Source organism: Pleurodeles waltl, chromosome 11, assembly GCF_031143425.1.
Source record: "Pleurodeles waltl isolate 20211129_DDA chromosome 11, aPleWal1.hap1.20221129, whole genome shotgun sequence".
Classification (NCBI taxonomy): domain Eukaryota; kingdom Metazoa; phylum Chordata; class Amphibia; order Caudata; family Salamandridae; genus Pleurodeles; species Pleurodeles waltl.
This window is the reverse complement of record NC_090450.1, coordinates 591,147,947-591,436,304: the sequence shown is the minus strand read 5'-3', so window position 1 is coordinate 591,436,304 and position 288,358 is coordinate 591,147,947. Positions and strand designations below refer to the sequence as shown.

General features: G+C 45.3%; 1 protein-coding gene across 1 annotated transcript; it reads left to right on the top strand.

The window, feature by feature from the left end:
* Nucleotides 1–77,764: 77,764 nt before the first annotated feature.
* On the top strand, nucleotides 77,765–233,534 carry HK2 (hexokinase 2). Its single transcript, XM_069214099.1, has 18 exons — nucleotides 77,765–77,958; nucleotides 105,564–105,726; nucleotides 114,105–114,253; nucleotides 115,645–115,764; nucleotides 118,089–118,184; nucleotides 126,655–126,754; nucleotides 128,863–129,046; nucleotides 133,317–133,472; nucleotides 160,085–160,318; nucleotides 160,908–161,212; nucleotides 175,779–175,927; nucleotides 180,710–180,829; nucleotides 183,000–183,095; nucleotides 184,148–184,247; nucleotides 199,300–199,483; nucleotides 207,097–207,252; nucleotides 213,228–213,461; nucleotides 232,361–233,534. The coding sequence occupies exons 1-18, from the start codon at nucleotides 77,896–77,898 to the stop codon at nucleotides 232,503–232,505; spliced, it is 2,754 nt and encodes a 917-aa protein (XP_069070200.1). The 5' UTR covers nucleotides 77,765–77,895; the 3' UTR covers nucleotides 232,506–233,534.
* The last annotated feature ends 54,824 nt before the right edge of the window (nucleotides 233,535–288,358 follow it).

Sequence of the window (288,358 nt, the reverse complement as noted above, 5' to 3'; positions counted from 1 at the left end):
ACTCCTCCTCCAGCTCTTCAGCTCTTCTCCTTGGCAGAGGTTACTCTTGATTCCAGAAATATTATTAAAGTCTGGGGTTTTGGGTCTTCTTACTATACCCTGTTCTGCCTTTGAGGGTTGACAAACTTCAAAGCAAAGTCTCAAGTGTTTGCATGATCCTTCCTTGTCCAGGCCAGGCCCCAGACGCACACCAGGGGGTCGGAGACTGCATTGTGTGAGGGCAGGCACAGTCCTTTCAGGTGTGAACGACCACTCCTCCCTACCCTCTAGCTCAGATGGCTCTTCAGGATATGCAGGCTACACCGGTCCCCTTTTGTGTCACTGTCTATAGAGGTACAAAACAGCTCAACTGTCAAACTGACCCAGACAGACAATCCACAAACAGGCAGAGTCACAGAATGGTTTAAGCAAGAAAATGCCTACTTTCTAAAAGTGGCATTTTCAAACAGGGAACTTAAAAACCAACTTCATTAAAATATTTATTTTTAAATTGTGAGTTCAGAGACCCTAAACTCCATATTTGTATCTGCTCTCAAAGGAAGCTGCACTTTAAGGATATATAAAGGCAGCTCCCATGTTAACCAATGAGAGGGATAGGCCTTGCACAGTGAAAACCAAATTTGGAAGTATTTCACGGTTAGGGCATATAAAACACATTAGTATATGTCCTACCTTAAACATACACTGCACCCTACCTCTGGGGCTACCTAAGGCCTACCTTAGGAGTGCCTGACATATAGCAGGGAAGGTTTAGGCCTGGAAAGTGGGTACACTTGCCAAGTCCAATTGGCAGTGTAAAACTGCACACACAGACACTGCAGTAGCAGGTCTGAGCCATGTTTACAGGGCTACTAATGTGGGTGGCACAACCAGTGCTGCAGGCTCACTAGTAGCATTTGATTTACAAGCCCTGGGCACGTCTAGTGCACTTTAATAGGGACTACTTTCCTACACTTACCAGTAAATCAAATATGCCAATCATGGATAAACCAATCAACAGTACAATTTACAGAGAGAGCATATGCACTTTAGCACTATTTTAGCAGTGGTAAAGTGCCCAGAGTCCTAAAGACAACAAAAACTGGTCAGAAAAATTAGGAGGAAGGAGGCAAAGAGACTAGGGATGACCCTGCAAAAAGGGCCAGGTGCGACAATATTATACATATACTTTTGCCTTGCTTAAAAACCAGTATGTTCCTTGTTAATACAGGCAGTAACATGTTGAGCCTGCTGTCCGACAGAGTATTGTGTATATACGTTTTGTAATTTTGCCTGCCTTTAAGAACCATTGATGACCTTGTACCTGCAACACTGCTGAAGGTGAACACTTACACCCTATCACTCAATACATCAGATTAACTGTAGTGGTTAAAGGAGGATGTGTTTTTTTCTGTGGTCCATTTGTCTCTAAGACAAAATTATAAAGGGGGTACCTAATCAAAGGAAAAAAACGAGACACAAAATGAGGAACAGATTACTTTTGTTACTTATGGTCTTCAATTTACCTAATACCTTGTTCTGTCCTTTCTGATAGTTTCTGCCTGGAGGGAGAAGCCACTGTCACATCCTGGAGGAGAAAGGAGACAAAACCTATTAGTGAAAATTCACTCGTTGAGTTCCATACTGGGACAGAAGGCTATGGGCCAGTTAGTGCAAGGCCAGTCATACGATAGCCAGGGTGCTGCGTGGTGTTTGGATGTGAATAAATTGAGGAGTCGGGCCTTCCTTGTAGGTAGATACACCCATTGGTGGAGGCAATGGTTTGGGATGTAAGAGGATGGAGGCATGCATTGTGGTGGTTCCACAGAGTATGAGAGAGGATACTGATGAAGGGACGTTGGCGTTTCGGAAGAACAGGAGACCATGAAGATCAGTGAGCTGAAGGAATGATGTGGAGCAAAGAAGAGTAGCAGAGAGATGAAAGGTCAGAAGCGAACTATCTGGCTGGTGGAAGCAGAAAGAGAGTAGTAAAGAGATTGGTGGGATATTTAGAGCCAGAACAGTAGGCAAGCATGGTAACCGGACAAGTGGGGTTGAGGAGGACGTGCTGAGAGTAGGGGTTCTACTTTTGTGTCATTTCAAAGGGCTTGTTGTGAGTCCTATGACAGTTTTTGGAAAGGGAAAGCCAAGCAGTGTCAGCGCCTCCAGAAGAGACATGGAATATAAACAGGGGAGAGGAGAGCACACCAGGCAAAGTGACAAGGATAAGCATGCAGTAGGAACAACTGGGAGATATAGGAACTGATGAGTGACGTAGGGATATGAGCATGGCAAGTGCAGCGGAGTCACGGTCCCAAAAAGAGAAGAACCAGGAAGACATAGGGGATACGGGACAGAAGGGGACAGGCACTATGTCAGATGTGAAGCTGTTGGGATTACATGTAGATGCACAATGAGGGTGGCGCCTAATTATGAGTAAGAAGGAGCAGATATAAGCTTGCAAAGTAATAGATGTTTTGCAAAGAGATATCGAAGGTGGAGGAACTGGAACTCGCAAAACAACCTTGACTGCCTACAAAAATCTATATATGGATGGCAGTGTTTTTCACTTATGCCAGGATTTTCTGTAAGAAAAACTCAGAGGGTATTGTAGATATGTTATGGTCAGTCTGGTTTAGCTCACTTGGGTGTGGTAGGAAAAAATGAGGTCCAGGTGGGAACTTAACCCACCAAAATGTTGGGGCGAGACAGGCACTGACTCAAACAATGAACATAGCAAGTGGTCTCCTTCCACCCTATGCACCCTTTTTGCGCTTCCCCACTTCAGAATGTCGGGGGGGTCGCAAGGCAGTCAGAACCGGAGTGGAATGCTTAGGCATGTTTGGACTTCAAACAGGAGCATAATAAAGAGTATTGTGCCCCTTCATCCAATGTTTAAGTTGGTAAGGAGCAGGTGGAGGTTTTTTTTTAGGAAGGAAATGGGAGAGGGGCTCTGGGCAAAGGCCAGTAGTCTAGTTAAGCTGAAAGCCTTGGATCTGTGGTTGAAAGAATACCCAGAGAGGAAGAGGGCACAATATTTGAGCGAGGAATTCAGACAGACATTCAGGATACCATATCCAGGACCGCGTCTCAGTGGCTTCAGTGACAACTTAAAATGGTAAAGAAGGTGACATATACTGATCATGCTAAATTGATGAAAGAAGTACAGGCTGGACAGATGGCAGGCCCCTTTTAGAAGATCCCACTTCTAGTCCTTATACTCTCACCATTAGGTGTTATCTCTGGATTGGGCTGAGAAGAGAACAATCAAATATACTCAGTTTACTGGTTATTACTGGTATACCAGAACAATTTCTCTTTATTAGGGATTCAGTTTCAAGGACACATATTAATTGATGAGCCAATGCCAATGGACTGTTCTGTTGCATGTGCTGTTTTTGAGATCTTTAGTTCATTTCTGGAATGGATGATAACGACGGTTGTGGGTTCTGACCAAGTGCTGCACAACTAATGATTGACGAGGGTGCTGAAATGGATGGCTGGGAACTTCAGAGTGCCATTGACCTTAGAGAAAACTGAAGGGCTGGCAAGGTCCATTACACTTCTTGTTATTGAACTGGATTCTGTGGCCGTAGTACCATACCTGCAGACAGAGAAGCTGGAAGCATTGAATACGTTTTAAGTTATAGTGGTGGGCAAGAAGGGTGAACTGAGGAAGTACCAAAAGGTTCTGGGTGATCTGAACTTTGAATGCAAGGTGGTTGCTCTTGGCAGAGGTTTCTGCATACTCATGGTCTTTTGCATAAGAGGAGTTTCAACACTATATCGTAGGATTAGGATTTCTGGAGGGATGAGACAGGACATACAAACATGGTTTAAGCTACTAAACAGCTATTTTAGAGTGTGAATGTAGCTGGAAACAAGGCTGGTTATTTGGATGGTGACTTTATTTACTAAGGTGTGCAATTAAAGGAGTTTCAGTCTGTACTGGAAAGGAAAGTGCAAGCATAACACTGTTGTTTTGGAATTCTTTCTCCTTATTTTGTTGATGACAGTGTTGGGCAGGATTTAGAAAACAAGAGGGTGACTTCTGGTGGGAGTGATAAAGAAGGTGTCTGCCCAAGACCACTGGCTACTGCAGTTCAAGGAGAGTTAATTCTGAGATACTTACAATGAAATGTCATGTTTCGAGCATGACTGATGCCAAGGGTGGTAAATGAAGTAACCAATGCATTGTTGTGAATTGGCACCTAGAGGTAGACCAGAACTGGGAGACAGTCTCAGAGCAGACGTGGAATCTGGGACGGTGAGGTTGCTACAGTCAGCAGTAGGCTTGTTTGTCCCATCCATTAGGAGCACTTAACAGTAGGCATGGAAGGAGTTCAAAACGAGCAGTGCAAAGAGAAGGGAAATTGACAGGGAAGACATGACATAGAGAGGGTTAGGTGTAGTGACCTTTATGGTCACAATAATCAACACGAATTTGCTCCTACTAACAATAGCGGGAAACCTGTCAGGGATAGCTTTCTATGTGAAGTGCTTTTGGGGCTACGAACTTAGTGGAGGGAATTTGTGAAGTGACTAGTAGAAGGTTGGATCAGAGAGAAGGTGTAGGTAACGATATAGGAGATGAGCAACGACAGTGGAAATGGTGGATGGTATAAAGGAGTAGGTGAGAACTGCATGTACATGCACCTGGGAAAGGCCAGTTTTTTCAGGCCATTTCTCTCGGCTTTTGGGGTACTGAGGATTTCTGAAATGGTAGGGACGAAGAACTACAAGGGCATGATTGCGGGCATTGGAGGAAGACAGGATGCTGATAGTAGTACACAAGAGTAAGACGCACCAAAGAGAGCAGGAAATGTAAGGGACGCTGGGATCTTCCAGTAGGAGAGATATATTTCTGATAGAAGCTTATGGAGGGTACTTGGTGGTTAGAGGACAGGGCCTAGAACAAGCTTTTAAACATAAGGTTGGCAGCATGGTAACAGAAAGGCACATATAGGACATACTGAGGAAATGCTCATAGAGTGGAGGGCAGCCACGAAACTGTTAAAGGCAAATTCACTTAGGATTGATGCAGCAGGAAGCTTCAATAGGTGAGGGTCAAGGCATGTGTGAGGACTATGTAAAGCCCAGGTAGTTGCCTGAGGCAATGGAGTGCTAAGGGATACTTGTTTTTGGCAGGAAGGGAATGGCAAGGATGTAGAAGGTGATCTTGAATTGTGGCCACCCCACTGTGAATTGGGCAGGGGAGCACGCGAAAAGGGAGTTTTTCTGACAGTAGCTATGTTTCGAGGAGGAGTTGCTATCGATAATTTAGCCTGATATACATGGCATGCACTAAAGCCAATTGTCACCCACACTTTGGGAACTGATGGTGAGGGTGATCCAAGAAAATGGGAGACCGCTGATGTATTTGGATTCAGCGTTTGCATAGAAGGGTTTGTCGTGGGAGCTCTTAAGGCAGTAGCAAACAAAAAATTCAACAGGGTAGGGTGACCAGACATCCCAGACTAATCCAAACAGTCCTGGTTTTACATTAACTGTCCAGAAATCCAGACCAATCCCGTTTTTTGAGAGAGGATTGGGTGAGCGCACACAAACATTAATCACAATGTTGTGCAGTGCTTAATATGTAAATTAAAACGTGCTGGTGCCCAAAACTCTCCTCTGCCACAGGTGGCTGCTGCAATTAAATGTGCGAGCACGCAATATTTAGGCAGCGTAATCCTGTAGCTATCCCGGGCCTCTTTAATCCATTTACAGCCACCCCTGCCCCTTCAGCTCACTCTTGCATTTCTGCTTTTTCACTTTGTGACACTTTTTTTCATTTTTCTCTTCCTTCATCTTTCCTATATGTATCTTTTGCTCACAGTCAATGCTTGAGGCAGAAAAATAAGGGCCGCCCTCAAAAATAAGTGAGGGTGCATGCACTGGAAACCTTAAGCACCGGTGCTTTGCAGGCTCAAGTTTCCACTGGCCCTCTCATCAAACAAGAGAAACTGGTGTAAAAAGTTGCCTGCTGTGCTGCCTCGCCTCATTAACAGAGAACAGCAGAATTTAATCAGGGGCGGCTCCTCCTCTATGGCGGAGGAGTATTGCTCCCCCCCCACTTCAGCAGCAGCAGCTGCAAAACTTTTATAGTAGGAACATAATAAACTCTGTTTGTTATGTTTGCAAGTGTGTTTGGCAGGCCGTCTTGGGCTGGCCAAACACACATGCACACTGGGCTCTCTCCAACCCTGCACTGCTTTGCCAGGGTTGGGGAGTGCAAGCAGAGGCTCCCACTCTGCTTCGGAGTGCCCTGGCTGGGCGCTCTGTCCAATCCTACTGCTGCTTTCATGCTGCCAGCAGCATGAAAGCAGCAGTAGGATTGGACGCAGGGCAGGCTAGGAGCCTGTGCCTGCAGTCCAGTTCCAGTCGAGGAGAGGATGTGAGCAGCATGATGCGATGCAGCACGAAAAAAAGTTATGTTTTATTGTTTTATTATTAATATTTTTTTGTTTGTGGTGGATAGAGACCCCATATTAACGTATCAGAAGAGCAGATACTGAAGGTGGGAGGGGGACATAATAATGAGTGAATTTGGAGGCAGCCTGGGCCTGGTGTAGACTGGCTAGACAGGAAGTGAATATAGATTTAGAAATAAGAAGTAGGGCACAGGAAGTTAATAGTTAGCCCTGCTAAAAGTGTTTGGAATGGAACGGGAGGCAAGTAAGTGTTTGGCAGGTAATGTTTAGGTGGAGGGCAGGGACATTTAGGTTTTGCAGCTAAGCCAAAGGTTAAGATATTGTGAGCACTGATTTCATCCAAATAAAGCAGCATTTAACACAAACTGCAGGAGTGTCGCAGTCATTCTTTTTCAAAGTTAGATTGAGTTGAACCGCTGACCAGTACAGCGAAGGCCACACAAATCTTCCAAAGCAAAGGACTAAGCAGCATGGGGTTGCCTCTAAGGGAAGGACAAAGGAAAAGTCAGTCCTCTCTCTGAGAGCGCTCTAAAATATTCAGCTCTGTTCTGTTCTATTCTCTAAAAGAAACACAAACTCTTGCACCTAGTTCTCATAGGACTGTCCAATCAGGTTGAAGAAAAGTGATACAAACAAATACTTAATAGGTCCTCAATGTTTCTCACAATACAAGCTTCTCTCTGCGTCCTTCAAACTTACACTATCTGTAAGATACATGGACTAGTCTGCACACTGCGGGGATCTCTTGAATATGCTAGCCATTAAAACAACATTCCACAATAGTGAAAAAGGAAAGAAAACATCTCTTCACATGAGAAAGTAGGAAAATGAACATTCTTTTTGACAACATAATAACTCCTAGTGTGCCTAGAAATGAAATGTTCAGTGTCACAAAGCAAAGATGGCAACCAATGCTAACTCATTTTGGAATTCAGGCCTACGTAAGTTATAATAAAAATCTAAAAGTGAATAAACATAATTGCTCTCTACATATAGCATTATCATGGTTGTGCATTAATATCATGTTAATTCTAAACATATATATGAGAATATAAAAATATATAGAAAAGAAACTTCCCCATACTGCTGAGATTTAAACCTGTGATCTACAGATCACAAGTACTGTCAGTAGCAAACACTTAAATTGCAGCGTCCCCTAGTTAAGCAACTGAAACCATAAGACATGGAGAAGTACATTTACGTCCATGCAAAAACAGGCACGATCTACCTCTCTGTCACTTGAAAGCCTAGTCACAGTATCTGTGACAGGACTTGAAGACATTCTAGGAAACTTAAATCACAGGGGCGTAATTCAACCCCCGCAGCGCAGGGGGCCTCCATTACTTCAGGGGGCATGAATTATGGTTATTGCATACTGGTAATCCAGTATTTCACCCACATTTGGCATACTGGTTCCCCCTTATAAGTCCCTAGTATGTTGTACCTTGGTACCTAGGTACCCAGGGCACTGGAGTTCCAGGGGATCCCTATGGGCTGCAGCATTTCTTTTGCTACCCATAGGGAGCCCATGCAAAGGCTTCTGCAGGACTGCCATTGCAGCCTCCATGAAAAGGTGCATGCACCCTTTCACTGCCATTTACACTGCACCAGGTCACTTATAAGTCACCCCTATAGCAGGCCCTCCAGCCCTGAGGACAGGGGGAGAGCACCTGTGTGTGAGGGCACCCCTACACTAGCAGAGGTGCCCTCACAACCTTCAGGACCATTTTCCAGGACTTTGTGAGTGTGGGCACACCATTTTACACGTTTACTGGACAAAGGTCACTACCTATGTCCAGCTACATAATGGTAACTCCAAACATAGGCATGTTTGATATCATACATGTTGGAATCATACCCCAACTTGATTCCATGCACTATTGTGGCTCCTTAGAGGACCCCCAGTATTGCCATTACTGCCTTCTGAGGTTTTCCAGGCAGCTGCTGCCACCTCTCAGACAAGTTTCAGCAGCTCAAGCCCAGGAAGGCAGAACAAAGGATTTCCTTTGGGAGAGGGGTGTTACACCCTCTCCCTTTGGAAATAGGTGTTACAGGCTTGGAAGGGGTATCCTTCCCAAGCCTCTGGAAATGCTTTGAAGGGCACAGATGGTACCCTACTTGCATAATCCAGTCTACAACGGTTCAGGGACCCCCAGTCCCTGCACTGGTGTGAAACTGGACAAAGGAAAGGGGAGTGACCCCTCCCCTGTCCATCATCAACCCAGGGGTGGTCCTCAGAGCTCCTCCAGAGGGTCCCTAGGTTTTGCCATCTTGGATTCCAAGTGGGCAGGATACTCTGGGAGCATCTGAGAGGCCAGTGCCAGCAGGTGATGTCAGAGTCCTCCCCTGATAGGTGCTTACCTGTTTACCTGACCAATCCTTTTTTAGGGCTATTTAGGGTCTCTCTCTTGGGTGGTTCTTCAGATTCGGATTGCAAGACTCCAGCAGGAATCCTCTGCATCCTTTACTTCACCTTTTTACCGACTGAACTGCATCTGGACCCTCCAGGAACTCTACAAACTGCAACAAAGAAGCCAAGACGACTTCTGCAACATTTAATCTTCAGCTCCTGCCAGCAACTGCAACTGTTTCCAGGTTGTGTATCCTCCAAGGACTGCCTGTCTTGAGCCTGCACCAGAAGAACGAAGGAATCTCCCTTGAAGTGAAGGCGTCACTTCCCTGCTCCAGCAGGCACCCCTCTGTAGCGATGACCGGTGGCTTGGGTCCCCTCTCCTGAAGAATTGCATGGATCCAGCAACACGGGTGGTGGACTGAAGTGGTCCCGAGCATCCAGACATCAAACTGTCCAACTTTGGTTGAGGTAAGAGCTTGCCTCCCAACGCAAGGCAGTACCCCCGTGCACCCACCTGTTTTGCAGTTGCCAAAGCTGGGTGGCATCCTTCCACGAAGTTCTTCTGGCACTGTGCAGCTCCGGCCCCCAGCACTCCATCCGGCAACGCACAGCCTCCTGCGTGGTTCTCCAGCGGTGTGGGACCCATTTGTGTAGTGCTGGGTGGGCCTCCTTTTGCACCTTCTTTGTCCCTGTGCTGTGGGACTCCTGTGTGCACTGCCTGGTCTTCCAAGGGCTCTCTGAGTTCCTGAGAGCCCCCTCTGGCTCACCCTCCTGGGTAGACTCCACCAGGTCCCTCCTGGTCCCAGGCAGCACCATTTTCCACTTACCGCAAGCTTTGCGTGTGCCAAGGCTTGTTGGCGTAATCCAGCGACGCAAACCAGACTGCAGTCATCCATCCAACATTGGGACATCATCTGCACCAACCAGGAACCCGCATCTGTCTTCTTGGGTGCAGTACTAACTGTTCTTCTTTACTGGTGGTGGTTCTTTTGCACCTTAATCTGGGTTAGCAGGGACTCCCGTTCTCCCTGGACTCTTCAGTGCTTCTTGGACTTGTTCCCCTTCTTCCACAGATCTTCAGGTCCTGAAATCCATTGTTGGTGTCTGCAGTCTCTTCTGGTTCTTGTAATATCTTCTATCACATGGTCTTGTGTGTTCTAGGAAAGTTACTGTGATTTACTCCTGCTTTCCTGGGTTCTGGGGTCGGTTCTATTACTTACTCTTGGTGTATTCTAATACTCCCAACACCCTTCTACACACTACACTTGCCTAGGTGGGAAACCAACTTTCGCATTCCACTATTTCTGTATATGGTTTGTGTTCCCCATAGGCCCCATTTCTAACTATTGTGATTTTCACTATTTGCACTGTTTTCTAATTGTTTTTACAGGTATTTCTGCATTCTAGTGTATATACTGTGTATATTATTTACCTCCTAAGGGAGCATAGTCTCTAAGATATTTTTGGCATTGTGTTGCCAAAATAAAGTACCTTTATTTTTGTAACAATGAGTATTTTATTAATCTGTGTGAGTACTGTGTGATTACTGTGGTATTGCATAAGCTTTGCACGTCTCCTAGTTTGGCCTTGGCTGCTCATCCACACTACCCCTAGAGAGCCTGGCTTCTAGACACTGTCTATATTTCACTAATAAGGGATAACTGGACCTGGTATAAGGTGTAAGTACCTTAGAAACCCACTACAAACCAGGTCAGCCTCCTGCAGTATCCGTATTAAAATAGCCCATAATTGAGCTCCATATAGGGCTCCACCCCCCTGCTTGGGCCTTATAAATTTCCACAGCTGGTAGGATGGGGGCTGGGGTAGTTTTTTTTAGCAAATGCACATATTGCCCCAGCTCTATGTTTGACCGCAATGGAGATTTTTAAGGACCCTGTTTCAGCCAGCCTGATACCTAGCTAATCAGACTCCTGCACCCTTTCTAGTGACTTATTCCTGACTCCGATGACACCCCTCACCCTGCCTCTCCTAGACTAAATCATGAATTTAGTTTTAATGGTGGTAGTTAGAGGGGATTCTGGGATTCCTTTTTAAAAAAATTGGTACCATTGTAGCACCCTTTCATTAAATGGGAATAGCTTCCTCTGCCATGATTGCATTGGAGATGGCATTGATATAGAGGATCCAAACAACATTTTCAGGTTTAAAATGCTTTATGGAGAGCTTATCAAGCGCTGGGGCTTTCCCTTGCCTGAATGAGGCCATGGCACGAGCAGTATCCTCCAAGAAGGAATTTGTGGGCAGCTGACATCTCTAGGGGAGCAACCCTCCTTGCTTCATAAGATGTTGAATACAAGTTTCCAAAGTGGGTGACCCATTCAGAGGATAGAATTGAAGACTCAGCTGGTTTCCTACAAACTAGGCTAACCAGATGCCAGAATTGCTTCTGACTGTTGGTGGTTACAGCATTCAGAAGATTCTTCCAGGTTCCATTCTCCCACTCTGTTTTGGCTTTTGTTAGAGTGGCCTGATAAAGAACTCTGCTTTCCCCAATATCACAGGTGGCTCCCTTTTTTATTGCTTCCAGCATCTTGATCTTTGGAGTTTTACATGGCCTATTTAACCATCCCTTTGGAGAAATTGGTTTGGGTCACCCCAAAAACTCCCTTAGTGAAGAGGCTTTAAAGACAGCATTATGCTCTATCAAGACTGTTACGTTGTTTCCCGAGTTGTCAAGCATAATCTCTGTGTCGGGGTGAAAACTGAATGTAGTTCATAGATTGCCTTAGATGAGGAGCTCATTACCTCCCACTTGACATTCAGAGAATTTGGGGTTCCTGTTTGTGGTGTTTATCTCCTCACTTGCAACTTGCCTGAAGTGCAAACACTATCAGGGGGCTAGCTTCACAGTCTATTGCATGCAAAACTTCTTTACATGGAGATTTTGAGCAGTGTGAGGGTGCCTGAAATGTACTACTACAGAGTTGTCTGCCAGAGACTTCGGGCCTGATTTAGAACTCAGCGGACGTGTTAATCCATCACAACAGTGTCCGCTGAGTTCTAAATCAGGTTCTTGGTCAGGAGGCCAACATATCCCACCCTCCTAACTATCAGGATTTGTCAGGCATCTGAGTACGACAGACCAACAAGAGTATGAAGCCAGTATAAGAGCTTGTTATTCCAATTGGGCTAATGACTTCTCAACACCGCTAGTTAAACAGTGGACACTTGACAACACAACCACATATGGGCAAGCATAAGGCAACAAATTCAGTGATACTGAATTAAGTCCCAAAGCCTGGCTCACCCTTGTGCATGACAGTGCCATCTCGCAAACCCCCCCTCCTCTTTCTTCCACACCCAAGCGTGACATTTTCACTCATGCCTGCTCATACATAATCACATTGCGTCGACTGGCTGGCGTGGTAGCTGAAAACTGACTTCTTGTCGACTTGCCTGGAGTAGCCTCTGCCCTGTGGTGCCGGTCCTTGTGGATTGGAAGCACAATACTGGGCTCCATCACTTCTATCGATGGCATCACTGGGTGCTGTATGATTGGAGGAGTTCTGTGGTAACCAAGCATTCATAGATTGCCTCCAATTTACCCATAACTGCCTCCATGACACTATTGCACTGGTCCCTTACTGACTCCAGTAGTTTGTCATTGTCCCCTTCTTCAGAGGCCCTACCCGCAGAAGGGGCTGAAACACACAGTCTCTTTGAGTTAGTGCCTAGGTCAGCTCTTTTCCTTTTCCCAGCTGGGCCCTTTGCTGCCCTGCTGTGTGGGTGTTGTTGTGGTTGAGATTGGAACTCCTCGGGCTCTGCGATGAAGGTTCTGCCTGATGGGGTTGTAGCACATCCCCCTGATCCCAAACATGCAAAAGTAGCTCTTGTGTTGGATGGCACTGTATCCAAATTAGACCTAGATGCACAGGGGATTGGGGAGACAGGGGCGAGGAGAGAAATAAGCGACGTTCAGCCAGTTTGATTTTCTTGCTAATTACTCCAACTGCCCTCTCTACGAAGCCCATCAAGAGTGGTGCCGAGTAGCTTTAGAACTACTCTCCAAGGGCTTCTCTTTCCCCATCTGAGCCAATGCTTAATTACTAAATACAATTTACCAGCAAGGATGAGTGTTCACTGTATCGGAAACAATCCAAATGTGAGAGGGGTGGCCCGACTCAGCCCAGATTCTTACAGGCAATGACAGGCAGAGTCTCTTGGCCCAGGCACGAACGTGGGTGCGTCCCATGCCGCAGGGAAAATGCAGGTTTTTTAAAGTGCTCGCCCAGCGCTGTAATTCTCTCCCGTTTACGGCAGCAGCAGGGCACCTGAGGTTTGTGGTCCCGCCCGGCAACTCTCGTACTCGTGACCTGTGCGGCGGGGAAAATGCAGGTTATTTAAAGCGCCCGACTGGCACTACTCTTCTCTCCCGCCTTCAGCAGGTGCAGGGCACCTGGGGCTTGTGGTCCCGCCCCGCCCCATCATTTCTCAAACTCATAACAGGCTCCAGTTGTTTCCAATTGAGTGCCTTCTACACTGCAATAAAACTTATAAGTCATGATTGTTTAGGTAAATTAATCTTTAAACTGTTTCCCTACAAAAGGAGCACATGAAAGTAGGGGGGCATTGTAAGTCTGTAAGGGGTTTGTCCAGAAAAATTACCTCATCAGCATGTGACGTTATTGGAATTTTCATGCATCACAATACGGGAGGATAGCAATGAACCTCATTCAAATTGGAAAATAGATCTGACAGTTAGATATAATATCACACGTCTCAGTTGGTAGCTAATGTGTAAACCCAGATCTGTGTAAAACATGACTCAGTTCATAACCAACGTGTAAACCCACAATCATAATCAAATATTTTAATGAACATTTTCGATAAAATACAATAACATTAGGTCACTATGAAGGGCTGACATCTTCATCCGTAATCTCTTTCTGTGGACCCTCCTAAATGTGTTGGGGAAATCAATAAAACAACATTAAGCAGCACATTTTATTCTATTCACCTTCCTACCAATAATTATATTCAGAATTGGTCTCAAAATTCCACATTTGTCTGGTTAAGAATCGGTTCTTTATCGAATTTGACCTAAATCTGTCAAAACTTTAGCCTCAGTGGATAACATTATAACGAGGTGATAACTTTTAGTCTCACTTCTACACATTGTCTGTGTGGGTCAAGATCAATATGCTGCCCAACCAAGAAGTAGTAAAAACTCTAGTTATTTGACCATGGTCAAACAAAGTTTTCAACAGACATGAGCAGAAAGGAGCTCTTGACCCTGGGTCTCGGGAATTATTTACATAGCTAAACAGTAACTGAATCTCAGTATTTGTAATTAGCCAGCCAATCCGATTGAAAATGGGGAAACACATTGCTAAGTACAGAAGAAAGAGTTCCACCACTGAAACTTGCCATTCATTTTTTTCCATCTCACTGAGTTTTGGGGGGCCAGCCGACCATCGGGAGGTCTCCTTCCTAGGAGGATTAGGGAAGTGGAGCAGTCCATGACCGCTCTGGGCTATTTGGGCTACATGGTAGCCCACTGGTATACAAACAGCCATTTTGGCCCCCCAGTCATCATTTTTTCTAGGTGGCATGGTGGATGGTACCAGTGGTAGCGTTTGTCCCTGTGGTTTAGAGTGGGCTGGTATTATTGGCATTCTTTGAATAAGCAATCCTGTGCTTTTAGGTGAAGTGAATAGCATGAAAAACTTGGCTTACGTTATGTCTGCAGAAGACTAGGTAGCTCAGGCTTTGCAGCTTCTTTGTGAGGCAGGTCGCCTTGATCTGCTTACAGCGGGGCCGTGTAGTGATATTTGCGTGTTGACCACTGATGTCGTGTCGCACCACTTTGCATCTGGCTTTCCTGCCCACTGTAACTTTAGTGGTCACTGGTTCTAGACTCCATTTTTTATTCAGCCTACACTCCATTTTGTGTTCAGCTTAGCTTCACCGCTATGTTAAAGATACAAGTATTTTTCCGCCTAAACATGTTGTGCAATGTGTTTTTCATTTCTGGGTGTTTTCCTTCTCACCGAAAATCTAGGACATATTATCACCTAGGACTGGTATATAATATGTAGGAGGTAAGCAGTCAGCACGATAAGAATGTACTAGGCTGATGTTTATAATACAAGCAGAGAATGGTTTGACTTTGGGAGAGATGCCTTGGGATGTTGGCCAATTCTCAATGTGTTTCTTTCAAAGCTTACCTAAACTAGCCAGAATTTTAAATATTTGCTTCTTAGGGGAGTTTTTTTTCTTCCAGAAAGCCCTTTCCATGGTTCTTTAAGATATAAAAAGATGGCCCTGCTCAGTAGCAGTGAATTCAGAGACCTTGGTCAGGATTGGACATCAAATGCCTGACATCTGTCCCATGAGGTTGGAGATCTTTTTCTCGCAGTTGAACGGGGTAATTTCTTGCTGGCATGCGAAAGATGAAGCATCTGACAGGCCCTAAGGTGATTAATTTTTATTAATTATTTGCTTTGCGTTGTGTATGAATATATATCCATATATCAATATAAGTGTTTGTATCCTTGCATGTATATATTTGCTGTTTACAGATTGAAGATTCTTTACACATGGTCTTACGTTGTTGTTGCACATTTTGAAAGTACACTTTTTACTATTCATACCGTCCTTTATGAACATTGCAAAAAGCTATAATTAATGTCTTCTTCAGATTAAGAAGTGCATTCCAGAGAATCTTTTCGACTCCTTTCAGTGTGTATATCTTGGCTCAGTCAAAAGTAAAGCAAAACAAGCCGCTGCCAGTGGCACGACTGACACACAGGGCATCCAGCTGTTATTATCTGTGCACCGCTGCAGAGGGACTTTGTGGGGGATAGACAGATGAGCAGTCGGGGTCACTCCTGAGTCCAGAAATCGGCCCCCAGGTGGGCAGAGCAGGGCGTAGGGCATGCAGTCGGTGCAGCAGCGCCCCAGCGAGGAGCACATAGTGGCAAAAGTGTGCCGCTCAGAGATCAGGCAATGAGGGCAATGGTCCTAACAGCAAGTAGGTCTGCAGTTAAACATGGGGGGACCGGTCAAGGAGAGGACAGAGGGTCAGCAAGTGCAGGTCCCGGCTTCAACACTGGCCTCTGCCCTCCTAGAATGGAGCGATGATGGAGACAAGGAGAAGGACAGCTTGATGGGGGGAGAGGGTAATGTGGAGGAGGGTGGAGGCACGGGCTGCAGCCTAATACCCCTCAAGAAGGTGTGTGGGAAGTAGGTTAGGTTTGGAGCGCGCAGGTGCCAGACGCACAGGTAAGGGTGAGGGAGCGGGGAGTGAATGCAGAAATGGCTCCCCACTTAGTCAGCCAAACAGAATGCCCACCAGCCAAGGGGTGGGTTATGGCAAGGGATATATACCCAAAAGCAGGGGCATTGAAGTGGTAAGGTAGGAAGCTTACCAGCACATCCAGCCTATATTCATCTTCACGGAGGGTAGTCGTCCATGACGAAGCAGACTCAGGAGAGCTTAGTGCAGCTTGGGGCCCGAGAGTAAGTGAAGGTGGGGCCCTGGGCCACTAGGTGGACAACAGCTAGGGGCCTTTTGACTGACAAACAGGGAAGACCAAGGAAAGCTGTCCCAGTGCCACGAGACAGATGGTTCAGTTCAAACTCCAACGTCACGGTACTGGAGGGCGACGTCCTGCATCAGTAGAGTGGTCCAGAGGGCAAGGTACATACCCTCAACAATTGCTCACAGTGGATAATATAGTACACAAGGAAGTATATATGTCATGAGCAGTCCATGGGCAAGTGGACACGGTGACCGAGATCAAATTATGCTTGATTACAAGGAAAAGAGCTTGGCAGTAAGAGAGTTGTGGGAGGATTGTGAAATTTTGTATGCAGAGGCTACTTGGTGGCGTGGGGAGAGGGGCAGGGGTGCGGGAATCTCATGAAAATGTCTCATTTGTTGCAGGTGATGGGTGCTGAAGGGAGGTCTAGAAGAAATCAGGCCGCATTGCAACAGGTGCAACTGGTAAGGCGGCAGGCTTTGGAACGGCCACCGACCTTGGTGCCAGGTAAGCTCAGAGTGTATAGACATTTTGCTGACAAGATGGTGTTGGTTACAGTGGAGGCGAAGGAGCCTTTGGGGTGCAGGGAGGCTGGCCTCATGAAAGGAGTGTATGTACTAGACACAGGTGTGGCAACGGACAAAGCGAGGCAACAGTAATTTAGTCTAGTGACCGCAGGGGAGCAGTTGCCTCAGACAGCGACAGTAGAGGGAAAGGAGCAGAAGAAGGATGGAACAGGGGCAAAGGGGTCAGGACAAGCATCAGGGCTGACAGTGGAAGGACAGCTCATAGGGGAGAGCTCCAAGGAAGCTGAAACTGTAGCTAAAGCTGAGCCACTGGAGAGTAAGATCAAGAAGTTCCCCTACATGGGAACATCTAAACCACCAACGGCACAGAGGGAGGAAACCTGAGGTACAATGAGGGAAATTGACACAGACTTGTGGCAGCACAATATGGGGACAGTTACATTTGGGGAGACAATTTTCACAGCTAGTGGACTACCAATAGTTTATCACCCAATTCAGGGACGTCCCACCTGGGGTGGGGTCAATGACTAGAGGTCAAAACACTGCACAGGGGAGAGGGAAAACCTATGATGGGGCTTACTGGGATTTTAACAAAGGCTTCTATTCCTGGGAGTATTGTAGGTTTTGGCATGAATGCTCCAAGTGTTCAGGCAGATGTGCATTGGTCTACTGTTACAGTGCAAGGAGCACAAAAGGGTCGAGGCTGGTCAGTGGCAATAGCAACAAGGTGGCATTGGGGGGCCAATAGACTTGCAGGAACTGCAATTTCCGGGGAGTAAGAGACACTCAGGGTCCTGGAGGGAAAAGCTACTATAGTTAAACTGGATAGGGTGCGTTTTTGGCTCAAGCAGTTTGAGTGGAGGGGAGCAGCAGGGATCTTGTTAGAGGGGTTCACTTGGGGGTTTCAGCTGGGATATATGGGGCAAGGAGGTGATGGTGGGCAGAAAATTGGAAATCAATGAACACTCACAAACAAGTGGTATGGGACAAACTGAGCACATAGGTCAGGAAGGATGCATGGCAGGCTCTTTTACGGATTGGCCGATGGAACATTTGATAGTATCACACATAGGAGTGGCCCCACAAAACAGAAAGGCTAATATCAGCACCTCTCTTGGCCAGATGGGAATTCAGTGAATGGTGGTATCCCTGAGGATCAGGTGTCGGTGTCCTACACCTCAGTGGATGTGACCCTGGCACTATTGGAGGAAGTTGGACAGTGGGAGCTAATAGCAAAAAGCAACATTAAGTCAGCTTTTTGTTTGTTGCTGGTACACCCTGCCAACTCAGAGTTACTGGAGATCCAATTTGAAGGGAGGTGGTATGTGGATAAGGCACTCCCCCTGGTTTGTTCCACATCTTGTGCACTGTTTGAGTGTTTCAGCACATTCCTGCAGTGGGTCTTTAGGAAACATAGACACATCACTCATTATTTGGATTATTTCTTCTTGGTCAGCAGGCCGGGCTCGACACTATGCCAGAATCTGCTGGAAAGATTCCAGGACATCAATGGAGACTTAGGGGTGCCTCTGGTGCCTAAAAAGACAGTGGGCCCTAGTACAGTTTTAAAGTTTTTGGGTATTGAAATTGATTCCAAGGTGATGACGACTCACCTACCAGATGACAAGCAGTTGGCAATAGCATTGCTGCTAGATGAGATGTTGAGGGAACACAAGGTCACAGTGAAGGAAATACAGGTGCTTTTAGGACATCTGAACTTTGCATGTCAAGTGGTGAGAGCAGGTAGGAATTTTTTATAGGCATCTCTGTTTGTATTTGGCAGGACAGAGATTACCACACCATCATGTGAGGCTATCAGCAGGTGTGAATGAAGACCTATGTATGTGGTGACTGTTCTTGGGGTCCTTCAATGGGATACCTTTGAGGACATGGCAGGAGGTAGAATCGGATGCCCAAATATTTTCGATGCGGCAAGAGGTAAAGGCTTTGGCCTTTATTGGCAAGGCAGATAGTGTGCGGAAGACTTACCCCTGGAGTGGAAGTGGGATGGGCAGAGAATCAGGTTCTTGGACTTTTTTCCCCTAATCGTGGCAGTGACGGTTTGGGGTGCTGAGCTGGCTCACAAAAGAGTGGTTTTCAGGAAAGGCAGCTTGTTGGTTGTACAATTTAGACAATCTGTCAGGGAACCCCCGGGTGTTGAAGCTGCTGCTGGTTTTTGTGCTGGGTTGCCTAAGGTATGACATAGTGTTTAGGGCTATGGTCAAAAAAGGAGGGAATCCCTGTTATGGATATGGGACAACAACCACAATTTTAAGAAAACACCAGGCAACCCCAGAAATATTAAAGGCATTCCAACAATGCTCATAAATTAAAAAAAAACTGTATGGCTACCATGGAAGATGAAAAATATATCAATGTTATTATCCTTCTATATTCATTACACAACAAATATATACAATTCCATATAACATTTCCATCCACAAACCCCTATACCTACAACAGACATTGGCGTACCATTCTCTCCATACAATCGTTCTATCCATAAAAACCAATAAACATATCACTACAACACTTTCATTAGTGAAAACCTTGAAATAAAGTGCACTCCCTGCTATTGCACACAATATACTTTTGAATATTCTGTATTTACAATATTAAAGATCATACACAATTTCTTTACACTTAGCTCTTGTACTGGGACAAAATCACTCTAATTTCACCATGACTGAATATTTCACAATACACTTCCGTTGTGATGTATGAAAACAGTTTCCCTTTACTTGATGTTTATACTGTGTTTCTAATAAGACAATCTCTAAAATGTGATAGTGATTTCATTCTTTAACGTGAGTTTCGGTAAAGATGCCTTCCTCAGGAAATGCCACATTTTTTAAAATTCCAATTCGCTGTATATCTCTTTGTCAGTATCACATCTGAACCATAACACAACTACCTACAACGCCATACTATGCATAAATCATATATGTTGAATATTACATACCCTCTTAAAGACAGAGGTAAGTGTCCCACTCAATATTACGTAGCACCATTGTTCAAAGTGAAATTAACAAAAGCATGCACATGCTATCTCATTCTTGTGGTCATGGAACCTTGTGGACAGCACGTCCACTAATTGCCTCTTCAAAATAAGTGCCATTAGTAAACAGTGTAATTCATACCTATGCAAGCTGTACATGCAGTCTCTCTATGGCTGTTCATGCTCCTATAACAGATATTATTTCTCATGCAAACCATTCAGTGAGCGTAAATCATGCATGTTTATCCTTATAAGAGCTTAACACCAATATTGTTTTACCTATCACTACTGCAAGGCGACTAATAGTTTCTGTAGGAGGCTGGACTGGCTTGTAGTGAGTACCAAGGGGTACTTGCACCTTGCACCAGGCCCAGTTATCCCTTATTAGTGTATAGGGTGTCTAGCAGCTTAGGCTGATAGATAATGGTAGCTTAGCAGAGCAGCTTAGGCTGAACTAGGAGACGTGTGAAGCTACTACAGTACCACTTAGTGTCATATGCACAATATCATAAGAAAACACAATACACAGTTATACTAAAAATAAAGGTACTTTATTTTTATGACAATATGCCAAAGTATCTTAGAGTGTACCCTCAGTGAGAGGATAGGAAATATACACAAGATATATATACACAATAGCAAAAATATGCAGTATAGTCTTAGAAAACAGTGCAAACAATGTATAGTTACAATAGGATGCAATGGGGAAACATAGGGATAGGGGCAACACAAACCATATACTCCAAAAGTGGAATGCGAACCACGAATGGACCCCAAACCTATGTGACCTTGTAGAGGGTCGCTGGGACTATTAGAAAATAGTGAGAGTTAGAAAAATAACCCTCCCCAAGACCCTGAAAAGTGAGTGCAAAGTGCACTAAAGTTCCCCTAAGGACAGAATAGTCGTGTTAGAGGGAAAATGCAAGGAAAACACAAATCAGCAATGCAACAACGATGGATTCCTGACTGAGGGTACCTGTGGAACAAGGGGACCAAGTCCAAAAGTCACAAGCAACTCGGAGCTGGGCAGATGCCCAAGAAATGCCAGCGGTTGGTGCAAAGAAGCTCTTACTAGGCTGAAGAACTGTGAATACTGCAGGAACGACAAGGGCTAGAGACTTCCCCTTTGGAGGATGGATCCCACACGCCTTGGAGAGTCGTGCAGAAGTGTTTTCCCGCCGGATGGACGCCAACAAGCCTTGCTACACGCAAATCGTGCATTTGGCGTTTTTGGACGCTGCTGGGGCCCAGGAGGGACCAGGAGGTCGCAAATTGGAACTGCAGAGAGAGGGGACGTCGAGCAAGACAAAGAGCCCTCACTGAAGCAGGTAGCACCCGGAGAAGTGCCAGAAACAGGCACTACGAGGATGCGTGAAACGGTGCTCGCCGAAGTTGCACAAAGGAGTCCCACGTCGCCGGAGACCAACTTAGAAAGTCGTGCAATGCAGGTTAGAGTGCCGTGGACCCAGGCTTGGCTGTGCACGAAGGATTTCCACCGGAAGTGCACAGGGGCCGGAGTAGCTTGCAAAGTCGCGGTTCCCAGCAATGCAGCCCAGCGAGGTGAGGCAAGGACTTACCTCCACCAAACTTGGGCTGAAGAGTCACTGGACTGTGGGGGTTACTTGGACGGTGTCGCTGGATTCGAGGGACCTCGCTCGTCGTGCTGAGAGGAGACCCAAGGGACCGGTAATGCAGCTTTTTGGTGCCTGCGGTTGCAGGGGGAAGATTCCGTCGACCCACGGGAGATTTCTTCGGAGCTTCTGGTGCAGAGAGGAGGCAGACTACCCCCACAGCATGCACAAGCAGGAAAACAGTTGAGAAGGCGGCAGGATCAGCGTTACAGAGTTGCAGTAGTCGTCTTTGCTACTATGTTGCAGGTTTGCAGGCTTCCAGCGCGGTCAGCGGTCGATTCCTTATCAGAAGGTGAAGAGGGAGATGCAGAGGAACTCGGCTGAGCTCATGCATTCGTTATCTAAAGTTTCCCCAGAGACAGAGACCCTAAATAGCCAGAAAAGAGGGTTTGGCTACCTAGGAGAGAGGAAAGGCTACTAACACCTGAAGGAGCCTATCACAAGGAGTCTCTGACGTCACCTGGTGGCACTGGCCACTCAGAGCAGTCCAGTGTGCCAGCAGCACCTCTGTTTCCAAGATGGCAGAGGTCTGGAGCACACTGGAGGAGCTCTGGACACCTCCCAGGGGAGGTGCAGGTCAGGGGAGTGGTCACTCCCCTTTCCTTTGTCCAGTTTCGCGCCAGAGCAGGGGCTAAGGGGTCCCTGAACCAGTGTAGACTGGCTTATGCAGAATTGGGCACATCTGTGCCCAACAAAGCATTTCCAGAGGCTGGGGGAGGCTACTCCTCCCCTGCCTTCACACCATTTTCCAAAGGGAGAGGGTGTCACACCCTCTCTCAGAGGAAGTTCTTTGTTCTGCCATCCTGGGCCAGGCCTGGCTGGACCCCAGGAGGGCAGCTGCCTGTCTGAGGGGTTGGCAGCAGCAGCAGCTGCAGTGAAACCCCAGGAAGGGCCGTCTGGCAGTACCAGGGTCTGTGCTACAGACCACTGGGATCATGGAATTGTACCAACAATGCCAGGATGGCATAGAGGGGGCAATTCCATGATCATAGACATGTTACATGGCCATATTCGGAGTTACCATGGTGGAGCTACATATAGGTAGTGACCTATATGTAGTGCACGCGTGTAATGGTGTCCCCGCACTCACAAAGTTCAGTGAATTGGCTCTGAACAATGTGGGGGCACCTTGGCTAGTGCCAGGGTGCCCTCACACTAAGTAACTTTGCACCTAACCTTTACCAGGTAAAGGTTAGACATATAGGTGACTTATAAGTTACTTAAGTGCAGTGTAAAATGGCTGTGAAATAACGTGGACGTTATTTCACTCAGGCTGCAGTGGCAGGCCTGTGTAAGAATTGTTAGAGCTCCCTATGGGTGGCAAAAGAAATGCTGCAGCCCATAGGGATCTCCTGGAACCCCAATACCCTGGGTACCTCAGTACCATATACTAGGGAATTATAAGGGTGTTTCAGTAAGCCAATGTAAATTGGTAAAAATGGTCACTAGCCTGTCAGTGACAATTTGGAAAGAAATGAGAGAGCATAACCACTGAGGTTCTGGTTAGCAGAGCCTCAGTGAGACAGTTAGGCACCACACAGGGAACATATACATGCACACCTATGAGCACTGGGGCCCTGTGTGACAGGGTCCCAGTGACACATACATATAGGCCACAAACCTATGAGCACTGGGGTCCTGACCAGCAGGATCCCAGTGACACATAACAAACATACTGAAAACATAGTGTTTTCACTATGAGCACTGAGGCCTGGCTATCAGGATCCCAGTGAGACAGTGAAAACAGTGACAAACACCCTGACATACACTCACAAACAGGCCAAAAGTGGGGGTAACAAGGCTAGAAAGAGGCTACCTTCTCACACAACCCCCCCCCAAACGAAGGACAATAAGGCTAACCTTGGCCAGTTGAGATTTTATTGTCTAAGTGGTGATAAGTAGAGAGTAGCTCTGCAATAGACTGGTTACTCCCTTTATCATCCACTATATGGTTACTTCCCTGTGGGGATGTAAACCACCCTGTTTGAAGTTTTTTAGCTAAGCAACAATGTGAAGATGTATTTTCAGAGTTTCTATCAGTAAGTTTTAGTTTAGAGCAGTGGGAATTGTCCACTGAACCTATTTGTAGTGATGGAAATGCCAGACAGGGATGCTGTCTCAGAAAAGCCATAGCTGGGCAAAAACTTTGTCCATCTGGCTGGAAGAGAGAACAGGGATGCTGTTTCTCTTGAGTTGGAGCAGGGCAGGGATGCTGTCCTATCAGCTCCACACTAGGGCAGGGATGCTGTCCTAAGTGTTGTGAGGCAGTGCAGAGTTTCTGCACTAAAGTTTCTCTGGGAGGGTTGGAGGGATGCTCCATGTTAACTAAAATGGTGCTCTTTTTCTCACCAATGTTAGTTATCCCACAGAGAGGTACTTCTACCTCAGGGAGTCCAGCTTTGCCAGCTGATGATTCCCTTGGAACAGGTGCCACCCCAGGAGAGGTTTCTCCCACCACAGGAATAGTATCCTGAATGGTAGGGTGGTTAGGGGATACTGTGATACCCTTTTTACCTGTTGATGGAGAGGGATCCTGAGTTTTCAGGCCTTCTCTCCTTTGCTTTTTCATTTCAGTAGAAATGAGAGGGAACAATTCCTCAGGGATGCCCAGCATGGCTGCGTGGGCATAAAACTCTACATCAGCCCAACCTGAGGCCTCTAGGTCATTACCTAAGAGACAGTCTACAGGTAAGCTAGGTGATACCACCACCTGCTTAGGGCCAGTAACTCCACCCCAACTAAACTGAATTATAGCTAAGGGAAGAAACTTAGTGGAGTTATGGACATCAATAATCTTATACTGTTGTCCAATGATGTGTTGTTCAGGAGGCACTAGGTTTTCAGTCACCAAAGTGAAACTGGCACCTGTGTCCCTGTAGGCCAAGGCCTCAACACCATTTATTGAAACTGTCTGCCTGTACTTATCCATTGTAAGGGGACAAGCAGCCAGTGTGGCAAGGCCAGTGCCACTAGGTGTGACAGAAACTGTCTTGGGACTGATTACATCAGTTTCCACTATGGACCCATAAGTGAACCCAACTACACCCTTTGCTTGACTGTTGCCAGCAGTCCCACCACTAGTACCACTACTGCTAGGGGCACTAGAGCTTGATGTATTAGTGGTGGTAGGCTCAGGGGGTTTACCTGGACAGGACTTATCCCCTGGCCTATGGCCTCTATTTTTACACACAAAGCACCAAGGCTTTTTAATGTGTGCAGGTTGGGAAGAAGAGGAAGAATTTGTTTTATCTCCACCCTCTGAAGAGTGTTTAAGATTTGAAGTGGGATCTTTGGTTTTACCCTTATCCCCATGCTTATCTTGAGATTTTTCACCATCTTTCTTCTTATTGCCATCCTTGTCACCCCCTGTATGAACTTTTCTGTTCACCCTTGTTCTGACCCATTTGTCTGCCTTCTTTCACAATTCTTGGGGAGAGGTCAGATCAGAGTCTACCAGGTACTGGTGCAACAAATCAGACACACAATTATTAAGAATATGCTCTCTCAGGATTAAGTTATACAGGCTGTCATAATCAGTAACTTTACTGCCATGTAACCACCCCTCCAAGGCCTTCACTGCCTGGTCAATGAAATCAACCCAGTCTTGTGAAGTCTCCTTTTTGGTCTCTCTGAACTTTATCCTGTACTGTTCAGTGGTTAAGCCATAACCATCCAGGAGTGCATTCTTAAGAACTTGGAAATTATTGGCATCATTTTCTTTCACTGTAAGGAGCCTATCCCTACCTTTTCCACTAAATGATAGCCATAGGATAGCAGCCCACTGCTTTTGAGGGACATCCTGTACAGCACAGGCCCTCTCAAGTGCAGCAAACCACTTGTTAATGTCATCCCCCTCCTTATAAGGGGGAACTATCTTGTGCAGATTCCTGGAATCATGCTCTTTTGCAGGATGACTATGGGGAATACTGCTGCTGCCACCATGGGTATCTAAACCCAACTTATGTCTTTCCCTCTCTATTTCTAAAGACTGTCTATCCAAATCCAGCTGTTGCTTCTTGAGCTTCAGTCTGGTTTGTTCCACTCTCAATCTATTGAGCTCCCTTTCTAACAATCTGTCATCAGGGTGGGTGGGAGGGACATTTCTAGATACAGAGGTATGATGGGAATGAACAGAAGGAGACCTGTCCCTTACAGAGGGCACCCTAACAGCTTGGCTACCAGCATAATGTGAGAGCACACCATCAGTATGGTGTGATTCAACCTCTGTACCAACTATGCTAGACTGTCTAGTAATGGGCAGGCTGAGAAGTTTCTTTCCTGAACCTTTTCCTGGGGGAGTCCCTGGATCAGATTGAGAACCATTAGCTACTTTTTCTACAGATTGGGCACTTATGGCCTTATCCTGTACTCTAAGCATATTAATTAACAGTTCTAAGGAAGGATTCTTCCCTACACTCAAACCTCTCTCTATGCAGAGACTCCTTGCTCCTTTCCAGCTAAGGTGATCATATGCAAGTTTGGACAGTTCAACATTTTTTCCTGTGCCAGACATTTTTTAGAGAGAGTTAAAGTGATAGAAAAAGAGAAAAAAGTTTTCAGAACTTTTTGGAAAGACAGAAAAAAACTTTTTAAACTTTTAAGAACTTTTTGAAAGTTTAGAAGTACTTTTCAGCACTTAGAAAAGAGTGAAAAGAGGAAATGCAAAACTTTTTGGCTATGTGTATATACACTGACCTTGTTTTGTATATTTTTCTCTTATGAAAAGTACAATGACAAGAGTGGTAAGTAGTCTCAAGCACTTATCCCACCACTGCACAACCAATGTAGGAGGCTGGACTGGCTTGTAGTGAGTACCAAGGGGTACTTGCACCTTGCACCAGGCCCAGTTATCCCTTATTAGTGTATAGGGTGTCTAGCAGCTTAGGCTGATAGATAATGGTAGCTTAGCAGAGCAGCTTAGGCTGAACTAGGAGACGTGTGAAGCTACTACAGTACCACTTAGTGTCATATGCACAATATCATAAGAAAACACAATACACAGTTATACTAAAAATAAAGGTACTTTATTTTTATGACAATATGCCAAAGTATCTTAGAGTGTACCCTCAGTGAGAGGATAGGAAATATACACAAGATATATATACACAATAGCAAAAATATGCAGTATAGTCTTAGAAAACAGTGCAAACAATGTATAGTTACAATAGGATGCAATGGGGAAACATAGGGATAGGGGCAACACAAACCATATACTCCAAAAGTGGAATGCGAACCACGAATGGACCCCAAACCTATGTGACCTTGTAGAGGGTCGCTGGGACTATTAGAAAATAGTGAGAGTTAGAAAAATAACCCTCCCCAAGACCCTGAAAAGTGAGTGCAAAGTGCACTAAAGTTCCCCTAAGGACAGAATAGTCGTGTTAGAGGGAAAATGCAAGGAAAACACAAATCAGCAATGCAACAACGATGGATTCCTGACTGAGGGTACCTGTGGAACAAGGGGACCAAGTCCAAAAGTCACAAGCAACTCGGAGCTGGGCAGATGCCCAAGAAATGCCAGCGGTTGGTGCAAAGAAGCTCTTACTAGGCTGAAGAACTGTGAATACTGCAGGAACGACAAGGGCTAGAGACTTCCCCTTTGGAGGATGGATCCCACACGCCTTGGAGAGTCGTGCAGAAGTGTTTTCCCGCCGGATGGACGCCAACAAGCCTTGCTACACGCAAATCGTGCGTTTGGCGTTTTTGGACGCTGCTGGGGCCCAGGAGGGACCAGGAGGTCGCAAATTGGACCTGCAGAGAGAGGGGACGTCGAGCAAGACAAAGAGCCCTCACTGAAGCAGGTAGCACCCGGAGAAGTGCCAGAAACAGGCACTACGAGGATGCGTGAAACGGTGCTCGCCGAAGTTGCACAAAGGAGTCCCACGTCGCCGGAGACCAACTTAGAAAGTCGTGCAATGCAGGTTAGAGTGCCGTGGACCCAGGCTTGGCTGTGCACGAAGGATTTCCGCCGGAAGTGCACAGGGGCCGGAGTAGCTTGCAAAGTCGCGGTTCCCAGCAATGCAGCCCAGCGAGGTGAGGCAAGGACTTACCTCCACCAAACTTGGGCTGAAGAGTCACTGGACTGTGGGGGTCACTTGGACGGTGTCGCTGGATTCGAGGGACCTCGCTCGTCGTGCTGAGAGGAGACCCAAGGGACCGGTAATGCAGCTTTTTGGTGCCTGCGGTTGCAGGGGGAAGATTCCGTCGACCCACGGGAGATTTCTTCGGAGCTTCTGGTGCAGAGAGGAGGCAGACTACCCCCACAGCATGCACAAGCAGGAAAACAGTCGAGAAGGCGGCAGGATCAGCGTTACAGAGTTGCAGTAGTCGTCTTTGCTACTATGTTGCAGGTTTGCAGGCTTCCAGCGCGGTCAGCGGTCGATTCCTTATCAGAAGGTGAAGAGGGAGATGCAGAGGAACTCGGCTGAGCTCATGCATTCGTTATCTAAAGTTTCCCCAGAGACAGAGACCCTAAATAGCCAGAAAAGAGGGTTTGGCTACCTAGGAGAGAGGAAAGGCTACTAACACCTGAAGGAGCCTATCACAAGGAGTCTCTGACGTCACCTGGTGGCACTGGCCACTCAGAGCAGTCCAGTGTGCCAGCAGCACCTCTGTTTCCAAGATGGCAGAGGTCTGGAGCACACTGGAGGAGCTCTGGACACCTCCCAGGGGAGGTGCAGGTCAGGGGAGTGGTCACTCCCCTTTCCTTTGTCCAGTTTCGCGCCAGAGCAGGGGCTAAGGGGTGGCAAAAGAAATGCTGCAGCCCATAGGGATCTCCTGGAACCCCAATACCCTGGGTACCTCAGTACCATATACTAGGGAATTATAAGGGTGTTCCAGTAAGCCAATGTAAATTGGTAAAAATGGTCACTAGCCTGTCAGTGACAATTTGGAAAGAAATGAGAGAGCATAACCACTGAGGTTCTGGTTAGCAGAGCCTCAGTGAGACAGTTAGGCACCACACAGGGAACATATACATGCACACCTATGAGCACTGGGGCCCTGTGTGACAGGGTCCCAGTGACACATACATATAGGCCACAAACCTATGAGCACTGGGGTCCTGACCAGCAGGATCCCAGTGACACATAACAAACATACTGAAAACATAGTGTTTTCACTATGAGCACTGAGGCCTGGCTATCAGGATCCCAGTGAGACAGTGAAAACAGTGACAAACACCCTGACATACACTCACAAACAGGCCAAAAGTGGGGGTAACAAGGCTAGAAAGAGGCTACCTTCTCACAGTTTCCTTATCGTTTTCATTTCTTGAACAAACATGAACTACTCTAAAAAAAAGGTAAACTTATTAGTTCTCTGAGGATAGTGTCTCTCACTGTTGTATGGAATGGATTATTATTCCGACACCCCTCTGGCCGGTTTAATCCCACCCTAGCTAGTAGATCCCCTCTTTCTATCACATTCAAACAATGCTTATTTCCTAGGCCAAACAAGTGTTGAGGTTTAATCAAGAGGATCCTTTCAATGATACAATCCTAAGGTGGAGTAAATAGATGCCTATTACAGTGAAAAAACTAATAATATTCCTCCATTGTTCAAAGCACCCCATGAAATAAATGTGCCTTCTTTAACTGTCGCTGTCTTACCATCATCATAAATGTGAACTCTCCTACCATCCAAAAAATGTACTTCACTCCGGTCTTCTTCACAGCAAATGCAGCAACCTAGAGGTATCCGTCCAGGCAACTGACCATATAAAATAGGATGAAATAGCCGCCATGTCTGCCTCTACTTAGCCTATTTTAAGCCTCATATGGATCTCAGTAGGAAGTTATAAGACCCTGAAATCCCCACTGTGGACTACCGCATAATATATATTTATAATGTAAAGTTGTCCCAAATGTACCTGTTGAAATAGTGTACACAGTTTCGAGTAAGGCTGAACTTCCTTTGTTGGAGTACTCAGCTGTGTGCTAAACGTCCTATTTAGCCTCTAGTTCCTGGTGCGTAAAACATGACGTCAAAGGCGGGGCAGATAAAAATGTAAAAGATCTAACATAACTGCTTCTGCCATATTTGACTAGTTGAATAACGGATTAGATGATGTACTTAATGTATAATAAAACAATCTGGTCCCCTTCCTGGACTCACTATTCCCCCTGTATGTTCTAAGTATCCCTGCTTACCTCTAAATATTATGGAAAAACAAAACTCAATGAGGAAAACAGAAACTCACATATCTATATCGTTTTTAGGGCTAGACATGTGCCAGGAGTGAATACTGGCATTGTGGATGCTTTGTCTTGTTCACAGTGGGAGACATTCCATGGGCTGGCCACAAATGCGAAGCCCAGCAAGACCCAGATGCCCGCCAGACTTATGGAAAAAAGGAGACAGCAGATGCTTCAGCTGGTGGTAAACGTGTTAGCAGTTTCCAAGTGGGAAGCATACACACAGGCCTGGACTGAATTTTTTTATTTTTTTTTGTGTTGGAATTTTTTATTTCCATATATCAATACAACACACAAAGGTAAATAATCCACCATCAGAACAACTGCACGCCATATACTGGAAGAAACTGAGAACATCCCGCTAGGTACAAAGAGTTAACGGAATATGAAGGAGTGACAAACATAAATATGATAACGGAAAAATCACTGATATTGCGTGTCCGTATCTGCATGAAAGGAACGATGCAATCATAGGGCACTGAGGAGCACTAGAGCACGCGGATATACTGATACATTAACCTCTGGTCGCAATAAAATAATACTGAGACATCTATTGCACAGCAGAGCCCTGAGGGAGTGCAGTAATATTACAGTAGTGTACATCTCCCTGTCTCTCCGTAGATGCATTGGATGGACTTGCTTCCTAACAGTTCTAACAAACCAACACACCCATTATGCCACTTCCCCCCTCCCCGTAGGTGGTCCGAAGTTCAGGTACTCTTTGATGGAATGAGGGTAAGAGGATGGGGAGCACCATGGTGTCACATTCGGATAACAAGGTATGGAGGGAGCCCTTACCATAGGGCTGACTAGTCATCAGGCAGGACATACTGGAGACAAGGGGTGAGGGCCTCGGGGGATGTGGTCCAATCTGCTGGTAGGGCTCAATGGGGACAGAGTGGGGGATGGATGAAAGCGAGATGTTGGTCTGTTAGGTATAATGCGGGCACGTAAAATAGGCATCGCTGGGCAAGAGTATGAATTTGTGTGGATGGAATTTTAGCATTAACGGGAGGATCTGAAGGAGGATATATAGACATAACAGAAAAGGCACATAAAAAGAAACTTAATCAAGAATACACAGAAGGAGGGAAAACCGAAAAGGAGAAAGGAAGAGAGGATATCTGTTAAAGATAGAAAGATAGAGAGAGCAGGGGAGAGAGTGAAGAGAATTGAAAGAAGAGAGAGACCAGAGATGTATGTGAGAATAAGGACGGAGTTATAGATGATGATAATGGGGGAGGTAGTGGCCGAGAAGGGAAAGAGAAGACACCGATGGGAAGGATGGAGTAGAGGGTAGGGAAGGTAGGGTACTGACACTGAACTGAGGCCAGGAGAGGACAGAACAAGGCAATAAACAGCAATGCACTAATATCTAATAGTGGGCACACCGGGTAAAGGTAATCCAGCACAATTGAGTGCATCGTATTCCTCGCACTGATCAGTCAGTCCGTCGGTCTTGAGAGGAAGGGTGACCACATTTGGATAAGGACGTCCGCTCTATCCTGCAAATCCTATTTGAGTTGCTCGTGAGAGGCAGCCTGGTACATGGCAGTGACTGGACTGAATTTTTAAAGAATGGAGCACGTAGGCGGCAGGATCGGTGGGCAAGAGTGGAGGACGGGTGCAGTGTATCTGATAGAGACTTCTAGCTGCAGATTCCTTACCTTTGAATTTCCCAGGTGTCATTCTGGATCTGGAAACTTTAGCTTGAGCAGTACCCCTGCTTGCGTCATCTGGTGGCTCGGTTCGGTTACGCGTGGCGTCGCTGGTGCCGGATGTGACTACTCAGTCACCCATATAAGCACCTCAAAAGCACATGGACGTCAGTTCTTTTCTTTCTGTGCCAATTAGCACAGATCCTGAGAGAGCTACCCTACTGTCACTTTTTGACAGGCTTTTCCCAATGTTTTGTCAAAGATTGTTTGTGTGTGTGTAGAGAATTACATCTAGGAAGGTAGGGTTTAAGGCATGTGGCGCTTCTCACCATGCGATGTCGGTTACAGACCCTCACCTAGTCTGCCTATGGTGTACTGAGAGCGACCACAACTCCCAATCATGCTCTGACTGCCGAGTCAATGTGCCAAAGGCTTTGAGGAAGCTGTTCCTAAAGCTGCTTGCAGCCATGCAGTCGATGTGACTCCTAAGAGGTCATGGTCCCGGTTGAGGAGAAGGTCGCGGGACCGATCCAGGAGCCTAAAGTCATCTTCTTCTCATTTGAGGTCCTAGGGAAAGAGGCACAAGAAGAAGTCTAAACGGACTTTGACTTTGCATGTACGTCAGCCAATGCGACATCTTCGGATCATCGCCATTCCAGGCACAGTTCCACAAAATCAATGCCAGGTCCGACTCCACATCTCCCTCCATTTCCGGGAGCCAATGTGACCCCTGCTCAAGTGAAGGACTTTTACAAGGCTATGCACTGTGTATTTGAGCAGACCCCGCAGGGTCAAAGGAGGCACTATCAGGTTCCGCGACAGCGGCTTCTGCCCCAACGGTGTTCATGGACCGTGCTGGTTGTTACCACGCAACTTTCTCTGGTCCCCGTCACAAAGCAGATGCTCCTGTGCTGCCAGCGCCCACTGCCTAACCAGCCCCATCCTGATTCTAGATGATCCAGAGCTGAAACAGCATCGCATGGCACTGATTCAGGCACCCACAGGTGCCAGATCGTTGCCTGAACTTTATTTTCTGCAGCCAAGCATGGAAGAAGAGTGAGAAGGGACACTGGACCCTTTAGAACACTAGTTTGAGAGGTCTATGGACTATTATGAGAAAGTAGGAGAGGTCAGTGGACTGGACCCCTCTCCAGGTACTGGCTTGCTCTCTCTCCCCACTGTGGCTATGGAGGAGGGAGTTTCCTTTGCAATGATGGTGCGTAGGGCACTGGAGGTCCTTGACCACGAACTGCCCGCAGTGGTGGTCAGGACAAACCTCTTGACTGAATTGCCTCAGCCTTGGGGCTTCCATTTCCAAATCCCTCCTGCCCCTAAATGAGGCATTACTGATGTCCTGCAGGAACTTAGTCCAAGACCAGCACAGGGGCTCATGTAAACAGGACATTTGCCCACTGCCATCGCCCTGCACAGGGTGACCCTATTTTTCTCAGACAACACCCCATCCCTGAGAGCTTGGTAGTCCAAGCCTCAACTTCCCACGGCGCATTCCCTTCCACTCCTCCAGACAGGGAATAATCCAGGAAGCTGGACCAGCTTGAGAAGAACATCTTTTCTTCTCCAAGTCAGGCATTGAGGTTTGTGAACACCTTATGCTTATTGGGCCATTTCTTGCACACCTTATGGGATACAGTTGCGCAAGTGCTGCCACAGGTCCCGGAGGAGCCATCATCTACCAAGCAGTGAAAGATGGGAGGGATTACGCTTTAAGGATTTGGAATTTTACAGAGGAGGTGGTGTTCATCTATCTTTTCTTGATATGGGGTTGTTGCTCTTGCAGATCCGGGACGGGCTGAACAGGCTGTTAACCGGGCACTAGAGACCGGCTATTCATGGTTTGGGGCATAAAAGGTCTAGTGGCCTTTCTTGGTGGAGGTGGCATGTCAAGTTGCCATTGTTTACAGAAGTTTATGGTTGTTGAAAGCGGCAGTCCAGGTGGCTAAGGAACGGTAGACAAGAGCACGCCTGGACGAGCCAAAAAGTTTAACATTCATTAGGAGAATTTAAAGCTAGCAATCACTCAAATCAGTTTGGGGCACTACAGTATTGCAGTTGTAAAGTTGGAGAGTGGGAGGGTAGTTCAAGGGTGGATTACAGGTGACTGTTTGTAAAGTGAGGCTGGTAGTTTTGTGACGCAAATGCCTACGATTGCCTGCCCATCCCTAAAAATAGTTGTATGAGGAGGGTTAGCCTTTTTGGGCTGTTTTTTAAGGGTAGCTGGTTGGCAACTGGCGCACAGGGGGGCTGTTGGAAAAGTTAGGGTTGTCGCTTGGAAGCAGATGCAATAGCTGTGGCATATCAAGTTGCCATCGTTTCCAGACGTTTATGGTTATTGAAAGCGGTAGTCCAGGTAGATACGGAATGGTAGACAAGAGCACACCTGGACGAGCCAGGAAGTTAAACGTTTGTTAGAAAATTATGTTAATTACATGTTCAGAGTTACAATAAACTGGATGGGAGTTTAAAGCTAGCAATCACTCAAATCAGTCTGGGGAAATACGGTATTACAGTGGTAAAGTTGGAGGGAGTGGGTAGGGGAAGGGGTGGGGGGGTGTAACATAGGTAAACTGTTTGTATAGTGAGAGTAGTGGTTTTGTAAGGCAAAGGCCCTGTATTGTTATTGTTAAGTGCACCTGTTTTCAATAAAGCGGCCTTTTTCACACATTCCTGGTGTCAGTGGTTTGTAATGCTTCCTTCTCCCCCAATAAATAGTCTTTTTTTTTGTTACTTTAGCCCGAGATATCTCTCTCCAAAAGCTTTAAACTAATTTATTTAAAAAATGGCTAATAAAAGTACCCATTTATAATTCTTCTAATCTCTGGGCCTGATTAAGATCTTGACGGATGGAACACCCTGTCACATACGTGACAGGTATTCTGTCCACCGTATTATGATCTCCACAGAATATGATGGGATCGTAATACGGCAGATGGGATATCTGTCACATTTGTGCCAGAGTAATCCCTCCCGCCAAGATCATAATCAGGCCCTCTGTTTGCCTTAATCACCATGTCTTTGTAGGTATTTGGGCTGCTGACAAGCGGTTTTACATTTGGAGCAATTAGGCATGGAGAGCTAAGGAGTACTCTTGATTTTTTGCCAAAGTGTGTTAAACCAAGCCTGGCATGAAGAACTCCACAAGGACCTGCAAAAGAAAACAAATGTGGTATTCTATCTGACCGTGCACCTAAAATACGAACAGTGTTACCTATCTGTTCCCTGTCAGGGTGATAGTCGACACTTTCACCATAAAACTCTCCCTCAAACCTACTCTTGGACCAGCTTGACATTTGTTAACTGTGGTTGGGGGCCATATGATAGCACAATTATTGTAGTAGAGGTGCCCATTCTTTCTGTTATTTCAACGTTATTCTTTTTCTACAACAGGACTACTTGTTGTCGAAGAGATACTCAGCCAAATGTATGTATTGTGGCAAAATTACAAAACTAATAATTCAATAACCGCCCATTACGCCAAAGGTACCCTAACACTGCTTAAACAGCAGTGAAGGAAATATGTGCAATATGAGCAGGGTGGTCCATTAGAAATCTGACATTTAAAAACCTAAATTGAAGACTCGTCAAGTGATGATAAAGCCAATTGCCTCCTAAACAAGTTCTAAGTTCATGGCAATACAGCTTGAACAATTCCCCTTGAATGACTGCATAGTGAAAAGTTTATATATTCCTCTTCTTTTCTTCACCAAATAAAAAGCAAATAAAATCACCTATATCAGATGCATTTGCAGCCACAAATGCCCATACAGCTAGCAGTAGAAAGAAACAAAGTACCTTTTGGTTATAAATATTACCTGCTTAAAGTAAACTGTCAGTGGCTTGATTCAGTAAGCAGGCAAAGCATAACTAGTGTTGTCTGCCACATCCATGGCTGCCACCTGATCTCCAGCAACTATTGCAGGGAAACAGCTGCCCAGAGGAGCTTTGCTTTTTGAGATATATATTATCTACTGAAACTTTAAAAATATCCCAGTAGGTTGATGTTTGCTTATTGAATGTTGAGCATAAGCCTTAAAACAAACTCAGAATCACTGGGGAAACCAAGATTCCACATCACCCTGTGCCTTACCTCAACTCTCTCACGCTTCCATCACATCCATGTTAGGATTTTCACTCGAAACAATCACTGGTGCCATCTGCTATCCAGTAGAGTCAACATAGAAAATCCATAGCTACAGTGTGTTATTATCCCCCAGGCTCTCTATTCCTGTACAAGACCTAATGCTTTCGTAACTGTAGGAGGCTGGCCTGGCTTGTAGTGGGTACCAAGAGGTACTTACACTCTGTACCAGGTCCAGTTATCCCTTATTAGTGTAGAAGAGGTGTTTCTAGCAGCTTTGGCTGATAGAAGGTAGCTATAGCAGAGCAGCTTAGGCTGAACTAGGAGGCATGCAAAGCTCCTACTATACCACTGGTGTCATATGCACAATATCATAAGAAAACACAATACACAGATATACTAAAAATAAAGGTACTTTATTTTTATGACAATATGCCAAGAGTATCTCAGTGAGTACCCTCAGTATGAGGATGCCAAATATACACAAGATATATGTACACAATACCAAAAATATGCAGTAATAGCAAAAGGAAGTAATGCAAGCAATTTAAAGTTACAATAGATTGCAATAGGAGCACATAGGTTTAGGGGCAACACAAACCATATACTCCAAAAGTGGAATGCGAACCACGAATGGACCCCAAACCTATTTGAGCTTGTAGAGGGTCGCTGGGACTGTAAGAAAACAGTGAGGGTTAGAAAAATAGCCCAGCCCAAGACCCTGAAAAGTAGGTGTAAAGTGCACCCATAACCCCCAGAGAGCACAGAAGTCGTGATAGGGGGATTCTGCAAGGAAGACCAACACCAGCAATGCAACAACAGTGGATTTCCAGACCTGAGTACCTGTGAAACAAGGGGACCAAGTCCAAGAGTCGCGACAGTGTCGAGAGAGGGCAGATGCCCTGGAAATACCACCTGAGGGTGCAAAGAAGCTGCCACCGGATGGTAGAAGCTGTGGATTCTGCAAGAACGAAGAGGACTAGGAACTTCCCCTTTGGAGGATGGATGTCCCACGTCGTGAAGAAGCTTGCAGAGGTGTTCCCATGCAGAAAGACTGCAAACAAGCCTTGCTAGCTGCAAGGGTCGCGGTTAGGGTTTTTGGATGCTGCTGTGGACCAGGATGTCGCCACTTGGATGAGGAGACAGAGGGGGCGCCCAGCAAGTCAGGGAGCCCTCACAGAAGCAGGCAGCATCCGCAGAAGTACCGGAAAAGGCACTTGGAAGAGGAGTGAACCGGAGTCCACCCAAAGTCAGAAAATGGAGTCCCACGACGCCGGAGGACAACTCAGAAGGTTGTGCACTGCAGGTTAGAGTGTCGGGGACCCAGGCTTGGCTGTGCACAAAGGAAATCCTGGAAGAGTGCACAGGAGCCAGAGCAGCTGCAAATCACGCGGTACCCAGCAATGCAGTCTAGCGTGGGGAGGCAAGGACTTACCTCCACCAAACTTGGACTGAAGAGTCACTGGACTGTGGTAGTCACTTGGACAGAGTTGCTGAGTTCCAAGGACCACGCTCGTCATGCTGAGAGGGGACCCAGAGGACCGGTGATGCAGTCTTTTGTTGCCTGCGGTTGCAGGGGGAAGATTCCGTCGACCCACGGGAGATTTCTTCAGAGCTCCTGGTGCAAGAAGTAGGCAGGCTACCCCCAGAGCATGCACCACCAGGAAACAGGCGAGAAAGCCGGCAGGATGAAGCGATACAAGGTTGCAGTAGTTGTCTTTGCTACTTTGTTGCAGTTTTGCAGGCGTCCTGAGCAGTCAGCGGTCAATCCTTTGGCAGAAGGTGAAGAGAGAAGTGCAGAGGAACTCTGGTGAGCTCTTGCATTCGGTATCTGAAGAATTCCCCAAAGCAGAGACCCTAAATAGCCAGAAAAGCAGGTTTGGCTACCTAGGAAGGAGGATAGGCTAGTAAGAAAGGTAAGAGCCTATCAGAAGGAGTCTCTGACGTCACCTGATGGCACTGGCCACTCAGAGCAGTCCAGTGTGCCAGCAACACCTCTGTTTCCAAGATGGCAGAGGTCTGGAGCACACTGGAGGAGCTCTGGGCACCTCCCCTGGGAGGTGCAGGTCAGGGGAGTGGTCACTCCCCTTTCCTTTGTCCAGTTTCGCGCCAGAGCAGGGCTGGGGGATCCCTGAACCGGTGTAGACTGGCTTATGCAGAGATGGGCACCATCTGTGCCCATCAAAGCACTTCCAGAGGCTGGGGGAGGCTACTCCTCCCCAGCCCTGACACCTTTTTCCAAAGGGAGAGGGTGTAACATCGTCTCTCTGAGGAAGTCCTTTGTTCTGCCTTCCTGGGCCAAGCCTGGCTGGACCCCAGGAGAGCAGAAACCTGTCTGAGGGGTTGGCAGCAGCAGCAGCTGCAGTGAAACCCCGGGAAAGGCAGTTTGGCAGTACCCGGGTCTGTGCTAGAGACTCAGGGGATCATGGAATTGTCACCCCAATGCCAGAATGGCATTGGGGTGACAATTCCATGATCCTAGACATATTACACGGCCATGTTCGGAGTTACCATTGTGACGCTGTACATAGGTAGAGACCTATGTACAGTGCCCGCGTGAAATGGTGTCCCCGCACTCACAAAGTCCGGGGCTAGTGCCAGGGTGCCCACACACTAAGTAACTTTGCACCCAAACTTCACCAGGTGAGGGTTAGACATATAGGTGACTCATAAGTTACTTAAGTGCAGTGGTAAATGGCTGTGAAATAACGTGGACGTTATTTCACTCAGGCTGCACTGGCAGACCTGTGTAAGAATTGTCAGATCTCCCTATGGGTGGCAAAAGAAATACTGCAGCCCATAGGGATCTCCTGGAACCCTGGGTACCTCAGTACCATATTCTAGGGAATTATAAGGGTGTTCCAGTATGCCAATGTGAATTGGTGAAATTGGTCACTAGCCTGTTAGTGACAAATTTGGTATACAGAGAGAGCATAACCACTGAGGTTCTGGTTAGCAGAGCCTCAGTGAGACAGTTAGGCATCACACAGGGAACACATACATATAGGCCACAAACTTATGAGCACTGGGGTCCTGGCTAGCAGGGTCCCAGTGACACATAACAAACATACTGAAAACATAGGGTTTTCACTATGAGCACTGGGCCCTGGCTAGCAGGATCCCAGTGAGACAGTGAAAACACCCTGACATATACTCACAAACAGGCCAAAATTGGAGGTAACAAGGCTAAAAAGAGGCTACTTTCTCACACCAACTATCCAATGCTTTGTTGTCCACCCAATGGTATGAGTATGTATGTCTAACATGTACTGTGAGAGTAGAGCAAGATATAGGTATATTTGGACAGAACCAAATAATATGCGTTGTTGGTCTCTATGTGATGCTGGACAATTTACGGTAGCATACTATGTTGGATATGTGACACAAGAGAGGCGTAGAGGATACTGCTGAGTGATCATACGGTATTTCTTGGCATTGTGTGCTACTGATAACACTGAAATAGCAGATTATCAAGCATATTTGTGCAATTTGTTATGCACGTGAGATATTCAGTCTAACATGTTATGTTAAATGTTGATCAAAAACTACAATCAATGTAAGTTTTACTATCTTATGTACATATATATTAGCAGTAATTCCGCTGATGCGGAGAGAAACAAGTGGAAAACTGTGTTCCATACATGGTACAGTCATTGTAAATACCTAGTGATGCTATTTGGGTTATTTAATGCTTCTACTGCTTACCAATACTTTGTAAACAATATATTTTGAGATGCCAATAATACATTTATGGTAGTAAACGTCAAATACATTCTCATGTCTCCGGAATATCAACAACATAGGAAATGTACCAGAAGTTCTTTCTAGGCTTCACCACTCCCTCTACTCAAAAGCAGAGAGATGCGTCTTTTATGTCCCCGAGGTCCCCTAGGTTTTCAAAAAGCAGGCCAAGGAATTAGAATGGACACTTCCAACATAAAGGTTACTTTAGAGTAGTCGTGTCCTCAGAATGTCAAAGTTATTAAATGATTTATGGGATTTGCCAATTTGTATAGACATTTCCTCCATGATCTCTCCACATTGGTAAGCCCAATAACTCTCTAAGAAAGGTCACCGGTTTCACTGGGGACAAAAACATGAGGAGACCTTTCAAATCTTCAAAACACCATTTACATCAGCGTCCATTTTGAGACAGCCAGATCTGCAGTTGCCATTCCATGTTGGAAGACACTTCCTCCTTCACTGCAAGAAAACAAAACACAGCATCTAGTAATATATTTGTCAAAGAACTTAACCAGTATTGAAAAAGTAACCAGTGGAGATCTATTTGACATCAAGGAGACAGTTGTACATTGGCAATATTTGGAAGGAGCTTTATATGAATTAACTATTTGGACTAACCACAAGAATCTTCATTATTTGATATCTATGAAGTGTGCGGATGCACACCACTCTACATGGTCCCTACATACAATGTCATAGTCTTAGGAAGGCAGATGTTTCATCAAGACAAGCTGAAGATGAAAAAACACCCCAGTTCCCAAAATATATTGTTTTTACTCTCCACAAAAACAAGATTCCCTCACTGAGTTTCTCTCAGAGGATGGTAAGTCCCATGAATCTTTAAATAGAGTGCAATAGATTCAAAAAAGTCTGGAAACAAGGCAAAGAAAAGGTTGCTTTAAGTTGACACTCTATATATACCAAATCAGTAGTACCCTGACACTCCAAGATATCTGGGCACACAAAGATTTCAGAAACTTCGGACAAGATATCTCTGATGTCCAAGGGTGTCAAAAGCCTTTAAGGAGCATGTTCAAAATTGTGCCATCTGTCTACAAGCTAAGTCTTGACAAACCCTCCTATTGGATTCCGGTCACCGCTCCCCAAACCCCATCAGCCTTGGATAATGATCTCCATAGATTTTATAGATGAATTGCCAGACTTACAAGGATATAATACACTATTGGTGGTGGTATGTTAGGACATTTTGTTCCATTACAAAAGATATCATCCTCAGTCGAAATGGCTAATGTTTAATTGGATCAGATGTTTAAGTTACATGGATTACTGGACACTGTATTCATTGATAGGGGAGCAGAGTTCATGATACATTTTTAGAAAAAGTTACTCAAAAGGTTAGGTACAGTTCATATTTGCTCCACCAGAGAGGAAGACAAACAGAGACTAAATCGATTTATCAAACTATGTAAGCTATTTCCTCATGAATCACGAGACTGGTGTAAATGGATTGCTTTAACAAAAGTTCATACACAACAATTTTTACATATTTCTTTGAGAAGCTCTCAGTACGCACCTATCTCTTGTAGATCTCATCAACACACTCAACTCTCTAAACACACTTCCTATGAAGATCATGTTTAATCCTCATACTTCATTAAAGCACTCTCACCACTGCTCACCATTGTCAACACATCCCTCATTAAAGGCATCTTCCCTGAAGCTAGCTCTCAAGACAGGCCAGATAGTCCCACTCCCAATCAGCCCACACTAGCGCATGAGGAATGTGCCACCTATGTCCCATCACTCAACTGTCCTCACTAGTTCTCCTCCTACCTTTCCAACCAAACACTGTGGGCACATCGGGATTCCTAAAGATCCCTGTCACCTGTGAAGTCCCCCAAGGGTTCATATTGTCCCCTTCTGTCTTCGACCTGTAATGGAGGCTCGTCCAGTTCTACTCATGGATAACATCACCAAAATTCTCCAATATACCACTGTGACACAACTCTATTTAAAAGTCTCCTCCACTTCATGTATCCAATGCTTCAAACAATGCTTGCATCTCAGACCTTGATAGCCAGCTCCCATGTGAAGCTAAAACCCATCAAGACAGAACTCCTGTTATTTTCCAAGAACAAAAGGAAGAAATAGTACAAACCTGGCTCAATGACATTGGTTGAACCCAAACCTTCACCAAATGCCAGTTCACTTGGATTCACTGTGTACCCCAACCTCATCACTGTCAATCAGAATGTTACCTATTTATACCAAATATTTCTGTGAGCATGAATGACCAAATCAACCATATCAGGAGTAGGGAGAAGGAGATACACAAAAATAAATTATGGGTAGAGTGTATAGTATAGGTTAATGGGTATATGTGGGGGCCTGGGAATAAAGATAATAGAAATTGTTCTGGTTGTCTTCCTTATCCTCATATTGCTTTACATAGTTACTACAGTTTGTATTTGTTATAGTAACCATTTCGCTGAGATAAAGAGTCAGATCTTTCTTTTAGACTGAAGATACCCAAAAGTGATGATGATACACGTGATGCCTTTCTTTGACTAATACTGCCAAGTTGTGCCCATCTCTGACATGTAAAGCCTTTATCAGGACTTCCTAACCTGCCACTGTGTAACGCCTGCCTTTGTTTTAGTCTCATCTCATGATGTCCACCAGAGACCTATGTATGAAAAACCAGAAGTTTGGACCTTGTTGCTGCTCGGACAGTCTTAGGTTCATTAGGGCACTCATATTTCAAATACTGAACGGCCCAAGAACTCGCCTGGAAAGGCCTTGCATTGTTATCCTTGCAGAGACATTGGCCCAACTCCTTACACATGATCGTCTTACTACTGAATTAGAATACTGCCAGGGAAGATGGTTCAGGTTTAGGGAAGTTTTTTTTTATTTGTGTACTGTAGTGCACCCGGGTCTTAATTACTTTTGTACCTTGAGAGACTTAAATACAATAGCCATGAGGGACCTATCGTTTCAATTTTCTCTAGCTGATCTTGTTTTCCTTTAAAGTCTCCTGACTATTACTGTTTCAACCCTACCCACAATTAGCCCTTGTTTAGTGTGGGTGGGCTCTGATGCTGGGGAGTTCTTAGCTCTTTTAGTAAGATCACTCAAGGGAGTGTGCACTCTTCAGAGAAAAGCTCATACAGTTATTAATTGCATTAATTCCAATTGTTCTCTCTTTTCAATATCATCCAAATATATTAATTTGTCTGCTTACCTGCACCCAAGAGACTGACTACAAGTTTTTCTGTAGCTTAACAGAAACTGTTCTGGATGTACTTTCCGATGCCAAACCATCCAAAAAAGTGTGCTTGCTTCTCCTACTTTAATCGTTATGTTACTTTAGGCGTAAACAGTGTTCATTCTCATCACTGAAATCTCCCAGGAGTTACTGTCTCAGTTGCTGTAATGCAGCATTAAGATTTACCATATAGATCGTGCATGGAAGCTTGCAAGACTTGACATGTATCCTTTCGCACTGGTTGTAATCTTGCTTGATCTGTGTGAGCGTGGAGGGTGCCAGTTAAGTGCTCTTGTCTCACTACTGCTTGTCAGTGTCTCTATTGCACATTCTGTAATTTGTTGTATGCCCATGAAAGTGATCAGCTTTTACTTGTTTTCTTCTTTTGTTGCCTTCAAGGGTCAGATTCGGAAGACACAGTGAGCAGAGATTCAGAAGAGCTTCAGATGCCCACTAGGTTTCAATTAAGGTCTGATCACTGGATCCTTCGGCATGACAGTGTTGTCTCGCTGAGATACTGGGGGGAAACTCGAGTTCAGGGTCGGGTGCGGTTTAAATACCGACCACTCCCAAGATGGCCAGCGAGATTTGATGAAGTCTGGTGACTATTCCAACTAGTACCATTATGCATTCACCACAACATCACACAGAATGATGGGGGCAGTAGTATGGGTTATTAAGAGCATAATCAAATAGCTGATATGACATGGGAGATCCCCTTGTCTACCGCCTCTCAGGCGCAGGTTATGTTTTTGTCACTAAACACTTGCAGACTAAAATTTGGCATTTGTTCAGATTTTCTTTAACACTTGAATGTATCCTATGAAGAATCCAGATTGTCTTATATCTATGTCAGTGGGCCTATGCCTCCTAATCTAACAGGTAGATCACCTGGAGTCACGGAGTACACCTTTCCTTCAGATGTTTTTGAAAAGAACGTGGATGGAGCCCTGCGGAAAACCTATTTCAGACTCAACCTGTGCTTCAGGGCTTTAGCAGACTCCTCTTATGCATTCCAGAGTTTGGAAATAAACTTCCTGTGACTTTCTACTGCTTTTTTAATAGGCAGACATTGTGTGAATTTTCTGGCAAGGATGGGGTTACAGGCGTAGTTTTTGGTGGATGCTTCTTTTGACACAGTGATTTCTTCAGGGGTGGTGACTGCTGCTCAGCAACATGTGTGGATATGCAATTGAACATTGTCTCTGGAAATCAGAGGACATGTGGCCTTTCTTCACTGCCCCCACCAATCAGGACCATGGGTTCTCAAGATACTAGGTCTTTTTGTGAAGTTATGTGGCCTTGGGCTTAGCCCAAAAAGTCAGTTGTACACCTCACATTTTCGCACAAATCGGCACTCCTGCTTGGGCACTGCAGCCAGCATTTTCATATATCTGGGAGTCTATATCTGGTCTGTGCTGCCCGATCCTGGCAGTATAACCTAGCTCCTTTATTGAATAAAGTGTGGAACAATATTTTGTTCTGTGCCCCCCTGCCCTGATCCTTAATGGACCATTCAGCAATTATCAAAACGGTCTCCCTCTGAGACTTTTATATCACCTTCATAACTACCATATACAATACTCTACAGTTTCTTAATCTGTCTCAAGTCCTTCCTCTGAGTGTTGTATTAGAATGGTAGCTCCCTCCCCAGATGGCAATATTAAAATGTTTTAAGTATCCTTTATGATGGCGGCTTGGGTGTGCCTGACATTACTTCATACTACTGCACTTCAGACTAGAAATTAGAGGAAGAGTGGTTCATGCTCGGACCCTGCTTACATCACTGAAAGATGGGCAGTGGGAGAAACCCACCGGACACATTTTTTGCATGAGGGTAGTGCTCTATCAGATGCCCCCTGACCCCTGCCATGGTCTTTTGGCCTTTGCAAAAAACATTGGCAACCTTGCAGTGGAGAAAAGAATGATGGCAGAAACCCTGCTATAGAAGGGTACCCGGCTAAGCCAAGTGTTTGCTCTGCAGGGTTTTTAGGGATGCAACAGAATAAGAATATCCAAGTTGGGAAATGTCATGTCCGACAACACCTCTGCTTTATCACTGACCTTCTATCTGCCCTTGACACACACAGGCCACAATTCTTTAGCTATCTACAACTTTGACATACCCTGAATCCACAAACTAAATAACTTCACAGACATCCCTGACTTTTATCCATGTGAAGTCAAAATGGTAATGGGTGGTTTGGCGCAACAAAATCTCCTCGCTCTACCTGTCTTTAGCCATTAGTACACCAGACACATTACCATCTCTTATACAGGCATAGGATACGGCTATAGGAACACTCATGGAGGGGAAATGGCAAACAGTTCTTAGGGCACAACGAGAGGCTGCCACTGCAACGCAGTTTTGCTCGAATCAGCTCAGATACCTGCACAGAGTGTGCCTCAAGCTCTGGTGCTTCGGCCGAGAGCATTCAATGAACTGCCTGAGATGTGGGGTCATGTCTGTGACCTCCTCCATACAGTGTAGTCATGCCCCTGTCTTCATACTTTTGGTGGGGGGTGGGGGGGAAGGAGTGAGGTGTCTCATACATCAGAGGAGGTCCTGGCACAGAGTATTGGTATTACCCCCAAACTGGTCCTAATAAACAATCTCTCTGATTTGGAGATTAATCTGTATACACTAGCATTTGCAGACATTGGTGGCATTGTTGTGAAAAGAGATGCAGCATGCAATTGGAGAGTGGTTAACCTCCCTGTTTTAGTAGTCTGGGCATGAGGGATGGACACTTGTAATCCTGATCTTTAAAACCAGGGGATGTCCGCAGAAAGACCACAAGATATAGGGTGACTGGCAGCATCTGTTCAGAGCTGGTCAAGGGTGCTAAGGATGGGCAAGACAACAACCAAGATATATGTGAATGGTCATTGGGAAAGGTGCTGCCAGAATCTGATAAAGAATGTAATACAGGCGGTAGTGAGCAGAGGAACATCTACTCTCATTGACACCAGTCCACGTTAGGGAGTGGACAATTAAAGTGTTCCCCTCATCTCAAGAGGTTTGCCTCTGCCGGCTTATTTTTCTACAGATATGCAAAAAAATTATCAACACTGTAACCGATTGTTTTGTCAACAAGGAGAATACTCTTTTCCAGGTGTTCTGCTTGAGATTTGAAGTGGAAGCTGTCTGAACGGTGAACACACTGATTTGACCTTAGACCCTGGAGTCTCTTGCTTGCCTTTCATCCCTTCCTTGCCTTTCGTTCACTTCCTAACCATATTTAGACATCTAGCTGGTCGCCTAAGGTTCTAACAGAGGCTCATCATCTTAATACCATTCTAGCTTCAGAATTCCTGGTTGCCAGTGCTCCTTCAGCTAGTCTGAGTCTGAAAGTTGATACTGCCAGTGTCCCCCATCCATCTTTGCTCTCCCCCCCATCACAGTTATCAGTTTTTTAAAATGAGCATATTGGTGTGGAGGTTGAACAATTAGGTGTGCAAAGTCTGAGTTTATCTGAAGTGTTAGCAATGGCTGCCCATTCGTTCAGGAGGTTCTGTACTCAAAAGGCCTACTGTCACCATAGAGCCACCTTTCAAAGTTGGTGTGCAGGGAAAGGGGTAGTACAATGAAATTGTGAATAGGTTTAATCCATCACTTCTTTCGGGATGAGTTTATCTGAGTGTTGTCTTGTTCTTCTCTAAAAATTCAGTTGGCTGTCATTAGAGCATTTAGAGGGTCTTGGTGTGGTTTACACTCTATTGACTCTTTGCTTCTGGTCTTCTTAAGGGTTTTACTCTGGACTGTCCTCCAAATAGAGGACGTTCTCCTCCTTGGACCCGCTTCCCATTCTTTTTGTGGTTCAGTGAGCTCCTGTTGAGCCTTTGGGTGGAGTCTCCCTAAATGTTTCCTAATTGTTAAGACCTTATTTGGGTTTCAGTAACCTCAGCCAGAAGGTTAAGGGGTTTTGAATATTTGGTTTATGTGGCTCCATATCTTTATGTTTTTTTACAGACAAGATGGGTCTACACCTAAGTCCAGGTGTTGACCCCAAGTTTATGCCTAGTGTCCATTGAAAACAGTTGAAATTGCCCTTCTGTTTTTTCTATTCTACTCCTTTGACTCCAGAAGACATAGCCTTGCACTCCCTCAGTGTTTGTAGGACTGATTTAATTTATTTGGAATTGTTTCTTTGTTTCTTCATTGTAATATTCTGATTGTAAACTTTTGATCAACAGTTGTAGGGAACTGGGTTCTGGTTCCATTATTCCCCCACTTTTGCCTAGTTTGTAGTGCAACTTCAACTGAAGTCCACTGGGTTCCTGCTAACCATGCCCCCAATACCAGTGTTCCTTCCCTAAAACAAAGACACCTGATCACTTGATCCCCAAGTGACCAGGTCCTTCAGCAAGCTATTAGCCCTTTGTAAATGGTACCCCAGGTACCAAGGGCATGGGTACTGAAGAAGGGCCCTCAGAGCTGCAGCAGAACTTGTGCCAATCTGAGGGACCCAGCACCAACTTATGTTGACTGCCATTCCAGGCTGTGTGACAAAGTGCTCTCAAAACTGAAAACACCACATGGCACACAGCCTGTGTGCCATGTCCCCTAACACTGTATGCAATATATGCAAGTCACCTCCCTAGCAGGCCTTACAGCCCTAAGGCAGGGTGCATTGTATTACATGTGAGGGCATATAGGCATGAGCAGATATGCCCTTGCTATGCCCCTGTTGATTCTGAGACAAAGTAAGTGTACAAGGAAGCCATTTTAAATGCATGTGCTGGGCACTGGTCACTACGAGTTCCCCAGCTACATTTGGGCTTTTCTGAACCCTGGGATGTTTGGTATCACACATCTCAGAATAATAAACCCTCACTGATTCCAGTGATGGATTTATTAAGAAATGCACACAGGGGCACCTTTGAGGTTCTCCCTGAGAACCTTCCAGCTAATTGTGTGTTGACTGACTAGTCCTGACCAGTTAATCTAATACAGACACGTTTCTGGACCCCAACAGTGAGAGCCAGTACTCTTGAGGCCCAGCGACAAAAGCCTGCACTGGGCAGAGGTGTTACGTCCTCTTCCAGGCATGATGGACTGTAGGAGGCTGGACTGGCTTGTAGTGAGTACCAAGGGGTACTTACACCTTGCACCAGGCCCAGGTATCCCTTATTAGTGTATAGGGTGTCTAGCAGCTTAGGCTGTTAGATAATGGTAGCTTAGCAGAGCAGCTTAGGCTGAACTAGGAGACGAGTGAAGCTCCTTCAGTACCACTAGTGTCATATGCACAATATCATAAGAAAACACAATACACAGATATACTAAAAATAAAGGTACCTTATTGTTATGACAATATGCCAAAGTATCTCAGTGAGTACCCTCAGTATGAGGATAGCAAATATACACAAGATATATGTACACAATACCAAAAATATGCAGTATAGTATTAGAAAACAGTGCAAACAATGTATAGTTACAATAGGATGCAATGGGGACACATAGGGATAGGGGCAGCACAAACCATATACTCCAAAAGTGGAATGCGAACCACGAATGGACCCCAAACCTATGTGACCTTGTAGAGGGTCGCTGGGACTGTAAGAAAACAGTTAGGGTTAGAAAAATAGCCCAACCCAAGACCCTGAAAAGTGAGTGCAGAGTGCACTAAAGTTCCCCAAAGGACATAGAAGTCGTGATAGGGGAATTCTGCAGGAAAGACACAAACCAGCAATGCAACAACGATGGATTTCCAGTCGAAGGTACCTGTGGAACAAGGGGACCAAGTCCAAAAGTCACAAGCAAGTCGGAGATGGGCAGATGCCCAGGAAATGCCAGCTGTGGGTGCAAAGAAGCTGCTACTGGACAGTAGAAGCTGAGGTTTCTGCAGGAACGACAAGGGCTAGAGACTTTCCCTTTGGAGGATGGATCCCCCACGCCGTGGAGAGTCGTGCAGAAGTGTTTTCCTGAAGAAAGACCACCAACAAGCCTTGCTAGCTGCAAGTCGTGCAGTTAGCGTTTTTGGATGCTGCTGTGGCCCAGGAGGGACCAGGATATCGCCAATTGCGTCAGGGGACAGAGGGGGCGCCCAGCAAGACAAGAAGCCCTCTCAGAAGCAGGCAGCACCCGCAGAAGTGCCGGACCAGGCACTACGAAGAGGAGTGAAACGGTGCTCACCCGAAGTCGCACAAAGGACTCCCACGTCGCCGGAGGACAACTTAGAAAGTCGTGCAAGGCAGGTTAGAGTGCCGTGGACCCAGGCTTGGCTGTGCACAAAGGATTTCCACCGGAAGTGCACAGAGGCCGGAGTAGCTGCAAAAGTCGCGGTTCCCAGCAATGCAGTCTGCCGTGGTGTGAGAAAGTAGCCTCTTTCTAGCCTTGTTACCCCCACTTTTGGCCTGTTTGTGAGTGTATGTCAGGGTGTTTTCACTGTCTCACTGGGATCCTGCTAGCCAGGGCCCAGTGCTCATAGTGAAAACCCTATGTTTTCAGTATGTTTGTTATGTGTCACTGGGACCCTGCTAGTCAGGACCCCAGTGCTCATAAGTTTGTGGCCTATATGTATGTGTTCCCTGTGTGGTGCCTAACTATCTCAATGAGGCTCTGCTAACCAGAACCTCAGTGGTTATGCTCTCTCATTTATTTCAAATTGTCACTAACAGGCTAGTGACCAATTTTACCAATTTACATTGGCTTACTGGAACACCCTTATAATTCCCTAGTATATGGTACTGAGGTACCCAGGGTATTGGGGTTCCAGGAGATCCCTATGGGCTGCAGCATTTCTTTTGCCACCCATAGGGAGCTCTGACAATTCTTACACAGGCCTGCCACTGCAGCCTGAGTGAAATAACGTCCACGTTATTTCACAGCCATTTTACACTGCACTTAAGTAACTTATAAGTCACCTATATGTCTAACCTTTACCTGGTAAAGGTTAGGTGCAAAGTTACTTAGTGTGAGGGCACCCTGGCACTAGCCAAGGTGCCCCCACATTGTTCAGGGCCAATTCCCTGAACTTTGTGAGTGCGGGGACACCATTACACGCGTGTACTACATATAGGTCACTACCTATATGTAGCTTCACAATGGTAACTCCGAATATGGCCATGTAACATGTCTAAGATCATGGAATTGCCCCCTCTATGCCATCCTGGCATTGTTGGCACAATTCCATGATCCCAGTGGTCTGTAGCACAGACCCTGGTACTGCCAAACTGCCTTTCCTGGGGTTTCACTGCAGCTGCTGCTGCTGCCAACCCCTCAGACAGGTTTCTGCCCCCCTGGGGTCAAGCCAGGCTTGTCCCACGATGGCAGAACAAAGGACTTCCTCTGAGAGAGGGTGTTACACCCTCTCCCTTTGGAAAATGGTGTGAAGGCAGGGGAGGAGTAGCCTCCCCCAGCCTCTGGAAATGCTTTCTTGGGCACAGATGTGCCCAATTCTGCATAAACCAGTCTACACCGGTTCAGGGGACCCCTTAGCCCTGCTCTGGCGCAAAACTGGACAAAGGAAAGGGGAGTGACCACTCCCCTGACCTGCACCTCCCCTGGGAGGTGTCCAGAGCTCCTCCAGTGTGCTCCAGACCTCTGCCATCTTGGAAACAGAGGTGCTGCTGGCACACTGGACTGCTCTGAGTGGCCAGTGCCACCAGGTGACGTCAGAGACTCCTGGTGATAGGCTCCTTCAGGTGTTGCTAGCCTATCCTCTCTCCTAAGTAGCCAAACCCTCTTTTCTGGCTATTTAGGGTCTCTGTCTCTGGGGAAACTTTAGATAACGAATGCAAGAGCTCATCAGAGTTCCTCTGCATCTCTCTCTTCACCTTCTGCCAAGGAATCGACTGTTGACCGCGCTGGAAGCCTGCAACACTGCAACAAAGTAGCAAAGACGACTACTGCAACTCTGTAACGCTGATCCTGCCGCCTTCTCGACTGTTTTCCTGGTGGTGCATGCTGTGGGGGTAGTCTGCCTCCTCTCTGCACTAGAAGCTCCGAAGAAATCTCCCGTGGGTCGACGGAATCTTCCCCCTGCAACCGCAGGCACCAAAAAGCTGCATTACTGGTCCCTTGGGTCTCCTCTCAGCACGACGAGCGAGGTCCCTCGAATCCAGCAACTCTGTCCAAGTGACCCCCACAGTCCAGTGACTCTTCAGTCCAAGTTTGGTGGAGGTAAGTCCTTGCCTCACCTCGCTAGACTGCATTGCTGGGAACCGCGACTTTTGCAGCTACTCCGGCCCCTGTGCACTTCCGGCGGAAATCCTTTGTGCACAGCCAAGCCTGGGTCCACGGCACTCTAACCTGCATTGCACGACTTTCTAAGTTGGTCTCCGGCGACGTGGGACTCCTTTGTGTAACTTCGGGTGAGCACCATTTCACGCATCCTCGTAGTGCCTGTTTCTGGCACTTCTCTGGGTGCTACCTGCTGCTAAGAGGGTTCCTTGTCTTGCTCGACGTCCCCTCTACCTCCTGGTCCAACTTGCGACCTCCTGGTCCCTCCTGGGCCACAGCAGCATCCAAAAACGCTAACCGCACGATTTGCAGCTAGCAAGGCTTGTTGGCGTTCTTTCGGCGGAAAAACACTTCTGCACGACTCTACAAGGCGAGAGGGATCCGTCCTCCAAAGGGGAAGTCTCTAGCCCTTTGCGTTCCTGCAGAAACCGCAGCTTCTTCTGTCCAGTAGAAGCTTCTTTGCACCCGCAGCTGGCATTTCCTGGGCATCTGCCCATCTACGACTTGCTTGTGACTTTTGGACTTGGTCCCCTTGTTCCACAGGTACCCCAGATTGGAAATCCAGCGTTGTTGCATTGTTGGTTTGTGTCTTTCCTGCATTATTCCTCTAACACGACTTCTTTGTCCTTAGGGGAACTTCAGTGCACTTTGCACTCACTTTTCAGGGTCTTGGGGAGGGCTAATTTTCTAACTCTCACTATTTTCTAATAGTCCCAGCGACCCTCTACAAGGTCACATAGGTTTGGGGTCCATTCGTGGTTCGCATTCCACTTTTGGAGTATATGGTTTGTGTTGCCCCTATCCCTATGTTTCCCCATTGCATCCTATTGTAACTATACATTGTTTGCACTGTTTTCTAAGACTATACTGCACATTTTTGGTATTGTGTACATATATCTTGTGTATATTTCCTATCCTCTCACTGAGGGTACACTCTAAGATACTTTGGCATATTGTCATAAAAATAAAGTACCTTTATTTTTAGTATAACTGTGTATTGTGTTTTCTTATGATATTGTGCATATGACACTAAGTGGTACTGTAATAGCTTCACACGTCTCCTAGTTCAGCCTAAGCTGATCTGCTAAGCTACCATTATCTATCAGCCTAAGCTGCTAGACACCCTATACACTAATAAGGGATAACTGGGCCTGGTGCAAGGTGCAAGTACCCCTTGGTACTCACTACAAGCCAGTCCAGCCTCCTACACGTGGGGAGGCAAGGACTTACCTCCACCAAACTTGGACTGAAGAGTCACTGGACTGTGGGAGTCACTTGGACAGAGTTGCTGGATTCAAGGGACCTCGCTCGTCGTGCTGAGAGGAGACCCAGGGTACCGGTGATGCAGTTCTTTGGTGCCTGCGGTAGCAGGGGGAAGATTCCGTCGACCCACAGGAGATTTCTTCGGAGCTTCTAGTGCAGAGAGGAGGCAGACTACCCCCACAGCATGCACCACCAGGAAAACAGTCGAGAAGGCGGCAGGATCAGCATTACAGAGTTGCAGTAGTCGTCTTCGCTACTTTGTTGCAGTTTTGCAGGCTTCCAGCGCGGTCAGCAGTCGATTCCTTGGCAGAAGGTGATGAGAGGGATGCAGAGGAACTCTGATGAGCTCTTGCATTCGTTATCTAAGGAAATCCCCAAAGCAGAGACCCTAAATAGCCAGAAAAGAGGGTTTGGCTACTTAGGAGAGAAGACAGGCTAGCAACACCTGAAGGAGCCTATCAGAAGGAGGCTCTGACGTCACCTGCTGGCCCTGGCCACTCAGAGCAGTCCAGTGTGCCAGCAGCACCTCTGTTTCCAAGATGGCAGAGGTCTGGAGCACACTGGAGGAGCTCTGGGCACCTCCCAGGGGAGGTGCAGGCCAGGGGAGTGGTCACTCCCCTTTCCTTTGTCCAGTTTCGCGCCAGAGCAGGGCTGAGGGGTCCCTGAACCGGTGTAGACTGGCTTATGCAGAAATGGGCACCATCTGTGCCCATGAAAGCATTTCCAGAGGCTGGGGGAGGCTACTCCTCCCCAGCCCGGACACCTTTTCCAAAGGGAGAGGGTGTAACACCCTCTCTCTGAGGAAGTCCTTTGTTCTGCCATCCTGGGCCAAGCCTGGCTGGACCCCAGGAGGGCAGAAACCTGTCTGAGGGGTTGGCAGCAGCAGCAGCTGCAGTGAAACCCCGGGAAAGGTAGTTTGGCAGTACCCAGGTCTGAGCTACAGACCTGTGGGATCATGGGATTGTGCCAACTATGCCAGGATGGCATAGAGGGGCAATTCCATGATCATAGACATGTTACATGACCATATTCGGAGTTACCATTGTGAAGCTACACATAGGTATTGACCTATGTGTAGTGCACGCGTGTAATGGTGTCCCCGCACTCACAAAGTCCGGGGAATTTGCCCTGAACAATGTGGGGGCACCTTGGCTAGTGCCAGGGTGCCCACACACTAAGTAACTTTGCACCTAACCTTTACCAGGTAAAGGTTAGACATATAGGTGACTTATAAGTTACTTAAGTGCAGTGGTAAATGGCTGTGAAATAACGTGGACGTTATTTCACTCAGACTGCAGTGGCAGGCCTGTTTAAGAATTGTCAGAGCTCCCTATGGGTGGCAAAAGAAATGCTCAGTACCATATACTAGGGAATTATAAGGGTGTTCTAGTATGCCAATGTAAATTGGTAAAATTGGTCACTAGCCTGTTAGTGACAATTTGTAAAGAGAGAGCATAACCACTGAGGTTCTGGTTAGCAGAGCCTCAGTGAGACAGTTAGGCATCACACAGGGAACACATACCTATAGGTCACAAACTTATGAGCACTGGGGTCCTGACTAGCAAGGTCCCAGTGACACATAACAAACATACTGAAAACATAGGGTTTTCACTATGAGCACTGGGCCCTGGCTAGCAGGATACCAGTGAGACAGTGAAAACACCCTGACATACACTCGCAAACAGTGGGGGTAACAAGGCTAGAAAGAGGCTACTTTCTCACATGGACATTCCAGGGTGGGGAGTTTCAAAGGCCTTGCCGCCTTTGTAATGCAACCCGGGAATCTCTAGATGGTGGAGATGACCAAACCCCCTGTCCTGACCCCACTTCTGGTGGCAGCACAGGCGGGAAAATTAGTTAAATTAGGAGAAGTGCCCACTTCATGCCATTCCCACCCCTAAGGTGGATGAGCTGAAGGGACACTACTATTCCATCTTGTTTGGAAGGAAACAGGTTACTAAGGTTAGGGCGATGCCCTGTGGAAGTGGTCATAAGAAGGATGCAGTCACCCTGAAGATGGCACTCCCTGTAATGCCCCTCCATTGAGTATTTAGGTGGCACCCCTGAACCCTAAAACTTAGATCCCAGAGAACCTAAGAAGAGCCAGACACTACAGAGTCGCATCAGGAGAGAAGACTGAAAACACCACCTGACTTGGCCCCAGCCCTACCAGCCTATCTACATCCCTGGACGATCCTGCACCAAAAGACGACCTGTCTTGCAGCCCAGTGACCTTCATAGCTTTGGGAGGGCTGCCTACCTTTGACAAAGATCAAGGTCTCTCAAGAACATCTGACCTGTTCCTGAAGAAACTAACTTTAAAAGAAAAATAACTCTGCTCTGAGGAACCGCGAAACCATCTCCGGACCCACCTCTGCACCCGATGCCCACAACCCGGTCCAAGTGGCCCTCCTGGCCTATGAGGTTTCCCCAGTGATTCTGAGTCAGAGTCCACTTTAAGCTAACCCCTTCTGGACTGTGTCTCAAAGTCTGCAGACTCAAACTGAAGACCCCCTTGAACGTGACCTGCCCGGTAAGCTACTCCAGACTTCAAAAGACACCCCTGCACCCAGAGCTCCTGGCCTTGGGTAGCTGCACCAAAAGTGTTCCTACGTCCCCTAGCATCAGAAATTACCTGGGCAGCTGTGGGTTTTCTCTGTTAAGCCTCTTGGCCTGAGCCTGCAGCCTTTTTTTCAAAACTGATCTCCTCCATTGATTTGCATTGCGCACCTGACACTGTGTTGGCACTCTGCACCCGGCCGCCCCTGTGCTGCTGAGGTTGTAAGTTTGGTGCTGCCTTTTGGCCCTCTCCGTGTTTACCTCAACCCCAGGAGATCGACCCCTGACAACGATTTACTCATCTGTGAGAAGCTCATCTTTGGTTACCCCATTCTCCATTGGCTAACATTAGAAACCACTTTACTCACCCGTGAGCAGCACATCTTTGTTCACCCCAAAGTCTCCATTAATCCACACAAATACGAAAAGACGTAGAGACGAGTCTTCAAAAACGTTTATTCTTCACAAAATAAATACATCCAGACCAGCCAACATGTTTCACCCTTCAACAAGGACTTGATTAGTAAAAACATGGATTTATAATACAAGTATCACCATGTACGATTTTCTGTTTGGACAGAGTTTTAGGTGGTTACAGTATTGCAGATCACAGATAATCATAGACACTAAATTAATATCTTAATCCTGGTGCATCCACTCCTTCTTTCATGACCAGTATGTCAATTAAGTTTCAATACATGCAGACTATCTTAAATTTTAAGATGGGTGGATTGTATGTAATATATGCACCTGGATCTGTCACTGAGTTTTAGGAACACACAATGTGGTTTCTGCAAGTGTCCTGGTGTACAACATTAATTATCTTGTGTTCATATGTCAGGCACTTACTGCATTCAGGAAACTTTATTTGAGACCAAAGTTTGTCGCTTGCCAACTTCCTGAAATGGCTTACGTTTTAAATCTGTTATGTAGTCCTGACTCAGTGAGTACCTGTTTTGCTTTTTTTTAAATTAAGTTGTTTCCTATTATATGACATGAAATATGATATTTTAATGAATTAGGTTGGGGTGCGCAAATCTTTGCTTTGGCGTAATTATGGGGAAATAACAAGTGAGTATGCAGAATTATACGAAATGCAAATGTATAGTTTTGTGTGAAAAGTGCCCTTTTGTCAATTTATGATGTGAAGACATTTTCCAATAAGAAGTAGAGAAAAAAAACACAACTGTTGTGAACAAAGGCTGCTCGTGTTTTGGTTGTTCCTGTGCTCCCAAGCTAACATTTAGCCATAAACTGAAGGGTAATTATGCAAAGTAGTGTAATTTTAGGATAGTCACTTAACACCCAATTCACAAAATTAAATGAATTATGCCAGAGTAATTTAAATTTCATCTAGGCGTAGTATTGTTCTGTGGAACAATACTATAATAAATTGAAAGTTGCTACAAAGGTGCCCAGACAGAGGAAATTTCACATGGTCAGCCATTGTGATCAGCTTCTTTCAGTTCTGGCTTTTTAGAAAACAGCATTTTGCATAAGTAGATTCTGAATCCAAACATATTAATAATGGTGAAACTACAAGTCCCAGAGTGCAATGTGGTGTTAACTGGGAAAATTCAGGGCTGACACAAAACAACAACGGACCACTTAGCTTGGCAACTACGTCTGCACTCTTTGTATAAATGTTGTTCTTCATCTCTGCAAACTTCTTCTTCCAAGGAATGCTTGGAGTATTAGCACACCCTGTGCATACCGTGATGCCAGTAAAATAGCATCGGATGTGAGGCCCTTGAAATTACAGCAACACCATGCATATGACATACTAATTGATAATTACACTCTCTGTGGATAAAACTGTGTTGCAAGTTTATCAATTACATAGGTTGGTATGCTCATGGACGATCCAGGTGTCGACTGAGTTCCTTGAACGGCCGACACCCATCCTGAGAATGATAGAGCTGCCATGTTGGTGTTTTCAGCACCAACACACTTAGATTTTTGACAGCTCGCTCATTTACAATGGGTTGCCACCCAACTCTTTACTTTTGTGTCATGTTCCTGACAAGTCAGAGCGAGACCCCGACCAGTCTTCACAGTTGCTCAGTGTAGGAGGCTGGCCTGGCTTATAGTGGGTACCTTGTGGTACATACACCCTGTGCCAGGTCCAGTTATCCCTTAAAAGTAGAATAGAGGTGTTTCTAGCAGCTTATGCTGATAGAAGGTAGCTGTGGCAAAGCAGCTTAGGCTGAACTAGGAGACATGCAAAGCTCCTACTATACCACTTATATCATATAGCTTAATATCATAAGAAAACACAATACTCAGAGTTACTAATAATAAAGGTACTTTCTTTTTATGACAATATGCCAAAAGTATCTCAGTGAGTGCCCTCAGTTAGAAGGTAAGTAATATACACAAGTCATATGTACACAAACCCAAAACAGGTAAGTAATAGTAAGAAAAGTAATACAAACAGTGTAGGATTACAATAGGATGAAATAGGTGAACATATGTCTAGGGGCAACACAAACCAAATACTCCAAAAGTGGAATGCGAATCACGAATGGACCCCAGACCTATGTGACCTTGTAGAGGGTCGCTGGGACTGTACGAAAACAGTCAGGGTGCCCAAGATACCCCACCACAAGACCCTGAAAAGTAGGTTTAAAGTATCCCTACTACCCCAACAGGACACAATAGTCGTGATAGGGGGATTCTGCAAGAACCACAAACACCAGCAAAGCACTGAAGACGGATTCCTGGACCTGAGGACCTGCAAGGCAAAGGGACCAAGTCCAAGAGTCGCGATAGTGTCCAGGGGGGCAGGAGCCCAGGAAACCCGGATGAAGGTGCAAGAAGGCTGCCATCGGATGGAAGAAGCCTAGGATTCTGCAACAACGAAGAGAGCTAAGAACTTCTCCTTTGGATGAAAGATGTCCCATGGTGTGCTGGAGGTTGCAGAAGTGTTTCCACGCAGAAATACTGCAAACAAGCCTTGCTAGCTGCTGTACTGCCATTTGATAAAGTTTGTTTTGACCAATGACTTTGTGTTTCACCACTGCGCATATTAGTTGCTCAATGTTCACCAGTAGCACATGGTATGTTTTGTTCAGTTGAGCCGCCTATGGGCTTTGACATGGCATTAGCCATTACTTTCTGTATTCAGTTTAGCCGCCTATGGGCTTTGACATTGCATTAGTCATTACATTCTGTATTCTGCCTATTGCCTTTGACATGGCATTAGCCATTACTTTCTATATTCAGTTTAGCCGCCTATGGGCTTTGACATTGCATTAGTCATTACATTCTGTATTCTGCCTATTGGCTTTGACATGGCATTAGCCATTACTTTCTGTATTCAGTTGAGCCGCCTATGGGCTTTGACATTGCATTAGTCATTACATTCTGTATTCTGCCTATTGGCTTTGACATGGCATTAGCCATTACTTTCTGTATTCAGTTGAGCCGCCTATGGGCTTTGACATTGCATTAGCCATTACATTCTGTATTCTGCCTATTGGCTTTGACATGCTGTATCCAGTCTAGCCGCCTATTGGCTTTGACATTGCATTCCTATTGGCTTTGACATGATGTATTCAATTTAGCTGCCTATTGACTTTGACATGCTATTAGATATTCTGCCTATGGGCTTTGACATGATATTATATATTGCATTTTGTATTCAGCTTAACTGCCTATTGGCTTTGACATGATATTATACATTACATTTTGTATTCAGCTCCGCTGCCTATTGGCTTTGACATGATATCATATATTACATTTTGTATTCAGCTCAGCTGCCTATGGGCTTTGACATGATATAAGACATTGCATTTTGTATTTGTGAGAAGGTAGCCTCTTTCTAGCCTTGTTACCCCCACTTTTGGCCTGTTTGTGAGTGTATGTCAGGGTGTTTGTCACTGTTTTCACTGTCTCACTGGGATCCTGATAGCCAGGCCTCAGTGCTCATAGTGAAAACACTATGTTTTCAGTATGTTTGTTATGTGTCACTGGGATCCTGCTTGTCAGGACCCCAGTGCTCATAGGTTTGTGGCCTATATGTATGTGTCACTGGGACCCTGTCACACAGGGCCCCAGTGCTCATAGGTGTGCATGTATATGTTCCCTGTGTGGTGCCTAACTGTCTCACTGAGGCTCTGCTAACCAGAACCTCAGTGGTTATGCTCTCTCATTACTTTCAAATTGTCACTAACAGGCTAGTGACCAATTTTACCAATTTACATTGGCTTACTGGAACACCCTTATAATTCCCTAGTATATGGTACTGAGGTACCCAGGGTATTGGGGTTCCAGGAGATCCCTATGGGCTGCAGCATTTCTTTTGCCACCCATAGGGAGCTCTGACAATTCTTACACAGGCCTGCCACTGCAGCCTGAGTGAAATAACGTCCACGTTATTTCACAGCCATTTTACACTGCACTTAAGTAACTTATAAGTCACCTATATGTCTAACCTTTACCTGGTAAAGGTTAGGTGCAAAGTTACTTAGTGTGAGGGCACCCTGGCACTAGCCAAGGTGCCCCCACATTGTTCAGAGCCAATTCACTGAACTTTGTGAGTGCGGGGACACCATTACACGCGTGCACTACATATAGGTCACTACCTATATGTAGCTTCACCATGGTAACTCCGAATATGGCCATGTAACATGTCTATGATCATGGAATTGCCCCCTCTATGCCATCCTGGCATTGTTGGTACAATTCCATGATCCCAGTGGTCTGTAGCACAGACCCTGGTACTGCCAGACTGCCCTTCCTGGGGTTTCTCTGCAGCTGCTGCTGCTGCCAACCCCTCAGACAGGCAGCTGCCCTCCTGGGGTCCAGCCAGGCCTGGCCCAGGATGGCAGAACAAAGAACTTCCTCTGAGAGAGGGTGTGACACCCTCTCCCTTTGGAAAATGGTGTGAAGGCAGGGGAGGAGTAGCCTCCCCCAGCCTCTGGAAATGCTTTGTTGGGCACAGATGTGCCCAATTCTGCATAAGCCAGTCTACACCGGTTCAGGGACCCCTTAGCCCCTGCTCTGGCGCGAAACTGGACAAAGGAAAGGGGAGTGACCACTCCCCTGACCTGCACCTCCCCTGGGAGGTGTCCAGAGCTCCTCCAGTGTGCTCCAGGCCTCTGCCATCTTGGAAACAGAGGTGCTGCTGGCACACTGGACTGCTCTGAGTGGCCAGTGCCACCAGGTGACGTCAGAGACTCCTTGTGATAGGCTCCTTCAGGTGTTAGTAGCCTTTCCTCTCTCCTAGGTAGCCAAACCCTCTTTTCTGGCTATTTAGGGTCTCTGTCTCTGGGGAAACTTTAGATAACGAATGCATGAGCTCAGCCGAGTTCCTCTGCATCTCTCTCTTCACCTTCTGATAAGGAAACGACCGCTGACCGCGCTGGAAGCCTGCAAACCTGCAACATAGTAGCAAAGACGACTACTGCAACTCTGTAACGCTGATCCTGCCGCCTTCTCGACTGTTTTCCTGCTTGTGCATGCTGTGGGGGTAGCCTGCCTCCTCTCTGCACCAGAAGCTCCGAAGAAATCTCCCGTGGGTCGACGGAATCTTCCCCCTGCAACCGCAGGCACCAAAAAGCTGCATTTCCGGTCCCTTGGGTCTCCTCTCAGCACGACGAGCGAGGTCCCTCGAATCCAGCGACACCGTCCAAGTGACCCCCACAGTCCAGTGACTCTTTAGCCCAAGTTTGGTGGAGGTAAGTCCTTGCCTCACCTCGCTGGGCTGCATTGCTGGGAACCGCGACTTTGCAAGCTACTCCGGCCCCTGTGCACTTCCGGCGGAAATCCTTCGTGCACAGCCAAGCCTGGGTCCACGGCACTCTAACCTGCATTGCACGACTTTCTAAGTTGGTCTCCGGCGACGTGGGACTCCTTTGTGCAACTTCGGCGAGCACCGTTTCACGCATCCTCGTAGTGCCTGTTTCTGGCACTTCTCTGGGTGCTACCTGCTTCAGTGAGGGCTCTTTGTCTTGCTCGACGTCCCCTCTCTCTGCAGGTCCAATTTGCGACCTCCTGGTCCCTCCTGGGCCCCAGCAGCGTCCAAAAACGCCAAACGCACGATTTGCGTGTAGCAAGGCTTGTTAGCGTCCATCCGGCGGGAAAACACTTCTGCACGACTCTCCAAGGCGTGGGGGATCCATCCTCCAAAGGGGAAGTCTCTAGCCCTTGTCGTTCCTGCAGTATTCACAGTTCTTCAGCCTAGTAAGAGCTTCTTTGCACCAACCGCTGGCATTTCTTGGGCATCTGCCCATCTCCGAGCTACTTGTGACTTTTGGACTTGGTCCCCTTGTTCCACAGGTACCCTCAGTCAGGAATCCATCGTTGTTGCATTGCTGATTTGTGTTTTCCTTGCATTTTCCCTCTAACACGACTATTTTGTCCTTAGGGGAACTTTAGTGCACTTTGCACTCACTTTTCAGGGTCTTGGGGAGGGTTATTTTTCTAACTCTCACTATTTTCTAATAGTCCCAGCGACCCTCTACAAGGTCACATAGGTTTGGGGTCCATTCGTGGTTCACATTCCACTTTTGGAGTATATGGTTTGTGTTGCCCCTATCCCTATGTTTCCCCATTGCATCCTATTGTAACTATACATTGTTTGCACTGTTTTCTAAGACTATACTGCATATTTTTGCTATTGTGTATATATATCTTGTGTATATTTCCTATCCTCTCACTGAGGGTACACTCTAAGATACTTTGGCATATTGTCATAAAAATAAAGTACCTTTATTTTTAGTATAACTGTGTATTGTGTTTTCTTATGATATTGTGCATATGACACTAAGTGGTACTGTAGTAGCTTCACACGTCTCCTAGTTCAGCCTAAGCTGCTCTGCTAAGCTACCATTATCTATCAGCCTAAGCTGCTAGACACCCTATACACTAATAAGGGATAACTGGGCCTGGTGCAAGGTGCAAGTACCCCTTGGTACTCACTACAAGCCAGTCCAGCCTCCTACAGTATTCAGCTTAGATGCTTATTGGCTTTGACATGACACTAGACATTGCATTTGATATTTAGGTTAGCTGCCCATTGCCTTTAACGTGGAGTTAGACATTGCAGTTGAGAATCCAAGCTGTATTTTTCCAAGCTGTGTTTTTGCACCAGAGAACCAAGATGTTTTTCTCACAGTAGACTAGACATGATAAGAGAGAGTACATGGGTGTTGTTTTTTCTTCGCTTGAGCTTGGGAACAGGAGTAGTCTTGGAGACCTGGCCAGTCTCCAAAAGGCTTGCTCAGTTTCCCATGTCTGAGAGGAGGGGGCACACCTTTGTAACGAATGTAACAGGCTGCAGAGAGTCAGATTCGAATCTGCCGGACCTCGTGCTGGAGCTTGGCGCCAGCTGCCAGCAATCCCGTGTGGGTAGATGAATCTCTCTTTCTCGCGGCTGACAGGGGTCATCAGCTTGCAGACCTTAGAAAGATGAAGCTGTAGATAGTTCCCACACGGTGAAGTATTTGTTTTGCTTTGCATTCAGTATCTTATAAATATAACCTGCTGTGTATATTGCAAACTGATATATTTTGTTTGATTAACGCGGACTTGAAAGCTACTAATTCGTCATTCATAAATATTGTGGTTGGGGAAGAATTAACAACAATAAAAGTCTTCTTTGACCTCAGAAGTGCATTTCTGTTGTGTTATGTTAGTGCTTAGAAACCAGCTAAGAGAAAAAGCACTACAGCTGCAAGGGTCACAGTAGAGGTTTTTGAGTGCTGCTGGGGACCAGGAAGGACCAGGATGTTGTCCCTTGGAGGAGGAGACAGAGGGGGCATTCAGCAACTCAGAGAGCTCCCACAGAAGCAGGCAGCACCAGCAGAAGTACCAGAGCAGGCACTTAGAAGATTTGTGAACCGGACCTGGCTCAGAGTCACAAAGGAGGATCCCACGACGTCGGAGTCCAACTCAGAGGGTTGAGCACTGCACGACAGAGTGCTGGGGACCCAGGCTAGGCTGTGCATAAGGAATCCTTGGAGAAGTGCACAGAAGCCGGAGCAGCTGCAAATCACGCAGTACACAGGTTTGCAGTCTAGCGTGGGGAGGGAAGGACTTACCTCCACCAAACTTGGACTGAAGGATCACTGGACTGTGATGGTCACTTGGATAGAGTTCCTCTGTTCCAGGGACCACGCTCGTCAGGATGAGAGGGGACCCAGAGGACCGGTGATGCAGTTTTTTGGTGCCTGCGTTAGCAGCGAGAAGATTCCTTCGACCCACTGGAGATTTCTTCTTGGCTTCCAGTGCAGGGTGAAGGTAGACAGCCCCCAGAGCATGCACCACCAGGAAACAGTTGAGAAAGCCAGCAGGATGAGGCGCTACAATGTTGCTGGTAGTCGTCATGCTACTGTGTTGCGGTTTTGCAGGCATCCTGGAGCAGTCAGCGGTCGATCCTTGGCAGAAGTCAAAGAGGGAAGTGCAGCGGAACTCTGGTGAGCTCTTGCATTCGTTATCTGCAGAATACCCCAGAGGAGAAACCCTAAATAGCCAGAAAAGGAGGTTTGGCTACCAAGAAAGGAGGATTGGCTACCAAGAAAGGTAAGAGCCTATCAGAGGGGGTCTCGGACGTCACCTGCTGGTACTGGCCACTCAGGGCAGTGCCAGGGTGCCCACACACTAGGTAACTTGGCACCCAACCTTCACTAAGTGAGGGTTAGACATATAGGTGACTTATAAGTTACTTATGTGCAGTGAAAAATGGCTGAGAAATAACATGGACGTTATTTCACTCAGGCTGCAGTGGCAGGCCTGTGTAAGAATTGCCTGAGCTCCCTATTGGTGGCAAAAGAAATGCTGCAGCCCATAGGGATCTCCTGGAACCCCAATACCCTGAGTACCTAAGTACCATTTACAAAGGAATTATATGGGTGTACCAGTGTGCCAATGAGAAATTCTAAATTTAGTCACTAGCCTGCAGTGACAAATTTAGAAAGCAGAGAGAGAATAAACACTGAGGTTCTGGTTACCAGAGCCTCAGTGACACAGTTAGACACCACACAGGGAACAGATACAGGGCACATACTATGAGCACTGGAGTCCTGCCTAGCAGGATCCCAGTGACACAAGGGCTAAAACAAACATACATACAGTGAAAATGGGGGTAACATGCCAGGCAAGATGGTACTTTCCTACACAACCCCCCCAAACGAAGGACAGTAAGACTAGCCTTGTCCAGATGAGTCTTCATTGTCTAAGTGGAAATATCTGGAGAGTCCATCTGCATTGGAGTGGGTACTCCCAGGTCTATGTTCCACTGTATAGTCCATTCCCTGTAGAGATATGGACCACCTCAACAATATAGGGTTTTCACCTTTCATTTGCTTTAGCCAAAGTAGAGGTTTGTGTTCTGTCTGAACAATAAAGTGAGTACCAAACAGGTATGGTCTCAACTTTTTCAGTGCCCAGACCACAGCAAAGGTCTCCCTCTCTATGGCAGACCAACGCTTTTCTCTAGGGGTCAACCTTCTGCTGATAAAAGCAACTGGTTGATCCTGGCCTCAGAATTCAATTGTGATAGTACTGCCCCTACCCCTAATTGAGATGCATCAGTTTGAACAATGATTTTCTTGGAGTAACATGGGCTTTTTAGGACAGGTGCAGAGCACATGGTCTATTTGAGCTCCTCAAAAGCTTTCTGACAGCTAGCTGTCCATAACACCTTCTTAGGCTTTTTCTTGCTAGTGAGATCATTAAGGGGGCTGCTATGGAGCCATGATTCTTGATGAATCTCCTATAGTACCCTGTGAGGCCTAAAAAGGCTCTCGCCTGGGTCTGTGTTGTAGGGGGAACCCAATCCATGATAGTTTGGATTTTCCCCTATAGTGGTGCAATCTGTTCTCCATCAACCAGGTGGCCCAGATAAACCACTTTCCCCCGCCCTATCTGGCACTTTGAGGCCTTGATAGCAAGGCCTGCCTTTTGCAGGGCCTCCAAATCTTTCCATAGGTGGACCAGGTGATCATCCCAGGTTGAGCTAAAGACAGCAATATCATCTAGATATGCTGCACTGAAACCCCCAACCCTTGCAGGACTGTTTTCACCAACCTCTGAAACGTGGCAGGTGCTTTTTTCAAACCAAAGGGCATTACTGTGAATTGATAGTGCCCTCCAATGGTAGAAAATGCAGTCTTGGGTTCAGCATCTTCTGATAATTTGATCTGCCAATACCCTGCAGTCAAATCAAAAGTGCTAAGATACTTGGCAGAAGCCAGTGTATCTATGAGCTCATCTGCCCTGGGTATAGGGTGAGCATCAGTTTTGGTTACCTGATTGAGCCCTCTGTAATCTACATAAAACCTCGTCTCTCTCTCTTTCCATCTTTGGTGTGAGGTTTTGGTACAAGCACAACTGGGCTAGCCCAGGGGCTTTAAGAATGTTCAATCACCCCTAAATCCAACATTTTCTGTACCTCTTGTTTAATGCAGTCCCTGACATGGTCAGGCTGCCTATAAATTTTACTTTTGACAGGCAGGCTGTCTCCAGTGTCAATTGTATGTTCACACCAGGATGTTGTACCTGGTACAAGTGAAAAGAGGTCTGAAAATTGGCATAGGAGATTGATGCAGTTGTCTTTCTGTTCTGCAGTCAGACAATCTGCTAAAACTACTCCCTCCACTAAGGCATCTGCTTCAGTGGTGGAGAACAGATCAGGGAGAGGGTCACCCTTCTTCCTGTCCCTCATCTGTTGCCATGAGCAGGGTGAGATCAGCCCTGTCATAGTAGGTGTTAGAAATGGGGTTTTTGGTTGGCAGTCAAGTTACCCTCTGTCCAAGCAAAAGCCCTCACTCTAGTCAGGGTAAGTCACACACAATCCAAGATTATCCTGTGCCCACCCTCTGGTAGCTTGGCACGAGCAGTCAGGCTTAACTTAGAAGGCAATGTGTAAAGTATTTGTGCAATAAATCATACAATACCACCATATAACACCACAAAAATACACCACACAGTGTTTAGAAAAATATATAATATTTATCAGGATAATTGTAGGTCAAAAAGAATAAAGTTGCAATGTGAAATTGTAGAGATATCACTGAAAAGTTATATAAAGTGTCTTAAGTCTTTAAAATAGAAACAAAGTCTCTTTCAAGCACAAGTACCTGGTTTGGAGTGAAAAAATCTCCTCAGAGGGCCACAAAAGAAGAGGTGCGTGGAAAAAGGGGTGTGTGCGTCGATTTCTCCCCAGCACACACGGACATGCGTCGTTATTTTTCACGCGGGGAAGTCGTGCGTCGTTTTCCGGCGCACGGACAGTCTCTTTCTGTGGATCGCGGGGATTACCAGATGTCCCGGATCTGTGCGTGGATTTTCCTGCTTGTTTTCCGGCTGCGTGTCGTTCTGCGGGGCTGCGCGTCGAAATTACGATCTCACGGCAGGCGTCGCGTCGAGTTCTCCTCTAGAGGTCGGGCGGCGTTGTCCTTGCGAAGCCGTGCGTCGGATTTCCGGTCGTCCCGAAGGCGTCGCGTCAATCAGCGTCAGTGTTCAGCGTTTTTCTCGCCGCGGAACAAGCTGTGCGTCGAAATGTTCGCGCACGGAGCGTCCAAGTGAAAAAGAGAAGTCTTTTTGGTCCTGAGACTTCAGGGAACAGGAGGCAAGCTCTATCCAAGCCCTTGGAGAGCACTTTCACAGCCAGACAAGAGTTCAGCAAGGCAGCAGGCCAACAGCAAGGCAGCAGTCCTTTGTAGAAAGCAGACAGGTGAGTCCTTTGAGCAGCCAGGCAGTTCTTCTTGGCAGGATGTAGTTTCTGGTTCAGGTTTCTTCTCCAGCAAGTGTCTGATGAGGTAGGGCAGAGGCCCTGTTTTATACCCAAATGTGCCTTTGAAGTGGGGGAGACTTCAAAGAGTGGCTAAGACGTGCACCAGGTCCCCTTTCAGTTCAATCCTGTCTGCCAGGGTCCCAGTAGGGGGTGTGGCAGTCCTTTGTGTGAGAGCAGGCCCTCCACCCTCCCAGCCCAGGAAGACCCATTCAAAATGCAGATGTATGCAAGTGAGGCTGAGTACCCTGTGTTTGGAGTGTGTCTGAGTGAATGCACAAGGAGCTGTCAACCAAGCCCAGCCAGACGTGGATTGTAAGGCACAGAAAGATTTAAGCGCAAAGAAATGCTCACTTTCTAAAAGTGCCATTTCTAGAATAGTAATATTAAATCCACCTTCACCAGTCAGCAGGATTTTATATTACCATTCTGGCCATACTAAATATGACCTTCCTACTCCTTTCAGATTAGCAGCTACCACTTCAATACTGTATGAGGGCAGCCCCAATGTTAACCTATGAAGGGAGCAGGCCTCACAGTAGTGCAAAAAAGAATTTAGGAGTCTTACACTACCAGGACATGTAAACTACACAGGTACATGTCCTGCCTTTCACCCACACAGCACCCTGCTCTAGGGGTTACCTAGGGCACACATTAGAGGTGACTTATATGTGGAGAAAGGGGAGTTTTAGGCTTGGCAAGTACTTTTAAATGCCAAGTCGAGGTGACAGTGAAACTGCACACACAGGCCTTGCAATGGCAGGCCTGAGACAAGGAAAAAGGGGCTACTTAAGTGGGTGGCACAACTAGTGCTGCAGGCCCACTAGTAGCATTTAATCTACCGGCCCTATGCACATAGAGTGCACATTACTAGGGACTTATAAGTAAATTAATAGTCCAATCAGGTATGATTCAAGGTTACCATGTTTTAAGGGAGCGAGCATATGCACTTTAGCACTGGTAAAGTGCGCGGAGTCTAAAAGCCAGCAAAAAAAGTGTCAAAAAAGTGGAGGGAGGCAGGCAAAAAGTTAGGGGTGACTACCCTAAGGCTGTCAGGTCTAACAGTAGGGTTTTAGGCGGTTGACAGGAATCACTCTAAGGGGACTCCTGGCAGTGCCCAGGTCTACCAAATAGGTAACCTCACCCTTCTTTTCAACTATGAGATGGGGTCCACTCCATTTGTCTTGGAGTGTTCTTGGGGCCACAGGCTCCAATACCCACACCTTCTGTCCTGGTTGGTACTGGATCAGAACAGCCTTCTGGTCATAGCATTGCTTTTGCAGCTCCTGGCTGGCCTGAAGGTTTTTACTGGCCTTTTTCATATACTCAGCCATTCTGGATCTTAGGCCAAGTACATTGTCTATGTCTTTCTTAGGAGCTTTTAAAGGTTGTTCCCAACCCTCCTTCACAAGTGTTAGAGGACCTCTTACAGGGTGCCCAAATAGGAGTTCAAAGGGGCTGAAGCCCACTCCTTTCTGGGGTACCTCCCTGTAAGCAAAAAGGAGGCAAGGTAACAGGACATCCCATCTTCTTCTGAGTTTTTCAGGGAGTCCCATTATCATACCTTTGAGAGTTTTATTAAACTTCTCAACCAGACCATTTGTTTGTGGGTGGTAAGGGGTACTGGACTTGTAGGTAACACCACACTCCTTCCACATAGCTTTTAGGTATGCAGACATGAAGTTGCTACCTCTGTCTGACACCACCTCTTTAAGAAAACCCACCCTGGAAAAGATTCCCAGGAGGGCCTTTGCCACTGCAGGAGCTGTAGCGGTCCTTAAAGGTATGGCTTCATGATATCTTGTGGCATGGCCCACTACCACCAAGATAAATCTATTGCCTAAAGCAGTAGGAGGGTCAAGGGGGCCAACTATGTCAACCCCTACCCTTTCAAAGGGCACCCCAACCACTGGAAGTGGAATTAGAGGGGCCTATGGAGTGCCACCAGTCTTGCCACTGGCTTGGCAGGTCACATAGGACTTACAAAAGTCTTTGGTGTCCTCTGACATATGAGGCCAGTGAAACAAGGGGACAAGTCTTTCCCAAGTTTTCATCTGGCCCAAATGCCCAGCCAAAGGAATGTCATGTGCTAGGGTGAGAAGAAACTCTCTATACTGCAGGGGAATGACCAATCTCCTGGCAGCTCCATGTTTTGGGTCCCTTGACTCTGTGTACAAGAGGTTGTCTTCCCAGTAAACCCTATGACTGTCACTGACATCCCCATTTTGCTGCTTGACAGCTTGCTGTCTGAGACCCTCTAATGTGGGACAGGTTTGCTGTGCCACACTCAGCTCTTCCCTGGCAGCCCGCCTCCACCCAAAAGCTCAGCAGTGTCTGCTGCCAGCTCCTCTGGTGTAGGTTCTGCACAGGGAGGGAATTCTTCTTCCTCAGAAGTAGAATCCACTGTAGAGGGAGGGATAGTAGGAAGTGGTTTGCTTCTACTAGCCCTAGCTTTAGGGAGCACTTGGTCCATTGTTCCAGGATCCAAGCTTCCCTGTCCTTTTTGCTTTTTGGCCTGAGCCCTTGTCAAAGCAAAAATATGCTTAGGAATGCCCAGCATTGTTGCATGGGCCTCCAACTCCACTTCTGCCCAAGCTGATGTCTCCAAATCATTTCTTAGTAGACAGTCTACAGGTAAATCTGAGACTACCACAACTTTCTTTGGACCAGTAACCCCCTCCAGTTGAGATTCACAACAGCCACGGAGTGGCTAAGAGTGTTGTTATGAGCATCTGTCACTTGGTACTGCTGACCAAGTAGTTGTTGATCAGGGGGGACCAGTTTTTCTATCACCATAGTTACACTGGCACCTGTGTCCCTGTAGGCCTGAACCTCAACACCATTGATTAGGGGAAGTTGCTTGTACTTATCCATATTAAGGGGACAAGCAACCAAGGTGGACAAATCAATAGCACCTTGTAGGAGGCTGGACTGGCTTGTAGTGAGTACCAAGGGGTACATGCACCAGGCCCAGTTATCCCTTATTAGTGTATAGGGTGTCTAGCAGCATAGGCTGAAAGATAATGGTAGCTTAGCAGAGCAGCTTAGGCTGAACTAGGAGACGAGTGAAGCTCCTACAGTACCACTTAGTGTCATATGCACAATATCATAAGAAAACACAATACACAGTTATACTAAAAATAAAGGTACTTTATTTTTATGACAATATGCCAAAGTATCTTAGAGTGTACCCTCAGTGAGAGGATAGGAAACATACACAAGATATATGTACACAATACCAAAAATATGCAGTATAGTCTTAGAAAACAGTGCAAACAATGTATAGTTACAATAGGATGCAATGGGGACACATAGGGATAGGGGCAACACAAACCATATACTCCAAAAGTGGAATGCGAAACACGAATGGACCCCAAACCTATGTGACCTTGTAGAGGGTCGCTGGGACTATTAGAAAATAGTAAGGGTTAGAAAAATAGCCCACCCCAAGACCCTGAAAAGTGAGTGCAAAGTGCACTAAAGTTCCCCAAAGGACATAGAAGTTGTGATAGGGGAATTCTGTAGGAAAGACACAAACCAGCAATGCAACAACGATGGATTTCCAGTCGAGGGTACCTGTGGAACAAGGGGACCAAGTCCAAAAGTCACAAGCAAGTCGGAGATGGGCAGATGCCCAGGAAATGCCAGCTGTGGGTGCAAAGAAGCTGCTACTGGACAGTAGAAGCTTAGGTTTCTGCAGGAACGACAAGGGCTAGAGACTTCCCCTTTGGAGGACGGATCCCTCACGCCGTGGAGAGTCGTGTAGAAGTGTTTTTCTGCCGAAAGACCGCCAACAAGCCTTGCTAGCTGCAAATCGTGCGGTAAGGGTTTTTGGATGCTGCTGTGGCCCAGGAGGGACCAGGATGTCGCAAATTGCGTCAGGAGACAGAGGGGACGTCGAGCAAGACAAGAAGCCCTCTCAGCAGCAGGTAGCACCCGGAGAAGTGCCAGAAACAGGCACTACGAGGATGCGTGAAACGGTGCTCACCCGAAGTCGCACAAAGGAGTCCCACGTCGCCGGAGAACAACTTCGGAGGTCATGCAATGCAGGTTAGAGTGCCGTGGACCCAGGCTGGACTGTGCACAAAGGATTTCCGCCGGAAGTGCACGGAGGCCGGGGGAGCTGCAAAAGTTGCGGTTCCCAGCAATGCAGTCTGGCGTGGGGAGGCAAGGACTTACCTCCACCAAACTTGGACTGAAGAGTCACTGGACTGTGGGAGTCACTTGGACAGAGTTGCTGGATTCAAGGGACCTCGCTCGTCGTGCTGAGAGGAGACCCAAGGTACCGGTGATGCAGTTCTTTGGTGCCTGCGGTTGCAGGGGGACGATTCCGTCGACCCACGGGAGATTTCTTCGGAGCTTCTAGTGCGGAGAGGAGGCAGACTACCCCCACAGCATGCACCACCAGGAAAACAGTCGAGAAGGTGGCAAAATCAGCGTTACAGAGTTGCAGTAGTCGTCTTTGCTACTATGTTGCAGTTTTGCAGGCTTCCAGTGCGGTCAGCAGTCGATTCCTTGGCAGAAGGTGAAGAGAGAGATGCAGAGGAACTTGGATGAGCTCTTGCATTCGTTATCTAAAGTTTCCCCAGAGACAGAGACCCTAAATAGCCAGAAAAGAGGGTTTGGCTACCTAGGAGAGAGGATAGGCTAGCAACACCTGAAGGAGCCTATCAGAAGGAGTCTCTGACGTCACCTGGTGGCACTGGCCACTCAGAGCAGTCCAGTGTGCCAGCAGCACCTCTGTTTCCAAGATGGCAGAGGTCTGGAGCACACTGGAGGAGCTCTGGACACCTCCCAGGGGAGGTGCAGGTCAGGGGAGTGGTCACTCCCCTTTCCTTTGTCCAGTTTCACGCCAGAGCAGGGCTAAGGGGTCCCTGAACCGGTGTAGACTGGCTTATGCAGAAATGGGCACCATGTGTGCCCATGAAAGCATTTCCAGAGGCTGGGGGAGGCTACTCCTCCCCTGCCTTCACACCATTTTACAAAGGGAGAGGGTGTAACACCCTCTCTCAGAGGAAGTCCTTTGTTCTGCCATCCTGGGCCAGGCCTGGCTGGACCCCAGGAGGGCAGAAGCCTGTCTGAGGGGTTGGCAGCAGCTGCAGTGAAACCCCTGAAAAGGCAGTTTGGCAGTACCAGGGTCTGTGCTACAGACCACTGGGATCATGGGATTATGCCAACTATGCCAGGATGGCATAGAGGGGGCAATTCCATGATCATAGACATGTTACATGGCCATATTCGGAGTTACCATTGTGAAGCTACATATAGGTAGTGACCTATATGTAGTGCACGCGTGTAATGGTGTCCCCGCACTTACAAAGTCCGGGGAATTGGCCCTGAACAATGTGGGGGCACCTTGGCTAGTGCCAGGGTGCCCTCACACTAAATAACTTTGCACCTAACCTTTACCAGGTAAAGGTTAGACATATAGGTGACTTATAAGTTACTAAAGTGCAGTGTAAAATGGCTGTGAAATAACGTGGACGTTATTTCACTCAGGCTGCAGTGGCAGGCCTGTGTAAGAATTGTCAGTGCTCCCTATGGGTGGCAAAAGAAATGCTGCAGCCCATAGGGATCTCCTGGAACCCCAATACCCTGGGTACCTCAGTACCATATACTAGGGAATTATAAGGGTGTTCCAGTAAGCCAATGTAAATTGGTGAAATTGGTCAATAGCCTGTTAGTGACAATTTGAAAGAAATGAGAGAGCATAATCACTGAGGTTCTGATTAGCAGAGCCTCAGTGAGACAGTTAGTCACTACACAGGTTACACATTCAGGCACACTTATGAGCACTGGGGCCCTGGGTGACAGGGTCCCAGTGACACATACAACTAAAACAACATATATACAGTGAAAAATGGGGGTAACATGCCAGGCAAGATGGTACTTTCCTACACACCTTCAGAGACTAACACAGCCTCTGCGGTCTCCCTAACAAGACCAACCCCAACTACATTGCCAATAGTGAGCCCAGCTACACCCTTGGATTGGCTATTAGTAGTAGATTTCCCTCCACCACTGCTATTACTAGGGGTACTAGAATTTGCAGCAGGGGTTGTGGTGGTGGGAGGTATGGTGTTTTTCTTTGGACAAGTGGAATCACTTGCCCAATGGCCTTTGACTTTACACAAATAACACCAAGGCGTTTTAGGTTGATTATTAGAAGAGGATTTGGACCCACCTCCCCCAGAGGATTTTTGTGGGCCTGATGAAGACTCAGAATGCTTACTTTTGTCCCCACCCTTCTCAGAAGACTTACCATCCTTCTTCTTGCCATCCTTGTCACCCCCTGTAAGAACTTTTCTGTTCACCCTTGTTCTGACCCATTTGTCTGCCTTCTTTCCCAATTACTGAGGAGAGGCCAGATCAGAGTCCACTATGTATTGGTGCAACAAGTCAGACACACAATTTTTAAGAATATGCTCTCTCAGAATAAGATTATACAGGCTTTCATAGTCAGAAACTTTACTGCCATGCAACCACCCTTCCAAGGCCTTCACTGAACAGTCCACAAAATCTGTCCAGTCTTGAGAAGACTCTTTTCTGGTGTCCCTGAACTTAATCCTGTATTGTTCAGTGGTTAAGCCAAATCCATCCAAGAGTGCATCTTTCAAACCCTTGTAGTTATTGGCTTCACTTTCTCTAACAGTAAGGAGCCTATCCATACCCTTTCCAGTTAAAGATAGCCACAGAATAGCAGCCCACTATCTTTGAGGCACCAACTGTACCATACAGGCCCTCTCAAGTGAAGCAAACCACTTATTAATGTCATTCCCCTCCTTGTAAGGGGGGACTATCTTGTGCAGATTCCTGGAATCTTGCTCTTTAACAGGATTGCTATCAGAAATACTGCTGCTGCCACCGTGGGGAACGAACCCCAACCTCTGTCTTTCCCTCTTTGTGTCTAGGGATTCCCTATCTAAGGCCAGCCACTGCTGTTTAAGCTTCAGTCTGGTCTCTTCAACCCTCAACTTTTTGAGTTCCCTTTCTAAAACGTTATCCTCAGGGTGGGTGGGTTGGAAATGCTTTGACACAGAGGAAATGTGGGAAGTTTCAGAGGGAGATCTGTCCCTGTCTGGACCCTAGTAACCTGGCCTCTAGGGATGAAGGATGCCCTACTGTTGTGGGAGCCTCTATCACTACCAACATCACTAGGTGCCCTCCTAGGGGGCAGGACCTGATAAGAACCCTCCCCAGCTTTCTCATGGAACTCCCCTGAGTCAGACTGGGAAGCTTCCCCATTGTCTAACCTCTCCTGAGATGGGCCAGACTGGTTCTGGTCATCTACAATGAGCATGTTAAAGAAAAACTATTTTGGTAGGATTCTTTCCTATACTCAAACCTCTATCCAGGCAGGGACCCCTCAAACTTTTATAGTTTAAACTCCCATGTGTTGCATTAACAGTTCTGGGAGTGGGCTCTACAACAGACATGATAGTATAGGTTTAAGGATAGTGAGAACTTAAAGGTTTTAGAACTTTAGAAAGCACAGATAAAAACTTTTTCAAACTTTTAGAAGTTTTCAAAACCTTTTCAGAACTTTATTAAAAGTTTTAGAATAGAAAAGTAAACTTTTTGGTTAAGTGTACATACACTGAACTATTTGGTATATGATTCCCTTATGAAAAGTACCAAATGACAAAGTGGTAAAGGAGTTGCAAGTATTTATCCCACCACTGCACCACCAATGTAGGAGGCTGGCCTGGCTTATAGTGGGTACCTTGTGGTACTTACAACCTGTGCCAGGTCCAATTATCCCTTATTAGTAGAATAGAGGTGTTTCTTGCAGCTTAGGCTGATAGAAGGTAGCTATGGCAAAGCAGCTTAGGCTGAACTAGGAGACATGCAAAGCTCCTACTATACCACTTATATCATATAGCACAGTATCATAAGAAAACACAATACTCAGAGTTACTAAAAATAAAGGTACTTTATTTTTATGACAATATGCCAAAAGTATCTCAGTGAGTACCCTCAGTTAGAAGGTAAGTAATATGCACAAGTCATATGTACATAAACCCAAAACAGGTAAGTAATAGTAAGAAAAGTAATGCAAACAGTGTAGGATTACAATAGGATGCAATAGGTGAACATAGTCTAGGGGCAACACAAACCAAATACTCCAAAAGTGGAATGCGAATCACGAATGGACCCCAGACCTATGGGAACTTGTAGAGGGTCTCTGGGACTGTAAGAAAACAGTCAGGGTGTCAAAGATACCCCACCCCAAGACCCTGAAAAGTAGGAGTAGAGTACCCCTACTACCCCGATAAGACACAATAGTCATGTTAGGGGGACTCTGCAAGAACCACAAACACCAGCAAAGCACTGAAGACGAATTCCTGGACCTGAGGACCTGCAAGGCAAGGGGACCAAGTCCAAGAGTCGCAATAGCGTCCAGGCGGGGCAGGAGCCCAAGAAACCCCGGATGAATGTGCAAGAAGGCTGCCTCCGGATGAGAGAAGCCTAGGATTCTGCAACAACGAAGAGAGCTAGGAATTTCTCCTTTGGATGGAAGATGTCCCACAGTGTGCTGGAGGTTGCAGAAGTGTTTCCATGCAGAAATACAGCAAACAAGCCTTGCTAGCTGCAAGGGTCGCGGTAGAGGTTTTTGGGTGCTGCTGGGGACCAGGAAGGACCAGGATGTCGCCCCTTGGAGGAGGAGACAGAGGGGGCTCTCAGCAACTCAGAGAGCCCCCACAGAAGCAGGCAGCACCCGCAGAAGTACCAGAGCAGACACTTAGAAGAATTGTGAACCGGAGCTGGCTCAGAGTCACAAAGGAGGTTCCCACGAAGTCGGGGTCCAACTCAGAGGGTTGAGCACTGCAAGACGGAGTGCTGGGGACCCAGGCTAGGCTGTTCACAAAGGAATCCTTGGAGAAGTGCACAGAAGCCGGAGCAGCTGCAAATCATGCAGTATACAGGTTTGCAGTTTAGCGTGGGGAGGCAAGGACTAACCTCCACCAAACTTGGACTGAAGGATCACTGGACTGTGAGGGTCACTTGGATAGAGTTCCTGTGTTCCAGGGACCACGCTCGTCAGGATGAGAGGGGACCCAGAGGACCAGTGATGCAGTCTTTTGGTGCCTGCGTAAGCAGGGGGAAGATTCTGTCGACCCACAGGAGATTTCTTCTTGGCTTCCAGTGCAGGGTGAAGGCAGACAGCTCCGAGAGCATGCACCACCAGGAAACAGTCGAGAAAGCCGGCAGAATGAGGCGCTACAATGTTGCTGGTAGTCATCTTGCTACTTTGTTGCTGTTTTGCAGGCGTCCTGGCGCAGTCAGCGGTCGATCCTTGGCAGAAGTCGAAGAGGGAAATGCAGAGGAACTCTGGTGAGCTCTTGCATTCGTTATCTGCAGAATACCCCAGAGGAGAGACCCTAAATAGCCAGAAAAGGAGGATTGGCTACCAAGAAAGTTAAGAACCTATCAGGGGGGGGTCTTTGATGTCACCTGCTAGCACTGGCCACTCAGAGCAGTCTAGTGTGCCCCCAACACCTCTGTTTCCAAGATGGCAGAGGTCTGGGACACACTGGAGGAGCTCTAGGCACCTCCCCTGGGAGGTAGTGGTCAGGGGAGTGGTCACTCCCCTTTCCTTTATCCAGTTTCGCGCCAGAGCAGGGCTGGGGGATCTCTGAACCGGTGTAGACTGGCTTATGCAGAGATGGACACCATCTGTGCCCATCAAAGCATTTCCAGAGGCTGTGGGAGGCTACTCAGCCCTTCACACCTATTTCCAAAGGGAGAGGGTGTAACACCCTCTCTCTGAGGAAATTTTTGTTCTGCCTTCCTGGGCCGGGGCTGCCCAGACGGCAGGAGGGCAGAATCCTGCCTGAGGGGTTGGCAGCAGCTGCAGTGGGAACCCCGGAAAGGGAGTTTGGCAGTACCCGGGTTCTGTGCTAGAGACCCGGGGAATCATGGAATTGTCCCCCCAATTCCATGATCATAGACATGTTACATGGCCATGTTCGGAGTTACCATTGTGACGCTATAAATAGCTAGTGACCTATATATAGTGCACATGTGTAATGGTGTCCCCGCACTCACAAAGTCTGGGGAATTTGCCCTGAATTATGTGGGGGCACCTTGGCTAGTGCCAGGGTGCCCACACACTAAGTACCTTGGCACCCAATCTTCACCAAGTGAGGGTTAGACATATAGGTGACTTATAAGTTACTAATGTGCAGTGAAAAATGGCTGTGAAATAACATGGACGTTATTTCACTCAGGCTGCAGTGGCAGGCCTGTGTAAGAATTGCCTGAGCTCCCTATGGGTGGCAAAAGAAATGCTGCAGCCCATAGGGATCTCCTGGAACCCCAATACCCTGGGTACCTTAGTACCATACACAAGGGAATTATATGGGTGTACCAGTGTGCCAATGAGAATTGGTAAATTTAGTCACTAGCCTGCAGCGACAAATTTAGAAAGCAGAGAGAGCATAAACACTGAGGTTCTGGTTAGCAGAGCCTCATTGATACAGTTAGGCACCACATAGGGAACACATACAGGCCACTAACTTGGCTAGCAGGATCCCAGTGGCACGTATCAAACACACTGACAACATAGGGTTTCCACTATGAGCACTGGGTCCTGTCTAGCAGGATCCCAGTGAGACAGTAAAAACACCCTGACGTATACTCACAAACAGGCCAAAAGTGGGGGTAACAAGGCTAGAAAGAGGCTACCTTCCTACACTGAGTGATTGCTTTTGGCTCCAAGATCCACTATCTGGAGCCCTTTTAGTTGTTTTAAAGCTTTAGGATCACCTTGTAACTCTGCTTTGTAACATTGCCAGAAAATTCTGTAAAAAGAAAGTTATTCCATATACCTATGTGTGTATGTATGTGTATATATATTTTTTTTTTCATTTGGTTTTGTAAATAAATAAAAATAAAATAAAAAAGTTGTCAGGTGGGAAGGTGGGTAACATTGATCCCCCAAGAGACCCAGCCCTTGGCAATGACCCCTTATGATACCTCTCAGCCTTTACTGCTCCCATTTTGACGCCCAAGGCAATAAAAGTGGGGTGACCCATTGTCTCCACTTACGGTGGCTCCATGTGCTCGGCTAGCTTCCTAGCAGGAGAGCAACACTAGGATGATGTCCCCTCTATGTAACCCTTCGTGCAACGTGGCCAGCTAGATTCCTTCTTGATATAGGGCATGAGGCGACTCTCAGAACGCACTCCCTCTACTTTCTAACACCAGACCTCATGTTTCTTATTTCAGCAAAATAGGAGTGTTTATAGTAAGGGGCGTATCCTGGTACCATGCAGCGCAGTCCTCCGCCTTCCCCTTCGTGAGGCCGCTTTTCAGCCTTTGTATACATAACTACAAGTTAGCCAACCTAATAGAAATTTTAAGGGCCTATTGCCAAATTAGCGAGGCGGAAAAGCGTTCTAGATGGTCCGCGGGTTGAGAAACACTAATAGGGGTGTGACTTCTGACTGACGACATTCTTCCGGCTTGTGGCAGTCACCGGCTTGTCATTTAGAAGTTCCCCGCAGCAGCATCCAGACACTGGTACTCTGCTAGCGTTTGTGGAAGAAGCCGATGACGCATCTCTCACTTGATAAGTTCATTGAAAGAGAAGACGGACCTCAGCTCGTTATTGGCTCAAAACCGGTTCAGACCCTCACACACCCTCCTAGCTTGGCCAATAGAGAGTTAGCTTGAGCAGGATGCGGTGACGCCCGAGAGAAACCGCGAGGGATGGCAGGGACTGCCTGAAAGAAGCACATTGTAAAAAGCCGGCAAGAAAGGAGAATACACGTCTGCTGAGCCCGGGACATTTGAGCCATGATCGCTTCCCACCTACTCGCATACTTCTTCACCGAGCTCAACCATGATCAAGTGCAGAAGGTGAGAACACAGGGAGAGGACTAACGGGGATGTAAGAAGAAAATCTTAAAATAGGTGTTTTAGGAGGGAAGATGCAAAGTGTGCGGGAGGGGGAGGGGCTGTGTTTAGGTTTCTGTTGGAGGTTATAAGTGGCACAATAAAATGTCTGGGATGTGTGAAACTGAACCTCGAAAAGCAGCGGAAGTAGTCGCATAACGCAAAATAATGCCCCTCACACCGTGACGAGGGACGCCCAATATCTTCCATATTTGACAGCTATTCTTTGGGTTTGGACTGAATGGGGGCCTCTTGAAGTGCTGCTCCCCCCCCCCCCCCCCTTCCCCCATGACTGCTCTGAGGCGGGAGAAGGTTTGAGACAGAACATGTCGTGGTGGAATAGCTAAGTATACACCGTGGGATGAGAGGTACAACACGAGAGGTGTTTTGGGTGGGGTTTGGAGGCAGAGGTGATGAAGCCTGAGTCAAGAAACAATGATCGAAAGAGCGTCCTGTGCCACCCTTTGAAATACAAAAGTGTCAGGGGGAGACATTGTTTCATGGTAATACCAGCTACAACAAGGCTGGGGCTCAGATAATGAGTTTATATAGCTGCCAAACCCTTTCATGTGCTGTGTGACCAGTTCAGTCTGTGCTGCTCACCCCTACTCGCACCTCTAAATTTGGCATACTGGAACTAAGACTTAGCCTCGCCCTTCCGTATTATAAACAAGAGCGGACAAACTGCAGCGTACACAGTGGTGTTGAAAGGAAAGTTTTTAGCGCTCACGATAGTATCGTACCAGACGTGGAGCTACTGTGGTCAGTAGAGCAGAGCTATACCAACACCCCCCCCCCTTCCCCTCACCCCCCCTTCCAAAAAAAGAAGAGGGTGTCAGAGTGGAACCAATTCACACATCAGCTCCGAAGGAACTCGACGGGAGCACCCCTTTTGTGAAGATGCTAAGACCACCCATTCACAACTGTATTGGATCCTTCGACCCTCTCGGAAGGAAACTATAGAGAGCGTATGTATCATCGCAGGTGCAAGGGCCTCTCGCCAGCAGCTGCCCTCAGCAGAGGAGAGCAGCTTAATTAATTATGAAGGCCTTACGTGATGTCCGCACCTGCTGTTTTCTACCTCCAATTCTACTTCTCCGAGCCCAAATCCCGGCTTTCTTTCTCTCTGAATCTTAACCTCAAAGGGTCCTCTGGCAAGATACGCCCCTCGGGGAGGAGCCGAGGATGGCGGCAGAACGGTTTCACCATTGCCTGCTAGCAAATCTCCTTTAGGCTCCAGAATCCACGGAGTGGCGCGACACTGTAACCTCTACCGCGTCTCCTCTATAAATAGTTTGCCTCCGAGGGTGACACTGCTGACCTCTACATATCCTTTCTCTCTCGAACAGGGTGAGGGGTCTCTAACGTATTGTGGCATAAGACTATCATCTAGAAACAAATAGGTTACCATTCATATATATATATATATATGGTGTGAGAGGTGCATGCATTTTTTCATTTTGGAATTCGTGCGCTTGACAATTTACTTTTCACTTACCAAAGGGGGAGGCTGCGAGTTCAGATTGCAAATAATAGCATGCCTGAATGAGCTACCGAGAGCTGGCGCGGGGTGAACTAGGAGCATTGGCCACTAGCTATTCTCCCCCGCCCCTCTATAAACTGAGAATTATGTGACATCTAACATTCAGCTCTCAAGTTTCCTAAACGATTACCGGGTACCTCAGCTAGTACATTTTCTTTGCATTCTGGGATGTGTAGTCCTCTTCGGTTCTTTAAATGGGCAGGTACTGCGAACCGGCACTTTTTTTTATTTTGATAGTACCTGCACTTCTCAAGAAAAACGTAATACTTTTAATTGCAGAGTACCGACACTTCTCACTTCTCTATTTTACCACTTCAAGCACTGGTCCTGTTGTTCCCACCACGAATGCAAAGAAGAAACCTGGACTGGGTTAGGTTCCTCCGCATGCATATGGAAAGCGCGAGAGCGGGGTATGGCCTCTGTATTCGAGCTTGCAACTTAAGGCTTAAGGTTTCGTCAGCTTCCTGACCAAGCATTCCAACGAATGGCTTGCGAGTGACTGTCTGCAATGTACACGTGGCTGGAATACATGTCTAACAACCAATATTTTATCGCCGCAGGCTAGTTGTGGAAGTAGTGCCAGTCGGCATTAAGGGTCACAGTCTTTCTCAATAAATATTTTCTTAGTGCCAAGGAAATCACACCACCGCTGGAGTATAGTAATTATTGTGTAATAAGGAAACTCCGTCACCACTGTAGCGCAATATTTTTCTGCAATAAAGAAACGGCATAGTAGTACAGTGATGTATTGTTAATAGAGTCTCGTCAGACGTACGATGCTTTGTAGGTCCTAATAAAACGTCAAATCCTCATTATAGTTTTAGGTACAATGTCGTTATATTTGAAAGGGCAGGACTAAGGGCGTTTTTGTCTGGGGTCGTGGCAGGAAAGTGGTTATTAAATGGAACGGCTTCCCCCTTTTGAGCTTCGGTGTGGTGGCGCGAGCCGCCTTGCAATTTCTCCGTGAGGCCTCTTTAGCTCTCTTCCGAAGATGTGGGTTTTATAGTTGAATTACATACTTAATAGGAGGCTTGAGTTCTAACCCCTGCTTTCCATCTGACCAATGTGTGTGATCTTGGAACAAACACCTCCTGTTTCTGAGTCCTGCTTTCTTTAGCCTACTCAATGGAGAGCGCTTAAAGCAAATCAAGCAGATGAAAGCAAGGAGCCCTAAAGCAACCAATGACAATGATCCCTGCCGACATATTCACATTTTCCAAGCCATTTTCGAATACCGTCGTCTCCGGGTCATTGGCGAGCAGCGCGTGCCTGAGGAGCGCAGCTGTGGTGGGTGTTACATAAGCGCGCGCTGTCTAATCTGAAGATTTAGAGGCGGCGCAGAATGCACGTACTGAATGTAGGCCGCTCGGGAAAGCGAGAGTTTGCGATCCTCAGTGCGCATGTGCGGGGGACTCTCCTGGGTCAGGAGGGACGCTTACCGACAGTATAGCCACAATTTCGCACACAATCGTTTCCACTCGCTCATTCATCCACGGAGTCTGTTTACAAGTGTTTGTTGTTGTCTGAAAACAAAACCAACATAAATACTACATACTATATATACCTTGAATCTCTCTCTTGAAGAGATCGAGAAGAAAAACACATCTAATTTGAAAGGGTGACTTTATACAATAACGACTTTTTATCTGAATGTTGAACAGACAATGCAAGGGTGGCGTGTAGACAAATATATGATGTTTGCAGTTCAGTAAAATGAACACCTGTGGTGTATTTTCCTGGTCAGAAAGAAAAGCTCGGAATTCCCTCCGCATCGCAGTTATCCTATTCAGTGAAGGAAAAAGTTAAAAAATATTTTGCTGTAAATGTACTGCTTTAAGCAATGGTATGCGATTCCTCCCATGTGTAAGCTTTGTAGGTACTTTTTATTTTATTTACGAAAAGCATGTTTTTACTCTTCTTTTGTTGATTTAATACAGTTAATGTTTTGAAAAGTCTCCCTTTGTGTGGTATATGTCCGAATGTGTCTGTATTCTCTGCCATCTCTTTATCTTTCCAACCCTTTGTGTTTCTACCCCCTTCTGTTTCTACCCCTTATGCTTTTAACCATTTGCGTGCAGTGCCTGCCTTCTTGGGCTTTCTTCCGCCTCGCCTCAACCTTAATGCACTGTTTGCAAACGTTTTTGGCCTAATGCAGTGACACGCCACAACACTGCCTTTTTTTCCTGTACTTACCTAGCTTCGTTTCCCTTCGGGCTTTACTAAGAATAGTTCCGCAAATGTTCTAGTTGGCTTTCCTCTGTCTACATAACTCTTGACCACTCTGTATGGCCTCCTTTCCTCACTTGAGCGAATCCCTTCCAGGTGGTACCTGGGGAGCCTCGAAGGGAAGAGAGGAGATACTGATGGAGCTGTCCGCCTTGCGACTCTGCTCAACAGTCTTTCATTCTGGTCATATCACTTTATCTACCCCTCTCTTAAAATGTGTAATATCTTCCGTAAAGCTCTTTTATGCCGATGGCTTAAGTAATGAAACAAAATGGAGACCGAAAGAAAGGCCTTAAAATGGGTAATGTTTTATATTGGTTGATTGAGTGTACTTCTCAATTTGCAGATTAGGATTTTTAGAGTCGTTTTTTTTATCAGTTCTGTTTCCCTCCCACCACACAACACAAGTGCTGCTTTGGTTGCCATGTTGTGTCTGTTTGGTGGATTGTTTCTGCCACGCAGCTGAACGGAATCTCATTGAGTGTTGCTTGTAGCATGTTTTAAGTAGTCGTCCTTCCACTATTGGGCAAAGGAGGGCTGGAAATCTTTCAAAACTTAATCCCTTCAAGATTGTGGTCGTGCTTCCCCTTTTTGATTCCCTATGGTGGAACCTCCCTTTTTGGATTTGCTTCATGGGTTTGTGACTCAAACTGTCAAAAGCCATGAGGAACTTTAAACTTTGCTCCAAGCGACACGCCAAATTTGCGCATCCAGTGTTCGCTGGGTGTTTGTTTCTGTCATACGAGTTTACTGAGGCATAGCTTAGATGTATCAAATCTCTGTGGCCGGTGCTTTTTGTTCAATTTCACCTAAATTCTGGGAACAACATCTTCCTGAAAGTTTCTGCTATTCGATCCATTGCTGGTAGTTGGTTGCAAATGCGAATTACAGGCTTTTGAGCAGTCTCTGAGGATTTGGGCTCATATCTCCTGCTTAATCCACATTAAATTGGCACGTGCCATAAAGGAGGTGTTTTAAAATGCATGTGCTGAGTCGATGAACCAGCTAGACTGGGTTTCCTCAGTTCCTGGCTGCCAATTTTTAGTGGTACAAATGGAGGTGTCCATTCAGATGAACAGCATAATACACGTTATTTGTACTAAACTTCTAGAAAGGTGGAATAGAGGGAAATGTTATATGTGGCAGCAGCTGTGAAGCAGAGCATCATACCAATTACAATTCGGAGCAATTATGCTACCTTGGGAAACCATTGAGAACATACCTTTTTCACTAGCTATTCAGCATCTCGATAGAACCACAATAGTGACTCCCAATGTCTTCATCTCTGCAGAGGGTCTTTGGCAAACCTGTTCACAATAAGTGCCCAAAAATGAAAAAATAATACAACAGGGTAAACGGGAATCACGTTTTGACGCTTTCCTTCTCTCCTGGTGATTTTTGGAGGGGATAATGTTCCTGTTGCAAAGGTGCCGCTCATGTATTGGCTGTGCAATTTGTTATTTATATCATGCACAGCTAAGTCCAAATTCTCACTCCTGAGCGCTATCTTCACCCATATGGCAGTCTTCAGGAACACTACTCACTAGCTTCTTGCTAAGCAAAAGGCCTAATAGATTTGCTGAAGTAGCCCTGTCTCCTCTTCTCTCTCACAATACTGTCTAGGTCTCCTCCATCCAGCTTCAGGAATGTCAGCAATACACTTTTACTTTCTGGGAGGAAACAAAACCCACCTCCATTTTCAGCAACTAACAGACTTAGGATATCTGAAATGGATGCCACACGCCTCCATTACTCTGGCGTGCTTACACACATGTATGTACCTCACAGGGTACACACAGAAATACCCACAACACACACTTGGGATGTTTGCACTAGAAGTTAGGTAAGCACATCCATGTACATTTCCACTCACATGTGCTAAAATACCTGCACTCCAGTAATGCAGATTTAAAAGGAGTGGTCACAACTTTGGATTCACAAAACAATGTACAGTGCTGTTCTATGAACTAAACCCACAACGGGGACTGTAGTCCACTGCATGAATGATGACATGCTAGGTGTGTCCCTCCAGGTTACAGGACAAGTCCAGGTCCTTACTCATGACAAGGAACAGGTATAGGCCTCTGTATGCATTGTATATTAGCATGGCGCTAGGACCAAAAGTCAGGATAGCAGCTACATGCAGTTGGGCACTGAGGGTGGGGGAACACAAGTGTACACCATCCAGGGTAATCCAATTAATGCTGAGCATGGATTTTTTTTCCAGATACCCCGTGTTATTCTAGCTTTATTTTGGGTGAGAATAAAGTTTCACAGAAGCAGCGGTTGAAACTAGAGTATGATTTGTGAATCACTGAATGAACGCAGGAAACTTATTAATACAGATATATTTTTTTACCTTAAGTTATAGACTGGGAATTCTTGTTTTTCCCCTTTTTTCCCTCAGTTTGGCTCTGGACAACTTATAGTAGTAAGAAGCAGCTAGGTGTGGCGTCTACCTTTTTACTGGATGGATTTTTCAGCTGGTAAAAGTGGGTCAGGAGTTCCTGCAAATGGTAAATCTGGGCGGAGGAACACCAGGCCAGTCATGTTCATGTGGGAGATATCCCACCTGTGGACTCCCCTCAGGCCAACTCTTAATTGTCCCTAAAGAAACTAAGGAGTTGTGTCAAGGTATTTCTGTATTTACTATAATGATATAAACTATCACTCCATTGTGTGTGTGTTTTTTTTTTTTTTTTTTTTTCGTGATTTTTTTTTTTTTTTCTGGTAAAAATAAACTTTGATTTAGTTTTTTGTTGCAGGAAAAATGTAAAAAGAAAGTTTTTTTATTTTTTTTATTTTTATTTTTTTTCTTAAAACAACTGAAATAACCAGCCTTTGCTTATTGCTTATATAACTTGCTTTACCTGGAGCACCTGCTCTCTCTGAGTTTGCGTATCCTCCCAAGGGCGCATTGGCTTGTGTTGTGGGTCAACATTAATCGTTGACACTGACGTAATACAGGCTATGCCCCTTCTCAGTCTGTGTTGCATTAAAGAAAACTGGATTTGCATGTATGCTGTTGAATATGTTCAGCCTGCGCTATTTAATGAATCACTTGGTTGGATCTAGGGTGGGGGGTATTGGAGAGGGGCATGAGTCGCATGAACAATGCTCTGGACCACAGATGTGCAGAGTGCGACCTGCTCTTCCCATGCACAAGGGGTCACAGATCTGTTAGTAGAAGCTAAAGCATATGCTATAAGGTGACTAATTAATTAACCAACTTCATTTACTCAGGAAGAGTAAGCTGTCTAGGAATGATCTTAAAGATCTGCCCTCTTACATGTATGGAAGAAGGAGTTGGGGCGGTACTCTTGCGACTGATCTACCTGACACCTTTCTAGCTCCTTAAAAAGATACCCAGCCCTTTGTTGAACAAGGCTTACCACCAAGGGCAAAAATATAAACACATCTCACCAACTAATCAATCTTCATTGACTAATGGTGGAGTAAAATGGACGTCTTATCTCTGTGACAAAATCCTGCTAGCTGGACGGCTGTTTGTTCTAAAAGAAGGACACTACAGAGGTTCGAAATTTCTTTGGTCTCCTAAGTCTAATTGGTTTATTCCAACTTCAACTGGAATTTATACAGTAAGCACGGATACAACGAGGTGCAGTATTAAACATATCATTCCGATTTCCACACTTTGGACTCGAAGATAACAGGAAAACAAGTATAATGTAGCGTTATTTGGAGGCGACCTCGCAAAAATCATCACGGTGGGTGTTAAGTGTAGCAATTACGGATAAACTCGGAATCCTGTTGATTCTCGATGATCTTGTGACAACACTGTAAAATTGCCTGCCAGATATTCTGCTCCTGTTGTGGCTTATTGCATTCCATTAGTGATTGAAAGATAGCTCTCTAATTCGACTTTGTTAGGTTGCACTTAACAGATACTGTATTAAATGCACATTTTACTAGCAAGCGCTTTTCACTGCTACGTTCATAACCAACGCCAAAACCTGTACACCCAGATCTAATACCAAATCTCCTTTCCTTACAGCAGCTGTACCACACCTTACACCATGGCTGCCCAAGCCTTCTTTACATGCATGATGCCAAGGCTGGTCTGCTATTGAAATAGGACATCAATCGAAAGTGTTTTTATCTAGGACTTGTATGTAGAGTTACGAGGTCCCTCTAGGTCACCAAGGACACATTGCTGCAGATCTGGGTTATGTTTTTGATGGTTTAATGCATTCTGGGAGCTGTAGCCACATTTGTTCACCTATCTTGATCCCAATGAACTAACACACCTTCAAACTGATTTGTAAATGAAAAGCTTAAGACTAGAATATTGTGGTGTTGGTGACAATTAGACATCTGTTAACCTTTCCACATGTGGTTGAATGTACGAGGCAAATATTTTCATGATAGCCTTAAGGTCACCAAACTCTAAAGCTAAGGTGAGTTAGGGTCTGTCATTGAGCGAGGCCTTGAGTAGATGTAATGTTACATTGAAGAGCGCTGCACACCTGCCGTAGACAGGTGGACTTTCTGTAGATCCTGCGACTTCATCGATGCAGCCCCTTGTTTGGCAGCTAGCAGGGACTGACTAGGGTATTTAAAGAAAGACTGACTTTCGGGAACCTGTTTGAGGAATTACACATGTTGAGAGCGATGCCATACTTTTAAACTTTTTAATGAGAATGGTCTAAGAAGCCCACAGTCATGCTAATAGTAGGTTTTCAATGTAGCTCATTGCTTAATTAGTTTAATCTATAAATACACAGGTGCAAAGCTTTTCTTAGTCGCTCGCTGCCAGTGGTGTAGAATGTCGGGGTTGCTGAATACCAAGGGGAGAAACACAGGGCTCCACACCTGCTAGGTGTTTAGGGTAGGGGTGGGGCTTGGTCTTATGCAGAGGTGATGGTGGGGCGGGTGGGGGGGGGGGGTTATCAATTCCTCAGCCACTTGTAATTTTCACCCTCAAAGTCTGCCTGGGTGTGGGAAAGGGACTCTCCATGTACTTGGAGGGGGAGGGCCCTGCAGTTTTGTTATGCCCTGGTTTTGTTTCCGCCACATGCCTCTCCCACCCCTACACACACACACACACACACACACACTTCCTCTCCATCTCACTAATGTCGGTTATTTTTCACCCCTTAGTTCACACTCTGTCACTTTGTTTTTCGTTCAATACCATCCTCTTCCTTTCTCCACTTTTATGGATTTCTCTCTCTTGTCAAAATCTGCTGATGAAAAATAACTCGGCTATCTCCTCCCCCCACCCAAAACAAAAAATGCGTTGCTGCCCACCGCGTGGACGTTTTGTACCAGAAGATAGTTGTCATAGTGTGAGAAAGTAGCCTCTTTCTAGCCTTGTTACCCCCACATTTGGCCTGTTTGTGAGTGTATGTCCGGGTGTTTTCACTGTCTCACTGGGATCCTGCTAGCCAGGGCCCAGTGCTCATAGTGAAAACCCTATGTTTTCAGTATGTTTGTTATGTGTCACTGGGACCCTGCTAGTCAGGACCCCAGTGCTCATAAGTTTGTGGCCTATATGTATGTGTTCCCTGTGTTGTGCCTAACTGTCTCACTGAGGCTCTGCTAATCAGAACCTCAGTGGTTATGCTCTCTCATTTCTTTCAAATTGTCACTAACAGGCTAGTGACCAATTTTACCAATTTACATTGGCTTACTGGAACACCCTTATAATTCCCTAGTATATGGTACTGAGGTACCCAGGGTATTGGGGTTCCAGGAGATCCCTATGGGCTGCAGCATTTCTTTTGCCACCCATAGGGAGCTCTGACAATTCTTACACAGGCCTGCCACTGCAGCCTGAGTGAAATAACGTCCACGTTATTTCACAGCCATTTTACACTGCACTTAAGTAACTTATAAGTCACCTATATGTCTAACCTTTACCTGGTAAAGGTTTGGTGCAAAGTTACTTAGTGTGAGGGCACCCTGGCACTAGCCAAGGTGCCCCCACATTGTTCAGGGCCAATTCCCTGAACTTTGTGAGTGCGGGGACACCATTACACGCGTGCACTACATATAGGTCAATACCTATATGTAGCTTCACAATGGTAACTCCGAATATGGCCATGTAACATGTCTAAGATCATGGAATTGCCCCCTCTATGCCATCCTGGCATTGTTGGCACAATTCCATGACCCCAGTGGTCTGTAGCACAGACCCTGGTACTGCCAAACTGCCTTTCCTGGAGTTTCACTGCAGCTGCTGCTGCTGCCAACCCCTCAGACAGGTTTCTGCCCCCCTGGGGTCAAGCCAGGCTTGTCCCAGGATGGCAGAACAAAGGACTTCCTCTGAGAGAAGGTGTTACACCCTCTCCCTTTGGAAAATGGTGTGAAGGCAGGGGAGGAGTAGCCTCCCCCAGCCTCTGGAAATGCTTTCTTGGTCACAGATGTGCCCAATTCTGCATAAGCCAGTCTACACCGGTTCAGGGACCCCTTAGCCCTGCTCTGGCGCGAAACTGGACAAAGGAAAGGGGAGTGACCACTCTCCTGACCTGCACCTCCCCTGGGAGGTGTCCAGAGCTCCTCCAGTGTGCTCCAGACCTCTGCCATCTTGGAAACAGAGGTGCTGCTGGCACACTGGACTGCTCTGAGTGGCCAGTGCCACCAGGTGACGTCAGAGACTCCTTCTGATAGGCTCCTTCAGGTGTTGGTAGCCTATCCTCTCTCCTAAGTAGCCAAACCCTCTTTTCTGGCTATTTAGGGTCTCTGTCTCTGGGGAAACTTTAGATAACGAATGCAAGAGCTCATCCGAGTTCCTCTGCATCTCTCTCTTCACCTTCTGCCAAGGAATCGACTGCTGACCGCGCTGGAAGCCTGCAAACCTGCAACAAAGTAGCAAAGACGACTACTGCAACTCTGTAACGCTGATCCTGCCGCCTTCTCGACTGTTTTCCTGGTGGTGCATGCTGTGGGGGTAGTCTGCCTCCTCTCTGCACTAGAAGCTCCGAAGAAATCTCCTGTGGGTCGACGGAATCTTCCCCCTGCAACCGCAGGCACCAAAAAGCTGCATTACTGGTCCCTTGGGTCTCCTCTCAGCACGGCGAGCGAGGTCCCTCGAATCCAGCAACTCTGTCCAAGTGACTCCCACAGTCCAGTGACTCTTCAGTCCAAGTTTGGTGGAGGTAAGTCCTTGCCTCACCTCGCTAGACTGCATTGCTGGGAACCGCGACTTTTGCAGCTACTCCGGCCCCTGTGCACTTCCGGCGGAAATCCTTTGTGCACAGCCAAGCCTGGGTCCACGGCACTCTAACCTGCATTGCACGACTTTCTAAGTTGGTGTCCGGCGACGTGGGACTCCTTTGTGCGACTTCGGGTGAGCACTGTTTCACGCATCCTCGTAGTGCCTGTTTCTGGCACTTCTCCGGGTGCTACCTCCTGCTAAGAGGGCTCCTTGTCTTGCTCGACGTCCCCTCTACCTCCTGGTCCAATTTGCGACCTCCTGGTCCCTCCTGGGCCACAGCAGCATCCAAAAATGCTAACCGCGCGATTTGCAGCTAGCAAGGCTTGTTGGCGTTCTTTCGGCGGGATAACACTTCTGCACGACTCTCCACGGCGAGAGGGATCCGTCCACCAAAGGGGAAGTCTCTAGCCCTTTTCGTTCCTGCAGAAACCTCAGCTTCTTCTGTCCAGTAGAAGCTTCTTTGCACCCACAGCTGGCATTTCCTGGGCATCTGCCCATCTCCGACTTGCTTGTGACTTTTGGACTTGGTCCCCTTGTTCCACAGGTACCCTAGATTGGAAATCCATTGTTGTTGCATTGTTGGTTTGTGTCTTTCCTGCATTATTCCTCTAACACAACTTCTTTGTCCTTAGGGGAACTTTAGTGCACTTTGCACTCTCTTTTCAGGGTCTTGGGGAGGGTTATTTTTCTAACTCTCACTATTTTCTACTAGTCCCAGCGACCCTCTACAAGGTCACATAGGTTTGGGGTCCATTCGTGGTTCGCATTCCACTTTTGGAGTATATGGTTTGTGTTGCCCCTATCCCTATGTTTCCCCATTGCATCCTATTGTAACTATACATTGTTTGCACTGTTTTCTAAGACTATACTGCATATTTTTGGTATTGTGTACATATATCTTGTGTATATTTCCTATCCTCTCACTGAGGGTACACTCTAAGATACTTTGGCATATTGTCATAAAAATAAAGTACCTTTATTTTTAGTATAACTGTGTATTGTGTTTTCTTATGATATTGTGCATATGACACTAAGTGGTACTGTAGTAGCTTCACACGTCTCCTAGTTCAGCCTAAGCTGCTAGACACCCTATACACTAATAAGGGATAACTGGGCCTGGTGCAAGGTGCAAGTACCCCTTGGTACTCACTACAAGCCAGTCCAGCCTCCTACACATAGTAGCCTAAAAAATTGTATCTTAAATATAGCTTGTAAAATATCACCATATTGGTGTTAACATTAGAAACCCCGCACGAAAGGGGAAGACACTTTTTTGTAAACTGCATTCAAGGTACAATATTTATGTTGGGGAGTATTTCTGTATATGATATTCTGGAATGCAACCTTGGCACAAATTAAGCACTGCATGTGTGCAGCTGTATACCGGGACGTCCATATTACGGGGCCTAAACCTTGAGGAAGGGCAATATGGTTGCAGATGGGGACCAGAATGCTGAGACAAAAGATTTACCAAAAGCCGAGTGTGGGTTTACTACACTCCATGTGGTGCCCCTGATAGAACTGTGACGAAGGATGCGGGGGAGATTAATTGTGCTTGGTCTTGCCCTGCCCTGAAATGACGTTGATCGCTTACGTGTAGACTGTTAGCTGGTTTAGTTACACGTTCCGAACACTCCTTTTGCCTCACGGTGGGAAGTCTGTGCGCGGTAGTCGATGACCAACCCATTACTGGAACGTGTGACTCACTGGAGTTTACAGAGCGGACAAAGGCGCGCTGACGGGCTGTGGCGGAGAGGAAGCCGGTTAACCCCTTCAGGAGTGATCAGCGCAAGACCATATTAAAACCTGATTGACTTCTTATTAGGGCCTAGGAGCGCGAGTTTCAGGCACATGCTCTTTTTTTCTATCTCGCTTTAGACAAACGAGCGTCTCCTCGTGCCACGCCCTCGTTAAGGGCTCTTACTGTGGTGATAACAGGCGGACTTTAATGTTTAACTCAACAGTGAAAGTGTCCCTCCCGTCCACACCACCGTGAGTCGTTGTTTTCTCAATTTAATTTGTCATCTTTCTTCAGAGTTTGCAGGTTTCGCCTCTCGACTGGTGTCTGTCGAGGTGGATATCGGATTGGGTGAAAGGGGGAGAGAGGGTTTTGTGGGAGGAGAGACGCCACTTTGGGTCCTGAACACTGGTCCCCTTGGTTTGTGGCAGATGAAATGGGCTGCTAGCTCTGGCCAGTACGTCCGTACATGCCTATTGAGGGAATTGTGTGTGCGGAGAGCTTTGGATGCCCGTCCTCCCCGTACAAGGTCGGGTTGGGAACAAAGTTGGGCCTGGGCACCGAAAGAAAAAGTGGCCCACATTTGTGTGTAATGACCTTTAATGGAACGTTGCTTAGTATCCGGAGTAATGTTGGGAGAAATGTCTGATAAATTAAGCTTTCCAGGCTTGTGCGGTCAGTAGCACTGACCAAGACTAGACACATCATTATTCCACTGCAGCTTACCCACAGGTCTCCTCCCCTGATCCCCAGGCCTTTGCCTTTCCCAACCTCCGGTGCTTGAGTTGGTTCATCACCTATTGGTCTCTTACTCTGTGCCTCCCGCCCACCCAAAGATCCTCAATGTCCTGTATTATTCCAGGCCATGCATCAAAGGATAACGTGCATCTTTCATGTCTGGAGGCTTCTATTCACACTCAAGGTAGCAGGGGTCTTCCTCTTTTGGCTGTCATTCAGGAGCCTCTCTGCAAGCAATTTCTTTGGGGATTGCATACAGCTTGTTTCATGATTCCTTGTGTATAGTGGAGATATTTTTTTAAAAATCTGGATGCTACATGAATTCACTCCGTGTGTGTGTGTGTGTCTCTCTCTCTCCATTTGTTACTTGCTGTATTCACTTCTCTCATTCTTGCTCATAGTTTTTTTTTTTTTTTGCTCCTCTCTTGGCTTCCTTCTCACTTTTTGCCCCTCTCTCTAGTTCCCCATCTTTCTCTCATATTTTACTTATTTTCCTCAACTTGGTGTCTCATTCTGCCAATGTCTTTCACTCAGTCTCTGTCATTTCTATCTTTCTCCGTCTACAAATCCCCTTCTGACCCCCTGACTCCTGTCTCTCCTGTAGGCTGATCTCTCTTGCTATTGTATCTCCTGTAATTTGTATCTCTCCTTGAAGTTGTATTTCATTCATTGCCTTGCAAAAGTTCTTTTTTTTCCCCCCCGTCTTGTTCTCTCGTCAGCGAATTTCCCTCTGACCCTTGAATTCCTTTGCACTATACCTAATGTTATTTTCTTATGTGCCCTCTTTATTACTTTGCTACAGACAGTAACAGAGTCCTCCTGTGTCCGGGTCAGTATTTAAACCAAAGCAGAATCCACAGGGGGGGATTTCCTCTACCGTTCCATCCCTTGTATGAAGGAAATTCCATGGAGGATGGTACTCTAAATTTATCACTATTTCCTAGAATACCAACCTCAAAACTAAGCCCTACTATGAGAGAGGGAATTAGGATAGTGCATGTGAGGTAGTGACCATCCTTTCTTTTTTATCATGGGCCAGAAAAGTTTGGCACCCTCATCTGCCCTCCTCTTCACCTCTTCTTCGTCATGTTTTTATATAGTGCAAACTCTACCCATAGGTATTGAAGCGCCTTACATGGCATGAGTTACATTGCACAGGAACGCATTCATTTTTCATTAGGCATGGGGAGACCACGTGATTTGCCCAGGATCACAGGGTGTTGAGTAACACAGAGACTCCAACATGGTTCTTAAGTTCCAAAATCAGCAGCTCTGGCCATTATGCTACATCTACTACCACTACGCTGTCTCCCTATTTCATTTTTGTTTTCCAGCCTTATCTTCAGCAATTTATGCCCTTATCTTCACTGTCTTTCATCCGTTCTTCTCCGTAATCTCTCCCCCACTCAATCTGTCTGCATCTCCAGCATTCTTATCCTCTCTCCTCTACCTTTCCATTCTTCGCTCCCTTGATTTCCTTTTACTCTTCCCATATTTTAGTAATTCTTCTCCTCTCTGCTGTCTCACTTACCCTTTATCTCCTCTCTCCATTACGCTCCTCACTCAATCCATTTTGTTACTCTCCTGCCATGTCTATTCTCGCATACCTCTAATCTGTCCCAGAATTACCGGTTTTCACAGTAAAGTTTAAAAAAAAAAATAGTTTTTTTTTTTTCTTTTGCTTGTTTTGGTTGTTTGCTTTTTTTCTCCTTTTTTCATTCAATGGTGAACAGGAGTCTCCTTCCAATTTTAAGGTAACAAGGTGGCAGCTGGAGTTCGTCTGTCTGCTGCTGGACACAAACATAAAGCCTCTTAGATGGCCACCACTCGGAATCTGTCTCCCTGCACAGCCCCCTTTTACCCAACCCTCAGTTACCATTAGTGCTTGCTGTGATGCTCAAAAAGAGCACAGACACTCCGGGTGGCCTCACTGTCCTGAGAGACTGTAGACGGGAGGAGACCTACCACATGCTGTGCCTGTTCCATTGTGCCCATTGTCCTGCTGCTCATGACAATGAGCCAGCCATTCTCTGTACTTGGTGATAATGAGCTCTAAACTTCATTTTATGTCTGCAGCAGCAAAAAAAAAACAAGAATTTGCAATGCACCGGGTCTTGCATTTGCTCGAGTTAGAGCTATTTGTGTTGTAATTCTTACCCTGACTTTTCATGCCACAAAATTTACAAGGAAAAAAAAAACAGAGTGATCGCGTTATGTAAAATGCAGCGCGATCGCACTGAAATTGAAAACTGAAAAACCGAGCATGATTGCACTATGTAAACCCCAGCGCGATCGCGCTGTGTGGAAAATAAAAAGATAAAGTAGTCTGGAACCCATGCTGAAACCATCAAGCCTCGATTGGATTCAGTAGTTTACTGGTGCTGTGTAGGTGGGCTCAACACCGGAAAAGGCATAACGTATGCATGCCATTCACAAATGAAAGCAAGCAGATTTTAAAAGAAAAGCCCACAAACCAATGAATGTGACTGACGTGACATGGGTGTGGTTAGAAGCCCAAAGAGAGATTACAGCATGGGACGAGCGCTTTGCGCTCGCCCATTAAAAAGGCCCACCAGCTGGCCTTTGCTTCAGGCCCCTTGGGTAGTGGCCAATTGCCCACCTTGCCAATCCGATGCTTTCTCTGTACTGGGATGTTTAAAATATAAGCTGATATAAGTGGGAAAGTGAAAACCCTTGGCTGATGCAAAGTTAGTGTTCCTCAGAAAATAATTCTATACTTTGGATCAGACTGAACTTCTGGGGTGTGTTGCAGTGTGTATTTGTTCTGATGTCAGTAAAATGTGATGGTGCACCCCGCCAGGGCCACTGAAATTATGCAGCCGAAGAGGACCAAATTACATGACTGGGTTGATTAAATTATGTAGCAAGAAAAAAAATGTGGCAGAATTTGTGATAGTATTGCTTTGTTATTCTGATATCTGTATGCATGGTAACACTGCCTGGGTGATGATTATGTTGCAAATCCATAATTATGTGGAAAATGCAACAGAATGTCGTAATTCCAGTGGCCCTGAGTAAAGTGCCTTTGTTGAGCCCTTGCTCAAGAGCACACGTTGTGTTGGAGTCAAGACTTGATTGGGCATCTGAGCTACACTGTGCCTTTGGTCCTAACATTATGTAATGAGCCTCTGGCAGACATCACGGTGTATACTGCAGGTGGTGACTGGCGGCAGTGGGATGGATGGGTGTGAGCCCTTACTCTATTTGTTTCAGGATTGTTCTGAAACCGAATAGCGACCAAATGTGTCCCCTCAATTCCCTGTAGCTGAAATAATAATAATATATTTTTTTTCTACTTTATTTGTATATCGCAGCACTAAACAATTGCTTGTGCTCCTGGTGCTGTTTAGGTCTTGGTTGCAGTTGTCTATAAATGGTGGCATTCGCCTCTTGAGTCAATGTCCTAGTTGTTAACCATTTTTTGGCTTTTCTTTGTGTTAGTGTGTTTGGTTTGTATGTGGTTTGAGGGTGACACTCTTGGAGAGTGCTATGAATGGGTAATGCCAGATTTTGCAACTCCACAGTCCCCTTTAGCATGAATCCCACAGGGACCCTGGCTTCCATTCAAGCTTACTTCCTCTTCCCAAAAGTGTGGTAAGGTACTGCACACCATAACTAGTGCAGCAAGGGAAATAAAGAGTTTACTATTTTAGAAATAGGCTTTGTAGCCTGTCACCTGGTGAGGGACCACTAATGGCAACTCTTTGAAGGTTAAACTAGCTGTGGTGTCACTTTCCATGCCTGTTTATGGTCTGGTGTTTCATTAATGCAATATCACTAGGACATGGTGTTAGAAATTACAATAGCCTTCAGTTTTGCAGATTAAGTTTGCAACTAGACCTTATCAGCCCTTTTCTGTTGGATCAGATGTTATAAGAGTGACTGTTACCACCTTTGCAATACACATTATTTTGTAATATGAGCTTATTCCCCATTCCAGAATAGTCGCTTGAGTTTACAACCCTGGCTCAGTTTTGCAGCACTACTACTTTGGGCAGCAGACGACGTTGTGACTTTATTTTCTTGGCCATTGAACTAACTTACATCACCCAGAAGGAGGAAGGTGGACACACTTTACAAGTGACTGGATATTCCAGGGCATTGGAGATCTAGAGGGAAACATCAGTTTTGATCTCAGCAGAGGTTGCCATTTGACTGGCAGATGATACCCCATCGTCGGGACAAAGATACGACTGACTTGCCGTAGAGAGGCACTTCCGATTAGAAGAACCTTCAAGCATAGAAGATGGCTTTGTCGGTTAAGTATGTGGGGATGAATTTGATGCATGCAGCAAAGGGTAGTCTGTGTGAAGATCAAATAACCGTGGTGATGAGTTGTTTTTTAATTTTACATGTCGAGTGATCTGGTCTCCACTTAGTGTTACAAAGAGATATTCAGAGATTGCCAGTTCTTGGACACATTTATGAAGTCCTGTTACACGAGGAACTTTATAGCTCTTCAGTGTAACAGCTGGAATTTGCATGTTTTTAATTTGGTTTAAACTGAGTTCATTGTGGTTAAGGAGGAGTCCAAATAGAAGCTTAGTGGTTTGTTTGCTTCACCCTAGCTGGCAATGTTTCTGTTATGTGAAGTATGCTGTTTTGCGCAGCCTGCTTAATATTTGTTCTTCCCGAAGCAACTGTGGTTGTACAAAGCTATGAACTCCATTTCCTCTGGGTGCTCAGAGATAAAAACGTGACTGGATTAAATTCATGTTTTAAAGTGAATTTAAAAAAAAGATCAGATTAGGCAGGAAGATGCTTTGCAAAAGACTGAAGTTTTGAAATCCTGACAGTTTATATTTAGAAATCTATGTACCCCAAAACTAACTATGGCCACACATTTTGGTTTTTATGTAGAATACCGCTAAATGGTTAGTATCCCATTTTAGTAAGTAACCAGAGTAGTTTGATTGTGACAAAATAGCTCTTTTTCCACGGTGATTCTTTGTTGCTTTGAAGGTAAAGACATTCAGGTAATATTACTGACATCTTGTTCTGAAGATGCAGGTTCAGTCGTTGTCCAGCCAACAAAGCATTCCTCCCAGAGCATGAGGCAATATCACATTTTTTCTGTTTCACCTGTAACCATTGCCTGCTTCCCTTATGTTTTTTTCATCTTTTTCCAAAGGGTCACAATCTGCTCCTCCTTTGGCTGATGTATTGGGCAGAATGACCATTGAGGATGGGTCGTGGTTGATCTTTTTAAGCAATCTAATATTTAGCACCCTTTTTTATTTTGTTTTTTTATTCTTTCTATCTAGGAGTTGGAAGTTTGTCGGAAAATTGGAAGCTGGGTGTTTGTATGGCGTTTCTCATGGCTTCAGTGCCTCCATTTTGAACATGGATTTGTAAACATGCAGGGGCCGTAATCCACTTTTCACCTTGCGAAAGACTTGCTGACTGCATATTCTGCATAGCTAAACTCCCCATTTAAATATATTTGCTCTTCTTCATAACTACATCGTGCCAAAAATAGCAGTTTTTTTGTTTTTTATATAATGTCAACTTTACTGAACGGGTGTGTAAGTATACCTGGAGGATATTGTAAAATAATGACTACCACAGAATTTTTGCCCTACATTTGAATAATTTCAGAGTGCATGTCTTCTGTTTCTCCTTACAAAGGTGTACATGTTTCCTTGGAATTATAACTTGTGTGCCATATTTTAAGGTTATGTTTTTAGCGCAGTACCTGTTTGGATTTTTTTTTTTTTAAATAGACAAAAAAATGCTATCTGTGTGGTCTCCTGCCGCAGGGTCCAAGAGATTCCATATTGCCTCGATTTTAAATTGTGATCATAGCTTCCATTCGTCTGGCCCGTTGTCTGGCCCATTTGTGTTCTGTTGTGTAGTCTTCATCCACTAAAGGTTTACAATAAACCATAGGTTTACTGTCTATACTTAGAACTATGTGGCAGAATCTATATCCGCAGTATCCCATTACACCCAATTGTGTCTACAAATGTAGTTATGGATCAGCAATTCACACTTCCCTTCACTGCCCTGATAAGTTTGTCGTGTTGGGGTTATTGCTTTTACTTTTCATATTTGATTGCGTATGAATCATCCTGCACAACACGAGACTTGGTAATATGTAGTTTTTGCCTGTATCAGTGTGTTATTTATTATTGTTTAGTTATTCAATTTATAAACTGCCTACTTTCATTCACCATCACTGCCAGTACTGTAATTTTCGGTGGCACGCTTTTTTTTAAGGGGCGAGCGCTCCGTCCCGTGTTGTAATCTCTCTTTGGGCTTCAGACCACGCCCATGACACGTCAGTCTCTTTCATTGGTTTGTGAGCTTGCCTTTTAAAATCTGCTTGCTTCCATTAGTGAAAGGCATGCATCAGTCATTCCTTCTCCGGTGTTTAGCCCTCCTCAAGAGCAGCGACCAAGTACTGAAAACATACGAGGCTCCACGTTTTCTATCAGGTTTATAGACTACTTTTTCTCTTTTCTTCACAGCGCGATTTCGCTGGGCAGAAGTCGAGCGCTTTGCATGACTTCGACCCAGTTACATAGTTAATTGCACTTTTGCCCGTTAGGTAGATAATTGCAATTTTGCGGTTACATGGATAATTGCACTTTTGGCGATAGGTTTCACTGCGAGTGAACTTTTATTTCCCTTTGTGTGTCTGCTTTGCACTGATGGTGGCTGTGAGCTCGCTTATGTGACATTCTTACTTTTCAGTTTATATGGCAAGAAAAGTCCAGTTATCTATGTGAAGCTGTTTTATTTTCATTTTCAATTTATGTGGCGCGAAAAGTCCGGTTAGGAGTTTACAATGCTAATTGCTGTAGCTCAAGCAAACGCGAGACCCGTTACATTGCAAATGATTGTCTTTTAAGGCATGTGATGGCACCTTGAAAATAGTGCATTACAAGAGACGCCCATTCCTGCAGTTCTCAAACTCGTTAGTTTTTATTAGATATCTTTCTGTATTTTAGTGGGAGTTGGGAGAGAGGAGAGCTTCGACTTGTTATCCTGCTTTTGCATCCTGAGAAGTTGGGGCTTTGTGCCTGATCTCTGGCTTGAAAGGTGTAACCTAAATATGTGTACGTTAAGGAATATTTTAGTGGGGCTCTTTATTTTCCCTTGCTTGCTTTATCAGTCCTCGTGTCAGATTGCTTCGCTACACCTTTCCTTGTCGTGAATGAGGGAATTGACACAGGATGTATTGCTCTGTCTTATTCTGTGGTCTTGCCGATGTTGTTTCTTTCACTTGTGAATGCCTTCCACCTTGATTGTTATTGATTTTACAGTCGTGCCAAGGCCACACTCCATGTTAATATCCGTGGGCAAGCGTGTGTCCTTTCTGAACAGTGAAGTCAGGTGGTTGCCACATGAGCTGGTTTAGGTCATCCATAAGTACTACTTGTGACAGCTGCGTGTCATTCAGGTCCCTAGAGTTGAGGTCACATCGATATTAGAGGTCATAGTCTGCAAGAGCTGTGCAGTGTAGGAGAGGTGACACAGTCACCTCGGAAAAATGCTTGCTGAAACATTCGATGTATTAATAAGGAAAGCTCTGTCCTTTTTGTAGTTCGGGCGGCATGACGTTAGCCTTTGTTTAATTAAACGTGTACATTTAAAGGCTCTTGAAGATTCGAGGGTTTGGCAACCTTTTATGTTATGTCTTGCTTTTTTAAATGCTTGATCCATTTTGTAATGTGATTGCGGCCGTTCTTTCTGTAGAATAGTTGGGATTTAGTTCCAGACAATTTTAACTCTCTCTGCTTTTGTTCACTTGCCATGGCTGTAGCCTGTGTGTCCGAGTCTTTTCTGCACAGCTTGAGATTTGTAAGTAGTCTATTACCAGGCCTGTAGTTTTCGTGGCAAAGGGTAGAGTGTCCTTACAGGCAGGTGCAGCAGCCTTCCTCTAGATTGCCAGCCTGCTATAAATTCTGGGATTTTGTGTTGCTGGCAATTCTTCCATGATAGCTACAGACAGTGGGAGTTTTGTCCTCGGGGTGTTTCTCTGGGCATCAGAATGTGTAAGGACAACGTTTTCTTGGCAAGGATGTGAAAACGTTTTGCATGTTTTTTGTTTGTTTCTTTATTTTATATTTTGCTGCTTCTTGAGTACCTGGGATTAAGCCTTCTGATTAGTCCTTCCGTGCTCTAATTGGGGATGTGAAAGTAGGATTAAGTACAGACATTCAAAGGCGCACACACAATGCTGCAGCGTTCTGCCTTCCTTGTTTAGTTTTATTTTCTAGGGACTGTAAATAAAGCCCGTCATAATAGACTGAAACCCACAGATTGCCAGATATGGTTGAAAGCTCACAGTCTCTGGTCAGAAGTCTTGCTCCTTGACTTTGGTGTTAAAGATATGCATAGTGCTTTGCAATTCGGTTGAGTCATACCACAGCCCACAGATTTTTGTCTTTCTGTTCATTTTACTGTGGCACTTTGTTAGAAATGGGGTCTCTAGTTGGTTTGCACCCTGTCCAAGTAGGGACCCTCACTCTAGTCGGGATAAGAGAGATACCCGCTCAGATAACTCCTGCTCACCCCCTTGGTAGCTTGGCACTAGCAGTCAGGTTAATCTCAGAAGCAATGTGTAAAGCATTTGCACATAACACACAGTAATAAGTAAACACTACAAAAGGACACCACTCCGGTTTTGGAAAAATAGGCATTATTTATCTATATAAAACAAGACCAAATATGATAAAAATCCAACACAAAGTAAGAAAAATATGAATTCTGCAAGATTTACTCAAAACTACAGTTCCTTGAAGTCGATAGCTCCACCTGGGGCTATCGTGGCGTCGTGATCAACAAAGCCAACAGTTCAGGCCGGCTGCAGCGTTGCGGGCCAGCTACAGTGTCGGGAAGACCCGCAAACGGTACCTTGGATCTGCAGGGTGTCGTGATCCTCGTGGTGGGCTCCGGAGAGCAGCGTCACGGTGTCGGTTCCAGAGTCTGTGTAGGAGTCATCAGGCCCTTGAGGTAACGCGCGTTGCAGATCGAACTCCAGGCTGAGGAAGTCTGGTGCGCCGGCGTGGATGGCGTCGGTGCTGTGGTGCGAAGCGGGACAATGCGACGTGCGGTGCCCACAGGTCACGGTGCAGGCAGCGGCTCGGTGACCGCGTCTAGCAGTGTCAGTGAGACCAGGGCTGCGGTGTGAAGCGGGGCGGTGCGACGTGCGGAGTCCACAGGCCACAGTGCAGGCAGCATGCCTAGTGACGATGCAGGAGTCGATGGTGCTGGCGTCGGTGGACTGGGGCTGCGGTGCGGGATGGGACTGTGCTTCGTGTACCTCACAAGCGGTGTCCACAGGCCACGGTGCAGGCAGTGGCACCGGTGTCAGCAGGAGCGGCGGCGGCGGATATGCCCAGGATGCAATGTGAGCAGAAGATGCTGGAGTGCAGGGCCCACAGGTCACGGTGCGAGCAGCGGCTCGGTGAAGTTGTCTAATGACGGCCCCGGTGAGACCAGGGTCAGGGTGTGAAGCGGGGCAATGCAACTCAGTGTGTCGTCGGCAGGTCACGGTGCAGGCCAGTGGCGTCATTAGCGGCGTTGCAGTGGTTTCTCCTCTTGAACAGCACAAAATGCACAGTTCCCAGTGCTGCAGGTCGAGGATACTGAAGTCTTTGGTGTCCCTGAGACTTCCAACAGGAGGCAAGCTCTACTCCAAGCCCTTGGAGAATTTTCTCAAGCAGGACACACAGCAAAGTTGACCCTTTGCACTCTTTTCAGGCAGATGCAGCAACTGCAGGCCAGTCCAGCAAAGCAGCACAGCAAAGGGACAGTACTCCTCCTTTAGCTCTTCAGCTCTTCTCCTTGCATAGGTTTCTCTTGATTCCAGAAAGGTTCTAAAAGTCTGGGGTTTTTGGTCTTCCTCTTATACCCAGTTCTGCCTTTGAAGTTGGCAAACTTCAAAGCAGAGTCTCAAATTTTTGCAAGATCCTTCCTTGGCCAAGCCTCAGACACACACCAGGGGGTCAGAGACTGCATTGTGTGAGGGCAGGCACAGTCCTTTCAGGTGTGAACGACGACTCCTCCCTCCTCTCTAGCTCTGATGGCACATCAGGATATGCAGGCTACACCCCCACCCCCTTTTTTGTCACTGTCTAGAGAGGTGCAAAACAGCCCAACTGTCAAACTGACCCAGATAGACAATCCCCAAACTGAGTCACAGAATGGATTAAGCAAGAAAATTCCTACTTTTTAAAAGTGGCATTTTCAAACTAACAATCTAAAAACCAACGTCACTAAAAGATGTATTTTTAAATTGTGAGCTTAGACACCCTAAACCCCAAATTTTTATCTGCTCTCAAAGAGAATCTGCGCTTTAAGGATATTTAAAGGCAGCCCCAATGTTAACCTTTGAGAGAGATACGCCTTGCACAGTGAAAACCGAATTTGGCAGTATTTCACTGTTAAGACATATAAAACACACTAGTATATGTCCTACCTTAAACATGCATTGCACCCTGCCCATGGAGCTACTTAGGGCCTAACTTAGGGGTGCCTTACATGTAGTAAAAGGGAAGGTTTGGACCTGGCAAGTGGGTACCCTTGCCAAGTCAAATTGGCAGTTTAAAACTCCACACACAGACACTGCAATGAAAGGTCTGAGTCATGGTTACAGGGCTACTAATGTGGGTGTCACAACCAGTGCTGCAGGTCTACTAGTAGCATTTGATTCACAGCCCCTGGGCACCCCTAGGGCACGTTACTAGGGACTTATTAGTAAATCAAATATGCCAATTATGGATAAACCAATCCACAGTACAATTTATATGGGGAGCACTTGCACTTTAGCACTGATTAGCAGTGGTAAAGTGCGCAGAGACAATAAACCAGCAAAAACAGACCTAAAAAAATAGGAGGAAGAAGGCAAAAAGTTTGGGGATAACCGTGCAAAAGGGCCATTTCCAACACACATAAATATATATAACTTTCAAAACGAATGCTCCACTTAGGCAGTGACCTTTGAGTACAGTTGTGTGTTTCATGTACTTATTCATATCCTTATCACCTTATTTCGTAAGACCTCAGTCTCTAAAGATAGCAAGGTTATTGCATTTCATTATCCTTATCACCTCCATTAGTATGACCTGGATCTCTAAGGGATAGCGCGGTTAGTGAGTATCCTATCCTTACCACATCCTTTACCTTTAGTAATCCCCAGATCTGTAAGGGATAGCGCAGCTGGTGAGTATCCTATCCGTGTCACCTCCTTTTAGTATGACCTGGAGCTGTAAGGGTTCGCGAGATCCAGCATTCAAGACCCAGGCAGGAAAACCAGGCGCCTAATGAGCAGTGAAGTTGTACCTAAGCCCCAGGGGCCTCAACAGTAAATGACAGTTAATCGCCTGAACACTGCTCATACCCACTCACCACCACAGGATTTCATTAAAAAAAAAAATGCCTGAATAAGAATTTGGGGAAATCATTTTACTTTCTTGTCAATAGCTGCTGTTGTCTGCTGAAGTTTTGACAGTGCCTACAGGCAATTCTTATTATGGTTTTAAGTGTGCATGAGCAGGAAAAAGTACTGATTCATCTAAGCCCAGGCGAGGAGGACTGTTGTCCTCATTGACACCATAGCTTCGAGATCTGTGAGTAGCGCCTTCCCATGGTTAAGGCCAGTGCTTAATTTGTAAATAAAGAGGTGCCGGTGCCCAAAGTCCTCCTCTTAAACACGCGGCTCCTGCAATAAACGTGTGAACACGGAGTACTGAGGCGCCGTAATCCTGAAGCCATCTTGGGCCTCTTCAATCCATATAAAGCTACTCCCTGCCCCTTCAGCTTGTATATCAATAAGCTTTATTCGGCCAGCAGACCATCAAAGCAATACAATAAAAAGATAAGTTATCATCATGAATAAAAACAATACAGATCTACCATGAACCAGAATCTAAAAATAAATAAATAAGTAAAGTAAAATAAAATCCCTGGTTACCCAATTTTAAAAATCAGTTAAGATCATTGTTTATATAAAGATTACGTTTACGCCATGCAGCAACTAGATACTTGCTTTCTGCGTAAATTGACTCATTTGAATTGTGACTTTTTAAGATCCTCAAAGCTAAGGCACATTTTCTTATCTTCAATTCCCGGCAGATTTTACAGATCCATTTAGACCTTGGAACTAGGTAAGCAGAACAAAAAAACATAAAATGTTCTACTGTTTCAGGGGATTTGTCACACACAGGGCAAATATCAGAAGTGGTATTGGATCCCCATCTGCTCTTTAAGGTCCCCAATGGTAGTGTCCCAAAACAGAATCTGGCATACAGGGGGTTATTACATCTTTGGAGGAGGTGTTAATCCGTCCCAAAAGTGACGGTAAAGTGACAGATATACCACCAGCCGTATTACGAGTTCCATAGGATATAATGGACTCGTAATACGGCTGGTGGTATATCCGTCACTTTACCGTCACTTTTGGGATGGATTAACACCTCCTCGAAAGTTGTAATAACCCCCACAGTCCTTTGCCTAGTAAGTCAGGTATTATATCTAGGTATGGTTCAAACTCTGGGTACCATTTAAAATCAATAAAAAGATTAGTTAGACGACCATTGAGTTTGTGAGAAATGTAATTGTTCCGTACATAAGACCAGTAAGCACCCTTCAACACTTTTACATGGGACTTCTCAAGTTGATGGGGGTTCTCCCATAAGTCTCCCAATCCCAATGTAAAAAAACAATTAGATACATGTTTGATCCATGGGATGGAGGTAGAGTTAGAACATTTGAGCAATTCTAACAGTGAGGACTTGTATACGACCAATTCGGGGACTATCCATAGCCTCACCCAATACAACAGAGGACGTAGAACAATTATGTCGGCCATTCGTTTTAGCCCTAGATCTAAAAACAAGGGGATTAATGGGGTGCTAATAGGACAAGCGCATAAAGCCCTTGCAAAGCTGTTCTCAATTTCAGCTCACTCTTGCAGCTTTCTACTTTCTTCCTTTGTGATGCTTTTTCGTTTTTCCCTTACTCTGTCTTCCCCATATGTGTCTTTTGCTCGCAGCAAATGCTTGAGGCAGAAGAGTAAGCCCCGGCCCTCAGGAATGTTCCTAGTGCCAGTTTCTGAAGCCCTCCCTTTTTTTTTTTTTTTTTTTTTTTTTTTTTTTTTATGCTGTGAGGTTCTGTTTTACTGCCTTTTTGGAGCCTTTTGAAAGGACAACAAAGATGGGCTGCGGGAACATGGAGGCCTCTCTGCAAAGCAGAGGGGGTACGTTTGTGTTAAACCAGTGGCTATCCAAATTAACCAGTGTGTGGTAGGAGGCAGCAAGATTAGATACGGTTTTCCAAACTAGTTTGCAAGACTGTCTAGAAGAACAAAAGTTGTGAATAGATTAGATTGTTTGGTGTCGATAGACGTTGTAAAGTCCACTTCCTCCCATTTTTATGCAGTGTTGTAAACCAGTGGCTCTTGTATTGATTTGAAGGTGGGATTTTTCAGAGGTGGAGGTGGAGGTGAACAATGAAAGGGTATTGGCTGCAGGGGAAAGTAGGGCTTGTCACATTGTTTTGGCCCAGGCCCCACAAAAGCCAGCGACATCCCTGCCGGGGAGTTTGATCCTATATGCCACTTTCAGTTAAAATAGAACTTGGTAAGTATTGTGGTTTGGGAAGAACTCCTCATCTCAACACTTGGACCTACCCCTCAACTCTGGCATTTACTTGTGGACCAATGGTCTGATTTGAATCAAGTATGTTCCCTCTGGTTTTTGACTTGATCTAATGGAGTCCTAAGTGGATGCTGCAACTCATTTGCTGCACAAATGGCAACTTATGTAATTGACCCTTAGTATGTGTCTTCATCTTCCAGCATAAACTTTGCATTACATCAGTAATGCTACTTGATATATTGAAAGATTACAATATGATGCCAAATTGAGCATTCTCCTACACACTACTCAGAGGGAGCTTATCATGAATGTTCAGTGTTGCCAACTAGGCAGCTCTTCTTTCACTGTCATTCGAAATTTAAGGCAAAATATTTACTGGTCAGAGTAGTTTGAAAAAAAGATAACCACAATTATATACAAGGATATCTGCGTTTTGAGTTTTCAGTGCCAAGAAGTTTCTCAAACGCATTCTTCTAATACATGACATATTTAACAAATGGTTTCTTTTTTTGGCAGGTTGACAAATACCTGTATCACATGCGCCTCTCTGATGAAGTGCTCCAAGATGTCTCCGATCGTTTTCGCAAAGAGATGGAAAAGGGACTTGGAGCAGGGACGAATCCGACATCTTCTGTGAAAATGCTTCCAACATTTGTAAGATCCACTCCAGATGGCACAGGTACTTTGACCAAGGGTAGATTAGTCTACACAGTAAATTTGTAGTTTTCTAAATCGATATGAACAAATTCAAGCCAAATCCTAACAACATCAAACATGCCTTGTCCCTGGTAGATATGATCATGGCTAGGTCTTCCTGACTTTGATGTGTAATGCTCATATTTGCAGTCTGTCTTTGTTGATATTTAAGAAAAACTGTCACTTATGTGTATGATATTTCCTACAATTCAACGACTAGTATTAAGGTCTATGGAGACCATTTGCACTTCTCGTGGAGTTTTGCAACACATCGTCCATAAATCCAATTTTTCATTCACTGGCAAAGCATTTATTAGAATGCATAAACTCGTGGTTGGTTTGATTACTCCTCTATTCTGCAAACATTTGTGGTACCAAATTTGTAGAAGAGCCGCCAGGCAGTATTACGGCCACTTGTTGCCCTCATTCAATAGAGAAGGGAGATACTCTTGAATGTGTGCCAGTTAGCTTCCTTCTTCAGAAGGGATAGTACCACGACCGGTTGCATTTGATTGTAGTTAAACATTTGTGAGTGTAAATATTTTAATATAGTCTAAGGCTTGTGCACAAAGTAGAGCTGTCCCACTCAATAGCCTGGATTATTCACTGATTGGTTTGTGAGGTGTTTCATGTGGTTGAATCTAGTTCAGGAGCACATTTTTTGCTTTTAATGTATATTTTCCAACAAAAAATAAGCACTTGTTCCACATAAATGTACAGATAATAAATGTCAAGTTTAAATCAAAATTATGAAAGATATACATTGTAGTATTACATTAGATAGGTACACAGTATTATTCTTCGGTAATCTAGAAGTTACTTTATCATCAACAAATACTGGAAAACGTGGTAGAAGTAGAATATAGGTGACTAAACAAGGGAAAGGAAATAGAGTAAAAATATGGAGTGGCTTGTGAAGAGCGAACTATTGTGATCATTTTAGAACTATAGAAGTGTACCAAGCTTCCGAACTAGAACGTATGAATTATTGACATGTAATCCTAAACATCATTTAAGAACCTTTCACAAAAAGGCGAACATGCTATATATTTATTTACAAAATATATACGATTTTTTTAACAATACATATATTGAATTTCACATGATACAGCAATTGATGCTGTTTTCTTTTGTCTAATTCAAGAAATGTGTATATTTACATTTATTGACTACAAAACGCCTCTGTCAACACATACTAGGTATTCCCAAAGATCCTTTTCCTTCCTCACCAAATCACCCGCATTTGAACTGCTGCATGAGTATACTGAGAAATTGTTAATCTATTCAGTGGTGTACATGCGTAAACATACAAAAGAATGTTCATTTGTTTTATCCCATAAGGCTGAATTATATGTATGTTTCATTTGCTGCTAATGTTAAGCATTCCATGTCTTGTCATTGTGTCACTGGGCCATAATCTGGTGAGTTTTATCACAATAAAGGTTTCAGGCCTTCAAGCTTGACTGGGCATGTGAGTCCACTATCTTGCTATGGCGCTCAGTCTTGGTGACCTTGTACTCCGAACCCCCCTGCTTGTTGGTAATATTGGTGGTATGATGTTCAAGGGCCAAGATGTGCCAGATCGTTACCAATGTTTCCATCTTCACGACCTCCTTTCCCACCCATAGTGCAGCAATAGGTGGATTGACTACCTATAGTAATGCAGTTTTAATTCCGTTTTTCCACCATACCCTTTGAAAGAAGGGTATTGTGGCTTGAACTGAAAACTCATTTCACAATTCCTAGGTCCCATAGAGTCACTATTTCGGTCTTCTAGTTTTTCTCTAAGATGTCCTTCAAAACGGTGCAATGAATAGAGCCTTAAGGTATAATTGAGTATTAAAGCACAACAATACTCTCCTTTTTCTTTGGAAGAAAACTGATGTCCCTCAAAATCCCTGGTGCACAGTTATGCCATTGCAATGTTTCCAGGATCTGTTGTTAGCCAAGACCTTTTGATTTTACAATAATTAAATATATGATATGCTTACATAGAGGGGTTTGCAGTCAGCCTTCTTCGTCAATGGTCTGTTACTGTGCCATTCACCATTTTTTTTGTTTTTTTGTTTTTTCTTTCTTCAGCTCACTACAGTATAAAACATGGGGCAACAGGTTAGTCCACTTCAGCCACTCACTAGCTTTACTGTGAGTGGCGGCGTTCTGCCCTTGCACAGGAAGTACACCCACGCACAAAATATTTCCCATTGGTGGCGAGGACTACAACAGGCATGTATGCCTTTTTAGACCAAAAACCTATTTTTGCTTTTAGCCAATGTGTGTTTTGTTTTTTAGATTGCAAGATCTCTGCAGCTTGCCTGACAAATTTGCAAAATCTGACAAAACAAAACTGGCATTGGCAAAGCTAAAAGGCTGGCAGTGAATTCCAGACCTATTGAATTTGCCAATCCTTCTTCACTTTTTGCACTTCCACCCTTATTATTCACCCTATTTGTTCTCCTCCCCCTTGGCAGTTGTAATTACAAAACAACTGTGGTATTACATTAATTATGAGAATGGCTGACCTGTTAAAAAAAGCAAAAAGATAGGGCCACCTGTCCAGCTTGGCTCTTGTGTTATGAAAACTCTGTTCACTAGTTGAGTTTGTGATAGAGTATCACGTGCATTTGTTCATTTGAAGGACATCCTTTCTTTCAAAGTGGCTCGATCTTTAAATTAGATTGTTAAGCTGGAAATTTCAATTTTAGAAAAATTCACTGTGAACCCAGAGACCTCGAAATGCAATAGTTCGGGCAAAGACGCCAGCACGTATACCATGTCTATAAGCATCTCGCCTACTCTTGGGGCTAATTTGATTATTTTGCGTTTGGCTGATGGCAGTGAGGAGATCATTGGACATTTATATTTAGGTCTTGACTCTCACAAAGTCATAGTCACAACAAGTGCTCTACCCATAGAAACCTCATTCAATAACCTTGATGGGGACAAGTAAGTCATATCCAGTTGTAATTGCCAACTTTACTTTAAGCTGTCAGAACCCAGCAGGTACGTCCGCATTTGACCAGCGTTTTTCAACCCATAATACTGATGTAAATGCTTCCTCTTTTCAGCTCAAGGGCACAACCACACCAAAGAATGCAACCAGCCTCTATATGTGAGCCAGCTCGGACTTCCTCTAGCCCCAAGTGGGGATTACTGTTGTTTACGTCACATTCTGATTAAATGGCTCCATCCACCCATCCTCAGCTAGCGATGATGTGGACTATGTGCAACTGACTCACAATCTATTAGACTAGTAGTTCAAGTAAGTACACTATGCGCCTCAACAGTCTCTGGAGTTTACACTAAGATTCAGCTTTCAAATAGCTTCACGTCTGCCATTCTCCTATTATACTCTGTTCCGCCACAAGACTGTGCACTGAATATAGATAAACTTGACCCTCTTTGTTATCTTGCAGGTAGTGTTGGCTAACGGTCGATCTGAGGTTATGTCATTAAGTACTGTTGCACCTCAAAATGTATGTCCCACTACCATTCATCCGGACCGTTCCTCGCCCATTTTAGTCTATAATTGGTAAACCCCTCAAGAAGAGAGAAGGCATGTAACTTTATGAATATTTTCAGGGAGACCAAAACCTTTTTGTCCATCTGTATTTCCGCCTTAGCTGTCGGAAACATCCGAGTTGATTTTGGTTATCTCAATTTAGCCTGTAAACTACCTGTTCTCAAGCCCCTCAAATGTGTCCCATATGGTAATTTTTTGTGTGTTACCTACCTTACTTATTTTAGAATCATCTTGTCAGTCTTTTAACTCATCTTGTCAGATTCTTAATAACATTGTTATCTAATTATGCAGCAGGTCCTTGGGTAGTAGCCACACCCCTAGTCGTGTTTTAGCAATGTCCTGCCAAGACAGCGAGGCCAGGTGAAAGCGTGAAATTTTTTGTGATCTGCATGGTGCTGCTGGTAGTGTGCCAGTATCATCTATGTCGGGCATGTCCTGAGTAACTGCCTATTCTGTCGCTCCTTGGCATTGTCAGTGGTGCAACTGGCTGGTCATATGTGGACCCAGCACACACAGTGCCTTTTTGTCAGAGGCTATAAATCTGGAGCTGAATTGCCCAAATAAAAATGGTGCCTAGATGCTGTGAACAAAATGGCTCCTATGTGTATTGACTTTCAAGGACAAGGTCCTTAGCCATCTCTTGTACTGTGCTGACCCTGGACAACCATTATGTGCGTCTGTATGCTAACTAATCTTTAAGATGTTCCCCATGGAAACTGGCACAATGACCGCTGTAGATATTCTTGGAAAGCATCCTTTGGTGGATCTGGTATCACAACTTAAGGATTGAGGTGACTCCTCCCCTGGAAAAGTGTTATTCATAATTGTTCTAGAACGACAGGAGCACAACCCAGTACCATTCGGTTTCTCGGTCAAGGAAATCCTTCAGAGCAATGTGTAATGCTTGGGAGGAAGCAGAACTTTGGGTTAGGTCTAAGCGATGGGAATGATCAATCTGGGATTGCATCAAGCATGCTGGGCTGCAGGAACTCTGTACGCTGGAAAGCATCGTAAGCAAACTTGCTTGGCTTGGAGATGTATCTAGTTTTACAGCAAAAAAGGCGACTTGTGCTGGGATAAATCCTTTGCTGATGCTTTTCAGTACACACGTGATGGCCTGATTCCTTTGTGGTCCAGATCTAAAGGAAAAAAAACACATTCTCACTTGTGTGCGACCTGGGTACTCGGCTTACATTGTTTTATTGTGTCCTTCCCTGTTTATTAGAACTAAACAATGGGCAAACAAACAGATCCCACACTGATAGATTTGCAAGACTTGCCCTTTCTAACAGGGCTGAGATCTAGAAGGACCTATGTGACTGCCACAAATGTAGTCCTTTTTTGTATACACTGGCAACACGAGCTTGCCAATGGCACTGCCTGCTGGAAGGTGGGTCAGGAGAGGGAGAGTTCTGCACCTGTGGAACATCCCTGTTGCTACATGGGTGGCAGTGGAATAACAATAGCGCTACAGTCCCCACGGTGCGGGGGGGGGCCCTCGAGCTCCAGGAGGCCCCCTTAGCACAGTACACCGTGCATGGGTGTCGGTCCTGTGGCCTGAGAGCTCCTGACGGGGTGTGAACCAGGGAGTTACCTATCAATGGTGCAGCAGGTTCAGTGCCACCAGACTCAGAAGTACGAAAAGCCCAATGTACCCCAAATAAGAGTTGCTAGGGCTCACGAGGGTCCACTTGGTCTTTATTTCAAGGGCCCATAACACCGTGGCTACGCCTCTGACCTGATCTGGGAAGTTTTGTTAGGTTGTTTCCCCTTTGAGAAAGCTGCATGACTTGCCTGAAATAAGTAGGCCGTGTTTTGTATAAAGGAAAAAATAGTATGAATATTTCCTGCTCCGCCCTCCTCTGTGAATGAGCTCCAGTTATCGGCGCGTAGGCTCCAGTCCTGCTGCAGAGCTTAGCGTAGCCAGGTTACCAGTGTTTATAATAAGGCTCCTCTCCCACCAGGTGTATCGCATTCAAGCGTGTACTCGCCTTCCTTGCGCAAGCACGTTTTGTAACCTCCGCTTTAATCTTCCCTCTACTGTTCGCCACACAAGAGCCCTGAGCACCGTGGGTGACGCAGGCATCGGGCCTTTATTGATTTCGATGCCGACCCCTTTGCATACTCCTGAGTAACAAAAATGACCACGTCCTCAAGAGAGAAAACGTCATTTAACATGTAAAACATAATTCCATATCAAGTACGCACAATTCAAATAATTAGTGTCGTACGCCGGCCTCCACTGGTCCTGTTCGAGTCCGCGTATTGTTTATTCCCTTCCGCATAAGAATGAACCGATTCCTGCCGCCGCTTGTTGCGGTATATTCAGCCCCATCTTTCCCTACGTGGCCAGCCATCTTGCGTGCGTGCGGTGCTTCTGCTCTCGCGTTTCGTCCAGGCCTTTAAGCCACAGGCGGTCTGGTCTCTTCATACCTAAGAAGGATCTCTGGTTACTGCCGGGAGCTAACGCCTCGTCTCATAGTGCTGTTGGTTTACACTGTTTAATTTATACAAATAGATTTTAAAAAAAATATATCTATATAAATGCAGGCACCCAAAGTGTTTCTTAAGAGTTTGCACATAGTGCTACTGATCGCTGGGGTCGCTGAACATCTATACTGCCCAGTCTTGATTCCACCTCAGAATATAATTCCTGTCCCTTTATCTCATTCTTGCAAGTTCTTTTCCATCACTATTTTGTTTTCATGTGTCACTGTTTTTTTTTTGGTTTTTTTTCTTCGTCCTTCTTTCTCTCTTCTCTGCCGTTATCTTTTGATCTTGGTCAAAGTCCCAGAATGAGAAATATGCGCAAGTTCCCAAAATGAGTGCCATTGCCCACCACCAACACAAATCAAGCCCCGCCTTTTTCTCAGACCTAGCTGGATGCAACTAACGCCATGACTAGAACTCTTTAATTTGGTGGCAGATCAATCCGCCATGCTCAAACTATGTGAGATCTTCTTCCAGCTCTTAACATTGAGGGACAGAATTGTCCCCAGCATCTGTAACTGCGTACTGACTATTCTTGTTACCGGTGTGTCAAAGGTCTTATTGACCTATTTTTTTCTGTTGCTGACAGCCACCAAGGAACAGAGCAGCAACCTTGTCCAAGTGTCATAAAAGGTTAATAGGTCATTAATGATGGGATCCGAGGCATATCTCTGGATAAAACACGATTTCGAATTAATGTGTTTGGCAAGTCAATTTGCAAATCAAACACAAATTTAGTAACCTTACAGTGCCCATATATTACATCACACTAAACAATTGACCACAGCTGGTTTATAAACGCTTCTTTAGGGTATCTTTGGTCTGTGCCACTATCTATCTCTCTTTCTGCAGGCTATAACATTCCTTCTCAATTCCAACATTCCTCTTACTTGCCCCATGGCAGTAACACTCTTCGGATGCTTCAGTGGCCAGCCAGTTTGTCGGCCGCCATCCTGAATGCTTTAAACCCACGCTGTCACTTTCTAGAGAACCTGTTCCGCTTGTCAAACGTCTTCCTCTGCTTTACATTCTCGCCCCAGCTGCTTTCCTTTTCAGAGGCACCAGGTATTTTGGCCACTCTACCCATTACGCATTTTTAATATTGGCCAATAGCCTTTCTACTGTATCTATACACATCAAGGAGAAATGAGGAAACTTTTCACGTTAAATCTCCACCTCCTACAAGAGCAGGTCTGACTCGACCATCTTCAGAAATGTCCCACGGTTCCTTTAAGTGTGTAACATCCATGACGACCTTTAATTCTGTAGCACTCACAAGACCCACCCCTGCAAACCAAAACTGAAGACTCCAAGGGCCATATATACAAACACTTTTTCCCATAGACACAGAATGGGGAAAAACCTTCGCTACATCTGGCCCTAAGTTCGGTGGCTCCCATGTTCTACCTTTCGACTCCTTTATTTATTTAGTTTTTAACCTTTTCTTCCCTCCCCCCCTCTTGTCTGTTTCTGCCTCTACATGCCAGTCAACCACGTCTGTTCCTAACGTGTATAGTTCTGGAATGTCTGTGTTGGCCTAGTTATTGCGGAAGAGCATAATTAAATGTAGGGTTACTAAAACTTTTATCACAAACTGAACATGGGTTTGCATTGTTTAGCTGTTAGAACAATCTTATTCGAGATCAGAAAGACTCATATTTCTAGCACTTAGTCATGTGTTGTTTGAACAGCATCTCTGTACTACTGGAATCTGCAATGCGGCAATAAGGTCGTCTCTCCGTATCTTTGGATATTTCTATTAAGAGACTCGTTTCAGAGCAGATGTTTATGTCGATTGTAAACTTGCTTCGCCATTTGTCGCAGTTATATTACAAATGAAACTGTTCTTACTAATAATGATTTGCAGTAGTTGAATGCATGTAAAGCAGAGAATGTTGGGCCCCAAAAATATTTTTAGTAGTATGTCATTTTTCTTAAATATCCACATCTTACTATGAGGGTGGGCATCAGTACTCTTCTATGAGCATTTTGCAAGTAGGCGGTGAGTAAAGGCGCTCCTACTTGGTTGCTTTTTACAGAAGTGGCTAAGATCCACTATGCACCTTTTTTTCTTGGACCTGAAGTCAATTTCCTGGTCTGCAGGAGGACGTTGATTCCTGAAAGGGGGCTATTGGTGAAGATATGTAATTAGATGGGTTTCTGACAAATGTAATTCAAATACAGGGGGTACTCAAAGTCGAGAATAGTCCTCAAAATAACAATGTTTAACATCATTTAATATATTTTTTTTCTGGGGCGAAGCTTGCTGCAGGGCAGATTATCAGTCTTCGATGTTTTCCGTATTCAAAGGCAAATCTACTATTGTTTTTACTGTTCTTTTTCAACAGAAAATGGTGAGTTCTTGGCATTGGATCTTGGAGGAACAAATTTTCGTGTTTTGAGAGTGAACGTTTCTAACAATGGCCTCAAAAAGGTGGAAATGGAAAATGAGATATTTGCCATCCCAGATGATATAATGCGTGGAAGTGGCTGTCAGGTATGTATTTTTATCATTAAGAAATCATCAAGTAAAAGAACTGTCAATTAACATCTTCAGCACCACTGGGTATTCCTACACCCCCAAGGATGTTAAATACCACAGTGACTTATCAATGTTGAAACGTTATTGAATATTCACTATGTTAACAATATGTACAGAATAAGTCGCAGTTTTACAGCTGTATGAAGAGTGGTAGCTGAGAATCTAAAGAGCAAGGGAGGAGGTAGAAAAACAAGTTTAGTTCTTAATCACTTCCCTTAAAGTGGACATTTTGAGGCATTTTTGAAGATGGCTTGATAAGAGATACACTTCTGAAGACATGGTTTGCATTGCATAGTCTAGTTAACTCAAGGTTTTGTGGGCTTCGGACAGTGCTTAATTTATGCTTGTTGTTTCCGGTGCTAAGCACCAGCACTTGTTTTTGAGGGCCAGCACTTATTTTTCTGCCTAAAGCATTTCCTTTGAGCAAAAGACACATATGGGAAAGACGGAGGAAGAGAAAAATGAAAAAGCGTCACAAAGGGAGAAAACAGAAAACCGCAAGAGTGAGCTGAAGGGGCAGGAAGTGGCTGTAAATGGATTGAAGAGGGCCGATATGGCTTCAGGATTATGCTGCCTCAGTATTCCATGCTTGCACATTTAATTGCAGCAGCCGTGTGCTTAAACGGAGGACTTTGAGCACCTGAATGTTTTAATTTACAAATTAAGCACTGGCTTCGGGGCTCTTTCTGATAGGCCCTCATGGTGGAGAGCTCTCATTCTTACTCGCATCCAAGAGCTGGACATTTTGAGGGATGCTTAATATTGTTGTATTACCACTACAAAAACATTTGCTGGCCAAACTGCGGCTCTGTAAATGTTATGGCGAATTAAAATACTCGAGGGTAGAAAGATTTTTGCAGAACATCTGTAGTTATACCAGCAAATGACTGCATGCTACTTAAATTGTGAAGGGGCACTAGCAATCCTTAAAAAATGCACGGTGCCCATCTTGTAATGGTTTTAAAAAAACAACATGAAAATGCATGACAGGATAGCTACCATATAGGCACTCACATGCACGGTTACCATCATGTAATGGATTTTCCGAAAACATTAAAAATCAAATCAATTGCAAAGTGGTCACCATGCGTGAGCGGGTACACTCAGTGGCCATTGGTGGGGTGGAGTAATTGACAAATTCAATAGGTCTCTGCCTGGTAGCAAATGAGAGATGTATTGGCTTTGCCAATGCTTGTTGCAAACTAGTTTAAACGTTAGTTGTGATGCTTTGTCAGTGCTTTCACAAATGCCAAAAGTTAGAATGATATGTTAGCTAACGTCAGTCACTTCAGAATACTGATTGTGCTCTGAAGGTATATTTAATCAGATATGTTTTTTGCTCATAGCTCTTTGACCATATTACTGATTGCTTGGGGAACTTCATGGACAGACTACACATTAAAGAAAAAACGCTTCCGCTTGGATTCACCTTCTCGTTTCCATGCCATCAGACCAAACTGGACGAGGTAAGGAATGAGTGCCTTTATTGTTGAGCAGCGCCTTTCCGTGGAAACTGTGCCTAAAGAAATGCGTCCCTGCCCTACACGCATCTATAGCAACTTTGTTTCTAAGTGAAATCTTTTATCAAGACTTATTTTAGTGTTACTACTATGTGCAGACGTATTTGTGATGCTGTTTTTGCCTGGTTTATCGTGTGATGGTGCTTGAGCAGGGAAGGTGGGCAAAAGGCCTGCTCCTTCTCTGGTATCGAGGAAGGTGTGGAGCGGGCCAAGACAGATGTTCAGTGTTTCTTTTTCCTTTTTTTTTTTTTAACTTGTTGGTCAGCCGTTGTTTGATTGCAATGACAATTACGTTTTTGCACTTCACCTGTTTTTCATTGATCAGGAAATCCATATAAGACCCCATAGTAAGAGGTGCACCTTTTTCATGTGCTGCGTGTCACAGCACCACATACAGGAAGTAGGGGGGGAAAAATCACCCCATGTGACCGGGCTAAATCATTTTTAATGTACTTGTTCACTGTGCAGCTCAAGCTCATACTGGGAGTGCCCCAGAAGCTCCCAGGGCACAGTCAACCAGTCACTCGACTGATACCAAAGTCCCACCAGACTGCACACCACTGCAGTGTGCCCAGCAGACCCCCCGCCATTGCTACTAGCTCACTTGCATTCTCTTGTGACTCGCAATTTTGAGTGTTTCTCCTACTCTGGAGAATGCAATGTATCCTTATTAACTGAAAAATAAAATAAACATCTGAGATGACCACCGTGTGACTACTTGTCTATGTTAAAACATAGACTTTTGACAGCACCAAGTGTGCCACCATGCTTACGTGTTTAAAACTAAGTATATTTGTAAGTTAAGGCTTCTCCAATCATTGCTGATAGGAGACTATTGTAATGGTGAGTAAGGGCCAGATGTATAAAAGGTTTTTACCAATTTTGTGTCTATGGGAAAATGTGTTCGTACATATGGCCCTAAGTTCTTTGCTGCCCTGTTCATGATAGCTGTACCACATGTGGGTCACCTCATACATGAGAAGGTGCGTCACCAGAACTCCTGATTAACTTTTCAGACCCACATCATGGCATTAGAGTGGAAAATATGGACTGTTATGTTTTGTTCACTGGTCACTTAAAGCACAGTGGTTAGTTCTCCCAGAAGGAGCCAGTTCTTCAGAATTTCTTTTGAAGTTGCACGTCTCACTCTTCCTCCATTTTCCCCTTAAATCTATCCCAGCTGCCAAGTGGCCTCATGCTGTATGTGACACCATGTGGCAGCCCTCTATTTCATAGTAAACATCACTTTTTGTGATCCTTGACTTCATACGTAGAAGTTTAAAGAAAAAAAAAAAAAGGCCCTGAGGACCTGGCTTTTTTTCTCACCTTAGCTTTCTTAACACGACTGCCTAGCACTAGAAGTCTGATGCCAGGATGCCCTTTTTCGGACAACAGTGAACTTGACAAGACTGTTGATAATACACTTGATATCAGTGGCAGGTGCTGAGATCATTGTCCTGAAACCGCTCCAGTCTTTTCTTTCGGTTCACTCTAGAAATGTTAAGCTAGGCTTGTACTCCTTGACTCCCACAGCCTTTTCCATTGGGGCCCAGTGAGAATCCACGTTATCTGCCTGAATGGTTACTACTTGCATTTCTCACCCTTGAACATCGTTATGAGGGACAGATCTTTCTCCTAGGAAATTATGTGGGTGACCAGCAGATAGTTTTAACTGGCTCTTATAGCGAGCAGTTACAAAGTTCAGACTTTATTTTGTTGTTGCTGGTAGGATCTCCCACCGTTGAGTTGTATTCGTCTGTTCCACAGCTTTGTGTATGGCTCATGTTTTTCCCACACTTCATGTGAATTGAAACTACTTTATTTTATTCTCCTTTTCTGCATTTAGGTTGTATCCGTCCGTTCTGGTTGTAATACGTTGTTATTCAGTAGCTTTTAAATCGATCCATATAAATTATAAATACATATCCACGTATGTGTACCTGTTCAGACTTGTATAGCTGCATTGTCTTTAAAGGTGAAATAAAAAACCGTACCTGAAAGCTTACTGAGGCGGGAATTTAAGTTTGTCATTTGTTTTTTGTTTTTTCACGGTCTTCACGCTCGAACAATAAAATATATTTCGTCATTTGTAAACCAAATATTGAATTACAATAGTTGATGCATTGCACTGGATGGAGCACGTATTTCATAATTTTAAGAAAGTCCAGGTTTGGCTGAAAGGTTGCTTGTTCTTAGTTATAACTGATCTAGATTGATGTTGGTTTTTATTTGTTGATTTACGCATCCTGAGGTTGAGCTTGTCTTTCCAGAGCATCCTGGTAAACTGGACGAAAGGGTTCAAGTCCAGTGGCGTGGAAGGAAAAGATGTGGTGTCATTGCTCCGAAGGGCCATTGAAAAACGTGGGGTAAGTTGTTGTTTATGCGCTGTTGCTTTGTTGTTGTGACTGTAAACTTACTTTGACTGCTATAACTGTAAGTAATTTGAGACATGTGCCCATTTAGCCGTTTCTGGGGAAGTTTAAAGCACCCAGCGGATAATATACAGGTAATTTGAGGAGGATTGGGTGGTTAAGTTAACCACCGTATACCGGGTGCTCTTTTTGAGCAAAATGGAGGGAGACTGGTGTGTGCGGATATCTGTTACATTAGTTTTCTTATGTACACCATGCGACATCATCATAGACTCCTAGACGCTATAGGAAGATAACACCTAACATTAGATCCTTAAAATGTTTCTTAAAAAGGAAATTTTTCAAACGCGACAAATTGGAACATGTGAAAACAAGCGCCTTAAGCACAGTGAGGGAGTTCCACACAGTTGGAGCCAGAAAATAAAAAAAAATGTCTGCCTTCTGTGTGGGCTTTTCTAAAGGAGATACTTCTGGAATGAGAACATCTCTGGATCCTAAAACTATGTAGAGCATAGTGCTTAGAGCAGGATCTAGAAAGAGGGGTTGTTATTATAGAAAGCTTTGTGAGAAATTAAAGCACCTTTAAAAATCCAGCCTCGGATAAGGAGCCATTGTACAGTTTTGAAAGAGGTTTTATATTGGAGAACCGTGGAGCAACCGAAACGTTCCAAACTCTAAGAATTTGCACCACTTGAAACGTATGGCTACATTACTATCTAGCACTCATACTCTGTACCTGGGAGGCCCAGGTACAGAGTACTAGAATATTTTAGTCTAGATCTAGATGTCCTGCTATTGCGCCGCATCTCCTACTGGACATGGAAAAATACAAGTAAAATTGTTTGACAAAATCCGAAGTGCAAGGCTCAGGTCTACATCAACAATAGCTCAAAAATTTGACACTTTGTAGACGGAGGTCACGCAACACAAATATTCATTTACTCCAGCCAGATAGAGGTAATAATACTGCGCTACATACAAGGCCCTTGGATCCTGCCATCTTCATCTCAGTATTACCGGCTATTCATTTAAGCCAGTGGCGGTTCATCCACTCCTTGACCTGGACAAAGTAGCATTTAACAATCGTAGCAGACAAACCCCTACCAAATAAATTGAGTATCGTCTGCATGCGTATAAAACCTAAAGTCAAAGGCGTGAATCGGAATGGCCCACAATTCCAAGTATGTGATAAACTGGCAAGGTGAAAGAGCTGAACCCTAAGGGACACCACAACTGAGGGGACAAGGCACCGAAGAGCAAGAGGAGGGAGTCACAGAGTCCTAATCAAGCAGCGGTGTATTAGCACTAAAGCAGTACTATTGATGTTTGTAGAATCTGAGGTTGAAAAGTAGGAGATGGTTGATGGTGACAAACCCTGTTAAATGTATCTAGAAGAATCACTGCTAGAATCCACCCTCAAGTAACCCATAACAGTTGCGTTGGTACTGCCTCAGTCCCTTGATCAGCACAGAAGTCTGCTTAATTAGCTAAGATTTTAACACTAGCTGGGATGAGCGAAATAGAACAGAAGTACGGATTCACTTGGGCTTTTAAAAAAAAAAAAAAAAAGAGGAATTTCCTGAACCTGCTTGAATTGGAACAGGATTAGGTCAGAGCTCAATGAAAGATTACAAATCTGTTTTAAGGAATGAAGAGTTGCAGGAGCAAGTTGCTTAAGATAGATATAGGTCTAAGGTCAGCGGTCACACCAATTCAGTGTTGCAAGGGTAGAGATTGATCATCACAAGCAGTCAATGTGGAAAGTACTTTGGGAAAATGTTTTCATTTGGGTCCATGACCTATAGTGTGCTTTGCCTAAGATTCTAAAGGATGATATAGAAGCAGATTTGTTGAACTTAATTAGATTTATAAAGCACAACTGCAACCTAAAGGGCCTCCTGGTGCCGGCTAGCATATCTCAAATTACCTATGCGGTGAATAGCCATGTCTCCAAGGCCTTTCTAAAAAGAAAGTAGATCTGAGCTCAATATTCGAGCCTGCGATAGCCTGTGCCAGCGCCGACCAGCCAGGACTGAAAAAGTGCAGCCCCCTACTCTGGATTTCTTAAAATTAGGACCACTAAAAAGATTGGCCCTGGCTGAGTGCAGGACTCTCTGGAACAAATAATGTTAGATTTTGCGAAGAAGAAAATGAGGGTCCAACCTGTGCACTGCCTTGTGGGTGATATAGAGAGATGTAAAAAAAATTTTTTGGTACAGGGGGTCAGTTTAGTTTAGACTACACTGCAGACGTAGACAAAGATTTGTTTAGAGAAAGAATCAGCTTTGCTGCTTCAGGCTGTATCTGGAAGAGGTGAAAAAGTAGGTATGGTGTTGCTCCCAGAAATAAAGCTGGTTGTAGCTTGACAGTAGTCAAGTCGACTGATGTCTCAATAGCAAACACATTGCTTATGCTGTTACATAGCAATTGCAAAGGGGAGGAATAAGATTATAGAGCCGGATGGTGTATTTGCTGGCAACCTCTGAATGTATCAGAAGTCTGTTTTATGTCTTTTCAAATTTGTAGCCGGACACAGTAGATGCTGATTTACTTGGCTGGCTAACAAATTGCCTTGGATGAAGGCATTTGGAACAAGGAATATTCGCTTATAACACTCGCAGATACTACTTTTAGTTGCCAATGTATGTGTCTATATCTGAGAGTGGAGTGAGAGGAAATACTCTGAGTTCTTTGCCATCACCACTCACATTTTAATGGTGTTGAAGAAATTCCTTTGCAGAAGAAACAAATGGATTGTTTTCTGGGCAGAGACTTGGCAGTTTTGCCAATGTTTTGGATGGTGGTTGTCCAGGGGGTTTCAAGTTGCCCTGGTATTTGCACGAGTAGATGAGTCAGTCCAGGTTTTTTGGTCTTGTATTAGCCAAGGCCTTTGATGTTTATAAATCTATATAATACATATTTGCTTGTAGGGTCTTACAGACATTTTCATCCATTGGTTCGTTTACATCATTCACATTTTTCTCCCGCCAAATACAATGCACTGCATTTGGCAAAGGTCAGCCTACTTCAGCCATTGGCCACCTTCAATGCAAGTGACGGCATTCTGCTCCTTTCCAAGGAGCTCTTACGAACACAGTTGTTGTCTTGGTTCGCTAATTGTAAAACCAGGAATGCAAGTCCCAGAAAACAATAACTGGATGAGCTACTCGTTTAAGGAAGTGGGAAATTTACGAATCCGGCATTTTTGTGACTTAGGGTTCCTTTATACTAAATGGTCCCATCTATAGCAAAACCATCATGGCAGTGGATGGGCATTACTTTGGAGTTTCCTTGAAGACACTGAATTGGGGAAGAGTTGTCTCAGGCGTGTCTGTGGAAACAAGGTTGTGTCAGCGGAGTGCAACTCTTAACCGTCGATGCATAAAAAGCAGAGATGTCTAATGTAATAGTCCTAGGACGCAGTGTGCGCGCCATATTTTCTGGATGTCCACTAACTATGTAAGTGAGTTAATTTAGCGGGATTATAAGGAAATCAGGCCTGACAAATCATACGGTGCCACAGTGAAGTGCCAGTATTACACCTTGAGCACTAGGTGAGCTGGCAACCCTGTACCAGTGCTTAATTTGTAAATAAAGAGGTGCCGGTGCCCAGTGGCGTAGCGTGGGTTGTCAGCACCCGGGGCAAGGCAAGTAATTTGCGCCCCCTAACCCGTGGATTTTAGCACTCGCGAGCGCCCCCCCCCCCACCCCCCCCTCCCAGATGTTGCGCCCGGCCCCCCCTGCACCCCCCACTCTACGCCACTGCCGGTGCCCAGAGCCCTCCACTTAAACACGCGGCTGCTGCAGTTAAAAGTGCGAGCACTGAACACTGAGGCAGCGTAATCCTGAAGCCATTTTGGGCCTCTCCAATCCATTTACAAACACTCGCTGCCCTTTCAGCTCGCTCTTGCAGCTTTCTGATTTTCCCCTTTGGACGACTTTTTCGTTTTTCTCTTCCTCCGTCTTTCCCGCTTGTGTCTTTTGCTCGAAGTAAATGCTTGAGACAGAAAACTAAGCGCGGGCCCTCAGAAATAAGTGCCGGTGCTCCGTACCGGAAACAAGAAGCACAAATTAAGCACTGCCCTGTACACAGATTGGGGTTTCCAGCTCATCTGTGGAAGGGGCTCAACCGATTTGATACGCAAGGACTGGGCTTTAAAGCCTCCAGAGACACAGAAAGCAGTTTCGGGGAAGATGGGATTGAGTGCCGGTACAAGTGGGCGCAAAGCTCCGCTCATTTGGGGGGGGGGGGCGTCAACTTCTCCAGTGTGGTGTGCAGCGCTTCAGACAATGACCGATATTGAGCCCCACTCCAGGCCACACCTTCTCGAGAGCCCCCACTTCCTTTACCACACGGGGAAAATCTGTTCAGATTTGGTAGGTCAGGGAAATATGTCCATTTATTTTTTTTATTTTTTTTATTTTTTTTATTTTTTTTATTTTTTTATTTAATGCGTTTTTATATAGCGCGGACTTTACCCGAAGGTGTCAGAGCGCTTCACAATTCCATGAATATCTTGAAAATCAGGCAAGCGTTCTGTGCCTCTTGGGCCTAGGTTTGACACACCTGACTGAGGGGTAGCTAGAATGTCTGTTTTTAATGCTGAAAATAGTAGAATAGAATATCCTTTACTTATCCATTTACTTAAGCTACAACCACCTGTTTACCCGCCCACGCTATCATTTTCTTAGCCTACAGTCCCCCACCCTCCTTCCAAAGTAAGACACCGTCACGTGCCATGGTTGTTCAATTCTTCTCTTAGAGCCTGCCCTTTTTTAATCTAACATCGAAGAATCACGAGAAAAAATCAGAATGCCAGTGCAAAATAGTGCGAAATCGAAAATTCAAACCAAGCACATACGTGTAAATTGATAGTTACGTTTCGTGCAGTCCATCTTTTTAACAGATCGACCCACTTCGCTTCCTGTGCTGTTTGTGAGGCATTCTATGGGTATCGAGCGCCCTCTGTCGGTTATGCGCAGCAGCCGCATTCCGTGCATTCACCTCTCTCCCGAGCTAATGAAGCCAAAAGTAGGGTCGGATTAGGACCGAAAAAAGACCTGGACAATCGATAAAAGTGGCCTAAATTAGCAGATTGCGGCCCTCTGTGGATTATTGCTTTGTTAGTGTCGTCACGCACATTTTGGGGGCAGTGTAATTAATCAACATTAAAAACATCTACAGGCCTCCTGCTGTTCATCTTTATAGGTCTATAAATATCCTTCTCACAATTGGGTCTCCGGATCCACTGCCACCCCTTAGGACTCTGAACCCTTGTTCACCCTCAAATGCCTGATCCACTGGCACATCCTAAGGCTCCTGCTCATCATGGGGCATCACTATAGCTCTAGGAGGATCGTGCTCAGCCTGTGCCTGGAGGGGTTTGTTTTCCATCGGGGACCCGTCAATCTGCTCACATTAAGATCCCGAGGTGCAGTTTCAGTCTCAGGTTCCTAGCAAGGGCACAGCTCAGTTTAGGCCCATGAGACTACAGGGTCGTTCCTGCTCACCCTCACTTCCTTGAGGCTCCTCCTCCTGTTTGTTTCCTGATGTGTTTACCTATACCCAGTTTCCTGAGTCCCCTACTCACCCAGTTCCTACAGGCTTCTGCTCATGCTCTGCTTTCTGGGAAGCTGCTAAATCACAGTGCCATGGGGTTCCTGCTCATCCTCCATTGACAGAGGCTCTTTTTCACACAGACTCCCCCTAGCAATCCCCAGAGGCTTATAGTGACACTTTACCTTCTGACATTCCTTCCCCCCTCAGTTCCATACGATTTCTGCTCACCCTTAGTTCCTTAAGTATCCTACTCCCTTTCACTTCCTTGAGGGTCGTATTTCACCCTTAGTCCTCTCTCTCATTCCTTGAGGCTTCTGTTCACTCAGTTTCCTGAGACTCCCACTCTGCTGCAGAATCGTAAGCCTCTTAATTACCGTCAGTTCCTATTCCCTCTCGTTTCCTGAGGTTTCTATCATGCTCAGTTCCCTAAGGCGCCTACTCATCCTCAGTTTCTTGCGACTGTTTTTCAACCCCAGTTCCTGAAAACTCATTCTCTAATTTCAGTTTCTTGAGTCTCCTGCTAATCTTTAGTTTCTTCGGGCTCCTGCTGAGCCTCAGTTCCTTGAGGCTTCTATTACCCTCCTCAGTTCCTTGAGGCTTCTACTCGACCCTCAGTTCAATGTGTCTGCTACTCAGTCTCACTTCATTGAGTCTTCCATCCTCAGTTCCCCGAGGTTCCTGTTGGTCCTTAGTTCCCTGAAGTTTCTACTCAATCCCCAGGTTCATGGGTCTTCTACTCGCCCTCAGTTCCTTGAGTCATCTGTTCACCCCCAGTTGCTGACGACTCGAGCTCACAGCTAGTTTCCTGAGATTACAGCGAACCCTTAGTTTATTGAGACCACTACTACCACCCCCGCAGATACTGGAGTATCCTTTTCCCCCCCAGCCTCAGTTCCCTGAGGTTCTCGTTGATTGTTAGTTCCCTTAGGCTTCTACTCAACCCTCAGTTCCCTCGGAGTTAGGTGTGTTGGCAGAGGTTTGTGTGCAGAAAGAAGAGCAGTGTTTGCATATCGGTACACTGGCAGAGCAGTGTGTGTACCTGATGTGCAGGCCAGGGTTGGGTAATGGGAGCAGAGTTGTGCATGCACGCAGGTGGGTGTGATGTTGTGGCACAGCTGCACGTGCACTGTGTGACCAGGTCGTTGTTGATCTACACTAGCTGAACTGTATGTCCAAGCCAGGGTTGAGGTGCACTGGAACAGCTGTGTGCACGGGGACACGTTTGTCGTGGTTCTCTTAGGTTGGCAGGGCCGTGCACCCACTGGATATGAGTATGCCAGGGTTACTGCACAATGACAAAACAAAATCGCTGTGGGGAAAGCTCGATGTGATAAAACATAGATACATTCTGATTAAAAAAAATAAAAAATAAAAAAGCCACATTAATAAAATAAGAATAGGAGAATGTTTAAAACTAGGGAGCAAGAGGTCTTCGTGTGTGGCATGAGGCCAATGTGAATTGATAAGCTTCTCTATCGTGGCTTGGGCCGCCCCTCTATAGGAAACGAGGCCCCTTTTTGCTAGGAGTGAGAGGCCTTCGAATGGGAAGGGAGCAGTATTTCTAGAAGTAAGGAGATTGTGTGGTATGGGAATTGAGAGGTTGCTCTTTGCTCTCCCTGGATCCTGAAAGAGTGATACCACCTTACCTATTATGCTAACTCCCTCCATAGCTAAAGCTCACGAGAGGTGTGCGCTCGGGGATATATGGAACAGGAGAAACTCTTCACTAGCCACCGCTTCCCCACACCAGGCCCCCACCCACACTCCAATGCCACCAGTGTTTTGTTCCTTAAGTATAACCTTTAATACTCACAAAGGTTCAGCTCCACATCAGTGGTTGGCAAGATTTAGCAAAGCATTGTTTTCATGTTTCATTCTCCCCTTTGTATTGAGCTGCAATTTATACTGTCTCGGCCACTTTGCGGCATCTTCTATCTGAAGGTTAATGAGCATCTTTTATGGTGATTTATGCTTCTGTTTAGGACTTCGTGAGATGCGGCCCACCTTTCTTCTCAAGACACTTTTCTGACATGGGAATAAAGCACATGACACCTGAGTAACTGATTTAGGTGCTTGAAGACAGAATGTGGATTCAGTACTTTTCACTTTAAAACTGGTGAGAGGGGCCCTCCTCACCCAGACCACAGAAGGGAGTGGAGCACGATTAGTGCTCTACTTCTGTGCCGAAGATGCCACATGGAATACCTTCTTCCTCCTGCGCCTGTTAATAAAATCTGGGACGCAAAGTCCTTTCCTGCAGCCTGGCTGCTTACATGAATTTTTATGTTGTTGTACAATCTCTCTGGTGCAGCACTAGGCCAGAAGCGTGGAACACTGTACCCAGTCCTTTCCACTGGCACCAGCCCAAGGCCTTCCTTGGAGCGGTGGGGATCTGAGGAGGTAGAATCTTTCAAAAGCAACTCCACAGTAGCCCTTGGTTTTGATTTGGCCTTGTTGGACTTCTGGCACAGGTTCATCGGGGCAGCACCATCTCAATTAGGGGGCGGAGCAGCCATGACATTTTCCCCTGTTCTTAAGGGCCCCCACGCTATCACTGCTAAATGTATCTACACCTCACAAAGACAGGACTTGGACTAAATGGAAAGGCGCTCAGATTATATCGACCTATTTGCCTGACCTATTTCTGAGATTCCTAGTTGGACTTTGTGTGAAAATGTGATTGAATTTCTGAGACCCCACCCCACGTGATGTCCATAGACCTCAACATCTAGGACAAGTCTAGATGTATGTTACTAAAAAATGATGATTCTTCTTTTGCTTTTACAGCTGAAACCTAGTCCTAAATGAAGGGTGTTGTGAATTAGTTGTGACTGTATAGTATTGTCTCCATCTGACCAAACTGTGTTTGAATGGAAATGTTCTTCGTTCTTTGTTTCCTAACAGGACTATGACATTGATATCGTTGCTGTGGTTAATGACACTGTGGGCACAATGATGACTTGCGGGTACGATGACCACAACTGTGAAATCGGACTCATTGTGGGTAAGCTACAGTGGACTTTGTTTTGAGTTGCTGTGCTCGAACGTGTAATTAGAAGAAACTCAAGAAAGACTTCTCATTTCATAATTGGATACAAACATTAAATTCACCTGACCAAATTAAACTTGAAAATTGAATGGGGTAGTTTATGGCTTGACTTGATCGTGATGGTGCTTGAAGCCTGTGAAAATGGCGTTTGGGCCTGGTCTGCTAGAAGGGGGTCCCCCACGCCAGAGGCTTAGTGTCTTCTTCCATTCACTCAGGACAACTAATGTTAAGTTCGCCTCTCCCAAAGGAGGCATTTCTTTAAGAGCTGCTCAACTACTTCTGGTCCTAGTTTAATCATGGAAGCTTTTAACCTTTGGCAAGCAATCTCGAAAATCTGATAAATGCAATGTGGCAGAGACCATTGTAAAGGCTGGCATTAGTTAGTATGACTTCTTAAACTGGGAGAACCCATGAACATATTCACTGAATACTTTTTCTAACTGGTATCCTGTGTTCCTCGTCCCTAAGTGGGAATTCCCTGATTTATAGCGCACTCTGTAACTTAATGTAGTGCTTCATTGGCTTTCTGTTCCACTGTAACATTATTTTAAACCGAAAACAATAGATCTGTAAAGAAAAAAATACCGCTTTGTTACAAAATTAAAACATTTTTGTGGTCTCTGTGTATTTTGATTAGCTGTTCAGTCTCTGATACTAGGTATAGACCAGTCCAGTCCGTTCTGTATCCATCAAAGGAGGCCTGTACTATGCATTCAATATGCGTTATGATATATGTTTATACTTAGCATAATGGTAACTGTGTAACATGCTTCATTATTTCATCTAGGAGGCCTAGTGACATCATAAACTGAGGTCAAAATGCTTGTGGCTAGGGCGAAGTGAGTTTGGAAAAGCTGTTTTCCTCAACTAGGAATTCGAATTTAAATGTTTAGGTTTTGTGCACATTTCATAGATAAATTGTTTATAAAACAGGGGTCAATAGTGGGGGCAAGAAGATTTATGTGATTCGAGGGCTGCTGCAGTGTTAATGCATAGTTATGAATTAATCACATACGTCACATGATTTCTAGTTTTCACCTAAATGTTTCTAGTTCAAATGGTTGAAAATAATGCTGCCAGAATATGTCCTGCATAATTTGCCTTTTTTTGCCACATAGGTTACATAATTTTATCACACAATTAGGCCCTATGTGGGCTCAAAATCCCAGTACCCCTGACAATGTTAAACCTTTGCAGAGTGGTTTTGGGCTCTCATTATGATGATGAAACTCGTAATTCCGAAAACACTGTGAAATATTTCCATATTTTACAGTTCCTGTGAAACGCAGGTTTTATACTGGCGTAGAATAAATATATTAATTATCATAATGCACCCCATTCTTTATAACGATTGCTGCTAAAGACAATAGGAATGTTTATAATTAGAGGCATTTCTGTTTTGAGCATGGACAGATTTTCTTTGAGATGATGATGTAGGCACCTACCATGGGTGAACCATTCCTTTGACCTGTATTTATTTGAATGGATGCCATTGCCTTCTTTGCTGCATATAAACAATACGTTATGTTACGTTTTCATCTGTGGGTGTGCACTGGGCTGTACTGTGCAGCTTGCACATTTCCTGGGGTGAAATCAGGCACAGTGGTGTAGGGAGTACTCATTGCGAAGAGTGGGGATGTAGAATGGAAGAGAATGGTGTGAAAATTGGGGAGTTGCTCAGACACCAGTCTTAAAATGTCCTTGTGCATCTCTGGTGGTTTGCTCCTTCTGTAGCTGTCAGAATGTACACCGTATATCTAAATTGAGAAGATTCATATTAGGAAAGTTGAGTAGTGCAAGGCAATTAACATGATGCCAGGGGAGCTCAAGAGTAATGCATCATCACCCCCACGCCCCATCCCAGTTCATGAGAAGAAGTTAAAAAGCAGGGCCCCCTCGTCAGATGTATCCCTGCAGCCACGTCTGGTGGAAGACATGCCCAAAACAATCATGTGAGGTTGTTCTAATCAGCTCAGTTAGCAAACCATTTGATTGTAGTACATTTAAGTTAGAGGTGTAATAAAGGAAATACAGAAGAATGCAATTATCCCTTTGTCTTACAGGTACTGGGTCCAATGCTTGCTACATGGAAGAGATGCGCCACATTGATCTAGTGGAAGGAGATGAGGGGCGTATGTGCATCAACATGGAATGGGGGGCATTTGGAGATGATGGTGCTCTTGAAGACATCAGAACAAATTTTGACCGGGAGATTGACATGGGGTCACTAAATCCAGGCAAACAATTGTAAGCAAAATGGTTTTCAATAGAATAATAGAATAGGTACATATATAATATAATATAATATAATATTATATATATATATATATATATATATATATATATATATATATATATATATATATGTTTTTTTTTTAAACCTACTGGTGGTTGCCAGTTTATAGTTAGGACCTAGTTTCTATACGAAACTCGTTTATTGCTTAGCTAATAACTTTGGTGCCGTTTGATGAATCTTCACAAAACGTTCAAAACTAGTTTGCCACTCTCTTCAGCTGCTGTCTGGAAAGTTAAAGGGTGATTCATCAAGTGTGGGGGGGGGGGGGAATTGGTGGGGTCGGCAGAGAAAAAAGGCAGCAGGGGTCCCGAAATGTTTTTTCCCATAGGGATTTTAAACAGGACTACAGTCTGAACCGTGGGACCGAATTACACCAAGTTTGGCACAAAACTACATTATGGTCCAGAAAGATATCTTTTTGTAATTTGGTCTAAATCTGTTCAGTACTTTTGGAGCTATACATAAATCTACAGATGCGGATCTACTCGTCGAGAGCAGTGTCGTGATTAGCTAGCCGCAACCTGAGAGAAGTTGCAGCTGCCATTTTCTGAATCGGGACATGGTTCTCTGCAGTAAGGGCGGTAAAAAAAGATTAAATTGAAAATAAGGGATCCGTATAGAGGTATCCAGGCCCCATCGGTCTGATGGAGGGGTCTGTGAGGGACCACTCATGGGGAAGACATTGCCCAAAAATCCACAGATCCTCCTCCGGTGCTCAGTACATCCCTCATGTGTATCTGTGATGGATCCGTGTATCCAGACCCCAAATAAAAATGCAAAACCACTCACAGACACACCCACTTACACACTCACTCACATACTGTCAAAACCATTACCACACCTAGTCACAGACCCACACAGCTACTCACACACCCACTTACACACCCACACACCCACTCACATACCCCCTTACACACACTCGCCATTACCACAACCAGCCATAGACCCACACAGCCACTCACACACCCACTCGCAAACCCATACAGCCACTCACACACCCACTCATACATGCACTCACCCACCCATAAGGCACTCAAACACCCACAAAACCACTCAGTCACTTGCACATGCACTCACACACACCTACTCACAGACCCACAAAACCACTACCACACCCAGTCAGACCTAAGCAGACACTCACACACCCACTCACTGACCCACATCTTGGGATTGGCTGCATGCAGGGAGTTAGCTGCTGCCAAAGGCTGTGCACATCATGCAGTTCCCTGAATGTAGGGAGGGTGCTGTGGCCAAAATCTTCACCACACTCTGCCAAAGGCCTGCACAGTGTGGGGTTGGCTACATGAAGGGGGTTGGCCTCAGGTCCTGACAGCAGGCTAGGTCCTGCGGCCACCCCCCTACCCCACACGGCCTAATTAAATATTACTTTACATTATAAGTAGATTCAGATTTTACGTGCACATAACCATAGAAATTCAGCTGTTCTAGTTATACTTATCCCAAGAAACTATAACTTGTGCCCTAAGGTAACTAGGACTCGTGCTCTCGCCATGCATTGCTAATTACCCAAATATTACATCAATCATTACATTTTCTATGACAACATTGATAATATCACTGCAACATTTGCAATAACATTATTGTTGAGAACTGTGCATACGGGTGCACAAGTTAATTTCTTGTCAAAAATATAACTAAATCTGAACCTAATTATAACGTCCTTGTAACATTTGTTTTTTTTTTTTCACTGAAATAAAATATATGTATAAAATATTTCATGCTTTTATTGCATGTTTAAGCTCTATAACTTTCACTGGTGCAGCTTGTCTCCTGTCTCTTGGCGCCTACTCAGAGTTTTGTCTCTCCTCTTGCTCAGTATTAATTTCCTGGGAAGATCTTTTAATGAGGAGATTCAGTCGATTCCTCTGCACTTTTTTTATATTCTACTCTCAAGTAAAGCATAGTTCAGCAATAGTTTCAAACCCATAGTGGTCAGGATAGTAAAGATGTGGGATTCAAATTGGAGAGCACATGAGGAGTGATTGGAAGAAAAAGGGGGGAAGAGAGGGTGGCAGAGAGGAAGAGGAGAATTTTCACTCCAAGAAAATAACTTATCTCCAAAGGATAGATGGTGACTGTTCCACAATCCAAGACACACAAATGTTCTTTAGTTTATAGTGAGCTTAGTAAGCATGAACCCCCTCCTAACCCTCACTGCTAATGTTCTCATGAGCAGTGAACCTGGACTCAGCCCCTAGGATAGGTATGGTAGTCCTCAGGCTCAGCACATCCTTAGCAGACTAGATGTTAAGATGCCGTTGTGCTTGCTGACACCCAAGTGCTGCACACTTTTATGCATTCTCAACACAGGCTTTCAGACTACAAGCAGAGAAACAGCAGAGCTTAGGTGGGCTGCTTCACCCTTAGTTAGCATTTCATAAGGTTGTGTTTGAAGGCAGTGTGCCTGAGGGAGGCAGCACTGATGCCCTAAGCTTGGCCTCAGCCGTGGAGGGTGACAGCTACACAGTGTGGCCTGTTATTGCATCTTCCCTCGGATGGGCTGAAAGCTCCTTTTAAGCCAAAGGGAAAAACCAGGGAACTTCCTTTTGAATAAGCATTATTTTGGTGTGGATATGCGTCTTGTTGGAACCACTGAAAAGTCATGCTAACTTCGAATATCATGTCAGCAATACAGTCCGCTGCAAGGGCCATCTTTGGCATTTCTATAAACGGAAGGCATGGTCATGCACTGACTGTTTAAAGAGATGTATTTCTCGGATGAGAGGATTTAGTAAAGCCTTGTGTATTTCACGACTGAGGTGTGCTCAGCCTTGAAACAGGCCTTCGGTCTGTGGGTTGGGCCTCACACAACAGACCCACTGAGTGAGGTTCAGCTATTCATAGACTGATTTAGAGGCCCACCTGCCCAGATAGCTAAACCAGATTTGAGCCACCTTTTTAGGTTGATCATAGCCGCACGCAATCGCTGCTTTTCCAACGTGTTGGTATCTAATTGGGCTTTTAACCACACCCATCACTTTAACTCATTTGTGGGCTTACCTTTCAAAAGTCCCTTGACATTGTTAAATGCTTTACGTTTATCCCTCCTTGAGGCTGTTTTGTTACCGCCTTGGGTACTGACCCTGTTACATGGATAATTGTACTTTTGACGATATGTTTGACTGCGAGCGAACTTCCTATTTCTTTTGTGTCTCCATTTCGTGCTTATGCTCCTGGTGGCTGTAGCATGTTGAATCAGCTTGGTAATATCAACTGATTTACTTTTTATGTTCAATTTATGTGGCAAGTCACGTTAGGAATTTACAATGGTAATAGCTCTAACTCGAGCAAATGCAAGACTCATTGCATTGCAAATGCTTGTCTATGTTGAGAGTGCTCTCTCCTGGCGGATAGATGGCATTCAGTGACCCACCAATGGCGAAACTACTATGGTGTTCCTGAGGCGCAGTCCCTAGGGCTGTTCACAGGACAGGGTAGCCGGAAAGGGTGTGAACATTGACTTGTGTTTACTGCCTTTGTCTCAAGGAGACGCATGCAGATTTTTATTAACAGTGGCTTTGATTGGTCACGCCAAAGAGGCAGTTTAATAGACCCAATGGAAATTAATACTACATTTTCCAATTTACTTTTTCAGTAATTTTGCTTCGTTTCTCCGTTCAAGTATTTTGATTGCTGATAAGTTTGAAAAAAAAAAAAAGGGTTGTGATTACAGCTTTGAAAAATGCACTATAACTTTTTAAGCTGTCGTGTACTCTACTTAGATATGGTCCTACATGTCAATAGTGCATAGGAATGGCTCAGGAAAACACCACTCATACAGGTTTTTGCCTCAAAAACAACAGGACCAATGTGTCAAAGAATTCCATCTGTCAAGTCGGAACAGAATTGAGAAAAATATTGAATTATGTAGTGTCTTCAATAATAGGACATGGACTGTACATACTTTCTAATTGCATTAAGGGCCAAGTGCACGTTCTGAAAAATCTTGAGAGGTATCCTGTATCCAAATAGTTGCACACTCCATACACCAATAGTCTGGGAAAGTCCAAGGCTGGAATTCTGGCATGCCCCTGAATTGTTATGGGTTGGTAGAGCTCCGTTGTAGTCAATGGATCCCCGTTGTTTGAATGTTTTACTAATCCATGTAAAATGATTATTCTCAAGACAGACAACTCTTATTTTTTTGCTGTACTAACCTGTGTTCGAATGCTAGAATAGATCTTTTGCTCTGTTTCGCAGGTTTGAGAAGATGATTAGTGGTATGTACATGGGAGAGCTGGTCCGACTCATTCTGGTAAAAATGGCGAAAGAAGACTTGCTCTTTGGTGGCAGAATCACGGCGGATCTTCTCACGACGGGGCACTTTGAGACAGAATTTGTGTCTGCCATTGAAAAGTAAGTGGGAAATTGAGATAGCCCTATATTTACAAAGTGACTGCTTCCATTTGTGGGGTGGTGGGGGCAACCCGCTTCCTACTCTGTGAGTACACAGATTAATGCTTTGACTAGGTCATAAGAGCGAACGTCATTATTTAGGAGGATGAGTGTTGTAGGTCTTGGCTCCTATTGGTACCTTTAGGAAGCACCACAACATATTGCTTTTTGGTTGCTTGATAATTGTAGGTGTCTCCCTAGCAGCAGGAGGGTGGGTGAACTGCATAAGCAGGGAGTGGCCACCAGTATGCAGAGTAAGTGTGATTAGGCAAGTCGATGGATGGGTGCCTACCAGAGACATTGGTTTCTTTGGGCAAAATAAAGGGGAAGGTGTAGGCTTCACCACTGGGAGATAGGATTGCCTCTCATCCTTGAGAGGCCTTTGTCTTCGAGTCCTAATCAACTGTTTGCCTTTTAAATTACCTTTAAAGGACTTCACTTGCCAGAAATCAATGAGTTCAGCGTCAGATCACTAGCCATCTGGCTCCTTTGAAACACACTCATGCAAGGAACTGCGCTTAACTATCCAGTGATCGGTATTACTTGTGTATATATACTACATGTTCTCTACCTGAATTTAGTGTGGTTCTCTCATTTGTTGTCAATGAATGTGTAATTTGTAGAATCAAAAGGCTGTTTTCTGCCCTTAGTACTGAATACTTATGACTCCTTAGTTACTTACAGGAAGGATTTGTTGAGTAAGGGCGCCTCCATTAGAATATGGAATTTCTCTCGGCCCTAGACCCGGTAATTTTCCAGGCACCTGATCAGAGAGGTTGCAAAGAAACACAATTTGATACCACGAATAGCATAAAAAGGTCTTTTGGACGAAGATGAAAACCTCAAGGTACAGTCATAAGCATCAATGGGCTGCCAAGGGTGGACGCTGGTACCCCTGGTGTGCCTTTTGGTATCTCCGGCACTGCTCCTGCTGCCCCTGGTCTTGACGTCACAAATGCAGCAGCAGAAACAAACTGTGCTCCTCCATCCCTCTTTACTTTTTAGGTCTGACTTGTTGTAATCTATCTGTGGGCTTTTAACCACACCCACCGCATGCCCATCACTATCACTCGTTTGTGGGCTTGCCTTTCAAAAATCCTTTGTTATCATTGGTAAATGCTTTATATTTGTCCCTCCTTGGGGAGCTTTTGTTACCGTCTTGGACACCGACCCTCTTACATGGATAATTGCACTTTTGCCGATATGTTTGACTGCAAACGAACTTCTTTTTCCTTTGGTGTTTCTCCTTCACACTCATGCTCCTGAATGCCGTGGCGCTTTGAATCTGCTCGTTTATATTAACTGTTTCACTTTTCATTTTCAATTTATATGTCAAGAAAAGTCCAGTTAGGAATTTACCACGCTAACAGCTCTAACTCGAGCAAACGCGAGACCCGCTGCATTGCAAATGTGTGTTGTGTTTTCCACTCCTTAGTCTTTCCTTAGCCTCTCAGCAGCACATAGGAGGTGGTTGAAGTGTTACCATCGGAATAAGGGGCAACTCTGATGTCATCAGCGGGTCACAGGGAGCAGCATGTAACATCTAGCAGTCCTAGCATTTTAGTGTTTGTGTCCATTGTTATGGCAGGCGGGGACAGACAGCTGCCCTCCGCTTCTTGATAATCTGTATGAGGGCCTTCATTGACACAACTGAGCACTACCTACCACAGAGTACCAAGCAGCCTGCCACACACGTAGCTGCCAGGAGGTCCAATGGTATGTGCAAGGACCTTCGTCTTGACTGTCTATCCTTCGCCACTGTGTATTCAGGGACTTGTAGCTTCACTGCTTCCAACGCCAGCAAGAATGTTCATCTTCAACGTGGAGCATCTTAGGACAGTTGAGTCCCTAGACAACTAGTCAGCGGGGCTCAGATCTTCCAGACTGGCTCATTCACATGTGTGCTAAACCTGAGTTGATGCTAAGAAGTTACCCCGGCCTACACGTTCTTGCACTGGCTTCTCATCTCGAGAAGAATCCCCTTCAAAGCTCTCTGCATTGTCCAAAGAGCGACCCTGGCACAGGGATCTATCCTTTGCTCTCAAAACTCAGATTCTCCTGCTAGAAGAGGAATGTCAGACCTGCAAAGGTCCGCTCTCGATTTGGTCCCCTTTCGAAAGGATGCTTAGAGGCACCTTTGTGTAGAACTATAAAATATAAATGCCCTGGAGCAGCGCTTCCAGATGAATGCGGGGTAGTCGGCAATCACACATAATTATGAAAAGCAGCAAAGACCTTGCGTTTCCCTAGCTGGCCGCAAACTACAACATGCACTAATTGGATTACGGAAACTGTGACCTGGTGTCCAATCCTTTGTATCTCGCATTCAACCGGTGCCGGCTTTAGAATTAGAGGCACCCGCTGCAAGAATCTGTTATTCCCCAATAACCTCCATCTCCACCCATTCCTTCTCTACCTCTTAACAGTAGTGCCACCTATATCTCCACAGTCCCTTCCGCACATGCATTTTTGTTTTCATAGCGCTACTCATACCAAACTTAGGGTGTCAGAGCACTTTACCGGCCCATTTAAAGCACTGGTGTGCATGATGTACTGTCCGGTACTGAGTACCGGCACTTTTTATTTTGAGAGGGGGAGTACTGCCCTTCGCAAGATAAACGTAATACTTTTCATTGGGGAGTACCGTCACTTCTTAGAAGCAAGCAGGTACTCTGACACAGAGTACCCGCACTTATATGTTTCCATTTCAAACACTGATGCACACGTTGTACAGAGGCAATGAATCTGACTTGTGTAACTCAGGCTATGGGAAATGTTACACGAAACAATGAGGAATACCGTTCTAATATATGCATTATGGTGCACGTTTTTTGCAGTATGCATTTTAACCCTCTGCGCTACTTTATGATGAGTCAAAACTGCCACAAAACTTAATCTCTCTCCAGCAGAAGACATTAATCGCCTAAGTTATCTTGGCATTTTTATTGTTGTATGAAAACTTCTGGACATGCAAGGAAACAGCAGGTGCTTTTAAAATCAAAATGTATTTTTAACCGCAGCGGCTCTCCCAAGGTCTGCGCCAGTAGCGACTGCACCGTCGCTCCTCCCTAAAGCCGGCCCTGACTCCCACACAATAATGGTCTGCTATATGACCGGAGCTCGCTTGTTCTCTGTTAAACGCCTGCAATGCATGCCTTCGTAAAGGGTTAGCTTGCTGGGTGGGCACTGAACTGTGTGCGTTGACTGCCCTCTACTGTCTCCAGTTAGTAAATATAGCTCAACGCATTTTAAACTGCTTTATTCACAGTAGTAAATAAAACAAGCATTTTCAATGCAATGGGTGTCGCATTTGCTCGCGTTAGAGCTATTACTATTGTAAACTCCTAACTGGACTTTTCTTGCCACACAAATTAAAAGAAAAAAAAACGCAGCGCGATTGTGCTGCCTGGAAAATAAACAGATAAGTAGTCCAGAAACCATGCTGAAAACATTGAGCCTCGTATGTATTTAGTAGTTTACCGGTGCTGGTTAGGTGGGCTAAACACCAAAAAAGACATGACGTATGCATGCCTTTCACAAATGAAAGCAAGCAGATTTTAAAAGGCAAGCTCACGAACCAATGAAAGTGACTGACGTGACAGGGGGGTGGTTGGAAGCCCAAAGAGAGATTACAGCATTGGACGGAGCGCTTTGCGCTCGCCCATAAAAAAGCTTGAATGGTGGATGAGTTCACTTTAGCCCCTCCTGTTTGCACGGTACAGTGGAAGCTACTACTTTCACATGAAGCCCAAACCTCAGTTGACTAACACTAGTTTCTCTCACGCAGGCTGTTTGTAATTCAGTTGTGCAGCTGTCTGCATCCTTCATATTTAAAAAGTATGTAGACATTAAACTATTTTAAACAAAAATTGGCTGCACAGTGCTGAACCATGGATCACCCCTGACTAAACAAAAACAAGCATTTGTAATGCAGCCTGTCTCCCATTTGCTTGAGTTAGAGCTATTAGCGCTGTAAACTCCTAACCGGATTTTTCTTGCCACATAAATTGAAAGAAAAAAAAAAAAGAGCGCGATCAAGCTATGTAAAACCCACTGCGAAATTTAAAAAGAGAAAAACAAGTGCGATCGTGCTATGTAAAACCCTGCTGTAGGAAAGTAGAATCTTTTTAGCCTGGGTACCCCCACTTTTGGCCTTTTTGTCAGTGTTTGACTGTGTCTACTGGGATCCTGCTAATCAGGACCTGTGAGAAAGTAGCCTCTTTCTAGCCTTGTTACCCCCACTTTTGGCCTGTTTGTGAGTGTATGTCAGGGTGTTTTCACTGTCTCACTGGGATCCTGCTAGCCAGGGCCCAGTGCTCATAGTGAAGACCCTATGTTTTCAGTATGTTTGTTATGTGTCACTGGGACCCTGCTAGTCAGGACCCCAGTGCCCATAAGTTTGTGGCCTCCATGTATGTGTTCCCTGTGTAGTGCCGAACTGTCTCACTGAGGCTCTGCTAACCAGAACCTCAGTGGCTATGCTCTCTCTTTACAAATTGTCACTAACAGGCTAGTGACCAATTTTACCAATTTACATTGGCTTACTGGAACACCCTTATAATTCCCTAGTATATGGTACTGAGGTACCCAGGGTATTGGGGTTCCAGAAGATCCCTATGGGCTGCAGCATTTCTTTTGCCACCCATAGGGAGCTCTGACAATTCTTACACAGGCCTGCCACTGCAGCCTGAGTGAAATAACGTCCACGTTATTTCACAGCCATTTTACACTGCACTTAAGTAACTTATAAGTCACCTATATGTCTAACCTTTACCTGGTAAAGGTTGGGTGCTAAGTTACTTAGTGTGTGGGCACCCTGGCACTAGCCAAGGTGCCCCCACATTGTTCAGGGCCAATTCCCCGGACTTTGTGAGTGCGGGGACACCATTACACGCGTGCACTACATATAGGTCACTACCTATATGTAGATTCACAATGGTAACTCAGAATATGGCCATGTAACATGTCTATGATCATGGAATTGCCCCCTCTATGCCATCCTGGCATAGTTGGCACAATCCCATGATCCCAGTGGTCTGTAGCACAGACCCTGGTACTGCCAAACTGCCTTTCACGGGGTTTCACTGCAGCTGCTGCTGCTGCCAACCCCTCAGACAGGTTTCTACCTTCCTGGGGTCCAGCCAGGCTTGGCCCAGGATGGCAGAACAAAGGACTTCCTCTGAGAGAGGGTGTTACACCCTCTCCCTTTGGACAAGGGTGTGAAGGCAGGGGAGGAGTAGCCTCCCCCAGCCTCTGGAAATGCTTTCATGGGCACACATGGTGCCCATTTCTGCATAAGCCAGTCTACACTGATTCAGGGACCCCTTAGTCCTGCTCTGGCGCGAAACTGAACAAAGGAAAGGGGAGTGACCACTCCCCTGACCGGTACCTCCCCTGGGAGGTGCCCAGAGCTCCTCCAGTGTGCTCCAGACCTCTGCCATCTTGGAAACAGAGGTGCTGCTGGCACACCGGACTGCTCTGAGTGGCCAGTGCCAGCAGGTGACGTCAGAGACTCCGTCTGATAGGCTCCTTCAGGTGTTGTTAGCCTATCCTCTCTCCTAGGTAGCCAAACCCTCTATTCTGGCTATTTAGGGTCTCTGTCTCTGGGGATTCCTTAGATAACGAATGCAAGAGCTCATCCGAGTTCCTCTGCATCTCTCTCTTCACCTTCTGCCAAGGAATTGACTGCTGACCGCGCTGGAAGCCTGCAAAACTGCAACAAAGTAGCGAAGACGACTACTGCAACTCTGTAACGCTGATCCTGCCGCCTTCTCAACTGTTTTCCTGGTGGTGCATGCTGTGGGGGTAGTCTGCCTCCTCTCTGCACTAGAAGCTCCGAAGAAATCTCCCGTGGGTCGACGGAATCGTCCCCCTGCAACCGCAGGCACCAAAGAACTGCATCACCGGTACCCTGGGTCTCCTCTCAGCACGATGAGCGAGGTCCCTTGAATCCAGCAACTGTCCAAGTGACTCCCACAGTCCAGTGACTCTTCAGTCCAAGTTTGGTGGAGGTAAGTCCTTGCCTCACCACGCCAGACTGCATTGCTGGGAACCGCGACTTTTGCAGCTACTCCGGCCTCCGTGCACTTCCGGCGGAAATCCTTTGTGCACAGTCCAGCCTGGGTCCACGGCACTCTAACCTGCATTGCACGACCTCCTAAATTGTCCTCCGGCGGCGTGGGACTCCTTTGTGCAACTTCGGGTGAGCACCGTTTCACTCTACTTCGTAGTGCCTGTTCTGGCACTTCTGCGGGTGCTGCCTGCTTCTGAGAGAGCTCCTTGTCTTGCTCGACGCCCCCTCTGTCCCCAGACGCAATTGGCGACATCCTGGTCCCTCCTGGGCCACAGCAACATCCAAAAACCCTAACCGCACGATTTGCAGCTAGCAAGGCTTGTTGGTGGTCTTTCTTCAGGAAAACACTTCTGCACGACTCTCCACGGCGTGGGGGATCCATCCTCCAAAGGGGAAGTCTCTAGCCCTTGTCGTTCCTGCAGAACCTTCAGCTTCTACTGTCCAGTAGCAGCTTCTTTGCATCCACAGCTGGCATTTCCTGGGCATCTGCCCATCTCCGACTTGCTTGTGACTTTTGGACTTGGTCCCCTTGTTTCACAGGTACCCTCGACTGGAAATCCATCGTTGTTGCATTGCTGGTTTGTGTCTTTCCTGCAGAATTCCCCTATCACGACTTTTCTATGTCCTTTGGGGAACTTTAGTGCACTTTGCACTCACTTTTCAGGGTCTTGGGGTGGGCTATTTTTCTAACCCTTACTATTTTCTAATAGTCCCAGCGACCCTTTACAAAGTCACATAGGTTTGGGGTCCATTCGTGGTTCGCATTCCACTTCTAGAGTATATGGTTTGTGTTGCCCCTATCCCTATGTGTCCCCATTGCATCCTATTGTGACTATACATTGTTTGCACTGTTTTCTAATACTATTACTGCATATGTTGGCATTTGTGTACATATATCTTGTGTATATTTACTATCCTCATACTGAGGCTACTCACTGAGATACTTTTGGCATATTGTCATAAAAATAAAGTACCTTTATTTTTAGTATATCTGTGTATTGTGTTTTCTTATGATATTGTGCATATGACACTTGTGGTACTGTAGGAGCTTCACTTGTCTCCTAGTTCAGCCTAAGCTGCTCTGCTAAGCTACCATTATCTATCAGCCTATGCTGCTAGACACCCTATACACTAATAAGGGATAACTGGGCCTGGTGCAAGGTGCAAGTACCCCTTGGTACTCACTACAAGCCAGTCCAGCCTCCTACAAATGGTAACTCCGAACATGGCCATGTAACATGTCTAAGATCATGGAATTGTCACCCCAATGCCATTCTGGCTTTGGGGAGACAATTCCATGATCCCCCGGGTCTCTAGCACAGACCCGGGTACTGCCAAACTACCTTTCCCGGGGTTTCACTGCAGCTGCTGCTGCTGCCAACCCCTCAGACAGGTTTCTGCCCTCCTGGGGTCCAGCCAGGCTTGGCCCAGGAAGGCAGAACAAAGGACTTCCTCGGAGAGAGAGTGCTACACCCTCTCCCTTTGGAAAGAGGTGGCAGGGCTGGGGAGGAGTAGCCTCCCCCAGCCTCTGGAAATGCTTTGATGGGCACAGATGGTGCCCATCTCTGCATAAGCCAGTCTACACCGGTTCAGGGATCCCCCAGCCCTGCTCTGGCGCGAAACTGGACAAAGGAATGGGGAGTGACCACTCCCCTGACCTGCACCTCCCCTGGGAGGTGCCCAGAGCTCCTCCAGTGTGCTCCAGACCTCTGCCATCTTGGAAACAGAGGTGCTGCTGGCACACTGGACTGCTCTGAGTGGCCAGGGCCAGCAGGTGACGTCAGAGACTCCTTCTGATAGGCTCTTACCTGTGTTGCTAGCCTATCCTCCTTCCTAAGTAGCCAAACCTCCTTTTCTGGCTATTTAGGGTCTCTGCTTTGGGGAATTCTTTAGATAACGAATGCAAGAGCTCATCAGAGTTCCTCTGCATCTCTCTCTTCACCTTCTGCCAAGGAATCGACGCTGACTGCTCTGGACGCCTGCAAAACCGAAACAAAGTAGCAAAGACGACTACTGCAACCTTTTATCGCTGATCCTGCAGCCTTCTCGACTGTTTTCCTGGTGGTGCATGCTGTGGGGGTAGTCTGCCTCCTCTCTGCAATAGAAGGTCCGAAGAAATCTCCCGTGGGTCAACGGAATCTTCCCCCTGCAACCGCAGGAACCGAAAGACTGCATCACCGGTCCTCTGGGTCCCCTCTCAGCATGACGAGTGTGGTCCCTTGAACTCAGCAACTCTGTCCAAGTGACTCCCACAGTCCAGCGACTCTTCAGTCCAAGTTTGGTGGAGGTAAGTCCTTGCCTTCCCACGCTAGACTGCATTGCTGGGTACCGCGTGATTTACAGCTGCTCCGGCTCCTGTGCACTCTTCCAGGATTTCCTTTGTGCACAGCCAAGCCTGCGTCCCGACACTCTAACCTGCAGTGCACGACCTCCTGAGTTGTCCTCCGGCATCGTGGGACCTTCTTTTGTGACTTCGGGTGAGCTCCGGTTCACTCTTCTTCGTAGTGCCTGTTCCGGCACTTCTGCGGGTGCTGCTTGCTTCTGAGTGGGCTCCTTGTCTTGCTGGGCGCCCCCTCTGTCTCCTCACGCAATTGGCGACATCCTGGTCCCTCCTAGGCCACAGCAGCATCCAAAAACCCTAACTGCGACCCTTGCAGCTAGCAAGGCTTGTTTGCGGTCTTTCTGCGTGGAAACACCTCTGCAAGCTTCTTCACGACGTGGGACATCCATCCTCCAAAGGGGAAGTTCCTAGGCCTCTTCGTTCTTGCAGAATCCACAGCTTCTACCATCCGGTGGCAGCTTCTTTGCACCCTCAGCTGGCATTTCTTGGGCATCTGCCCACTCACGACTTGAGTGTGACTCTTGGACTTGGTCCCCTTGTTCCACAGGTACTCTCGTCTGGAAATCCATCATTTTTGCATTGCTGGTGTTGGTCCTCCTTGCAGAATTCCCCTATCACGACTTCTGTGCTCCCTGGGGAACTTAGGTGCACTTTACACCCACTTTTCAGGGTCTTGGGGTGGGCTATTTTTCTAACCCTCACTGTTTTCTTACAGTCCCAGCGACCCTCTACAAGCTCACATAGGTTTGGGGTCCATACGTTATTCGCATTCCACTTTTGGAGTATATGGTTTGTGTTGCCCCTATACCTATGTGCTCTCATTGCAATCTATTGTGACTGTACATTGCTTGCATTGCTTTCTATTTGCTATTACTGCATAATGTTGGTATTGTGTACATATATCTTGTGTATATTTGCTATCCTCATACTGAGGGTACTCACTGAGATACTTTTGGCATATTGTCATAAAAATAAAGTACCTTTATTTTTAGTATATCTGTGTATTGTGTTTTCTTATGATATTGTGCATATGACACCAGTGGTATAGTAGGAGCTTTACACGTCTCCCAGTTCAGCCTAAGCTGCTCTGCTAAGCTACCTTTTCTATCAGCCTAAGCTGCTAGACACCTCTTCTACACTAATCAGGGATAACTGGACCTGGTGCAGAGTGTAAGTACCCCTTGGTACCACTACAAACCAGGCCAACCTCCTACACTGACCAATCCCCCTTTCAGGGCTATTTAGGGTCTATCCTTAGGGTGGTTCTTCAGATTTGGTTTGAAAGACTCCAGCAGGAATCCTCTACATCCCCTACTTCACCTTTTCACCAAAGGAACTGGATATGGACCTTTCAGGAACTGTACAAACTGCAACAAAGAAGCAAAGGCGACTTCTGCGACATTGTATCTTCAGCACCTGCCTGCAACTGTCTTCAGCCTGCACCAGCAACTGCAACTGTCTTCAGCCTGCACCAGAAGAGCGAAGGAGTAACTCCCCTGCTTCAGCAGGCACCTCTCTGCATCGACAACTGGCTTAGTGGATCCCCTCTCCTGACAAGCTGTGTGGATCCTGTTCACGGGTGGTGGTCTGAAGTGGTATATCTACACAAAAGGAGAGCAATGGGAGTGTAGCTAGCCCACACCGCCTCCCTATAGAAATTATATCATCACTAATGGTGTGGGGTAGTAGAAACTGAAGGTAAGACTATGTCAGTCTTCTTTCCAGTGGTGTTAATAAGGTCACTATAGATCCTCAGGTCGGGAAGTCATAGTTGGAATATGTCCAAGCTAGGGGGTGCTGTGTTGTCCTACAGGGGGATAGGGGGTTTCCCTTACGGACTAGGTGGTCTCACACACATAATAGTGTCTTGCTTCATCATATGACCACCTAGCCCCACCCAAGTAAGATGATACTACTTGGGCGGACTCCACCTCGTGGTTAAAAGAACCAGAGGGAGTGCTGAAATTAAACTGGCTGGATAGTTACATTGATCCAGAAGGGGTGAATACTAAAATTACCAAACATGTCGCCAGTAGCTTCTGCTAATTTTAATAAAGGTGCATGCTGGTAAGACTAAAACTAAGGGGGAAAGGCTCGTTGGAGAATAATGTCTCTTGGAGTCTAAAAGAAAAAATGGATGACCAACATGTTTCTGCCCTCACTAAGTGCTGGTAGGTCAGGGGCATTCGTCAGGGTCGGAGCACACGCAGTAAGTGGGGTGCTCAAAAGGTGAAAAATGTGTATGGCCTACCTGAACGGGTAGTTCACGGTGGGGTAGGCCTGTAGTAGATATGAATAAATACATCAGTAGATCAGCCACTATTAGTTCAGAAGAATTATGGGGTGAAAAAATCGTGGCACACCACTGCAAAACACACAGCAAATTGTGAACAAAATGTGCCAGGCACTCACACACACATGCAAAGGTGACTTACCCCAGGGTCGGGGGCAATCTGCCTCTGGTCTGGCTAGTGCCGGGAGGGGGGGGGGGGTTTCCCTTGTAGTCCCACTCTGGGGAGATAGGGGGTTATAGCAGGGATACAGGTGGGGGGTCATAAAATGAAGAAAGGATGCACAAGACTAAAGGGAAAAAGTAAACCATGAACAGGAAATACAGAAAAGAACCAAGCTTAAACCAGGGGAGAGGCACATGGGAAAAGTGAAAAAAGGAAGAAGAAAAAGGGAAGAGAAAAGAGGTTAGAAGGGGAGCGAAGGGCTGCAACAGGGAGGGGAAACAGGGAATAAAAAGGAAAAAAAGGAAAAAGGCCCCAAGAGGCCACACTTACCACTCCAAAGGGAATACCAAGGGGGGGTACCTACATGCCGGAGCCAGGCCGCTCTGGTGCTGACTGCATGGTTGGTCTGGAATAAATGTGGACCAAAAGCCAATCGGCGGGGGGCTCCGGGCAGAATCCAATTAAGAAAATGTCAGGTGTATCGGGCGTCCTAATTACGGGACCACGCCCTGAATCCGGCCGCACCCCCTCGGGGGTTGTGCCGGTGTGCAAAGATCGAATTGTCCACTCGCTCGTGGAATGTGACCGTCAGTGTTCAACCCGCGGGACCGTTGTGGTATAAAGGCCCGCGGGGTTGATCGTGCCAAGAACTAAAAAATGAAGTAAAGGAGTAACGTGCTGGAGATGAGCGCTTCCACCGCGATGCGGGTTGCAAACGCGGCGAGCGCCCTGTGATGACGCGTCGCGGGAAGCGCAGCGCATCCTATAGGCACACGGGACTCTGGGAATTAGAGTCCCGTGGTGCAAGTATACGTCGTCCGACTCGGACAACAGGGAACACGGGGGGAACAGGAGGGGGAGAAAAAGGAAGGGAGAAGGGGAAGAAGAGGGGAGGGGGGGAAAAAAGGCATATAAGAAAAAAGGGGGGGTGGGTGGAAAAAGAGGGTGAAAGGCAGAAGAGAAGAGAAAAGAGAGGAGGAGAGGGAGACTAAGCAGACAAAAGGAAGAGGCATAGGGGGGAAAGGAAAGAAGACAAAAGATGGAAGGCCTACACAGGCCTATTCAGGAAAATAGAAGACAGATAGAAAAAGAGGGGGAAACAGTGGGGGGCTGGGGGGAAAAAAAACCCGGGCAGAGGAGGAGGGAAGACTGATGATAGGGGAGAGAAAAAGGGGGGAGCAGGGGGAAGCTGGAGCCTGGATGCCGATGTACAGATAAAGAAAAGAAAAGGTATGAGAGATGAGGGACAATAGCTTCAATAGCAGGGGTTATGAGAATAACTCTGAAAAGGATGGATGCTACCCCGGTCAACGATAGTGACAAGGGGTATTGGTAGTGAGACCCCCGGTGGGACTTTAGGAGGAATCTCACATGGGAAAAGGTCGCCATGGTCTTAGTTCTCATCTTAGGGCTGACCACTGTATATTATCGTTCAATCCTCTAGTGTCCGTTTGCAACCTCCATATCCACCTTTGTTCATACAATAAAAGTTTTTGTGTGGCATTAGTTGCTGTTGATTTAAGTTGGTCCAATACTACCCATTGCATGTGATCAGGATGGTGATTGCTGGAAACATAATGCTCGGTGAGTCTTGTGGCATCTCTCTTGCATCGGATGGTGCTCCTATGCTCGCAGATGCGTGTACCCACTCTTCTTGTCGTCATCCCAATGTATCTTTTATTACAGGGGCATGTGATCATATACACCACGTTTCTGCTGTTGCAGTTCGTAAGTTGTCTAAGTTCCCAGGGTGTCCGTAGTCCCACATCAAGTGTAAGGGTTTTTTTGGTAAATGCGCAGACACTGCAGCACGGAAAGTGGCCTTTCGCGGGAGGTCTGAAGTGGTCCCAATGGTCCTGACGTCCTACTGTCTAACTTTGGTGGAGGTAAGACCTTGCATCCCCACGCAAGACCGTACCCCTGTGCACAGCGTGTTATGCAGTTGCCAAGTCTTGTTAGCATCCTTCCATGAAGTTTTTCATGCACCGTGCAGATCTGGCGCCCAGCACTCTATCCTGTGACACACATCTTCCGGAGTGGTTCCCCGGCAGCGTGGGATCCTTTGTTATAGTGCTGCGTAGGCCTCCTTTTGCACCTTCTTTGTCCACGTGCTTTGGGACTCCTGTGTGCACTGCCTGGTCTTCTGTGGGCTCTCTGAGGTGCTGAGAGCCTCCTCTGACTCCTCCTCCTGGGTAGAATCCAGGTCCCTCCTGGTCCCAGGCAGCGCCATTTCCACTAACCGCGAGCTTTGCGTGTGCCAAGGCTTGTTGGTGGACTCCAGCAATGCAAAGACTGCAACACCCCATCCGGCATGGGACATCTGCACAAACCAGGAACCCGAATCAGTCTTCTTGGGTGCAGTACTGACTGTTCTTCCTCACCGGTGGTTCTTCTTTTGCACCTTCTTCCCGGTTATTGGGGGCTCCTGTTCTCCGTGGACTCTTCTATGCTTCTTGGACTTGGTCCCCTTCTTCCACAGGTCTTCAGGTCCAGGAATCCACTGTTGGTGTCTTGCAGTCTTTTCTGGTTCTTGCATTTTTTTTCCCCATTGTTTCTGTGTGTTCTATGAAAGTTATTGTGTTTTACATATGTTTTCCTGGGGTCTGGGGTGGGTTCTAGTTCTTACCTTTGGTGTTTTCTAGTACTCCCACTGACCTTCTACACTACACTTGCCTAGGTGGAAAACCGTCATTCGCATTTCCCTTTCTTAGTATATGGTTTGTGTTCCGTCTCTGCCCATTTATAACTTTTGTGATTTTTCACTAATTGCACTGTTTTTGTGCCTGCTTCTGCATACTAATGTATATATTTTGTGTATTACTTACCTCCTAAGGGAGTATAGTCTGTATGGTATTTTGGGCATTTGTGTCACTAAAATCAAGTACCTTACACTGAGTATTTTCTTTCATGTAAGTGCGTATTGTGTGACTACATTGGTATTGTCTCAGCTTTGCATGTCTCCTAGATAAGCCTTTGCTGCTCAGCTACAGCTTCCTCTAGAGAGTCTGGCTTCTAGAAATTGCCTACTTTTCACTAATAATGGATAACTGGACCTGGTATAAGGTGTAAGTACCGTAGGTACTTACTACTAACCAGGCCTGCCTCCTAAACCTGCACGATCACGCTGCTTGGAAAATAAAAAGATTAAGTAGTGCAGAAACCAGGCTGAAAACGTGGAGCCTCGTATGTTTTCAATAGTTTACCGGTGCTGTACCGGCAAAGGCATGACGTATGCATGCCTTTAACTTTAGAAAGCAAGCAGATTTTAAAAGGAAAGTCCACGAACTATGAAATGAAAGTGATAACCGTGACATGGGCATGGTTAAAAGCCCAAAGGGAGATTACAATAGGGACGGAGCGCTTGTGCGCTCGACCCTAAAAACATACAATCGTGTTGAAACCAGGACCTCCGAGCTGCCAAGTTTCCCAGGGCCACGAGTGATGCGCTGCTCCAGATCAGGTTTTCTCTTTAAATTCTGGGAATTGTAGTCTTGTTCATTCCTTTATAAAACAGGACTACGAATTCCGTAACTCAAGGAAAAAAAACCCTGGACTGTAGCAGTACATTAAGCATGGACTAGGGAAACTTGGCAGCTGTGTGACTAGTAATCCAAGCCATTCCCCAGTAAACCCGAGCCAAGGTTGCCAAACATGTTGAGGTCCAAACATGCCATGATAATCAATGATGTTTTAGTCCGAGGTTTCACAGGTTTTGACAGTCCATTCTTTTGGCAGTCACAAGATATTAAAAGTGGTTGTTTTGAACCTTGACAGGAAGATCTCCCATTTCGAAAGGTGCTCTTTCCAGCATACTGAACGTGACGTCCTATGCAAAGCCACTCCAGCCCATTGCAGTCGTGGTAGTGTGATGTATTGCTTATTTTTAGGCAGGGCTGAGGTAGAACTCTTGAATTGATACTTTATTTTCTTTTTACCTGAGGAGAAATGCCTGTGAACGGGCCTTGCTATTCCACTCTTCGTCAAGGGTAAAGTAGCTATTCCGAGGTGGGGCCAGGGAAGCCTTTTATTCCACCGGTCGTTTCCCTGGTGGGCTGGACCCCTTAAAAGGCAGACTTCGAACGCCCAGAACTGTTCTTGGTGTTTTCACTAGCTCCCAGTCATTAATTTCAGCAGACACAAGGAAGATTCAAGATGGAGATAAAGATAAGGAGTGAGAGTGAAGGTAGAGGGAAAGCGATCAGAAAGAGAGGAGAGGGGATGGACGGATGGATTGAAAAAGATTGTGTGAGATAATGAAGGGAGCTGGGCTGGTTTGAGCACTTTGGCCAAGGATGCTGCCCTGTTGCAGGTATCCCACCTTTAAAATGAACGAACGCAATACTTGATAGTCTTGAATGTAGTAGTTTTGAAATGTTGGCATCGGAAGTGACTCACCAATTAGATTTTGTCACATAAATTACTTTTCATAAGATATTTTGCTGATTCCTTACATGCATGAATTCTTGTTTCTGTACCCTTTTTTGTGTTAATTCATTAAACTTGTATTAAACATTTGTTTTGGGTTAGTGTTGGAGGTGGCATGTTCTGGTTGGCTTTGGCAAGGCCCCAGCCAGGTAGAATCCTGCCACTCCCATCAGGGAAGGGTAATTACACTCACTAGTATAACCTGCGCTCACCCTGGGGTAGCTTGGCACAGAGCAATCAGGCTTATTACAGAGGCATTGTATAAAGCAAGGGCACAACACTACCCCACTATAACCAAGCTGTGCAGCATAAATGGGACTTCACAAACTGTGTAGGTATATAAAAATTGTATTCAACACCCACATTGTCAACACAGCATGAGTATCATGGAAATCTGGACATAAATCATGTTTAGCAATAGAGTTCACAATAACAACGACAGTATGTACAAGTGAAAAACCAATGCTTTCCCTCCCCGCACCCTCATGCAGTGGCAAACTTTGTCAGCCCAAGACCCACCTTAGAGTTTACCAACTTTGATATAACACTTAAATTCAGGTTGCACTGTGGTTTCCAACAAGGGTTGTAACACTTCCACATAGGACTGCAGCTTAGGCCGCACTAGTAAATTGTAAAGTACGAGACCAGCAACACCACAATGCTGTCCTTGCTTTCACTCGCACATTCATTGCAGGGCAGTGCCACAGGTATCAGTCGGCTCATGCACACACATGCTCATACGCACACGCTCCCTGCACCCTAAAGCGGTGTCCTGATATTCAGCTAGTGGATGCCACTGTGTTTGCAAGCACTCTGGGTCCTAAACCGTCCTCCACCCACCCACCAAACAACTCTGGCTATCCCGCCCCGCCCCACCCCACCCCACCCCATAGATTGAGTCAACCTTCTCCCAGATACTAGACTGGTCGCTGCCCTAGTCACACTACGCAGTGTCCCTGGGAACAAAATGGGAAAAGGGGCGAGGAAGGACAACAGCTGATCTGGCAACAATTATCAAGGAGAAGGTTGGGCTCCTAGTCGGAAGTTCACTCCGAGGTCTGCAACACACAGGGGGAGAGTCAGTGGGGCTGCCTGTTAGCAACCGCAGCGCCCATTTCACCAGGCCTTAATCATTACAACTTATTTATCAATTTCAGCACCTCCGGAACAGAGGTGCACCATCGGGGCATGTTAGCTTGCATCGCCCTCAACAATTTCGGTTGCACACAATGAGTTACTAGGTCCGCACCCCCTTAACAAGGTGCCGCCATGTGCACAAAGACTTGCGTTGCACCAGATGGTTACACTCCCACGTGAAAAGTGCTCACTGCTGAGCCTCCACAAAAATGAGGCACAACGCCAGGGGCCCGATGACCTGAATCTCCTCTGACCATATGATCACTCCAAAGATGATTCCTGGTGTGGTACCTCCTCAGGAGGAGGCACTAGTCTGGTGTGATGACTTGAACCACACCAGACACACCCAGATGCTCCCAGAAAGAATGTAAATCCAGCACCTCTCTGGAATGAGGCACAGCGTCTAGAGCTTGATGACTTGAGTCTGTCTATATCAACAGGTCACACAAGGAACTTCATTTTTGTATATCCCTGTAATGCGGCATAACGACTTTAGTTGCACCACAATTCCCCAGTCACACGCTTTGATGCAAGTTCAGTCGTACCCTATGAGGCAGTGTATAGCACAACTTTGGTTGCACCCCCACCACTGAGGGTTGCAACCTATGAACAGGGCACAGCACGCAATGCTTGTGCAGCTGAGGGTCATACAAGAGAAATGCGACTCACTCGACAACAGTGGGCCATGCGGGATCCCGCAACAGGTGATCCCACTCACATCACAAGACATCTCAGCATGCAGTGGTCCCCACAATGAAGGGCCACTCGCCTGAAGTGCAGGCAGTACAGCATGAGGTAATTCCGGTCTCCAGACACAATACTTTGTCCACGCTCCCGCCGCTGCTGCCCAGTTATGTCCAGCATACAATGTAGGCGCAGAAGACAACACCGCTCTCCAGATGGTACCGGCAGATGATTCAAATCCTTTGCAAGAGAACTTTGATGTCACCCAGACCTCCAAATTGAACAGGGGGCAGCCAACCTGCCCTTGGAGAGCACACCTCGGGTTAAAACACAGCATCAGGCAGTCGGTCAGGCCAGCCGCAATACAGGAAGGGTTCACGGATCCCTTCCTCGGACAGTTATCCCCCTATGCACAACACATTCCTTTAGCAATGTGCACCATGTGGTCCAGCAGCACTGGTCCAGCATCCCTGTAGATGCAACTCTGCCTTCCTGAAGGATAGTACCCCTATGTTGTTGGAACTGGCCTTTTTACAGGGTCGTTCCCCCAAACATTTTACCTTTTTCCTCCTTATTTTTCTGACCCTTTTTGCCTGACGTTGCGACTCTGAGCACTTTACCAGTGCTAAAGTGCATGTGCTCTCCCTTGTAAACTTGGTATTATTGGCTTATACCTAATTGGCATATTTAATTTACCTATAAGTCCCTTATAAAGTGGTATCCCTATACCCAGGGCCTGTAAATTAAATGCTACTAGTGGGTCTGCAGCACTGCTTGCGCCACCCACTGAAGTAGCCTTTCAAACCTGTCTCAGGCCTTCTAGCGCAGGGCCTGTGTGCGCAGTTTTCTGCCACAGGGACCTGGCACCTAAATCTACTTGCCAGGCCCAGAACTCCTCTATTACTACATATTTCACGCCTAAGTTAGGCCCTAGCTAGCCCTATGGGCTGGGTGCTATGTATGTGGAAGGCAGGACATGTGCCAGGTAACATGGCCTGTCCTGGTAGTGAGAATCAGCCTGTTTGGTTTCTCACTGCTGTGAGTGCTGCCATCTCTCAGGATTCCATTGGAAATGCCCTGCCTTATGTGTAGGGGGTATTGTCTGATTTATGAGGAGTTTGGTATGACTGTAATGGTAATAAGAAATGCTGCTTACTGGTGTAAGTTAATTTTTTATTATTACAGAAATGCCACTTCTAGAAAGTGAGCATTCCTCTGTGCTTATGACTCTGGTGTAATGCAGCTTGACTCCAGTCCACTTCTGGGTAGAGTGACAGTTGGGCTTTGTGCATACTTTTCAGACAGCCTGTACACAGGGAAGGTGGAGGTGTCACAGAGGTGCATCTGCATACTGCATAGCCTTCCTGGGCTGAGAGAAGGAAGAGGCGGGCATACCTGCATTTGTAAAGGTTGTGTGCCCTGGCCTCACACAATAGGGTTCTTTACCCCCACTGATGTTTGGAGCCTGTGCTGGAGGAGAGCGGGGTCACTCCCAGAACCAGATGTAACTGGTTGGACCCTCCTCTTCCCGTGTCCTTGTGAAACACCCTGTACACTGAGTATAAGTACAGGGGATTTTTCCCCACAATTTAGACATTCTTGGGACATCTTCAGGACACAGAACGCTATTGAATGGACTCACCAGGACCCACCTTGGACTGCTGCTGCTTTGCTGACCTGTGACCTGCTAGGTCACTCGGAGGACCTGGCACCATCTGCATCTCTTGTGCTGGCCTGTTGTTGGGGCCTGCTAGCCCTGTGATTCCTCCCTTCTTCTGTCTCCAGCGGCAGGATGCCGTGGCCCGTGACTCCCCTGCAAATCACCAGGCAGAGGAGTGCTGCTGCGCCTAGTGAGCGCTTTTCCTGTGCCCCTGCTCTTCATAGCACCTTATCCTGCAGGAGATTCACCGCCGTGATGCTTCCGCGTTTGTAAGCGTTTTCCTAAACGCAGACAAATATCACCGCTGCAGCCCGGGCAGGCTGTTTTCTCCTAGCATGAGTGATCTGCACTGCTCAGGACCCCTGGGGCACAGTCAAGTGAGAGAAGGAGTAATCGGGCTCCTAACAGTGCCCCTGGGGCACCAATCAACACCTCCTTTTGGAGTGCTTTTCACCGCTGCAGCCCGACCCAAAGAAAAGAGAGGAGCCGCGACTCTCCGATGGAAGTCAGACCACGAGGATCAGGTAAGAGGCTGCCGCTTCACTGCAGAAGGGGTAAGGAGGTCCGCATTTGGGGGGCGCACTGGGTCCTTGCAGCCCCGGAGAGAACAAGGCTGCAACCCTCCCCCTGTCGCCCTGAAGCTTGTGGATGGGCGGAAGCCTCACCGGAGGCCCCCTGCACCGCCCAGCCCCCTCGCTGGTCCCCAGGCTGAATTTTGGTATTGTGGCCCCTCACAGGAAGGCCAGTTACAGCCTGAGGGGGGCTCTCTAGAAGTCATGGGCCCCAGGAGGGGTCTCGATAGAAGAAATGGAGGGGTTGCGTACCGCCACCCTCCCCCACATATAAACGGCCCCCGTTTTGCACATAGGAGTGACAGGGGCCCCTCATTCCGATCCCCTTGGCACTAGGAGTGCCTGTACATCATAATAAGGTACTTTTTTGGGGACATATTTGTTCTTATGATCCTATTATGGACTTTGGGGGTGATATGTTAACTTGTTTGTTTTATAATGTTACATGTATGTTTGCCGGTGTTCCTTTTATGGGCATGACGTACCAATAGGTGCTTTTCACTTGCCATATGTTTTATGATGCTCTTGGTGTAGGCATTTATGATACTTTTATGCCAAGTGCGTTTACTGTGATTCCTGACTACTGCTTATGTTGTAGAATCCTGAGTACTTACGTGTTCTAATGTGACTACTGCTTATTCATGCCGAGTATTAGTAACCTGCATTCTGACATCTGCTAAGGTAGCAAGGTATTAATGACAAGTAATGTTTGGTCTAATTATGTTTTGTGCAATACAGTTTATTTTTACATAGCTCAGTGTTGTGTTTACTTTGTGGACTATATATTGCGTTGTGTGTGTTGTGCAAACACTTTATACATTGCTTCCGGGTTAGGCCTGACTGCTTGTGCCAAGCTACCTAGAGGGTGAGCAGGGGTTATCTTGGATGTGTAACTCCCTTGCCCTCACTAGAGCGGGTGGGTTCTGCCTGGCTTAGGTGCATACCCTAGCCAACCAGAAACCCCATTTCTAACACCCTAGTTATACTAAAGTGTGCCTTTAAAGTTAAGGGGGGGGTTCACCTTTGAACCACAGATGTCTCCCCTAAATTCCCTCCCCATCTGCAAGAGTACGTAGAATGTAGATCTTTATCCTTAGTGGGGCCATGCACTGGCTGCAACAGGCCAAGTGTCAGAAACCTCTCCCTCCATTCGATCTATCCCAGGCCCCAAATGGCAGGGGTCCATCATTCTGGATGGCCAAGTCTTATAGCTGTTGCTTGGGGAATGCACAGATGTGCTCTTCACCCCACCCAGTGGAATGAGTGAATTTACAGACACACAAAGCATTTTAGAATCTAGAAATGCTCACTTCCTAGAAGTTGCATTTCTAGGGCATTAATAACATTACCATTAGAGAGGGTTTGGCACTCTGAATCCAGTGATACCAAACATCATGAGGTTGCTCCTCTGCAATCCTCTATTACAGCCAGACATAATAAGTCTCTCTTCTCCCATGTTACTTTATGGGCAAAGCAGCTCTCATGGGCAGTGCGAACACGCATGGTTGTTCCACACCCCCTGGGCACGTGTTCCTTGGTGCACATACAACCCTGCAGAGGCAGTGTGGGCACTTATGTTACAGACACCACAAGGGGAAAAAGTGCTCCTATACTGGCCTACGCTATCAGGCTCACCCCCTATTTTAGAATCCCCAAGTGTGAGTGTGAACACCCTGGCATTAGATGGCAGATTCAATATCTTTATAGCTAACCATCCGTGTGCCGGTATGCACACACGGGCTAGCGCCACTCACTATAGGTATGACGCCTTAGTGCAGGTAGGCACCTAGAGGCCAGCTATGCCAGACTCAATATATATAAAACCACCACTGTGTAGGTGGGCACACCCTGGCCTTTTGGGCCAGGCTGTGCACCTCCAAAGGACCTCTGGCATAAGTGCCCTGCCCATATTGGTCATTGCCACCTCTTACCCAGTAAAGGGCATGCATACGCACTTCTACCCTGCACCTACAGGGGAACAGGTGCCCAGGGTCCAATGGCCATTACTAGGGAACGGGCTCATCTCATGGGTGCAGCTGACGACATTCTAAACCCCCCACCCCCAGTTAGGGGACAGCCACGTGGGGTTCTTCCCTACCAGAGTACCCGTTGTATGCCTGCCCTGCTCTACGCCTACACCTGGCTCATCTTCTGGGCGCTCCAGGGGAGGTATAAAGCTGGCTCAGGGTTGGACCCCCACATAGGGGGCTGCCACCCTGAGCGCAGGCCCCTGGCAGCTGCAGCCTTCATGCCTGTCTGGTTTGATACTGCAGGACCATACTTACCCAGTTGGAGGGAGAATTCAACATCATCTCCTGGCAGTCTATTACTTCGCACTCTTGGGTTCTGCAAATTATTTTGAATGGCTGTACCCTTCCTTTTCAATCCTTCCCCCCCCCCCCACAATACCTCCAAGATACGAACAGCTGGTGGAGGATCATTTAGCTCTGCTCCAAGAGGAAGTTACAGCTCTATTGGCCTAGGGAGCTATTGAAAGGGTCCCAAAGTTGTTATTCCCACTACTTTTTGATACCCAAACAGAGCAAGGGTCTTTGCCCTATTCAAAACCTAGAGAACATGGGTCTCTTCATCAAGAAGGAGAAGCTCAAGTTGTTCACATTGGCTCAGGTCTTGTCTGCCCTAGACCAGAAGATTGGTTGGTAGCATTTGACTTGCAGGATGTAAATTTTCACATTCCCATCCTGCCTTCCAACAGGCGTTACCTGCAGTTCAAGGTAGGTAAACAGCACTTTCAGTTTATCTTCCTCCCGTTTGGTCTTACCAATGACCCTCGGGTGTTCACCAAGGTGATGGCAGCGATTGCAGCTCATCTGTACAGGTTAGAGGTTTCAGTCTTCTCCTTGCCTCGATGACTGGCTGTTTAAGGCAGCCTCACCGCAGTCTTGTCATCCCTCACCTCCAGACTACGGAGGACTTCCTGCATTCCCTGGGGTTAACTATAACCATGCCAAAGTCACCCCTGACTCCCTCTCAAATGCTCTCTTTCATCAGAGCAGTTCTGGACACAGTGCATTTTTGGGCTTATCTCCCTGAGCAGCGAGTCCGGGATATTCAGGTTATGATACCGATTTTTACGACCTCTACCCTGGGTTTCGATGAGACTGACTGAGGATGCTGGGTCTCCTTGCCTCCTGCATCCTGCTGGTAAATCATGCCAGATGGTATATGCGGGCTCTGCAGTGAGACCTGAAGTTCCAGTGGGCGTAGCATCAGGAAAATCACTCAGACATGGTTGAGATCTCAGAGGGACCTGCAAAAGACCTGCAGTGGTGAATTACAAACTGCAATTGGATCAAAGGCAGACTCCTATCCCTTCCCTAACCAGACCTCACAATAGTGACACGTAATTGGAGCGGCAATCTCGGAAAGGTGGAAATCAGAGGACTCTAGCGGAATCCAGACTCCACATCAATCTGCTGCAGCTTTGGTCGATCCAGCTGGCATTGAAATTATTTCTTCCCTCTGTTAAGGGGATGTTAGTGCAGGTGTTCACTAACAACACCACTGCCCTGTGGTACTGCAATGAGCAGAGTGGGGTGGGGTCATGGACCCTTTGTCAAGAGGCACTGGACATGGCTGGAACAGCAAGGCCTAACCCTTGTGGTTCAACACCTGGCAAGTTCTCTGAATGCCAGAGTGGGCAAACTCAGCCATCGATGCCTAGCAGATCATGAGTGGCGTGGTGTGAGGACTCTTTCAGCTGTGGGAGAGCCTTGATTAGATCTGTTTGCCTCCGAAGAGAACACTCAATGTCCGTGTACTGCACGTTGGAGTTTCATCCAATCGGGCCTAAGATATGGTTGACCGGGCCTTCTAGGGGGTGGCACATACAGTGCAGTGTTCTCCTAGTAGCCAGGGCTGTACCTGCCCCATGTATGTGGGGTATCTTTTTTACAGGGTCCTCCAAGAACAGCACCTCAACCATGGTAATACCCACCCCTTCTTCACATAGGTAGAAAGGGCGCATGCACTTTCCCACTGCCATAAAATAGAGAAGTTCCCTGAGTCTTAAGGTCGCACTCAGTGTAGGAGGCTGCCTGGCTTGTAGTGGGTACCAAAGGTACTTACACCTTGTGCCAGGTCCAGTTATCCCTTATTAGTAGAATAGAGGTGTTCCTAGCAGCTTAGGCTGATAGAAGGTAGCTATGGCAAAGCAGCTTAGGCTGAACTAGGAGACATGCAAAGCTCCTACTATACCACTTATATCATATGCACAATATCATAAGGAAACACAATACACAGATGTACTAAAAATAAAGGTACTTTATTTTATGACAATATGCCACAAGTATCTCAGTGACCACCCTGAGTAAGAAGGTAAGTAATATACACAAGTTATATGTACACAAACCAAAATCAGGTAAGTAAGAGTCAGAAAAGTAGTGCAAACAGTGTAGAATTACAATAGGTTGCAATAGGCAAGCATAGGTATAGGGGCAACACAAACCATATACTCCAAAAGTGGAATGCGAATCTCGAATGGACCCCAGACCTATGTGAGCTTGTAGAGGGTCGCTGGGACTGTAAGAAAACAGGGTGTCCAAGATACCCCACCCCAAGACCCTGAAAAGTAGGAGTAAAGTACGCATACTACCCCAAAAGAGCACAATAGTCGTGATAGGGGGATTCTGCAAGAATAACAAACACCAGCGGTGCACTGACAATGGATTTCCGGACCTGAGGACCTGCAAGGCAAGGGGACCAAGTCCAATAGTCGCAACAGTGTCCAGGGGGAGCAGGAGCCCCGGAAACTCCGTTTGAAGGTGCAAGGAAGCTGCCTCCGGATGGAAGAAGCTTGGAGTTCTGCAAGAAAGAAGAGAAGTAGGGACTGCTCCTTTGGAAGACAGATGTCCCACATCGCTATGAAGCTTGCAGAGGTGTTCCCATGCAGAAATTCTGCAAACAAGCCTTGCTAAATGCAAGGGTCGCAGTAGAGGTTTTTGGGTGCTGCTGAGGACCAGGAAGGACCAGGATGTCGCCTTTAGGAGGAGGAGGGGGAGCAGACAGAGTAACTCAGCAACTCAGAGAGCCCTCACAGAAGCAGGCAGCACCCGCAGAAGTACACCAACAGGCACTTAGAAGATTAGTGAACCGGAGTCCACGCAAAGTTACAAAAGAGGGTCCCACAACGTCACAGGCCAACTCGGAGGGTTGTGCACTGCAGAAGGGAGTGCTGGGGACCCAGGTTAGGCTGTGCACGAAAGAGATCCTGAAAGAGTGCACAGGAGCTGGAGCAGCTGCAAATCACGCAGTACACAGCTTTGCAGTCTAGCGTGGGGAGGCAAGGACTTACCTCCACCAAACTTGGACTGAAGAGTCACTGAACTGTGGGAGTCACTTGGACAGAGTTGCTGTGTTTCAGGGACCACGCTCGTTAGGATGAGAGGGGACCCAGAGGACGAGTGATGCAGTCTTTTGGTGCCCGCGTTAGCAGGGGGAAGATTCGGTCGACCCACAGGAGATTTCTTCGGAGCTTCTGGTGCAGGGTGAAGGCAGGCTACCCCCAGAGCATGCACCTGCTGGAAACAGTCGAGAAAGCTGGCAGGATGAGGCGCTACAATGTTGCTGGTAGTCGTCTTGCTACTTTGTTGCGGTTTTGCAGGCGTCCTGGAGAAGTCAGCGGTCGATCCTTGGTAGAAAGCGAAGAGGGAGATGCAGAGGAACTCTGGTGAGCTCTTGCATTCGTTATCTGAAGAATTCCCCAAAGCAGAGACCCTAAATAGCCAGAAAAGGAGGTTTGGCTACTAAGGAAGGAGGATTGGCTACCAAGAGAGGTAAGAGCCTATCAGAAGGAGCCTCTGACTTCACCTGCTGGCAATGGCCACTCGGAGCAGTCCAGTGTGCCCCCCAACACCTCTGTTTCCAAGATGGCAGAGGTCTGGGACACACTGGAGGAGCTCTGGGCACCTCCCCTGGGAGGTACTGGTCAGGGGAGTGGTCACTCCCCTTTTTTTGGTCCAGTTTCGTGCCAGAGCAGGGCTGGGGGAATCCCTGAACCGGTGTAGACTGGCTTATGCAGAGATGGGCACCATCTGTGCCCATCAAAGCATTTCCAGAGGCTGGGGGAGGCTACTCCTCCCCAGCCCTGACACCTTTTTCCAAAGGGAGAGGGTGTAACACCCTCTCTCAGAAGAAATCCTTTGTTCTGCCTTTCTGGGCCAGGGCTGCCTGGACCCCAGGAGGGCAGAAACCTGTCTGAGGGGTTGGCAACAGCAGCAGTTTGGTAGTACCCGGGTTCTGTGCTAGAGACCCGGGGGATCATGGAACTGTTCCCCCCAATACCAGAATGGTATTGGGGTGACAATTCCATGATCTTAGACATGTTACATGGCCATATTTGGAGTTACCATTGTGATTCTATACATAGGTAGTGATCTATGTATAGTGCACACGTGTAATGGTGTCCCCGCACTCACAAAGTCCGGGGAATTTGCCCTGAATGATGTGGGGGCACCTTGGCTAGTGCCAGGGTGCCCACACACAAAGTAACTTTGCACCCTACCTTCACCAGGTGAAGGTTAGACCTATAGGTGGCTTATAAGTTACTTAAGTGCAGTGGTAAATGGCTGTGAAATAATGTGGACATTATTTCACGCAGGCTGCAGTAGCAGGCCTGTGTAAGAATTATCAGAGCTCCCTATGGGTGGCAAAAGAAATGCTGCAGCCCATAGGGATCTCCTGGAACCCCAATACCCTGGGTACCTCAGTACCATATACAAGGGAATTATATGGGTGTACCAGTATGCCAATGTGAATTGGTAAATTTAGTCACTAGCCTGTAGTGACAAATTTGGAAAGCAGAGAGACCATAAACACTGAGGTTCTGGTTAGCAGAGCTTCAGTGATACAGTTAGGCACCACACAGGGAACACATACAGGGCACATACTATGAGCACTGGGGCCCTGCTTGGCAGGGTCGCAGTGACACAAGGACTAACATACATACAGTGACATATGGGGGTAACATGCCAGGCAAGGTGGTACTTTCCTACACACAGGGAGTCAGCAAAGAATGGGAGGAAAAAAGCAAACAGTTTTAGGAAAATTCCCCAAGAAGTGCCATGTCCAACAGTTAGCCTTCCTAAACCTTTTTATTTAACATGTATTTTTGGAAGTTTGGTTATTAGAATGTAGTTGAAATATAATTTAATAAAATTTTGCATTGTAATAACTGTTATTTCTAGTAATGGTGTTGTATTTATAGGGACAAAGAAGGCATACAAAAGGCACATGAGATTTTAACAAAGCTAGGCCTGGAACCATCTAAAGAAGACTGTGTGGCTGCCCATCGTGTTTGCCAAATTGTGTCCACTCGTTCGTCTAACCTTTGTGCCGCTGCACTGGCTGCTGTACTGCGCCGCATCAAAGAGAACAAAGGTGTGGAGAGACTTCGTTCTAGCATTGGAGTGGACGGGTCTGTCTACAAGAAACACCCTCAGTAAGTCACGCTGCAATAAATAAACCACATCCGAGTTTGCCATTAATTTTTGTTGCTTTAAAAAATGCACCATTCATTTTGGTCTATTTTTGTAAAATTGTGTACAAACCTTATTTATTGAGTTTGCTCCCCTCCCCAATGCAAGGAAACATCCCTTCTTAATTGTTTTGCTTTCCTTCCATTTACTGCTGAACAGTGGGCTTAAATACATTAAGTTGAGTCCAACTTGGAATCAAATCTTACCCTGGCCACTGGTTGTGAATTATCTCCTTCATTTAAACTCACTTTTATAATAATCAAGTATGTATTTTTACTTGTTTAAATAGCTGAAGCAATTTTGACACATGCACATTTAAAAAAAATAAAAAATGCAGTTGACCGACTTTCAGGTCAACAGTTGACTGGTCTGTTTACAAAAAGGATGTATTGAAATCTGCAAAATGATATAATAGTTTCGCTGCACTGTTACTGGAGGGAAAGTTAATGTGATCACATTAGCTTTTACGTACCTGAGGAGTAGGAAGCAAAAAAAAAAAATTGATTTATGGTCCTGCAGCAGAAAACATTTTTTTTTTTTTCATCAATACAGCTTTGCCAGACGCCTGCAGAAGACTTTACGAAGGCTGGTACCTGACTGCGATGTGCGGTTTATCAGATCAGAAGATGGCAGCGGGAAGGGTGCCGCTATGGTCACTGCTGTCGCGTACAGGTTGGCGGCCCAGCAGAAAGAGAGGCAAAAGACTCTCGACGCTCTGCGGCTGAGCAGCAAACAGTTATATGAAGTGAAGAACATTCTGAGAAAAGAGATGGAGCGAGGACTCAAAAAGGAATCTCATGCCGAAGCTTCTGTAAAAATGCTGCCAACCTACGTCCGCTCAACTCCAGATGGCACAGGTAAGGTGAAAAGAGAAAAACCTAGTGAGTGCGCCTTTTCTTTCCTGTGATTTAATATTTTCTTTTTTTTTTTATATGGAGTAGAATCTGGATTGGTTTAATATTTTATTTCCGCTTTTTTAGTGTTGTTTTTCTTTATACAGTTTACTGAACCTGAGCACGCATAACAAAATAGGTAAAAGCAAACCTTATTAAATGCAAATGTGGACATATATCAATAAATCATAGCAATGTAAGTAAAGCAGAACAGAATGATAAATTACAAAATGGATAGAACATAACTCTTGCATATAAGTGGGGGGAAAGGGGACAGCAAATCAGACTCCTACTTCTTTGGTGTGGAAAAGACCACTTTATTGATAACTGGTGCGCCTCACATAAAAAAAAAAAACCTTGGCCTTTGCCTTTACAAAACTAAACTGCACCTGGGGAAAAGGCACAAAATGTCTGTATTTATATTTGGGTTGGCTACCAGCCCAAGGAAGAGCTCACAGTCCAAAGAAGAGCTCAAACATTGCCCAACTGATGTTTTGGGGCTGACCATTGCCTCAGTCAACCAGAGGAGCAGACCTCCCTCCCATCGGCTGCCCCTCAATACTCATTCTGTGAAATGGGGCAGCACAAACCACTGACTCATAATGTTTTGGTGTGGAAAAGGCCGCGTTATTGATAACAGTTGCACATCACATAATAAAAACCTAGGCCTTTGTCTTTACAAAACTCAACCTCTTTATACACAAACCACCTACGATCACTGCCCCCCCCCCCCAAATAACCCTCCCCATTTTACACATTTATCCTACAACTTGTTAAATCCTATACTGCTGTTATTTTACATTTAACTCTCCTACCATGTAACCTACACTTAAAACTATCTACATTCCTACAATGTAACTCTTAATTCCGTGTTACCTCTGTTTAACTTTTGTTGACATCCCCCACCTCCACTGTTCACATATATCAACAACAACCTTGCTCTATAATCATGTCAACATGACGGCTAACTGACCCTCAGAACCCCCCCCAAGATTTTCTGACCCCCCCCGCCCCCACAACTAGAAGAAAGCCTCCCATCATCTGTGCACGTTCATTGTGGTATTGAGGGACTCTCTCACAATTGCATAAGTTACAGCTCCATCCCGAAGCGAGACAAATGCACCACATCCCCCCCCCCTAGAAAAACTCAACCGCACTGTATCTCGACTCAGGATGTTCCCCTGTGCTGAAACCTTCCTCTGTATAAAAGGCTTACATCTCCTCAATGATCTTCTTCTTTGACCTGTCAATCACAGACAGTTGATTTTCACCCTTCCTGTCCCTCTGCGGAACAAACTCTGTTCAAATGATGTGGCATCCCAACCACTGGTGTTTAATATCCTTCAGATCCTTCTTTATCTCCTTGAGCTAAGCTGGCCCCTTGCACACCATCATGTAATTTTCCCCAACTGAAGCACCAAAACATCTGGGCATTTACGTTGCCGCAGCATGCTATTCAAACATGCCAGCAAATCCTTCCATCTCATACCCGCTCTGCCATTCCAGGTCACCGCACACAATCCAGTGTCCAGACCCAAATTGGTTCCATGACCTCTCTGGACTTTATGCCTCCCCACCTACTTGATAAAGAAATGTCCTACGATCCAGATCAACAGCCTCCGGGCTGACCACAGCAACTGAAAGGGCAAAAATGGTGAGCCACACAGAAAACAGCCCCTTTTACAATAAACACTCCCCTTCCCCCAAACGCACATAGCGGCAGAAGCATTCCGGTGACCACCTCCCCAAATTCATGATTTTATCGCTATTCCAACCCCACCTCGCTGCCTCAGTGGCCACTCCAATCCTAAAGGAGTGTGTGCCAAAAGCTCTTGTTCCTCCCCCAGCATGCTCCAAAGCCGGTAACTGAAAAGATGTTCACGGAGCCCCAGTAACATGGCGGAAAACCACCTTAATTGCAGTCCCAGCTAGTCTCCGCAACCTTGTGCCCCACCTAACAGGACAGAGTCCTATAACTGGGAATTTCTGCAGGACCGCAGTTTTACACAAAGATCTCTGATCCATCTTTGACTTACGCAAGCGCAGCTCCACAAACCCCTGCTGAACGGAAACCTCATTCCACAGCACCCCGCTGACACCCTTTACCCCCAATAATTCCGACCCTCACATAGCCCTGAAAAACATCCAGGACATTAGTGTAAAAAATAATATGGTCTTTTCCCGCCCATCGCATATGGCTGTGGGCCCCCACAACTGTCCCACGCAAACCCCTTGTCGGTGGCCGCCTCCTCATACCCCCACTGTCCTGTTCCCTGGCCCACCCTTCCAGCATCCACCTTCCATGATGCCCTGTGGATGGTGCATAACCCCCAAAAAATTTTCCAGCACCGGTTTTTCCATCACCATTGTGACACTGACACCTGTGTCCCTGTAGGCCTCAACCTGAACACCATTAATCAGGGGTAGCTGCTTGTACTTATCCATAATAAGGGGACACGCAACCAAGGCAGCAAAGTCAATGCCACCATCCAAGACTAAAACAGCCTCAGTGATTTCCCTAACTAGACCAACCCCAACAACATTACCAATGGTGAGCCAATCTACACCCTCTGGCTATTAGTAGTGCTCTTCCCACCACCACTGCTATTACTAGGGGCACTAGTGGTTGCAGTTGGGGTTCTGGTGGTGGGAGGTTTGGTGTTTCTTTTTTTAACAAGTGGGATCACTTGCCCAATGGCCTTTAGCTTTACACAAATAACACCAAGGTTTCTTATCTCTGTGAGAAGAGGATTTGGACCCACCACTCCCAGAGGATTTTTGTGGGCCTGATGAAGACTCTGATGACTTTTTATCTTTGTCCCCACCCTTGTCATGTGACTTACCATTCTTCTTTCTGTCCTTGTCACCCCCTGTGTTAACTTTTCTGTTCACCCTTGTTCTGACCCGTTTGTCTGCCTTCTTTCCCAATTCTTGGGGAGAGGTCAGATCTAAGTCCACAAGATAATGATGCAACAAGTCAGACACACAATTATTCATGATATGCTCTCTCAGAATCAAGTTATATAGGCTTTCATAGTCACCTTACTGCCATTTAACCAGCCTTCTAGGGCCTTCACTGAACAGTCTACAAAGTCTGTCCAATCCTGTGATGACTCCTTTCTGGTCTCTCTGAACTTAAATCCTTTATTGTTCAGTGGTTAAGCCCAGATCATCCAAGAGTGCACTTTTAAGAATTTGGTAATTATCTGCATCATCCTGTCTGACAATAAGGAGTCTGTCGCTCCCCTTACTAGAGAAGAATAGCCACAGGATAGCAGCCCACTGTACATGAGGGACCTTCTGAACTTTACAGGCCCTCTCAAGTGCAGCAAACCACTTATATATGTCATCACCATCCTTGTAAGGAGGGACAACTTTATGCAGATTCCTAGAGTCAAATGAAGGTTCTCTAACATTTGAATTTCTGAAACTGCTGCTGCCACCGTGGGGAACTAACCCCAAACCCTACCTTTCACTTTCTACAGCCAGGGATTCCCTGTCTTAGGCCAACTGTTGCTGCTGTAGCCTCAGCCTGGCCTCCTCTAACCTCAGCTTCCTGAGTTCTCTATCTAGGAACTGGTCCTCAGGGTTAGATGTGTGGGATGCCTCTGAAACAGAGGTAACCTGGGAATGTGCAGATGCTGATCTATCCCTAACTGGAGCTACCTTAGTGACCTGGCCTATAGGTGTGAAGAGAGCCCTACTAGTGTGTGAACCTTTCCCACTACCAGTTGTACCAAGGGGTCTGTTAACAGATAAATCAGTGGAAGGACCCTCCCCAGGATTGTCAGTTTGCTCCTCTGAGCCTTCCTGGTTGGAATCATCCTCTATCCCCTTCACCCCCCCCCCCCTCTGTCTGATCTGGACAGAGGGGGGGGGTTCCTTGTCACAGTGGAGGAGAAGATTGAAGAGGAATTCCTTCTTGGGGTTCTTCCCAATCCCCAAACTTCTTTCAATACAGAGACCTCTCAAACTTTTAAAGTTTAAATTCTCATATGTTGTTTTCACAACTCTAGGGGAAGCTTCTACGGAAGACATATTGAAAGAGAAAAAGTTTAGGAAAGTGAGTAAATCTACAGTGTGGACTATGTGCTTGGCCTAAGATCTAGAATGGCTAAGTACATGAAAAAGGCCACTAAAAACCTTCAGGCCAGCGAAGAGCTCCAAAAGCAATGGCATGACCAGAAGGCTGTCCTGACCCAGTACCACCCAGGAAAGAAGGTATGGGTATTGGAGCCTGTGGCTCCAAGAGCACTCCAAGACAAATGGAGTGGATCCCATCTCATTGTAGAAAAGAAGGGTGAGGTCACCTACCTGGTAGACCTGGGCACTGCCAGAAGTCCCCTTAGGTGCTTCATGTCAACTGCCTGAAACCTTAATATGACAGGGATGACTTAACCCTGCTCATGGCTACAGATGACGGGCAGGAGGAAGAGAGTGACCCTCTCACTGACCTCTTCTCAAACACTGAAGCTGATGGCTTAGTAGGAGTGGTTCTTGCAGACTGCCTTACTGCTGAGCAGAAGGAAGACTGTAAAAGTCTCCTTGATCAGTTTTCTGAACTCTTCTCACTCACACCTGGTACAACTACTTGATGTGAACATACTATTGACCCTGGAGACAGTTTACCTGTCAAAAGTAACATTTACAGGCAACCTGACCATGTCAGAGATTGCATTAAACAGAGGTTCAGAAAATGTTGGATCTAGGAGTTATTGAGGCTTCTGATAGCCCTTGGGCCAGCCCAGTGGTGCTTGTCCACAAACTGTATAGTAAAGATGGAAAGAGAGAAATGTGGTATTGTGTGGACCATAGGGGTTTCAATACTGTAATCAAAACTGATGCTCACCCTATACTCAGGGCAGATGATCTAATAGATATACTGGCATCTACCAAGTTTCTAAGCACCTTTGATTTAACTGCAGGGTATTGGCAGATCAAATTGTCAGAGGATGCTAAAGCAAAAAATTGCATTTTCTACCATAGGCGGGCATTATCAATTCACAGTTATGCCCTTTGGTTTGAAAAATGCACCTGTCACTTTTAAGAGGCTGGTGAATAGAGTCCTCCAAGGTTTGGAAGCTTTCAGTGCAGCATAATTAGATGATATTGCTGTATTTAGCTCCACTTGGGATGACCACCTGGTCCACCTCTGGAACGTTTTGGAGGTCCTGCAAAAGGCAGGCCTAACTATCAAGGCTTCAAAGTGCCAGATAGGCCAGGGGAAAGTGGTTGACCTGGGCCACCTGGTAGGTGGAGAACAGATTGAACCACTACAGGGGAAGATTCGGCCTATAATGGACTGGGCTCCCCTTACTACACCGACCCAGGTCAGAGCCTTCTTGGGACTCACTGGGTATTACCAGAGGTACATTAAGAACTATGGCTACATTGCAGCACCTCTTAATGACCTCACCAGCAAGAAAATGCCTAAAAAGGTATTGTGGACAGTTAGCTATCAAAAACCTTTTGAGGAGCTTAAGCAGGCATTGTGCTCTGCACCTGTCTTGAAGAGCCCAAATGACTCCCAAAAATTAATTGTCCAAACAGATGCTTCTGAATTAGGGGTAGGGGCTGTACTATGACAACTTGACTCCGAGGACCAGGATCAATCTGTTGTTTTTATCAGCAGAAGGTTGACCCCTAGAGAAAAGTGTTGGTCTACCATAGAGAGGGAGGCCTTTGCTGTGGTCTGGGCACTAAAGAAGCTGAGAACCTACTTATTTGGGACTCACTTAATTGTTCAGACAAACCACAAACCTCTATTGTGGCTTAAACAAATGAAAGGTTAAAACCCTAAATTGTTGAGGTGGTCCATATCTCTACAGGGAATGGACTATACAGTGGAACATAGACCTGGGAGTAGCCACTCCAATGCAGATGGACTCTCCAGATATTTCCACTTAGACAATGAAGACTCGTCAGGTCATGGCTAGTCTTATTGTCCTTCGTTTGGGTGGGGGGGGGGGGGGTTGTGTAGGAAAGTACCATCTTGTCTGGAATGTTACCCCCATTTTTGCCTGTATGTCAGTATGTTTTTGCCTGTCTCATTAGGATCCTGCTGGTCAGGGCCCCAGTGCTCATAGGTTATGGCCTAATGTGTATGTCTGTATAGTGCTTAACTGTGTCACTGAGGCTCTGTTAATCAGAACCTCAGTGCTTATGCTCTCTCTGCCTTTAAAATTGTCATTAGAGGCTAGTGACTTCATTTACAATTTCAATTGGCACACTGGACCCAACCCCCTTATAAGTCCCTAGTATATGGTACCTAGGTACCCAGGGCATTGGGGTTCCAAGAGATCCTTATAGGCTGCATCATTTCTTTTGCCACCCATAAGGAGCTGACACAAACCATTTCACAGGACTATCACTGCAGCCTGCGTGAAATAGTGCACACACTATTTCACAGCCATTTTCAAAGCACTTAAGTAACTTATAAGTCACCTATATGTCTAACCTTCATTTACTGAAGGTTAGGTGAAAAGTTACTAAGTGTGAGGGTGCCCTTGCACTAACAAAGGTGCTCCCACGCAGTTCAGGGCCAATTCCCTGGACTTTGTGAGTGCGGGGACGCCATTACACGCGTGAACTACATATAGGTCAATACCTATATGTAGCTTCATAATGGTAACACCAAATATGGCCATTTAAGGTGTCTAAGATCAGGGAATTGTTCCCCCCCCCCCCCATTCCAAATCTGGTATTGGGGAGCCAATTCCATGCATCCTGGGGGCTCCACCATGGACCCCCAGTACTGCCAAACCAGCTCTCGGAGGCTTGCACTGCAGCTACAGCTGCTGCCACCTCACAGTTGGGGTTCTGCCCTCGTGGGGTCTGATCAGCTCAGTCCCAGGAAGGCAGAGCAAAGCATTTCCTTTGGGAAGAGGATGTTACACCCTTTCCCTTTGGAAATAGGTGTTACAGGCTGGGGAGGAGTCGCCTCCCCAGCCTCTGGAAATGCTTTGAAGGGCAAATGGTGCCATCCTTGCATAAGCAAAATATTTGCGCTATATAAGGGCCTCTCTTTTAGGCTCGAGCGCGCAAGCGCTCTGGCCCCTGTTGTAATCTCGCTGTGGGCTTTTAATCACGCCCATCAGTTTGGTTGGTTCGTTGGCTTGCCTTTCAAAATTTGCTTAATTTCGTTAGAGAAAGGCATGCATACCTCATGCCTTTTCCCATGTTTAGCTCTTCTCTACCGCACCAGTGAACTACTGAAAACATACAATGCTCCGTGTTTTACGAATGGCTCTGCACAATGTTTTTTTTAATTTCCTACGCAGCGCAATCTTGCTGGGTACTAGTCGAGCACTTTGCATGACATTGACCCTGTTACATGAATAAATCTACTTTTGCTGGTTACATGGATAATTGCGCTTTTGCCGTTTCGTTTCACTGCGAGCGAACTTCTGTTTTCTTTTCTGTCTCCTTCATGCTCATGGTGACCGTCGGCTTGCACATGTGAAACTGTTTTACTTTTCATTATCAGTTTATGTGGCAAGAAAAGTACGGTTAGGAGTTTACAACGCTAATAGCTCTAACGCGAGCAAATGTGAGACCCATTGTATTGCAAATGCTTATTTGATATTGTAATCATTGTGAACATAATTTGCAAGAAATAAATAATGTTGTATATTTATATTTTTTTAACAATTTCCTTATTTTACGATATTAGCGGGTCCATGAATCCGCTACCGGGTCCACAGACTGGACTGATGACCGAGAGAAAATCTGCCTTTTCATTGGGTATCTTTTTACCACTCACATTTTTGATTAAAACCACATCCAATAGCACTTTTTTGTCTGCTTCTGCTTGAGAAGGTTGAAGGGAGTGCTGCTCCTCAACCTAAAGACCCTCAGGTGCTCCAAGATGAGGAGGAGGAGTGTGAGAAAGTAGCCTCTTTCTAGCATGGTTACCCCCATTTTTGGCCTGTTTGACAGTATGTTTGGCTGTGTCACTGGGCTCCTGCTAACCAGGACCCCAGTGATTATGCTCTTTCCCTTTAAATGTGGTTGTTGAGTAATGATAACACAGTATTCCACTCATAATTGGCATACTGGCCCGCCCTTATAAGTCCCTAGTATATGGTAACTAGATACCCAGGGCATTGGCGTTCCAAGAGATTCCTATGGGCTGCAGCATTATTTTTGCCACTCATAGAGAGCCCATGCAAAGGCTTCTACAGGACTGCCATTGCAGCCTGTGTGAAATGGTGTATGTACCCTTTCACAGCAATTTACACTCCACAAGGTCACTTATAAGTCACCCATACACCAGGCCTTCCAACCCTGAAGGCTGGGTGCAGAGTACCTGTGTGTGAGGGCACTCCTGCACTAGCAGAGGTGTCCCCACGTTGTCCAGGACCATTTTCCCGGACTTCGTGAGTGTGGGGACCCCATTTTACATGTGCACTATACATTGGTCACTATCCATGTACATCTTCACAATGGTAACTCCAAATATGGCCATGTTTGGTATCAAACATGTTGGAATCATACCCCAAGGCTTTTGCAAGCATTGGTTGTATGATTCCATGCACTCTGGAGGCTCCTTAGAGGACCCCCCCAGTACTGCCAGTATAGCCTTCTGAGGTTTTCCAGACAGCCCCAGATGCTGCCACCTCTCAGACAGGTTTCTGCCCTCCTGCTGCTTGAGCAGATCAGGCCCAGGAAGGCAGAATAAAGGATTTCCTATGGGAGAGGGATGACTTAGTTTTTGTTCCTCCTTTTGGGCTATACCACTGATCCAGAAAAACGTCAGTTTGTTCAATTTAGTTTTGATTTTTGAATTATTTTGGTATGGTGTTTACTTTTTTGATTGAAAATAATAATAATTTTCTTTTGAAAATTTAATAAAAGGTTCTTTTAGGAACCATCATTCAAAGAGCTGACTCCCTCTGTGCTTTATGGCTGTATATTTTATTAGTTCTGTGAATGTAGACTTTTGTGCTTGGCTGTGTAAATGTATGGATGAGTGTATCTGTGAGTGTTTGCCTGGGTATGTTAGTACATGGAAAAGTGTGTGTGTGTGTGTGTATGTGTCAGTATATGTATCAGTCTGTGTCTGCGTATCTTAGTGCATGCATCAGTTTGTGCATGGGTGTGTTAGTGTAAGCATCACTGTGTGTCTGGGTGTGTTAGGGCATGTATCTGTTTGTGCCTAGAAGCATGATAGTATATATCGGTTTGGGTGTGTTAGCATATGCATCACTGTGTGTCTGGGTGTGTTAGTGCATACATGAGTGTATGCCTAGGTGTCTCAGAGTATACATGATTGTGGGCTTTGATGTTTTAGTGTATGTGCCTGGGTGTATTAAGGTATGTATGTATTGTGGATTAGACTGTCTGAGGTATGTTAGTGTATGTAGGAGTGTGGCCTAGGTACGTCAGTGTATGGATGAGTGTGTGTCCACGGTTGTCAGTGTGTGCATGAGTATGTGCGCCTAGGGTTTTTATTGTATGCATCAATGTGTGCCTGAGTGTATTAGTCTATGCATTGGTGTGAGTCTGGGTGTGTTAGTGTGTGCCTTCGTGTATCCCTGGGTGTGTTAGTGCATGCCTTAGTGTATCCCTGGGTGTGTTAGTGTATGTATCCTCAGTGTGTGCCTGGATGTGTTAATATATGTATCTGTGTGTCTGGGTATAATCGTGCATTCATCAGTGTGTCCCTGTATGTGACCGTGTATGTATCGTAGTGTGGATGTGTAAGTTAGCATATGTATGAATGTGTGCCTGGGAATGAAAAGGTATGTATCCTTGTGTGCCTGTGTTTTAGTGCATGCAGTAGTGAGTGTCTGGGGGTGTGAGTGTATGTATTAGTGTATGTCTGGGTATGTTAGTGCATGTATCAGTCTCTTTCTGGGTGTATTAGTGTATGTATGTATGTAAGTACCTGGGTAGGTTAGTGTATATATTGGTGTGTGTGTCTGTGGTAGTGCATGCATCAGTGTGTGCCTCAGTGTGTCAGCGTATGTATCAGTGTGTACCTGAATGCGTTAGTGTATACATCTGTGTGTACTTGGGTGTGTCAGTGTATGTATCAGTGTATGACTAGGTGTGTTAATGAATGCATAAGTGTGCGCCTTGGTATGTTAGTGTATGAATCACTGGGTGTGTTGGTGCATGCATCGCTGGGTGTGTTGGTGCATGCATCAGTGTGTGCCTGAGTGTGTTAGTATATGCATCAGTGTGTGGCTGGCTGTGTTAGTGTATGTTTGACTGTGTGCCTGAGTGTGTCAGTGTAAGCTTGATTGTGTCCCTAGTTGTATCAGTGCCTGCATCAGTGTATGGCTGCGTGTGTAAGTGTCTGCATTGGTGTGTTACTGAGTGTCAGTGTCTACATTAATGTGTGCTTGGTTGTGTCAGTGTAAGTATCACTGTGTGCCAGGTGTATCATTGTATGCATTATTATTTGGTTGGATGTATCAGTATCTGCATTTGAATGTGCCTGGATGTGTTAGTATATCTGTTAGTGTATGGCTGGGTGTGTTCGTGTATGCATGAGTCTGGGTCTGGGTGAGTTAGTGTTTGTACAAGTATACATGGTGATATATCATTATTTTTTTTTTTTTTTTTTTACTATGTATTAGTGTATCACTCTAATAACCTATGTCTGGTTAGGTATAGTTATGAATGGTCTATGAATAGAGAGAGACATAATTAGTTGCCTAAATTACCGCAATACATGGGTCCATCAATCTTTGTGAAAAGAAATTAAATAAAAATAGAAGGTAATGATTCAAATTATAAATTTGATAATTAAAGTTTCACAATATGTAATGGAAAAAGTTGTTTAATAAAACACAACAAATTTATATCCTTCTAAAGCAATTATACATACAATTGAAGCATTTTATTTACCCCTTTTCACTGTTCTCAGCTTCCATACCTTTACACCATAAATGAAGTGTTGTATACAGATTCCTCACTGAACAGTGGGGGAAAGCAATCATATAGACTGTAGAAAAACGCCCATGGGTGCATAGCACGTTATTGTAAATTAACAATACTATGTGTCACACTAACTACAAATAATTCTGTAACTGTTTTACCTATACTTAGGTTATGCAATAGATATATAATTAAGGCAAGTATTTGTTATTTTGAGAGTGTTCCATTACAATTAATATGTATGAAGGATAGTAGTATATGAAAAGCCTTAAAAAGATATCACCCCTGGTAGGCCACATGATGTTGTAGAATCCGGTAATCCATTAACAAGGAGTAGAGTATGTCAGTGTTCTAATTATTTTTATAATTTTTCAGTTGTTCTTGAAATGTGTGTTTTGATTGTGTTACTTTTTTTAATATTCTCTGTCCGTCCACTTTAACTTATAAAATCAAGTTCAATATCCAAAAATAGTGTTTGACTTTAATATCTTTAGTAGTATTTATTTCGGTATAAAATAGTTGTTTGTACTGGTTTGTCGTTTGTGATCCACGTTTAGAATTTAGTGGTATTTATTTTTGTTCTAGGAGAAAGTGCAATTCAGTATCTTTAATCCCTTATGTAGACATCATCCTTGGTAGGCCGTATGATGTCTTAATATATTGTACTAGAAGTGTACTAATCCATTTTTCTAGTAGTAATCCTCTTTAGAATTTTGGTTCAAGAAAGAGGAGGTAGGAATTTGGTAATTTATAAGTAAGGCTTCCAGTTTTACAGATTTTTACAGATGAATACAGGCAGAAAGCAATGTGTTTCCTGTCTGTATTTATCCGTAAAAGTGGAAAAATACTGAAAATTGTGCTTCTGATAAATGTAATGTAAGAGTAGGTGTGAGGGTGTGTCAAAGTGTGAGAGTGTCTGGCTGTGAGAGTGGGTATGAGAGAGTGTCTCAGCGTGAGTGTCTGACTGTGTGTTTCTGGGTGTGAGAGTGCATGTGGGAGTGTCTAGGTGTGAGAATGTCTGCGTGGGAGCGGGTGTAAGAGGATGTGTCTGTGAGAGAGGATGTCTCGTGAAACTGGCTGTAAGTGTGTGAGTGGGTGTAAAAGTGTCTGGGTGTGAGAGGGTTTGTCTGGGAAAGTGGGTGTGAGAAGATTTATCTGGGTGTGAGTGGGCGTGAGAGGGTTTGTCTGGGTGTGAGGGTGAGTGTGAGTGTCAGTGTGTGTGTGCCTGGGTGACAGTGGGTGTGGGAGTTTGTCTGGGTATGAGAGTGGGTGTAAGAGTGTGTTTCGGCGTGTGAAAGTGTCTGGATGTGAGAGTGGATGAGTGGGTGTGAGAGAGTCTGTGTGGGTGTGAGAGTAAATGTGTGTCTGTGACTGAGAGTGGGTGTGAGTGTGTGCCTGGGTGTGAAGGTGTGAGTGGGTGTGAGAGCATATGTACGAGTGTGTTTCTGGGTTTGAGAGAGAGTGATGATGGAACTTAGTGTGAATGCATGTGTGAGCGTGTGTGAATGTGAGAGGGTCTGGTTGTGATAGTGGGTGTGAGTGTCTGTGTACAAGACTGGCTGCAAGAGTGTCTGTTCAAGTGTGTGACTGGGTGTGAAAGTCTCTCTGTAAGTTCCTTAATAGGGACGAGTGGTGTGGGGTGTGGGGTGTGTGTGTGTTTTTCCACAGTCCTGTTCCCCATAGCATGAAAGGAAACAAGGACGCCACTCCTGGTTAAGCAATATGTTTATACCCGGCCTTGTTTACAACACTAACTTTAGGAAGTAGCAACATATTTAAATCCTCCGATGTATCCCTAGCAAAAGTAGACCTCAAAGAAGGGCACAGATAGTGTCACCCCACAGTCACCATGATTATCTAGTGCTTACAATGATAGATCTTACTCCAAAAAACTTGTCTTCCCCTGTTTGGGTGAAACCCAAAGCAGACTTTACTAGGTGCAATAGGTGTAAACATTGTGGATGTGTGAGAGCAACCACCAGTGCAACACAAGCAAAACAGAGATACTGATCTTTGGTTCTCCTCCCCTCTTAGTGAGGTGGGGAGATCTGGCCGAGTTCTGCCCCATCTCCTCTGACCCATACTGGCGAGAGTAAAATTTAAAGCACTGGTGCTTGCTCAGAGAGGTTTTTATACATTAGGTCTTTAATATTTATCTAAGCGACTATTTCACTATTTACCCTCTAGAACCCTACGCTCTGCTGATGGTTGCTAGCTGCAGTTCATAAGAGGAGGAGGAGGAAGAAATGGGGAGGATCTTCCTTTTCTGCGCTAGCCACTGCTAGCTAGAATACTCTCCCTCGGGCACCTGCAGCACTGTCAAGAATGCAGGCTCTTTTATACGCAGCCTAAAAACCTGGCTTTTCAATGAAGCTTTTCAGCATGCGTCCCCTCTCATATACATATACACTGTGATCAGTCGTCTACACACCTGTAGTGCCAGGACAGTCCTCAAAGTATCTGTGCGCTTTATAAGTTTAATTTGATTTGATCTTGGTCTCCTTTTTTAAACCTACATCTATACATGTTTTACATACATTCTCTCTCTTTCTCTCGGTCTCTCTTCCCCAGTCTCTCTCTCTCTTCCCCTCTTCCTCTTGCTCCCCCTCTTCCTCTCTCTATCCCCATCTCTTCCCCTCTCTCCACTTTTAGTTTAGCTATGGCAGGACCTCCTCCATACCCCCAACACTCTCTCCCTTCTGCAGGGACTATGAAATGAAGGTTCATCTGAGCTCCTGTTGTGTTGCTAGAATGAGGCTGATGCAGCCACAGCCTCAGGAATAATTAGCTTTATTACAATAAACACTCACTCCACTTTCTTCAGAAACCGTGATATATATCTAAAATAGTTAAACGTGTCATGACACCAGGACAGAGCTCTCAAAACGGGGACTGTCCGGGGAATTCACATCTAGTCACCCTATCCATGGCTTTATTATGTCCCTCCACAGGCCAGCAGAGTGGGTAGTGGTGAGATGCACTAAGTTTCACAGAAAGTCTGCCAGTGCCAAAACAGCTGAATACCAATATATGCTTGCAAAACTGGGATGCTCAGATAGGAGGACCAGATTAATAGCATTTGACATGAGAGCTCAATGACACCAAAACAAGAAAATGAAACTACTTGTAAGAACCTGTCAGTAAAGTAAGGGGGTATATGAATATGCCAAATCGTGAACCATAGTAATGTATGGTGTTATTTCCTAAGTGAATACTGAGACTGATGTATTATTTTCCTAGTTGTCTGGAACAATCAGCTGGATTCCCTTGGTTTTTCTAAGTCTGGTGTTGATTGTCTCAATTTGGGAAACATAAATATTATTACACCTTTTATAAAGCGTGTGTATGGAAAATGTAATATCCTCTTACATATGTGGATCTGTAAATTTGAAAAAATATATTTTCCACAATTTTATCAGGGTTAGAATTAAGGGTTGTAGTTTATCAGTCAACATTGTGTGAAACAGATACAAGTACATTGTTTCTGAGGCCTGACATATCACCATAATGCACACTGATGCGGTCCAGTGATAGTGACCATCCTCTTTTGCCCCCGAGGCTTATTGTTTTTGCAGCAGTCTACTAATTAAAGTAGGCATGAAGATTAATCACTTACATCAAAATTGTGCTCGCTTCATTTCAGAAAAAGGTGACTTTTTAGCTTTGGATCTTGGGGGCACTAACTTCCGTGTGCTGCTTGTCCGTGTACGAAATGGAATGAGACGTGGTGTTGAAATGCACAACAAGATCTACACAATTCCCAAAGATGTCATGCAAGGTACAGGAGAAGAGGTGAGTCACAGCAATCCTAAAGTAATACATGACTGTAGTAAATGCAAAATGTATACATTAACAAGTTCTTTTCACATTATATCTATCATTACACAATCAATACAGATATGAACTAAATGGGACCTTTTCTACGCATTTTGGAAACTAGGGACCCAATGTACAAATTGATTTTGTGACAGCAAAATTAGGATTTACAATGTCCCAATAGTACTTTGTGAGTTGGAACGTTCAGACGTGCAGAGCAGTGGCAGCAAGTGTCCCATGAAAGTGGTGGGGCATATATAGGATACTCCCTGTAGGATGCTGGCCTGGTTTGGGGTGGGTACCTAAGGTACTTACACCTCATATTGGGTCCAGTTATCCCTTATTAGTGAAGTGTAGGCAGTGTTCTAGCAGCTTAGGCTGTCTAGAGGTAGCTCTAGCAGAGCAGCTTAGGCTGACCTAGGAGACATGCAAAGCTTCTGCAATACTACTATAGTTACACAGTACTTATACACAATAAAAGACAATACTCAGTTACCAAAAATAAAGGTACTTTATTTTAATGACACAAGGCCAAAAATATCTTATAGGCAATACTTCTTTTGGAGGTAAGTATTATACACAATATATATACTAGTAACCAAAATCAGGTAAGTAAACAGTTCTAGAATAGTGCAAGCAGTAGAAAATACGATAGATTGTAATGGGCCTAGGGGCAACACAAATCATATACTAAAATAGTGGAATGCGAATCACAAATTCCCCTCTAGGCAAGTGTAGTGTGTAGAGGGGTGCTGGGAGTGTAGGAAAACGCCAAAGGTAAGTAAAGTACCCCAACCCAGAGCCCAGGAAAGCAGGAGTAAAGTACAGAAAGTTTACTCAGGACACACTACAAGTTGTGATAAAGGATTTTTCAAGAACCAAGCAAGACTACAAGCAACAAATGATGGATTACTGGACCTAAAGACCTGTGGAAAAGAGAAGACCAAGTTCAGAAGTCAAAGAAGAGTCCAGTTAGGACAGGAGCACCTGCCAACCTAGAAGATGGTGCAAAAGTGGATTCTCCGGTAAGAAGAAAAGTACAGAAGAGCACCAGAGAAGATGGCTGCAGGTTCCTGCTTGGTGCAGGTGATGTCCCACATAGAGTTGTTGGATGCAGGCTGTTTGCGTAGCTGGATTCCGCCAACAAGCCTTGGTTCAAGCAAGTACGTGGTTTGCGTCAGTGGCGTTGCCTGGACCCAGGAGGGACCTGGGGGTCTCAACTTAGACTGAGGAGACAGAGGGGGCTTGAAGCACTGTAGAGAGCCCAGAGAAGACCAGGCAGCACCCACAGTAGTCCCAGGACACGGGGACAAAGAAGATGCAAAGTGCAGTCGTTGCAGCACTACACAGGACGGTCCAACGCCGCCTGAGAACAACTCCGTGAGTTGGGCGTCACAGGATGGAGTGCTGGGGACCTGGGCTACACTGTGCACAAAGGATTCTTGGAAGAAGTGCACAGAAGCCCAAGGAGCTGGAGAAGACGACGTTCACAGGGGTACTGTCGAAGCACTGGGGAGGAAAGCTCTTACCTTCACCAAATTTGGACAGCTGGACCTTTGGACAGTCTGGGTCACTTCGGTCCACCACCTGTGTTCCAGGGAGCACGCTTGTCAGGAGAGGAGTCCCAGAGTACCGGTCGTCGTCGCAGAAGGGTGCCTGCAGAAGCAGGGAAGTGACTCCGTCACTCCACTGGAGATTCCTTCCATTCTTCTGGTGCAGGGTGAAGGCAGGCAGTCCTCAGAGCGTGCACACCTTGGAAACTGTTGCACATGCTGGCTGGAGCTGAACTTGCAGGTCACAGGAGTAATCCTGGATACTTTGTTGCAGTTACAGCGGTTCCTGGAGCAGTCTGCGATTGATCAGACAGTCAGAAGCTGAAGCAGAGGATGCAGAGGATTCCTGGAGGAGTCTTGCAAGCTGAAGCAGAGGAAACACCCAGAGGAGAGACCCTAAATAGCCCTGAGAGGGGGATTGGCTACCTAACCAGGTATGCACCTATCAGGACGGGTCTCTGACGCCGCCTTCTGGCACCTGCCACTCTGAGGTCTCCACAGGGTCCCCACACCTTGGAATCCAAGGTGGCTAATGCCAGGGACACAATTGAGGAGCTTTGGGCACCACCCCTGAGGTGGTGATGGACAGGGGAGTGGTCACTCTCCTTTCCTTTGTCCAGTTTCGCACCAGAGCAGGGACTGGGGGTCCCTGAACCTATGTAGACTGGCTTATGCAATACACGTGTAGCAGCCACATTTTTGATGTCGCAAGGCCATTAGAAGCATGTGGCTGCTACACATGTATTGTTTTTTTTCTTCAGGTATTTACATAGCATCTCTCACAGTATGGGAGCGCTTAACATGAGCATTAGCTACATTTATAATACACAGGCCTCACATAGTAAAACAATAACTTTACCTTCTTTCCACGCTGCGCTTTCTTTCTGCTGCTATTCTGATGTGCAATGGGAAACCTGCACCATGTGCACCTCAGCCAATGGAAGCAGTGCTCTCATGCTGTTTAAATTAGTTAATAGCATAAGAGCACTGCATGGTTTGGCTGGGACGGACGAACACAGCACTCCATCGGAGACCAATAGGGCTGTGTGTTTGGTTTCCCATCTCAGAAACGCTGATGACTGGGAAAGCCTGAACCAAGCATGTCAGACTGGCCACAAGCAAAATACCGACTGTCCTGACATGCGCAGTTCAGATGAACAGCACCAGCTAGTCATGGCGTGTAAACCATGCCTCCAGCATTACACCTCCAGTCTGCCGGTATAATGTTTGCAATATTATTGCTGGCAGGCAGGCAGGGGATCAATACCCCCTTCCCCTTATGGAGAAACTGCCCATGTCGTAGAGTGCCTTTTGCGATCCTTTACATATTTCGAAGAGGGCATACATAAATGTGACCCACCCTCTTGTGATTTGAACGAATCAGTTGTTTGCAACTGCAGTTATGGTTGCAGTTCATTGAATAGATACTGGCACCTGGCTTGAGATTGATATCCAGTTCTCAAAATGCAGGCTACATCCTCTGGTGGTGGGTTGCGGTGTGGGGGGAGGGGGTGCAGACAGTATTCCAGTGGAAATAGTAGAGGTAGAGAAGGGTTTTTTAAAGGTTCACATGCAAGGAACGCAAAGGCAGGGACTGAGATCTGCTGTCCCTTGGAGGCCTCCTTCCCTACATTCGCAGATACTGGTAAAATGCTTCCTGCCTTATTACTATTAATGCAGTAGATGATTTTGTGACATCCTATGAGTGTGCACTTTGTAGAGGGACCGATTCGTAGCTCAGTTTCATTGGTAACCAATGATCAAAAGTCAGTTTGCTGTTGCAGCAACTCCAGCATCAGATTATCCACATTCTGTTTTAGAGGCTCCGTGTTTATTTTTAAGGTGAGTGAGACTGCCATACATCTTATAAACACTGAATTTGATGCTGCTACACTGGTGTAAGTCCTCCACCAGTCCAGGGCTGTCAGCCTACACCACCAGCAAGTTAGGGACAATTTCAGGCCATTATTTCCAATGGCCTTTGCAGCCTGCCAAATGACTTAATATTGCACAGAAATCAGGACTGAAAGGACCCACCAAAAATGACCTCCCATGTAATTTTCTGCACACTTTCCATACACATGGCAACCCAGAATGTAATACTTAAAATGTTCTGCCTCTCTTGAGAGATTTGTGAGATTCAGTGTGTTGATAAACACTATTTAGTTATTGTATTCAGTTTACCTCCACCTCTCCTGAAATGTTGTCCCCATTGAACAGAATAAAAAAGCCAACACTTTGGTTCCAATAAAGCGAGGAGGTGTGAGTTCCCCTTGACAGAAAGGAGCATTATACCAGTCTCTGCTCTCTGTGAATAACAGGATCTAGTCCAGTATTCTGCTGTCTACAAAAGACACGGGCCAACACCTCAGTTGATTCATCAGGATGCAGTCCTACGTGATATGCCAGGTTCCCTTCAACCCTTGAAGATGAGTGTTTTCTGGCAAACTACAAACTGAATGACATTATTTGGATCCCTCAAAGTACTTTTGTAGTGTCATTGTCAACCAACACTCATTGAAGTCTGTCACAAAGAGTTGAAAAAAATGGTTGATATGTAATCTCGTTTCAATCTTTCTCCAGTGATCATGCTTATGATGTTTCCCTTTCTTGTCCCTGATTACCAGCATACATGTAATGAGTCCCAGGCCAGCGATCCCTCCCTTAGATGCGATTGTTACACAAACATGGGCAAACATTGAAAGCATCAGTTACATTTTGAACTGAAAGATAACCAGTTTCACTCATTCACTCCTCTTTCAGCAAAGGTGTCATGAGCATGCTCAGAAAAGAGTAGCAATATTCCCCCTTGCTCTGTAAGTGGTCTGCGCAGGCAAAAAATGGATATGGTCCATCAACATGCACATGTGCCAACATCGCTGATTGGGGGGAACAGAGAGGGGATTTGTGTGGTGCTTTGTGGCTTGTACACAATATATGTGACTGACCTATTGTAAGTCACTTAGACGTCTGCATATGATAGTTGCATTTATAATTATTTAAGAGTCAAGTGACATTTGTTGCATCATAAGGGTCTAATCCAAAAATAATTTACAGACCTTAATAAAAGATTGAAAAGATCTGCTTGAAACTTTAAAAAAAGATAATTGACCTGCCTTCCTTATTTTGGTTATTAATGGATGTGTACTTTAGAATGTATAATAAACATATATTACCAGAAACTAATTGTGACTTTTGTCCACAGCTTTTTGATCACATCGTCCATTGCATTGAAGACTTCTTGGAGTACATGGGAATGAAAGGGGTGATGCTTCCCCTTGGTTTTACTTTCTCTTTCCCGTGCCATCAAAACAACCTTAATGAGGTAAAGTTGGTCTTTTTGCCAACATCCATTAAATTATGCCCACTGCAGTCATGATTAGCTTGGATAGAATGTTGCCTAATGTTTATAAATTGCACTATTTTTTTTTTAAAGCATCTGAATGCAAATGATATTGGCAGTGGTCACTTGTAGTGCTTAGGTCTCCTTAGACGAACATCCATTGGTCTATGGTGATTTGTTAGTGTGCACAATAGCACAAACCTGGCCTGGCTGCCGTACTTTCCAAACAGTTCTCTCTCTTAGTCAGTTTGTTATTGTTGGTTGGTTTCCCGCAGGGTGATGGGCACATGGTGGATAGTGACCCACCCATGATGCTTATATGCTTTCCTCTATTTGACCATCAACTGATGCCAATCAGCCATGTGCATGGCAGTGCCCAGCCCGAAATGTTCCAACTATTTTCATTCCACATGAACATATAAAATAAATATTTGCTGCAGGTATGAGATAGTTGTGAAGGCAGAATAGTATGATAAGGTTTTGATGAATTCTGGGATCTAGAAGTAGGAATTAATAAAGAAAGTAATGTTGACTATGAGACAGAACTTAGGATGTGAAGAGAAAACAAGCAACAGAAACACGTTGTAAGTTAGGGAGCCAAGAGTAGGTCGGAAAGAACAACTTTACAAAACTGAATTTTAGCTCTAGAACTAGGATCCACAGAGGATTGTTGGTTCAACACACTTCCTAGATGAGGGGAGGACAGTGCAAATCTGTTGGCATGGTTGAAAACCAGACTTCTTTCTACGTTAAGTTGACCTATTGAGAGCGTGGGTCTTTGCTGCTGTTACTACAGTCACTGCCAGAAACCATGTTACTCTCTTTGCATGGAAAGTTGATGGAGCCCAAAAGAATGGTCTGCTGAAGAGGCGTTGAATTAGAAGACAGTTTTTTTTTTTTTTTTTTTTTTTTTTTTTTTTAAGAGATCAGCTACATATCTTTCACAAGGTGATTTAGAACAAGAGGCCATCCCATATTTTGATGACTAAGCCAGCTGAAAAATTCAATACATTTTTACAAAGGCATTAGTATTAGTGATTCCCTTCCCTCCCATCAAAGGACACTTTCAGCCCAATTCCACAAAGTCTTGTGGAAGATGAGTAAAGAAGAGAGTTTACTGCACACCTGGGAAGCACCAGTAGCAGGTGTTACCATGCTGCTCCCTCTCAGGCCAGTGGTGGAGTCAGCAGTGATGGTTACCACATCTAGAAGTATTAATTAAGGCACCCCTAGAAAAATAAATGTTTCCTGACCACTGGTTAATTGTTAACTTGTTAATTACATTTTTCTTTAATAAAAAGATGTGTTCCATTACTTTTATAGATGATCTGTGTTGAGGGGTAATGAGTTAAATTCATATATCAACTGTACAGCCTCTTTATGCAAGGCAGTGACTAACATTTCAAGTGTTTCTTGTGAGTAACCTCCATTATCCATATTTTCCTTCCTCACCCCACCATTTACAACTCTAAATCTCTCTCATGGATCCTCGCTGTTGATCTGGTTTGTGCTGAGAGTAGAAGGCCGGGAGCAACTCACGCTTACATTTATGGTACCCTCGTAGGGAGGGGATGAAGCCTGAGGGGAGAGTGAATGAGAGCTTGTTGTGCAGGGCGATATGGAGCCTGGGAGACTTCACCTGGGATGAGAAAGATAAAACTGTGTCACTTCCGGTAAACTTCACTATCCAGTCTCCAATGAAGATTTAAATTCAGAAATGCAGGAGTCACAGTTTAGTGAATTTGATCCAGGAAGAACAACGTATAAGTAATTCAATTGCATAAGTTCATATGTGCAAAAGTGCCCTAAAAGCATTGGACTGAAATAAATGCGCCTTCAACCAATATTAGAGTGGACATTGAATAAGGTTTGACCACATCAGTGAACCATAAACAGATTGATTAAAACAAAGCAAGTGAAGTCTCCCTTTAGTCTTGGCTGCCCGGCACCAGAAAGACTAATGTTCCAACTTCCCTCGGGAAATGTCTTACAAAAAAGTCCAGCCTCATCTAGTGAACTTGGGGCATAATTTCCTCTCGGGTAAAGCATGTGCTTCTAAAATAGATTGTTCTTCAAAGCAGTATCTATATGGACGAAAGAAAATCTATGTTTTTAAATATTGACTGATTTCTATTCCTGCCTTTGTTTTTAGGGCATCCTGCTAAAATGGACTAAAGGATTTAATGCATCTGGTTGTGAAGGAGAGGATGTTGTTGGACTCCTAAAAGAGGCGATTCATAGAAGAGAGGTAAATATCTAATTGCTCAAATGTTAAGGTTATTGAAACCGGAATCTCTCATAATAAATGAACATGTACCTTTGCCCTAGTTGCATAGCTGTATATGAAACTGGTATCCCGACATTTTTGTTTGGTCCTAGAGTTACACTAATCTAGCATCTGCATAGAGGTTTAGGACTGTCCCTGGTAATGAAAGGTCCAATTCGCTCCCTATTCAGGGCAAAAATTGTTCTGCATATCTAACTTTTTTCTGAAGTTGGTTGGGGTACTGCTAGCTGAAACCCTCCTAACTGTTCTCTCCAGTTACGATGTTTGTGGAATTACAGGTGCAAAGGTTTGGTATCTCTGATCATGCAGCAACAGGAGAGTAGTTATTTCTTGTATGCATAATATTCTTTCCACTGCTGCTGATTTGGAAGTCCTGCTCCATGTGACATCCCAGGATACTGGTTGAAGCAGCGGTGAAGGATTGAGATGCAAGAACCTGAATTTGATCTTGACATATAAGAACAGGGGAGGTGTCCTGGACTGTGCCTTCCATATACCAGTTCTGATTTCTAGACACCCACAATGTAGCAAATAGATTGTGATGTTAAGGAGGGAGCACTTACCATGGTTAGTCAGCAGTAGTAAAGTGTGCAGAGTCCTAAAACCAGCAAAAACTGGGTCAGAAAAATGCGGGGAGGCAGGCAAGAAGTTTGGGATAACCCCCTTAAGGTTGTCCGGTCTAATGGTCCCCTGTTTACTGGATTAAGAATAGGCATGCCTACCCTCTAAGGAATATTGGTCATCTATACAATTAGAGTGAGGGGTTACTCATCTTTCAGAATGTCACTTTGTAAACGCTGTTACTGTTTTTTTCAATCACTGAAAAAAGCCCTCTGGGGACAGTCTGCAAGTGCTAAGCTGCTACTAGTGTGATGCACAGCTGCAGGTGCTTCCTTCCAAACACAAACAAGATGACAGTTGCAGCAAACCCATTAGCAGGCCTCGCAGTGGCTGCACACTTTAAGTAATGTAATTTGCTTCAGGCATCATTCTACATTGTTTTTTTCCATCAGGAATTTGATCTGGATATTGTAGCAGTGGTAAATGATACAGTTGGTACCATGATGACCTGCGCATATGAAGATCCATTGTGTGAAGTGGGACTCATAGTAGGTAAGAATCAGAATTTAATTTACCCACCAAAAATAGGCAAAGTGAAGTATTTTACACATGTTTAAAATCATTTGCAAGTAACGTTATTTGTGGTTGTACGATGATTGTTAATTGTTATATGGACAACAATATGGATCATAAGCCTTAGAAATCATCAAATTCTCACCCCGACGAGAAATATGGGGAAGAAAATTTTAAGTTTGTAGCACCAGATCACCTTTTTTGCCATGCAGTGGGAGCAAGAGCAGCATTGAGCAACACCAGAGTTGGAAGAAAAGAATGCCTTGCCTAACTGAGGGTAACACAAAGGGTTAATAATTTTCTTGGAACGTCACCATAGGAGATTGGCAAGTAATGAAAGTAGGATTAATGTTAAAAGCAAATTAAAAATCAGAATTGATAAAACAAGAAATAAACCGAAGTATTGGGTACCTTTGGTAGTATGCAGGATCACCTGGCCACAAACAAATTATCGAAAACCATCCTCTCAAGTGGCAGAAATACGACCAAATTATCTGCAGTGAGTTTGTGTTTGGGTGCCCCTGGAATAATTCCCTTCAGTTCTCTGCTTTTCCCTCAGATGACAGGCCAGAGGTTCAATAAACAAAGGAAAGAGAGATGGTCAGAGGGGGCACCCCAGACTAGTGCCACTAGTAATCCTAATAGGGTCCAGAACCCTACCATTTAGAACTATTGTGACCCCTCATAAATTGAAGCTATAGACCTTGTGAGCTGATGTGGAAATCACATTGCTCCCATCACTTTAAATACAGTTCCAGCTCAGGTCAACGGCTTTTTCAGTTTCGATTAACAGAATTGGTGCTGGTAATTTATAGCCCTGGAATAAATCCATTCTGATCACTTCCAATCAAATGCAGGGTGGCATGTTCCATTCTTAATATTAAGATTTTCATGAAAATCTTAGACTGCATTCAGCAGTATAAAAGGACAACATTAATTTATATCTTCTGGATTGTTATCTTTGAAAGCCGGTGAGAACCCCTTTGCAAAACTAAGGAGGAATAGCACCCCACTTTGGCCCTTTTCAGTCCAGTGCCCTACATACTGTGTCTGGATGTGCACAGTTTGAACATATTGAACATCTGGATACATTAAGTATTTTTTCAACATATGTGTGATTGATGCTTTGTCTATTGGATTCTAAGTATTAAAATGAACCATGTTTGGTTACCCTTCAGTTGAGTCACCTCATTGATAATACTGATTACGTTTTAGGCGCCCATGATGCAGCATTTGAGGATAACTGAAAAGTACTTTTGATTGAAGATGGCACTATGATATCTTGTTGCTGATGATCATTACCAACCTAAATGCTAGACCCACTGTATCCTGATATACCCACATTGCATCACTTTGTTGTTGTGGAACTTAATAAGATTCTTATAAAAAAACAAATGAATTGAACATATTTAACAGCAAGGCTGTTAATTCCGGGAGTAGCATCTGATACCATTCCGATGGGAACCCATCCTCCCCTCGCCTTATGTAGGAAAGTACCATCTTGCCTGGCATGTTACCCCCATTTTTCACTGTCTATATATGTTGTTTTAGTTGTATGTGTCACTGGGACCCTGCCAGCCAGGGCCCCAGTGCTCATAAGTGTGCCTGAATGTGTTACCTGTGTTATGACTAACTGTCTCACTGAGGCTCTGCTATCCAGAACCTCAGTGGTTATGCTCTCTCATTTCTTTCCAAATTGTCACTAACAGGCTAGTGACCAATTTCACCAATTTACATTGGCATACTGGAACACCCTTATAATTCCCTAGTATATGGTACTGAGGTACCCAGGGTATTGGGGTTCCAGGAGATCCCTATGGGCTGCAGCATTTCTTTTGCCACCCATAGGGAGCTCTGACAATTCTTGCACAGGCCTGCCACTGCAGCCTGAGTGAAATAACGTCCACGTTATTTCACAGCCATTTACCACTGCACTTAAGTAACTTATAAGTCACCTATATGTCTAACCTTTACCTGGTAAAGGTTAGGTGCAAAGTTACTTAGTGTGTGGGCACCCTGGCACTAGCCAAGGTGCCCCCACATTGTTCAGGGCAAATTCCCCGGACTTGGTGAGTGCCATTACACGCGTGCACTACACATAGGTCAATACCTATGTGTAGCTTCACAATGGTAACTCCGAATATGGCCATGTAACATGTCTATGATCATGGAATTGCCCCCCCTATGCCATCCTGGCATTGTTGGCACAATCCCATGATCCCACGGGTCTGTAGCTCAAACCCGGGTACTGCCAAACTACCTTTCCCGGGGTTTCACTGCTGCTGCTGCCAACCCCTCAGACAGGTTTCTGCCCTCCTGGGGTCCAGCCAGGCTTGGCCCAGGATGGCAGAACAAAGGACTTCCTCCGAGAGAGGGTGTTACACCCTCTCCCTTTGGAAAAAGGTGTTAAGGCAGGGGAGGAGTAGCCTTCCCCAGCCTCTGGAAATGCTTTCATGGGCACAGATGGTGCCCATTTCTGCATAAGCCAGTCTACACCGGTTCAGGGACCCCTCAGCCCTGCTCTGGCGCGAAACTGGACAAAGGAAAGGGGAGTGACCACTCCCCTGACCTGCACCTCCCCTGGGAGGTGCCCAGAGCTCCTCCAGTGTGCTCCAGACCTCTGCCATCTTGGAAACAGAGGTGCTGCTGGCACACTGGACTGCTCTGAGTGGCCAGGGCCAGCGGGTGACGTCAGAGACTCCTTCTGATAGGCTAGCAACACCTGGAGGAGCCTATCTTCTCTCCTAAGTAGCCAAATCCTCTTTTCTGGCTATTTAGGGTCTCTGCTTTGGGGATTTCTCTAGATAACGAATGCAAGAGCTCATCAGAGTTCCTCTGCATCTCTCTCTTCACCTTCTGCCAAGGAATCGACTGCTGACCGCGCTGGAAGCCTGCAAAACTGCAACAAAGTAGCGAAGACGACTACTGCAACTCTGTAACGCTGATCCTGCCGCCTTCTCGACTGTTTTCCTGGTGGTGCATGCTGTGGGGGTAGTCTGCCTCCTCTCTGCACTAGAAGCTCCAAAGAAATCTCCCGTGGGTCGAAGGAATCTTCCCCCTGCTACCGCAGGCACCAAAGAACTGCATCGCCGGTACCCTGGGTCTCCTCTCAGCACGACGAGCGAGGTCCCATGAATCCAGCAACTCTGTCCAAGTGACTCCCACAGTCCAGTGACTCTTCAGTCCAAGTTTGGTGGAGGTAAGTCCTTGCCTCCCCACGCCAGACTGCATTGCTGGAAACCGCGACTTTTGCAGCTACTCCGGCCTCTGTGCACTTCCGGCGGAAATCCTTTGTGCACAGCCAAGCCTGGGTCCACGGCACTCTAACCTGCATTGCATGACCTCCTGAGTTGTCCTCCGGCGGCGTGGGACTCCTTTGTGCAACTTCGGGTGAGCACAGTTTCACTCCTCTTCGTAGTGCCTGTTCCGGCACTTCTGCGGGTGCTGCCTGCTTCTGAGAGGGCTCCTTGTCTTGCTGGGCGCCCCCTCTGTCCCCTGACGCAATTGGCGACATCCTGGGCCACAGCAGCATCCAAAAACACTAACCGCACGACTTGCAGCTAGCAAGGCTTGTTGGCGGTCTTTCTTCAGGAAAACACTTCTGCACGACTCTCCACGACGTGGGGGATCCATCCTCCAAAGGGGAAGTTTCTAGCCCTTGTCGTTCCTGCAGAATCCTCAGCTTCTACTGTCCAGTAGCAGCTTATTTGCACCCACAGCTGGCATTTCCTGGGCATCTGCCCATCTCCGACTTGCTTGTGACTTTTGGACTTGGTCTCCTTGTTCCACAGGTACCCTCGTTTGGAAATCCATCGCTGTTGCATTGCTGGTTTGTGTCTTTCCTGCAGAATTCCCCTATCACGACTTCTGTGTCCTTTGGGGAACTTTAGTGCACTTTGCACTCACTTTTCAGGGTCTTGGGTTGGGCTATTTTTCTAACCCTAACTGTTTTCTTACAGTCCCAGCGACCCTCTACAAGGTCACGTAGGTTTGGGGTCCATTTGTGGTTCGCATTCCACTTTTGGAGTATATGGTTTGTGTTTCCCCTATCCCTATGTGTCCCCATTGCATCCTATTGTAACTATATATTGTTTGCACTGTTTTCTAATACTATACTGCATATTTTTGGTATTGTGTACATATATCTTGTGTATATTTGCTATCCTCATACTGAGGGTACTCACTGTGATACTTTTGGCATATTGTCATAAAAATAAAGTACCTTTATTTTTAGTATATCTGTGTATTGTGTTTTCTTATGATATTGTGCATATGACACTAAGTGGTACTGTAGTAGCTTCACACGTCTCCTAGTTCAGCCTAAGCTGCTCTGCTAAGCTACCATTATCTATCAGCCTAAGCTGCTAGACACCCTATACACTAATAAGGGATACCTGGGCCTGGTGCAAGGTGTAAGTACCCCCTGGTACTCACTACAAGCCAGTCCAGCCTCCTACACCTTACATCTCTGCTACGCTTTAACTACTCCCTCAATTTCCTGTAATGTTATGGGGTGAACACAATTCTGTGCTGCCTCACTTGTCAACCTTTGGAGCCTAATTTTTCCAAGAAAATGTATTATGTCATCACTTCCGGAATACTGTTCTTATTTATAAACAAAATTAAAATGCTAGTTTTTGATAATTTGTTTGAAATGCTCAAAGGGTTCTCAGCGTTATCTGGCCTTGGGGTCTTTAAGACCGAGATGGTTCTTGTCAATTCCGGCATCAACTCATTACCTCAGTTTTTGCAGACTGTATACAACCAGAAGCAGGTATTTGAGGATTTATATAAATTACAGTACTCCCCACCAAGAATAAAAGTATGCTGGTCAGGTTAAGCAAGATGCCAATCTCTATATTTGGGAGATTAGCAATGGTAAAAATGCAGACAATTATTTCAGTAGTTGAAGATTCCCATTATTCATGCAGAAACCCCTTTCAAACGTCTATGCCGTGATACACTGGAAAAAGAAGTAAACAGATGGGAAAAGTACATTCTAAGAAAAGTCAGAGATTGGTTGATTAATGATGCTCTAGTTGCTTGGGGTGAGGTTCTAAGGAGACTCCCATCAGTTTAGGGCAAAAATATTTCCGAATTCTCTGTTCTGCAGGAATGTCAACCGTTGCAAATTGATTCAACAAAGAAAATAGCACATATTCTATGTTAATACTCTCAAGAGGAAGAAAAGAGTCAGTGGGCTTATTGGTTACAATTTGAGCCGAGTAACTTTAAATTTCAGCTTCGAGCCATTCAAAGTAAATAGTTCAAAGAAAATAAGGTAACTTTCACTCAAGATGAGTTGTTGGAAGCTTCCCAGAGTGGTTCCAAAACACTAAAAGGTCCCAGATTTCAAATAATCCAAATATGCTCAGTGGATGCTGTATTATACTCCTTCACTACAGTATAAATGGAACTCGAACATTTCCAATCAATGTACAGAACCTGGTAGTTGAATTCATATGATCTGGGAATGCAACCGGCTCAAAGTATTTTGGGGAAGGGTTTTGATTTTGATTTTGATATGGTTTTTGCTTGGGGCTGAATATGCTACATATCTAATCTCCATCATTCTGGGTTGTTCCAAACTTGTGGGAATTCGTCCAGCTCTGGCATGCAGCTGTGGTTTATTGCACTGATAATGGCATGGCCAGTAATGCCTGCTCTCTGGAATCGGCAGAACCACCAAAACTGCAATCATGGTTTTAGAAGATAAATAATGTACATGTTTAAGAATATTTGCATACAAAGAGGATGGGCAGGATAAGGTTTTTTTTTTTTTTTTGTAAGAGTTTGGAAGTATGCCCTGCACTTTATAATTAAATGAAATAATTAAGCACTTAAATGTCTAAAATGGAAGTATTACCCTGCTCAATAGTGAACTCAAAAGAATATCCTCTTAGATTTTTGCGAATTGCAGGTTTTTGGAAGGTTATGTAATTAGGCTGAATGTATTTACCTAATTTTAAGCTGGCATTAAATGTTTTCTAAGTGGAAAATTGTTTCAATACATATTTATTTATGGGCTGCAGGGAACTGAAATAAAACACATATTTAAACAAGCATTTGCAATGCAATGGGTCTCGCATTTGTTCGAGTGAGAGCTATTTGCTTTGTAAATTACGAACTGTATATTTCTTGCCACATAAATTGAAAATAAGAAGTAAAGCTAAAGTTCACTCCATTTAAACATATTATCGATGTACCAGGGTTGATGTGATGTAAAGCGCTCGACTACAGCCCAGGAAGATCGCGCTGCGTAGGAAATAAATAGAAAGTAGTAGTCCGGAAACCATCCGAGCCTCTTATGTTTTCTGTAGTTGGCCGGTGCACTCGAGAAAGCAAGCAAATTTAAAAGGCAAGCCCACAAACCAACCAAACTTATGGGCTTGCGGTGGGCGTGGTTACAAGCCCATAGAGAGATTACAGCAGGGGCAGAGCGCTTTGCGCTCGACCCTAACCAGCAGGAGGTAGCATCAGTTAGTGCCATACATGGCGGCCCACTGATATAGGTTTACTTTCTACGGAAACCTGTTGAGCTAAAAGCATATTTTGTATGTATATAACCAAAAGTAGTTTTTTTTAAAATAAGGATTGTGCTACTTTAGCAGCTCAACATCCTGTGATTCTGTGCAAATTGACCTGTGCCTTAAAGAAAAAAAATGAATGTGTCCTTGTGTAATGTAACTGGTTGTCATGTAAAATGTTGCAATGCTTTGGGGACGAGATCAATCTATGTAAAACCGCAAAGACAAACCATTGAGTTGGATTTATCACCTTCTAAAGAAACAGCTAAAACTCATGGATGTGCGCTAAGAAGTCCCACACAAACATCGTTATTACTACTACTGAGCAAACATAAGTGTAAAACAAAATATGCTCCGTATGATAGCTACATGAAACCTTTGTTTGGGAAAAGTTATTTACCTTACGTTGCAAACTGCTTTACATTTTAAGTGACTCAGCTAGTCTGACCATTCACCACAGGTTACGCTCATTCACATTTTTTAAACGCTGACTACAAAAGCTCTTTTCCCTACATAACACATACATTGCTTAAAAAAGAAGATGCACGCTGCCTTGCAAGAGCAACAAAAGCACTCAATTAAAAAGTTAAAAATAAGCTAGTCAGGCAGTAAAAAATGTTCAGATGAAAAACAACCCACGCTTTCAGAACTTATGATAGAATTTGTATAACGTGAGCAGCTGTATTTGTGGCACAAGTATGACGTCAGAGGTGACTTAAGGAGGAAGAATCCTTGCAGGCTTTGTTCCCAAAGGGGCCTGCTTGAATATAGTTGGCAATACCTTAGCATGGCTGGAAAGACTGTTATGGTGCTCACAAGTGTCATTTGGATTCTTTGCCGACACAAACAAAAGTAGTAAATTAACAAAAATCACTATCTCTCAGCCAAATGTGGGTCTGTGTACATATTTGGGATCTTTATTTGCTGTCTCGAACCGAAACATAAGTATTCTTTTTTTTTTTTTAAATATATTAACCCTTCTGCCAAAAATCAAACCTATATAATAGTTTGTTTGTAATTCGTAAAGCAACTACTTTATATGCTCCCAAGTTGGATTGAAAAGCATCTGTGCGCACTACGAAGATTTCTTTCTTTCCTTGTAATACTTCCTGTATTACAAGCAAAGAAAGAAATATTTATAAAACATGCACAGACGCTTCCTGCATCAAAGCTTGGAAGCACACACTACTTTTCACATAAAAAAATCTTGCAGTCACTTAAATACATGGCTTATCATTAGGAAAAAAAACGCACAAACACGCTATCGTGTTAATCGGAAAACACAAGTTTTAAAATTACCACAGCGGAAAATGTGGTATTCAACAAGATGAAAAATGAAGGCAAATGACACTTCTCAGTAAAGAGGACCGAGAGCGCTTTCCGAGTTGCACTGCATGTATCATAATGAAAATGTGAACAGCCCCGCTAAAGTTAAAGTGTCTCGGTAATGAGGAGGTACAGGAATTTCTCTAAATTATGTGGGCACATCAATGCACTGGATAGTTTGTTAATGCTCCTGAGTAGGCGCTGCATGTTCAAACAGGAAAGTGAGCTGACCTAAATAAGGGGCGCTTGAGTGCGTCATATTGACAAAAAATAAAGTGAAATGACAAGTGTGCAAGAATGCGCGGTTCAGAAAAGCGGTATAACCAGCGAGTAGACACTGCGTACCAAACCGTCTAGGTGACCTAACTTCATGAGGACAGATGAGTCAGTCTGTATCAGCAAAAAACAAATAAAGTAACACGAGTCAATGAATGACACAGTTAAAAATAATAATAAAGTTGCCACAGTCTAAAAGGTGGCAATACTAGACAAGCATTTGCAATACAACGGGTGTCGCATTTGGTCGTGTTAGAGCTAATAGCGTTGTAAACTCCTAACCGGACTTTTCTTGCCAAATAAACCATGTACGTAAAGTGGAATTAACTGTGTAACAGGGTCGATATTATGCAAAGCGTTCGACTTCTGCCAAGCGAGATCGCACTGTGAAAATGGACAAAAAGTAGTCCACGAACTGGACGGAAAACAGCGAGCCTCACATGTTTTCTGGGCTAACCACCGGAAAAGTCATGACGTATGCGTGCCTTCCATTAATGAAATCAAACTGATTCTAACAGGCAAGCCCCCGAACCAATGAAAGACACTGAGGTGACGTGGACTGGGCTCCGAGCCCTTTTTAATTCCTAAAGCGTCTCACTAGCAAAACGCAAGCGCATGCGACGCAGGCACGACCCTAAAAAGGAGCACCCAGCCACTTAGAGGAAAAAAATAGCCATTTTCTTTAGTGTGTGGTAAGCAGTATCCTGAAACTGTAATGTAAGTGGAGAGGCTTGTAGCACATAAGGAAAGTGGCACATCTTTGGGTTAGTGGGTAATACACAATTGTGAAAGGAGTAGATGGAGAAGCATTTTTGTTTTCAATCTTTAATATGAAAGACAAATGAACATGCTATTAAAAGTGGCACTATTTAAAAAGAGATCAAATTGTAGGAAAAAAAGTACTTACCTTTCTTTTCCTTGAAACGCCTCTTTTCCAGGCAGGTCTTTCCTTAGGTTCGTTAGCTCTCTGCATCATTTAAGTGTACGAAGGTTTCAACATTCAACAAGATTTCCTGCAGAAGGATTACTACACGAGGAAAGAGGATGTTTACGTTTACCCATAAAGATTCTGTCTACCCCTTCACTGCCAGGTTTTTTTCCCCTCCGGTTCCAGGCCTTTTTTTGGCTATTTGTGGCAGTTCGCGCTTAGGCACTTTTTGTCCACATAAGCTACCCATGCCAAATTTGCGTCCTTTTTTTTTTTTTCCAACATCCTAGGGATTCTAGAAATACTCAGAGTTTGTGGGTGCGCCTGAAGGAGACCAAGAAATTTGCCAAAATACAGTGAAAAGTTTTTTTTTTTTTTTTACCCATGGGGAAAAAAGGGCTGCAGAAGATGGCTTGTGTTTTTTTTTTCCCTGAAAATGACATCAACAAACGGTTTGCGGTGCTAAAATCGCCATCTTCCCAGCTTTCAGGAACAGGCAGACTTGAATCACAAAACCCAATTTTTCAACACAATTTTGGCATTTAAATGGGACATACCCCATTTTTACTATTTTTTGTGCTTTCAGCCTCCTTCCAGTTAGTGACAGATATGGGTGTGAAACCAATTCTGGATCCCAGACAGCTAAACATTTCTGAAAAGTAGACTCAATTATGAATTCAGCAAGGGGTAATTTGTGTAGATCCTACAAGGTTTTCCTAAGGAAATTAACAGCTGAAATAAAAAAAATATTGCAATTGAGGTGAAAAAAATACAGCAATTTTTCTCCACGTTTTACTCTGTAACTCTGTAACTTTTTCATGGCATGTCAGATTTTTTAAAGCAATATACTGTTACATCTGCTGGACAATAAATGAGCTGCACCTTGCAATGGGTTTTCATTCTATACCGGGTATTCAGCAATTCATTTGGGGCCAGATGTACCATCAAGGCCCATTGCGATTCGGTAATAGCGATTTTTAAGAAATCGCTATTACCGACTCGCAAAGGGCCATGTATCACATTTGCGAATCGGTAATAGTGATTTCTTAAAAATCGCAAATGCTATTACCGAATCACAAATTGCGATACCGGCCCCATTCGCAGCTATGGGCCTGTTGGCCCATAGCTGCGAATATTTTGCATTTCCAAAATTGCGATTTCTGAACCAGAAATCGCAATTTTGAAAATGTAAAAGGCCAGGGTGCTGGGGGCCTAAGGCCCCCTCTCCTGCACCCCAAAAACATTTTTTCAACATGTAAGGTACACACATGCCAAAAGGGCATGTGTGCTTTACATGTTTAATTTAAAAATGCAGATTAACTGCATTTTTTTATTTTGCGCCAGGTTACCACCTGGTTGCAAAGCATGGTATTTTGCAAGTGCAAAATGCAATTTTTGGAAAAATCGCAATTAGCGATTTTTTTTTTTTTTTTTGTTGTTTTTTTTTTTTTTTCCAGAATAGTCTTGCGACCTGGAAATTGCGAATCGCAAATTGCAACTCTCAATTTCCAGGTCGCAACGCAAGAAATCGCTATTTTAGCGATTTCTTATTTGTGGTCTGCGAATGCATTTCATGCATCGCAGACCACGGTTTTGCACTCTCAAACGGCCGAATTTACTGATTCGCACCGTTTGCGAGTGCAAAACTTTTTAATACATCTGGCCCTTGGTGAAATAGAGTGTGAAAAATAGGTATCAAGAGAACCTTTGTATTTCCAAAAGGGGTACAAGATAAGGTGTTGAGAAGCAGTGGTTATTTGCACTTCTCTGAATTCCGGGATAACTATACTAGCATGTGAATTACAGGGCATTTCTCAAATAGATGTCTTTTTTACACACTGTATTAAATTTGGAAGGAAAAAATGTAGAGAAACACTAGGGGCGATAACACTTGTTTTGATATTCTGTGTTCCCTCAAGCCTCCCGATAAAAATGATACCTCACTTGTGTGGGTAGGCCTCATGCTTGCGACAGGAAATGCAACATGGACACATCACATTTTTACATTGAAATCTGACGTGTTTTTTGCAGAGTGCCTACCTGTAGATTTTGACCTCTAGCTCAGCCGGCACCTAGGGAAACCTACCAAACCTGCACATTTTTGAAAACTAGACACGTAGGGGAATCTAAGATGGGGTGACTTGTGAGTCTCTCACCAGGTTCTGTTACCCAGAATTCTTTGCAAACCTCAATTTGGCCCCAAAAAACAATTTTCCCTCATATTTCGGTGAGAGAAAGTTCTGGAATCTGAGAGGAGCCACAAATTTCCTTCGATCCAGCATTCCCCCAAGTCTCCTGATAAAAATGGTACCTCACTTGTGTGGGTAGGCCTAGTGCCCGCGAAAGGAAATGCCCCAAGACACTATGTGGACACATCAAAATTATCAAATACTGAACTACCTGCTTTTGATTGGGGGGGGGGGGCTGCGTTTTTGTTCCTGGACTCAGCAGCCATATAGGGAAACCTACCAAACCTAAACATTTCTGAAAAATAGACACCCAAGAGAATCCAGTGAGGTGTGGCTTGTAGGGATCCCCAATGTTTTCCTACCCAGAATCCTCAGTAAACCTCAAATTTAGCTAAAAAATCACATTTTCACAAATTTCCTACCACCCAATGTTCCCCTCAGTCTCCCGGTAAAAATTATACCTCACTTGTGTAGGTGGGCCAAGTGTCTGTGACAGGTCAGAGCCAAAAACATGTCGAAATTGAGGGGGAACCAAAGTGGGTCAGAAAGGGCAGTTTGGGGAAAAAAAACATTTTTAAGCTGACAAGTGCTGCAGAATTTTTATCGGTATAGATGAGAATGCTGGGTTGTTGGAATTTTGTGGATTCCTGCAGATTCCGGAAGGTTCCATCACAAAAATGTGGGGAAAAATGTGTGATTCCAGCAAAGTTGGAGGCTTGCAGGGTATTGTGGGTAAGACAGTAGTGCAGGGTGTATGTGAGGCACACCACCCTGGACTCACCCAGATGTTTAGTTTTCAGATGTGTCTAGGTCTTGTGGATTTTTCTTCATGGCAGCGTCCCACAGTCCAAAAAGTGCAACCCTCGCCATTCCAAGCGGGACGATTTTGAGTTAGCCAAGCTCTCATGGCCGAAATGTAAAACCAAAACCCAAAATATTCAGGATGTCCTCTTTCTTGTCGTGGGATAAGATGTTTTAGTGTGGAGGGTGGGAGAGCTGAAAGACTGTTAGCCCCTTCAGTTGGGGTGGGGGCATAAACATGCCGATGCCCCCCCGAGGGGGGGCAGATATGGCAAACAGTAATGTGCCCCCATGGGGTGTGACTTTTGCCGAAAGGGCTGCCCCCCCCCCCCCAAACAAAACACACATGCACACACACCAATCCCTGGGGCCTAAGTGGTTTCTGTGGGGAGCAGCCCTTGCCCAATTTGGGGGGAGGGGTGGGAGTCCGGAGCTGGGCTCGTCCTCGGCACAGGGCAACCGTGGCCAAGGACTAGCCAAGCTCGTCCACAGCACCCGAGGGGTTAAAGTATATGTGGGGAATCATGAAAATAGCAGTGGGGATTAGCACTCTCCTTTGTTTGAATTAATCCAGGCTGGGGAGAATAGTCTGTTATGTCCTAAGTCCACCCAGGAAAGTGGTAGTCCACTAAATGGAGGGTCACTTGTATGTTTTTGAAATGTGAGCCCACCAAAGGGGCGTCCTCTTTGCACTCAAACAGAAAGGATACCACATGTTTCTTAATTGATCTCCCAGTATCCCTCTTGATCTCCTTCTAAGCTTTTTTAAATGACATGCAAATTGGGAGATACACCAATGTTTGCAAATCAGTTTGTGAAAGGAAATAAAGCCTATAGAATTTAAGACTTCTGCCGTTTCATCCTTTAAAAATGGTGCAACGTAATTAGAATTTTTACTCTCTGTACCACAGTAACTCTGAGCAATCCTGTGAGAGCTGCCATGATGTTTTTTTTATTTAAAAAAAAGTATAAATTCATGATGCTGTAGCTTTACAATCTGTTTGTTTGTTTGGGATTCCTGCATATATTGGGGGTGATTCTGACCGCGGCGGACGGCGGTCGCCACCCGCCAAGCGGTTCCCGCCGAAAGACCGCGGCGGTCATTCTGGCTCTCCCACTGGGCCGGCGGGCGACCGCCGAAAGTCCGCCCGCCAGCCCAGCGGGAAACACCCTTCCCACGAGGACGCCGGCTCAGAATGGAGCCGGCGGAGTGGGAAGGTGCGACGGGTGCAGTTGCACCCGTCGCGAATTTCAGTGTCTGCAAAGCAGACACTGAAATTCTCCGTGGGGCCCTCTTACGGGGGCCCCTGCAGTGCCCATGCCATGGGCATGGGCACTGCAGGGGCCCCCAGGGGCCCCGCGGCACCCCCTACCGCCATCCTGTTCCTGGCGGGAGAACCGCCAGGAACCGGATGGCGGTAGGGGGTGTCAGAATCCCCATGGCGGCGGAGCGCGCTCCGCCGCCATGGAGGATTCTCAAGGGCAGCGGGAAGTCGGCGGTACACCGCCGACTTTCCGTTTCTGGCCGCGGCTGAACCGCCGCGGTCAGAATGCCCAGCGGTGCACCGCCAGCCTGTTGGCGGTGCTACCGCCGACCTCCGCCATGGCGGTAATTACCGCCAGGGTCAGAATGACCCCCATAATGTTGTAGTAAGAGTCTCGATCGTACCAGAGCACTGGTTACTTCCAGGTGGCGTTTCCTCAAGCAGAGGAATAAATATTACTAGTATCATTAGAGAGATACTTGTAACTAGAAGAGTTTTATTGTATATCTCCAATAGGAGGATGGCCGGTAGGATACATTTGTTAATCTAAAGCAAATAGTGATTAGACTAGTAACCTACAGCAAAAAGGTGAATCTTCACCTGTTCTGTAAACTTATGTAGAAAAGAAAGTTCCCCAATTCCTTTCATATCATTAATGACTCTAATACCACTGTTGTGCTCCAGGCTTGAATCCTTACTTTACATCCCAAGTATCTGCTAGCGTACTCTGAAAACAAAACCTGAACATGTCACTCTTGTATTCAAGTTACATCTAGAAAAATACATTCTTCAACTATATTGAGTTGTCCTGGGGCCCACTGCTTTACCATGAACATATCACTACCTCATTTAATAGACAAAGCTTGATATCCACTGTTGTACAACTCATACAACATGACTCCCATTAATCAAACTTTCCAACTAGCTGTGAGTCCTTTATACCATCTAACCTCCTCCCACTCAAGAGCTGAAGTTGCTTTTCAGCTTCTATTCACTTATTTCCCACATGTAATCCTTTTTTGGAAAAAACTATAAGTACTTAGCAATAAAGAAAGATGGAAGACATCTCCAACTTTGGGACTGGCTCTCACAGTTCTCACTGTACAGGTATGGCTTGTAATCTTGTATAAAATTATTTTTGAGTGGTGCTATTTAATTTTTTATTTATTCAGGATGTTGGTTATTGACTTCATCTTTTTTTCTGTGTAAATTTTTTTGATGATTTGGATTAAAAGGCTTTCAGGATGATTGCACTTTTAATATTAGTATAATTAATTCATATATTGGACGAGAAACGTCTAATTTTTAATAAATATGATCTATCAAGGTGTTAATCTATGTGCATCCTGAACAAATGATTTAAGTAGTTATTACAAAAAGCATTGTATTTTATTTGATGCTACAAAAGTATTAATAAGTGTGTGTTGGGGGGCACATTGAAACTAATTTGTAACCCAGAAAATGTAATTTAGCTTTACTTTTAACCACAACAAATGTGTGTTGGACATCTCATTGTTTGAATCCTCACCTCTAATTATTAATAAACTGGTCAGCCAGTTGGAAAACACAGAGTGAGGAACGCAATTTGAAATTTGTTTACATTTTTTCAACTGCTTATATCAGAACAGTTCCTAAGATCTTTTTTTAAATTACGCACTCTTGTAATAAGAGTAACATATTATTTTTTACATTGAAAACTGTTGTGTTCTATGTTCACAGGTACAGGAAGCAATGCTTGCTACATGGAGGAAATGAGAAATGTGGAGCTGGTAGAAGGAGAGGAGGGCAAAATGTGCATTAACATGGAATGGGGAGCCTTTGGCGATAATGACTGCTTAAACAGTTTTAGGACAGAGTTTGACAAATCTGTGGATGAACTTTCACTCAATCCCGGAAAACAGAGGTGTGTTACATGTTGAAAATATTTTCATCACTTGATGCGAAAAGTATATCGATTGCCAGCCATCAAGTAATTCTGCCTTTAATGTCTTGAAATATGTTTGTCCTAAAAGGTGCTAACATGAGAAAGCAGTTATAATATGCCATTCCACTGGAAGCTTTCATTCATGAATCTAACTAGAATTATCATGAGGCATTTAATATTTCTTCAATAATTATCTGATAAGGGATCTACTCTAAATAAAAACAGGATACCTGGAAGAAGATCCAGCATAAATGGATTTGGATAATTCAGTAAATACTTAAGCAAGTGGTCTGTTAATGATACATAAAGTTGCCATTGGTCTACTATATTTGTAGCCACCAACTTTGTGTATATTATTTTCCCACCATGTACAGTGGTGTACATGAGTGAGCATTCTGTGAGTGGAGTGCCTTGCGGAAACAAGAGTCGGATGTTTAAAGAGAAGCATTGAGTTTACAGCCCAACAAATTACAGGTCCAGTTATATAGTACTGATTTACACTAGATTCTGGATTGTTTCTGGACATTGAAACACATCATTACTCCATTTTTAAGGAAATTATCATATTTGATTTTTCTAGAGAGAGACCAACAAGACTAGTTGGAAATTGGGAAATATTTAGGTTATTCTTTATGTGAACTTCAAGATACCATGTTTTGTGTAACTGGGAAAGTGAGTACAAAGTGTAGTTGTTATTTCAGTTGAAAAGGGTTGGCCACTTAGGCTTAGGATATTTTCACTTAGGCTTTCAACACTAGTTTGATATATTTGCATATATGAAGTAACAATTTTGGTAGTGGTGTCAGGATTCCCTGTTCATAATTGTAAATGGTTTTGAAAAATGGCAGTAAAGCAATGTTGGATAGGCACCTTTCCTCTATGTCCTGCAGTGCACAGTATGTCAAAGCACACAGATTTCTCTTGGCAGTACTGAGTGCCTGGAGATATGATGTTAAACAGAAAAAGCATAATTTCTATATATCTTTAAAATGACTGCTATATAGTTGGTATCATTAAGCAAAAATACACATCAAGAGAATGTACCACTTGTCTCATTCACATTATTTGGTGCTTTAGATGCACTTCACAAAGATACATGGAAGTACTTGTTAAGGCAAAAAAAATGCATTATGTTTTTGGATCAAATTTGAAAAATTTAACAGCTCATGTGCATGCTTTCGCTCATTACCTCAGACCTAAAAGGAAGACAAAGGGATTTTGAGTTTTTTTGCAAGGGGGTGATATGTCCCCATCTTTGTTTTTTCTTTTCTTAAATGTTTGCCTTTCCTAGAATACTTTACTGAACTCTGTATGGATAGTGACTACTTAGACGTGAAATGTTTTTTTTTGTCCGCTGGAGATTGCACACAAACAAACATGACATTTCATTTGTAGATTTTCCCTACAGCATAGATCCTTTAAGCTGGAGAGTTCTGCTATTCTTTAACAAAGAGGTAGAGTAAAAGAAAGGTTAATTGTAACTATAGTAGCCATTAGGGGCCACAGAGAGATATAAATGCCTCAATGCAAATTGATACTTTGATGCAAGCATTCCCCCTCAACTGCCCAGACTACTCCCAATCTCAGCCAGTAATTGTTTGCAAATGGCTTTGTATTAGCATAGCTCATGGTGATATATAGTTGTTTAATAAATTCCTTTATAGAATTCTTTTTAAAACAGAAAACCACTGGGAAAAGATAAAAACCAAGTTGCTGCACTCTGAATGTTTGTCCTGGGAGCAGCGTCTTCTACGACCCAGACCTATGCATCACCTAGCCCGTGCCATACGATTCCAGCTTTTTTTTAATCCACATCAGAACATCCTTGTCAGCAACCAAGCACAATAGCATTGCAATATTGATAACCATTGAGAAGTAGGTGTAGCTTCTGTTTTGTTTCAAGTTTTCCCATCCCTGTGTTAGTGCTATCAAGCCTCTGCTGTGTCCCAGTGTAAAAATACAGGTTTGCCTCTGTTTCGATATCTCCTGCAACTCTTAATACTTTAAACCAGTGGTTCCCAATCTGTGCGCCGTGGCACCCATGTGCGCCATCAAAACTAGCCAGGGGTGCACACAGTTTGGAAACCGAGAAATAGCTATACATATCTGCTGTCACTACTTGCCCTGCCCGTCTGGTAACTGCAGTGTTAATGGATGACACTGAAACATAAAACCATCGCTCAGCTCTGAGTTATTTAACAGGTCCTGACCCTGAGCTAAACAGTTCAGAAGTGTTGCTTGAGTGAATTTTAGAAATCCCTTAATGCAATTTAACAACACCTTTTTTGCAGTATAATTAAAATATGCATGCTAATTCTTATAACCTCGACCTAGGTAAAGAGGCAAGGAAGACTGCGTTATAAAGGTCATTAAGGGTGAATGTGAATAACATTAATTTAATACACAAGCTCCAAAAATAAAATAAATGGTAAAGAAATATGCAGTAAAGCACTGTAAAGGGCATTTCTCCTGCTCAGCAAATAACACATACTCAGGCCTTCATGGAAGACCTGCTGTCACAGACAACTAATTCTGTCCCTTCAAGGATAGGTCACAAACACTTCACTCGGAATAAGCCACCCTAAGACAAACAGTTTTGAAAAATGTGTGCTGTACAGATGCATTGTCTGTATATAGGTACCTTTATTATCTTGTGCACTTTGTTTTTCTAGTCAGCAGGGCCCAACAGATAGGCAGTTTATTACACAGCTAACACTTTTCTATAAGACGAAGATCATAGGATGCTCAGCCTAGTGACTGCAGTCAGGCCTTGGCTGGATGCCTGCTAATGCGCCACAGCCCACCTTTCACTGCACTCTTCTTCCATACAGGATATGTTACAGAGACAGGTATAGCTGTAAACTATTGTACAGATAGACATTGTACCTTAGTGAGCCAGTGAAACCGCAATAACATGCTTATAAATGCCAGGTAATGCATGTCCGCAGTGTTTGATCTCCTTAAAATGTGTAAATATTACCTATTTCAGCTGCGTGCATGTGATATTTAACCAACTGAAGCAGGTTGCAATAGTGCTTAATTAAAGGCACTTACTTCAATGTAGTCTGTGCATGAAACGGAAAGCACATCCAGCTTTACTAGCACAGATTCTTTGTTAGAGAAGTAAATGAAAGGATTTGTTCTCTTATCATCTTTATCTCATTCTGTCATTCTTACTTTCATCACTTGACTAGCAACAAAGCTTCTGCTTACTCCAAATGAAATTCCTTCTTACTCTTGCAGCTATTCACTGTCGATTACTCTGCTAAATGTTCCTACTTTTAACTCTACTTCCTCCTTCTTACTCCTACTGAGTCCATCCCAACTGCAACAGCAGTTCCTCCTCTAGCCTGCATTTCAGCAAAAAGAGAGATGGGCACCTCAATTGCTACAGCTTTGCATGTGTGAGAAATGCAGGGATGGGCACAGGGCTTGGATAGCCATCTTAAAGGGTGCTCAGAGGTTCGCACTGCCCTTAGTTTCCTTTAAGGAAAACGGTGACCTGCCAGCTGCTGGAGGAAGGTTGGCTTCCTCAGCATCAGGTTCATGTCTGAGGGGATATCATCTTCTTACTGTCCTGGCACTGAGATAGTTTGAATAGGAAGTTACTTCCATTGCATTTTAGTTATAGCTCAGCTATAAATGGCATTCGGATGCCATCTGCAACAGACTTTTCTATTGAAGGTCCTTCTGCGAATGTAGCCAACACTGCCCTTTTCAGATTGCTGATGTTAATGCTAGAATTCCCAAGAAAATAAATGTTTAAATTGACTGCTCAGTGGTATATTTGTTGCTAAGGATTGTCAGAGATAAGCATTCTATTGAGTTCTGTGACATGCAGAATGTGATGCAAGCTGCTGCCACTGAAGAAGATACTTTCATGTCAGGAACATGTGGGTCAAGGCTTCAAGGCCTGAAGTAAAAAGGAGAGGTGGTAAAGTGAATATTTGTTGCTGATAAAGTGCTTGATTACAGCATCAGTTCAGTGACAAAGTAGATCACAACTACGATTTATAATACATTCATCGCAATTATTTTCTTATTTTCAGGGAGAAAAAAAATGGAAGTACTCCCGATGCCGGGCTTACATCCTCCAACCTGCCAAAAAAAGTAACATAATGGCGAGCCACGGCCAAATGCCAATAGGTCAAGGGAGCAGCAGGTCGAAAAAGTTTGGGAACCACTGCTTTAAACTGTTGAATGCCTTAAAACCAGTATTCTTTGTTTTTTAAACGAATAGGAACTCAGATAGTTTCACCCGCACACATAACCTAATTAAAAAAAAAAACTTTATTTATCGTTTTATTAAGAAATCAACAAGGCAGTCATCACATACACAACTGGGCACTGGTTATCAAGGTATCCATGAGTCTTCAGTGCATAATTAAACAGAGATGCACAATGTTCCCCAATTCTCAAACATTTAGAATAATAAATTGGTCCCCTAAGGATTTATTTCCTATCTGCTGTTTTCAGGCTCCCCATGCCTGAGCCTTCTGAATTATCGGAGTTGTCGCTATATTCTGAGTCTGTAGTCATCTCTTGATCAGGACCCAACAATTTATCACACAGAGCTCTCCATGTTGTAAGAGCCTACTGGAGACTATCATCCCACCTATTCAGTCTGATATTTGTTTCCTTGGCCAGGGACCACTCCGCTACATCTGTGCCCCGTCTCTCTATTGTTGGGGCCAGCTGTGACATCCATGTACTGGCAACTCTGGACAGCTAGCTTTGGTACTAGCACGACAGAGTTATAGGTCATGCCGGCCCTTGGGGCATTTGAAGTTACCCAACAAGCAGCACTGCAGTGTGGGAGTTAGAGGTAGGTGTGTAGCGCACCATCTCATCCACTCATCCATGCTCAAAAGGACATGTCAGCCATCATCTGCCTAACTGGCTTTAGGATCCATATGGGTAGTTACCTATGAAATGCTGCTCGTTTTACCACTGTTGCTACAACCTGCTGCCATAGCCCCCTTGTTTGCCTCACTATAAATGGAGTATCTTTTGCTATGCCTGTCCCCTCTATCAATTGTTCCGGGAGTCTGTTTACCTCTATCAATCCCATCAGCAGTCGCGTCTCTCGGTTGGGGACCGTGTCTAGCCATCTGTCTGCGTGTTGTGAATGTGCCGCAAAGTAATATAACTCCAATCGCGGAACCTCAGGTCGTCCAACGCGTACGTTCTATTTAATGTGGCTAGGGCCATCCAGCTCTGTTTATTCGCCCACAGTAAGGAGATCAATAAGGAGTTCAACCGCTTAAATGTATGTGCTGCAATGGGATTCATCTAGTTCCGGAGAAAATACAAACATCTGGGGAGTAGCACCATTTTAGAAATATAAGTGAGGACATTACTCGCCCCCTGTTAAGGTGGAATTGTTGAGCTGGGGTATAGGCCACATGGATCCTCAGGTAACAGAAGGAGTACAGTTCCCTCTGGGATTCCATGCATACGAGCCAATGGAAATATCAGAGACTTAGTACGATTAATCCTGAGCCCGGAGATGTTTCCAAATTTGTATCTACAGTAGCGTGAGTACTGCCACCCTAGGGGTTTATATGTAAAACAGTGCATCATCAGTGTATAGGGAGACATGGTACATCTCCCCCAGCTGCATGCCCCAGGCTCTGAAATCCCTTCTGACCGTAATCCCCAATAGCTCTATCGCCAGGGCAAAGAGGAGTGGGGGCAGGGGACATCCCTGTTGCTTCCCCCACCACAGCTCTGCACACAACCTTGATTAGATATGTTATTGGGATAAACAATAGCTCATATTTATCTCTTTAAGTGTGCCACTAATATTTTAACTTTCCAATACTTAGGGGGGCATTATGACCCAAGCGGTGAGTGTTAATGTGGCAGTAGTACCGCCAGCAGGCTGGTGGTACATACCGCCACATTATGAGATTGGTGGGCGCCACTTCTCCACTCATACTGCCATGGTGGTATCAGCTGCCGGCCGGGCTGGAGATATCAATCTCCAGCCCGGGGGCCAGAACAGTACCGTCAGCAGTATTATGAGCCTACATACCACCATGATTTTCATGGCATCGCTAATGCCACGCAAACCATGGCATTAGGCCCTACCGGTGATGGGGAATTCCTTCCCTGTCACCGGTAGGCCGCTCCCCCATCCCCCCAACACACACCTGACACCTCCTCACCCCCCATACACACACTAATCCCCCCCACCCTCTCCGATCATCTCACACACACCACCCACATACACGCAGATATGCACCACGCATACACCCAATCACTCACACAGGCATACACGCATTCATACACGTATACTTCCAGACATGCTCGCACACATTCTTACACACAATCACACTGACATGTAGACACGCACTCACTTCACCATTCTTACACGCATTCACTCACACGCATACAACCATGCAAACACTGACGCATTCACACACTCACACATTCATGCGCGCACACACACAGACAAATGACCTCTCGTCCCCCTCCCCTGTTGGAAGCCTAACTTAACTTTTTCAGGGAGGTTTTCCGGCAGGGAGTGGAAAAGGGCGCTGCTACCGCCAGCAGAGCACAGCCAGCAGAACACCGCCAGGCCTTATCACAGGTCTTGATCCGGCTGGCGGCGTTCTACTGGCGTGGCGGTGCTGGAGGTAGCAGCACCACCTTACCACCGTCCGCCACCATGAACACTGCCGGATTTCTGCCCTTTTTGTGGTGGAAGTCCGACAGTGCTCATAATATGGCGGACGGATGGTAGCCGCGGTGGCAGTATATTGTCGGCCGTCACTGCGGCGGTAGGTGGTTTTTACCACCAATGTCAAAATGACCACCTTAGTTACTAGACCTAGTCCTGGTTAAACAGTGGGGTTTCAAATATATTATTGAATGTAATTATGGTTACTAAATGATTTTCACCTGCTAAATTGAAGTATGAAAAATATCAGATTATTGCACTGCATCTGAACTCCATTTAAACAGTCTTATCTAGCTAGAATTGGGTATCGATGCATTTAGTCTTAAGTGGTTTTAATGGTTACCTCTGGAATGTGCTGTATTCTTCCCTTGAAAAAAGATCTTCCTTCACTTCGGAAATTCTTGTAGACTTACCTTACCCAGTTGACCTTTGCCTTAATTTCTTCCTCCTATTGTGATAATTAATTAGTATTTACAGAAGGACTTGCCTCACAGTTTATTTCCCGAGCTCCCCCCGTATTGTCCCATCACTAAATCAAGTTGTTAAATGCAGGACCCTGGAAAACCAGATGTAACAATACTACTCGCCAGTACATGTCCAGCAACTGTGTCTAGTGACTATGAACAAGATGTTCATAATAATTAGACAACTTTTCCATCATTTTCTTTGTGAAATGTTGAATATTGTATTTGTGGTCATGAGTATGGAGTTGTTCATGCTAGGTGTGGTGTCCTGCCTTGTTAAATGGTGTCTTACCACGGTTGCTCTTGTCCCCTGATCCTACAGCAATCACCATCCAGGCGGCATGGTAAATTATAGTCTACATTGCAAAGTCTTTCCATTTACAAGAATACTGCAAACCCAATGTTAGCATTTTAAAAATGTAATTGTTTTTTTTTTATTTCAGGTTCGAGAAAATGATTAGTGGAATGTATTTGGGAGAGATTGTTCGCAATGTTCTCATAGACTTCACAAAAAGAGGCCTGTTATTTAGAGGTCGTATCTCTGAAAGGCTGAAGACCCGAGGAATATTTGAAACAAAATTCCTTTCTCAGATCGAGAGGTAAGTACAGTTGGATAAAATGATATTTTAAAATAGAGCAATTACCTCGCTCCAGGTCATTATGGATGCTGTCTCCAGTCCTGAACGTTTCACCTACAAATCATTTATTTCAGCTGCTTCAGTCTAATAACATCAATAAAAGCAAAGCAAGCCTACAACACTCAGACTGAATTAGGTTGCCACTCACGTTAAGGGCTGTAAACAGTGTCCATAATGACCTGAAGATGGTGGTAACCATATAAATGTACTAAGAACAACAGTAATAACAATATCTATGTTGTGACTGAATCTGAGAAGCAGAATTGTGGCAAAATATTGCAAATTTAGAGCTTTGTCACATATACTATTGTCTGCGTTATAAACTGATTTCAGAAAAACACCTTGTAAATAAAGGGATTGAAAGTTACACAAACACTAGATACCTTATGGCAATATATTGTTCATTGTAGTGTTCATAATGCAGCAGTTACTTTAAATACAGTCAGTATTTTAGTAGCACAGTCAAGGTTTTTAATAACCTCAAGAATGAAACAACTATACGACTTCGTAGTAATTCAGTACAGATTACAGAATATGAAAATACACTCCTTAATTTGCACATACAGTTTCAGCTACACCTGCCAATTAGCATTTGGCCTGGCCATGGGTCTGTGAGATTCCACTTGAAGAACAAAGCCTAATGGTTTATAAGCTCCAGTGCGTTTTTTCTTTCATTTCAGGACATGTTGAGATTTGTTAGCAAGTAGTTATTCCCAGAGAATATAGCAGCAGTTCTACATAACATACTGTTGGCGATTGTTGCATTGATGACAAGGATTGTTTTTAATGGCTGAACTAAGCTGGACATATAAAATATAAAAATGATATGTATTAAGGGGCTGGTGATTTTTCATTTTCTTTATATATATTTTGTTTTTAAACTTGTGGGGTATAATCCTTGTCCACATAGTCTGAGTTCAGGGAGCGAGCCCAATGTCTTGCTTCTCGAACATTTTACAATAAAAATGGGGCAAATTTATAAATTCTAAAGTACAGTTTTCAAAGTCACTTGGAAATTATTTATTTAAAGTTTGACAGATCTTCCTCAAAGTGCCCTCACAAAACAATTTATGGAATGCCGAGTAAGCTAGGTTTATCAAACCAAGTAAATGTTGAATAGAACAGGGAGAGATAGTGTTCTGTAGTACCATCTCCCTCATAAATTATCTAACACCATAGCTTCTCCAGGCAGTGCAGACAATCTGGATATGCAATTTGACATGCCATTGTATCATTGTTCAAAATGATAGATAAAATACTAGGGTAGAGTAGGATGCAAAAGCTGGTTACAGAGACACTACGTTCTCAAACCTTAGAGACGACAGACTATGGCTTAAGGTAGATGGATGTTACTTGTTCAGACAGCAAAGGTACCAATAAGGTTAAAGACTGTTTAGATTCATACAGCATGTGTATTCCTTAAGTTACACTGATTTTGCAGACCTATGCCTGTAGCAGAATAGCATTACAATAATGTTTTAAAAAAGCTACCAGGGTACACTAACAAATGCTCATATTTCAGTAATTAAATAACTATATAGCTGAAAATAAGTGACCTCTGACGCCACAAACATTATGTGATTACATTAGCAATACTGCCCTGGTTTAATTTATCTCCTAACTTTGCTTGCTGGATTTGTGAAATTAGATAAACCCTGCCCTTTTCTAGCAACTTTATGTTCTATTGATGAAACCAAACCAAATTTCTCCAAATAAACATTTTCCATTTACTTGAGACTTGAGTTTTGTCCCCAAGTACCAGTTATTCATTTTTCACAACAGTTTATTTTTATTCTAGGAAAAGCTTCTTATTACCTGAAAATATTATGTCCATATTGACAGTTTTCTCTGAAAAATAAATGTTTTTTGTCTCCAGTCAGTTGCTTGTTAATTTCATGAAGTACTCTCATTTGCCACCTGCCCACAAGCAAAGGTGCTGTATCACATTAGCAAGCATATTTTCAAAATCCCATGTAAAACCACCAAATACCCAGCTTCACCCTTGCATTTCATGATACTGGCTTACATGTTTGAGTGTCCTCATCAAATGCTAGAGTAGTCCCTCCATACAATTGATGCCTCCCATCATAATGTTCACATATATGTGCACAGAGCCACATACACTACAGCAATAGTCTTAATCTGGCATCGGGAGATAGAATACTGCATTGGACCTAGGACATTCCGATTTCCACCACCAAGTCACATAGAGGTGTTTAGTTGTGTGACGAAAAGTCAGGCTAGGAGCTGCAGCAACCTGGGTCATAAAAAGCTTGGCAAGGGTTAACAATAGCCATCAGTGCTTTCAAAGTGTTCGCTTTCCCACTGTGCATGGGACAGCCATGCAAAAGCTTGCAGAGAGGGGAGTCTTAATCCCCAGGGCAGCGCTGCTTGGTGGTGCCGGCAGTCGGACCATGATGGCTCCGCCTCGCCGTAATGTGGAGACCGGAAAGCTACTTTGGCGGCAATCCGACTGCCACCATGAGTCTGGTGGTCGCACGACCGCCAGACTGGTAATGAGGGGCTTTGTGTTGCTCAGATTACTAATACACCTGCTGTTTTTTTAAGTCTGCCCCGGTCTTTACTCCTTCCTCTGTTGCTCTTCTAGCTGGCCCATTAGAAAATATCACATAGTTTGTGCACCGTCCTATTGGTCCTTCTTGGACCCATATGGAAAAGAAATAGGGCTGGTGATTGAAAGTCAAAATAAATAGATAACACATATAAAAATTGAAACCTTGAGAGGCACAGCCACTGCCAAACCACAAGAAAAATAATGGGCTATTCACCAAAACCTTTAAAAAAATTCTAAAGCCATGCAAATCAAAACAAGAAACAGTTTTAAATCAAACGAAGTACAATGAGTGTCAGCACAGCTTATTGAGTCAAAAAGTGAGAGCAACACTACAATGTTGCCTGCTCCACAAAAGTGGAAGCTGGCTCCATGTTAGATACTGAAGACCAAATAGTCTTGCATCTATGGAGTATATAATGATGGAACACTTTGGTAAAAGGTTAGTAGACTATGTAAAAGGTACAGAATTAGAAATCCAGTGTACAATGGTTTCAGCAGAGAGTGGAGAAAGGAAAAGCTGGAGAAGGACTGAAGACAGATTTTGTCACTAAAATATGGAAGCAGATTAAGGAAAGTATGGCATGTAAATAAGCTATTGACTGTGTTAGCAACTGGTTAGGCAACAGCAGAATAAGGAGCACATTGGTGAAAAGTGTTGTTGCTCACAAAGAAGATGAAGAATACTCTGCCACATGAATCATTAAGTCGTTATTAGCGTCCTTGATGACATTGATGATTGTGTCGAAATTAAGGTCTGCAGATTGCCAAACTATAGTCAAATGCTTATCTCATGAAGTGGAAAATGATATATTTAAGTAAATAAATGTGTTCTGATATTTTTCATAAATAAGTTCAATGAAATATTTTTAGGGAAGAGATATCTGTATAAGCAGTACAAGAGTGATGTGTCATTAAAAGCCATCAAATAAAAGAGCTGGTGTAGTCTTAGTAGGTGAACTAAAATCTCCAAACAATGCGATGAAGCAATTGGTATAGTAGCAAAGTTTGGGAACAGGGAGATTGGATGCCACAGAGCATTATCAGCCCCCCCCTGTTCTGCTTTCCCCACTTATCTCGTATCGGAGCTTACAGAACCTCTCTGGAATGCACTTCTGAGTTCAAAGAAGACCTTTATTGTTGTTAATTCTCCCCCACCCACAAGTTCCTGAGAGACGAAATTAGTAGATTTCAAGCACACGTTTAAAAGTAGTCGCAGCAATGAAAGCAAAATATATCACAGTACTTCTCAGTTGCAATGTACACAGCAAATTTTATATATATATATATATATATATATATATATATAACATAACTGCAAAGCATAAAAGTCAAATTCATCACCGTATGGGCAAGGCGGTAGGGCCTAAAGCTTCATCTTTCTGGGGTCTGCAAGTTGATGACTCCGGTCAACTGCGAGAAAGAGATTATCTACCCAAACGGGAGACTGCCAATTGACGTCTAGCTTCAGCCTGAAGTCAAGCAGATTCAAATCTAACTCACCGTAGCCCAGAGTCATCCTTAAAAGCAAACTCAGTGTGTGATCCGAACAACCTTGGGGAGTGGCCAGTTCTCCTGAACAATTCCGCTCTCAGACTGGATTGCGAGGTAAACACAAAATCTACGTGCTCTTATCAGCTAAGGTCTGGTGTGAAGAAAACAGCTTGGTCCATCTTGTGGAAAAACACAGCTTGGAAAAACACAGACATCTGTAATGTCTCAACTGCAATGTCTAACCCTACGTTAAATCCAATAGGCAGCTAACCTAAATATCAAATGTAATGTCTAATGTCATGTCAAAGCCAATAGGCAGCTAAGCTGCTAATGTCATGTCAAAACCAATAGGCAGCTAACCTAAATATCAAATGTAATGTCTAATATCATGTCAAAGCCACTAGGCAGCTAAACTAAATACAGAATGTAATGTCTAATCCATGTCAAAGCCAATAGGCGGCTAAACTGAATACAGAACATATAATGTGCTACTAGTGAACATTGAGCAACTAATACGCGCAGTGGTGAAACAAAGTCATTGGTCAAACACAATTAATAGCATCACACCCCCAAAAATGTTTCACTTCCTCAGTTCGTCCATGAAGAATCGATGTAAATAATGTGTTGAGTTTTGTTTTTTTGGAGGCCATGTTTGTATGTAGAGATGAGTAACAATCTAGGTGCGACTGCCAAGATCCTGTAAGGTCTCAACCAGAAATCCTAAAAAAGAGTTGTTTGACTTAAATCTGAATAATTTGATGAACAAGAAAGTGATATGATGGGCTCCTCAGAAGATTCCATAATATTTTACAGAAGATGTTCTAGATCAACTCTGAATTCAATTTAGATATATTTATTCATATTAAACAGAACACTCAGTGCACGGTCCTACTACTCCAGAGTACATATATGTATTTTTACAGCTTTATCTTATTGTTTTTAGACATCACTACATATTGTGCAGATTAGAGAATTAAAAATACAAGTGATGAAAAGCAAGTATTTGCACACACAGTGAGCATCGTGTCTCCAATAGTTAATCTTAATATCGTGTCTAAATAAAGTTGGTCACTCCATGCATGAGGAAAGTAACATCAAGTGCTCACTGATTACCAACATCTCAATGCTTGTTTCACTGCTGCACACATATCCAAACTTCGTTACATCCAGCTGTAAGTCCTTATGCGTTCACGTTAGTATGCTTTGATTCTGCTGATATATCCCTACATTTGTGTAAACCACATTATTTCTACCTTGTTTACTTACCTTCTGCTTATTGCCAATATAGCTCAAAGTAGACCTACCTGAGGAGCAGGCTAAAACATTAGAAGGTTAACTTTCAATCATAAAGTAATATTTTTGTGTCATATAGTGTGTTGCAAAATTGATTACATAATTCAGAGACACCTTAGGCATGCTCATGAGAGTAACAGCTGTCTACCAGCAGCAATGGTGATGGAGACTGTAAATGGGTTGTGGTCGTAGAGCTGGCAGTAAATGGACCCATTAGACGTGTTTTGTTTTATAATCATTGTTTATAGTTATAGGTTCTCATCCAGATAAGGCATCATAATAACATATGGAGATTTCAGTAGTACCTATGTGCCACAGATAAAGAAACTTGTGGAAACAACAGAGGGTCCCAGCACACTTTGGCAACCTGATAGCTCATTTTTAGATCTAACAAACTGAGATACTGCACATACTTTTCAGTAATGCTACTTTAAAATAGTTAATTTTTGAACATGCATGATACATGAGGACTACCAGCTTCATGACAGTTGAAAACAATTATAAAAGAACAAAACACATTAAAACACAAAGACAAATTAAACATTTAATTTTCTTTTCTTTTTTTTTCTCTTTACAGTGATTGTCTGGCGTTGCTCCAGGTTCGCTCTATTCTGCAACACCTTGGTCTGGACAGCACCTGCGATGACAGTATCATCGTGAAGGAAGTGTGCACAGTGGTGGCTCGGCGTGCAGCGCAGCTTTGTGGTGCCGGCATGGCAGCAGTTGTGGACAAAATCCGAGAAAACCGTGGCCTGGATTTTCTTAAGATCACCATTGGTGTGGATGGAACACTTTACAAGCTGCATCCCCAGTAAGTGATATTGCATGGGTGTTGTGATGACTCCGCTAAGAAAAGCCTGCTCTAGTTGGTCCAGCCATTTAAACCATTCAAGTCCTCCATGAGGAGGTGGAATATGATTGGTGTATAGGTGGCAATTGTGTGATAGCTTGTTTGTTAAAGAAAACCCACAGCAAAAATGGCATAGCAGCCCATTTTTCACTTACTGATCTACCATGGTGTAAATTAAAAGTAACAATAAACGTTGCAAGTTGGAGGGAAGAGGAGCACAGGAAAGTTGAAACAGAAACAAGCAGGTGAGTGAACAAGGAAACACATGCATTTCCAAGGAATGGTAAATGAAATAATTCCTATCACTTCAGCAGTGGAAGGATAAAACTCTATCAGTATCACATGTTTCTGAATATAGGATGATTTCTTGTAGTGCATATGTGTTTTTTTTCTAATTAGTATTACAATCGGGCCTTATTAAATTGCTTATCTTTGCTCTTGACACTTTCCCATCATATTGTTTGTTCGAAGATGTTTTCGCCTTGCTCCCCTCATCTGCCGTATTTGTTGTTGTTCTAGTTTGCCGGGCACATGCTGGGAGGTGGCAATATAAAACTTTGCTTGCCACACATCCGCACAGTGGTCACATAAAAGGCAAGCCCCTGTGCATTTGAATCACAGCCAATAGCCAGAGATGACCTCCGTTCAAAGCTGTTTTTGTAGATGGTTCTCTTTTCACATACACATCTGAAGCTATCTATAAATTATTTCCCCTCAAACCACCTCATTGAAGTAGATGTGAATCTTTGGAGTTCTTTTGGCCTTATAACTTCTTTTACTAATCATGGGAAGACTTATCTTGCTGTCATTACACAACTGTTAAAAACTACTGACTCCAATTAAAAATATTTTTATAAGACTCCTGTTTCTTCTCTCTGGCACTCTAAAGGAAATGCTAGCTGATGCCCTGTCACCAGGTAAACGTCATAAAATACATAAATTGGTTGTAGAACATGAATTCGAGCTGTAATGTCTCACTGGAACAGGGTTATGTGAAGACGGTAGTGCATTAGTTAGTGACTTGTCATCACAAGTGTATTCTATGATCTCGACCTTTTGATTAGGCAAGCTAGTGAGTGATTATCCATTACTCACAAGCAATCATTAAAATGCACAAATGATTTGAAGATGTCCAATGAATGGCTGAACTTTTGGCAATTGAATTTCAAGCTGATGCTCATTAAGAATTGAATATCTTCCTATACTACCGCCTTGTCTAGCTTTTCTAACAAATGCCAGACCTATTAATATCTAATTTCACTACCTTATCCTCTAATGAGTTAATTACTTTGAGCCTGATTTAGAACTTGACAGATGGAATACTCCATCACAAACATGACAGATATCCAGTCCACCATATTACAATCCCTATAGGATATAATAGGGTCGTAATATGGCAGACAGGATATCCGTCACATTTGTGACTGAGTATTTACCTCAGCCAATTCTAAATCAGGCCCTTAATCTTGGGTGATTTGAACACCATTTTCAGTATTCATACTAATTCAAATCAATGTAATTGTAGACAGTTTTTCTCTTTACTTAGGGGCTGATTTATAACTTGCCAGAGAGGGGACTCTGCCAAATTGAAAGCCAACTCATCTTATTTACAGTTGGGCAGACCTTACATATGTTGGTGATGGACTCTACTCTGGCTCCATTGCTGACTTACTTCTCCAGCAGCCTGACTGAAATGGGCAATTATAGGTTCACATATAGCACCATCCACCAGATTTAGAGTGGACGTTGTAATATTTTTGATTGCTGTTGGTCACTGCCAGGTAAAACCTGGAAGTGAGGGACAGTTTTTTTTAAACAAAAATACCCCTACACCATGGGAGGGCAGCTCCCATTGTATAGGGGTGATGGTGATAAGTTCTACTTTTTTTCCAACAAAAAACTCCTGCTCTGAGAGGTGTGTGTGTTTTTTGTTGTTGTTTTTTTGTGTTTTTTTGGGAGAAGTTCCAGAACTGTCCTTCTGGACTTTTGTTGTGGACGAAGAGCCTACAACTATGCAAGGTGCCAAATAGGGAGTTTGGAAAAATACAACTACGTATGCTAAGGAGAATCAATCTATTTTCTTTTTCTCAAAACACCTGAATTCTGACTGCTCCAGATTGGCCTGTTGTATTTTTAAGTATCGAGTTCTTCACAAAGGATATCAAAAAGCTTCAGCTGATACAGAATGCAACTGATGCTGAGTGCTACAGCGTGGATGATTTGCAACGTGAGAAGCTTTGACTTGGTCACCAACCCTATCAGCATTGCTTTGGCTGCCAGTTAAACAGATAATTATTTTTAAGTCTCTCTGTTTAGTCTATAAGGTATTTTCTAGCCATCATGCAAAAACGTTTTTGCAGAAAGGCCCAACACAAACTGAGATCAAAAATTGCCCAGTTATCGAGTGTTCTCAAACTTAATCATGCTACTTTAGAATACTGAGCCTGTTCGATAGCCGCTATGATGCTGTGGATCTTGGATCCCAACCATTTTTGTTGCTCTTTGGGAAGTCAATTAAAGACTGTCTTTTTTCCTTGGTATAAGTGTGGCAGATTTGCTTTTTTTGTGACTAGCTCTTCATGGAAAATTAGTGGCAAGATAACTCAGCTGTAAATGAGCTTTATAAAATATATACTGTGAGACCGAAATGGGAAATTGTTCTAGGCAGGACAAACACAAGGATTAGGAAGAAAGCCATTTCATTACAGCCTGTGTTTTCTGGTGGTGTGAGGCAAGGTATTTCTTGCATAGGAAATATATTTTCTTAGTGGGGCTACAAAGTTCAGTGTGTTCAGGCACCATTCTGCCACACCTACTCCTGTGGATGTTTCAACTAGCAGACAATCTCCAGGCGTGAGGAAGACTCTGCAAAGAAATCATGTTTTTGCAGGCATCCTGTTCCTTTGTAAGTCTGCGTATTGCCTGAAAAGTACTGTTATCTGTAGAAGCTGAAGTGAGTTCATTTGTAAGTTTTAAAAACATTTTCAAAGAAAGTTGGTGTCACCTTTCGGTAACTTAAGATGGCAAGGTATGTCTGAAGTCTGTATGCTGTGAAAAGAAAGAGGGCCATTCAGTCTTAATCTGCTACTCCTTATATTTCCACTCCATTTTGATGGAGTTCAGAAGCCTATTGCTTTGAACTTCCATGGTTCTTCATATGTTAGAGTGGTCTGAGGGGATCTTGGGTACTTGCCCTAGAAGGACTTGTGCATGAAGCAGAGGACTTTCAAACTTGGTACCTCTGTCCATTGGAAGCCGATGACTTGTTTGAGGAAGTTTCGGTGTGGTCGTGATCCGATCTATGGGGGTAAAGATGCTGAACATCTGTCACCATACTTATTGTCAAGGCAGTGGGGGTATCGATATGGATACAGTTGCAATTGATATGCTCTACTTGGTTTAGTTGCGGCAGCTACACTTTGATAGACCCAATTAAGTTTGTGATTGGTTCTTCAAATGTTAACAGGCTTGTTCATGATTGTTCCATTGGCATAACGTGCCGATTGTCAATTTTCTTTGGGAGATAAAGACGAGTGGAGCATGGAGTTTGTGCCCCCCATTTTATACTCTGGCAGTTTATGTTGTGATTGTTCAGAACTGTTTGCGGCAGTGCCACTGGATCTGTTGTCAACATTAGGCCAGTCTCTGTTGTCCTATTGTAAGGAAAATTCATACGTGGTCCATTTTAACCTTCTCTTTGCATTTTTGGATAATGTGGTTGGAGAAAAGATGACTGATATAGAAATGTTGGGAACTGTTGCTCTGAAGTTCCCCGGCAGGTGTACAAAATGCACTGTTGGGACACAACATGGAATTGGAGTCCCAGTATATAGGTGTTGGAGCTAACGGTGTGTATAATGATGGGGTGTGGGTATCATAATTTCAGTTTATTTTGACTCTGGGTGAAATTTTGCCCATAGGTATGGAGTGTAGAAGCAACTGACGCATGGAACTAGGATGTAGGATATGTCCTTATGTATGGGCTGCTGGATCTGATCATTGTATTAGTCTGTGGCACCAGTGCATGTGATGGTAGGAGGTTTTCATAACCATATTTATTTAGCTTTATTGGACATCTGAATGACCCTAGGTGTTAAAAATCAACAGGGGGGGAGATGATAAGTAAAGAGAGTGAGACCATTCAACTTCCAATTCTCTACAGAACTAACAGGAGGGGAGTGGTGCCACCATGACACCTTTTCTACGCTGGAAATCCTTAGAAGTCTTTAAAAGGACTGTCACCCACTGGAGTTACCTCTTGTGGCATGCTTCATAATGGAGTCCACATCCGAAGAACATAATGTGCATGGATGGGCTTAACCTCTAAAAGAAGGGAGCACTTCTAAGGGTAACTTCCTTATCGGGATCTGTGTGCATTTGAAATTCCCTCTAGTACCCAATATGAAGGATTCTTTGATTACAGTTAAACTTTTTATGGGCTCTAATGGGCTTTTAATGAGTTCCAATTCTTTGATTAATCTTGTAAAGTTAAAAATGTATGTCATGTCTAATAGCGCAAATTAAGACACCCCTGGAATCAAACAGATCGTGGTCGATATGTTTCAGCCATCTTAGACCCCACCAGGTCTCTTGTCTTTCTTCAAGACCATAAGTTGACAGATCTTGTCATACAGCTATCCTTCACTAGGATGTGTCTGCTAATTCACAATAAATGCCAGTTCAAATTTGTGACAGAAAATGCACACATTCATGCCTGTCATGCACGCACTTCTAAGTTAGAAACATTTTTAGTTGCTGTTTGAAAGGAGATAATCGTCACACAATGATGAGTAAAGGAAGAGAACGTACTGGTGTATGGTTCACAGAATACACATAACACTAACACCCTTTGTGGTGCACTTTGACAAGTATGTGCAGCAATTCTATAATCAATGGCAGACGAAGATTAACATACGTAATAAGGCAGACTGAGACAAACTCTACAGCTGTGACCATTATGTGTCCAAGTATAGAGATAGAATCCTGCTGTAACACAATCACTCCACATTGTAAGGCTGAGAAAATGAGAAACAAATTGTGAACATATACTTTGAAATCCTCAAGCACAAGCAGATAATTTTGTGACCCCCAGAAATAGCTTTTTTTAATGGTCTTTAATGGGCCCCATAGGTTAGCATTGGAGGAGGACCTTCCACAAATCATCTTGGAAGTAGTCACACTGAATTAACTGGTGAATGATCCTAACATTGTGATTAAACCAGCCGATTCAGAGGGGTGGGGGAATTTTCTTCATCACCAAGGACAACTGCATCAAGGAATGTGAGAGATTACTGTTGAATAATAAGCACTGCAAGGTACTGACTGAGGAACCCACTGTACATTTGACAACAATACAGAGACTTGTAGAGGTGCCAGAATTTGGAACCTGGATTTACCTCTAAATCCTCTCCGTGATCCTCAAAAAGAGAACCCCCTCCACAAGGATGCCCATAGTTTCGGGGATCAGTTCTATTCTTGAATCACTATCACAGTTTGCTGATTTCTTTCTACGTCCAATTGTACAACATACTCTAGCTTACCTAAAAGACATAAGAGCTCTTCTCAGACTTCTAAGGAATATCCTCCTTGATCTTTCTCATAGTGTGCTTGTGGGATTAAATATTGAAAGCCTCTATACTAATCTCCCAAAGGACACCACCCTGGAGTCTATTGAGGAAATACTGTACAATGAAGACCTGCGTCACAACTCCTTCCACCACCCACCTAACACTTCGTACTTGAGTGTGTGAGGTTGGCGTTGACTGAAATATTTTTGAATTCCAGGATACCATCTACCTACAAACACATGGGACTTCAATGGGCAGCACTTTTTCCCCCAGCAGTGGCAGGCTTCTATGTCCATCAGTTTGAGGAAAAACTCATTTTCAGTGATCACAATCTGTACCGAGACAAAATAGTCCTATAGAAATGATACATCGATTATGCCCTGATGATTTGGTTCTTACGCATAAGAAGGAATTGCAGTGACATCACTGATTTCAAGCAGCAGACTGGAATCCAGAGCCCTGAAGAGGGCAAGGAACCGACCCCTGGAAGTACTCCACGAGCCTCATCTGAGAAAGCCAGACACATCGACGCTTACCTGTGTCACTACAGACAACGTAGCCTCTAACCATAGCAAAAGTATTACCAAAAGAAACTGGCATATACCCAACTTGGGTCAGCTACATTTTGTACAAACAAGATTTACCCACAGGAGGAGCTAGAATCTGAAGGACTATTTAGTGCACACAAGACCACGGACACCCATTGGAAAAACACAAATGTGAAAGAACCTTGGGGCCTTCAACCTGTGATGGGCCCTTTCCCTTGTGGCTTGTGCAGTGTCTGCCAATTAACAAACAGAAAGACCCTTGATTTAGGCTTGGAAAAAACATGGATTTTGAGGAGATACACCAATTGCAATACCTACCACACATGCTATCTGCATGAACATGTTCCCTTGTGATTTATGGTATATTGGAATGACTTGCAGAAAAGGGAGTATGTGGATTTTGGAACACAAAAGCAACATAAGTTGGCGAAGAGATATGACAAAAATGAGTAGCCACTTTATTTCAAGAAACGACTCAGTGAATGATCCCCGGTGGGTTGTCCTTCAGACTTTGGAATCTCCAGATAACAAAACAGAAAATATTCTTCTTGAGAAAGAACAATGGATTTACCATTTGAAGAAATATAACACTGGGCTTAATGATGAGGTCCCATGGATGTACCGGAATAAATAGTGAGATTCTTTCTGTTACTTTTGGATAAATACCAAACACAATGTGGCACACTCCTTCTGCGACAGGCACACAACACTTCTCACCTTCCGAGATACATCAACTGGATGCAGAGGAGCAGGCCCATATGCAAAAGATGTGTCTTAATATATTTCCCCATAGCCGAAATGTATTCTATTACATTTTTCTTACCGGTTTAATATTTCATACAAATTACGTGCATCAAGGGTATTGGAGTCCACTATGACTGTAATTGCATATAAGCAAATATTGAAATCTTTCTCGCACCTCCTTTCGACTATAGAAAACACATGAATTGGGCCCCTTTGTACATAACAATGTGGATTCCAATACTCTGTACGCGCGTGTCCGGTGAGGTTCTACACTTTCAGGGAGGCATGGCCTTCTGAGCTCTGATTTGGCAGTTGCGTGACAGTCAAATTTAGATGGCACTTACACCTGTTAACATGCAGGGTTTGGAGGCGTGGCTAGGTTTATCAGCAGGACAGCACCCTTGATAAAGTATGTCTGGGTACTTTGGGGGCATGTAGTGGGGACAGGCACTCTTTGAACTCTTCCACAGAAATAAGTGATCTATTATCCGCAGCGGTTTTTATGTTCCCAGTTTTTTGCTACAAGGTCGATCATCCTCCAATGCTACCCTATGCAGCCCATTAGAGCCCAATAAAATATATTTCTGGGGTCACAGGTTTATCTGCATGTGATTGAGGAATCCACAGTACACATTCACAGTTTTACTTCTCATTTACTCAGCCTTACAATGTGGAGTGATTGTTATATCAGGATTTTATGACTAAACTTGGGCACGTAATAGTCACCGCTCTAAAGTATGTCTTCGTCTGCGTTATTACAGATGTTTGTCTTCATCTGCCATTGACTATAGAATTGCTGCACACACTTGTCAAAATGCACCAAAACACGTTGGTATTGTGTGCTGTGTGAACTATACGCCAGAAGTTATTTTCCTTTCCTCATCATTGTGTTACGCTTCTCTCCTTTTTTACAGGCACTCAGCAAACAATTTGGAACTTAGGAGTGTGTAAGTGTGTGAGATGCATGAATATGTGTATTTTCTTTCATAGATTGAAAATGGTTTGATTTCAACTGAAAAGAAACATCCCAGTGAAGAGTAGTTGTTTGACAGAATCTGTCAACTTATGGTCCTGAAGAAATTAGAGACCCGCTGGGGGTTAGGATAGCTGAAATATGTTGACCATGATCTGTTTGATACCAGGGGTGTCTTAATTTGCCCCATTAGGCATCACATAGATTTTTACCCTTACCGGAGTACACATTGGTAAATAAAGAATTCTTCCTTTTGGGTATTAGAGGTAATTTTAGATGCACTCAGATCCTGGTAAGGACATTATGCTTAGTAGAAGTGCTCCCTCCTTTTAGAGGTTCAGTCCATCCGGGCCACAAGAGGTAACTTGGTGAGCGAGAGTCCATTAAAACATTTCTAAGGATTTCCTGGGTAGGAAAGGCGTCCTAGTGGTACCACTCTCCTCTGTCTAACACAGAGAATTAATCGATTTTCATTAAACGTGGCTGGCCAGTAGATCACTTGGGATTGAACCATTGCTGTTGGCTGAGCATAAGAGTTGTGAAATTATTTCTATATTTTGAAATAATGTACTTATTAGTATGGTTTGCTTTTACCTAGCTTGGGAAATACTTTATTTGGTATGGTGTTAATAATTGTATTTGTTGTTTTATTCAGGCATTGCCTAGTAAGGCAAGTACTAGTGTGTTTTGCATCAAAGTCAGATTCCAGGATACTATAGAAGCCAGTGGAGGAACTCATTTGTAAAACTTGAATGGGGGAGAGGGTATGTGGACTGCCCATAGTATTCAGGGAACACCTGGGTGGCATTGTTCCAAGCACTGGTTTATTAGGTGACTGCATTACGTAGGTGTAGGAGGCTGGACTGGCTTGTAGTGAGTACCTAGGGGTACTTACACCTTGCACCAGGCCCAGTTATCCCTTATTAGTGTATAGGGTGTCTAGCAGCATAGGCTGATAGATAATGGTAGCTTAGCAGAGCAGCTTAGGCTGAACTAGCAGACGAGTGAAGCTCCTACAGTACCACTTAGTGTCATATGCACAATATCATAAGAAAACACAATACACAGATATACTAAAAATAAAGGTACTTTATTTTTATGACAATATGCCAAAAGTATCTCAGTGAGTACCCTCAGTATGAGGATAGCAAATATACACAAGATATATGTACACAATACCAAAATATGCAGTAATAGTATTAGAAAACAGTGCAAACAATGTATAGTTACAATAGGATGCAATGGAGACACATAGGGATAGGGGCAACACAAACCATATACTCCAAAAGTGGAATGCGAACCACAAATGGACCCCAAACCTATGTGACCTTGTAGAGGGTCGCTGGGACTATTAGAAAATAGTAAGGGTTAGAAAAATAGCCCACCCCAAGACCCTGAAAAGTGAGTGCAAAGTGCACTAAAGTTCCCCAAAGGACATAGAAGTCGTGATAGGGGAATTCTGCAGGAAAGACACAAACCAACAATGCAACAACAATGGATTTCCAGTCGAGGGTACCTGTGGAACAAGGGGACCAAGTCCAAAAGTCACAAGCAAGTCGGAGATGGGCAGATGCCCAGGAAATGCCAGCTGTGGGTGCAAAGATGCTGCTACTGGACAGTAGAAGCGTAGGTTTCTGCAAGAACGACAAGGGCTAGAGACTTCCCCTTTGGAGGACGGATCCCTCACGCCGTGGAGAGTCGTGCAGAAGTGTTTTCCCGCCGAAAGACCGCCAACAAGCCTTGCTAGCTGCAAATCGTGCGGTAAGGGTTTTTGGATGCTGCTGTGGCCCAGGAGGGACCAGGATGTCGCAAATTGCGTCAGGGGACAGAGGGGACGTCGAGCAAGACAAGGAGCCCTCTCAGCAGCAGGTAGCACCCGGAGAAGTGCCAGAAACAGGCACTACGAGGATGCGTGAAACGGTGCTCACCCAAAGTCGCACAAAGGAGTCCCACGTCGCCGGAGAACAACTTAGGAGGTCGTGCAATGCAGGTTAGAGTGCCGTGGACCCAGGCTGGACTGTGCACAAAGGATTTCCGCCGGAAGTGCACGGAGGCCGGAGTAGCTGCAAAAGTCGCGGTTTCCAACAATGCAGTCTGGCGTGGGGAGGCAAGGACTTACCTCCACCAAACTTGGACTGAAGAGTCACTGGACTGTGGGAGTCACTTGGACTGAGTTGCTGGATTCAAGGGACCTCGCTCGTCATGCTGAGAGGAGACCCAAGGTACCGGTGATGCAGTTCTTTGGTGCCTGCGGTTGCAGGGGGACGATTCCGTCGACCCACGGGAGATTTCTTCGGAGCTTCTAGTGCAGAGAGGAGGCAGACTACCCCCACAGCATGCACCACCAGAAAAACAGTCGAGAAGGCGGCAGGATCAGCGTTACAGAGTTGCAGTAGTCGTCTTTGCTACTATGTTGCAGTTTTGCAGGCTTCCAGCGCGGTCAGCAGTCGATTCCTTGGCAGAAGGTGAAGAGAGAGATGCAGAGGAACTCGGCTGAGCTCTTGCATTCGTTATCTAAGGAATCCCAAGAGACAGAGACCCTAAATAGCCAGAAAAGAGGGTTTGGCTACCTAGGAGAGAGGATAGGCTAGCAACACCTGAAGGAGCCTATCAGGAAGAGTCTCTGACGTCACCGGATGGCACTGGCCACTCAGAGCAGTCCAGTGTGCCAGCAGCACCTCTGTTTCCAAGATGGCAGAGGTCTGGAGCACACTGGAGGAGCTCTGGGCACCTCCCAGGGGAGGTACAGGTCAGTGGAGTGGTCACTCCCCTTTCCTTTGTCCAGTTTCGCGCCAGAGCAGGGCTAAGGGGTCCCTGAACCGGTGTAGACTGGCTTATGCAGAAACGGGCACCAAATGTGCCCATGAAAGCATTTCCAGAGGCTGGGGGAGGCTACTCCTCCCCTGCCTTCACACCATTTTCCAAAGGGAGAGGGTGTAACACCCTCTCTCAGAGAAAGTCCTTTGTTCTGCCATCCTGGGCCAGGCCTGGCTGGACCCCAGGAGGGCAGATGCCTGTCTGAGGGGTTGGCAGCAGCAGCTGCAGTGAAACCCCGGGAAAGGCAGTTTGGCAGTACCAGGGTCTGTGCTACAGACCACTGGGATCATGGGATTGTGCCAACTATGCCAGGATGGTATAGAGGGGGCAATTCCATGATCATAGACATATTACACGGCCATATTCGGAGTTACCATTGTGAAGCTACATATAGGTAGTGACCTATATGTAGTGCACGCGTGTAATGGTGTCCCCGCACTCACAAAGTCCGGGGAATTGGCCCTGAACAATGTGGGGGCACCTTGGCTAGTGCCAGGGTGCCCACACACTAAGTAACTTAGCACCCAACCTTTACCAGGTAAAGGTTAGACATATAGGTGACTTATAAGTTACTTAAGTGCAGTGTAAAATGGCTGTGAAATAACGTGGACGTTATTTCACTCAGGCTGCAGTGGCAGGCCTGTGTAAGAATTGTCAGAGCTCCCTATGGGTGGCAAAAGAAATGCTGCAGCCCATAGGGATCTCCTGGAACCCCCATACCCTGGGTACCTCAGTACCATATACTAGGGAATTATAAGGGTGTTCCAGTAAGCCAATGTAAATTGGTGAAATTGGTCACTAGCCTGTTAGTGACAATTTGAAAGAAATGAGAGAGCATAACCACTGAGGTTCTGATTAGCAGAGCCTCAGTGAGACAGTTAGTCATAACACAGGTAACACTTTCAGGCACACTTATGAGCACTGGGGCCCTGACTAGCAGGGTCCCAATGACACATACAACTAAAACAACATATATACAGTGAAAAATGGGGGTAACATGCCAGGCAAAATTGTACTTTCCTACAGTAGGGTAAACACTAGTTGGGTGCGCACCAGAGTAGTAGTTGTGAGGACAGAGAAAGAGCATGCCAGTCACTTGAAGGCTGGAACACAAACCTTATTTTGGATGACATGTACCTGTACAACCTGGTTTGTTGTTTGATTGACTGGCAAACCAATGTCTGGGGAAGGCAGAGCTCAGAAGATAGTGGTATATAACTCCATGCATAGTCATAAGGTATTTCTGCAAAAGTGTACACCTAAGAGTGAGTTTGGGTGACGAACATCCTGTGGTGCCTTTTCAGGCCACTCTGTAGGTATGTGGGAGGCTAGTGCTAAATAGAGCTGCTAAAGCTTACTTTTGCTCATCCTTCCAAGCCTGATATTTGCAAAGTTGGTGATGCAGGGCACTTGGCTAAGTTGAAAGTGGGCAGACTTGGTTGGGTAAGTCTGAGAGCTTGGAAGAGACAGGCAAGGTTTGCCTGTTTACATTGTGGTCATTATACCTTGCTTTGTGGACCTGGTTTGGCTTTTTATACATTTGGATGGATTTTAATTCTGTGTTTTTCTTCTTCGCATGAGTACTTCCTCTTTTAAGAATGAAACAATTGAGGCACTCTTCATCTTGGTCAGAGCTGAGTTGATTCAGCACTTTGTTGGGCGTGTGAATAAAATGTCCCCTATCAAAATTACCTTTTTCTCCTATATTTCCTATGAAAATAATATTCTCTCCCCTAAGTGTTTGGTGTACTTTAATGGTATCTATGTATCCCTATCATTTTATTTCTAATATTTAATATCTTTCATGACTGATCGAGATTGTGCTTGCATATTTGTTTGTCTAACTTTGCTTCTCTGACCATTTAAGTCTTAAGCTTGGCCTAGTTCTGAGAAATCATGAAAGTTTAGGTGGATCACATAAAGTCTCATCACTTCCTCTTTTGCTTTATGAGTGGTTGCATCGCACACCCATGCTGTGGGGGCACCCCAAAACCATGACATTACTCTGCATCTGTGGAAAGTTTGCAATCTTACAAATCGGCTTGTTCTGCTTCAAAGAGCCCCCTTCACTACTTACCATTTAATGAAGCAACATTTGCCTCAAACTCCTTGGAAGCGCGTAATTGGTGTTGTATATGAAAACTCAAAATTAAGCCTTCCAGGTGAAGACGAGGACACAGACACAACCACTTCTACATTTGGAACAAAATGCAAAATATTACTTTTTATTTGAACCAGGATATTTTTTATCACTTATTTGAGAAAAACACTTTAGTTGATCCTGCTGACTTGGATATTAGCTTGCAAAAGAAATGTTAATAACTATGAATAGCCATGAGCAATTACAAAGGCTGTTTAGTGGGAACATTCCCAAAAAAAGAGGAAACCAGTTGGGACCATATTCTTGCAGCCCCTTTGAAAATGAGTCTACAGACATTGCATGGTATGAATAGCTTTATAGTCTCGCAGCTTTATGGACTTGGAGTCTTGAACAATCTTCCAAGTGGGTAAGACCACCTTTAATACTCTTTGTTTCAGGCACAGTCATTGGTTTGTAGCCTATAAAAACAAGTCATCCTTAAGAAGGTACTGTGTTGTACCAAACGTCGCTTACCCATAAAGTAATATTTTCATTTGTATAAACAATTCTGCCATTTCAGAGAGCAGTAAGTAACATTGTTACTCTCCCTGCGAATGATAATCAATATACTGACCTTGAAAGGAGCACCAGCTGAGTTGGCTTTGCCAAGATTCAGACTTATGACCAGAAGATCACACCAAATGTTAGCAGTGAGATTAACTCACTGAGCCATTTTGCTAACCTTTTATTAAGGTGCTCCATGCCCAATCCCCGTGTGTTAGAAGCCAGTTCGAAAGATCTAAAGCCTCAGTCTACTCACCCTTGATTGGAAACCAACTAGCATTTATCCACTCCTGGATATAAAGTGGGCAATATTAATTAGGTTGGACACCTTTACAGGCCATGCCACCAAGATTGTTTAATGCTGAACTCTAGTTGAGTATCCTGTGAATATGTTAGAATCTGCAGCTGGGGATATCTAGATAATCATAACTTATACGTTCCATCATAAACGTTCATCAGGCCTTTAATTTGAGGATCTGTTTTTTTTGTTTTCATGCTGATTCAGTGGATCCTTCAGGAAGTAATGCATGCCTTATGTCCTTAATGTATTGTCTCCCACTTGGAAACCGCATTCCTAAAGATCATTATCCAAATGCCTGCTCAATTTGTTTGATTGTTTGGTGCTTATGATTTTGTCTAGTCTTATTTATACTCTTAGTGTGGAAGAGAATCTTAATTGTAATAGATTTGAATTTTTTAAATAATTAGCACAATACAAAATCCACTCAAGACTTTTTCACCAAAATTCTCAATTTGGTTTCCAAATAACTAATTGATGGAACTTCAAACTTTGTGGACTGCACTCTAGAATTATTGTTCGATATTGGCCCGAAGCGTCTTGTTGATTTGATAAAGATACAGCCATTATTATTATGGCACAAAGTGTGGACCTCTGAGCATACTGGATTAAACAAGGCCATTTTATCTGATTGTATGAGGCTAACATACTCACTAAGAGTTCCTTGGTTGAGATATATTACGACCTTCTTTGGAAACATGGGTTGTAAAGACTATTATACAAACCCAGAATCATTGGAAAAATAACCAGGAAGGAATTGAGGGCCTTGACATTGAAGCACCTGGAAGAACAACGATGGGAAGCCGAATCCAACCAATTAATTCTGTCTACGGGAGGCCTGCAGCCTTATTTAGTAAACGTGATAAACTCTCGACATCGTTTTGTCCTTACAAGATTACGATTAGATACCTTCCATCGCTTAGTAACTTTTCCGACTATGAATGACTGGAGCAAAGTCTTAAAAGTATGTCCTCTTTTGTAAATTTTATGATAAACAGAGAAAACTTTTTTTTATTGCCTCTTTTAAGATTGATTAACTTGCGCCAGTGTTGTGGTGTGTATTTTAGCCTACAGGTTTTATCTTCTATTGAAATGTGTTGAATCTTGGCAAATGTTTTATGTTCAGTATTAATCGTAAGGAAGTCTATGGGTGCATTGGCCTAAACCTATCAAGGTTACTTAAATACTTGTACACGGATAAATTAACAACGTGCATCTTTATCTTTATTATTTATTCTTTTATCATCTTATTTATTTATTGTGTTCTTATACATAGATGAGTTTTTTTTACTTGATACTTTTATGACTTGTTGAAAGTCGAATAAAGTTTGTTTGATGATGATGATGAACCAACATCCCTCAATTCTGGTCAGACCACTCCCTGAATGTTCAACCTATCACAAATGGTTGCCACCGTCCTCCTGCTGTTATTTAGCAATAATGGGCAATCAGTCAACGAAAAATACCTGCCAATACACTATTGGCATCAAGAACATAACTTCTTGACACACTGACTTTTTCAGCTTTTTCCCGTGTATCAGCGGAAGATATAAACGAAATGGTAAGGAATATTAAAGCTTTATCTGCACCCATATATCTTTGGCCAGCTATCTGCATAAAACAACAGATGACCACTCTGGCCCCGGGGCTAACAGACAATGCTAACTTGTCACTTCATTGCGGTATAGCCTCTGATAACATGAGAAAAACAATTAATAAAGCCTTCATAAATAAGACCAAGTCTAAACAATCGATCCAGCTCTACAGATCACCTATTTCAAATCTACCAATCAATGCAAAAATACTAGAAAAGGAAGTGAAGAGAAAGCTTTAATTTAACAATGAAGGAGAATCACTCCAAATGAACATTTAGTCCAGCATGCAGCACTCAGTGGAAACTAATTGATGTACAGAGGTACACCGAGTGATACTAAGGGCCCATGATGAGTGCACACCTGCAAACGTAATGAAACTGGACCTCTCAGAGGCTGATGGTGCTTTTAATCACAACACCCTATTTCAGTGCAGTAAGTAAGACGACTTGTGCTACTTTGGTAACACAAGGAATAAAATGAGGGTTTCCCCGAAGATCATCACATTCTCCTTGGCCCTTTAATGCATCCTTAGAGGTTGATGTTGATTTTGTAGGACATTTCAAAATGCCTTATTAAACCTATGCTGATGATACAGATTAGAATCCACCTTGGTGGAGACCGTACTAGCAGCTTAGGCAGTACTCTGCTTTCTTTCATCCATTGCTACACAAGAGCAAGGTAAGAAACAATGTCTGCCTCAACGGCTCAAAATTTAAAATTGTATTCTTTGGCAGACTAAACCCAAGGTATTTACTATTCCAGTGGTTCTATGTTATCACCATTTACTCAAACTCTAAACTTAAAAATCTTGGAGTCCTCTTTGACCCTAATCTCTTGTGCACTCCGCAAGTAATTGTGGTGAAACAGAGTGCACAACTCTACCTTCATATGCTTAGCAAAGCTTGCATCATAAAGGTGATCTCATCTACTCGCTGGTGATAATGCAAAACCTTGTGAAAATACTAGTTCTAAGCATTAAAAATATCAAACTTCACTTCTGGCCATGTGTACGTTAGCTCCCAATAACACATACATTAACCTTTAAAAGGTTTATGATTACACACCCAGCATATTGGTCAGAGGTGGTATTGTTCATTTTGCAACTGTGAACCATCCCACAGTATTAGATCTGATAACAAGATACACCCTGCATCTTTCAGTAAGAAGGGTGTTATTGGAAAAACCCTGCAACTACATGATATGTCCATAACATCCAAACCTAGACCTTAGATAGTAAGATCATTTCAAGTTCAGATGGGAGTTAAAGACTTTCAACTAAAGACTTTCCTGTCCCATCAGGGTTTTAGCCAAACCCACTACACGACTGGATGGCTATGCAATTATGACTGTACAGCCAAATCCTAGACATTGCAACATTCTGTGCTAAGCCAGCTGTGTTAAATTCGGGTTACAGCTCTGAGAATTATGGTTGGATGAATCTTTGCTCTTCCTCTTAATAACAGGAACTTGTTTGCACTCATCTATGTACTGTGAATGCAACCTGTTCATATATTTGCTATCTTCTATTTTCTTTATTTTTCACTTCAGCTTGCCTCCATTCTCCCCGAGGCATTCAGTGTTGGCCTACAAGTGACACATGGTGCCTAATAAAGCAACAGCAATAAAGCAATAAGGCAACAGCAGTAATGTAATGTTGTGCTTTCTCCTGGTGCTACTGTTGTTTTAATACATTAACCATTTTAAATAAGAGGTTTAAGATTCTTTATAACACATGCTGTAATCACATTTGGTTATGACTTGCCTTGATTTGGGTTACTTGTAGAAACTAGAAAGAACATGTTCTGTTCAGCTTCTGGTAATATATTTTAAAAATAACTTTTACTTTCAAGTTTATTACCATGCAAATATATTCATCAGAGAACTAAAAGCTTTAGAACCATTTCAGCAGCTAGTCCACATCCAATGTCAATGGTATCTAGATTCTTTGAACTTGACCTTTTACTATTCTGCCCTGCTTACTGCACAAATTACATCTTCAGTCGAGGTATTTTCATTTCTTCCACAAACTAGCACTTCGAAGTATTTTTGCTACTGAAGTGAAATGTATTTTTCACTCTGTGATCGCTTCGAAATAAACTTCTATTACTTCTACATGGAGCTAATCCATTGTCGCCAGATTCAACATGGCTATCTCGCAGTGACCAAGTCTTCTCCAGCATTGTCCATTCAACATCCTTGAGCACAATCCCTTTGAAATGCAATAGATCCAGAATTTAAATAGACATGCAGCCTGGTCAATGTAGATGTAACTTAGGACCATGGAAATGCATTGTAAAACCAAGACCTAGGGTGAACTAGTCAGAAAGTCATATTTTATACACTTATATCTAAGCATTGGATGTATCATACAACAAACTAAAATATCCTTACACTCCACACAACCAGAGAAGTCTAAAATACACATTAGAAAACTATAAAAAGTTTGCAGTCACATTTGTAAACACATGAAATCACAATTACTGCAGTGAACATAGCCTAAACTGCACATCCTAAAACATAATGACTGGTGTAAATAATTAATCTGCTGTTGTTTGGATGCCTTAAGTTACGGATACTACAAGTACTATAAAAATGGCTCTATGAGCCCCATTCTCCACTAGTCATTTCATGCCAACTTTGTTGTACTCTGAACAGACTAGGTATCTGAATGTCCCCTTGTTATTATCCTCATTTGCACGCAAATACCCAAAATGCCTTGTGTCTTAACGGTCTTCCACTGTCACTATTCTGTACTGCACTAGTAGTACACATCTTCAGTTTGGCAACATCCTCTCTCAAATTTAAACTCCAATTTGAGTTAAAGGTTAACAGAATTGAACCAGAATTTCATGATCATAATTTCAGCCAACATAGTTAAGCATATACTATTGAAGCAATATTATATATTAGTTATTTTCTGGCATCCATGTTGCCTTGGAGGGGGCATAAAGATCTATATGTTCTCTAACATAAAAGCATACCTGCATTAAGATGTGGTCACACCATATTACAGTCCTGGTTGAACTGTGCATTTCCCATACTTGCAGCCTCACTACTCCCCGCTAACTCCACACCACCACCACCATTGAACAGGAGGATGCAATTCTCGAACCAGGTGGAAGACTAGGCCTCTGTGTTTTGACATGCGCTAAAAGTATTGGCCGAAGTGTTGTTATTGGGCAAATCTGGACTGTTGCTGCTACAGTATAGATGTTCTGCCTCTGTGCGTGCTGTATTCATCTCTTGTATTGTTAGTCATTCTTCTAGTTTGTAAAAGTAAAGAATTATTTGAGAAAAACGTTCCCAGAACAATCAGTTCATTGAAGAGGGCCTTCTAGTTTGGGAACCATCCACACCAAGAAAAATATAGACTATAGTGCATCGTACATTTCCAAAAAACTAATTTAAAATAATGGGATTCTGTATAGAAGAAACGCTCAAGTTGCCGTACAGAGCCCACTTTGTGAAAAATACTATAATTGATTGAATGTTGTAACTTTTTAGTGTGTTTATACAGTAGCAGTAGTATACAACAAACTGGTACAATAGTGAAATTAAATAAAAGATAATGGTGATGACGTTACTTATTGTTTTTGGATGAAATGCTGTAATGGCAAAATGTTACTTCACTGTTGCCGTGTCCACACAACAAACAATCTTGGTTTTTTTTTCAGCTTTTCCACAGTGATGATCCAGACTGTGAAGGAGCTGTCCCCAAATTGTGAAGTTACATTTCTCCAGTCAGAGGATGGCAGCGGGAAAGGAGCAGCTCTAATTACAGCAGTGGCATGCAGACTCCGCGAAGCTGGGGAACGATGAGAACATTTGTGCAAAATTCATGGCATATTTTCATATTTGAAACCTTATGGAATGGTTTATATTACTAACTTATTTTTTTTTCACAAGTCGGAATGCATAGAATGATAAAATACTGTAGTATCTATAAAACAAAAAGAAAGTAGGTGCTAGGACTTTGTTCTTGTGCCATAAACCACAAGTCAACTTAAAGAAACAGTTTTGCTCAAATATTTGTCCCCCTAACCTACAACACAATGGATTTCTGTGTTCCACACATTTCAGCTTTCCATCTCTTTAGAACTGTTGTAAATATACTGTCTATATTACATGTGATGTTGCATTGTCACTTTACATTTAGGGCATTGGTCTTATTTTTTAGGTAAAGTCAAACGCCACATTACCTTGAGAGGTAGAGTTTTGTTAGCCAAAGAACACAAACTTAGTTGGTTACAGCCTCATAATTGGATGGTCCAGCTCAGCAATAATCACCTAGTGCAGACAGAGTAGCTGCAATGAAATGCAATAAACTTATTTTTTTTATGAAAAGGGAGAAAGAAGCCTGTTATATGGAGTTGATAGTTTACATAGTGCCTGCTGGTTAAAAAAAAAAAAAATGTGAGTGCGAGATGTGTGCATATGTGGATGCAGTGAGAGACCTGCCCATGCGATCATTAGATTATGTTTGATACCAAATGTTATAGAAACTTTAACAGGCCCTTTCCACCACAGTTTAATGGACCCTCCTGTGTGTGTGTGAATTTCACATTGTCTTCGTTTGGAATTTTTGGGGTATTTATTGGTTGGTCAATCAATTTGAAAGACTGCTTCATGTATATATTTAAAAAAGAGGTTATTTATGAATAGTACTTAGATTTTCAAATAGAGCATATGTCCTAAAAGGTCTCTAGGTGCTTTATGCAAAGATCAAAAGTTATAAAATGGAGTTCAGGCTTAAATTGTTACAAAAACCATAAGCAGCACTCTGTGAGGCTGTTTTGCTTGGAAATATTCGATGACAATAAAATCCACATTGTGGACTATTTAAAAACATGTTTGTGTGGAGAATCATTTGCTAAGCACAATATCAAAGCTCACATTTATTTATATTGTATATTATGATCTTTGAGAAACTCTTATGCAGAATAAAAGACTCAACTTGTTCCGTGGGGGTCGCAAAACTAGCGGTATCCTTTGAGTTCACCACTAGAGGTTAAAGCCAAAATTAATGCACTTGTAATAGGGAAAAAGGGACATATTCCATGTTTTTGAAAGGGTATCCTATCTGCCAGGCTGTAAATAAGGCTTCGAGTCATATGCCCACCCCAAAAAGCTTAAATGATTCTTAGACAGTCACCAATCAATTGAGTCTTCTGCATGACTGTGTGCACGCTAGACCTGTAGAGTGGAGATCTCGGGAAAGGTATGCATGCTGCACCCACAGCCGGCCTGCTGACAATTGATTAGTTTTCAAATTACAGCTGCACCTCCTTCCACAGTGGGGCAAGTTGCAGCTCTACTGTATTGTGAACCTCGCCTGGCATGAAGTGCTGTGTGCACCCACAGCATCTTGTTATTGTCTGCATAGTGCTACTTGCTTCTACATCCTAACCATTATACAAAGCTAATCACAACACAAGGCCATGCATAGCCAATAAACAGGCATACATACACACACTAAACTGGCCCATGCAACCACCAATCAAAGTGGCAATTCTGGCACTGCCAGATTGGCCTATAGTCGGGACTGACCCCATTTACAGACACACCATATGTTTTTTCACTCCCAGCCCATCTTCAGCACGGGCAGATGGGAGTGATTGTGGGGCTGTTTTAATTCGCATATGTTGACGATGATACAGTATTATGTGCATACAAGCAGCTGCTGGTCATAATTTAATAAATAAAGTGGCTGTGAACACAAGCAGCTCATTCTGCTTAGAATTGGCCCACAAGATCTATATAGTCCCATACTAATTAGAGTCTTGAGCTGTTTTTTTCTGGGGCTCCTCAATAACATGCAGTTGTTACTTAGGTGCCCAGTTGTGCCCAGCTATTGCTATGGACACCACTCATTTCCTGTTGCAATGCACAGGTTGTGGAGTACCATAGGACAGATATTGTTGCACTCCCATGGAACTTGCGCTTCTATAATGAGCTATGACAATTACATGAATTTGTTAAAGTTGTGCAATTTGCAAGTACTCAAAAGGTCCACCAAAATCAGGGCCGCAACGTGGTTAATTGTATAGCACAAATCAGCCGAGCTCCCAAACACGAGGTAGCACCTATCCTGTATCGCCCCAGTTTTCCTAGCCATGTTTATTCTCCGAGCAACACAGAGAAAACCAAACTATACAGTTATCCTGTCGAATTATAAATGTTTCTGCACTCCTATGCTTAGATAAGCAAGCAGAGCAACAGTAGTTATTTTGTTTACACTTTGCAGTTTGAATAATCCATTGATCATTTCATGGCACGTTTTGTAGCAATATTCTCACAATAAATGCTACACCCTGCCATCTTGTGATGGACAGTTTGGGTATTAGACTTCCAATCTCCGAAGTGAGTACCGGAGGATTACTGTGTTGTCACCACATTACTACTATGTGTTTTTTTTGTTGTGTGTTTTTTTACGTTTTATCCCATCCAACATTTAATTTCTTATTCATAAAATAAATCTGCACCATAAGTCAGTAGTATGAGTGGCACAGGTATTACAGATGTTAGTAGTGCACATCTACGTTGCACGTACAATTCACTACGTTTTGTTCATTGTAAGAAAAGTTTGGGCATCACTGTTCACTTCTGTGTGCACATCTGTGTTTTAAGATATTAGTGTTAAACACACAAAAGGTGATGGGAGGATGCTTGCAATAAGTCTAACCACTGAAAGTTGCTCAATGCAGCATTTCCAACTTATTGTTTGATTGTCCACCATGCTACCTCAGATTAGATACAGCTATAGGCAGATCAGTCCTGACCCTGCTCCAATAGGAACACTCCAGTCCAAACTGCCAAGCCAGGTCCTCTCTGAACTGGAACACAATCAACCCAAGACTGATTTTGCTCCGATTGGGGCTCTTCGGGTAGCTTAGTTCCGGTGGCACAGTGAGCAAGGAACCCACGTCTGGGCATACCATAGTCTTCTAAGGGCGTTACATCAAACATACAAAAGGTGTTGGGAGGATGCTTGATATAGGTTGAACCACTGCCAATGAAACTGTCAAGCCACTTCCTCTTTGAACCAGAACACACGCATTCCAAGACCGGTTTTACCCTAGTTGGCTTGTGTGAGAAAGTAGCCTCTTTCTAGCCTTGTTACCCCCACTTTTGGCCTGTTTGTGAGTGTATGTCAGGGTGTTTTCACTGTCTCACTGGGATCCTGCTAGCCAGGGCCCAGTGCTCATAGAAAAAACCCTATGTTTTCAGTATGTTTGTTATGTGTCACTGGGACCCTGCTAGTCAGGACCCCAGTGCTCATACGTTTTTGGCCTATATGTATGTGTTCCCTGTGTGGTGCCTAACTGTCTCACTGAGGCTCTGCTAACCAGAACCTCAGTGGTTATGCTCTCTCTGTACAAATTGTCACTAACAGGCTAGTGACCAATTTCACCAATTTACATTGGCATACTGGAACACCCTTATAATTCCCTAGTATATGGTACTGAGGTACCCAGGGTATTGGGGTTCCAGGAGATCCCTATGGGCTGCAGCATTTCTTTTGCCACCCATAGGGAGCTCTGACAATTCTTACACAGGCCTGCCACTGCAGCCTGAGTGAAATAACGTCCACGTTATTTCACAGCCATTTTTCACTGCACTTAAGTAACTTATAATTCACCTATATGTCTAACCTTTACCTGGTAAAGGTTGGGTGCTAAGTTACTTAGTGTGTGGGCACCCTGGCACTAGCCAAGGTGCCCCCACATTGTTCAGGGCCAATTCCCCGGACTTTGTGAGTGCGGGGACACCATTACACGCGTGCACTACATATAGGTCACTACCTATATGTAGCTTCACAATGGTAACTCCGAATATGGCCATGTAACATGTCTATGATCATGGAATTGCCCCCTCTAGGCCATCCTGGCATTGTTGGTACGATCCCACGGGTCTCTAGCACAGACCCTGGCACTGCCAAACTGCCTTTCCTGGAGTTTCACTGCAGCTGCTGCTGCTGCCAACCCCTCAGACAGGTTTCTGCCCTCCTGGGGTCCAGCCAGGCTTGGCCCAGGATGGCAGAACAAAGGACTTCCTCTGAGAGAGGGTGTTACACCCTCTCCCTTTGGAAAATGGTTTGAAGGCAGGGGAGGAGTAGCCTCCCCCAGCCTCTGGAAATGCTTTCATGGGCACACATGGTGCCCATTTCTGTATAAGCCAGTCTACACCGGTTCAGGGACCCCTCAGCCCTGCTCTGGCGCGAAACTGGACAAAGGAAACGGGAGTGACCACTCCCCAGAGCTGCACCTCCCCTGGGAGGTGCCCAGAGCTCCTCCAGTGTGCTCCAGACCTCTGCTATCTTGGAAACAGAGGTGCTGCTGGCACACTGGACTGCTCTGAGTGGCCAGTGCCAGCAGGTGACGTCAGAGACTCCTTCTGATAGGCTCCTTCAGGTGTTGCTAGCTTATCCTCTCTCCTAAGTAGCCAAACCCTCTTTTCTGGCTATTTAGGGTCTCAGTCTCTTGGGATTCCTTAGATAACGAATGCAAGAGCTCATCCGAGTTCCTCTGCATCTCTCTCTTCACCTTCTGCCAAGGAATCGACTGCTGACCGCGCTGGAAGCCTACAAAACTGCAACAAAGTAGCAAAGACGACTACTGCAACTCTGTAACGCTGATCCTGCCGCCTTCTCGACTGCTTTCCTGGTGGTGCATGCTGTGGGGGTAGTCTGCCTCCTCTCTGCACTAGAAGCTCTGAAGAAATCTCCCGTGGGTCGACGGAATCGTCCCCCTGCAACCGCAGGCACCAAAGAACTGCATCACCGGTACCCTGGGTCTCCTCTCAGCACGACGAGCGAGGTCCCTTGAATCCAGCAACTCTGTCCAAGCGACTCCCACAGTCCAGGCTGATAGATAATGGTAGCTTAGCAGAGCAGCTTAGGCTGAACTAGGAGACGAGTGAGGCTCCTACAGTACCACTAGTGTCATATGCACAATATCATAAGAAAACACAATACACAGATATACTAAAAATAAAGGTACTTTATTTTTATGACAATATGCCAAAGTATCTCAGAGTGTACCCTCAGTATGAGGATAGCAAATATACACAAGATATATGTACACAATACCAAAATATACAGTAATAGTATTAGAAAACAGTGCAAACAATGTATAGTTACAATAGGATGCAATGAGGACACATAGGGATAGGGGCAACACAAACCATATACTCCAAAAGTGGAATGCGAACCACGAATGGACCCCAAACCTATGTGACCTTGTAGAGGGTCGCTGGGACTATTAGAAAATAGTAAGGGTTAGAAAAATAGCCCACCCCAAGACCCTGAAAAGTGAGTGCAAAGTGCACTAAAGTTCCCCGAAGGACATAGAAGTCGTGATAGGGGAATTCTGCAGGAAAGACACAAACCAGCAATGCAACAACAATGGATTTCCAGTCGAGGGTACCTGTGGAACAAGGGGACCAAGTCCAAAAGTCACAAGCAAGTCGGAGATGGGCAGATGCCCAGGAAATGCCAGCTGTGGGTGCAAAGAAGCTGCTACTGGACAGTAGAAGCTGAAGGTTCTGCAGGAACGACAAGGGCTAGAGACTTCCCCTTTGGAGGATGGATCCCCCACGCCGTGGAGAGTTGTGCAGAAGTGTTTTCCTGAAGAAAGACCGCCAACAAGCCTTGCTAGCTGCAAATCGTGCGGTTAGGGTTTTTGGATGCTGCTGTGTCCCAGGAGGGACCAGGATGTAGCCAATTGTGTCTGGGGACAGAGGGGGCGTCGAGCAAGACAAGGAGCCCTCTCAGAAGCAGGCAGCACCTGCAGAAGTGCCGGAACAGGCACTATGAAGTGGAGTGAAACGGTGCTCACCCGAAGTTGCCCAAAGGAGTCCCACGTCGCCGGAAGACAACTTAGGAGGTCGTTGTAGGAAAGTACCATCTTGCCTGGCATGTTACCCCCATTTTTCACTGTATATATGTTGTTTTAGTTGTATGTGTCACTGGGACCCTGGTAACCCAGGGCCCCAGTGCTCATAAGTGTGCCTGTATGTGTTACCTGTGTAGTGACTAACTGTCTCACTGAGGCTCTGCTAATCAGAACCTCAGTGGTTATGCTCTCTCATTTCTTTCCAAATTGTCACTGACAGGCTAGTGACCATTTTTACCAATTTACATTGGCTTACTGGAACACCCTTATAATCCCCTAGTATATGGTACTGAGGTACCCAGGGTATTGGGGTTCCAGGAGATCCCTATGGGCTGCAGCATTTCTTTTGCCACCCATAGGGAGCTCTGACAATTATTACACAGGCCTGCCACTGCAGCCTGAGTGAAATAACGTCCACGTTATTTCACAGCCATTTTACACTGCACTTAAGTAACTTATAAGTCACCTATATGTCTAACCTTTACCTGGTAAAGGTTAGGTGCAAAGTTACTTAGTGTGAGGGCACCCTGGCACTAGCCAAGGTGCCCCCACATTGTTCAGAGCCAATTCACTGAACTTTGTGAGTGCGGGGACACCATTACACGCGTGCACTACATATAGGTCACTACCTATATGTAGCTTCACCATGGTAACTCCGAATATGGCCATGTAACATGTCTATGATCATGGAATTGCCCCCTCTATGCCATCCTGGCATTGTTGGTACAATTCCATGATCCCAGTGGTCTGTAGCACAGACCCTGGTACTGCCAAACTGCCCTTCCTGGGGTTTCTCTGCAGCTGCTGCTGCTGCCAACCCCTCAGACAGGCATCTGCCCTCCTGGGGTCCAGCCAGGCCTGGCCCAGGATGGCAGAACAAAGAACTTCCTCTGAGAGAGGGTGTAACACCCTCTCCCTTTGGAAAATGGTGTGAAAGCAGGGGAGGAGTAGCCTCCCCCAGCCTCTGGAAATGCTTTGTTGGGCACAGAGGTGCCCAATTCTGCATAAGCCAGTCTACACCGGTTCAGGGACCCCTTAGCCCCTGCTCTGGCGCGAAACTGGACAAAGGAAAGGGGAGTGACCACTCCCCTGACCTGCACCTCCCCTGGGAGGTGTCCAGAGCTCCTCCAGTGTGCTCCAGACCTCTGCCATCTTGGAAACAGAGGTGCTGCTGGCACACTGGACTGCTCTGAGTGGCCAGTGCCACCAGGTGACGTCAGAGACTCCTGCTGATAGGCTCCTTCAGGTGTTAGTAGCCTTTCCTCTCTCCTAGGTAGCCAAACCCTCTTTTCTGGCTATTTAGGGTCTCTGTCTCTGGGGAAACTTTAGATAACGAATGCATGAGCTCAGCCGAGTTCCTCTGCATCTCCCTCTTCACCTTCTGATAAGGAATCGACCGCTGACCGCGCTGGAAGCCTGCAAACCTGCAACATAGTAGCAAAGACGACTACTGCAACTCTGTAACGCTGATCCTGCCGCCTTCTCGACTGTTTTCCTGCTTGTGCATGCTGTGGGGGTAGCCTGCCTCCTCTCTGCACCAGAAGATCCGAAGAAATCTCCCGTGGGTCGACGGAATCTTCCCCCTGCAACCGCAGGCACCAAAAAGCTGCATCTCCGGTCCCTTGGGTCTCCTCTCAGCACGACGAGCGAGGTCCCTCGAATCCAGCGACACCGTCCAAGTGACCCCCACAGTCCAGTGACTCTTCAGCCCAAGTTTGGTGGAGGTAAGTCCTTGCCTCACCTCGCTGGGCTGCATTGCTGGGAACCGCGACTTTGCAAGCTTCTCCGGCCCCTGTGCACTTCCGGCGGAAATCCTTTGTGCACAGCCAAGCCGGGGTCCACGGCACTCTAACCTGCATTGCACGACTTTCTAAGTTGGTCTCCGGCGACGTGGGACTCCCTTGTGCAACTTCGGCGAGCACCGTTTCACGCATCCTCGTAGTGCCTGTTTCTGGCACTTCTCCGGGTGCTACCTGCTTCAGTGAGGGCTCCTTGTCTTGCTCGACGTCCCCTCTCTCTGCAGGTCCAATTTGCGACCTCCTGGTCCCTCCTGGGCCCCAGCAGCGTCCAAAAACGCCAAACGCACGATTTGCGGGTAGCAAGGCTTGTTGGCGTCCATCCGGCGGGAAAACACTTCTGCACGACTCTCCAAGGCGTGGGGGATCCATCCTCCAAAGGGGAAGTCTCTAGCCCTTGTCGTTCCTGCAGTATTCACAGTTCTTCAGCCTAGTAAGAGCTTCTTTGCACCAACCGCTGGCATTTCTTGGGCATCTGCCCATCTCCGAGCTGCTTGTGACTTTTGGACTTGGTCCCCTTGTTCCACAGGTACCTTCAGACAGGAATCCATCGTTGTTGCATTGCTGATTTGTGTTTTCCTTGCAGTCTCCCTCTAACACGACTATTTTGTCCTTAGGGGAACTTTGGTGCACTTTGCACTCACTTTTCAGGGTCTTGGGGAGGGTTATTTTTCTAACTCTCACTATTTTCTAATAGTCCCAGCGACCCTCTACAAGGTCACATAGGTTTGGGGTCCATTCGTGGTTCACATTCCACTTTTGGAGTATATGGTTTGTGTTGCCCCTATCCCTATGTTTCCCCATTGCATCCTATTGTAATTATACATTGTTTGCACTGTTTTCTAAGACTATACTGCATATTTTTGCTATTGTGTATATATATCTTGTGTATATTTCCTATCCTCTCACTGAGGGTACACTCTAAGATACTTTGGCATATTGTCATAAAAATAAAGTACCTTTATTTTTAGTATAACTGTGTATTGTGTTTTCTTATGATATTGTGCATATGACACTAAGTGGTACTGTAGTAGCTTCACACGTCTCCTAGTTCAGCCTGAGCTGCTTTGCTAAGCTACCATTATCTATCAGCCTAAGCTGCTAGACACCCTATACACTAATAAGGGATAACTGGGCCTGGTGCAAGGTGCAAGTACCCCTTGGTACTCACTACAAGCCAGTCCAGCCTCCTACATTGGTTGTGCAGTGGTGGGATAAGTGCTTTGAGACTACTTACCACTCTTGTCATTGTACTTTTCATAAGAGAAAAATATACAAAACAAGGTCAGTGTATATACACATAGCCAAAAAGTTTTGCATTTCCTCTTTTCACTCTTTTCTAAGTGCTGAAAAGTACTTCTAAACTTTCAAAAAGTTCTTAAAAGTTTAAAAAGTTTTTTTCTGTCTTTGCAAAAAGTTCTGAAAACTTTTTTCTCTTTGTCTATCACTTTTACTCTCTCTAAAAAATGTCTGGCACAGGCCAAAAAGTTGAACTGTCCAAACTTGCATATGATCACCTTAGCTGGAAAGGAGCAAGGAGTCTCTGCATAGAGAGAGGTTTGAGTGTAGGGAAGAATCCTTCCTTAGAACTGTTAATTAATATGCTTAGAGTACAGGATAAGGCCATAAGTGCCCAATCTGTAGAAAAAGTAGCTAATGGTTCTCAATCTGATCCAGGGACTCCCCCAGGAAAAGGTTCAGGAAAGAAACTTCTCAGCCTGCCCATTACTAGACAGTCTAGCATAGTTGGTACAGAGGTTGAATCACATCATACTGATGATGTGCTCTCACATTATACTGGTAGCCAAGCTGTTAGGGTGCCCTCTGTAAGGGACAGGTCTCCTTCTGTTCATTCCCATCATACCTCTGTATCTAGAAATGTCCCTCCCACCCACCCTGATGACAGATTGTTGGAAAGGGAGCTCAATAGATTGAGAGTGGAGCAAACCAGACTGAAGCTCAAGAAGCAACAGCTGGATTTGGATAGACAGTCTTTAGAAATAGAGAGGGAAAGACAGAAAATGGGTTTAGATACCCATGGTGGCAGCAGCAGTATTCCCCATAGTCATCCTGCAAAAGAGCATGATTCCAGGAATCTGCATAAGATAGTTCCCCCTTACAAGGAGGGGGATGACATTAACAAGTGGTTTGCTGCACTTGAGAGGGCCTGTGCTGTACAGGATGTCCCTCAAAGGCAGTGGGCTGCTATCCTATGGCTATCATTTACTGGAAAAGGTAGGGATAGGCTCCTTACTGTAAAAGAAAATGATGCTAACAATTTCCAAGTTCTTAAGAATGCACTCCTGGATGGTTATGGCTTAACCACTGAACAGTACAGGATCAAGTTCAGAGATACCAAAAAGGAGTCTTCACAAGACTGGGTTGATTTCATTGACCAGGCAGTGAAGGCCTTGGAGGGGTGGTTACATGGCAGTAAAGTTACTGATTATGACAGCCTGTATAACTTAATCCTGAGAGAGCATATTCTTAATAATTGTGTGTCTGATTTGTTGCACCAGTACTTGGTGGACTCTGATCTGACCTCTCCCCAAGAATTGGGAAAGAAGGCAGACAAATGGGTCAGAACAAGAGTGAACAGAAAAGTTCATACAGGGGGTGACAAAGATGGCAACAAAAAGAAGGATGGTAAGTCTTCTGACAAGGGTGGGGACAAATCTAAAAATGAGTCTTCATCAGGCCCACAAAAACACTCTGGTGGGGGTGGTGGGCCCAAACCTTCCTCTAATCAGAACAAGGAAAGGAAACCATGGTGCTATTTATGTAAGATAAAAGGCCATTGGACAACAGATCCCAGTTGTCCAAAGAAAGGCACCACAGCTCCTACCACTACAACCCCTACTGCTACACCTAGTGTCCCTACTAATAGCAGTGGTGGTGGGAGCAAACCTACTAATAGCCAATCCAAGGGAGTAGCTGGGCTCACTTTTGGTAATTTAGTTGGGGTTGGTCTGATTAGGGAGACCACAGAGGCTACTTTAGTCTCTGAAGGGGCTATTGACTTAGCCACTTTGGTTGCTTGCCCCCATAACTTGGAGAAGTACAAGCAACTAACCCTAATAAATGGTGTTGAGGTCCAGGCCTACAGGGACACAGGTGCCAGTGTCACAATGGTGATTGAGAAACTGGTGCACCCTGAACAACACATACTTGGACACCAGTACCAAGTAACCGATGCTCACAACATAACACAAAGCCACCCCATGGCTGTTGTAAATCTCAACTGGGGGGGGGTATCTGGTCCAAAGAAAGTTGTGGTAGCTTCAGATTTACCTGTAGACTGTCTATTAGGGAACGATTTGGAGACATCAGCTTGGTCAGATGTGGAGTTGGAGGCCCATGCAGCAATGCTGGGCATCCCAGGGCATATTTTTGCTTTGACAAGGGCTCAGGCCAAAAAGCAAAAAGGACAGGGAAGCTTGGATCCTGGAACAATGGACCAAGTGCTCCCTAAAGCTAGGGGTAGTAGAAGCAAACCACTTCCTACTATCCCTCCCTCTACAGTGGATTCTAATTCTGAGGAAGAAGAATTCCCTCCCTGTGCAGAACCTACACCAGAGGAGCTGGAAGCAGACACTGCTGAGCTTTTGGGTGAAGGGGGGCCTGCCAGAGAGGAGCTGAGTGTGGCACAGCAAACCTGTCCCACATTAGAGGGTCTCAGACAGCAAGCTGTCAAACAGGCTAATGGGGATGTCAGTGACTCACACAGAGTTTACTGGGAGGACAACCTCTTGTACACTGAGCAAAGGGATCCTAAACCTGGAGCTGCCAGGAGATTAGTGATTCCTCAGGAGTACAGAAAGTTCCTCCTAACACTGGCACATGACATTCCCTTAGCTGGGCACCTGGGTCAAATGAAAACTTGGGACAGATTGGTACCACTGTTTCATTGGCCTAGGATGTCTGAGGACACAAAAGAATTTTGTAAGTCCTGTGAAACCTGTCAAGCCAGTGGCAAGACAGGTGGCACTCCAAAGGCACCCCTTATCCCACTGCCTGTGGTTGGGGTTCCCTTTGAAAGGGTAGGGGTTGACATAGTTGGCCCCCTTGACCCTCCTACTGCTTCAGGCAATAGGTTTATCTTAGTGGTAGTGGACCATGCCACAAGGTATCCTGAAGCAATTCCTTTAAGGACCACTACAGCTCCTGCAGTGGCAAAGGCCCTCCTGGGAATATTTTCCAGGGTGGGCTTCCCAAAGGAAGTAGTATCAGACAGAGGAAGCAATTTCATGTCTGCATACTTAAAGGCCATGTGGAAGGAGTGTGGTGTAACTTACAAGTTCACAACACCCTATCATCCACAAACAAATGGACTGGTGGAGAGATTTAATAAAACTCTCAAAGGCATGATTATGGGACTCCCTGAAAAACTCCGCAGGAGATGGGATATCCTTCTACCATGCCTCCTTTTTGCCTACAGGGAGGTACCCCAGAAAGGAGTGGGCTTCAGCCCCTTTGAACTTCTTTTTGGACACCCTGTTAGGGGTCCACTCACACTTGTAAAGGAGGGTTGGGAACAACCTGTAAAAGCTCCTAAGCAGGATATTGTGGATTATGTACTTGGCCTCAGATCAAGGATGGCTGAGTACATGAAAAAGGCCAGTAAAAACCTTCAGGCCAGCCAAGAGCTCCAGAAGCAATGGCATGATCAGAAGGCTGTTTTGGTTCAGTACCAACCAGGGCAGAAAGTGTGGGTCTTGGAGCCTGTGGCCCCAAGAGCACTCCAAGATAAATGGAGTGGTCCACACACAATTGTTGAAAAGAAGGGTGAAGTCACCTACTTGGTTGACTTAGGCACTGCCAGGAGTCCCCTTAGGGTGCTCCATGTCAACCGCCTGAAACCCTACTATGACAGGGCTGATCTCACCCTGCTCATGGCAACAGATGAGGGACAGGAAGAAGACAGTGATCCTCTACCTGATCTCTTCTCTTCCACAGAACAAGATGCTCTTGTGGAAGGGGTAGTTTTGGCTGATTGTCTTACTGCTAAGCAGAAAGATAATTGCATAAATCTCCTAGGACAATTTTCAGAACTCTTCTCCATTGTGCCAGGCACCACTTCTTGGTGTGAGCACACTATAGATACTGGAGACAGTTTACCTGTCAAAAGTAAGATCTATAGGCAGCCTGACCATGTCAGGGACTGCATAAAGCAAGAAGTTCAGAAGATGTTGGAACTAGGAGTGGTTGAGCACTCTGACAGTCCCTGGGCTTCTCCTGTGGTACTGGTACCAAAACCAAATTCTAAAGATGGAAAGAAGGAAATGAGGTTTTGTGTAGACTATAGAGGTCTCAACTTGGTAACCAAAACAGATGCTCACCCTATACCCAGGGCAGATGAGCTAATAGATACACTGGCATCTGCCAAGTATCTAAGCACTTTTGATTTGACTGCAGGGTATTGGCAGATCAAAATGTCAGAAGATGCTAAACCTAAGACTGCATTTTCTACCATTGGAGGACATTACCAGTTTACTGTAATGCCTTTTGGTTTGAAAAATGCACCTGCCACTTTTCAGAGGTTGGTGAACACAGTCCTGCAAGGGCTGGAAGCTTTCAGTGCAGCATATTTGGATGATATAGCTGTCTTTAGCTCCAGCTGGGATGATCACCTGGTCCACCTTTGGAAAGTTTTGGAGGCCCTGCAAAAGGCAGGCCTCACTATCAAGGCTTCAAAGTGCCAGATAGGGCAGGGTAAGGTGGTTTATCTGGGACACCTTGTTGGTGGGGAACAGATTGCACCACTTCAGGGGAAAATCCAAACTATTATTGATTGGATTCCCCCTACCACTCAAACTCAGGTGAGAGCCTTCCTAGGCCTCACTGGGTATTACAGGAGGTTCATTAAGAACTATGGCTCCATTGCAGCCCCTCTTAATGACCTCACATCCAAGAAAATGCCTAAAAAGGTATTATGGACAGCAAACTGTCAGAAAGCTTTTGAGGAGCTGAAGCAGGCCATGTGCTCTGCACCTGTCCTGAAAAGCCCTTGTTACTCTAAAAAATTCTATGTCCAGACTGATGCATCTGAATTAGGAGTAGGGGCAGTCCTATCACAACTTAATTCTGAGGGCCAGGATCAACCTGTTGCTTTTATTAGTAGAAGGTTGACCCCTAGAGAAAAGCGTTGGTCTGCCATTGAGAGGGAGGCCTTTGCTGTGGTCTGGGCTCTGAAGAAGTTGAGGCCATACCTGTTTGGCACTCACTTCATTGTTCAGACAGACCACAAACCTCTACTTTGGCTAAAACAAATGAAAGGTGAAAATCCTAAATTGTTGAGGTGGTCCATATCCCTACAGGGAATGGACTATACAGTGGAACATAGACCTGGGAGTAGCCACTCCAATGCAGATGGACTCTCCAGATATTTCCACTTAGACAATGAAGACTCATCAAGTAATGGCTAGTCTTATTGTCCTTCGTTTGGGGGGGGGTTGTGTAGGAAAGTACCATCTTGCCTGGCATGTTACCCCCATTTTTCACTGTATATATGTTGTTTTAGTTGTATGTGTCACTGGGACCCTGGTAACCCAGGGCCCCAGTGCTCATAAGTGTGCCTGTATGTGTTACCTGTGTAGTGACTAACTGTCTCACTGAGGCTCTGCTAATCAGAACCTCAGTGGTTATGCTCTCTCATTTCTTTCCAAATTGTCACTGACAGGCTAGTGACCATTTTTACCAATTTACATTGGCTTACTGGAACACCCTTATAATCCCCTAGTATATGGTACTGAGGTACCCAGGGTATTGGGGTTCCAGGAGATCCCTATGGGCTGCAGCATTTCTTTTGCCACCCATAGGGAGCTCTGACAATTATTACACAGGCCTGCCACTGCAGCCTGAGTGAAATAACGTCCACGTTATTTCACAGCCATTTTACACTGCACTTAAGTAACTTATAAGTCACCTATATGTCTAACCTTTACCTGGTAAAGGTTAGGTGCAAAGTTACTTAGTGTGAGGGCACCCTGGCACTAGCCAAGGTGCCCCCACATTGTTCAGAGCCAATTCACTGAACTTTGTGAGTGCGGGGACACCATTACACGCGTGCACTACATATAGGTCACTACCTATATGTAGCTTCACCATGGTAACTCCGAATATGGCCATGTAACATGTCTATGATCATGGAATTGCCCCCTCTATGCCATCCTGGCATTGTTGGTACAATTCCATGATCCCAGTGGTCTGTAGCACAGACCCTGGTACTGCCAAACTGCCCTTCCTGGGGTTTCTCTGCAGCTGCTGCTGCTGCCAACCCCTCAGACAGGCATCTGCCCTCCTGGGGTCCAGCCAGGCCTGGCCCAGGATGGCAGAACAAAGAACTTCCTCTGAGAGAGGGTGTAACACCCTCTCCCTTTGGAAAATGGTGTGAAAGCAGGGGAGGAGTAGCCTCCCCCAGCCTCTGGAAATGCTTTGTTGGGCACAGAGGTGCCCAATTCTGCATAAGCCAGTCTACACCGGTTCAGGGACCCCTTAGCCCCTGCTCTGGCGCGAAACTGGACAAAGGAAAGGGGAGTGACCACTCCCCTGACCTGCACCTCCCCTGGGAGGTGTCCAGAGCTCCTCCAGTGTGCTCCAGACCTCTGCCATCTTGGAAACAGAGGTGCTGCTGGCACACTGGACTGCTCTGAGTGGCCAGTGCCACCAGGTGACGTCAGAGACTCCTGCTGATAGGCTCCTTCAGGTGTTAGTAGCCTTTCCTCTCTCCTAGGTAGCCAAACCCTCTTTTCTGGCTATTTAGGGTCTCTGTCTCTGGGGAAACTTTAGATAACGAATGCATGAGCTCAGCCGAGTTCCTCTGCATCTCCCTCTTCACCTTCTGATAAGGAATCGACCGCTGACCGCGCTGGAAGCCTGCAAACCTGCAACATAGTAGCAAAGACGACTACTGCAACTCTGTAACGCTGATCCTGCCGCCTTCTCGACTGTTTTCCTGCTTGTGCATGCTGTGGGGGTAGCCTGCCTCCTCTCTGCACCAGAAGATCCGAAGAAATCTCCCGTGGGTCGACGGAATCTTCCCCCTGCAACCGCAGGCACCAAAAAGCTGCATCTCCGGTCCCTTGGGTCTCCTCTCAGCACGACGAGCGAGGTCCCTCGAATCCAGCGACACCGTCCAAGTGACCCCCACAGTCCAGTGACTCTTCAGCCCAAGTTTGGTGGAGGTAAGTCCTTGCCTCACCTCGCTGGGCTGCATTGCTGGGAACCGCGACTTTGCAAGCTTCTCCGGCCCCTGTGCACTTCCGGCGGAAATCCTTTGTGCACAGCCAAGCCGGGGTCCACGGCACTCTAACCTGCATTGCACGACTTTCTAAGTTGGTCTCCGGCGACGTGGGACTCCCTTGTGCAACTTCGGCGAGCACCGTTTCACGCATCCTCGTAGTGCCTGTTTCTGGCACTTCTCCGGGTGCTACCTGCTTCAGTGAGGGCTCCTTGTCTTGCTCGACGTCCCCTCTCTCTGCAGGTCCAATTTGCGACCTCCTGGTCCCTCCTGGGCCCCAGCAGCGTCCAAAAACGCCAAACGCACGATTTGCGGGTAGCAGGGCTTGTTGGCGTCCATCCGGCGGGAAAACACTTCTGCACGACTCTCCAAGGCGTGGGGGATCCATCCTCCAAAGGGGAAGTCTCTAGCCCTTGTCGTTCCTGCAGTATTCACAGTTCTTCAGCCTAGTAAGAGCTTCTTTGCACCAACCGCTGGCATTTCTTGGGCATCTGCCCATCTCCGAGCTGCTTGTGACTTTTGGACTTGGTCCCCTTGTTCCACAGGTACCTTCAGACAGGAATCCATCGTTGTTGCATTGCTGATTTGTGTTTTCCTTGCAGTCTCCCTCTAACACGACTATTTTGTCCTTAGGGGAACTTTGGTGCACTTTGCACTCACTTTTCAGGGTCTTGGGGAGGGTTATTTTTCTAACTCTCACTATTTTCTAATAGTCCCAGCGACCCTCTACAAGGTCACATAGGTTTGGGGTCCATTCGTGGTTCACATTCCACTTTTGGAGTATATGGTTTGTGTTGCCCCTATCCCTATGTTTCCCCATTGCATCCTATTGTAATTATACATTGTTTGCACTGTTTTCTAAGACTATACTGCATATTTTTGCTATTGTGTATATATATCTTGTGTATATTTCCTATCCTCTCACTGAGGGTACACTCTAAGATACTTTGGCATATTGTCATAAAAATAAAGTACCTTTATTTTTAGTATAACTGTGTATTGTGTTTTCTTATGATATTGTGCATATGACACTAAGTGGTACTGTAGTAGCTTCACACGTCTCCTAGTTCAGCCTGAGCTGCTTTGCTAAGCTACCATTATCTATCAGCCTAAGCTGCTAGACACCCTATACACTAATAAGGGATAACTGGGCCTGGTGCAAGGTGCAAGTACCCCTTGGTACTCACTACAAGCCAGTCCAGCCTCCTACAGTCGTGCAATGCAGGTAAGAGTGCCGTGGATCCAGGCTGGACTGTGCACAAAGGATTTCTGCCGGAAGTGCACGGAGGCCGGAGTAGCTGCAAAAGTCGAGGTTCCCAGCAATGCAGTCTGGCGTGGGGAGGCAAGGACTTACCTCCACCAAACTTGGACTGAAGAATCACTGGACTGTGGGAGTCACTTGGACAGAGTTGCTGGATTCAAGGGACCTCGCTCGTCGTGCTGAGAGGAGACCCAGGGTACCGGTGATGCAGTTCTTTGGTGCCTGCGGTTGCAGGGGGACGATTCCGTCGACCCACGGTAGATTTCTTCGGAGCTTCTAGTGCAGAGAGGAGGCAGACTACCCCCACAGCATGCACCACCAGGAAACCAGTCGAGAAGGCGGCAGGATCAGCGTTACAGAGTTGCAGTAGTCGTCTTTGCTACTTTGTTGCAGTTTTGCAGGCTTCCAGCGCGGTCAGCAGTCGATTCCTTGGCAGAAGGTGAAGAAAGAGATGCAGAGGAACTCGGATGAGCTCTTGCATTCGTTATCTAAAGAATCCCCAGAGACAGAGACCCTAAATAGCCAGAAAAGAGGGTTTGGCTACTTAGGAGAGAGGATAAGCTAGCAACACCTGAAGGAGCCTATCAGAAGGAGTCTCTGACGTCACCTGCTGGCACTGGCCACTCAGAGCAGTCCAGTGTGCCATCAGCACCTCTGTTTCCAAGATGGCAGAGGTCTGGAGCACACTGGAGGAGCTCTGGGCACCTCCCAGGGGAGGTGCAGGTCTGGGGAGTGGTCACTCCCCTTTCCTTTGTCCAGTTTCACGCCAGAGCAGGGCTGAGGGGTCCCTGAACCGGTGTAGACTGGCTTATGCAGAAATGGGCACCATGTGTGCCCATGAAAGCATTTCCAGAGGCTGGGGGAGGCTACTCCTCCCCTGCCTTCACACCATTTTCCAAAGGGAGAGGGTGTAACACCCTCTCTCAGAGGAAGTCCTTTGTTCTGCCATCCTGGGCCAAGCCTGGCTGGACCCCAGGAGGGCAGAAACCTGTCTGAGGGGTTGGCAGCAGCAGCAGCTGCAGTGAAACCCCGGGAAAGGCAGTTTGGCAGTACCAGGGTCTGTGCTACAGACCACTGGGATCATGGGATTGTGCCAACTATGCCAGGATGGCATAGAGGGGGCAATTCCATGATCATAGACATGTTACATGGCCATATTCGGAGTTACCATTGTGAAGCTACATATAGGTGGTGACCTATATGTAGTGCACGCGTGTAATGGTGTCCCCGCACTCACAAAGTCCGGGGAATTGGCCCTGAACAATGTGGGGGCACCTTGGCTAGTGCCAGGGTGCCCTCACACTAAGTAACTTAGCACCCAACCTTTACTAGGTAAAGGTTAGACATATAGGTGACTTATAAATTACTTAAGTGCAGTGTAAAATGGCTGTGAAATAACGTGGACGTTATTTCACTCAGGCTGCAGTGGCAGGCCTGTGTAAGAATTGTCCGAGCTCCCGATGGGTGGCAAAAGAAATGCTGCAGCCCATAGGGATCTCCTGGAACCCCAATACCCTGGGTACCTCAGTACCATATGCTAGGGAATTATAAGGGTGTTCCAGTAAGCCAATGTAAATTGGTAAAATTGGTCACTAGCCTGTTAGTGACAATTTGAAAGAAATGAGAGAGCATAACCACTGAGGTTCTGATTAGCAGAGCCTCAGTGAGACAGTTAGTCATAACACAGGTAACACATTCAGACACACTTATGAGCACTGGGGCCCTGGCTGGCAGGGTCCCAGTGACACATACAACTAAAGCAACATATATACAGTGAAAAATGGGGGTAACATGCCAGGCAAGATGGTACTTTCCTACACAACCCCCTCCCCCCCCCCCCAAACGAAGGACAATAAGACTAGCCATGACCTGATGAGTCTTCATTGTCTAAGTGGAAATATCTGGAGAGTCCATCTGCATTGGAGTGGCTACTCCCAGGTCTATGTTCCACTGTATAGTCCATTCCCTCTAGAGATATGGACCACTTCAATAATTTAGGATTTTCACCTTTCATTTGTTTTAGCCAAAGTAGAGGTTTGTGGTCTGTCTGAACAATGAAGTGAGTGCCAAACAGGTATGTCCTCAACTTCTTCAGTGCCCAGACCACAGCAAAGGCCTCCCTCTCTATGGCAGACCAACGCTTTTCTCTAGGGGTCAACCTCCCACTAATAAAAGCAACAGGTTGATCCTGGCCCTCAGAATTAAGTTGTGATAGGACTGCCCCTACTCCTAATTCAGATGCATCAGTTTGGACATAGAATTTTTTAGAGTAACAAGGGCTTTTCAGGACAGGTGCAGAGCACATGGCCTGCTTCAGCTCCTCAAAAGCTTTCTGACAGTTTGCTGTCCATAATACCTTTTTAGGCATTTTCTTGGATGTGAGGTCATTAAGAGGGGCTGCAATGGAGCCATAGTTCTTAATGAACCTCCTGCAATACCCAGTGAGGCCTAAAAAGGCTCTCACCTGGGTCTGAGTAGTAGGGGGAACCCAATCTATAATAGTTTGGATTTTCCCCTGAAGTGGTGCAATCTCTTCCCCACCAACAAGGTGTCCCAGATAAACCACTTTTCCCTGCCCTATGTGGCACTTTGAAGCCTTGATAGTGAGGCCTGCCTTTTGCAGGTCCTCTAAAACTTTCCATAGGTGGACCAGGTGATCATCCCAACTGGAGCTAAAGAGAGCTATATCGTCCAGATATGCTGCACTAAAAGCTTCCAGCCCTTGCAGGACTGTGTTCACCAACCTTTGAAAAGTGGCAGGTGCATTTTTCAATCCAAAAGGCATTACTGTGAATTGGTAATGACCTCCAATGGTTGAAAATGCAGTTTTAGGTTTAGCATCTTCTGATAATTTGATCTGCCAATACCCTGCAGTCAAATCAAAAGTGCTTAGATACTTGGCAGATGCCAGTGTATCTATGAGCTCATCTGCCCTGGGTATAGGGTGAGCATCAGTTTTGGTTACCTGGTTGAGACCTCTGTAGTCTACACAAAACCGCATTTCCTTCTTTCCATCTTTGGAATGAGGTTTTGGTACAAGTACCACAGGAGAAGCCCATGGACTTTCAGAGTGCTCAACCACTCCCATTTCTAACATTTTCTGCACCTCTTGCTTTATGCAGTCTCCGACATGGTCAGGCTGCCTATAGATCTTACTTTTGACAGGCAAGCTGTCTCCAGTATCTATAGTGTGCTCACACCAAGAAGTGGTACCTGGCACAGTAGAGAAGAGTTCAGAAAAATGACCCAGGAGATTTATGCAATGGTCTTTCTGCTCAGCAGTAAGACAATCAGCCAAAACTACACCTTCCACTAGAGCATCTTGTTCTGTGGAAGAGAAGAGATGAGGTAGAGGATCACTGTCTTCTTCCTGTCCCTCATCAGTTGCCATGAGCAGGGTGAGATCAGCCCTGTCATAGGGTTTCAGGCGATTGACATGGAGCACCCTAAGGGGACTCCTGGCAGTGCCTAAGTCAACTAAGTAGGTGACTTCACCCTTTTTCTCAACAATTGTGTGGGGTCCACTCCATTTATCTTGGAGTGCTCTTGGGGCCACAGGCTCCAAGACCCACACTTTCTGCCCTGGTTGGTACTGACCAAAACAGCCTTCTGGTCATGCCATTGCCTTTGGAGCTCTTGGCTGGCCTGAAGGTTTTTACTGGCCTTTTTCATGTATTCAGCCATCCTTGATCTGAGGCCAAGTACATAATCCACTATATCTTGTTTTGGAGCTTTTAAAGGTTGTTCCCAACCCTCCTTGACAAGTGTTAGTGGACCCCTCACCGGGTGTCCAAAGAGGAGTTCAAAGGGGCTGAAGCCCACTCCTTTCTGGGGTACCTCCCTGTAGGCAAAAAGGAGGCATGATAAAAGGATATCCCATCTCCTGCGGAGTTTTTCAGGGAGTCCAATAATCATGCCTTTGAGAGTTTTGTTAAATCTCTCCACCAGTCCATTTGTTTGTGGATGATAGGGTGTAGTGAACTTATAAGTCACACCACACTCCTTCCACATGGCCTTTAAGTAAGCAGACATGAAATTGCTTCCCCTGTCTGATACCACCTCTTTTGGGAAGCCCACCCTGGAAAATATTCCCAGGAGGGCCTTTGCCACTGCCAATTGTGTCTGGGGACAGAGGGGGCGTCGAGCAAGACAAGGAGCCCTCTCAGAAGCAGGCAGCACCTGCAGAAGTGCCGGAACAGGCACTATGAAGTGGAGTGAAACGGTGCTCACCCGAAGTTGCCCAAAGGAGTCCCACGTCGCCGGAAGACAACTTAGGAGGTCGTGCAATGCAGGTTAGAGTGCCGTGGATCCAGGCTGGACTGTGCACAAAGGATTTCCGCCGGAAGTGCACGGAGGCCGGAGTAGCTGCAAAAGTCGAGGTTCCCAGCAAAGTTTTCTAAGACTATACTGTATATTTTTGCTATTGTGTATATATATCTTGTGTATATTTCCTATCCTCTCACTGACGGTACACTCTAAGATACTTTGGCATATTGTCATAAAAATAAAGTACCTTTATTTTTAGTATAACTGTGTATTGTGTTTTCTTATGATATTGTGCATATGACACTAAGTGGTACTGTAGTAGCTTCACACGTCTCCTAGTTCAGCCTAAGCTGCTCTGCTAAGCTACCATTATCTATCAGCCTAAGCTGCTAGACACCCTATACACTAATAAGGGATAACTGGGCCTGGTGCAAGGTGCAAGTACCCCTTGGTACTCACTACAAGCCAGTCCAGCCTCCTACAGTGGGTCGACGGAATCGTCCCCCTGCAACCGCAGGCACCAAAGAACTGCATCACCGGTACCCTGGGTCTCCTCTCAGCACGACGAGCGAGGTCCCTTGAATCCAGGAACTCTGTCCAAGTGACTCCAACAGTCCAGTGACTCTTCAGTCCAAGTTTGGTGGAGGTAAGTCCTTGCCTCCCCACGCCAGACTGCATTGCTGGGAACCGCGACTTTTGCAGCTACTCCGGCCTCCGTGCACTTCCGGCGGAAATCCTTTGTGCACAGTCCAGCCTGGGTCCACGGCACTCTAACCTGCATTGCACAACCTCCTAAGTTGTTCCCTGGCGACGTGGGACTTCTTTGTGCGACTTCGGGTGAGCACTGTTTCACGCATCCTCGTAGTGCCTGTTTCTGGCACTTCTCCGGGTGCTACCTGCTGCTGAGAGGGCTCCTTGTCTTGCTCGACGTCCCTTCTCTCTCCTGACGCAATTTGTGACATCCTGGTCCTTCCTGGGCCACAGCAGCATCCAAAAACGCTTACTGCACGATTTGCAGCTAGCAAGGCTTGTTGGCTGTCTTTCGGCGGGAAAACACTTCTGCACGACTCTCCAAGGCGAGAGGGATCCGTCCACCAAAGGGGAAGTCTCTAGCCCTTTTCGTTCCTGCAGAAACCTCAGCTTCTTCTGTCCAGTAGAAGCTTCTTTGCACCCGCAGCTGGCATTTCCTGGGCATCTGCCCATCTCCGACTTGCTTGTGACTTTTGGACTTGGTCCCCTTGTTCCACAGGTACCCTCGACTGGAAATCCATTGTTGTTGCATTGTTGGTTTGTGTCTTTCCCGCCTTATTCCCCTATCACGACTTCTTTGTCCTTTGGGGAACTTTAGTGCAATTTGCACTCACTTTTCAGGGTCTTGGGGTGGGCTATTTTTCTAACCATCACTATTTTCTAATAGTCCCAGCGACCCTCTACAAGGTCACATAGGTTTGGGGTCCATTCGTGGTTCGCATTCCACTTTTGGAGTATATGGTTTGTGTTGCCCCTATCCCTATGTGTCCCCATTGCATCCTATTGTAACTATACATTGTTTGCACTGTTTTCTAAGACTATTACTGCATATTTTGGTATTGTGTATATATATCTTGGGTATATTTCCTATCCTCTCACTGAGGGTACACTCTGAGATACTTTGGCATATTGTCATAAAAATAAAGTACCTTTATTTTTAGTATAACTGTGTATTGTGTTTTCTTATGATATTGTGCATATGACACTAAGTGGTACTGTAGGAGCTTCACTCGTCTCCTAGTTCAGCCTAAGCTGCTCAGCTAAGCTACCATTATCTATCAGCCTATGCTGCTAGACACCCTATACACTAATAAGGGATAACTGGGCCTGGTGCAAGGTGCAAGTACCCCTTGGTACTCACTACAAGCCAGTCCAGCCTCCTACACCCTCTACAAGCTCACATAGGTTTGGGGTCCATTCGTGGTTCGCATTCCACGTTTGGAGTATATGTTTTGTGTTGCCCCTATACCTATGTGCTCCCATTGCAATCTATTGTGACTATACATTGCTTGCACTGTTTTCTATTGCTATTACTGCATATTTTTGGTATTGTGTACATATATCTTGAGTATATTTACTATCCTCATACTGAGGGTACTCACTGAGAAACTTTGGCATATTGTCATAAAAATAAAGTACCTTTATTTTTAGTATATCTGTGTATTGTGTTTTCTTATGATATTGTGCATATGACACCAGTAGTATAGTAGGAGCTTTACACGCCTCCTAGTTCAGCCTAAGCTTCTCTGCTAAGCTACCTTTTCTATCAGCCTAAGCTGCTAGACACCCCTCTACACTAATAAGGGATACCTGGACCTGGTGCAAGGTGTAAGTACCCCTTGGTACTCACTACAAAGCAGGCCAGCCTCCTACAAAGAGTCACTGGACTGTGGGAGTCACTTGGACAGAGTTGCTGAGTTCCAGGGACCACGCTCGTCGTGCTGAGAGGGGACCCAGAGGACCAGTGATGCAGTCTTTAGTTGCCTGCGGTTGCAGGGGGAGGATTCCGTCGTCCCACGGGAGATTTCTTCAGAGCTCCTGGTGCAGAGAGGAGGCAGGCTACCCCCAGAGCATGCACTACCAGGAAACAGGCGAGAAAGCGGCAGGAGAAGCGATACAAGGTTGCAGTAGTCGTCTTTGCTACTTTGTTGTGGTTTTGCAGGAGTCCTGAGCAGTCAGCGGTCGATCCTTTGGCAGAAGGTGAAGAGAGAAATGCAGAGGAACTCTGATGAGCACTTGCATTCGTTATCTAAAGAATTCCCCAAAGCAGAGACCCTAAATAGCTAGAAAAGTAGATTTGGCTACCTAGGAAGGAGGATAGGCTAGTAACACAGGCAAGAGCCTATCAGGAGTCTCTGACATCACCTGATGGCCCTGGCCACTCAGAGCAGTCCAGTGTGCCAGCAACACTTCTGTTTCCAAGATGGCACAGGTCTGGAGCACACTGGAGGAGCTCTGGACACCTCCCCTGGGAGGTGCAGGTTAGGGGAGTGGTCACTCCCCTTTCCTTTGTCCAGTTTCACGCCAGAGCAGGGCTGGGGGATCCCTGAACCTGTGTAGACTAGCTTATGCAGAGATGGGCACCATCTGTGCCCATCAAAGCATTTCCAGAGGCTGGGGGAGGCTACTCCTCCCCAGCCCTGACACCTTTTTCCAAAGGGAGAGGGTGTAACACCCTCTCTCTGTGGAAGTCCTTTGTTCTGCCTTCCTGGGCCAGGCCTGGCTGGACCCCAGGCCTGGCTGGACCCCAGGCCTGGCTGGACCCCAGGAGGGCAGAAACCTGTCTGAGGGGTTGGCAGCAGCAGTAGCTGCAGTGAAACCCCGGGAAAGGCAGTTTGGCAGTACCCGGGTTCTGTGCTAGAGACTCTGGGGATCATGGAATTGTCTCCCCAATTCCATGATCTTAGACATGTTACATGGCCATGTTCGGAGTTACCATTGTGACGCTATACATAGGAAGTGACCTGTGTATAGTGCACGCGTGAAATGGTGTCCCCGCACTCACAAAGTATGGGGAATTTGCCCTGAACGATGTGGGGGCATCTACTTTTGGCCTGTTTGTGAGTATATGTCAGGGTGTTTTCACTGTCTCACTGGGATCCTGCTAGCTAGGGCCCAGTGCTCATAGTGAAAACCCTATGTTGTCAGTATGTTTATGTGTCACTGGGACCCTGCTAGCCAGGACCCCAGTGTTCATAAGTTTGTGTCCTATATATATGTATTCCCTGTGTGATGCCTAACTGTCTCACTGAGGCTCTAATAACCAGAACCTCGGTGGTTATGCTCTCTCTGCTTTCCAAATTTGTCACTAACAGGCTAGTGACTAAATTTACCAATTCACATTGGCATACTGGTACAGCCATATAATTCCCTAGTATATGGTACTGAGGTACCCAGGGTATTGGGGTTCCTGGATATCCCTATGGGCTGCAGCATTTCTTTTGACAGCCATAGGGAGCTCTGACAATTCTTACACAGGCCTGCCACTGCAGCCTGCGTGAAATAACGTCCACGTTATTTCACAGCCATTTACCACTGCACTTAAGTAACTTATAAGTCACCTATATGTCTAACCTTCACCTGGTGAAGCTTGGGTGTAAAGTTACTTAGTGTGTGGGCACTCTGGCACTAGCCAAGGTGCCCCCACATCGTTCAGGGCGAATTCCCCAGACTTTGTGAGTGCGGGGACACCATTACACGCGTGCACTGTACATAGGTCACTACCTATGTACACCGTCACAATGGTAACTCCGAACATGGCCATGTAACATGTCTAAGATCATGGAGTTGTCACCCCAATGCCATTCTGGCATTGGGGGGACAATTCCATGATCCCCCGGGTCTGTAGCACAGAACCCGGGTACTGCCAAACTGCCTTTTCAGGGTTTGCACTGCAGCTGATGCTGCTGCCAACCCCTCAGACAGGTTTCTGCCCCCCTGGGGTCTAGGCTGCCCTGGCCCAGGAAGGCAGAACAAAGGATTTCCTCTGAGAGAGGGTGTTACACCCTCTCCCTTTGGAAATAGGTGTGAAGGGCTGGGGAGGAGTAGCCTCCCCCAGCCTCTGGAAATGCTTTGATGGGCAGAGATGGACTCCGGTTCACAAATCTTCCAAGTGCCTGTTCAAGTATTTCTGCCAGTGCTGCCTGCTTCTGTGAGGGCTCCCTGAGTTGCTGAGCGCCCCTTCTGTCTCCTCCTCCAAGTGGTGACATCCTGGTCCTTCCTGGTCCTCAACAGCACCCAAAAACCTCTACCGCGACCCTTGCAGCTAGCAAGGCTTGTTTGTGATATTTCTGCGTGGGAACACCTCTGCAAGCTTCATTGCGACGTGGGACATTTTCCATCCAAAGGAGAAGTTCCTAGTCCTCTTCTTTCTTGCAGAACTCAGCGGGTTGAGCACTGCAGGACGGAGTGCTGGGGACCCAGGCTAGGCTGTGCACAAAGGAAATCCTGGAATTTCTGTGTTCCAGGGACCACGCTAGTCAGGATGAGAGGACCCAGAGGACCGGTGAGGCAGTCTTTTGGTGCCTGCGTTAGCAGGGGGAAGATTCCGTCGACCCATGGGAGATTTTTTCGGAGCTTCTGATGCAGGGTGAAGGCAGCCTACCCCAAGAGCATGCACCACCTGGAAACAGTCGAGAAAGCCGGCAGGATGAGGCGCTACAATGTTGCTGGTAGTCGTCTTGCTACTTTGTTGCGGTTTTGCAGGCGTCCTGGAGCAGCCAGCGGTCGATCCTTGGTAGAAGTCGAAGAGGGAGATGCAGAGAAACTCTGGTGAGCTCTTACATTCGTTATCTGCAGAATACCCCAGAGGAGAGACCCCAAATAGTCAGAAAAGGAGGCTTGGCTATCAAGAAAGGAGGATTGGCTACCAAGAGAGGTAAGAGCCTATAAGAGGGGGTCTCTGACGTCACCTGCTGGCACTGGCCACTCAGAGCAGTCAAGTGTGCCCCCAACACCTCTGTTTCCAAGATGGCAGAGGTCTGGGACACACTGGAGGAGCTCTGGGCACCTCCCATGGGAGGTACTGGTCAGGGGTGTGGTCACTCCCCTTTCCTTTGTCCAGTTTCATGCCAGAGCAGGGCTGGGGCATCCCTGAACTGGTGTAGACTGGCTTATGGAGAGATGGGCACCATCTGTGCCCATCAAAGCATTTCCAGAGGCTGGGGAGGCTACTCCTCCCCAGCCCTTCACACCTATTTCCAAAGGGAGAGGGTGTAACACCCTCTCTCAGAGGAAACCCTTTGTTCTGACTTCCTGGGCTGGGGCTGCCCAGACCCCAGGGGGCAGAAACCTGTCTGAGGGGTTGGCAACAGCAGCAGCTGCAGTGGAAACCATGGAAAGGCAGTTTGGCAGCACCCGGGTTCTGTGCTAGAGACCCGGGGGATCATGGAATTGTCCCTTGTCCCCCCAATACCAGAATGGTATTGGAGTGACAATTCCATGATCTTAGATATGTTACATGGCCATGTTCGGAGTTACCATTGTGACGCTATACATAGGTAGTGACCTATGTATAGTGCACGCGTGTAATGGTGTCCCCGAACTCACAAAGTTCGGGGAATTTGCCCTGAACAATGTGGGGGCACCTTGGCTAGTGCCAGGGTGCCCACACACTAAGTAACTTGGCACCCAACCTTCACCAAGTGAGGGTTAGACATATAGGTGACTTATAAGTTACTGATGTGCAGTGAAAAATGGCTGTGAAATAATGTGGACGTTATTTCACTCAGGCTGCAGTGGCAAGCCTGTGTAAGAATTGTCTGAACTCCCTATGGGTGGCAAAGGAAATGCTGCAGCCCATAGGGATCTCTTGGAACCCCAATACCCTGGGTACCTAAGTACCATATACAAGGGAATTATATGGGTGTACCAGTGTGCCAATGCGAAGTGGTAAATTTAGTCACTAGCCTGCAGTGACAAATTTAGAAAGCAGAGGGCGCATAAACACTGAGGTTTTGGTTAGCAGAGCCTCAGTGATACAGTTAGGCACCACACAGGGAACACATATAGGCCACAAACTTATGAGCACTGGGGTCATGGCTAGCAGGATCCCAGTGACACATAACAAACACACTGACAACATAGGGTTTTCACTGGGCCCTTGTAGGAAAGTACCATCTTGCCTGGCATGTTACCCCCATTTTTTCACTGTATATATGTTGTTTTAGTTGTATGTGTCACTGGGACACTGGTAACCCAGGGCCCCAGTGCTCATAAGTGTGCATGAATGTGTTACCTGTGTTATGATTAACTGTCTCACTGAGGCTCTGCTAATCAGAACCTCAGTGGTTATGCTCTCTCATTACTTTCAAATTGTCACTAACAGGCTTGTGACCAATTTTACCAATTTACATTGGCTTACTGCAGTGGTTCCCAAACATTTTCGACCCACGGCTCCCTTGATCTATTGGCCACTGGCTGCGGCTCCCCATTATGTTACTTTTTGTTGGCGGGTGGGGGATGTAAGCCTGGCCTAGGGAGTACATCCATTTTTCTCCCTGAAAAGAATTGGGATGACGCCAATGAAGGTATTGTAATTCTATATACAACTGTAAAAAATAAAAATGTAACAGTTGTTTAATTACAGCATGCATAGGGTTTTTTAGTAAGGGGAAAATATTGGTTGACGGTAACCCTAGTAAAATGGGCAGGTCTCATTTTTATGTAGTTATAACATAACTGTTTAAATATTGTGAAATGTAGAATCCCTTTAGTTGTGTTTAACCACCAGAGGGCGCTCAAGGACAAAATTAAAAAAGAGCTGCTACAACTGAGTAGTTTTATTTTGTACGAACTGGCCCAAGGGCTATAAATAGCTCAGTGGTTCCCAAACTGTGTGCGGCGCCCCTGGCTAGTTTTGATGGCGCACCAGCGAGCCGCGGCGCACAGATTGGGAACCACTGGCTTACTGGAACACCCTTATAATTCCCTAGTATATGGTACTGAGGTACCCAGGGTATTGGGGTTCCAGGAGATCCCTATGGGCTGCAGCATTTCTTTTGCCACCCATAGGGAGCTCTGACAATTCTTACACAGGCCTGCCACTGCAGCCTGAGTGAAATAACGTCCACGTTATTTCACAGCCATTTTACACTGCACTTAAATAACTTATAAGTCACCTATATGTCTAACCTTTACCTGGTAAAGGTTGGGTGCTAAGTTACTTAGTGTGAGGGCACCCTGGCACTAGCCAAGGTGCCCCCACATTGTCCAGGGCCAATTCCCCGATTTTGTGAGTGCGGGGACACCATTACACGCGTGCACTACATATAGGTCACTACCTATATGTAGCTTCACAATGGTAACTCCGAATATGGCCATGTAATATGTCTATGATCATGGAATTGCCCCCTCTATACCATCCTGGCATAGTTGGCACAATCCCATGATCCCAGTGGTCTGTAGCACAGACCCTGGTACTGCCAAACTGCCTTTCCCGGGGTTTCACTGCAGCTGCTGCTGCTGCCAACCCCTCAGACAGGCATCTGCCCTCCTGGGGTCCAGCCAGGCCTGGCCCAGGATGGCAGAACAAAGGACTTCCTCTGAGAGAGGGTGTTACACCCTCTCCCTTTGGAAAATGGTGTGAAGGCAGGGGAGTAGTAGCCTCCCCCAGCCTCTGGAAATGCTTTCATGGGCACATTTGGTGCCCATTTCTGCATAAGCCAGTCTACACCGGTTCAGGGACCCTTTAGCCCTGCTCTGGCGCGAAACTGGACAAAGGAAAGGGGAGTGACCACTCCCCTGACCTGTACCTCCCCTGGGAGGTGCCCAGAGCTCCTCCAGTGTGCTCCAGACCTCTGCCATCTTGGAAACAGAGGTGCTGCTGGCACACTGGACTGCTCTGAGTGGCCAGTGCCATAAGGTGACGTCAGAGACTCCTTCTGATAGGCTCCTTCAGGTGTTGCTAGCCTATCCTCTCACCTAGGTAGCCAAACCCTCTTTTATGGCTATTTAGGGTCTCTGTCTCCTGGGATTCCTTGGATAACGAATGCAAGAGCTCATCCGAGTTCCTCTGCATCTCTCTCTTCACCTTCTGCCAAGGAATCGACTGCTGACCGCGCTGGAAGCCTGCAAAACTGCAACATAGTAGCAAAGACGACTACTGCAACTCTGTAACGCTGATCCTGCCGCCTTCTCGACTGTTTTCCTGGTGGTACATGCTGTGGGGGTAGTCTGCCTCCTCTCTGCACTAGAAGCTCCGAAGAAATCTCCCGTGGGTCGACGGAATCGTCCCCCTGCAACCGCAGGCACCAAAGAACTGCATCACCGGTACCTTGGGTCTCCTCTCAGCACAACGAGCGAGGTCCCTTGAATCCAGCAACTCTGTCCAAGTGACTCCCACAGTCCAGTGACTCTTCAGTCCAAGTTTGGTGGAGGTAAGTCCTTGCCTCCCCACGCCAGACTGCATTGCTGGAAACCGCGACTTTTGCAGCTACTCCGGCCTCCGTGCACTTCCGGCAGAAATCCTTTGTGCACAGTCCAGCCTGGGTCCACGGCACTCTAACCTGCATTGCACAACCTCCTAAGTTGTTCTCCGGCGACGTGGGACTCCTTTGTGCGACTTCGGGTGAGCACCGTTTCACGCATCCTCGTAGTGCCTGTTTCTGGCACTTCTCCGGGTGCTGCCTGCTGCTGAGAGGACTCCTTGTCTTGCTCGACGTCCCCTCTGTCCCCTGACGCAATTTGCGACATCCTGGTCTCTCCTGGGCCACAGCAGCGTCCAAAAACCTGTACCGCACGATTTGCAGCTAGCAAGGCTTGTTGGCGGTCTTTCGGCAGGAAAACACTTCTGCAAAACTCTCCACGGCGTGCGGGATCCGTCCTCCAAAGGGGAAGTCTCTAGCCCTTGTCGTTCTTGCAGAAACCTACGCTTCTACTGTCCAGTAGCAGCATCTTTGCACCCACAGCTGGCATTTCCTGGGCATCTGCCCATCTCCGACTTGCTTGTGACTTTTGGACTTGGTCCCCTTGTTCCACAGGTACCCTCGACTGGAAATCCATTGTTGTTGCATTGTTGGTTTGTGTCTTTCCTGCAGAATTCCCCTATCACGACTTCTATGTCCTTTGGGGAACTTTAGTGCACTTTGCACTCACTTTTCAGGGTCTTGGGGTGGGCTATTTTTCTAACCCTTACTATTTTCTAATAGTCCCAGCGACCCTCTACAAGGTCACATAGGTTTGGGGTCCATTCGTGATTCACATTCCACTTTTGGAGTATATGGTTTGTGTTGCCCCTATCCCTATGTGTCTCCATTGCATCCTATTGTAACTATACATTGTTTGCACTGTTTTCTAATACTATTACTGCATATTTTGGTATTGTGTACATATATCTTGTGTATATTTGCTATCCTCATACTGAGGGTACTCACTGAGATACTTTTGGCATATTGTCATAAAAATAAAGTACCTTTATTTTTAGTATATCTGTGTATTGTGTTTTCTTATGATATTGTGCATATGACACTAAGTGGTACTGTAGGAGCTTCACTCGTCTCCTAGTTCAGCCTAAGCTGCTCTGCTAAGCTACCATTATCTATCAGCCTATGCTGCTAGACACCCTATACACTAATAAGGGATAACTGGGCCTGGTGCAAGGTGCAAGTACCCCTAGGTACTCACTACAAGCCAGTCCAGCCTCCTACATTGGTTGTGCAGCGGTGGGATAAGTGCTTTGAGACTACTTACCACTCTTGTCATTGTACTTTTCATAAGAGAAAAATATACAAAACAAGTTCAGTGTATGTACACATAACCAAAAAGTTTTGCATTTCCTCTTTTCACTCTTTTCTAAAGTGCTGAAAAGTACTTCTAAACTTTCAAAAAGTTCTTAAAAGTTTAAAAAGTTTTTTTTCTGTCTTTCTAAAAGCTCTAAAAACTTTTTCTCACTTTTTCTATCACTTTAACTCTCTCTAAAAATGTCTGGCACAGGCCAAAATGTTGATCTGTCCAAACTTGCATATGATCACCTTAGCTGGAAAGGAGCAAGGAGTCTCTGCATGGAGAGAGATTTGAGTGTAGGGAAGAATCCTTCCTTGGAATTATTGCTTAACATGCTTAGAGAACAAGATAAGGCCACAAGGGCCCCATCTGTTGAAAAAGCAGCTAATGGTTCCCAATCTGATCCAGGGACTCCCCTAGAAAAAGATTCAGGAAAGAAACTTCCTAGCCTGCCCATTACTAGACAGTCTAGCATAGTTGGTACTGATGTTGAGTCACACCATAGAGATAGTGTTGTCTCACATCATAGCAAGAGCATTCATTCTCACCACAGTAGAACTGATGTTTCTGTTAACCAAGCTGTTAGGGTGCCCTCTGTAAGGGACAGGTCTCCTTCTGTCCATTCTCACCATACTTCTGTTTCAAGACATGTCCCTCCCACCCACCCTGATGACAGATTGTTAGAAAGGGAGCTCAATAGATTGAGAGTGGAACAAACCAGACTGAAGCTCAAGAAGCAACAGCTGGATTTGGATAGACAGTCCTTAGAAGTAGAGAAGGAGAGACAGAAACTGGGTTTAGAAACCCATGGTGGCAGCAGCAGTATTCCCAATAGTCATCCTGCAAAAGAGCATGATTCTAGGAATCTGCACAAGATAGTTCCCACTTATAAGGAGGGGGATGACATTAACAAGTGGTTTGCTGCACTTGAGAGGGCCTGTGTTGTACAGGATGTCCCTCAAAGGCAGTGGGCTGCTATCCTATGGCTATCATTTAGTGGAAAGGGTAGGGATAGGCTCCTTACTGTGAAAGAAAGTGATGCCAATAATTTTACAGTTCTTAAGAATGCACTCCTGGATGGTTATGGCTTAACCACTGAACAATACAGGATAAAGTTCAGAGAGACCAAAAAGGAGTCTTCACAAGACTGGGTTGATTTCATTGACCATTCAGTGAAGGCCTTGGAGGGGTGGTTACATGGCAGTAAAGTTACTGATTATGACAGCCTGTATAACTTGATCCTGAGAGAGCATATTCTTAATAATTGTGTGTCTGATTTGTTGCACCAGAACTTGGTGAACTCTGATCTGACCTCTCCCCAAGAATTGGGAAAGAAGGCAGGCAAATGGGTCAGAACAAGGGTGAACAGAAAAGTTCATACAGGGGGTGAAAAAGATGGCAACAAGAAGAAGGATGGTAAGTCTTCTGACAAGGGTGGGGACAAATCTAAAAATGAGTCTTCAGCAGGCCCACAAAAACACTCTGGTGGGGGTGGTGGGCCCAAATCCTCTTTTAATCAGAACAAGGAAAAGAAACCATGGTGCTATTTATGTAAAATAAAAGGCCATTGGACAACAGATCCCAGTTGTCCAAAGAAAAGCACCAAGCCTCCTACCACTACAACCCCTACTGCTACACCTAGTGTCCCTACTAATAGCAGTGGTGATGGGAGCAAACCTACTAATAGCCAATCCAAGGGAGTAGCTGGGCTCACTATTGGTAACTTAGTTGGGGTTGGTCTGATTAGGGAGACCACAGAGGCTGTGTTAGTCTCTGAGGGGGCTATTGATTTAGCCACCTTGGTTGCTTGTCCCCTTAACATGGATAAGTACAAGCAACTACCCCTAATAAATGGTGTTGAGGTTCAGGCCTACAGGGACACTGGAGCCAGTGTAACTATGGTGATAGAGAAACTGGTCCACCCTGAACAACACCTACTTGGTCACCAGTACCAAGTAACCGATGCTCACAACAACACACTTAGCCACCCCATGGCTGTTGTAAATCTCAACTGGGGGGGGGGGTTACTGGTCCAAAGAAAGTTGTGGTAGCTTCAGATTTACCTGTAGACTGTCTATTAGGTAATGAGTTGGAGACATCAGCTTGGTCAGATGTGGAGTTGGAGGCCCATGCAGCAATGCTGGGCATCCCAGGGCATATTTTTGCTTTAACCAGGGCTCAGGCCAAAAAGCAAAAAGGACAGGGAAACTTGGATCCTGGAACAATGGACCAAGTGCTCCCTAAAGCTAGGGCTAGTAGAAGTAAAGCACTTCCTACTATCCCTCCCTCTACAGTGGATTCAACTTCTGAGGAAGAAGAATTTCCACCCTGTGCAGAACCTACACCAGAGGAGCTGGAAGCAGACACTGCTGAGCTTTTGGGTGAAGGGGGGCCTGCCAGGGAGGAGCTGAGTGTGGCACAGCATACCTGTCCCACACTAGAGGGTCTAAGACAGCAAGCTGTCAAACAGGCTAATGGGGATGTCAGTGACTCTCACAGAGTTTACTGGGAGGACAACCTCTTGTACACTGAAGCAAGGGATCCTAAACCTGGAACTGCCAGGAGGTTAGTGATTCCTCAGGAGTACAGAAAGTTCCTCCTACCTCTAGCCCACGACATTCCCCTAGCTGGACATCTGGGACAAATGAAAACTTGGGACTGGCTTGTTCCCTTGTTTCATTGGCCTAGAATGTCTGAGGACACAAAAGAATTTTGTAAGTCCTGTGAAACCTGTCAAGCCAGTGGCAAGACAGGTGGCACCCCAAAGGCACCCCTTATTCCACTGCCTGTGGTTGGGGTTCCCTTTGAAAGGGTAGGGGTTGACATAGTTGGCCCCCTTGACCCTCCTACTGCTTCAGGCAATAGGTTTATCTTGGTGGTAGTGGACCATGCCACAAGATATCCTGAAGCAATTCCTTTAAGGACCACTACAGCACCTGCAGTGGCAAAGGCCCTCCTGGGAATATTTTCCAGGGTGGGTTTCCCAAAGGAAGTAGTATCAGACAGAGGAAGCAATTTCATGTCTGCTTACTTAAAGGCCATGTGGAAGGAGTGTGGTGTGACTTACAAGTTCACTACACCCTATCATCCACAAACAAATGGACTGGTGGAGAGATTTAACAAAACTCTCAAAGGCATGATTATGGGACTCCCAGAAAAACTCCGCAGGAGATGGGATATCCTTTTACCATGCCTCCTTTTTGCCTACAGGGAGGTACCCCAGAAAGGAGTGGGCTTCAGCCCCTTTGAACTGCTCTTTGGACACCCTGTTATGGGTCCACTAACACTTGTCAAGGAGGGTTGGGAACAACCTTTAAAAGCTCCAAAACAAGATATTGTGGATTATGTACTTGGCCTCAGATCAAGGATGGCTGACTATATGAAAAAGGCCAGTAAAAACCTTCAGGCCAGCCAAGAGCTCCAGAAGCAATGGCATGATCAGAAGGCTGTTTTGGTTCAGTACCAACCAGGGCAGAAAGTGTGGGTCTTGGAGCCTGTGGCCCCAAGACCACTCCAAGATAAATGGAGTGGACCCCACATAATTGTTGAAAAGAAGGGTGAAGTCACCTACTTAGTTGACTTAGGCACTGCCAGGAGTCCCCTTAGGGTGCTCCATGTCAATCGCCTGAAACCCTACTATGACAGGGCATATCTCACCCTGCTCATGGCAACTGATGAGGGACAGGAGGAAGACAGTGATCCTCTACCTGATCTCTTCTCTTCCACAGAACAAGATGCTCTTGTGGAAGGTGTAGTTTTGGCTGATTGTCTTACTGGTGAGCAGAAAGACCATTGCATAAATCTCCTGGGTCAGTTTTCTGAACTCTTCTCTACTGTGCCAGGTACCACTTCTTGGTGTGAGCACACTATAGATACTGGAGACAGCTTGCCTGTCAAAAGTAAGATCTATAGGCAGCCTGACCATGTCAGAGACTGCATAAAGCAAGAGGTGCAGAAAATGTTAGAACTGGGAGTGGTTGAGCACTCTGAAAGTCCATGGGCTTCTCCTGTGGTACTTGTACCAAAACCTCATTCCAAGGATGGAAAGAAGGAAATGCGGTTTTGTGTAGATTATAGAGGTCTCAACCAGGTAACCAAAACCGATGCTCACCCTATACCCAGGGCAGATGAGCTCATAGATACACTGGCATCTGCCAAGTATCTAAGCACTTTTGATTTGAATGCAGGGTATTGGCAGATCAAATTATCAGAAGATGCAAAACCTAAAACTGCATTTTCAACCATTGGAGGCCATTACCAATTTACAGTAATGCCTTTTGGATTGAAAAATGCACCTGCCACTTTTCAGAGGTTGGTGAACACAGTCCTGCAAGGGCTGGAAGCTTTTAGTGCAGCATATTTAGACGATATAGCTGTCTTTAGTTCCAGTTGGGATGATCACCTGGTCCACCTATGGAAGGTTTTGGAGGCCCTGCAAAAGGCAGGCCTCACTATCAAGGCTTCAAAGTGCCACATAGGGCAGGGGAAGGTGGTTTATCTGGGACACCTTGTTGGTGGGGAACAGATTGCACCACTTCAGGGGAAAATCCAAACTATTATAGATTGGGTTCCCCCTACTACTCAGACTCAGGTGAGAGCCTTCCTAGGCCTCACTGGGTATTACAGGAGGTTCATTAAGAACTATGGCTCCATTGCAGCCCCTCTTAATGACCTCACATCCAAAAAGATGCCTAAAAAGGTATTGTGGACAGCTAGCTGTCAGAAAGCTTTTGAGGAGCTGTGAGAAGGTAGCCTCTTTCTAGCCTTGTTACCCCCACTTTTGGCCTGTTTGTGAGTGTATGTCAGGGTGTTTGTCACTGTTTTCACTGTCTCACTGGGATCCTGATAGCCAGGCCTCAGTGCTCATAGTGAAAACACCATGTTTTCAGTATGGTTGTTATGTGTCACTGGGATCCTGCTGGTCAGGACCCCAGTGCTCATAGGTTTATGGCCTATATGTATGTGTCACTGGGACCCTGTCACACAGGGCCCCAGTGCTCATAGGTGTGCATGTGTATGTTCCCTGTGTGGTGCCTAACTGTCTCACTGAGGCTCTGCTAACCAGAACCTCAGTGGTTATGCTCTCTCATTACTTCCAAATTTTCACTGACAGGCTAGTGACCATTTTTACCAATTTACATTGGCTTACTGGAACACCCTTATAATTCCCTAGTATATGGTACTGAGGTACCCAGGGTATTGGGGTTCCAGGAGATCCCTATGGGCTGCAGCATTTCTTTTGCCACCCATAGGGAGCTCTGACAATTCTTACACAGGCCTGCCACTGCAGCCTGAGTGAAATAACGTCCACGTTATTTCACAGCCATTTTACACTGCACTTAAGTAACTTATAAGTCACCTATATGTCTAACCTTTACCTGGTAAAGGTTATGTGCAAAGTTACTTAGTGTGAGGGCACCCTGGCACTAGCCAAGGTGCCCCCACATTGTTCAGAGCCAATTCACTGAACTTTGTGAGTGCGGGGACACCATTACACGCGTGCACTACATATAGGTCACTACCTATATGTAGCTTCACCATGGTAACTCCGAATATGGCCATGTAACATGTCTATGATCATGGAATTGCCCCCTCTATGCCATCCTGGCATTGTTGGTACAATTCCATGATCCCAGTGGTCTGTAGCACAGACCCTGGTACTGCCAGACTGCCCTTCCTGGGGTTTCACTGCAGCTGCTGCTGCTGCCAACCCCTCAGACAGGCAGCTGCCCTCCTGGGGTCCAGCCAGGCCTGGCCCAGGATGGCAGAACAAAGAACTTCCTCTGAGAGAGGGTGTGACACCCTCTCCCTTTGGAAAATGGTGTGAAGGCAGGGGAGGAGTAGCCTCCCCCAGCCTCTGGAAATGCTTTGTTGGGCACAGATGTGCCCAATTCTGCATAAGCCAGTCTACACCGGTTCAGGGACCCCTTAGCCCCTGCTCTGGCGCGAAACTGGACAAAGGAAAGGGGAGTGACCACTCCCCTGACCTGCACCTCCCCTGGGAGGTGTCCAGAGCTCCTCCAGTGTGCTCCAGACCTCTGCCATCTTGGAAACAGAGGTGCTGCTGGCACACTGGACTGCTCTGAGTGGCCAGTGCCACCAGGTGACGTCAGAGACTCCTGCTGATAGGCTCCTTCAGGTGTTAGTAGCCTTTCCTCTCTCCTAGGTAGCTAAACCCTCTTTTCTGGCTATTTAGGGTCTCTGTCTCTGGGGAAACTTTAGATAACGAATGCAAGAGCTCATCCGAGTTCCTCTGCATCTCTCTCTTCACCTTCTGATAAGGAAACGACTGCTGACCGCGCTGGAAGCCTGCAAACCTGCAACATAGTAGCAAAGACGACTACTGCAACTCTGTAACGCTGATCCTGCCGCCTTCTCGACTGTTTTCCTGCTTGTGCATGCTGTGGGGGTAGCCTGCCTCCTCTCTGCACCAGAAGCTCCGAAGAAATCTCCCGTGGGTCAACGGAATCTTCCCCCTGCAACCGCAGGCACCAAAAAGCTGCATTACCGGTCCCTTGGGTCTCCTCTCAGCACGACGAGCGAGGTCCCTCGAATCCAGCAACTCTGTCCAAGTGACCCCCACAGTCCAGTGACTCTTCAGTCCAAGTTTGGTGGAGGTAAGTCCTTGCCTCACCTCGCTGGGCTGCATTGCTGGGAACCGCGACTTTGCAGCTACTCCGGCCCCTGTGCACTTCCGGCGGAAATCCTTTGTGCACAGCCAAGCCTGTGTCCACGGCACTCTAACCTGCATTGCACGACTTTCTAAGTTGGTCTCCGGCGACGTGGGACTCCTTTGTGCAACTTCGGTGAGCACCGTTTCACGCATCCTCGTAGTGCCTGTTTCTGGCACTTCTCCGGGTGCTACCTGCTTCAGTGAGGGCTCTTTGTCTTGCTCGACGTCCCCTCTCTCTGCAGGTCCAATTTGCGACCTCCTGGTCCCTCTTGGGCCCCAGCAGCGTCCAAAAACGCCAAACGCACGAATTGCGTGTAGCAAGGCTTGTTGGCGTCCTTCCGGCGGGAAAACACTTCTGCACGACTCTCCAAGGCAAGAGGGATCCGTCCACCAAAGGGGAAGTCTCTAGCCCTTTTCGTTCCTGCAGAAACCTCAGCTTCTTCTGTCCAGTCGAAGCTTCTTTGCACCCGCAGCTGGCATTTCCTGGGCATCTGCCCATCTCCGACTTGCTTGTGACTTTTGGACTTGGTCCCCTTGTTCCACAGGTACCCTAGATTGGAAATCCACAGTTGTTGCATTGCTGGTTTGTGTCTTTCCTGCATTATTCCTCTAACACGACTCTTTTGTCCTTAGGGGAACTTTAGTGCACTTTGCACTCACTTTTCAGGGTCTTGGGGAGGGTTATTTTGCTAACTCTCACTATTTTCTAATAGTCCCAGCGACCCTCTACAAGGTCACATAGGTTTGGGGTCCATTCGTGGTTCGCATTCCACTTCTGGAGTATATGGTTTGTGTTGCCCCTATCCCTATGTCTCCCCATTGCATCCTATTGTAACTATACATTGTTTGCACTGTTTTCTAAGACTATACTGCATATTTTTGCTATTGTGTATATATATGTTGTGTATATTTCCTATCCTCTCACTGAGGGTACACTCTAAGATACTTTGGCATATTGTCATAAAAATAAAGTACCTTTATTTTTAGTATAACTGTGTATTGTGTTTTCTTGTGATATTGTGCATATGACACTAAGTTGTACTGTAGTAGCTTCACACGTCTCCTAGTTCAGCCTAAGCTGCTCTGCTAAGCTACCATTATCTATCAGCCTAAGCTGCTAGACACCCTATACACTAATAAGGGATAACTGGGCCTGGTGCAAGGTGCAAGTACCCCTTGGTACTCACTACAAGCCAGTCCAGCCTCCTACATTGGTTGTGCAGTGGTGGGATAAGTGCTTGAGACTACTTACCACTCTTGTCATTGTACTTTTCATAAGAGAAAAATATACAAAACAAGGTCAGTGTATATACACATAGCCAAAAAGTTTTGCATTTCCTCTTTTCACTCTTTTCTAAGTGCTGAAAAGTACTTCTAAAACTTTCAAAAAGTTCTTAAAAGTTAAAAAAGTTTTTTCTGTCTTTCCAAACAGTTCTGAAAACTTTTTTTTTCTCTTTTTCTATCACTTTAACTCTCTCTAAAAAATGTCTGGCACAGGCAAAAATGTTGAACTGTCCAAACTTGCATATGATCACCTTAGCTGGAAAGGAGCAAGGAGTCTCTGCATAGAGAGAGGTTTGAGTGTAGGGAAGAATCCTTCCTTAGAACTGTTAATTAATATGCTTAGAGTACAGGATAAGGCCATAAGTGCCCAATCTGGTGAAAAAGTAGCTAATGGTTCTCAATCTGATCCAGGGACTCCCCCAGGAAAAGGTTCAGGAAAGAAACTTCTCAGCCTGCCCATTACTAGACAGTCTAGCATAGTTGGTACAGAGGTTGAATCACACCATACTGATGGTGTGCTATCACATTATACTGGTAGCCAAGCTGTTAGGGTGCCCTCTGTAAGGGACAGGTCTCCTTCTGTTCATTCCCATCATACCTCTGTATCTAGAAATGTCCCTCCCACCCACCCTGATGACAGATTGTTAGAAAGGGAGCTCAATAGATTGAGAGTGGAACAAACCAGACTGAAGCTCAAGAAGCAACAGCTGGATTTGGATAGACAGTCTTTAGAATTAGAGAAGGAAAGACAGAAGTTGGGTTTAGATACCCATGGTGGCAGCAGCAGTATTCCCCATAGTCATCCTGCAAAAGAGCATGATTCCAGGAATCTGCACAAGATAGTTCCCCCTTATAAGGAGGGGGATGACATTAACAAGTGGTTTGCTGCACTTGAGAGGGCCTGTGTGGTACAGGATGTCCCTCAAAGGCAGTGGGCTGCTATCCTATGGCTATCATTTAGTGGAAAAGGTAGGGATAGGCTCCTTACTGTGAAAGAAAATGATGCCAATAACTTTACAGTTCTTAAGAATGCACTCCTGGATGGTTATGGCTTAACCACTGAACAGTACAGGATAAAGTTCAGAGAGACCAAAAAGGACTCTTCACAAGACTGGGTTGATTTCATTGACCATTCAGTGAAGGCCTTGGAGGGGTGGTTACATGGCAGTAAAGTTACTGATTATGAAAGCCTGTATAACACAATCCTGAGAGAGCATATACTTAATAATTGTGTGTCTGATTTGTTGCACCAGTACCTGGTAGACTCTGAGCTGACCTCTCCCCAAGAATTGGGAAAGAAGGCAGACAAATGGGTCAGAACAAGGGTGAACAGAAAAGTTCATACAGGGGGTGACAAAGATGGCAATAAGAAGAAAGATGGTGAAAAATCTCAAGATAAGCATGGGGATAAGGGTAAAACCAAAGATCCCACTTCAAATCTTAAACACTCTTCAGAGGGTGGGGATAAAACAAATTCTTCCTCTTCTTCCCAACCTGCACACATTAAAAAGCCTTGGTGCTTTGTGTGTAAAAATAGAGGCCATAGGCCAGGGGATAAGTCCTGTCCAGGTAAACCCCCTGAGCCTACCACCACTAATACATCAAGCTCTAGTGCCCCTAGCAGTAGTGGTACTAGTGGTGGGACTGCTGGCAACAGTCAAGCAAAGGGTGTAGTTGGGTTCACTTATGGGTCCATAGTGGAAACTGATGTAATCAGTCCCAAGACAGTTTCTGTCACACCTAGTGGCATTGGCCTTGCCACACTGGCTGCTTGTCCCCTTACAATGGATAAGTACAGGCAGACAGTTTCAATAAATGGTGTTGAGGCCTTGGCCTACAGGGACACAGGTGCCAGTTTCACTTTGGTGACTGAAAACCTAGTGCCTCCTGAACAACACATCATTGGACAACAGTATAAAATTATTGATGTCCATAACTCCACTAAGTTTCTTCCCTTAGCTATAATTCAGTTTAGTTGGGGTGGAGTTACTGGCCCTAAGCAGGTGGTGGTATCACCTAGCTTACCTGTAGACTGTCTCTTAGGTAATGACCTAGAGACCTCAGGTTGGGCTGATGTAGAGTTTTATGCCCATGCAGCCATGCTGGGCATCCCTGAGGAATTGTTCCCTCTCATTTCAAGTGAAATGAAAAAGCAAAGGAGAGAAGGCCTGAAAACTCAGAATCCCTCTCCATCAACAGGTAAAAAGGGTATCACAGTATCCCCTAACCACCCTACCATTCAGGATACTATTCCTGTGGTGGGAGAAACCTCTCCTGGGGTGGCACCTGTTCCAAGGGAATCATCAGCTGGCAAAGCTGGACTCCCTGAGGTGGAAGTACCTCTCTGTGGGATAACTAACATTGGTGAGAAAAACAGCACCATTTTAGTTAACATGGAGCATCCCTCCAACCCTCCCAGAGAAACTTTAGTGCAGAAACCCTGCACTACCTCACAACACTTAGGACAGCATCCCTGCCCTAGTGTGGAGCTCATAGGACAGCATCCCTGCCCTGCTCCAACTCAAGAGAAACAGCATCCCTGTTCTCTCTTCCAGCCAGATGGACAAAGTTTTTGCCCAGCTATGGCTTTTCTGAGACAGCATCCCTGTCTGGCATTTCCATCACTACAAATAGGTTCAGTGGACAATTCCCACTGCTCTAAACTAAAACTTACTGATAGAAACTCTGAAAATACATCTTCACATTGTTGCTTAGCTAAAAAACTTCAAACAGGGTGGTTTACATCCCCACAGGGAAGTAACCATATAGTGGATGATAAAGGGAGTAACCAGTCTATTGCAGAGCTACTCTCTACTTATCACCACTTAGACAATAAAGTCTCAACTGGCCAAGGTTAGCCTTATTGTCCTTCGTTTGGGGGGGGGGGTTGTGTGAGAAGGTAGCCTCTTTCTAGCCTTGTTACCCCCACTTTTGGCCTGTTTGTGAGTGTATGTCAGGGTGTTTGTCACTGTTTTCACTGTCTCACTGGGATCCTGATAGCCAGGCCTCAGTGCTCATAGTGAAAACACCATGTTTTCAGTATGGTTGTTATGTGTCACTGGGATCCTGCTGGTCAGGACCCCAGTGCTCATAGGTTTATGGCCTATATGTATGTGTCACTGGGACCCTGTCACACAGGGCCCCAGTGCTCATAGGTGTGCATGTGTATGTTCCCTGTGTGGTGCCTAACTGTCTCACTGAGGCTCTGCTAACCAGAACCTCAGTGGTTATGCTCTCTCATTACTTCCAAATTGTCACTGACAGGCTAGTGACCATTTTTACCAATTTACATTGGCTTACTGGAACACCCTTATAATTCCCTAGTATATGGTACTGAGGTACCCAGGGTATTGGGGTTCCAGGAGATCCCTATGGGCTGCAGCATTTCTTTTGCCACCCATAGGGAGCTCTGACATTTCTTACACAGGCCTGCCACTGCAGCCTGAGTGAAATAACGTCCACGTTATTTCACAGCCATTTTACACTGCACTTAAGTAACTTATAAGTCACCTATATTTCTAACCTTTACCTGGTAAAGGTTAGGTGCAAAGTTACTTAGTGTGAGGGCACCCTGGCACTAGCCAAGGTGCCCCCACATTGTTCAGAGCCAATTCACTGAACTTTGTGAGTGCGGGGACACCATTACACGCGTGCACTACATATAGGTCACTACCTATATGTAGCTTCACCATGGTAACTCCGAATATGGCCATGTAACATGTCTATGATCATGGAATTGCCCCCTCTATGCCATCCTGGCATTGTTGGTACAATTCCATGATCCCAGTGGTCTGTAGCACAGACCCTGGTACTGCCAGACTGCCCTTCCTGGGGTTTCACTGCAGCTGCTGCTGCTGCCAACCCCTCAGACAGGCAGCTGCCCTCCTGGGGTCCAGCCAGGCCTGGCCCAGGATGGCAGAACAAAGAACTTCCTCTGAGAGAGGGTGTGACACCCTCTCCCTTTGGAAAATGGTGTGAAGGCAGGGGAGGAGTAGCCTCCCCCAGCCTCTGGAAATGCTTTGTTGGGCACAGATGTGCCCAATTCTGCATAAGCCAGTCTACACCGGTTCAGGGACCCCTTAGCACCTGCTCTGGTGCGAAACTGGACAAAGGAAAGGGGAGTGACCACTCCCCTGACCTGCACCTCCCCTGGGAGGTGTCCAGAGCTCCTCCAGTGTGCTCCAGACCTCTGCCATCTTGGAAACAGAGGTGCTGCTGGCACACTGGACTGCTCTGAGTGGCCAGTGCCACCAGGTGACGTCAGAGACTCCTGCTGATAGGCTCCTTCAGGTGTTAGTAGCCTTTCCTCTCTCCTAGGTAGCCAAACCCTCTTTTCTGGCTATTTAGGGTCTCTGTCTCTGGGGAAACTTTAGATAACGAATGCAAGAGCTCATCCGAGTTCCTCTGCATCTCTCTCTTCACCTTCTGATAAGGAAACGACTGCTGACCGCGCTGGAAGCCTGCAAACCTGCAACATAGTAGCAAAGACGACAACTGCAACTCTGTAACGCTGATCCTGCCGCCTTCTCGACTGTTTTCCTGCTTGTGCATGCTGTGGGGGTAGCCTGCCTCCTCTCTGCACCAGAAGCTCCGAAGAAATCTCCCGTGGGTCGACGGAATCTTCCCCCTGCAACCGCAGGCACCAAAAAGCTGCATTACCGGTCCCTTGGGTCTCCTCTCAGCACGACGAGCGAGGTCCCTCGAATCCAGCAACTCTGTCCAAGTGACCCCCACAGTCCAGTGACTCTTCAGTCCAAGTTTGGTGGAGGTAAGTCCTTGCCTCACCTCGCTGGGCTGCATTGCTGGGAACCGCGACTTTGCAGCTACTCCGGCCCCTGTGCACTTCCGGCGGAAATCCTTCGTGCACAGCCAAGCCTGGGTCCACGGCACTCTAACCTGCATTGCACGACTTTCTAAGTTGGTCTCCGGCGACGTGGGACTCCTTTGTGCAACTTCGGCGAGCACCGTTTCATGCATCCTCGTAGTGCCTGTTTCTGGCACTTCTCCGGGAGCTACCTGCTTCAGTGAGGGCTCTTTGTCTTGCTCGACGTCCCCTCTCTCTGCAGGTCCAATTTGCGACCTTCTGGACCCTCCTGGGCCCCAGCAGCGTCCAAAAACGCCAAACACACGAATTGCGTGTAGCAAGGCTTGTTGGCGTCCTTCTGGCGGGAAAACACTTCTGCACGACTCTCCAAGGCGAGCGGAATCCGTCCACCAAAGGGGAAGTCTCTAGCCCTTTTCGTTCCTGCAGAAACCTCAGCTTCTTCTGTCCAGTCGAAGCTTCTTTGCACCCGCAGCTGGCATTTCCTGGGCATCTGCCCATCTCCGACTTGCTTGTGACTTTTGGACTTGGTCCCCTTGTTCCACAGGTACCCTAGATTGGAAATCCACAGTTGTTGCATTGCTGGTTTGTGTCTTTCCTGCATTATTCCTCTAACACGACTCTTTTGTCCTTAGGGGAACTTTAGTGCACTTTGCACTTACTTTTCAGGGTCTTGGGGAGGGTTATTTTGCTAACTCTCACTATTTTCTAATAGTCCCAGCGACCCTCTACAAGGTCACATAGGTTTGGGGTCCATTCGTGGTTCGCATTCCACTTCTGGAGTATATGGTTTGTGTTGCCCCTATCCCTATGTCTCCCCATTGCATCCTATTGTAACTATACATTGTTTGCACTGTTTTCTAAGACTATACTGCATATTTTTGCTATTGTGTATATATATCTTGTGTATATTTCCTATCCTCTCACTGAGGGTACACTCTAAGATACTTTGGCATATTGTCATAAAAATAAAGTACCTTTATTTTTAGTATAACTGTGTATTGTGTTTTCTTGTGATATTGTGCATATGACACTAAGTTGTACTGTAGTAGCTTCACACGTCTCCTAGTTCAGCCTAAGCTGCTCTGCTAAGCTACCATTATCTATCAGCCTAAGCTGCTAGACACCCTATACACTAATAAGGGATAACTGGGCCTGGTGCAAGGTGCAAGTACCCCTTGGTACTCACTACAAGCCAGTCCAGCCTCCTACAGGAGCTAAAGCAGGCCATGTGCTCTGCACCTGTCCTGAAAAGCCCTTGTTACTCTAAATAATTCTATGTCCAAACTGATGCATCTGAATTAGGAGTAGGGGCAGTCCTATCACAACTTAATTCTGAGGGCCATGATCAACCTGTTGCTTTTATTAGTAGGAGGTTGACCCCTAGAGAAAAGCGTTGGTCTGCCATTGAGAGGGAGGCCTTTGCTGTGGTCTGGGCACTGAAGAAGTTGAGGCCATACTTATTTGGCACTCACTTCATTGTTCAGACAGACCACATACCTCTGCTTTGGCTAAAACAAATGAAAGGTGAAAATCCTAAATTATTGAGGTGGTCCATATCCCTACAGGGAATGGACTATACAGTGGAACATAGACCTGGGAGTAGCCACTCCAATGCAGATGGACTCTCCAGATATTTCCACTTAGACAATGAAGACTCATCAGGTCATGGCTAGTCTTATTATCCTTCGTTTGGGGGGGGGGGGGAGGTTGTGTAAGAAAGTACCATCTTGCCTGGCATGTTACCCCCATTTTTTCACTGTATATATGTTGTTTTAGTTGTATGTGTCACTGGGACCCTGCTAGTCAGGGCCCCAGTGCTCATAAGTGTGCCTGAATGTGTTACCTGTGTTATGACTAACTGTCTCACTGAGGCTCTGCTAATCAGAACCTCAGTGGTTATGCTCTCTCATTTCTTTCCAAATTGTCACTGACAGGCTAGTGACCATTTTTACCAATTTACATTGGCTTACTGAAACACCCTTATAATTCCCTAGTATATGGTAATGAGGTACCCAGGGTATTGGGGTTCCAGGAGATCCCTATGGGCTGCAGCATTTCTTTTGCCACCCATAGGGAGCTCTGACAATTCTTACACAGGCCTGCCACTGCAGCCTGAGTGAAATAACGTCCACGTTATTTCACAGCCATTTTACACTGCACTTAAGTAACTTATAAGTCACCTGTAGGAGGCTGGACTGGCTTGTAGTGAATACCAAGGGGTACTTGCACCTTGCACCAGGCCCAGTTATCCCTTATAAGTGTATAGGGTGTCTAGCAGCTTAGGCTGATAGATAATGGTAGCTTAGCAGAGCAGCTTAGGCTGAACTAGGAGACGTGTGAAGCTACTACAGTACCACTTAGTGTCATATGCACAATATCATAAGAAAACACAATACACAGTTATACTAAAAATAAAGGTACTTTATTTTTATGACAATATGCCAAAGTATCTTAGAGTGTACCCTCAGTGAGAGGATAGGAAATATACACAAGATATATATACACAATAGCAAAAATATGCAGTATAGTCTTAGAAAACAGTGCAAACAATGTATAGTTACAATAGGATGAAATGGGGAAACATAGGGATAGGGGCAACACAAACCATATACTCCAGAAGTGGAATGCGAACCACGAATGGACCCCAAACCTATGTGACCTTGTAGAGGGTCGCTGGGACTATTAGAAAATAGTGAGAGTTAGGAAAATAACCCTCCCCAAGACCCTGAAAAGTGAGTGCAAAGTGCACTAAAGTTCCCCTAAGGACAAAAGAGTCGTGTTAGAGGAATAATGCAGGAAAGACACAAACCAGCAATGCAACAACTGTGGATTTCCAATCTAGGGTACCTGTGGAACAAGGGGACCAAGTCCAAAAGTCACAAGCAAGTCGGAGATGGGCAGATGCCCAGGAAATGCCAGCTGCGGGTGCAAAGAAGCTTCGACTGGACAGAAGAAGTTGAGGTTTCTGCAAGAACGAAAAGGGCTAGAGACTTCCCCTTTGGTGGACGGATCCCTCTCGCCTTGGAAAGTCGTGCAGAAGTGTTTTCCCGCCGGAAGGACGCCAACAAGCCTTGCTACACGCAAAACGTGCGTTTGGCGTTTTTGGACGCTGCTGGGGCCCAGGAGGGACCAGGAGGTCGCAAATTGGACCTGCGGAGAGAGGGGAAGGGGAGCAAGACAAAGAGCCCTCACTGAAGCAGGTAGCTCCCGGAGAAGTGCCAGAAACAGGCACTACGAGGATGCGTGAAACGGTGCTCGCCGAAGTTGCACAAAGGAGTCCCCCGTCGCCGGAGACCAACTTAGAAAGTCGTGCAATGCAGGTTAGAGTGCCGTGGACCCAGGCTTGGCTGTGCACAAAGGATTTCCGCCGGAAGTGCACAGGGGCCGGAGTAGCTTGCAAAGTCGCGGTTCCCAGCAATGCAGCCCAGCGAGGTGAGGCAAGGACTTACCTCCACCAAACTTGGGCTGAAGAGTCACTGGACTGCGGGGGTCACTTGGACAGCATTGCTGGATTCGAGGGACCTCGCTCGTCGTTCTGAGAGGAGACCTAAGGGACCGGTAATGCAGCTTTTTGGTGCCTGCGGTTGCAGGGGGAAGATTCCGTCGACCCACGGGAGATTTCTTCGGAGCTTCTGGTGCAGAGAGGAGGCAGACTACCCCCACAGCATGCACAAGCAGGAAAACAGTCGAGAAGGCGGCAGGATCAGCGTTACAGAGTTGCAGTAGTCGTCTTTGCTACTATGTTGCAGGTTTGCAGGCTTCCAGCGCGGTCAGCGGTCGATTCCTTATCAGAAGGTGAAGAGGGAGATGCAGAGGAACTCGGCTGAGCTCATGCATTCGTTATCTAAAGTTTCCCCAGAGACAGAGACCCTAAATAGCCAGAAAAGAGGGTTTGGCTACCTAGGAGAGAGGAAAGGCTACTAACACCTGAAGGAGCCTATCACAAGGAGTCTCTGACGTCACCTGGTGGCACTGGCCACTCAGAGCAGTCCAGTGTGCCAGCAGCACCTCTGTTTCCAAGATGGCAGAGGTCTGGAGCACACTGGAGGAGCTCTGGACACCTCCCAGGGGAGGTGCAGGTCAGGGGAGTGGTAACTCCCCTTTCCTTTGTCCAGTTTCGCGCCAGAGCAGGGGCTAAGGGGTCCCTGAACCGGTGTAGACTGGCTTATGCAGAATTGGGCACATCTGTGCCCAACAAAGCATTTCCAGAGGCTGGGGGAGGCTACTCCTCCCCTGCCTTCACACCATTTTCCAAAGGGAGAGGGTGTCACACCCTCTCTCAGAGGAAGTTCTTTGTTCTGCCATCCTGGGCCAGGCCTGGCTGGACCCCAGGAGGGCAGCTGCCTGTCTGAGGGGTTGGCAGCAGCAGCAGCTGCAGTGAAACCCCAGGAAGGGCAGTCTGGCAGTACCAGGGTCTGTGCTACAGACCACTGGGATCATGGAATTGTACCAACAATGCCAGGATGGCATAGAGGGGGCAATTCCATGATCATAGACATGTTACATGGCCATATTCGGATTTACCATGGTGAAGCTACATATAGGTAGTGACCTATATGTAGTGCACGCGTGTAATGGTGTCCCCGCACTCACAAAGTTCAGTGAATTGGCTCTGAACAATGTGGGGGCACCTTGGCTAGTGCCAGGGTGCCCTCACACTAAGTAACTTTGCACCTAACCTTTACCAGGTAAAGGTTAGACATATAGGTGACTTATAAGTTACTTAAGTGCAGTGTAAAATGGCTGTGAAATAACGTGGACGTTATTTCACTCAGGCTGCAGTGGCAGGCCTGTGTAAGAATTGTCAGAGCTCCCTATGGGTGGCAAAAGAAATGCTGCAGCCCATAGGGATCTCCTGGAACCCCAATACCCTGGGTACCTCAGTACCATATACTAGGGAATTATAAGGGTGTTCCAGTAAGCCAATGTAAATTGGTAAAATTGGTCACTAGCCTGTTAGTGACAATTTAGAAAGAAATGAGAGAGCATAACCACTGAGGTTCTGATTAGCAGAGTCTCAGTGAGACAGTTAGTCACTACACAGGTAACACATTCAGGCACACTTATGAGCACTGGGGCCCTGGGTTACCAGGGTCCCAGTGACACATACAACTAAAACATCATATATACAGTGAAAAATGGGGGTAACATGCCAGGCAAGATGGTACTTTCCTACACAACCCCCCCCCCCCAAACGAAGGACAATAAGACTAGCCATTACCTGATGAGTCTTCATTGTCTAAGTGGAAATATCTGGAGAGTCCATCTGCATTGGAGTGGCTACTCCCAGGTCTATGTTCCACTGTATAGTCCATTCCCTGTAGGGATATGGACCACCTCAACAATTTAGGATTTTCACCTTTCATTTGTTTTAGCCAAAGTAGAGGTTTGTGGTCTGTCTGAACAATGAAGTGAGTGCCAAACAGGTATGGCCTCAACTTCTTCAGAGCCCAGACCACAGCAAAGGCCTCCCTCTCAATGGCAGACCAACGCTTTTCTCTAGGGGTCAACCTTCTACTAATAAAAGCAACCGGTTGATCCTGGCCCTCAGAATTAAGTTGTGATAGGACTGCCCCTACTCCTAATTCAGATGCATCAGTCTGGACATAGAATTTTTTAGAGTAACAAGGGCTTTTCAGGACAGGTGCAGAGCACATGGCCTGCTTCAGCTCCTCAAAAGCTTTCTGACAGCTTGCTGTCCATAATACCTTTTTAGGCATTTTCTTGGAAGTGAGGTCATTAAGAGGGGCTGCCATGGAGCCATAGTTCTTAATGAACCTCCTGTAATACCCAGTGAGGCCTAGGAAGGCTCTCACCTGAGTCTGAGTGGTAGGGGGAACCCAATCAATAATTGTTTGGATTTTCCCCTGAAGTGGTGCAATCTGTTCCCCACCAACAAGGTGTCCCAGATAAACCACCTTACCCTGCCCTATCTGGCACTTTGAAGCCTTGATAGTGAGGCCTGCCTTTTGCAGGGCCTCCAAAACTTTCCATAGGTGGACCAGGTGATCATCCCAGCTGGAGCTAAAGACAGCTATATCATCCAAATATGCTGCACTGAAAGCTTCCAGCCCTTGCAGGACTGTGTTCACCAACCTCTGAAAAGTGGCAGGTGCATTTTTCAAACCAAAAGGCATCACAGTAAACTGGTAATGTCCTCCAATGGTAGAAAATGCAGTCTTAGGTTTAGCATCTTCTGACCATTTGATCTGCCAATACCCTGCAGTCAAATCAAAAGTGCTTAGATACTTGGCAGATGCCAGTGTATCTATGAGCTCATCTGCCCTGGGTATAGGGTGAGCATCAGTTTTGGTTACCAAGTTGAGACCTCTATAGTCTACACAAAACCGCATTTCCTTCTTTCCATCTTTCGAATTGGGTTTTGGTACCAGTACCACAGGAGAAGCCCATGGACTGTCAGAGTGCTCAACCACTCCTAGTTCCAACATTTTCTGAACTTCTTGCTTTATGCAGTCCCTGACATGGTCAGGCTGCCTATAGATCTTACTTTTGACAGGTAAACTGTCTCCAGTATCTATAGTGTGCTCACACCAAGAAGTGGTGCCTGGCACAATAGAGAATAGTTCTGAAAATTGTCCTAGGAGATTTATGCAATTGTCTTTCTGCTCAGCAGTAAGACAATCAGCCAAAACTACACCTTCCACAAGAGCATCTTGATCTGTGGAAGAGAAGAGATCAGGTAGAGGATCACTGTCTTCTTCCTGTCCCTCATCTGTTGCCATGAGCAGGGTGAGATCAGCCCTGTCATAGTAGGGTTTCAGGCGGTTGACATGGAGCACCCTAAGGGGACTCCTGGCAGTGCCTAAGTCAACCAAGTAGGTGACTTCACCCTTCTTTTCAACAATTGTGTGGGGTCCACTCCATTTATCTTGGAGTGCTCTTGGGGCCACAGGCTCCAAGACCCACACTTTCTGCCCTGGTTGGTACTGAACCAAAACAGCCTTCTGATCATGCCATTGCTTCTGGAGCTCTTGGCTGGCCTGAAGGTTTTTACTGGCCTTTTTCATGTAGTCAGCCATCCTTGATCTGAGGCCAAGTACATAGTCCACAATATCCTGCTTAGGAGCTTTTAAAGGTTGTTCCCAACCCTCCTTTACAAGTGTGAGTGGACCCCTAACAGGGTGTCCAAAAAGAAGTTCAAAGGGGCTGAAGCCCACTCCTTTCTGGGGTACCTCCCTGTAGGCAAAAAGGAGGCATGGTAGAAGGATATCCCATCTCCTGCGGAGTTTTTCAGGGAGTCCCATAATCATGCCTTTGAGAGTTTTATTAAATCTCTCCACCAGTCCATTTGTTTGTGGATGATAGGGTGTTGTGAACTTGTACGTTACACCACACTCCTTCCACATGGCCTTTAAGTATGCAGACATGAAATTGCTTCCCTTGTCTGATACCACTTCCTTTGGGAAGCCCACTCTGGAAAATATTCCCAGGAGGGCCTTTGCCACTGCAGGTGCTGTAGTGGTCCTTAAAGGAATAGCTTCAGGATATCTTGTGGCATGGTCCACTACCACTAAGATAAACCTATTGCCTGAAGCAGTAGGAGGGTCAAAGGGGCCAACTATGTCAACCCCTACCCTTTCAAAGGGAACCCCAACCACAGGCAGTGGGATAAGGGGTGCCTTTGGAGTGCCACCTGTCTTGCCACTGGCTTGACAGGTTTCACAGGACTTACAAAATTCCTTTGTGTCCTCAGACATCCTAGGCCAATGAAACAATGGTACCAATCTGTCCCAAGTTTTCATTTGACCCAGGTGCCCAGCTAAGGGAATGTCATGTGCCAGTGTTAGGAGGAACTTTCTGTACTCCTGAGGAATCACTAATCTCCTGGCAGCTCCAGGTTTAGGATCCCTATGCTCAGTGTACAAGAGGTTGTCCTCCCAGTAAACTCTGTGAGAGTCACTGACATCCCCATTAGCCTGTTTGACAGCTTGCTGTCTGAGACCCTCTAATGTGGGACAGGTTTGCTGTGCCACACTCAGCTCCTCTCTGGCAGGCCCCACTTCACCCAAAAGCTCAGCAGTGTCTGCTTCCAGCTCCTCTGGTGTAGGTTCTGCACAGGGAGGGAATTCTTCTTCCTCAGAAGTAGAATCCACTGTAGAGGGAGGGATAGTAGGAAGTGGTTTGCTTCTACTAGCCCTAGCTTTAGGGAGCACTTGGTCCATTGTTCCAGGATCCAAGCTTCCCTGTCCTTTTTGCTTTTTGGCCTGAGCCCTTGTCAAAGCAAAAATATGCCCTGGGATGCCCACCATTGCTGCATGGGCCTCCAACTCCACATCTGACCAAGCTGATGTCTCCAAATCATTCCCTAATAGACAGTCTACAGGTAAATCTGAAGCTACCACAACTTTCTTTGGACCAGTTACCCCCCCCCAGTTGAGATTTACAACAGCCATGGGGTGGCTTTGTGTTATGTTGTGAGCATTGGTTACTTGGTACTGGTGTCCAAGTATGTGTTGTTCAGGGTGCACCAGTTTCTCAATCACTATTGTGACACTGGCACCTGTGTCCCTGTAGGCCTGGACCTCAACACCATTTATTAGGGTTAGTTGCTTGTACTTCTCCAAGTTATGGGGGCAAGCAACCAAAGTGGCTAAATCAATAGCCCCTTCAGAGACTAAAGTAGCCTCTGTGGTCTCCCTAATCAGACCAACCCCAACTAAATTACCAAAAGTGAGCCCAGCTACTCCCTTGGATTGGCTATTAGTAGGTTTGCTCCCACCACCACTGCTATTAGTAGGGACACTAGGTGTAGCAGTAGGGGTTGTAGTGGTAGGAGCTGTGGTGCCTTTCTTTGGACAACTGGGATCTGTTGTCCAATGGCCTTTTATTTTACATAAATAGCACCATGGTTTATTTTCCTTGTTCTGATTAAAGGAGGATTTGGACCCACCACCCCCACCAGAGTGTTTTTGTGGGCCTGATGAAGACTCATTTTTAGATTTGTCCCCACCTTTGTCAGAAGACTTACCATCCTTCTTTTTGTTGCCATCTTTGTCACCCCCTGTATGAACTTTTCTGTTCACTCTTGTTCTGACCCATTTGTCTGCCTTCTTTCCCAATTCTTGGGGAGAGGTCAGATCAGAGTCCACCAAGTACTGGTGCAACAAATCAGACACACAATTATTAAGAATATGCTCTCTCAGGATTAAGTTATACAGGCTGTCATAATCAGTAACTTTACTGCCATGTAACCACCCCTCCAAGGCCTTCACTGCCTGGTCAATGAAATCAACCCAGTCTTGTGAAGACTCCTTTTTGGTCTCTCTGAACTTTATCCTGTACTGTTCAGTGGTTAAGCCATAACCATCCAGGAGTGCATTCTTAAGAACTTGGAAATTATTGGCATCATTTTCTTTCACTGTAAGGAGCCTATCCCTACCTTTTCCACTAAATGATAGCCATAGGATAGCAGCCTACTGCTTTTGAGGGACATCCTGTACAGCACAGGCCCTCTCAAGTGCAGCAAACCACTTGTTAATGTCATCCCCCTCCTTATAAGGGGGAACTATCTTGTGCAGATTCCTGGAATCATGCTCTTTTGCAGGATGACTATGGGGAATACTGCTGCTGCCACCATGGGTATCTAAACCCAACTTCTGTCTTTCCCTCTCTATTTCTAAAGACTGTCTATCCAAATCCAGCTGTTGCTTCTTGAGCTTCAGTCTGGTTTGTTCCACTCTCAATCTATTGAGCTCCCTTTCTAACAATCTGTCATCAGGGTGGGTGGGAGGGACATTTCTAGATACAGAGGTATGATGGGAATGAACAGAAGGAGACCTGTCCCTTACAGAGGGCACCCTAACAGCTTGGCGACCAGCATAATGTGAGAGCACACCATCAGTATGGTGTGATTCAACCTCTGTACCAACTATGCTAGACTGTCTAGTAATGGGCAGGCTGAGAAGTTTCTTTCCTGAACCTTTTCCTGGGGGAGTCCCTGGATCAGATTGAGAACCATTAGCTACTTTTTCTACAGATTGGGCACTTATGGCCTTATCCTGTACTCTAAGCATATTAATTAACAGTTCTAAGGAAGGATTCTTCCCTACACTCAAACCTCTCTCTATGCAGAGACTCCTTGCTCCTTTCCAGCTAAGGTGATCATATGCAAGTTTGGACAGTTCAACATTTTTTCCTGTGCCAGACATTTTTTTTAGAGAGAGTTAAAGTGATAGAAAAAGAGAAAAAAAGTTTTCAGAACTTTTTGGAAAGACAGAAAAACTTTTTAAACTTTTAAGAACTTTTTGAAAGTTTTAGAAGTACTTTTCAGCACTTAGAAAAGAGTGAAAAGAGGAAATGCAAAACTTTTTGGCTATGTGTATATACACTGACCTTGTTTTGTATATTTTTCTCTTATGAAAAGTACAATGACAAGAGTGGTAAGTAGTCTCAAGCACTTATCCCACCACTGCACAACCAATGTAGGAGGCTGGACTGGCTTGTAGTGAGTACCAAGGGGTACTTGCACCTTGCACCAGGCCCAGTTATCCCTTATTAGTGTATAGGGTGTCTAGCAGCTTAGGCTGATAGATAATGGTAGCTTAGCAGAGCAGCTTAGGCTGAACTAGGAGACGTGTGAAGCTACTACAGTACCACTTAGTGTCATATGCACAATATCATAAGAAAACACAATACACAGTTATACTAAAAATAAAGGTACTTTATTTTTATGACAATATGCCAAAGTATCTTAGAGTGTACCCTCAGTGAGAGGATAGGAAATATACACAAGATATATATACACAATAGCAAAAATATGCAGTATAGTCTTAGAAAACAGTGCAAACAATGTATAGTTACAATAGGATGCAATGGGGAAACATAGGGATAGGGGCAACACAAACCATATACTCCAGAAGTGGAATGCGAACCACGAATGGACCCCAAACCTATGTGACCTTGTAGAGGGTCGCTGGGACTATTAGAAAATAGTGAGAGTTAGGAAAATAACCCTCCCCAAGACCCTGAAAAGTGAGTGCAAAGTGCACTAAAGTTCCCCTAAGGACAAAAGAGTCGTGTTAGAGGAATAATGCAGGAAAGACACAAACCAGCAATGCAACAACTGTGGATTTCCAATCTAGGGTACCTGTGGAACAAGGGGACCAAGTCCAAAAGTCACAAGCAAGTCGGAGATGGGCAGATGCCCAGGAAATGCCAGCTGCG

Coding starts and splice junctions, on each gene's coding strand:
- HK2 (XM_069214099.1), top strand. CDS start 77,896: ATGATCGCTTCCCACCTACTCGCATACTTCTTCACCGAGCTCAACCAT. Junction 115,765..118,088: donor ATCAGACCAAACTGGACGAG/GTAAGGAATGAG, acceptor TTGTCTTTCCAG/AGCATCCTGGTAAACTGGAC. Junction 160,319..160,907: donor GTCTACAAGAAACACCCTCA/GTAAGTCACGCT, acceptor TCATCAATACAG/CTTTGCCAGACGCCTGCAGA.